Here is a 288,358-nt window from a genome sequence, read left to right as displayed (position 1 = left end):
TATATGCTTTAACTAATGATTTTATTCACAATAAAGAAATTTCGTGTAAGGATGTGGTATAAAAATGTGCAATAACTTTATTATGGAATGAAATAATTTGCATTTATAGAGAAATATTTGCGAGTATTTACTCTGTGTTTTAAATATTACTGGCAAATGTTGTGATAGTATAAGTCAAACATAAGTTTTGTATTTCTACATAGTGATTCCCCACCAATCTCAGTCAGAAATTCCAATATCCCAGCTAACTATGGAGGAATACGGGTATGATCTGAGACACACTTCCCACCTCAAGCTTATTGTTCTTCACCCCACTTACTTATATTTTTGCCAATTTTTTGGGGCTAAGGTTCTTTAGGGTATTTAAAGAGAAGAGTACACCCTAGTCCGTCTATAAAAAAGCGTAAATGGCATGAAGTGAGAGGTGAAGTGTGTCTCAGAACATACCCGATAATTGAAAAGGCAATAGAGTAGACTGGTGGCAGAGCTAACATGAATCTCGAATCCAGAAATTTGTTAAAAAACAAGCGATATTTACTAAGAATAAATTACATAAAAGATTGAAAAAAATTCTGAACGTAAATTCCCCTTGAGTTTTTTCACTCTCTCCATTGAGTTGAAATGGCAGAAAGACAAAACGCTCGGAGAATTTTCGTTCAGAATACGATTGGTAATCCAAATCGAAGGCCGTTTTATTTGGTACGAATCGCATCGGGGAAAAATATAATAGATGCTTCATCTAATGATTTTGCTCACAATAGAAAAATTTCGTGTAAGGAAAAAAATTATAAAAAACGGCAACACATTTTTTGTGGAATGAAGTAATTTTCATTTATACAGGAAATCTTATTTATATTAAAATTTATTAAGTATTTGTAAAACAAAATGAAAAATTGATCGTGGAAGTAGTGGTCTCGAAAGAAAGTATTTCGAGAAGATACTGCTGAATGGCAAAATCTTTTTTATGGAACGAATAATTTTCTTTAACAGAGGAATTCTTGTGGAAGAGTGGTGGCTACACCTGGAGCCTGAAAAAGGAGCGCGCTATCCTACTGCATATGGTCGAATCTGATCACCCACCGCCATGGGAAAGGGCATGTAAGCTGTGGGAGAGGATCGAAGAGTTAAATTTCTTGAATACTAAAACGCTGCATAAACCTGCCTTAGCCACGGAGCGATCGTCTACGGTTTATCAATTTAATAAATATTAAGTGAATTCATTATTAATGAAAATACTAAGTGAATTTCGAGTTTATTATTAATAAGAACACTAAAGGAATTTACTGTTAAATAAATTGTGTAAAAAATTCAATCTTTGAATTAAAGTGTTTAATTTATTACTTAGCTGACGCAAAATATTTTATTTTAGAAAATAGTAATCGTTCATTCTCATGTAAAAAATATATATCGAAATATATGTATAAGTATAAAGTAAATAGTCTTCACACACGACTATAAAACATTATAAGACTTGTAATCTAAACGAAAGCTGTTTTATTTGGTACGGATCGTATGGGGAAATAATACAATATATGCTTCATCTAATGATGTTAGTCACAATAGAGAAATTTCGTGTAACGAAAAATATGAATAAGTCTATAAAACATTGTAAGACTTGTAATCTAAACGAAAGCTGTTTTATTTGGTACGGATCGTATGGGGGAATAATACAATATATGCTTTATCTAATGATGTTATTCACAATAGAGAAATTTCGTGTAATGAAAAATTTTGTAATGTTCTATCTGGGATTGTCCTGACGGGATTCGATTATTAATAAAACATCTTCAGATTGTTAAGAAAATATGCAAGTCACTGTACTCGAGATATTAAGAAATGGTGCAGGCAGTGTTCAAATTATACAAAATTATGGGAAAATACAAAATTCAGCGGAAAAAGAAAGAACTACATAATAGTTGACATAATAGTTCAATATTTTCATGTAACTAATTGGAGAAGGAAATTACACCCATTGAGATGCAGAAAGAGGACTCACGATGAAGACTATCATACTAGGATTCCAGTCGTAAGACTGCCCCGTAAGTGTCTCTGCGCGAAATAAACACCCACTTCCTTGGGGCCGCGACACAAAATTGTGAAACAGAATAGACGAGATAGACTTTCTCGTTAGGAACTATCTAGAGTGTAAAGAAGAAAATACGCTGCATCAATATGCAGACGTTAGCGACCAGTAAGTGGGCTGCCACTTGTGGTCAAAGAGAGGAAATTATATGTATATTTTAATGAAAATTTTAAAGATTTGAACAAAAAATTCATGAATAAAGCATGTAAATGTAATTTTACTTTATTTTAGAGCATTGCTAATAACAAAGAAAAAATATTTTTTTAGAACAATCTAAACATTTTGAAATTATGGGAAGTACCCAGACTGATTTAATGAGGCAACCGTGAAAGCTCCAACAGCAATCAGCGTGAGCGTTGAGATGCTGATACTAACCTGCATAATAATAATATCTAAATAATATCTAAAAAATATATAAAGAAAATGATAAGAAAACAACAGGCTAGGTTAAGCGGTTAGTAATGCAAAGAAATCCTGCATTACTAGTAATGCAGAAATATTTAAGCGGGGTACACACGATCAGTTTTGACTGTAAGTTTTCGGTTTCTTGCCAGTGTGGCCGTTCATTTTTGTCAGTCATCAGGCAACCACAAAATATTTTGAGGTTGCTGGACAGTTTGACATTTATCGTTATTTCCGAAAAATCGAAAGCCAAAGCTGATCTATGTACCCCACTTTAGGTAAACCGTACACGAGGGAAACAATAGAAAGAAAAGAGGACAGAAATAGTAGATTTACATGCTGATTTTTATGTATATCTAGACAAGGAAGAGGGTGAAAGGAGAAAATGGGTCTTCGTAAAGTAAAAAATAGAAAGTGCATTTCCAGTGAAAGTTGTTTCATTTTGTGATGCTCCCACGCGTATTTTATCGCACACACGCATTTGTGTGTGCATATTAATCAATGCGCAGATATTTATTGTAGTAAATTATTATATTAGTGTATTAATCTCTAAGTCATCTCTTACTCAATTATTTGTTCCTTAGTTTATTACTTTCTCGATTATTTTTCACTCAATTATGTTGTTTGCTATCTCGTAATCGTGGCATAGGCATTGTGGCCTGCTAACAAAGTAACGAGCAGAGATGACTCGCGACAGTTAAATAAAAGCTACAGACAACATTGGTCATAAATGCAGAAAATAAATTAATCAACACGAAGTCTTTTTTAAATTAAATTACCTATAATAACGTAAGTTACGTATGTTAATAATTATTAACTCTAATTATTTAGCCCTACCTAGTAGTAATAACACGCGCAAACAATTCGCGCATCATATTTCATCACGCCACTACCTGGTCGTTGAAATGCTGATGCGCTTATTAGTGGTGCGGGTATTCGACCGGTAAATATTCATTTTTGCTGGAAGAATGCAAGGTAAGCATTTTCACACACTTCTGTCAAATTATATTAAACCACAAAATGAAAGAATAAAATCAGATTGTATTTACACGTCCACATAAGTGGACAGCAATCCGGAAAAATCTTTGTTTTACTAATTCAACATATCACCATAGGTGATAAGCGGTAAAAACGTTAACTTATACATCATATACAACGTTTACACGGTTTTTATTTAAACCTAATTCCGTATAGAGGCATGTACATAAACAAAATTGATAAAAACTATCAATTTTTGTTCTCAATAAAGAAAACTTGTACAAGAAATAATTCAAAAATAATTTATACATATTGATGCTATTAAAAATAGGTGTAGAATTCATAGTATCAATCGAGAAGTCACTCACAAAAGAAAAACTATAGTACTTAAAAACACATTATTTCGAGTTCAAAACGCAAAATGCTGACTAAGCCTAGGTACCAATGTCCTAAAATTCGTATTATGTCTTCACGGTTACCTGTATGCCTATAATAATTGCAAAAGAAAGGAGTACAATCAAGGATTCACAAGAGGTCTTTATATATGCTCTTAGACGCACACTATCTGCATTTAAAGAGGGGATAACACATAAAAATTTCTATAACACGGTGTTAAGAAAACCCTAATTCCGTACTTAAAACTACCAATTTTGTACTCAATAAAGAAATTTTCTAAAAGAATTAATCAACGATTTTTGAATCTTAAAAATAAATATTTACAACAGAGCAAGATTTCTCAAGAAAACTACAAATTCTTCAGAGAAGAGAGAAGTAGAGATTTTTTAGATAATCAGGAGGAGCTCCATTTTATTGGAAAAGTTTCATATAGGCACAGAGTATTCGCCTTAAATGAGACTGAGAAAAGACTCTTTGAAAAGATGGGCGTATTTGTACCCGTTTAAGTTCATCGGAGAGGTGTAGATATAGTGATATATAATTCAATTAGTTAGAACAAGAAAATGAGAAAGTCAATGCTGTAAATAGTCAAAATATCACAAGGATATTTAACAACAAAATTTAATTAATTGTTCAATGATTAATCTGCTCTAAGTGTTAAACGATTAGGATCTTTTAAGGCCGGAAGTATGTACTGTTTTATTCCAACCAAAAGTGAAAAATATTAAATTTACATTAGGATCTTTTAAGGCCGGAAGTATGTACTGTTTTATTCCAACCTAAAGTAAGTGAAAAATATTAAATTTGCATTTAATAATTAAAAGTAATAATCTTCAAAAGGGTAGCCTAAAATAATGAGTATGCAGGTGAGTTACGTTGTCCACCAAACACACGCAAACCAAGAGTGAGTGTGGTGTTATTATGTTTGTGGGCATTGTTGGTCGAGAGGCAACCAACCACTGTTGAGCGAGTCAGTCATTGTTAGACAACGAAAAGAATAAACACACACTCGCCCTAAATTGTTAAATTAAAAAATAAAGAAAATAAATTAAATAAACGGAATACCATTATCAAAAGTCTTTCACACTAAAATATGTAAAATTTTGACATGGCGAACATTTGTAAAGGGAAAGCAATTTTCCTGTGAAATGATAAAAACTATCAATTTTTGTTCTCAATAAAGAAAATTTGAAAAAGAATTAATAAAATATTTTTAAATCTTGAAAAAAAAAAAAACAATCTAAAAATTATATTAAAATAATTAATATTTTTTGTCATAACAAAAATTGTAAGTAGTTCTCTATAATTTATATTAATTTAACTCATAGATAACCACGAGGAAGATGTCAAATTTTGAAATGGCGAACATTTGTAAAGAGAAAACAGTTTTCCTGTGAAATGATAAAAACTATCAATTTTTGTTCTCAATAAAGAAAATTTGAAAAAGAATTAATAAAATATTTTTAAATCTTCAAAAAAAAAAAAACAGTCTAAAAATTATACTAAAATAATTAATATTTTTTGTCATAGCAAAAGGTGTAAGTGGCTCTCTATGATTTAAATTAATTTAACTCCTTGATAACCAAGAGGAAGGTGTAAAATTTTGACATGATGAACAGTTGTAAAGGGAAAGCAATTTTCCTGTGAAATGATAAAAACTATCAATTTTTGTTCTCAATAAAGAAAATTTGAAAAAGAATTAATAACATATTTTTAAATCTTGAAAACAAAAATAATCTAAAAATTATATTAAAATAATTATTTTTTTTTTTGTCATAGCAAAATGTGTAAGTAGCTCTCTATGATTTAAATTACTTTAACTCCTAGATAACCACGAGGAAGATGTAAAATTTTGACATGGCGAAAATTTGTGAAGGGAAAACAATTTTCCTGTGAAATGATAAAAACTATCAATTTTTGTTCTCAATAAAGAAATTTGTTGTATAGGAGATTTTCTGAAAAAAAGAAGGCAAAACAAATCAATTTTTGATCTCAATAAAGAAATTTTGTATAGAAGCCCCCAATGGCGACAGTATAGCTCACAGTTTCAATGTAAAAAATATTCCGTCATTAAAAAAAAAATTAAAAACACGAATAATTTCGGTAGCACCTTCCAAGACAAGGAAATAATCGCAACTAAATGCTGAATATTAAAAAAGAAAATCTTTAAACAATTACAACCGGATTAATTTTTGATTGGAATAAGAAATCCTGTGTACAAAGAGGAGCACACAAAGAAAGATTTTTGGAAAATAATAGATATCACAAAAAAGGGTATGACATTGATAAGCATAGATACATATTTGTAAAAAAATTGCAATACTTAATTTAATTGTAAATCAATTTAGATTTTTTCCACTTCGAGGATCGTGCAAAGAAAATGCGAAAAAATCTTACGGAAAACCTTACAAGGAAGGCTATTCCTAGCATCCTATGGCTCTATATGGATTTTTAAGACATGGAATAGAAATTAAAAAAATTATTTTCGTAATAAATTGTTATATTAATAATTTTCAAAATTTGCCCAGAAATACTAACTGCATTTGCCAGTAATAAATAGTTAAACCTAAGTAATCTTTTATGCAATTACCTGTTGCACAGAACTAATCTACAAAGAATTTCTTTGTACATTTTAGCCATCACCAATAATAAATTGCAAATTTCAATATTAGTGCGGTATTATTAGTTACAATAAAAAGGGGTATGATATTGGTAACCATCGAGAGATTTTGTATAAGAATTACTATATTTAATTTAACATCAATTTTGAAGATTTGTTTCAAATTTTATTTATTAAGAATTTTTAAGAGTTTATTGCAATTTTCTCATGAGATAACTTAATAAATGCAGTATTAAGATATCGGTAATATTCAGATAATTAATTTTACTATGATATTAAAGATCACGTTAATATTTTATTGTTGCTTTATTTTTTATAAATTCCACCAAACGAATTAGATGCCAAAGAGTTGTGCACCTATGCAAAAAAAGTTCGTTTGGTGGTGGTGTATTTTATAATATACACACAAATTATTAATTGTTGACATTGTAATTTGGTTTCAAAACATCTTTAATTCCAATTGATGTTGACGTAGTATATTTAAACGAATATATATTATTGCATGTGTAAATTCGATCAGAGTGATCTGCGTTTCTCCTGATATTTAAATTTAATGTAAATGTTTAATGTACACTTGATGCCAAAAGTAAACAACAGTACGTTTAACATTATTCTTAGTTTTTTTCTACTCAAATAAGAAATTTTGTATTGGAATTGAAGAAATCTATTTATGTATTACAACTATTCCTCGATATAAAAAGAAAGGAATAGTTTTATCATATATCTCTAAAATATGAGATATTTCTGTAGAATATTGCGATATATATCCCGTATACTAACATTATAATTACTTTTATTGACTCAATTGAGAGCTTTGTTTAACAGATAATTCGATATGTAATTTACATCGAAAGTACCTTTGTAAAATAGGTACCTCATTCCTTTTCACAAAAAAAAAAAGAATGGTGTTATAAGTATGGCCGACTTCCGTATTGTCAGTTGTTTGTATTCGTGCATGAAACTAGGGGGTTCTTAAATCGATTTCAACACAACTGCAGTCTCATAAAATTACTCTAGTATGGAACTCGATTTAAGAACCCCTAGTTTCATGCACGAATATAAAGCAACTGACAATACGGAAGTCAGCCTATTCAATAATAATCATTTCAATATAAAATAGGATTTGGTCATAAATTGATATAAAGATAGAATTGAATTACTTCATGAAACAAAATGAAGACACTGCTGTATCCGACGAGCCGTTCAACCCCTGTCGAAGGCTGCAAAGAATGAGTGACACTCCTGGACCTAGGTCATATCAATGGAGGTGTAAAAGAAGAGACTGCTGAACCAGAAATGAAATTTCCGTTAATGCAAGGACGAAGAAGGATAGTGACATTGGTTCTGGCTTGTGGGAAAGTACGCCATACTTAACTTCAACAAGAAGCCAACATTGGAAGAATACTTTAAACGTAAACGAAGCTGAGTTGACCTCACTTATCTGGAAGCTGTAAGACCGCAGAGGAGGAATAATATGTCTACTAGCAGCACTTAAGGATTCACCATCGTCGGGGCTTCCAAATTATGGATCGAAGTTGAATCCATAGAAGCACAATTAAAAAATCCATAAAAAAGCAAGAACTAAAATATGAAGTCCCTTAGCTTGTTGTTTCTACAACCAATAGGTGTTTTAAGCACAGAAAAAATGTAACAAGTAGGTCCCACATAATTTTCTTCGCCACAAATTGATTTGCAATTCAGGGCGATTGACAATATGTGTGTTCGTTTACTCAAAATTTGTACGAATTGCTACTGAATGTTGTTACAATGCAAAGGTCCTTAGCCGATTACAAGAAGTTACTGGACTTGTACAAATTGTTGAGTAAACGAACACACCTAATAGCTTGCCCATTGTAAGATGTTCTGAATTGTTATTGGATAACTTTACGTTAGTATTAACCATTAGACTGCACCCAAACACAGTGGAGAACGATTATGAAAAATCGCTACATATACAACACTTCTAGAATGGATTAACAACTAAATTATTTGTCACATTGTATTTTTTCTATTGTTCCTTATTCCATTTCCCCTCATTACGTCTCGGCCAGTTTAGGTAACGTAATATAATATGCAAAAAAGAGAACATTCATCAATGCAACAGCATCTTTAGCGATCAATTTGATTTTTCTTTTTTACTAGCACGTTTGTATGGCAAAACATACATTGAATTTTCTATTGTTACCAAGCGAATGACTTGGGTCAAGATACCACGCCGCGACCAAACTAGTCGACTGTACCATGCCATGACCCTTTAGAATTAAAGTATTTTTTTTTAATTTTATCTGCTAGAAACCATTCGTAACAAATTTGAAGTCAAATACAATCAACAGGTCAACGGCTACTATATCTCGACTCTGCTGTCTCCGTTTCCTATCTGTTTCCGTCCCCATTATGAAGAATATGCAACGAAAGTCTCAAGTTTAAAAGGACGGGTTGATATAAAGCCAAGTCGTCAAGGTAAACTTTTCCAAAAAACAGGGTGTTTTGGAAGCAACTCAAAAGACTTATCATTAGTTTTGAATATTTCTAAAATTTTTAATCAATATTTCAACATTTTTGTAAACAATATTAATATGTAACTGCTTTTAAAACACAATTAAACAATATTAATATGTAACTGCTTTTAAAACACATGCACGCACATTAAATTCTAAAGAAAAAAATTCTAAAAGGTAAATATTAAATTTTAAAATATCAACATAAAAATTATACTGAGAATGGCAATGTTTCTTTTAGCAGTTAACGAGTCCAATAAATGCAAAATTATTCTTTAGAAGTTGTATAAGGAGGAAAATATCGAAAAAATGTTTTGAAAAATATTATTGATTAAACTCGCACTGTTGTATTGCATTGGAAAATTTCAAACTCTATTATTTTGTTATTGCTTTTTTGTTTTGTTTGTTAATTACGTTTATCTGTTTGTTTTTCATTCTTTATGGTTTCTTGTATGTATTTTGTTACTTCATTTAATGGCACATTTTGTTTGTGATAGTTTTTTTTCGGTTTTTGTTGTTTTGTGTTCTTAATACTGTTCTAAATACGGATAGAGCTGGGATTTGAAAAAAATGTGAAGAATATGTGAATTCGAGAGTATGAAATATTTTTGTTGTTGTTTCTTTAGTTTAAGACAATTGGAAACGTGATGAGTTGAGTTTGATCAAAGTAACTTTCTTATAAATCTGTGAGGGGAATATTTTTCGCAACAATTCTTCCCTTTATAGCAGTCATAACAATTGATCATCATAAATGTATGCTACTGTGATTGTTGCTGTAAAAATTACTATATTTTGTAATACTTGTTTGTTCTAAATTGTTTCATTTTGGTTTCTACTTTTTCTTCATACATTCTATATCAAAAAGAAAATGAGTTTGTTTTGTGTGTTGTTCTTAATTGTATTGTATATTCCAAGTCTTATTCAAAAAATGCTCTTTGTTATTGTTCTATATTGTATGTATGCAATGTTCTATGAAAAGAATTGACATTTTCCTATGATTTGTGAATTTTTGTGTGGTGAGAATGGATGAGAATGACAATGATGGGTGGGTTTTGAAAATAAAAATTACAACAAAAAGTTATATATTCGATAATTTTATACATCTTTAGATGTACAATTTGTCAAAAAGAATACTAATAATAATACAACACATAATGTTTATAACTTACATTATTAACGCAATAATAGGTGTGTGCGTGTGATTCTTGTTTAATTTTTTTTGTTATATTTGGCTTCCAAATATATATTTCTTTACCTGTGAGTTTGTTAACTTTGGTGTAACAAGTGATGGAGAAGTGATTTCTATAATCCAAACAAGTAAAATAATTCACTCGGCTTTGCCAACAGCTAAATACATCAGAATATTATTATAATAAAAAATAATAACACGAATGGTGAAACTAAGAGTATTATGTATAGAACTCTGTCACAAATTAATAGCATTTTTGTAGGTGACAATCTTTTTTAAGTTCCTAGCGTAAGCGTTTATGTGACAGGTCTCATAAACAGCGAGGCTGTTTATTTCACTGACAAACCCAATCATCATAGGCTGCAACAAAAATCCATAATTTATTTTCTGGGAATATTTAGACTATCACAGGAAGTTTTGGTCTTTACCAAGCTAAAAAGTTATAGCAATTCTCATGATTAACATGAATAGAAAAGTGGCCTCAAACTGGATTGAAGCGCAAAAGCGTTAAGGGGTGTTTGTAGTGGAGGTACCTTGTTGTGATCGGAATCACAAGGACTTCCTTCGATACCTTCGATAATCTCCCCGAACAGCTCTAATGGTACACATAAGCGAGGCACCGGAAAAAGTTGTGCATTTTGGAACTTGATTTAAGTTTGAGAAAAATATTACAGTATGCACAGGTTGAACCACTGCCTGTCACTCCTTTCGATAGTTCTCGTGCCCACTAAACATTTTATTTGGTCACGGTAGTATTTTCAGAGCTTTTTAGAAAGAAATATTTAGCTCTAATCAGAATCATAAAAACTACCTTCGATTAAAATGTCAAAACAATCTACGAACAACCCACAATATGCCCTTAATAAAAAATTTGGAACTTTAGAGCTTTTGGACCATTAGGACCTCAGGAAGCATGGACTTACTCACGAAGAACAGTATATTGTTGTAAACAGGACCACAAGGATTAGCTACGGTAAACATTTTAATATATCCTCATTCAAGCGAAAAATTTAAACTTCTGGAAGGAGATACCTTAAGGGGTTGTCCGCTATAGACCCTTCTTGGAACTTCATGTACGTTTGATTGCAAAGTTTTCGTACAATCGGATACTTATTGTTCTCATAGGTATCGGCATGGGTTTTTAGAGCTTCTTGGGCATTATGTCACGAAGTATAGACTTGTCCACACCGTTTTAGCAAAAAACATTGATTTATTTTGGGAAGAGGTACCCGAAAGAATGGTCTATTTGGCCCATCTATTTTAGCCGAAAATGTATCTTCTACCTTGATCTAAGTTTCGACAATATATTAGATACAAAATTTGGACCCAACCGATTGATCCGTTAGTTATCGTGCTCCTCAGCCAGACAGGGCCAATTCAGTTCCAATTTAAATAAAAATTTATCATATATTGTGGTGGAGGCTGGTACCCAAAAGAGTGGACGATATGGGCCATCTTCGACATTGATCTAAATTCGGACAACGAATCGGTTGTTCCGTTCGAGAGTTATCGTGCTCATACATTTTTGATCTTATCAACATGTAAATACCCTCGTCAACCTAAGGATGAGGACATTAAAAAATTATTTTGTGCAAAAATTGGACCAACGAACGATCGTGGCCAAAATGAAATCCAAATTGTCTTTTTTAGCCGTGTACGAATCCCATTCAAATAAAATGAATGTAGTTTACGAAATCCAGAAACGAAAAGTGCAGTGGATTCGACACCTTCTTCATTGCCATGACAACAATATCACAAAGTCAACGTTGCATATCAATCCGCGCAGTCGAGAAGGAAAACATTTGGAGGCCCTCTAAACCGACTGACATAGAAAACGGATATTGTTAACACCGTATGATCCATTAGGATATAAAGGGAAAACTAATATATTGTTTCGATGAGACATATTTTGATCGCATCAAAGTGCAATGCTCCCTCTTGTCTTTAGCCATGGGGCTGAGGGTACAACAAAATCGGCAAACGATTTTAACACTGAAAGTGTTATATCTGTCAAATTCTGAATTAAGCTCAATTCTTATTCTATGAAAAGTGTAAATGCAAAACGGTCTACGGTCGAAATTGCTTAAAGCAACGTGTTTATTTCAAGGGATTTATGAAATTCGATCGATACGGGTAATTATCGTTATACGCGATATTTGTTTGTGTGGGCTATAGAGAGCGCGCAAATATTCTGACATTAAAATTTAATCGACATCATTTCAAATTAATGTCACGCCTACCTCCTCCTACCAACTTTAAAGTAGAACACTCTAATGCAATCACTTGAATACCAACTATTTGAAGGTACACAAAAAATTTGTAGTGCAAATTATTTAAATTACCAACTCCATCACTTGAAAACACCACCGTTAAAAAGATGGATAAACTATTCAAATTTAAAATAACCAAAAATCAATCACTTCTACCTAAAACAGTGTCATTGAATATTCGTTTGTTTGTTTTGCTTTACCTTAAAATAATAAAAAAATATATATAAGTATAATACAATAATTTTACAAGAGGGATGGAGGATAAGTGTTTGTTTTTTTACAACATGTATATCATACCTATTAAAATACACGGCCACATTTGTAGAGAGGTTGTTAGGAAGAGAATTGTGTGTAGTGGTGCATCATGTGTGCATTCGATTATTATAGCTACCCATTTTAGCAAAATAGCTGCCATTTGTTTGTTGTTCAACATCATCCCCATGCGCATATCTAAGAAGTGCGGAAAGGGGATATGAACTTTCACTTGCCATATTTGTAAAATATGTATGTGCAGATGTGATTGATCCTACTAATGGACACCAACTCCTGTATTATTATGGCTATTATTGGAAGTTGGTGTTGTTGTTGTGGCAGAGGAAGATGAGGATGTATTGTTATCGATATGATGATTTAAATCCAATTTTTGTACCCCACATTCCAATTGTTGTAGACAATTCTTTTTATTGAGGTGATTATTGGTTGACTCTGGTTGTTGTGATGATGATGATGACGCTGCACCAGATGATTGTTGGGTGGTTATTGTTGCTATTGTGGTATTGGCAGTTGTTATTGGTGATGTTTTTGTTGTTGTTGTTGCTGAGGTATTATTCAGTTCTTTTTGTTGCTTTTCATCCTGATTTGAATTTGCATTAGCAGCAGCGGCGGCTGCGGCTGCAGCAGCTGCTGCCTGTGATTTTTTGTCCTTGGACTTTTTCAAAGCACTTAAGAGAACATTCTTTTCTTTGTCCTTTGTCTTGCCTTCTTTATCCTTATCCTTGTGTTTGTTGTTTTTAGTAAAACGTGGAAATATACAACCATTTGGCAAGAAACCCCCAAGTTTTTCCTTTTTGGTGGTTGGTGGAGGATTTACAACAGTTGGTGTTGCTGTGGTTGTTGTATTGGTTGTATTTGGTTGGGCGGCAGGGTTTATGGAATTGCTGGAGGGAGGAGTAGAGGGGGAGTTATGACTATTTTTCGCAATGTTATTTGACGTCAAAGTACAGTTTACTACGTTTTCCGTTGTAGTTATTGTGTTTGGCGTTGTTGTTGTCATCTCAGCATTGTTCGCATTCGTTGTAGTACCACCACCCCCACCACCATTGAGTGAATTGATGGCGGTAACACCATTAGACATTATTTGATTTTTACTTTCCAAATTATTGGCATTTAATTGATTATTTAATTCATTCTTTTGGGTCACACCAACACCGCCATTCGAATCTGTGGAGTCCTTTAAATCATTGTTGCCATTGCTTGTCATATCAATTGTGTTATTTTCATCTATGTGATTTTCAGTGCCGGATGTTAAGTTGAGTGTATCGGCCGCCTTATTATCCAAATGTTCGGCCAGCTGTGCCAGATTTATAGGTTTCGTTACCTCCAAGTCTTTTAAATTTCCACCATTTTCTTCATTTCTGTGCAAATCTTGTTGCATTAACAATTTTCTACTTCTTGGTGGCGTACTTTCACCCATATAGTTTCCACTAAGACCGTGTCCCCCCTTGGCGAACATTTGCTGCTGCTGTTGTTGTAGTGTTGGTGTGTTATTGCTTAGACCAGGGTTTAGGGGACCAGGTGACCCTCCTCCTAGCCCATTTGTTGTTAAATTGTGATAGTGTTGCTGTTGTTGTTGCTGCTGTCGCTGTTGCATCATTTGTTCCTCACGTTCACGATCTCTTTGAGCTTGTACTGCATTCCAAACATCTTTTAATTCACCGGATATATCACGATCTTTAAGTATTACAGCATTTCTAAGAGAAAAACAAGAAAGGGAGAGGAGAAAATGTTAGTGGAATGAAAAATTAAGAACTTTGTCAAAAAAGGCTTCAGTCTCGTAAGAGAAAAATAACAAAATTAAAGGCTTCAATAACATTTTGCCGGTTTGTATACAGGCAGTGGGATGGTGACATTTAAAAAGAGCAGACAATTTCAATATGGGTTAAATAAGGTTTTCGAAGAATACATACATATATAAAATTCACTGAAAATGTAAACTGCGATGAAGAAGATAGAGACACCTAAAAACATGCTATTAGGACGGGGTTTTGGTACATTTGGACCATAAAATTAAAATAAAGTTGTAGTGTTGTAACAAAGACTACTTAACACTTTAGTTCGAGGGATATATGAATGAGTGGCCCTAAATATTTGTATATTTTAGAGCCCATACCTGATGAAGTATTAGTTCCCCCTAGCAAAAATTACAATACTGTAGACATTGTTGGATTGCAGTGAAGGAAAGTGTTGAACTGTTGAAAGGTTGCTGAAAGAATGGACCGACAAAGTTCATATTGGAGCTGGATCGAATTTTGATAGTCATTAATTTTGGTAATTATCTCGTCCCAAAAAGGCATTTAGTTCGTCAACGTGGGATAGATAGATTTGGCTCATAAAGTCAGAAAGCATGGACCTTCATTCGAAAAAATTAAGCCGTAATCAGAATTCACGATGCTCTTGAAGCAACTTTAAATGGAAGATGCTTACACCTGGGGGAAGTTTTTGCGGATTCTGAAACTACAATGTCTATAGATGAGAAATATCAAAAAACAAAAAAAAAATCGCCGGAGCGTTTTTTAAATAAATCGCATGTCAATTCGGCATTTTTATGGGTTTTTTAGGTTTTCACGGTTTTGCTTGGAAAACGCAAGTTCTATCGAAATGGGACAAAAGAAAATGTTTTAGCTATGAAAATTCTCTACAAAATTAACCTGTATGGTATTTTCGTAGGTTTTACCGTTTTTGAGATATTGAAGTTCAAATTGGGACAATGCACTGTCTGTATCGTCTCCTTATAAAACAATGTCATGACTGCAATTTCCTAACTTAAACTTATATATCTCAAAAAACGTAAAACCTACGAAAATATTATCCAGTTCAATCTTGTACAGAATTTGCACTGCTCCAACATTTTCTGTAGTCCCATTTCGATAGGACTTGCGGTTTCCAAGCAAAATCGTGAAAACCTTAAAAATGTGAACATTGCCCGCGATTTAATTAAAAATCCCTCCAGCGATTTCTTCTTATTTTTTGATTTTTCTCACATATGAACTCTGGTGTTTCAAAATCCGCTAAAACTTCCCAGGTGTATTACAGCGGCTGCTTTTGAAGAAAATTTAAAAACAATTCTCGAACAGCCCTTACTGTGTTCGAAGTAAATAGTTTAAAAGTAGCTCATAACTAGTTATTTTCGATTATTTTCCATTACGCCAACTAACTATTTTAACATGGGGATGAGCTACTTTTTTGCTTTTCAAAATAGTCAGGCTTAATCCCATAGTCGCTATAAAAAAGAAAAATTTCTTTGTAACTATTTTCAAACTGGTTGATAACTAATTGAAAAGTAGGGCATAGATAATCAGTTGTCCATTTTTCCAACCAATTTGTAGCTAGATGTAGAAAAATGCATTTATAACTAACAATTGTTTCAACCGATTGGAAAAAGTTCCGCAGGTTCGTTTATAATTTTAAACTTTTGTGAGAAAGGTACAGGAAGGAGTTGTCCGATATATCCATCCATCTTCGAACTTAACATACATTTGAGAAAAATATTACTATGTGCACTGGTTGGACCAATGTCAGTCATTCTTTTCGTTTGTTATCGTGCCCACCAGTCATTTTTGTTAGTCACCATAGGATTTTAGGGTAAAGGTATAATTAAATATCCTTTAAATGTTGATAGTCCAGCTCTTTTATGCTACAAAGTTAATATAAAAACGTACATTTTGTTTGCTTTAAAAAAGCTTTAGATATTCTTTTTCCCATTATATCAATACAACTACCCCATTATACACATATGATATACATTTGTAGTTGAGATGGGGCATTGACCAAATTCTACCCTGTAAACAAAAACAACATACCATTAAAAGCTTCAGACTCTTATAAAGGATAAAACGTTTGTGTGCAAATGTGTATTATAGAATGTTTTTCTCAATAATGAGAAACTGTACCCAAAAGGAAAAGTAAAAAAGAATTGCAAACCAGAATTAGAGGAGTTGCAACATTTTCGTGGGAGTAATAGTGAATTTGTCGATAAGAAAATTGTAGATTTGTATACCCTACGCCACACTGTGGTAAGGGGTATTATGTCTCTGTGCATTTGTATGTTACATACAAAAGGAAACGAGATAGACCCGTAGGAATATACATAGAATAACCTTCTGTGTCGATTTATGTATGTCCGTCCGTTCGTTCTCAACGTACAGGTCGTATTTATTGTTCGATTCAGCTGAAAATTGGGGAATATGATTTTTTAGCCATAGGAAGACCGCCATTGCTTTTGGTGAAAATCGGTTCAGATTTGGATATAGCTCATATATATATTTTCGGGCGATTTCATGTATTTGCTGCACCAAACACGCTATATACGTCCGATTTTGATGAAATTTCGAATTTGTGACTGAATTTGGCCTAGAAATAAATTATATCAAATTATATCGAAATCGGTTCAGATTTGGATATAGCTCCCATATAAATTTTGTGCCGATTTCATTACAGTGGTTTAGGGTATCACATCGTCCCCGCCCGACGTTCATCCTTTCCTTACTGGTTTCTTTTCAAAATAGACTCGACAATAAAACAAAGGACCCATATCAAAGGCACTCTAAACAACTTCTGGTTGGGGTGTCCCCATCCACTGCGCAGAATGCGTAGAATCAGTATAAGACGTACATCGTTATAACCACTGAAGTCCCCAAATACCAGACATACAATGCCTTCTAAAAGGTGTTCCAGAGGATGGTACGGATATTTATCAAATGGTTTGGCTTCTCCCATATCAATGATTGTAGCCACTCCCAGACATCTTAGCCATTTTCGCCGATGAGTCAAAAATGGAGGAAGGGATGAGATCTAGTTTGAAGAATTTGACTTCAGATCATACAAACTAAGGGATAATTGCAGTGTCTTTCGAACAGAAAGCTTTACAAGATCTGTCTACAAAAAGTTGTAGAAGGGTTGTTAAATTTTGTAGGGTACTGGGGCACTGCAATATTGAGGGAAAAAGGGGTCGATTATGGATATCAACTCGACTGTAGTTGCGTTGCCAGAAGAGAAAATCATTCAATCAAATTAAGAAAAATGACAGAAATTTTAGCCAACCTAGAACTGGAAGAATGCGAGGAAGAAACGGAACCATCTTTTTCGATTCCCTTGACTTAAAAACAAAAGGCACACGCAGTTTGCATGCCACGAGATTGAAATCTTTCTTAATTCTCTGCCATAGAAGCTTTGGGCCAGCTAAAATACTACAGGACCCTTTAAATGGCTATGGGGTGGTCTTTTAGATTTTCGACTAATTTCGTCTAGCTTGATTTCCACTCTCTCCACTTTCTTTTTCCTCTCTTTTTTCTTTCCTCTTATCACTTTTCAGAATGAACACAATGGATCGCTGGCCATTAAGTGCAGTAGTTATCTACAACAATGTCAGCTACACATCCTATAACTGTAAGTCATACTGTAAGATGTATATAGAAGAAAAGTAGATCTTTTTGTAGAAATTCAGCAGGTCTCCACTTTGAAATTTTTTCATTGAAGATTATGAAAACTTCTATAAAATATCAGTAGGATTTTTATACTAGACGAGTTTGTGTACTTGTTGAAGATCCGTAAGATTTCTCAAAGAGGATAGCATAGGAGTCCCGTAGGACTTTTCATAAAAGACTAGTAGGCATTCTAACAAAATTTCCACCTAGAAGAGTTGTAGGATTTCCATAGAAGACAAGAATCTAACAAGTAAAAAAGTATCAGCCGTCAGAGATATACCCTGAGCCTGTGTGAATTGAAACACTTTTTTCTCAAAAACAAGTAAGAACAGCGTTAAGTTCGGCCAGGCCGAAATTGTTACAGCCTCCACCACGAGCTGTATTGAAGTAAAATGGAACAAAATACCAAAATTCGGTAGGTACCGTTCTATGGGGGGCTATATGAAGGCGTGGACCTATACCAACAAATTTTAGGTGGAACGATTTTTTTATCCTCAACGAATACGAATTACCAAATTTCAACCGTTTTGGTGGGATACAGAAGCTAAAACCTTCAAAATACCGAATATCGGGAGGTACCGTTCTATGGGGGCTATATGAAGGCGTGAACCTATACCAACAAATTTCAGGTGGAAAGTTCTATACACTCAACGATAACTAAATACCAAATTTCAGCTATTTTGGTGGGTTAATGAAGCTGAAACCTTCAAAATACCGAATATCGGGAGGTACCGTTCTATGGAGACTATATTAAGGCGTGGACCTATACCAACAAATTTTAGGTGGAACGTTTTATATCCTCAACGAAGACTAATTACCAAATTTTAACCATTTTTATGGGATAATGAAGCTAAAACCTTCAAAATACCGAATATCGGGAGGTACCGTTCTATGGGGGCTATATGAAGGCGTAAACCTATACCAACAAATTTCAGGTGGAAAGTTTTATACACCCAACGATAACTAGATACCAAATTTCAGCCATTTTGGTAGGATAATGAAACTGAAACCTCCAAAATACCGAATATCGGGAGGTACCGTTCTATGGGGGCTATATCAAAACGTGGACCGATATATCCCATTTTCAATACCAACCATCCTGCAAGTAATAAAAACTTCTGTACCAAATATTGACTTTCTATCTTTAAAATTGCGAGCTGTATCTTGATTTCAACAGACAGACGGACATGGTTAGATCGACATAGAATTTTATGCTGATCAATAATATATATACTTTATAGGGTCTCCGACGAATATTTGGATGTGTTACAAACAGAATGACAAATTTAATTATACCATATGATGGAGGCTTTAAAATGTTGGGCATATGAACTTACCGACAAAATATGGATTTGGATTAAAGCTCAAAAGTTTTGCGGGGGTGGTACCTAAAGGAATGGACCGACATAGTCCATTTTGGAAGTCGGTCTTATTATGGGAGTCATTCCTCAATAGATATCGCGCCCAGCTGTCATTTCAGTTGGTCACCACATAATTTATAGCTTTTGGACCATTACACAAATAAAATAATACCGCTAGGAGTACCTTCGGTAAAAATTTCCATGAGATCCTCGAACAGACCATTGACAGCACAAAAATGTTGAAAATTAGTGTAGGTGGTACCCCAAGGAGTGGACCAATAGGGCCCACTTTTGAACATAAACTATGTTTGGACAAAATATTTTGCAATCCATAGTTTGGACCAAATTGGTTGCTCCGTTAATGAGACAACGCACTTACCATTTTAGCGAATATTTTTGAACTTTTGTGGGGGAGGTACCGGAGGTAAGCACCGCCTTCGAATTTAATTTAATATTCGAAGAAGTGTTACGATATACATACTGTGGACCAACGCAGTATTCGGTTGGAGAATTATCGTGCGCACCAGCCGTAGAAGTTTTTTACATCTTTCTAGTCATTTTCTCTAGAAGTATGCACTTGCCACTCAAAAAAACTTTAACATGTAAAATGGGACTTTGAGCGCAACATGTTGAAGGAAAAATAAAATCGATTCGAGAGAAGGTTCTAAACTGCACTTTTTCGAATCCAAATTGTCTAAAACGGATTTTATCCAAAAATAATTAGGGTCTAAAGTCATTATTTTGATGAGGCACGTTTTGACCGCATCGTTAGTCTAAAGACTGAGGTATAAACATATTCGGCTTCGGAACTCTGGCCACATAACATTGTTAAAATTTACTTCTCGATTCATATTTAGCTCAATGACATGGGACCTACTGTTTATCGCCGAGTCCGAACGGCGTGTCATAAGACACCACTTGTGGAGAAGTTTTTCAAGGCTGAAATACTCAGGAAATGTCGCCAACATTACTGAGGGGTATTTTGCCACCGTTGAAAAAATGTTTGATGTTGCCTGGCCGGGGAATCGAACCACCGACCTTCTACGTGCAAGGAGGGCGTGCATACCATTGCACCATTATGCTCCAATATTATTGGTGTGGTATCGCAGTGCTACAATGCCTTCTGGTATGTATCGTTGTCACCAACAATAAATGTCATCATCGATCAACTTGAAAAACCAAAGCAGATGATATTGCTTATTAAGTTTGTTGATTGATCGATCTGTACTGTTGTCAAAATACTAAAAATATGAAATGAGCTGAACCGCCGCTACCAGCAGTCATATAATGCTTGAAGGCAAAAACCGTTCAACAGGAAATTCCTCATTAAAAAAATTATATATAGCACAGTTGGCAACACCATCTTGTTAATGGATATGAGGAAATTTTTAACGTACCGCATAAAGCTGCGACAAAACTTTATATATGAATGGCACGCACAATTTTTGGCAAGTAGACAGAAAGAGAGATTAAAACAAAAAGACAATCCCAAATCACAATTGTGGCAATGTTAAATAAAATGCACAGATATTTACATGTTAGCCTGTCATTCATAAATTTATGTTGACCACCATTATTAATTAAGTCATGTCGCTCAATGTGACACACACCTCATACACAAGAGCAAGAATAACTATAAATTATAATGCAATTAATTTTAATTATCATCATACACGAAATTACTGTGAAATTTTGCAATCTACCCAATGTTTTTATACCCTCAGCCTTTAGGCTATGAAGGGTATATACACTTTCATACGGGCAAAATGTGCCTCATCGAAATAATGGTTTTAGACCCCAAGTATGTTTGGACGAAATGTGTTTCAGGCAATTTGGAGTCGATTAAGCAATGTCCGTCCGTCTGTCTGGCTGGCTGGAGCGCGCGATAACTCTCGAACGGATGAACCGATTCGGTTCAAATTTTGGCTTTCGTAATATTTTGCCCAAACTTAGTTTAAGTTCGAAGATGAGCTATATCGGTCCACTCCTTCCGGTACCTCCCCCACAAAAGTTCGAAAATGTTCGGAAAATTTGTGCGCACGATAACTCTTGAAGGGAGTAACCGATATGGTCCATACTTTGCCCATCGTGGAGCGTGTACCAGACTTAGATCAGGTTTTAATATGGACTCAATTGGTCCACTCCGTCGGGTACCTCCTACACAAAAATTTGGAAAAGTTCAGTTTAGGACCATCTCTCGAATCGCTTTGATTTTTGCTTTAGCAACTTGTATTCACTGCCCTCCATACGACGGTATAAGTTTCATCAGGGGCAAGTCCATACTTCCTGAGGAAATAGCCTGAAAGTTGCAAAAAACCCCTATGACACCGTGTGAGGAGGTTGGAGGGCAAAATAACTCTCGAACAGGCCTGCCGATTCGGTCCAAAGTTTGGTCTTAGTAATATTTTGTCCAAACATAGTTTAAGTTTGAAGATAAGCCATATCGGTCCACTCCTTCAGGTACCTCCCCCACAAAAGTTCAAAAATGTTCGGTAAAATTGTGCGTACGATAACTCTTGAAGAGAGTGGCCGAATTGGACCATACTTTACACATCTTAATATATCTACCAGATATAGATCAGGTTCAAATATGGACTATATTTGTCCACTCCATCCGGTACCTCCCACACCTCCCTATGGTACCATATGTAGTGGCTGGAGATCCATTCTTTTTAGTATCTCCTCCGCAAAACTTTTGATCTCTAATCCTAATCAACATTTTTGTCAGTTCAAACGCCCAAAATTCCCTAAATACATGCGTTTTTTTGGGAAAAAATTGTTTCAATATACACAGGCTGAGGGTATATCTCTGTCGGCCAAGCCGACTGATACTTTTTTACTTGTTTTATTCACATCTTGGTACATTGGAAAATCTCATTTAGCTTACACCACTTACCATAAACACTATTTAATAGACAACACAACAGAAATATTATCTGTAATTGCAAAATGAAAACAGCACTAAATATTTTCGACAAGTGAATTCTCGACAACACCCAGACAGACGTGCAGTTGCATATTTCAATTATTTCAAATGAACTAGAGTAAACTTTTCATATTTCGATATTTAATCTACCCCAACACTTTGAGGTGTTTCTGTTTCTTAATGTGCCAAAATAATATCAAAATGCCAACAAACAACAGTTTTCAATTTCGATAAAATATGAAAAACATATGCCAAGCAAAGAAAAACATTGCAAATTAATCTGATAGAAAACATGTGAAATGCCAATGGAGGTATTATAGATTTTATTTTTGGGCCATGGGAGGAGCAGCAACATTAGGTACACATATGTATGCATGTGTAAAACTAAAAAATGCTTTAAAGGAAAATTCTTCTTTGGTAAATTACCAAGCAAAGCCGGCGGCAACAACTGTTTGGCTAATTATAACATATACGTGTGCCGCCAGTGGCATGTCGTTGGTTCAATAATGTCATTAAAAAGAATCTTAAAAAGAGAAGCATCCACATTGAATTGTCATCAACTCATCCCATGGTCTATGTGTTGTCTGTGGCACTTAAAAGAAAGAAAAAAATAACTGTAATTAATGTGATTTTATTTCCACTTCACTTAAAAGTATTTTCGGGATGGCAAGTGTTCAAGTAAGTGAGTGGCCTTTTGCCATTGCTAGACTATTGTTAGACACATGAGCTGTCCGTTGTCGTTTTCCAACTAGAAGAATGCGTCAATGTTTGTATGTAATTTGAGTATATATGTATGTACATGTGTATGCGTAAGTTTTCTTTTGAGCCACAAATGTTAAAGATCATGCAGAATAGATGGGGAGGATGAGTCAATTATTTTATAATAGAATATACGTAGTTTATATCACACATTTATATATACTCGTACATTTGGAAGATGGCTATAAAGAAGACACAAGAAAAGCCAAGTAAAAAATCAGGCCGTTTAAAAGAATTTTCACATACCAGAAAACAACAGAACTGTATCCCATTACAATGTTATCACAGACGATTTATTTTTGAAAATTTCGAGGACCAAATATTTGCAACAATTTAGCAGAATTGAAAGACTACATAGAAAACAAAAATACTCAAAGGCGTAAAAAGTAATTTATAGATACCACTGAACGTTGGTCCAGATATACAATAGACAATTTTCCTCGTGACAATTGTCAATGGCCTTATCAGAAATTCTTTATGCATATGAATATCATAGAATACTCTTGGGTGCCACAGTGGTGCAGCGGTGGAAAAAACATCGTAATATATGCAAAATTTCCTGAGTTTCTTAGCCATTTAAAAAAGTTTTCATGGTTATAAACGGAACCACAGTGATTATAACCGTTATAAATTTAATAAACGATCCCAGTAAGGCTTTATTATGCTTTATTTAAGAACACATTTTAGGAGTTTATTTTATTTGTCAGTGAAATAGGAAGGCGATACACTTATTCCACAAAAATACATACCCATCCCCGAAGGGATACGATTCATATTAGCTCAATGATATGGGACCTACTTATCGTGGAGGCAGAAGTTTTATATGGCTGGAATAATCAGGAAATGTCGCCTACATTGCGAGAGATTGGTGTACACCATCTTCAAACTTTAACTAATGGGTACTTCACACGATACATACATATGTGCTGTCACTTTGCATATACATTTCATATATGTATAACAAGTAAAAAAGTGTCAGTCGGCTTTGCCGACAGATATGTACCCTCAGCCAATGTGAAGTGAAACTTTCACCTACGGAGAGATCGAATATATTTAAGGTATCTTCTGAATTTTGTGGGCCTTTTTGGACATTTGAACTTGCCGACAATAAGGTGGATTAGGAATTAACTGCACTAAGACACAAATGGTGAACTTTTGTGGGAGGACCGATATGGGCCCTTTTAGAAGTTAGACTAAATTTTGACAAAATATTAGGAGATCCAAATTTGTTGCCCCATTCAAGTGATATCGTCCTAGCATTTTAGTTACATTTTTTAAATATTGGGGAGAAGTACCGGAAGTTGTGGACCGGTATTGCTCCATGAAACTAATTTGGATTTAATATGACGAAGACCAAATGTTGGACAATGGTATGGTGACATAGGGTTTTTTACACCTTTCGGGCTGTTTTCCCAAGAAATATTGACTTGCCCCTGAAAAAGCTTTTACTGTCGTAATGGAGGTAGCGAATGCAAATCGCTTCAACAATAATCAAAGTGATTCGAGAGTCGGTCTTAAAGCGAACTTATCCGAAAATTTGTGTTAGAGGTACCAGAAGGAGGAGACAAATATAGTCCACATTCGGACCTGATCTATATCTGGTAGATATATTAGGATGTGCAAAGTATGGATTACATCGGTCACTCGCTTCAAAAGTTCTCGTGCGCACAATTTTTCCGAACATTTTTCAACTTTTGTGGGGGAGGTACCTTTGCAACTTTTAGGCTATTTTCTCAGGAAGTATGGACTTGCCCCCGATGAAACTTGTACCGTCGTATGGGGGCAGTGAATACAAGTTGTTGCAACAAAAATCAAAACGATTGGAGAGCAGGTCCTAAACTGAACTTTTCCGAAATTTTGTGTGGGAATTGCCCGAAGGCGTAGACCGATTGAATCCATATTGGAACCTCATCTAAGTTTGGTAGAAATATCACGATGTGCAAAGTATGGACCAAGTCGGTTATTTCCTTCAAAAGTTATCGTGCGCACAAATTTTTCGAACATTTTCGAACTTTTGTGGGGGATGTACCGGAAGGAGTGGACCGTAATTACCCATCTTCGAACTTAAACTAAGTTTGGACAAAATATTGCGATAGTCAAAATTTGAACCGAATCGGTTCATCCCTTCGAGAGTTATCGTGCGCTCCAGCCAGCCAGACACACAGACGGACGGACATTGCTCAATTGACTCCAAATTGTCTGAAACACATTTCGTCCAAACATACTTTGGGTCTAAAACCATTATTTCGATGAGGCACATTTTGCCCGTATGAAAGGGTATATGCCCTCGTTAGCATAAATGCTGAGGGTATAAAAAGTGACATATGTAAAAAACATATCGTGTAAAGTACCCATAAGTTCGGAAAAAATATTAAGGTGAATAACATTGTGACACAAAATGGAGGTGAAAATCTGAGGCAGAGATAATTTCTTTTAGAGATGAAAGCCCTTGATGAGTATATTAAAAATCTCGAAGGACAGATCCGCCGTGAGTCGACATTTCGAGTTATGGCGCGATTAAGTTTCTGCTAAAGATCTAGTAAGGCATCTGAAATTAGCGTTATATCTTTGTTAACGGTTGTTTTAGCTTATTTATGAGATGACATGTCTTCAGTCAAATCAAATGAGAATTATTTTCGTAGAGCATTTCCACCTTCTAACTCGCTTTCTTCAATGTCCTTTTCGTCCCTTATTTAAAGAACCGCTATAAAAGTACTACAAGATGACGTTTTTGAGCTTCGAAATGTTCTGCAAAAATGTCGTTCAGAAAATTTTAGGTACGACTCTCATTGACAACTCTAATCGATTTTGTCGCACCGCAGGAGTTTTTGGAACTTTCGAGTAACTATTTCTGGATGAACGGGCTCCTCAAGAGGGAATATACGGCTGTAATAGGGGACACAAGAACTACCTGCGTTTACATTTTTAAACCGCATTTAAGCCAAATTTGTTTAGACTTCTAAGGGGGAGGTACCATATTCAAACTTGATCTAAGCTTGGGACAATTTTACGATGTGACTAGTTTTAAACCCGTATAAGAGCACTCTCAGCTGAGGAGGTACCACCATTAATTGTGATAAGCGAAGTTCCAGATGTCATCCGAAACGCGAAACCATCCAAAATGCCGGGCCCACACGGAACCTCAGTGCTAATGCTTATACAACTGAATAAACCCGTAGTTGAGTATATCGTCGGTGTCATGCTTAAGTGTTCCATACGCAATTTTTGACATTTTGAGATAAAGGTACCTTACAAGGTTTTGAACCGTGCTCTTTCAGATTTTTGGTCGGTTTTTCTCTATCTCTTATAGTTTCTGAGATATTCAGATGCCAGTATGTTCCATATCCGCTTTGTAACCCAAAAAATCTTGTCGTTTTGTTCCATATCCATGTCGTTTGGCGTATGGAAAAAAAAAGACAAAAACGAATTGTTCCGCACAAAAAATGATGGCGTTTGGAACAAAAAATTGCCCATTTTTGCCAAGTTACGAATAATGTGGCGTATGGAACGAATTGTTTTAAAGGACTTGGTTTAAAAACTGAAGAATAATAGTTTATAAATCCAATTTTTTTTTTTTTTTTGAATATTGTATTGTTATATGAAAACGAAAGTTTATTAATCGTTTAAACAGAAAAATTCCTGGGGTAAAGACAAAATTTTGACGTAAGCCCACAAATATATACGCAAAAACGTTAATTCGACTTGAAGCTAGTGTGTACACCGATTAAAAAAATGGTATTATAAGAAAAACGCGTTAAATGTTTTATGTTACCTTAGAAATTCAAAATATCAATTCGTTTTGTCCGATTTTACCACAAAAAATAGTGATAAGTGGAGGCAATCCGTTAAATAATAATGGTCCTTATTGTATTTATATGAGAAGAATAAATGTTTCATTTAAAGTCCTGATTTTTCAACTCAACAGTAGCACTTCATATAAGGGAAGTGGAACACGATTGATAAAAAGTGTATTAGTTGAAATGTGACAAAATGTGTTCCATGTGACACAAACTGCCAAAAACATGAAAAAAAGATTCCATGAACCAATTCAGCAACTTTTTGCAATTATAAAAATTGGCCATAACTTATACACCATCACAGATATCTGACTAAAATGAACTACTGTTATATTCTATGAGTTTAGTTAAGCAGAACTGAGCTTTTAAAGTATTGGATTATTGCACCATTTTTGTCCTGTATGACCTTAAACATCAACTTGAGTTTTTCTCGAATCAGGCAAATGGCGTATGGAACACTTAAGCATGACACCGACTACATGACAAGTGTCCTCAATTTATCATTAGCCGCCCATATTGTTGGCAACTGAAGCCAGGCTAGGATGTCAGCAGAGGCGAATCCTTCCATGTCGCTAGTAACGAATATTTTACATGAAAATCTGTTTCGGAGTTGCCAAACATCAGCATAGATTCCGCAAAACTACAGTAACACAAAGCCATTACACGCCACATCCACAAATATCAGTTGAGGCCTGAACCAGGACACGCGACCGACCGTGTACCGAACAGTCATGGTGGCGCGAGACCTATCGTAGTCCTTCGATACGACTATGCAATGAGTTTCGAGAGCATAGAGAAAACTTTAATATGGGTGGACGCCCATCGTTGGTGAAATTCAAAAATAAGAAGTCGACAAAGGGCGATACCTGAAAGGGGGGTTGATATCTCCGGTACAATTTAACCCATACACTTCTGAGATTCTACACCCCCCAGACAGATCCGAAAAGGTGGAGATCGTAATGTATGCGAATGATTGTACGATTTTGGCGTAGGGCTCGATGACATATGTGATAGGATAAATATATAAAAACATAGCTGACAGTTCTTCCGTCTGAGCAATATGATCATATCTGCCGCTAAATCTACTGCTGAAATGATTCCGACCACTAACAATGATATTGGGGGTAACATTCGAAAGCATTTTTAAGTCGTCTGCGTACAGCTATTTGCGAAAAGACCTGAAATAGGAACAAGAGGTTCTCGTTGGCCGGTAGTACTGGTTGACCACTTATAAGCCAATATGCCTTTCTGTGATAAGTTATGCGATAACAGTATAGTCTGCAATAGTTAGCGCTATGAAGTTAAATGCCGCCCTGCAACAGACAGAGAGGTCCAAAGATACATGTGATAACCTTTAGATCAACGAGCCTATCCGTCAGCCCTATCGCATTCATATTTAAGCAGTTACGCAGGCAGTACAAAGGTACAGTGTGAATGCCTTCGAATACCACCCCCATCCATCGCAGCCGTAGGAGGCCAGACTTGCATGTGTATTGGCGCCGCACAACATGCTGCATTTGTTTAGTTGACCACCGAAATCAGTCAACTGTCTCCTGAGTCATCATAAACGCTACCCGTCCAGAATTTTTGAATCTGGACACACAGGGAACCAGATAACTGAAAAAGATATATGAACTAACATATTTGCGTTGCTACAACAACAACAGCAGCATACTACTTCCCTCAATCCCACGGCAGCGTGTTCTTTCGTACCGGATTGACACGAAACCATAGTGTTTCGGCCAGCGGATGCCAACCCAGCATCAAAACTATGCTCCTACGTAGGTTTCATGCTGCAACAACAACTACTTCCCTGTCCTAAACTCTAACCTCTGTCGTGTTTCAAATGTATACCTTTTGACCCACTTCATCCGTTAAGGATTATCGATCTGGCCAAAACATCAATCTGATTCAATATTTCGATGCAATCGATTCATAATTACGACCTGTAGTGCGATTCTCTAACACATTTTTTGAGCTACCGACAAAAATCCGTAAAATTAAAACGCAAAATTATGAATGAAAAGTTCATATAAAAGTTGACAACACTCTTGCTATCGATAGAACTTTACGACTGTTTTTTATTCGTCGCTAACTTACCGAAAAACATCGGTAATTACCGAAGTTATAAGCATTTTAATTTTACCGACAATTGTCGGTAACTCATGAAATGAGTTAGAGAATCGCACTACTGTAATGCGATTTTCTAACTCATTTTTGAGTGACCTACAACAATCGGTAAAAATTAAAATGAAAAGTAGTCGTAAGGGCGAAACCTATAGCTCTGCGTGTTGCGTGTGCGTGCAAAAATACAAAAACAAAATACATGTATTTGTTGTTGTTTTCAATTTGAAATACATGTATTTTGTTTTTGTATTTTTGAACGCACACGCAACACGCAGAGCTATAGGTTTCGCCCTGAATTTTTCATTCATAATTTTGCATTTTAATTTTACCGATTTTTGTCGGTAACTCCAAATATGATTTAGAAAATCCCACTACTGGAGAGTGGCAAAAAAATGTACAGACAGGGTGGAAGGAAAAATATCGATGTAACTCGTCGAGTTATGAATGTTGATGGATCTACGATAAATATTTTGCTATGTCACAAACATTTTTCTCTGATTCCGCATTAAATAATAGGCATGACAACAAGTGTAGCTTGTGTGGAAATCATTCCATTGATATCCATATTAGCTTGGGCGACCAACAAAGCCATATGAGGATAACTAACGGTTAATGGAATTTTTGAGGCAAAAACTCAGGAAGCATTTGGAAGATTAGGTACTATCGATACTAAAAATGTCAAAAGATCTGAACGCGGTTGTAAAATGGACTTGTGCAATGGGGTGATAAAGTTATATGAAAGCTGATTGATGTGCGTTGATGTTGCCCGGATGTACTAAAAATATGCAACCTTCCTCAATTTTCTCTCACGTCACTACTTTATGGAGTTTCGAAAAGAAATGTACCACTAATCCCATTGCGGGGTATAAAAGGGAATGAATAAAAAATTTCGAAATAAACGAAATCCAATTTGTGACCTACGACAGCAAAGTCAATTTCAATAATATCTAAAAAGCATAGGTCACTTAGGTGCGTTATAAATTTTAAACATTTATGTACATCAATTCCCAAACCACAGACATTTTACCCTAACTCCAAGAAAATGGAGTACGCGGATACACACTAATTTTGGCAAGTTTACAACAGTACACGCAAAATAAGAAATATTTGATGTTATACATACATATGTATGTATATTCCCATTCTAATATTTATATGGGTCTTTCATGGCTTATTAATATTTTAAGATCATATATAAACTGTTAATGACGTTTATATTAATATAATAAACGCTGAACTGATTAATACAACATGTTGTAATATCTTTGAGAATTAAACATATTACTTTGACCGGAACGAAAATTAATGCAAAAGGATGTGTATAATGGTGGATGATTTTCTTGCGAATAAAACTAAAGGTATGAGGAATGTGCGAAATGGCGACGCAGCACATTCACTCCGTCTCCTTGTGCTATATCAAAACTGGTATAGAACATAAATATCAAAGTTGTCTTTATTAATTTAAATCTGATGTGCAAGAAAAAAAGAAATGTCACATCAAATTAACTTTGATAAGGGTTTTTGTGATGAAGACGAGCTTATACAAGAGTGATGATATTCCCATACCAACCATGACTTTTAATTTGTTTTTTTCTTGTAGAATAAAACAGGGCGTTGTCCTTAACTTATATTGTATGTATATAAACCTAAAGGATGTTGTTGTACAGTACACTTACCTTACTAATTTTACACCAGGATTCATGGCTTCCACAAAATCACACATTAACTCAACCATGGCACGTCTTTCTTCGGGATCTTTGCTATGACGGCCAGAATCCTTTAATACTTCTGGATTGGCCATAACCGCAAATACAATGGGGGGACTACGAGGACTGCCGGGTGGGACCTTTTAAAATGATACATACACAAAAAGGATATTAGTTATACACATATTGGTACTTTACATATTTAAAAGGCATTTTGAAGATATTAGGAAATATGATAATACTGCACTTACTCTCATGCCACCGTATAATGGTATGGGATCACTGGGTTCCTGAGGTATAACAATACGCGTCCAACTTAACACATTAATAAATAACTCCTCACCGGCCTCTGTTGTTGTACGTATACACATGTGAGGCTGTGGGGGATTCTTAAAGTGGCGATAGGCACGCGAATGCCTGTAACTGTGAGGAGGAGGTGACGAAGCAGCAGCAGCTTGCAATAAACTAAGGCCAGGACTCATTTGCTGCTGACAACCAGAGACACCCATAATGGCGTCATCCCTTTCCAAAAGCCCAGCAGTTGATGAATTTTCATTTTGATTAAATGTGTCCGAGTTTTCTTCTCTGGACGCCGACGTCATGGTGCTTGTTTCATCTTCCACAGCGGCTACATGACGATTATAATGATTATTGCTTGTATTATCATTCTGGCCACTTTTAACGGCATCAGGAACTTTAAGGGGGCTTTTGTTGGAATCGGATGTTGTATCTTCTTTGCCACCAGCACCGGTAACACATGTCTGCAGCTGCTGCCGTTCCTGTTGTCTGTGGTCTTCTTCTGTTTGCAACGACGATACTTGCTGTAGGTCTTTATCCGTCGAAGTTAGATAACGAAATGAATTCGACATATTGTTGGAGAATTGCTTTGCTCGAAGTCCCCGTTTGTTGTATCTTGATTTGCCTTATACATATACAAATGATTGTATACAAATTAAAACGTACACATACACTCCTAGCATGTGGTGCTGTCCAAACCACCACTACTCTTTGGAAGAGTAGCTATCTCATACGCAGATGCCGACAGCAAAGATAAAAAACAAGTTCTCGCCAGAAAACAAGACACTCGGAGAGAGAATAAAATGTAATCAATTGTTGTTTTCTTTCCAAAACACAGATAAATTACAAATGTTTTGTAGAGTTCTTAAAACTTATTTTTGTTTTAATGTATTGGATTATTCATTGCCTGTTGAAAATTTTAAAAGAAGGTAAAATATAATTAACTGTTTCATCATATAATTATATTATTTACACAAAATAAATCAAGTGATCGGCACAAAACACACCGGCCTTTTCATTAAATCTTCTTCTTGTTTCGTTTGTGTGGTATGTTCAGTTTGTTTATCTAAATTTATGTTCAGTGTTGTTTGCTTAATGGTATGTTCAGTGTACGATGTCAAGAAACAGAGTTGCATGGAAAGAGTAGCAGGCAACTTTGCAAAATTAACCTCTCCACCTTTTTGTGAATTATTTTTATATTTGGAGAATTTTTATATTCATTTAACTTTATGAATTTCTAAACCATATAAATAAATGTAGTTATACACTATTATATATAGGTTAATTATTAATTTTTTCATTGATTCCCTTAAATAGCACACACACCAACACAGGTTTTTACTTTGCAACATTTTTCTTTCATCATAAACACACTCCACTTTGCTTTTAGCCTTTTACACAGAGTTCAAAAGTCCTTTAATGTGTCTTTGACATTTGGCATTTTTATTATTTCTTTTTATCCCCTTACAATTTCACTTTTACAGATGAAGGGAGCCATAAAAATAAATCACTTTTCACAAGTTTCAAATTTTCAATAAATCACACAATTTAAATGCTCGTCTGTGGTGGTTCCTTTGTCCACAAGATGCAAATTAGGAATAACAAGGAAAATTAAAATCTACTTTTAATAGACTTTCTGTCATCTGCTTTGGGTTTTTTTTCAATATTTTCATTTTCAATAACACCTTGTAGAAAATCCTTTCCAGGTATTTTATAATAATCCTGCTAATCTTCAGACTTTGTTGTATTAGCCGATATCAGGTAAAAACACACATTTACATCTGCACCCCTTCTTCCTTTTCTTCTTTTTATGTCATTGATTATAAATACAAAACAAATTTGTTCTGTTCTAAACGTTTCTTATTTTATTACTGGCTACTGGTGTGCTTCTTTAATAGTGGCCACAATTGAAAAAAAAACTAATTACGGAAAATTTTAATTTTAGAACTTCTGTTGTTCCTTGTTCAAGTGCTTTTTTGTTGTACTTTACATCAACATCGTTGTCGCTGTGTGCAGGCCGACTACTTGCTCCCGTTTTCCAATTTATTTTCTTCTACTTTTCTTTACAAGAACCCACGGCAGCAGAAACAACAACAACAACATTACGGTCCGGTTTGGTGTTTTTCTCATATCATTTGGTTTCTACAAAAAAACGCACGCACATACAACTATTCTCGGGAATTGAATGGGACTTGCTTCTTATTGTTGTCGTTTTTATAATTTCTTTGTTTTTGCTGTGTTTTAATGTTCTCTCATTTTTAATTGGATTGCATTCAATGCTACTTTGCTTACTTTTTCTACCTCTTCATTGCATTTTTTGTTTATTTTATCATCCAACAGACAATTAAATTTTGTTTATTTTTGCTTGAACAATTTCAACTTCTTCATTCATTTTCTATCTTTTGTGAATTGTGAAACGACTATCTCCACTTCATATAGTCTGTTTTATGAAGTTGTATTGAACCGATTTTCCTGCACTGCACTTCCTACGCAGTCTTCCTCCACACTGATTTTTCTCCTCCTCTTTATCATTTTTCGAGAGTACACACAAAGTCCATAATATAAATGTTTTCCTTTCAGCAATTTATAATTCAGAATAAAATATTTAATTTCTGTTTCACACCTATTATATTTATATATTTCACATAAATCGCAAAGTTTTAAATGAAAATAATGCAAAGAAAATGTGAAAAATTAACGTTTTCAAGCACAAGTTTAGAAAATTGTGCGAATTCCTTCTTGTATACAACAGAGTTTCGTAGTTCGGGAACGAATTAGTTCAATTTACTGATTCATTGAAAAGAGCGCACGAACGTACTAAACTAATTCATGGTTCAGACATTCGCAACTGCTCATCATGGTACAATAATACAGGTAGCATTATCAAGCCAGCTGATGGTAACATAATGTGTCAATTGCATTCAATTGATGTCAAATTATGACATCTTATGTTACCAACAATTGCCGATGCGGCTACCTGTGTATTTGTACCATGCTGCTCATGGTACAATTACTTAAGCTAGGGTCACATTAGGCAAATATTTGCTCTAGCGACCGGCAGTGTGCGCTTACTGAGAGCAAATGACCGTAAATAATGTTTTGAAATCTATACTCACTTGCTCTCAGTAAACACACACACTCCCTGTCGCTGGAGCAAATATTTGCCTAGTGTGACCCTAGCTTTAGTCCCGGGCTACACTACAGTAATTTCACTGAAATTTTGATATGAAATAATGCGTCTCTAGATCGACGTCCATAGTAGTGTAAAATCATAAAATTGCTATAGTGGGGAATTCGATTTAAGAACACCTAATTTCATGAAATTTTTTAATGAAATTCACGCTAGTGTGCACCCAGCTGATCGAATCTAAAACGTCAAAAAAAACTAGGAAAAAACATATGATTTGGTAAGTAATACTATGTTTACATTTACGAAATCCACTCGATTTCATATGTCAATTCCTTTGCGTATACTTCAAATGAAAACTCATCTGAAATCGACTGGATTTAATTTGTTCAATTTCAATTTGTTAATTTGCGTTCAAAAATACAAAAACACAATACATGTATTTGTTGTTGTTTTCAATTTGAAATACATGTATTTTGTTTTTGCATTTTTGAACGCATACGCAACAGGCAGAGCTATAGGTTTCGCCCTATCGATAAACACATGCGATAAAAAGAGACAACAAGAGATCATTTGGCGAAAATTTTTCAGTACAAAAAAGGTTGCTTTGTTGTAGCAATTCGTTGATGTTTCTACCTAAGTCCCGGTCCACGCTAGAGTGATTTCATTGAAAAAATTGCATGAAATTATGCGTCTCTAGATCGACTTCCATAGTAGAGTAAAATCATAAAATTGCTGTAGTAGGGAATTCGAGTTAAGAACGCCTAATTTCATGAAATTTTTTAATGAAATTCACTCTAGTGAGGACCGGGACCATGGCAGAACTACCAGGTAGTGGTATCACACCAGCTGATCGAATATGAAAAGTCAAATCCCTTTATAAAAAAAATTATTTTTGTTGTAATTTCCCCAACAACATAAAGAAAGTTTTGACATAACATATTCAAAATTTTACGATGCCACTACCTGGGTAATTGTGCCATGACCGGGACTAAAGCTCTCGGCACATATGATGCGTTGAGCGTCGCGGTACAACAACTACATGAAAAAAAGTGTAAGTGATTCCAAGTTTTTTGAAAAACAACAATATGGCTGACGCATTGAAGTTAAACATAATTTAAACGCGTGGGACACGCGTTGTCCCAAAAAAGTTAAATTATGTTTAACTTTAATGCGCCAGCCATGTTGTTGTTTTTCAAAAAACTTGGCATCACTTACACATTTTTTATGTGGTTGTTGTAGCGCGACGTATGTGCCGAGCGCTTAAACGGACCATGACACAATTACCCAGGTAGTGGTATCGTAAAATTTTGAATATATTATGTCAAAACTTTCTTTATGTTGTTGGGAAAATTACAACAAAAATATTTTTTTATAAAGGGATTTGACTTCTCATATTCGATCAGCTGTTGTGATACCACTACCTGGTAGTTCTGCCATGAAACGGACCGTATGTGCCGAGGGCTTAAGTAAAGCCCTAAACACATACAACGTTTGAGTAATATTTTGTGCCATTTCTGGCAGAAGAGCAAAGAAAAAATTAAACTTGGCCGACTTAGCAACACTTTGTCTTTTATTCATCTACCAGAAATAACACAAAACTTTACTCAAACGTTGGATGTGTTTACAGCTTAATTGTACCATGCAACAGTTGCTGCAATTTTACAATTCCTTTTTTATACCCTCAGCCTTTAGGCTAAGGAGGGTATATACACTTTGATACGATGAAAATGTGCCTCATCGAAATAATGGTTTTAGACCCCAAGTATGTTTGGACGAAATGTGTTTCAGACAATTTTGAGTCGATCTAGCCGTGTCCGTCCGCCTGTCTGTCTGTCCTGCTGGCTGGAGCGCACGATAACTCTCGAACGGATGAACCGATTCGGTTCAAATTTTGGCTTTCGTAATATTTTGCCCAAACTTAGTTTAAGTTCGAAGATGACCTACATCGGTCCACTCCTTCCGATACCTCCCCCACAAAAGTTCGAAAATGTTCGGAAAGTTTGTGCGCACGATAAATCTTGAAGGGAGTGACCGATTTGGTCCATACTTTGTATAACGTAAACTTTTTTACCAGAGTAATATGAGGTTCCAATATGGTCTCAATAGGTCCACTCCTTCGGGTATCTCCCACACAAAATTTCGGAAAAGTTCAGTTTAGGGCCATCTCTCGAATCGCTTTAGTTTTTGTTTTAGCAACTTGTATTCACTGCCCTCCATACGACGGTACAAGTTGCATCAGGGGCAAGTCCACACTTCCTCAGAAAATAGCCTGAAAGTTGCAAAAAACCCCTATGACAACGTGTGAGGTGGTTGAAGCGCAAGATAACTCTAGAAGGGATCTGCCGATTCGGTGCAACATTTAGCCTTAGTAATATTTTGTCCAAACATAGTTTACGTTCGAAGATAAGCCATATCGGTCCACTCCTTCAGGTACCTCCCCCACAAAAGTTCAAAAAAGTTCGCAAAAATTGTTCGTACGATAACTCTTGAAGGGAGTGGCCGAATTGGTCCATACTTTACATATCCTAATATATCTTCCTGATATAGATCAGGTTGAAATATGGACTACATTTGTCCACTCCATCCGGTACCTCCCACACAAAATTTCGGATAAGTTCACTTTAAGACCTGCTATCGAATCACTTTGATTTTTGTTGAAGAAACTTGCATTCGCTACCACAATAACGATGGTAAATGTTTTTTGAGTGGCAAGTCCATACTTTTTGAGCAAACATCCCGAAGGTTGTAAAAACCCTATATGGCACCATATGTAGCGGCTGGAGATCCACTTCCATAATGGTCAATGTAGATCCATTCCTTTTAGTATCTCCTCCGCAAAAGTTTTGATCTCTATCCTAATGATTATGCCCAACATTTTTAAAACCCTCTAAATACATAGGTTTTTTGGGAAAAAATGTTTCAATATATACAGGCTGAGGGTATATCTCTGTCGGCAAAGCCGACTGATACTTTTTTACTTGTTTCTTATGTTTAACAGTAGTGGGATTCTCTAAAGCTGTAAACACATCCAACGTTTAAGTAAAGTTTTGTGCCATTTCAGTTATCATTATTCTTCTACCAGAAACAACAAACGTTGTATGTGTTTACAGATTAAAGGTAGAAACACAATGAAATACGCCGCTATTTCACGATCAGTTTCATGTAAAAGACTAAAGCAGGCAGCATTTGAATTAGGTAGTACTTGGCCATTAGGCTTTTACATGAAGCTGAGCGTGAAAAAATCGGCGTATTTCATTCTGTTCACACCTTAAAGGCCTGGGTACATAAGCCGCTCGGCTTTCTTGCTTAATTCATTTCTGGTAAAAGACCAAAGACCAATTTCGACCTAATTGAAATGTGGTTCTGACATTTCTTTATTCCTCTACTAAAAATTAATTAAGTAAGAAAGCCGAGCGGCTTACGTGTCGAGGCCTTAACGCATTTGTTGGTTACCAACAAAAATCGGTAAAATTAAAATTCAAAATTATGAATCATGGTATAAGTAAAGAGGTAGATTTAAATGAAAAAATCTATAGAACCCTTGTTTTTCCTGAATTCATAAAACTCATGGTATAAGTAAAGAGGTAGATTTAAATGAAAAAATCTATAGAACCCTTGTTTTTCTTGAATTCCTAAAACTTCAAAATAAAAGCAACAAGTGGGTTTGTTTACAATGCATTTTTTGAGCATTTTATAAAAAACGCGAAAAATGAATGAAGAGTTAAGTTTTCTCCACATAATCGAGTTGTGAATATGATAAACCGATTGTTTCAATGCAAATCTCACCAATTTCTTCCATACAAATGGTTTAAAAACAATTTTAAAAATCATTGAATTCGATTGTTTTTAAAATTGTTTGGCATATTATTCAAACAACCCACATACATACACAGTTTGTTTATATTGTTTTGAAGTTTTAGGCATACTCGAATGAAAAAATTTAAATTGACATAAAGCTTTGGCTAACCTTTCTTATTAAACCATGATAAAACTTCAAAATCAGTAAACAAAAAGGCAACAAGTGGGTTTGTTTAGTCGATGGTCAGATTAGCAAGGTTTCTTGAAACCAATTTCGTTAAAATTTCTTTTCAAGTTTCGTTAGTGTCCACACACGTTAACGTGAAATTTCAGATTTTTTCGTGTCCTCTTTATTTTACCATCCGCGTTTGTTGTGTTTCTCATACCAATAAAAACAAAACAAACATAAATAAACTAAAAACACCACAAACTAATTAACATTTATAATTAAATTAATATTAATACATAGTTAAATTTTCGCTATTTCATTAATTTATTGTTTTTATTAAATCTTTTTATGCTTGCTTTGTTCTTAACGTTTGCTTGAGAAAATAAAAATGAAAGAAAATGGAAGAAAAAATCTTGCAACGAACAACAAGAAGAGGCAACACAACAAACACAGAAAACCATGTACATGGGTTTCACTACTTCATACCCCTCGCCTATAAACTTGACGTCGCCATGTTGAAATCGTGCTAGTCTGACCATCGACTTACAAAATACCAATTTTGAGCATTTTATAAAAAACGGGAAAAATAAATGAAGGGCCAAGGTTTCTCCACATAATCGAGTTGTGGATATGATAAAATGAAGGATTTCTTCTATACAAATGTTCTAAAGACAATTTTGAAAATCATTGAATTCGATTGTTTTTAAAATTGTTGGCAAACATCACACACACATACAAAGATTGTGTATATTGTTTTGACGTTTTAGGAACAGTCGAAAGAAAAAAATTTAAATTGACGGGAAGCTTTAGCTAACCTTTATTATTAAACCATGTTATGAATAAAATGTAAAAATAAATTGATAGTGCTTGGCGACAACTTTATTTTAGTTGCTAACTTACCGACTAATTTCGTTAATTCACGAAATTACAATTATTTTAATTTTACCGATTTTTGCCGGTAACCAAAAAATGCGTTAGAGAACCCCACTATAGAAGGGTTGCATTTTTCTGAATTTTTGTAACAAAACGTACTTTGTGAACAAAAATGTACTATTCATGTATTAAAACAATTGAATTGCATGTAATAAAAAATAAAACTGTGTATTTTTATAGCCCTACACCATCATGTGGGGAGGGTTTTGGCCAAAAAGTTTGTAACGCATCGAAATAATGGTCGTAGACCATAAATATGTATGTGTACCAAAATAAATATCTCGACGAGCTGAGTCGATCTGGCTATGTGTGTCCGTCCGTCCATCTAAACCTTGTAATCACGCTATAGGTCGCAATTTTAATCCGATCGTCACCAAATTATGGGTTTTGTTGAAGGTCCCGGAGGGGAAGAAGCCTATTGATTTTGGTAATGGTCGGTTTCAGGGGTCGGAATGGGCAAAAAACTTATTTGGAGACAAAGTCAACATTTTATTTCAAAGCGAATATCTCCGCTTCTATAACACTGTGCAACAAGGTTTCTGTGCGGTGGAAAATTCCTTTTGGAGATGAAAGCCCTTAGTGAGTATATTAAGAACCCAAAAGGAAATTTTCCCCATAGGTCAAGTTTCTGAGATATCGCGCGATGAATTTTTTGAATTTTCGCCTATGATGCTTGAGAAAATAGCTTTATATCTCTGTTTGCCGTTATTGTAGCTTCGTTTTGAGATTACATGTCTTCAGTCAAATCGAATGGCGAATCTTTTTGTAGAACATTTCATTCTTCTAACTCAATTCCTTTCATGTCCTTTTCGTCCTTTCTTTCTTGAACCGTAGTAAAAGTACCACAAGATGAGATTTTACAGCATCCAAATATTCCACAAAAATGTTGCTCAGAGAATTTTAGGTACGGTTCTCATTGACAACTAACCGATATTGTCACGTTTTCATTGTCTTTTTTGTCATTTACCCGGAAGGACAGTTATGCCATAGGTGAGTTATAGCGAAATGGAATTTATGTTACGGGTTTATTGTCGTGCTCTTAATGTTCATCAAGTATGTATGCATCACGCCATAACTCAGAAGTTTGACCTATGGCATAACTGTCCTTCCGGGTTCATAATATTAACTTCATCGACTTTCATCGGCAAAAAGAATATTTCACCCACCAAGCTTTGATCTTCATATTTACGCGCAGTGATATTTTTCCTTAAAAACGGTTCAAGAATACGGGTTTTTTGTTTTAGCAGCGAACTCAGGTAAGATGGTGTCAAAAAATTTATTTTCCCTGATTGGCAATTTTATTAGCTTTCTAATGGTATACATATAAGCTTAATCGGTTACTTAAAATCGGTACAAAATCCGGGTTTTATATCGCTATATCCGGTTCAAAATATTAGATAACCGGATCTATTTTCCAAGAAAATTTGTCATTAACGTGTTCAGCATATCGGGAGCTATATATGGTAAATATTTCAGATACATCCCAGATGTCAATATAAGCGATAACCAATGTGTATGTCTACCTACCAATACATACCAAATAACGAATATACAGAAAAACAAACCAAAGGGTTTTTCTGAACAAAAACCGGGTAAATGTCAAAAAAGACAATGAAAACGTGACAATATCGATTAGTTGTCAATGAGAACCGTACCTAAAATTCTCTGAGCAACATTTTTGTGGAATATTTGGATGCTGTAAAATCTCATCTTGTGGTACTTTTACTACGGTTCAAGAAAGAAAGGACGAAAAGGACATGAAAGGAATTGAGTTAGAAGTATGAAATGTTCTACAAAAAGATTCGCCATTCGATTTGACTGAAGACATGTAATCTCAACACGAAGCTTCAATAATAGCTCATTTAGATTAGCCATAAATCCTCGACTAGATTTAATAAATCCAGTAAAAATCTCATTGCATTTAGATATACGTTTTGGAGGATTTAAATGGTAGTCAGCTGATTTTTGTTCATAGCACAATTACCAAGGTAGATACATCAGCCCATCTGAACGAATGTGAAACGTCAAAAGAATTTTTTATAAATTGAATTCGTCTCAAAAAACATACGTCAAATCACAAATGTATTGTTTAATACTGAAAATGTTAGCACATTATGCTACTAATGCTAACTAAAGATCAACTAAAGAATTATTTTATCGCAGTTTGCCCATCTAAAATAAATAAACGAATTATTTTATCGTTTAGACATCGTAAATATTAGTCTTGGTTGATTAAAATCAACTTTGTACATCAAAACAAATTTAATTTTTCCCCCTTGTTTACAAATTTTTACATTTTAAACTATTTTTAGTGTAGCAATTCACCGATGCATCTACCTTGTTTCTTGTGCCAGCTTGCAACTTTTTGTATTTTCTAGCAACATGTTGCAAAAAACAGAGTTGTATACGAGGATTTATGCCAGATTTAAAACAAATCCACTCAATAGGAGGATTTATTATTGTATGGGAAATCTGGTAGATTTTGGCTGGATTTAGCAAATAAAACCTGATAATGCGCTAAATCCGGCTAATGGTGTCATATCTAAATGGCATATAACGGCAAACAGAGATATAAAGCTATTTTCTCAAGCATCATAGGCGAAAATTCAAAAAATTCATCGCGCGATATCTCAGATACTTGACCTATGGGGAAAATTTCCTTTTGGGTTTTTAATATACTCACTAAGGGCTTTCATCTCCAAAAGGAATTTTCCACCGCACAGACCTTGAGTTCCAATTTGTGGCACAGTGTAATGGGTATATCAAAAGCAAAATGAATTTGACATTTGAGAAGCAAGCGACGACTGATTCTGTTTCTACCTTGAGGGATGATGAACCCAGCTACTTGCATGTAGTAAACAAGTGGAAGATGTCTTCAATTAACACGATATTCTAAAGGCCTGCGTACATAAGCTACTCTGCATTATAGCTTTCCTGCTTCATTTTTGACATAATAAAAATAAAAGAATAAAGAGGGCTGAAGAAATTTCGAACTGAGTTGCCCTTTTCTTTTTTATTCTTTTATCAGAAGTAAGCAGGCAAGGCAGCTTATGTACGCAGGCCTTAAGGGCCTGTTTCACTTGGTAAACTTCTCCCATCTGAATTGTTTTTTGTGTCTGAAGTAAAGTAACGCTTTTCGAGTAAAAAGTGGTAAAACTTTAAGATTCTTGAACGTAAAGGAACAGGGGTCTAATTCTCGAATCCGTTATCGAGCGAGTTTTTGTTCGAAGACAAATTACGAACGATCGAAATTTTTGGATTCCCTTGTACGATCGAAATTATTTAAAAAATTTATCGATACATACGGTTATCGAACGGTGAATCATATGGTAAACACAAAATATTACACACAAACAAGTTGTTGTGCGGCAAGTTTCTCGTAAAATGAAATGAAAACATGAAAATTTTATAAAATAATAGAAAATTGTGAAAAATTAAAAGTAATTGTGATCTGAAATAAATTCCACTATGTGAAAATATAAAAATCGCATTCTGGCATTGGAAAATATATTTTTAATTTTTAAGAAACATCCCGTTTTTGTCTATTTTTTTTTACTCATTTTATTGAAAAAAGTATTTAGTATGTGATTTTGATTAATTTTATTGCAAAATGTTTCATTAAAGTTCGTTTTGTGCCACAAAAATAATCATTTCGACAGCAGATGTGTGGCGGGCAAAAACTCGCAAGATTCCACTCGAAAGTGTATTCGACAACGGATGCCGTAATCCAAATACTGAAAATATCGATCGAAATAACTCGATCACGTATACGAGAATTAGGCCCCAGAGCTACTATGTCGAAAGAAAATGAATGGGAACGAAAAACACCAATATTGGCAATATTGACTTTGTGTTTGCTTTTAAACTACTACAAAATTTAAAAATTATACACGAGTTTAGTTGTTTTTATTTTAGAGGTAGTTTACACTATCTATCAATTGCTCTGTTCCTTTACTTGCCTGAGGTTACCATTTCTTACCATTTTTAACCTGTAAAGTGTTCCCCTATTTTTAATAGCATACAATTTATATGATAGCAGTTTACCACTTTTACCATTTTCTGCCACTGTTACCATTTTTAAAAGTAAAGGAACAGACCAAATGTCATATCACACGTAATAAAAACATTCCATATCTACCCACCCACGCAGGCAATGTGGAGACGTAATTTTATTACGTTTTTGCTGTTGTGGACGCACAAAGTAAATTGCGTAAGGGAAATCCCCAACATTGGACATTTTAGCGACTATATAATGATGGAAAATTTCATATCATATGACATTTACATCCCAGCAAAAAAATTTGGAAGTTGTGCAATTGGAGTTATGATTTCACAACATCTTTCGATGTACTCCAACAGAGTTATGAAAAATGCACTCCGTACAATACATTATGTACTTGATCATCGTATAAGTGCATATTCTAAACCAAGTTTAAGATAGTATCTAAATTTAGCCGCTTCATTATCTCCCCACGACCTCCGCTTAAACGCTTTTTAGACTGGAAAAACTGGAAGCAATTTCTTTGGGTAGAAAATGCTCAAACCGATTTTTCGAAATATGTTTGACGATTAGTTTACAATGAAGTAAAGAAAACACAAAAACCAAAAAAAAAGTGAGCGCTCTAAACACATCCAACGTTTGGGTAAAATTTTCCGCTTGGAATTGACGTCCGAAAATTTATCTTGTTCTAATTCTCTTTATGTTGCCCACGCTAAGTTTTGGGCTTCAAAGTAAAAAAAAAAAATATTTTGACTCCGGTGTTATTCACTTTTCATTGTTTACATGTCATACAAACACATTGACTCATTTTTGAAGTTATTCTTTCTTGTTTCTCAACAATTCGTACAAATTTGTACAAGTTCAGTAACTTCTTGTAATCGGCTAAGGTCTTTTGCATTGTACTGAAGAGTAAACGAACAACATCCAGTAACAATTTGTAAAAATTTTGAGTAAACGAACACACTGAATGTTTAGGGATAGGTAATGGAAAGCAATAATCGATTTGTAGACTTTTCGTTTTTGATCTAAAACTAAAAATTCGATTTTTCGGTCTGGCGATTATTTCACTTTCGACTTTTTCATAACCGCAGAAAATTGATTATGGTCGATTATTCGTCGACTTTCGAGTTTTCTTCTGAAAATCGGCACAAGATAATCGAATATGCGATTTCCCTCCAACCAAAAGTTGACCACGATTTTAAGCGGGGTACACACGATCAGTTTTGTTTGTCGTTTTGTCGGAAATATCGATAAATGTCAAACTGTCCAACAACCAAAAGTCGAAAAATCAATTCTGTCATTTTTTACCTGCAGAAATTTTGCTGGTAGCCTGTGGTAGAAGAGAAAGCCATTTTAGCTCTCTCTCCACTCTCACTCTCTTAAAAATTGCTTCCAGTTTTGTCACTTTTCGGGGCTAAGGAACGCTTTGCAGGTTAAAAATGGTAACAAATGGTAAAAATGGTAACCTCAGGTAAGTAAAGGAACACAGCTAATATTTTGTGGTTGCCTGATGACTGACGAAAATGACTTTCGATTAATCGGTTATGGGTACTTTACACGATATGTTTTTAGCATATGGCTTGTCACTTTTTAAATACAAAATGTATATGCAAAGTGACAACCCACATGTAAAAAAACATATCGTGTAAAGTAACCATTAGTTTTTGCAGTTAAATGTCTAAAGCGGGGTACATACGATCAGTTTTGATTGTCAGTTTTGCTCAAATAATAGGTTGCTTGCCAGTGTGGCAACTTACCTATCCCTAATTATCTTATATTTTTAAATTTCTTAAATGTTTAGCGCCGAACAAATGTTATTGTTTACATAAAACATATGGCTGACGACGGCGTTATCAAAAGTTTTATGTGTGTTAGCAACGCCCAACGTAAATCGTCGACGAACTACACAAAACTTCAAAATAAAAGTTGGATGTGTTTAGGGCAAATGTATTCTTCTTTGGCACGGCGGTGCCGAAGTTTTTCGGAAATTTACATATATACGACCCGAATGCATAGAAAGAGCGTACGAAAGAGAGATAATGCTTTGATTTGTTTTTGTTTTGTAGCGTGCGTGCATAAAAACACACTAAAGGCCTGCGTACATAAGGTGCCTCGCCTGCTTACCTTCCTTGCTTCTAATAAAAGAATAAAAAAGAAAAGGGCAACCTAGTCCGAAATTTGCTCGGCCTTCTTTATTCTTTTATATTTATTATGTCAGAAATGAAGTAGGAAGGCAAGGCAACCAGGCGAGGCAGCTTATGTACGCAGGCCTTACCACACAATTATAAGTTGGCAATAGTTTGAATACATTCACATTTTGATCTGTTCTCTTTTTGGTCACCCATGGTTTTGCGCTAAACAGTGAAATAAAAAAAGAAAATTGAATTTGTTTGTTTTTGACATTATTGCCAGATCTACAATTTTTCGTCCCTTTACTTTTGACATTTCCTTCTTTGCAACTTTTACTATTAAAAAAGTAAAGGAACAAAGCTATTGTATGAAAATGACAACCATGGTAGAATAATTCATAGGTAGGCCACAGCTAACAGCTGATTACAATTTTTTTCTTTTTATGGCTTCTTCTGTCAAAAGCAGGGTTGACATTTCTTACTGTTGTTGACATTATACAATAATAAAGGTAGATGCATCGGTGAATTTTCACTGTAAGATATTATCTTAAAATTAAGAACAAGGACAACAAATTCTATTAGCATTGGCAAAATTAAATTGGTTAATAGTGATACTTGCGAAATAACGATTTGTAAAATATTGATTATAATTGAAATTTGTTCTGAAAGTACGGGAACGGAAAAACTACAAATATTGTAAAAATTCTAGCTGCAATGTCAACGTATATATAAAACAGTTGCCTGCAATCTTGATGATTGATCAGCCAAAATTGTCAAGTAGAAGATAATAGAAGCGAATGACATTTTTGTTTTCACTGTCGTAAGTTTGGGTATAACTTTTGCTATTTTTGGAAGTCTTTTCTAGCAGTACTGGAACAGACTAAATTTCTGCAGCATACCTAGTGATTTTTATATTTTACTTTATTTGTTGCTTTTATCATAAACAGTGAAGTTCTAAATTCCATATGTTTTTGTAAAATCGGCTAACTCTGCAGATACATCTACCTTTATTATTGCTGCATGCCATTTGACGTTTTAAGCCATGGCTACAGGGTTGTGTTTTTCAGCGATTTTCATACCTGGCCTACCTATAATTTATTGTACCATGATGACAACCTTATAGCCCGTTTAGACTAGTCATTTTAAATCGACTCGATTTCTAAATCCAACTTTCAAATCCTAGTTGTTTAGACTAGTCTAAAATGATATAAGATGCCAGTCAGCTGATCTTTGTTTACATATACATACGCGAATTTGCAAAAAGAATTGCTTGAAAATTAAAAATGGAATGGAATACTGCAAAAAATAATCTGACAAATTGCTATTAAATACGTTGTTTACAATTTATATTAAATTAAAGCTTCATCCATTTTATTTTTGTTTAATATTTTTTCTATTTTTCCGCTTCTGTTTGTTTGTGTGTGTTTGTGTTTACAGTTATTTGAAAAATGTAAATAATAGGGTTATGACTTTTTTACAACCTCACATCCCTGTGTCATATTTTGATGAGCTTTTGCATAAGATTAGATAAAATCTTAATTACAAGGTGATTCGATAGAAAAAGCTCACGCACAAAAAGCTTTTAAAGTTTTTATAGATGAGCTTTTTGCAAAACAATTGGAGTCACTTTAAGCACATAAATAACTCAAAACAATCGTTAAAGCCACAGGACATATTCAGAATGACATAAGCTTTTGTTTCTCACCAATATTATCGTCATATTATTACATACATATACATATATCATATATAGTTTTATTCCATGTATCACATCCCAGTTGTTCTATAAATAGCAATTGTCTACTTTGACATAGGCATGTAACTAGTTACTCATTGATCCTAGTTACTTTACACCCAAAAATGGCACACAAAATAGCCTATAGCCTGCTTTTGCCACTAAAAATGGGCTTCCCTGCCTATCATGTCAATTCACTAGTTACAGGTAATGCGGCGTGTAATATATTGACTATTTTATAGACTACCGATGGATAGTGTAATCGACAATGTTTCTCTCTTGTAATCTCTTTTCAACATTATTTCTTTTTTTTAAAAAATATTCTGTCATTTTGTTTATTCATAATTAAAAAAATTATTGATGCGTTTGTTGTGAAAAAATTTAAGATGCAAAAAAGAACGTGTTACGAGCTAAATCATAGAAAGGATGATTAATTTAAGAAGAATATTTATAATATATATGTGGTAAGTATTGATACATATGTATCTTGACACAATTCATTATCGCGCCATTTCATTAAACTTCTATACATTTTATTCCAGGAACTGTTTGAATGATTTGAAGGACGCAGAAGAAAAACATTCCGAGGACCATAATTCGCTGTATCATGTAGTCGAGTGTATGACTAGGATCAAGATCTATATGTATAGAAGATTATATTGTCCTTTGTAAAATATTTGCACTCCATGTAATAAAATAAATGACTTCAAGTTACTAGTATTTTTGGCTATCATTTCTGAGTACCGAATTGACTGGTTACTGGTAATGCAGTGAAGGGACAATTGGGTTTCCCAAGACTATCGATTTGACTGGTTACTGGTGATGCAATGAAGAGACGATTGTCTCTCACACGACTATCGAATTGGGTGGTTACTGGTAATGCAGTGGGGGGACAATAGACCCCTTCCTATGACATCCCCATGTTAAATTCACCAGTCTATAGCATTGCGAGTAGATTGGGTGGTAACTAGGGGTGTTTACCAATAGCCAGCAAAATTGCTAGTTATTCCCTAGTTACCCGAACAACTGGGATAAATTGAAAGTGCTTTGTGCGGGACCTTTTTCAATATTTAAATGGTATAAAAATTATTTTAGTCATTAATAGGCAAAATGTCGCTTATTCGTGTAACAGGAAAAAAATGTTGGAGCAAATTTTTAATAGGCAAAAGTTCATTCACTCTCGCTACAGGAACTCATTTTTGAGAAAAAAGGTCAAAAAGTCATAACCCTAGTAAATAAACGACACATGAACATAGTTGCCAATTTTGGTACAGACTGCAATAGTTACATTTTTAGGAGCAAAAAGCAGTGTTGTATATCAAAATATTTCGATTTAACATTTGATTTAAAACAAACCCAAGTTTTGATTTGATTTAATTTTGTATGGTAAATCAGGTTGGATTTGGGTGGATTAAGCACTTAAATCGAGATAATGCCCTTAAACCACTCGATTCCAACTTCCAATTCCATTGCCTAAACGTCAAACGAAATCCAATGGATTTGAGATGAGTTTTCATTTCACGTATACGCAAAGGAATTGACAGTTGAAATCGAGTGGATTTCGTAAATGTAAACCAAGCAATAGTCTAAGAGGTAGTTTACACTATCTATCAATGTCATATGACACGAAAAAAAACCATTCCATATCTACCCACGGAAGCAATGTGGAGACGTAGTTTTTTGCATTTTTGCTGGTGTGGGCCCAAAGAGTAAATGTCGTATGGAAAATCTCCAATATTGCAAATATTAGCGAATATATAACGATGGAAAATTTCATGTCATATGACATTTACATATAGTGTAAACTACCCCTAAGCTGTTCGCTTTCTTGATTTCACTCTCATGTGATATCTGACAAATAAATGGCGTATGTATTTTGCCAAAACTGATTATTTAGGTGATAGTGTAAATGTGGCCTAGGTATACTTGTTAGAAATATTTCACGTAGCACCATCTAGTTGTCATAGCTTGTGATTTATGTTTATGGTGTAAATGTTGTACTATCGCCCACTGGATGTCGCAGTGGCAGATTATTGTGTTATTTAAGCTGATTCTCAAACATTCCTTGTTTAGTCATTTCATCAACCAAATACTTTTATAAGAAAACAAATAAAGCTTAAACAAAGTTCTTATACCAAACAACAAAAAATACAGATCGGGCTGAGAGAAAGCTGGTCGAAAAATCTTAGCACTTGGTTAGTAGAAAAGTTTCAAACTTGAATTCAGTTTATTCGTAACTCTTACGGTTTTAAGCCACATTTAGCGGAAGAATGCGATTGTATGTTTCGTTGTTTCGTGTTGACGACCGTTAATGAAGAAAATTACAAAAAAAAACAAAACCAACAACAGCAAACGAACGAATACGACGGCTACGAGACGGGTGTATGAAACATGTGTAGGTTCAAATGCAGCAACAATTGCAAATACAACATACTTTAAGATACTCTCCCTCCACCTTCAAAATGAAATAAAATCAAACAAAATAAAGAAATAAATTAAATAAGAAATAAAAGAGTGAAAAAACAACACAAAAAAAAAAAAAAAAAAAACGAATAATAAAACAAATAATAAAATAACAACAAATACAATGAAAACAGTTTTTGAATACATTGAAAATAGTTTTTGTTAACACAGACAAGACGTATGGAAAAATGTTTTCTATGCCGATAGCCAAACAAGAGTAACAAGAAAATTTGTGTTAAGGCAATGGAAATGTATTGCATGGAAAATATGTGTAATGTGAAATAAGAAAATGAAAAGATAAAATGCCAATGTGTTGGAGAAAATCCAAAAAAAGTGTTTAACATAAGTTTTCACTGATTTGAATATTCAATGGTGATGGAAAACATGAAATATAGTGCATGCATTTGTAATAAATATGATGAAGGTTGAAAGATATATCTATTTCAATATATTAAAAGATAATCAACATTTCAAATAATACAAATTCTAGTACAATATTTAAACGAATTTATATAAATTTATTTTAAGAAAATATTGTTGTTTTTTTCTAAATAAAATGTCTAAAATTCATTGTGTCTAACAAGTACCAGTTTCTGCATTACTCTCATGGTGTGAGTTCCATTTGGTCGGATTTTGAGTGTTTGAGAGAAATAGGGAGCAGTTTTTTCTAAATCAAAACCAAATTAAAAATCACATAAAATAACACAAATATGTGAAATAACAACAACAAGTTAATTTATAACACCTACACTGGCTACACCTGTTTCTCGGAGTTGTATTTTTTGTTATTGTTCTATGTGTGCTCTTCTCTGCTCTACCCTCTCTCATGTTGATTTTAATGTTATTTTTAGTAGAGCATGTTAAAAAAAATTAGTAAATATTGACAAGTGTTTCAAAAATAATTATTTTATTAATTTTCAGTGATTTTTTCTAATACATGTGTCTTTATTCTTCTTCTTCTTTCATTTATTTTCTTAGCCAAATGTTAAATTTGTTAAAATAATTCCCAAAAAGAGTTTTAATATAAAAAAACGAAATTGTTCTAAATAATAATACCCAATTTAAAAAATATTTCCAACGAAATAAAATTAAATGTGTTCGAGCGGGTTATTTTTTTGTTAAGTTAAGAAAACAAATCCGTGTTATGTGCCTTTTAATGTCAAATCTCTTCGTTTTCCGCATATCATTTTGTTTATTCACCCATTCAGAATTCATGGCTTGAATATTGTTTGGAGCTGTTCAAAATTACAAAGTTGGATTATATTTTCAAATGGCAGTGAAGGTGAGTTTAGATTAGTGTTGCATTTAGTTAAAAATAATTGTAATGAATATATACTTACGTAAAATAATTATAAGTGCAAACTAATATTGTGATATTTATTGTCGAAAACAAAATATACTTTCAATATTCTTTTTACATTATAGTTAGTGCTTACGATTGCTTTTAAAATATAAAATAAAATTGTACTCTTAGTAATTTCATATTAAAAAAATTCGTTTTTTTTTTAAAAAATTATAATATTGAACAAAATTGTTGTACATTTAATAAGATATTGTATTGCTCTTGTGGGTTCGGACTTGTTGTAACCTTCGTGTCATAGAGCCGACTTGGTTTCTTAAGGTGTTAGTGGTGATATACTTCTATTCCGCCAATACTGCACATTTAGATTCTTTCAGCGTCGTCGTGTACTGCTTTAATTTGCGAAAACTTTGGCAGATAGTATGCCAAAAGGTCGTCAATGGTTTTATGGCCATGAGTTACAGATGGCCACTCCAATAACGGTACATTTCGTGCCTTTAAAGAGTCCTTTGTAAGTCGAACAACGCGGATAGTGGCATTATCCTGCTGGAAAGTCCAATTATATTCATACAGTTCTCCAGCTAAATCTATTAAATTGTTCTCTAACAACTCAACATACTATGCTTCGGCACTAATTTTTGTCGGAACAAAACTTAAATTAGACTTTTGTCAAGCTCCGAATGCAGCGCATGCCATAAGCGAACATTCCCGAAAAATTCCCAATTTCAGTTCATTTTCATATATATATTTGTCTTATAAGTCGAACTATGAAAAGATTTCAATTCCTCTCTTTTGTTGCTTTACTTTTTCAATATCGAATACCTATTTCGCCTTCCACTTTTTTACTCCATCGAAGCCTTGGCCTCCCATTTCTGCGGGTTCAGCATCACTCATTCTTTTGCCATGGCCTAGCCAAGGCAATCGTTGCATCTCGATACGTCTAACCTACGTATATTGATGTGCCGTTGTATAGCCGATACAGCTCGTAATTCAGGAATCAGGAATGGTTCAGGAATCGATTTTCCTGGCCAAAACCGCATTTTTTTGTCGTCACAGATTGTTAATTTCTATTTGGGATTCGATGGTAAACATATTGAAACTCAGGAAAACAAAATTAAATTAAAATATTGAAAGGTGTGGGCGTGGTGAGCTCCTAAAGACGAACATTTTTTTCGCAATTTTGAAAAATTTCTTGAGAATTTTGAAAAATTTCTCTGAAACTGTAACAGATATTGGGTTCATTGTTTTTTTTTTTGTTAGGTAGGTAGGATTGTTGTCAATGAAGTACCATAGCGTTTATACGAAGTGAATTATTTACTTTTCCTCCGTTACTAAATTTTAGTGAAATTCCAACTTTAGTGGACTAAATCTTTTAGAGAACACCTTGGAACAATGTTCCATTTTCACAGAACGAAGCCCGAGGATGTTCTTTTACAGCCCATATATTATTTTGTACAAGTCCCATTCCGTCCGTTTAACAATATTTTAATTTTTTTGAAATTAAATGGATGAAATTTTGTGTTTTTTTTCATATAAATTATAGATTTTTTTAAATTGACATTTTTTAATATATGTGAGTTTTTTTATAAGAGTTATATGAGTTTTATGAAAACCCAAGGAGTATTTTTTATAATTTAAAAAAAAACTTATTTTTTTTTTATTTTTAAATTTTTTCCAATTTTTTTTTAATTTTTTGTTTTCTTTTTATGGTTTGTTTATTGGTGTTTGACTATTTTAAGTAGTTAGAACTAACCAACAAGCAGTTTTTGAAAATAACAAATATTGTTTGTGACGAAATTAAAAAAATTTAAAAACTTCAACTAAAAGTCCATGTTTACTGCACTTTTTGTGGAACCCCACTTTGCCCGTTCCATTTTTTCTCATTTTCACCCGATTCAAGAACCCCACTTTGCCCGTTCCATTATTTCTCATTTTTACCCAACTCAAGAACCCCACTTTGCCCGTTCCATTTTTCTCATTTTACCCGATTCAAGACTCGACTTTGCCCGTTCCATTTCTTTTCTCATTTTCACCCGATTCAAGACTCGACTTTGCCCGTTCCATTTCTTTTCTCATTTTCACCCAACTCAAGAACCCCACTTTGTCGTTCCATCTTTTCTCATTTTCATCCCATTCAAGACTCACGGTGCGCCTTTACTAACTTTAAATGATAGGTGCTTACACCTGAGAAGTTTTTGCGGATTCTGAAACAGCAATTTTCATAGATGATAAAAATCCAAAAACAAGAAAAAATCGCTGAAGGTATTTTTAAATAATTTGCGGTCAAAGTTCACAATTTTGGGTTTATCTTGGGTTTTCAGGCTTTTACTTGGAAGTGACAAGTCCTATGGACATGGTACTAAAGAATCTGTTCTTGCAGTGAAAATCCTCTACAACATCTTCCTTAGTCCATTTCGATAGAAATTGCGATTTCCAAGCAAAATCTCAAAAACCTAAAATAAACCCAAAAATCCCTTCAGCGATTTTTTCTTGTTTTTGGATTTTTCTCATCTATGAACATTGCTGTTTCAGAATCCGCAAAAACTTCTCAGTTGTAAGCGGTTTTTATTTAAAGTTAGTTAAGGGGCACCGTACTTGACATTGTTTATAGACTTGTACAATCTAGTTCATTTGAAAGATCTAGTTCAATAGTTCAGCTCTTTTAACTGAGCTAGTTCAGGAATCTAGTTCATAGTTCACTATCCAGTTCAATCATTCGGATCATAATCGTTCAATCAAACGCATACATACACCAAATAGAAACAAACAATAGCAAAAAACTTATGTTGAGTGTGTGTGTGTTTATTATTATTTTTTTCTATCCAGAACAAGGCACATTCAACATGGGAATATGTGGAATTTGTTGTGTTTTTGAAGAAATCTTCAGTTTCGAACAGCTATTCATTGTACCTTGATCCAAAACGTAAACAAACTCATCACATTACGAAGGCATCACTTAACACTGACGACGGCGTAACTTTATGAACTAGACTGTGAATCGTTCGTTCGTTGATCGTACGGTCGCCGACTGATTATAGTTCAATGAACTATATCGACTGATCTAGTTCATACGCTCTATTCAATGAATCGTTCAATTGAACTAGTTCGTTCATGAACTATACAACTCTAATTGTTTAGTAAGGAGGCAATACAGTCAGTGTATTGTCCCAATTTGAACTTCTATATCTAAAAAAATGGTAAAACCTACGAAAATACCATTAAAGCCAATCCTGTAGAGAATTTTCACTGCTACAATATTTTCTTTAGTCTGATAACGATAGGCCTTGCAGTTTTCAAGCAAAATCGTGAAAACCTAAAAAAACCTAAAAATGTGAACTTAAACCGCGATTTATTTGAAAATCCCTCCGGCGATTTGTTTTTGTTTTTTGATTATTCTCATCTATCAATATTGTAGTTTCAAAATCAGCTGAAACTTCCTAGGTGTGAGCACCTTTCATTTAAAGTTAGTTAAGGCGCACCGTGAGATATTTTCATTTTTGTTTTGTGTTCGATAGATATATACATATTCAGCCTTCCAATGAAAACATTCGAATTCTATCCTTTCAAAAGTTACTAAGTTTTGACCAGGAAAAAAACGATTCTGAACGTTATTCACCATCAACGCTTATTGGCCCGTAGATATTTCGAAGAAATTTCTCTAAAAGATATCAAACACTGCTTTATCTGCATGCGCAAGTACATATTTAGACTTCGGAACCACACAAACATAAGCATTGGTACCAAGCAAAACAAAAAAAAAAAACATCAAATAATGGTTTTTTATCGTACTTTTTGGTAGTCGTAACTACTTAAAAAAATCGATAATCCGGGAACCTCCATTATCCGTGATAGAAAAGAAATGTTGGGCTTTTTCCATTTCTTCTATTGTTGGTTATAAACTTCATTACCCGGGAGTAAAAAACCCGTTTACAATTAATTTGATTAAGCAAACAAAAGGTAAACAAACGAAAACTGGAAATTCTCCTGAATTACACAATTTGTGTATTTATGGTATCACAAAAACCATGGGACAAAGTCAATTCAGATGAATCTGATGATGATATTATGTATCCTTCTAAAATTTGGTGGATTACCGTAACAAATTTAATAAAAAATGCAGATTTTCATATTATTGTACAATATTATCGCCTCGATACCAGTAATTTGGCATTGTTGCCGTTTACTGCCAGACACACTTTATGAGTTCCACTTTCGATTTTTTAATACCCTCAGCCATTAGGCCACGACCAAAAAGTACCTCATAGAAATAATCGTTTTAGACCCCAAGTATGTTTGGACGAAATCCGTTTCAGACAATTTGAAGTCTATTTAGCCATGTCCGTCCGTCTGTCTGGGCCACATTGGTCCACTCCTTTGGGTACCTCACTCACAAAAGTTCAAAAGTTTGTGCTAAAATGGTGCGCACAAAACCTCTTTTTTTGGTCCATACTTTGTATATCGTAATATGTCTATCTGACATAGATTAGTTTCGAAAATGGGTGCACTCCTTCGATTACCTTCCATACAAAATTTCAAAAAAGTGCAGTTTAGGACCTGCTCTCGAATCTCCTTGATTTTTTTGCAACAACTTGTATTTGCTGTCAACATTACGGCGGTTCAAGTTTTTTAAAATGGCCCGAAAACGGATCAACCTTTTCTTTGCAAATTTTTATTGAAGGTGCTCTTGTGGTCCTGTTAACGGCGATATTATGTTTTTCGTGGGGAAGTCCATGGGTAAGTATTGGTCCAAAAGATCTACATTATACTGTGACCAACTAAAATGACTCGAGGGTGCGATGTCTGTCGCCAAAGGGTGTACATTGACAGTTGGTTGAAATACCTCGGAATATCAGTAGGAGTCGCGCAATTATGTTGTATTTCTTCACAATAAGATAGAGTTTGACACAAACAACCTTGACGGGTACAATCGATTGCTTCTGATTCTGATGGAAGATGGAACCTTGATGTGTTGGTCAATAAAATGACATTTCTGCAAACAAATCCGCTGTCTAAAGGTTAGGAAATAGGCTCCACTTTCAGAGGTTTGCGGCTGTTTGCGCATAGTGGGCAATACATTGCCATTGTGCTGATATGGTATCGGTAAGAGGAGAGCTTTGATTAAGCAATATGGCCAGTTAAATGGAAAATGCTGTGGCTATCTGTTGTGATAGCAGGATGTCCAACTTCCGTGTTGTGTTTGTTCGTACTTTCAATACGTACATTTGATCGGATACGTACCTTTGTTGCAACAAGATGGTGATCCGAGTCTATGTTTGCACCTCGGAAAGATCATGCATCCAACACGCGCGATGAATGTCTTCCATCTATCACAGCATGATGAATTTGATTACTTCTTCATTGATCTGGAGACAGCCAGGTGCCCTTATGAATACCGAGATGATTAATTCTGGTATTGCTAACTACCATGTTTTTTGCAGCTGCAAAGTCTATCAGCCTCATACCATTGTCAGATGTTTCACTGTGGAGACTGAAATTCCCGACTGTTGGGCCAAAGATATTCTGCTTTCCAATTTTGCCATTAAAATCGCCTAAAATAATTTTAATGTCATGGCCAGAACAACGGTCATATGTTTCTTCTAAGCGATCGTAGAATAAATATTTGGTCGGTTTGTACTTGTCTTCGGTTGGAGGATGAGCGCAGATAAAGCTTGAAGAATTTTGCTTTTATCCGTATTGTAGCAAGTCTTTCATTCACTGGGGCCTTCTTCTTTCTTCTTTATTTGCCTGTTCGTCATACGAATTTTAGCGATCAATACAATTACAATAAAAATTCGATTTTAAATAAAAATAAAAATATTAGATAAATTCATAAATTGTTCACAATATCGGCAAATATGTCTCTACTTCTGGCAGCACTTATGTCTCTACTTCTGGCAGCACTTCACTGGGGTGAATGACCAGATATTTTAGCCTCTGACCAACTACAAATCCGCAACGAAACTCATGCTTTACGTCATGGCAGCTCTAATACAGTGCGTCACCATTAGGTGTTGTTGCGACGCCTTTCCCAATCCATCGTATTTCCTGTATGGTAGTAATGTCGGCCTTGTACTTTTCAAGTACATCTGCCAATGCGTAAACTGCTCCTTCTCTATGAAGGTGAGGATTCGCAGATTGTGGTCCTTAACACGATTGCGGGGTTCGTCAACTTTAGAGGGGTTTGTTTTTCTTTTCTTTTGTTTTTTTTTTCATAGTATCTAATTGAGGCTATAAAGTATATCCACCACGTAAACCAATCAAAGTAGGCTGTTTTTTCTAGGGGGGAGGGATACTAACCCGACGCCCAAACCCAAGGTTTTAACATTCTTATGGGTGAACGCGCGGCCCATGTTAGCTCACTACCTTTAACGGGTGTTAAAGGCACCTTCCTTTACGGCGGTACAATTTTTTTCTTCGGGCGCAAGTCCATACATACTGAAATAATGGCCTAAACGCTCCAAGAAACCCTGACAAATCCGCAAGACAACTCTCGCAGGGAGTTTCTGATTGGTCCAAACTTTGCACATTGTATTATTTCATCTTGTCATGTATCAGGTTGGTATATGGAATATATCATTCAACTCCTTCCCGTACCTCAGACACCAAGTTCGGAACAAGTGACGATTAAGAGCTCCTCTCGGATAGTTTTTAGATTTTTTCGGTAGGTTCTTCTAGCGTAACCTTTACAACGGTAATTTTTTTTTTTCCCGGAGAAAGCCCGAACTTCGACTATGACTACCAAAAAATACTATAAAAACCCATTATTTGGTAATGATTTTTTTTGCTGGCGTCTACACCTAAATTTATGGGCATAGGTGCTTTCATGGCAGAAAGAAAATTAAAAATTTCAAAAAATACTAAAATGGTACTTTTTTCATTGTAAAGGTGCTATTGTTATTTTTTAAGACAAAATAAAAAGCATTTTATTCAGCAAGAAAAAACAACAACAGTCTTATATCTATGAAATCTATAGAGTGTTGCAAAATCGTATATATTTGTATACCATTCTGGAAAATATAATTAAACATTGTCATTCCGATTGTCACACATCGAAGTATTCGTCGGGGATCATATAAAATATATAACTATGTCCGTCCGTTCGCAATATTTAAGATAGATATTTTTAATGGGAACAAAATGTTCAATTAATTACTCCAAAGATGTTTGGTATTGAAAATGGGCTCTATCGGTTCACGTTTTGATATAGCCGCAATACAACTGTACGTCCCGATTTTATACCCTCAGCATTTATGCTAACGAGGGTATGTACACTTTCATACGGGCACAATGTGCCTCATCGAAATAATGGTTTTAGATCAAAAGGATGTTTGGACTAAATTCGTTTCAGACACTTTCGAGCTGATTTATGCATGTCCGTCTGTCCGTCGGGTCGACCGATTCGGTCCAAAATTTGGCTTTCGTAATATTTTGTCCAACCTTAGTTTAAGTTCGTTCGTTCGTTAAGTTAAATCGGTTCACTCCTTCCGGTACCTCGCCACAAAAGTTCGAAGTTCTTGAAGGCAGTAACCGATTTGGTCCATACTTTGCACATCGTAAAATTTCTACCAGACTTAGATGAGGTTCCAATATGGACTGAATCGGACCACTCCTTCGGGTACCTCCCACACAAAATTTCGGAAAAGTTCAGTTTAGGACCTGCACTTGAATCGCTTTAATTTTTGTTGTAACAAATTGTATTCACTGCCCCCCATACGACGGTACATTTTTCATCAGGGGCAATTTCATACTTCCTGAGAAAATAGCCTGAAAGGTGCAAAACCCCCTATGACACCGTGTGTAGTGGTTGGAGCGCAAGGCCAAAATTTGGCCTTCGTAATATTTTGTTCAAATTTAGTTTAAGTTCGAAGATAAGCCATATTGGTCCATTCCTTCAGGTACCTCCCCCACAAAAGTTCAAAAATGTCCGGAAGAATTGTGCGCACGATAATTCTTGAAGGGAGTGACCGATTTCGTCCATACTTTACACATCCTTATATATCTACCAGATGTATATCAGGTTTGAATATGGACTGTATTTGTCCACTCCTTCGGGTACCTACCACACAAAATTTCGGAGAAGTTCACTTTAAGACCTGCTCTCATATTGATTTTTGTTGAACCAACTTGCATTCGCTGCCTTAATTACGACGGCAAAAGTTTTTTTTTTCAGGGACAAGGCCACACTTCTTGAGAAAACTTTGTCATATATTGTCCAAACTTATTTTCAGTTCGAAGATGGGGAACAACTTCTGGTACTTTCCCCAATATTTAACCCTTTCGGCCCCGCTCCAGAACCGAATGTCTAAAAATTATTTTTTTGTGATAGCAAAGCTTGTTAGCTCCAAATTAAGGATTTTTGAAGATTTGAAACTTCGGGAGTTATTGGGGAACCAGATATTGGAAGTTGCTTATAAGCAACATCGGGCCGTTGAGGTAGTATTCCATGGCATTAATAAATTAAAACAAGTTTATAAGAACATACAAATTGCTTGTTATTTATTCTTTAAGAATCATTTTTGATATAATATTATATATTATATCAATAATACATTAGTATGATAGGCAAGAAAACAATTCTTACTTGTATTTGAACATAGATGAACACCACACTTTGACACAGGTGTTCCTGTCTTGCTAAAACGACGTCGACCTTTTTCTCCCATACCACCCAATGACGAATTTGGCAGGTCGTAAGTAACATTACGGCCCTTGGAACTGGAACATCACGCTCGACTCTCTCTGGATACTTTACAACACGTAGTTCAATGGTGCTATCTTCTAGCAAATTGATCTCTATTTCTTCACCTCTCTCCAAAATTTCGTTCAAACCATTCTACATAAACTCTTCTTCTTCATCTTCGCACTCTTCATCAGCAGACTTGTTTCAGTCGAACTCCAGAATGGCTTGTATATTTGTTTCCAGAGCCGTTTAGGTGGTTTGTTCATATTTTCGATTTCAATGGTTTTCACTATCACCGTGGACCAAAGTTGCTTATAAGCAACTTCAAAAAAGAAAAAAATATTGTAAAGGAATAATGCCACATTTTTTCAAAATGTTATTTTTGTTTTATAACTATACCTGTTAGTAATAACAATGCGTATTTCTTTTTTAAAATTATTATTTAAAAATATTTTTTTTAAACTTTACTTTATGCACTTTTTTTTTAGAGCGCGCGATTTGCTAGACTTCATAGTGAATAATGCATAATAAATAGGTCGATCGTCACATAACTGATATTTTTGCTGTTGTTTTTTATTCTCAGAACTTCAATTAACCAAACCAATGCGAGTTTTGATGAGAAAATCCCATCAGTTTCAAATTAAACCATGCTAAAAATCGAAGTTGCTTATAAGCAACGTTGGGGTCGAAAGGGTTAAAAAAATGTCATAAAAGTGGTATGGACGGTTTCTCTTGAACGGGGCAACCAATTTGGTCCAAACTTTGGATCTCCTGATATTTTGTCCATATTTAGTTTAACTTCTAAAATGACCGATATCGATATTCTCCTTAGGTAGTAGGTAAAAGTTCAACATTTGTGTCTAAGTGCAGTTTAGGGTCTGTTCGAAGATCCTGTTTACAGCCATATTATGTTTTCCGTGGATAAGTCCATGCATACTGGTCCAAAAGTTATACGATGACCCACTGAAATGTCTAGTGGGCGCGATATCTATCAAAAAGATATGACTCTAAAATAAGATCCACTTCCATAATGGACTATGTCGGTTGATTCCTTTAAGTGCATCCTTCGCACCACTTTTGAACTTTAATCCTAATCCAAATTTTTGTCGGCAAGTTCAAATGTCCAAGAAGGGCCACACAATTTTGAAAAGACCCTAAATACACTCGATCTGTCGTAGATGAAAGTTTCAATTCACATAGGCTGAGGGTATATCTCTGCCGGCAAAGCAGACTGATACCTTTCTACCTTTCCTTTCTTGTACTTAACTTTCATTTACTTGTTAAAATTAGGGCTGTAAATTCCGGTACATCACTAGGGAGGTGACGTTTTAAGCCTCATATTTTGTATTTAAGATTAGACCCAGCACAAATTCGGATCCTTTTGTCAGTATGTAACCCATTACAAAGTATGAGGGGTGACCTTCCTCTTCGAACATTTACTGCAGTCTAATTACAACTCCTGTCATTTAGTTGGTATTAACGATTCATGTATGGGCAATCTATTACATTCTTGAGACCTTCTGCAATTGTTTGAGCTTTTCCATCATTCAATTTGAGCGCTGCAAACTTAATTTCTGTAGATACATTCTTCAGGACCAGCACGCAGAGAAAAAAATATGATTGATCCAACAATATTCGAAGAGCAAAATATGTATTGTAAAGATATTGTTAAATTCCAAATGTAGTATTGTGATTCCAACAATTGGGTTTTGTTAAATCCAAAAATAGTTTTTGTCAACTGGACAATAGTCTCTCTTTTCTTCGACAATTTTTTCTCTTCTCTCGCTATTCGATGCCGTGTTGAAAAAAACAATTATGGTGAGTTTTGTTTGTATGACATGATGTCTTTATCTTTGTTTTTGTGTGTATGTATACCAACAATGAGTCTCTTGTTTTTATTTGTTTCTGTTTTGTTTCATTCTTCTATCTTCATTGTGCTTTGAGGTTTGGTGTTATACCGGAGTTTGTTATGGTGTTTAATTATTCCTTATGTTGTGGTGGGTTCTTGTGGCTTTTTGTTTGTCTTTGTTGTCAACCAATGCAGCAAACCATCTATTGTGTTCATCAATGATTGCAATATTATACGCGACATTTATATCCAAGTTATGTGAAAAGTGTATATGAGAAGTACAGTTTGTCAAGTAATTGTTTTCGAACCAAGAAAACTAACATTTTTATACCCTCCACCATAGGATGGGGGTATATTAAGTTTGTCACTACGTTTGTAACTACTCGAAATAATCATTGTAGACCCCACAAAGTATATATATTCTTGATCAGCGTGCAATTCTACATCGATATAGCCATGTCCGTCCGTTTGTCCGTCTGTGGAAATCACTCTAGCGTCCGAACGGATTGACGTAGGTTGATGAAATTTTGGGAAAATATGTTATATTTACGTAGGACTTTTGGTATTGAAAGCGGGCTATGTAGGTCCACGCTTTCGTATAGCCCCCATACAAAATGACGCGTGACGCGTCGTCGTTTTAAGGAATTTTTAAGATATTTGGCCCATTTTACCACCGAATTGGTTGTAATTTGGTACTTTGTGTCTCCAGAGGCCAAAAAATATTCCTACCAAAGTTGGGTTATATAGGTCCACGTTTTGGTATAGCCCCCATATAAGGCCCCATATAAAGTACGCGTCATTTTAATATATTTTGAATGTATTAGACCCATTTGACCACAGAATTGGTTGTAATTTGGTATTTTGTGTCTTCAGAGGCCAGAAAACATTCCTAGCAAAGTTGGGTTATATAGGTCCACGTTTTGGTATAGCCCCCACATAAGGCCCCTTATAAAGTACGCGTCATTTTAATATATTTTGAATGTATTAGACCCATTTGACCAAAGAATCGGTTGTAACTTTGTATTTTGTGTTTCCAGAGGCTAAGAAACATTTCTACCATAAAATGTTTATATAGGTCCACGTGTTGATATAGCCCCCATAAAACAATATATCCCGATTTTCGATATTTTGAACGTTTTAGCCTCATTATCACACCGAGATGACTGACATTTGGTATTTAGTCTTTTTTAGGCGTATAAAACTTTCCCCCAGAAATTTGTAGGTATAGGTCCACGCCATCATATAGCCCCCATAGAACGGTACCTTCCGAATTTCGGTATTTTGAAGGTTGTGGCCACATTAATCCACCGAAGTGGCTGAAATTTGTGGTGGAGGGTATAGAAAGTTCGGCCCGACCGAACTTAACGCTTTTCTTACTTGTTCTATATTAATTTATGAAAAATTACTGATAATTGGGATAAAAATTTCGGGTTTTTTGCAGAAAATATTTGGTACACTTATTAAAGACAAGATAGGATGTATAAATAAAAAAATTACCCACATAGTCCAACAAAAAATAACGAAAACCCATAACTACATATAATTCAAGCTGTCAAATAAATGTTTTCGAAATTTAATGGAGGTTCCAAAATAACCCATATTTTTGGTAAATTCTTGAAAATCATGACATTTTATGAATGTTATTCTTAAAAAGGGTTAACTACTAACAAGTATCAACAATATTAGGCATAGAATATCCGTACTAGGAGGGTTACCATATGGACCAAGGGAGTACGAGGTCATATTACATGTAAACAGGGTCCTATAGGTCTTATACCGGGAATATCTGAAAACTAAGGCGATTTATGAGTTTTTTTAGTTCACCAGGATGGACTGCCATCAATTACAATAAATATTACCTACAGAATAATTCGTTCAGGGGGGGTTGCCAGATCTACTAAAAGGTGCCAGGTTATATAAACAGTAAACGAGGCCACTTGGATCCATAACCAGATCTTAAAATTAGTTTATTTAACTCAAATTGAATTAAGCGATAAGGGAGTTCTCCAACATAAACCAAAATATGACATAAAAGTACAAAAATCGCTTAGAAATGCATATATTAGATATTGTCAGTCTATGCTTATTTTTAATAGACCTCCGATTTCAACTGTTTATAGCCAGTTCAGAGAAATTCTCAAAGTTTTTTTGCTTACTTATACTGCAGAGTACGCGAAATGTGTCTAATAGGTCAGAGTATGCATTTCTGAAAATTGTCGATACTTTTACCCCATACATTTCTATGCACTATTGGTCTCCTACTGCGATATTTCCGATTGTTTAGTGAAATGCCATTATCTCTTAATTAATTCTAAGTAAAAAAACAAACTCCGGTGCCCTGTTCTAGGGCCCAGGTGTCCTCGTTCACTGTTTATATAACCTGGTACCGTTTTAGTCGATCTGGCAACCCTTCTGATCTAATTATGCTGTAGGTAATATTTAATGTATTTGATGTCAGTCCATCATCGTGAACTAAAAAACTCATAAAAAACCTTAGTTTTCAGATATTCCCGGTATAAGACCTATAGGACCCTGTTTACATGTAATATGACCTGGTACTGCCTTGGTCCATATGGTAACCCTCCTAGTAGGGATATTCTATGCCTAATATTGTTGATACTTGTTAGTAGTTAACCCTTTTTAAAAATAACATTCATAAAATGTCCTGATTTTCAAGAATTTACTAAAAATATGGGTTATTTCGGAACTTCACTACATTTCGAAAACATTTATTTGACAACTTGCATTACATGTAGTTATTGGTTTTCGTTACTTTTTGTTGGACTACGTGGGTTAATTTTTTATTTATTCATACTATCTTGTCTTAAATAAGTCGACCCACTTTTTTTGCAAAAAATCCGACATTTTTATCACAATTATCAGTCATTTTTCATAAATTAATAAAGAAAAATGTTAGTTTTCTTGGTTCGAAAACAATTACTTGACAAACTGTATATACACTCAAATCAAAAATTTCTGGGTTGACAATACTTTTTGTAAACAAAGTTAGATTATGATAGTTCCTACAATCGGTATTGTTAACGATTTTTACAATATTGCGGAAATTCGAAAGTTGTTTTTGTTTTCTATGTTTGGAACAAAAGATGGTATTTTTGGATTTGGATTACAATGTTTGAACAAAACAAATACATTTTTGGAACCAAAACAAATATTTTTGTTCCAACAAAAGCGAAAAATATTTTTTCTCTGCGTGAGGGTTTGATATCTCTCAACATGTTTGCCGTCAAATCTCTCAAGTTGTTTGCCGTCTCCAGATAAAGCGTGCTAACCAAATACTTCTTCACCCCAGCAGCATCCTTGTAGATTACCTTGTGAATTCCTGACTGACATGGGGTTATTTTCCTGTTGGCTCATTACGACTATATATAGTCGGGCTATAGCCCTTTATTTATTTGTTTAATTTAATTGTGGGATGTATATTATTCAATGTCATCTTGCAAAATCTTTTTAACGTGTTATCATTAATGGCAATCTTTGACCGCCAAATTTTTGCTAAGTAGGCGACAACATTCATGGTCTTCTACCCAAAGAAACTTTTTATAATGGTGTATGTAGTGTTTTGAATGGTAAATCCTTTTACTCTCATTATTGTTTCAAACCTACATACAATGCACAAAATGCAACCCACCATTAGATGATCTTCAATAAAAAATAATAAAAATTTTAATAATGCGATAAAAGTCAATTTAAGCTACCATATAAGGAAATTAATTATATGGCAAAAAACTCAACAATATATATTTTTAATATTTATGACCTAACCTGTCAATCATTTTGATGGTTTAAGCACCACAAATACAATAACGTCAACGCTTCCCCCTACAATAGATAATCAAGTGCAATAAATTAAAAAAATCAAATCAACTTTAATGTGAAACTGAAATGGAACAAAATTAAACAATATCACACCCTCATATTAAATTAAAAGACAACAAAGAAATATTTATGTACTTTTAAAAATTTGGCAGCAATACATTTTAATGGCTATGACGTAGCAGATGTTGATGTTGTGAATGTTGTGATGACTATGATGATGAGTATGATTGAAATGGTAAACAACCTGATCTGATCTACAGCTTCTTTTGTTTTAATCACAGCAATATTTTTATCTTATCTTTTTTTGATTGATAACCAGTGACGGGTGTTTGCTTGATTACTTCGAGTCTTGTTTATTTTAATCAAAGAATTAATGGACATAATATTAATAATAACAATAAACATATATTTCCGCTACTGTTTGTTGGATTTTTTGGACATGATGATGTGCTTGTCACGCAAATACATACATACTCACAATAATCAAATTTGGAGATTTTTGTTTCATTTTGATTTATTTAGTATTGATGAATATCCAATTAAGGAAACATAAAATCATTTGTTGTTTGTTTCTTTAATAAAGAGTAAGTGGTAATTGTTTGAAAAGATGAAATTGTTCAAAATTTTAGAGTGGAAGCTCTTGTTGAAAGAATCATAATTTTCTAGTGAGTTTCAATTGACGTTGAGAAGTATTCTTTATATCCGTCTTATGAAAGAAATAATTTTAGATTTTAGAAGTATTTACTTAAATTAAATAATTTCAGATAAAGTCTAAATTGAAAAAAAGAAAATTAAAGTGGTTGTCCAAAAGAGGACTTAAAATTTGAACTTTTCAGAAATCAATGATCGACTAATACGAGTATTTATTATAAGCTGAAGACTTATTAACTTCAACAGCCACTAGTCGTTAAAACGTTCCAAAAATTGACGTAAACCTCCGATATTTTCCTAAATTTTTGTTTTTTTTTTCATTTTGTCATAATATTGTCTGTCATTTGTAATTCCATGCTTATAAAGCTTCATTTGGACTATGCGTTTTCACACAATTGGCCTAAAAGGCCTAAAAAATCGACTTTTTTGTAATTTCCACTTTCGATGAAAAATTTAAATTTGCAATAAACATTTAATAATAAATGTTACGTTCATATAAACTAAGGGAGTTGTAAGGAATGTGGTAAGAATATTTTCTCAAACTTAAACAAAGGGATTGGCATGCAACAAAACACCTACATTACGCTTCAATGTTTTCTGCACTTTTAAAAGAAGGCCCGATTACAGGAAACTGTACGTTTTAGAGAAAACAAGTAAAACGGTATCAGTCGGCTTTGCCGACAGAGATATACCCTCAGCCTGTGTATATTGAAACAATTTTTTTCCCAAGAAACGTATGTATTTAGGGGGTTTTAAAAATTTTGGGCGTTTGAACCGACAAAAATGTTTATTAGGATTAAAGATCAAACGTTTTGCGTAGGAGATACTAAAAGGAATGGATCTACATTGACCATTATGGAAGTGGATCTCTAGCCACTACATATGGTGCCATAGGGGTTTTCCACACTTCGGGCTGTTTGCTCAAGAAGTATGGACTTCCACCTGAAAAAACTTTTACCATCGTAATTGAGGCAGCGAATCCAAGTTGCTTCAATAAAAATCAAAGTGAACTTATCCGAAATTTTGTGTGGGAGGTACTGGATGGAGTGGACAAATATAGTCCATATTTGAACCTGATCTATGTCTAGTAAATATATTGGGATGTGTAAAGTATGTACCAATTCGGCCAATCCCATCAAGAGTTACCGTACGAACAAATTTTCCGAGCATTTTTTAACTTTTGTGGGGGAGGTATCTGAAGGAGTGGACCGATATGGCTTTATCTTCGAACTTAAACTATGTTTGGACAAAATATTACTAAGGCCAAATTTTGGACCGAATCGGCAGATCCGTTCGAGAGTTATCTTGCGCTCCAACCACCTCACACGGTGCCATAGGGGGTTTTTGCAATATCAGGCTATTTTCTCAGGAAGTATGGACTTGCCCCTTATGAAAATTGTACCGTCGTGTGGGAGGCAGTGAATAAAAGTTGCTAAAACAAAAATAAAAGCGATTGGAGAGATGGTGCTAAACTGAACTTTTCCGAAATTTTGTGTGGGAGGTACCCGAAGGAGTGGATCGATTGAGTTCATATTGAAACCATATTTAAGTATGGTACACAATTTACGGTGGGCAAAGTATGGACCAAATCGTATAGGAAAACATCTATTCAGCCCGGCTGAATAGTGTTTTCTTATAGGAAAACATCTATTCAGCCCGGCTGAATAGTGTTTTCTTATAGGAAAACATCTATTCAGCCCGGCTGAATAGTGTTTTCTTATAGGAAAACATCTATTCAGCCCGGCTGAATAGTGTTTTCTTATTGGAAAACATCTATTCAGCCCGGCTGAATAGTGTGTTTTCCTGTATAGGAAAACTTCTATTCAGCCCGGCTGAATAGTGTGTCTTCCTGTATAGGAAAACTTCTATTCAGCCCGGCTGAATAGTGTGTCTTCCTGTATAGGAAAACTTCTATTCAGCCCGGCTGAATAGTGTGTCTTCCTGTATAGGAAAACTTCTATTCAGCCCGGCTGAATAGTGTGTCTTCCTGTATAGGAAAACTTCTATTCAGCCCGGCTGAATAGTGTGTTTTCCTGTATAGGAAAACTTCTATTCAGCCCGGCTGAATAGTGTGTTTTCCTGTATAGGAAAACTTCTATTCAGCCCGGCTGAATAGTGTGTTTTCCTGTATAGGAAAACTTCTATTCAGCCCGGCTGAATAGTGTGTTTTCCTGTATAGGAAAACTTCTATTCAGCCCGGCTGAATAGTGTGTTTTCCTGTATAGGAAAACTTCTATTCAGCCCGGCTGAATAGTGTGTTTTCCTGTATAGGAAAACTTCTATTCAGCCCGGCTGAATAGTGTGTTTTCCTGTATAGGAAAACTTCTATTCAGCCCGGCTGAATAGTGTGTTTTCCTGTATAGGAAAACTTCTATTCAGCCCGGCTGAATAGTGTGTTTTCCTGTATAGGAAAACTTCTATTCAGCCCGGCTGAATAGTGTGTTTTCCTGTATAGGAAAACTTCTATTCAGCCCGGCTGAATAGTGTGTTTTCCTGTATAGGAAAACTTCTATTCAGCCCGGCTGAATAGTGTGTTTTCCTGTATAGGAAAACTTCTATTCAGCCCGGCTGAATAGTGTGTTTTCCTGTATAGGAAAACTTCTATTCAGCCCGGCTGAATAGTGTGTTTTCCTGTATAGGAAAACTTCTATTCAGCCCGGCTGAATAGTGTGTTTTCCTGTATAGGAAAACTTCTATTCAGCCCGGCTGAATAGTGTGTTTTCCTGTATAGGAAAACTTCTATTCAGCCCGGCTGAATAGTGTGTTTTCCTGTATAGGAAAACTTCTATTCAGCCCGGCTGAATAGTGTGTTTTCCTGTATAGGAAAACTTCTATTCAGCCCGGCTGAATAGTGTGTTTTCCTGTATAGGAAAACTTCTATTCAGCCCGGCTGAATAGTGTGTTTTCCTGTATAGGAAAACTTCTATTCAGCCCGGCTGAATAGTGTGTTTTCCTGTATAGGAAAACTTCTATTCAGCCCGGCTGAATAGTGTGTTTTCCTGTATAGGAAAACTTCTATTCAGCCCGGCTGAATAGTGTGTTTTCCTGTATAGGAAAACTTCTATTCAGCCCGGCTGAATAGTGTGTTTTCCTGTATAGGAAAACTTCTATTCAGCCCGGCTGAATAGTGTGTTTTCCTGTATAGGAAAACTTCTATTCAGCCCGGCTGAATAGTGTGTTTTCCTGTATAGGAAAACTTCTATTCAGCCCGGCTGAATAGTGTGTTTTCCTGTATAGGAAAACTTCTATTCAGCCCGGCTGAATAGTGTGTTTTCCTGTATAGGAAAACTTCTATTCAGCCCGGCTGAATAGTGTGTTTTCCTGTATAGGAAAACTTCTATTCAGCCCGGCTGAATAGTGTGTTTTCCTGTATAGGAAAACTTCTATTCAGCCCGGCTGAATAGTGTGTTTTCCTGTATAGGAAAACTTCTATTCAGCCCGGCTGAATAGTGTGTTTTCCTGTATAGGAAAACTTCTATTCAGCCCGGCTGAATAGTGTGTTTTCCTGTATAGGAAAACTTCTATTCAGCCCGGCTGAATAGTGTGTTTTCCTGTATAGGAAAACTTCTATTCAGCCCGGCTGAATAGTGTGTTTTCCTGTATAGGAAAACTTCTATTCAGCCCGGCTGAATAGTGTGTTTTCCTGTATAGGAAAACTTCTATTCAGCCCGGCTGAATAGTGTGTTTTCCTGTATAGGAAAACTTCTATTCAGCCCGGCTGAATAGTGTGTTTTCCTGTATAGGAAAACTTCTATTCAGCCCGGCTGAATAGTGTGTTTTCCTGTATAGGAAAACTTCTATTCAGCCCGGCTGAATAGTGTGTTTTCCTGTATAGGAAAACTTCTATTCAGCCCGGCTGAATAGTGTGTTTTCCTGTATAGGAAAACTTCTATTCAGCCCGGCTGAATAGTGTGTTTTCCTGTATAGGAAAACTTCTATTCAGCCCGGCTGAATAGTGTGTTTTCCTGTATAGGAAAACTTCTATTCAGCCCGGCTGAATAGTGTGTTTTCCTGTATAGGAAAACTTCTATTCAGCCCGGCTGAATAGTGTGTTTTCCTGTATAGGAAAACTTCTATTCAGCCCGGCTGAATAGTGTGTTTTCCTGTATAGGAAAACTTCTATTCAGCCCGGCTGAATAGTGTGTTTTCCTGTATAGGAAAACTTCTATTCAGCCCGGCTGAATAGTGTGTTTTCCTGTATAGGAAAACTTCTATTCAGCCCGGCTGAATAGTGTGTTTTCCTGTATAGGAAAACTTCTGTTCAGCCCGGCTGAATAGTGTGTTTTCCTGTATAGGAAAACTTCTGTTCAGCCCGGCTGAATAGTGTGTGTTCGTATAGCAAAAAACATCTATTCAGCCCGCCTGAATATAGTGTTTACGTATAGGAAAACACCTATTCAGGCTAAATAGTGTTTTAGGATATGAAAACTTCTATGCAGGCCGGCTGAATAGTGGATTCGCAAAGGAAAACATCTATTCAGTCCGGCTGAATAGTGTGTTTTCGTATTGGAAAACATCTATTCAGCCCGGCTGAATAGTGTGTTTTCGTATTGGAAAACATCTATTCAGCCCGGCTGAATAGTGTATTTTCGTATAAGAAAACATCTATTCAGCCCGGCTGAATAGTGTATTTTCGTATAGGAAAACATCTATTCAGCCCGGCTGAATAGTGTGTTTTCGTATAGGAAAACATCTATTCAGCCCGGCTGAATAGTGTGTTTTCGTATAGGAAAACACAGCCGGGCTGAATAGTGTTTTCGCATAGGAAAACAACTATCCAGCCCGGCTGAATAGTGTTTTCGCATAGGAAAACATTCAGCCGGGCTGAATAGTGTTTTCGCATAGGAAAACAAACATCTATTCAGCCCGGATGAATAGTGTTTTCGCATAGGAAAACAAACATCTATTCAGCCCGGCTGAATAGTGTTTTCGCAAAGGAAAACAAACATCTATTCAGCCCGGCTGAATAGTGTTTTCGCATAGGAAAACAAACATCTATTCAGCCCGGCTGAATAGTGTTTTCGCATAGGAAAACATATATTCAGCCCGGCTGAATAGTGTTTTCGCATAGGAAAACATATATTCAGCCCGGCTGAATAGTGTTTTCGCATAGAAAAACATATATTCAGCCCGGCTGAATAGTGTTTTCGCATAGGAAAACATATATTCAGCCCGGCTGAATAGTGTTTTCGCATAGGAAAACGTCTATTCAGCGCGGCTGAATAGTGTTTTCGCATAGGAAAACATCTATTCAGCCCGGCTTAATAGTGTTTTCGTAAAAGAAAACATCTATTCAGCCCGGTTAAATAGTATTTTCGTATAAGAAAACATCTATTCAGCCCGGTTGAATAGTATTTTCGTATAAGAAAATATCTAGTGTGTTTTCGTATAGGAAAACATCTATTCAGCCCGGCTGAATAGTGTGTTTTCGTATAGGAAAACATCTATTCAGCCCGGCTGAATAGTGTGTTTTCGTATAGGAAAACATCTATTCAGCCCGGCTGAATAGTGTGTTTTCGTATAGGAAAACATCTATTCAGCCCGGCTGAATAGTGTGTTTTCGTATAGGAAAACATCTATTCAGCCCGGCTGAATAGTGTGTTTTCGTATAGGAAAACATCTATTCAGCCCGGCTGAATAGTGTGTTTTCGTATAGGAAAACATACTATCAGCCCGGCTGAATAGTGTGTTTTCGTATAGGAAAACATCTATTCAGCCCGGATGAATAGTGTGTTTTCGTATAGGAAAACATCTATTCAGCCCGGATGAATAGTGTGTTTTCGTATAGGAAAACATCTATTCAGCCCGGCTGAATAGTGTGTTTTCGTATAGGAAAACATCTATTCAGCCCGGCTGAATAGTGTGTTTTCGTATAGGAAAACATCTATTCAGCCCGGCTGAATAGTGTGTTTTCGTATAGGAAAACATCTATTCAGCCCGGCTGAATAGTGTGTTTTCGTATAGGAAAACATCTATTCAGCCCGGCTGAATAGTGTGTTTTCGTATAGGAAAACATCTATTCAGCCCGGCTGAATAGTGTGTTTTCGTATAGGAAAACATACTATCAGCCCGGCTGAATAGTGTGTTTTCGTATAGGAAAACATCTATTCAGCCCGGATGAATAGTGTGTTTTCGTATAGGAAAACATCTATTCAGCCCGGATGAATAGTGTGTTTTCGTATAGGAAAACATCTATTCAGCCCGGCTGAATAGTGTGTTTTCGTATAGGAAAACATCTATTCAGCCCGGCTGAATAGTGTGTTTTCGTATAGGAAAACATCTATTCAGCCCGGCTGAATAGTGTGTTTTCGTATAGGAAAACATACTATCAGCCCGGCTGAATAGTGTGTTTTCGTATAGGAAAACATCTATTCAGCCCGGATGAATAGTGTGTTTTCGTATAGGAAAACATCTATTCAGCCCGGATGAATAGTGTGTTTTCGTATAGGAAAACATATATTCGTATAGGAAAACATCTATTCAGCCCGGCTGAATAGTATTTTCGTATAAGAACACATCTATTCAGCCCGGCTGAATAGTATTTTCGTATAAGAGAACATCTATTCAGCCCGGCTGAATAGTGTTTTCGCATAGGAAAACATCTATTCAGCCCGGCTGAATAGTATTTTCGTATAAGGAAACATCTATTCAGCCCGACTGAATAGCATTTTCGTATAAGGAAACATCTATTCAGCCCGGCTGAATAGTATTTTCGTATAAGAACACATCTATTCAGCCCTGATGAATAGTGTTTTCGCATTGGAAAACATCTACGAGTATTCAGCCCGGCTGAATAGTGTGTTTCGTATGTTTTGTGTTTTCGTATAGGAAAACATCTATTCAGCCTGGCTGAATAGTGTGTTTTCGTATAGGAAAACATCTATTCAGCACGGCTGAATAGCGTTTTCGTATAACAAAACTTATATTCAGCCCGGCTGAATAGTGTTTTCGTAAAAAAAAACATCTATCCAGCCCGGCTGAATAGTGTTTTCGTATAACAAAACTTCTATTCAGTCCGGCTGAATAGTGTTTTCGTATGAGAAAACTTCTGAATAGTTTCCTGTATAGGAAAACATCTATACAGCCCGGGTGAATGGTGTTTTGGTATAGGAATCCCGGGTGAATAGTGTTTCGTATAGCCCGGCTTAAAGTTTCACATAATTGCAGCAGCTATTCAATTTAATTGAAAGTTCTTAAAATAATGTTAAGGGATCAATGAACTTTGCACACATTAAATGTGTTTTGATGAAACAGGTGTTTGACATTGTGGCCTCGGCATGATCAAAATGTCATAATTACAAAAAAAAGAAACAAAACTTTATACGATCATAAAGATATTGGTTATTACCGTCACATGTACTCAGATATTATCTATAAAGTACTCTACTAAGCCGTACTTCATTCGACCATTTATTGGCGGATTACTTATTTCCATTTTTGAGATCCACCGTAGATCATCATCAGTTGGCTCTATCAACAGTGACAGCAACAAGCTAAGGCAAACACTTGGAGTGTTAAAAAAATAATATTATGTATAAATAAATATTTTTTCATACAATATATCCACACATAACTATGTATATATGTACGAGTATGTATGTATATATAAATTTTGTGTGGTTAAAATTTATTGTTATTATTCTGTGTTATTGCTAACTATTATTGTTATGGTATTATTTAGCATACATGAATCCGCCCATAGAGGGTATAGCAAATGAAGCAGCGGTAGTTTATACAAAAAAGTTTAATGGCACTTGAGATGTCTCATTGTTTTTTGAAAGATACATATAGAGAAATACATATGTATGTATGTATGTGTGCTATTGAGAAAACCTTGAATTTGAGCTGTTTTCACAATAGCAACACATCTGCCTTTGATTTGTTTTTTGAACTAAAAAAACAGACTTTACGAGACAATACCCTCCTTCGTATTCGATGATTCTCACCCAACAATGCAAAAGTTATTTGAAATATTTTACAATACGTGTAAAAATAAACAAATGCCACTTTTACCCGTTCGTTTCGAAGTTAAAATATCAATTTGTTACACATTAAATACAAAATAATTGTTTTCAAAATTGTTTCGTTAATCTTTTGAGAGAAAATAAAGGTCTAAATGAGCCATTGTTATTCATTTTCTAATGGCGTTATAGCGTACATACGTTTAACTAATGAGGCATTCTTTAAGTAAATTAATGACTTGAAAATTGTTGTAATGGGGGAATAGTATGGTTATTGTGGTTTGTTTTATGGTTTTTTTTTTTTTTGTAAATTACTAGATGATATTAAAAGTAAATTTTTAACACATTTCATGTGAGTTCAGATACATTGTGGTTACATGAATGGATATTGCCGTATTTCATGGTGCTGTAATGTACACTAGGGTTTCCAAAAAAGGAACATTTCTTTAAATGCCGCCTAAGCAGCATTTAGTTACATAGGGAATCGTTGCAAAGGCCTCATTTACTGCCGAATCGATTTGAAAGCTTTAGACTAAAAACGTATACGAGCGGCGCAGAAAAAACAAAACGTTGATTTGTTGAAGGAACTGTTTGACATCAAAGCAGAGGGGAAAAACCTCTACCAATCGCACATTGAGACCAAAGGCCGAATTAATTAATCCTGCTGATATCCTAAATCAGCAAACCCAATTTTTTACTGTTGCATATGAAGGAGCACTTTCACCTAACACAGTCACCATATCATTATGAATTTCTTGTCCCGATAAACCTTTTTTATGTAAATATTTAATAACAGCATGCATTTCTGATTTTTCCATTGTAAAAAAATTGCGGATGCGTTTTTTTTTGAACACCTGTTTCTATATGAAGGAGTTACCAGATCGAAACAAAATTTAACAGAGATGGAAGTTTCCAAAACACTTAACTTTTTTCTGTTTATAACGCGCTTTTTGTGCTAGGATAAGAAGTTTCCGAACTGCCCTCGTATCGGTCCAATTCTCCGTGTACATCCCCCACAAAATAATTTTTTTTTTTATATATCAGATCATTTTGAAATATTTTGCAGCATGTTGTGCTAATATTACGACCGCTTAATTTTTTCGGGGGTAAGCCCATACTTACGGCAAAGCCGACTGATACTTTTTTTATCTTGTTATACCCTACACCACTATGTGGGGAGGGTATAAGCTAAAAAGTTTGTAACGCGTCGAAATAATGGTCGTATACCCACACTTATATATACCAAAATGATTGTCTCGACGAGCTGAGTCCATCTGGCTATGTATGGGTATCCGTCCGTCCGTCCCTCCGTCTGTCTATCTAAACCTTGCAATCACGCTACAGGTCGCAATGTTGGGTGTTGGGGTCCCGGAGGGGAAGAAGTCTATTGTTTTCGGTGATGGTCGGATAATATTTAGAGGTCCGAATAGACAAAAACTTATTTGAAGAAAAAGTCAAAGTTCTTTTCCAAAGCGAAAATCTCAGCTTCTATAAGGAGTATACCGAAAGCAAAATGTTATAATGAAAGTAGAAAATATCACCTTTCTAACGATTTAAAGTAGGTTGTCGTAGGTGGTCAAACAACGAATATATCGCAATAGTCACTAATGAAACCCAACTTTACATTTTTGCGATTTTGATTATAATGACGTATCACAGCTTTGGTTGGGGACTTTCCAAAAACAAAGCCTGACTATGAAAGTAGAAAATTACATCTTTATAATTGTGCAAAGTAGGTTGGCGTAGGTGACCAATGACGGAGATATGGCAATAGTCGATAATACATCCCATTTTTCATTTTTTTGAAATCACGCAATCGCAATTTACGAAATTTTGGGGGTTAATGGGTGTCCCAGAGAGGAAGAAGTCTATTGAGACGGTGATATTCAGGCTAGGAATGGTCAAAAAACGTATGTTAAGACAATTCAACGTTTTATTCTGATGTGAATATCTCCGTCCATCAATGGAAGAAGAAAAGTTCTCTGTTACATTGATGCAAACTAGGTTGGCGTAGGCGGTCAACAGATGGAGACATGTTAGCTCGATTATTTCAATTAATTAAAAACTTTAATAAATAATGACCTTCGTGCTAATAAGACAACAATAAATAAAAATAAATTCCATTTTTTTTTAATCACGCTATAATAGGTCACTATTTTGATCGAAGAAGCCTATTGTTGATGGTTGGATAATATTCAACGGTCGGAATGGACAAAAATTCATGTGGAGAAAAATTCTAAGTTCTATTCTTTTGGCCTCAATATCCCACCCAAATTACTAAAATTTGGTATTTACTCTTCGTTGGGGGTATAAAACTTTCCACCTGAAATTTGTCGGTACATGTCCACATCTTCATATAGCCCCCATAGAACGGTACCTCCAGATTTCTGGTATTTTGAAGGTTGTGGCCTCAATATCCCGCCGAAATGGCTGAAATATGGTCCCAAAATTTGACATGAATCGGACCAAAAATAGGTGTTGCATAAAATTCTACTGTCTAGTTATTAGTTATTTATTTATATTATTTACCCTCTAAGTCATGGAAGATACTATTTGAATTGACCCTTAGATAATACATTTTTTTGCTACAACCAAAGTTCTCACATAAATTATTGCTTAAGTTACACTGTGCAACATTTTTAAGGTGATCTTGTGCAAACAATTCGATTTGAAAATTTTTTGAAAGTACAGACCCAAACGACAAGAAACCCTAGTTGGGTTTTGTTGTGTCAGATCCAGCTCGGATTTTATGACCCCATCTAAACATGGTTAAATATTAACTTTTTAAAGAAATTCGGGGCTATATCTCTGAAACCAATGCGAATCTCCTTCTGACATCTGAAGCAAATTTGTAGATAAGGACAAGAATAAAACATTTGGAGAAATAGTGACCTCGAAAAACTACATTTATTGCCTGAAATTTCAAAATATATGCAAAAATGACAGAATTTTTATACATTTCGCACCGTATCTCCAAAACCGTTAATTTTTCCTGAATATTTTCTTTTGGAAAAATATTCCCTGGAATGTAGTACACAACTCTTCGGAACATGCCATTGTTGTAAAATGCCTCTACGCTGTTGTTTTCAGTACATTTTTCAACGACGATTTAATAAAAATTTCAATAATGTAGTGAAATGCGAAATGCGAGAATAAACTGTTGGTGTGAACTGTGTTTGAAATACGTGTTGTAAAAGAAATGATGCAGAATACCGCTGAAACAACATAAAGTAAGCATTTTAGAGTTTCAGAATGTTCTAAAGAATTGTCGAGAACTTTATTTGGTAGATTTTTGCCAAAGGTTACTAGGTTCAACTCCCAATAGTTTAGCCGATACTGACCAGAATTTCAGCAATTATGTAAAATTGTCTATATTTTATAGATTTTGATGCCCTAGATGGAGTTTTTCTTATGTCGTTTTTTCAAAAGATAAGTTCTACTAGTTTAGGGCTACAATATTGCCAAAGACAGCAAGGCCAAATTCCTATTCGTTTCTGAGATAAAGGCCTGATAAATGCAAAAAAGTGTAGATTTAGCCCGCTTTAGATGAGGCCATAAAATCCGAACTGGGTCTGACAGGACAAAACCCTACTAGGGTTTTTATAGTCTAGATATGTACTTTCAAAAAATGCATACTAAAAGTTGTTTGCATTTTCAGTGTTGCATAGTGTTATTTATTCAAACCAAAGAAAAAAAGAAAAAAATTGAAATGAAATGAATCACTTCAAAAATATATCATAACTTCATATAAAAACAAGCAAACAAAAAACAGATAAGCCCGAATTGTCACGAAGGCATTGACAAAAACAAACTTCAACTGCAATACAATTCATTGCAAACTGTCCACCTTTCACTCCTTCATCCACCCGCATGCTAAAGAAGCATTCATCCATGGCAATTAAAAATTTTTAATGATATTACGTTTCATTTTAAATATAAACAGATGATGACGATTATTGTGATTATATCACATTTGTTATTAAACCGTATCCATTGGTTACACCAACCGTCTGTATTCAATCTTGACTCTTTCGACAATATACAAATCCATTTGATCCACAATTAATTACAAGTTTTTTAAATGCCGCTTTAACTGTGTGAATGTTGTATTTTTTGTTGTTGTCTTTGTAATTCTTTAAATGTTCACGATCACAGTACCAATCGATCGTTCAATGGATTGATTCATGGTTTTCTTTTTAGTTTTGTTGCTTTGTTCTTGTCAACAGGTTTCTCTGTCGCTGCAACTGCTGCATTCTTTTTAAATATCAAACAGACTCATGTAAAATGCATTTGGGTAGTGGTGGTGTTGGCCCACCACCAACACTCTGAGACTTCAGCTCTTGATGTACTCAATTAGAATGTAAACAAGTATGGATAGGGTGTATATTTTAGTGAAGTGAAGTCAGACGTATTCGATTTTATATTTGAAATTATAGGGTGGACATTGGGTTCATATCACATTGCACAGTGGTTGCGCCCAACGACAAAAATAAAAAAACAAGTAAAAAGTCGATAAGTTCGCTAACAAAAATTTCATCACGCCATAACGCGAAAGTTCGACTCAATGCGGATCTGTCCTTCGGGGTTCATAATATACTCACCAAGGCCTTTCTTCCCCTAGAGGAATTTTCCGTGCCCCAGACTTTCACCTCCATTTTGTTGCACAGTGTTATCTAATCTAATCTAATCTAATCTAAAAAAAATGTGTTCAGCTAGGTGAAAGGTACCACCTACGGGGCTATATCAAAGAGTCAACCTATCTTAAAATTTTTTTGCGGAAAAGTTTTATAGCTGCAGGGAACTTAAAGAGTCAAATTGAGGGTAATTTCATCAAAACAATGTAGACCCTCAAAAATGGACCCATGTTGACGAATTTCAGTGAAGAAATTTCGTGACCACTGAGAATTCCCGAAAATCGGTAGGTACACTTATATGGGAGTATACCAAAACATGGACCTATATTGACGATTATTTTTGAATAGACAAAATTGTAGCTAAAATTCTCAAAATACCGATCATTACAGCTAGTTCGGTTAAAAATTGCAGCTAAAATTCTCAAAATCGAAAATCGGGAGATACCGTTATATGGGGGCTATACCAAAACATGGACCTATGTTGAAGATATTTCGTTGGAGATGTTTTATGACCACTGAGAACCTCAAACGGCAAATTACAGGTAGTTCGGTTAAAAATTATAACTAAAATGCTCAAAATACCGAAAATCGGGAGGTACGTTTATAAGGGGGTCATACCAAAACATGGACCTATGTTGACGATGTTTGGTGGAGATGTCTCATGACCACTGAGAACCTCAAATGTCAAATTGCGGATAGTTCGGTTACAAATTGTGGCTAAAATTCTCAAAATACCGAAAATCGGGAGGTACCGTTATATGGGGGCTATACCAAAACATAGACCTATGTTGACGATGTTTGGTGGAGATGTTTCATGACCATTGAGAACCTCAAATGGCAAATTACAGCTAGTTCGGTTAAAAATTGTAGCTAAAATTCTCAAAATACCGAAAATCTAGAGGTACGGTTATAAGGGGGCCATACCAAAACATGGACCTATGTTGACGATGTTTGATGGAGATGTTTCATGACCTTTGAGAACATCAAATGTCAAATTGCAGATAGTTCGGTTACAAATTTTGGCTAAAATTCTCAAAATACCGAAAATCGGGATGTACCGTTATATGGGGGGGTATACCAAAACATAGACCTATGTTGACGATGTTTGGTGGAGATGTTTCATGACCATTGAGAACCTCAAATGGCATTGTAGCTGAAATTCTCAAAATACCGAAAATCTGGAGGTACCGATATATGGGGGCTATACCAAAACATGGACCTATGTTGACGATGTTTCGTGGAGATATTTCATGGCCACTGAGAACCTCAAATGTCAAATGGCAGATAGTTCGGTTAAAAATTGTGGCTAAAATTCTCAAAATACCGAAAATCGGGAGGTACCGTTATATGGGGGCTATACCAAAACATGGACCTATGTTGACGATGTTTGATGGAGATATTTTATGACCACTGAGAACCTCCAATGGCAAATTACAGCTAGTTCGGATAAAAATTGGAGCTAAAATTCTCAAAATACCGAAAATCGGGAGGTACGGTTATAAGGGGGCCATACCAAAACATGGACCTATGTTGACGATGTTTGATGGAGATGTTTCATGACCATTGAGAACCTCAAATGTCAAATTGCAGATAGTTCGGTTACAATTTTTGGCTAAAATTCTCAAAATACCGAAAACCGGGATGTACCGTTATATGGGGGCTATACCAAAACATAGACCTATGTTGACGATGTTTGGTGGAGATGTTTCATGACCATTGAGAACCTCAAATGGCAAATTACAGCTAGTTCGGTTAAAAATTGTAGCTAAAATTCTCAAAATACCGAAAATCTGGAGGTACCGATATATGGGGGCTATACCAAAACATGGACCTATGCCCATATCCTTTTGGACATAAGTTTGTTGATCACTAGGAACTCTAAGTGCCAAAATATAACTAATTCGGAATGCAAATGTGGCGAAGAACGTCAAAATATCTCAAATCCGGAGGTACCGTTATATGGGGGCTATACCAAAGAGTGGACCGATATAGCCCATCTTCGAACTTGACCTGCCTATGGAAAAAAGACCCTCGGGTGCAAAATTTCAGCACTCTATCTCAATTATTACAGACGGACATGGCTAGATCGTCTTAGAATTTTATCCTGATCAAGAATATATATATTATAGGGTCGCAAATGATTAGTTCGATGTGTTACAAACGGAATGACAAACTTAATATACCCTCCATACTATGGTGGAGGGTAAAAAATTATGGCATCATTTTAAAAATTTTAAAATGCAAATCGCTTCTAAACTTTTCAAATTTTTCGAAACTCAACCTATTTTTGTCATTTTGCATCATATCTTTTACAAATCGCTTTTCAAACACAGTTCACACCAACAGTTTATTCTCGCATTTCGGATTTCACTACATTTTTGACATTTTTATTAAATCGTCGTTGAAAAATATACTGAAAACAACGTGATAGAGGCATTTTACAACAGTGTCATGTTCCGAATATTTTAGCGAATATTTTTCCAAAAGAAAACATTAAGAACAAATTAACGGTTTGGAGATATGGTGCAAAATATATACAAATTATGGAAATTTTCGATATTTTATAAAAAATAAATAAATATTTAATTTTTTTATTTATTAAATTAAATATTTATTTATTTATTGGCCACGTTACTTGACCTTTTCCCAAACCTCAAATATATTGTGGTCACGCAGAGGTGAGTTTCTCTCCCTCTCCTAGTGGAGGGTATAATTATTTCGAATTGGTCAAAATTGACATTTAAAGACTTGTTGGTATTTTTCAAAGTAATTTGAGTAGTAGTATCACAATACTGGAACTGCATATGCATATTAACCGGCATCTCAGCCAACACCTTGAAAATGCTGCCTGCATTCATTTACAAAGCAAAACAAGCGATTTAAGATTTAAAACTTGTTATTAATAACACTTTGAAACATGATTATCAACAATAATATAAACAACAACTACAACCAGACATGTATAAACTTGCTTGTTGTAAGAATTACATGCTGCACATTCTTGATCGCTGTATTAATAAATTATTTACAATTTTTAAACGCTTTTAATAACAGCATTGGTAATATTTGATATTTCTTACGTGAAGCTTTTAATGGGAGTGACCGACAACAGCAGTTGGAACGGAAAAGCCGCCGCCATTCAACACAAGTCATAATCTCTGCACAACTCTCACTTAATATTGACCATGACAAAACGATTTGTAATTTTATGATCGATTTTTTTTTTTTTTTGAAATTGCAGGTTCCTGAGGTGTGTTCTAAAGAATTATTATAAGTGATTGGCATGAAATAATTTAAATATTTGTAACCTGTCTTTTAAAAGTCATAGTTTTTGAGTTTTATAACGAATAGTGGTGCAAACATTTATAAGGTGGTATATTGTGTTGTACACGTTTTAAAACTAAGATTGCCCAATACAGAACATTTAATTTCAAAAACAGGACTAGGAATAAATTCAGAACCCCTCCGATTCATTACTTTGTCATTCCAATTAATATTATTCAATATAATCCATTTTCGGATTATGTCGGTTGACCCATTCTCATATATTCAACAAAATGTCAAAATTTGCAAATATGCAGCAAATTCAATAGCTTTGTGATTTTAAACGTGTTATTACCCAGCAAAAATTCGAATCGTTAGTAATTATGTAACCCTTTACAAAGTAATTTAAATAAGTCAGTATCTGCATTACCAGTAATTTTTTAATTATTTTACAAGGCAAAATACTTACTTAACTTCATACTAGATAATGAGTTCGGTGGCACAGAGCGTGTGTGTCCGACTAAAATCCGAGGGTTGTGTGTCGGCACGCGAGTTTTTTATTAACAAATTTGGTACTTAGTCTACGTCGGGGGTATAAAACCTTCCCCCTGAATTTTGTCGGTATGGGTCCATGCCTTCATATAGCCCCTATAGAAAGGTACCACCCGATTTTTGGTATTTTGAACGTTGTGGCCTCAATTTTCCTCCGAAATGGCTGAAGTTTGGTATTTAGACATCGTTTGGGGGTTCTCAACTTTCCTCTTTAAATTTGTCGTATAGGTCCACGCCTTCATATATTCCCCATACAACGGTACCTCCCGATTTTTGGTATTTTGAAGATTGTGGCCACAATTTTGCTCCGAAATGGCTGAAATTTGGTATTTAGACTTGGTTGGGGATACTCAAACTTCCCCTTTAAATCTGCCGGTATAGGTCCACGCTTTCATATAGCCCCCATGGAAAGGTACCTCCCGATGTTCGGTATTTTGAAGATTGTGGCTTCAAGATTCCAACAAAATGGCTGAAATTTGGTATTGAATTTTCTTTGAGTCTAAAAACTTTCCGTCAGATATTTGTCCGTATAGAGCGACGTTTTGAAATACCCCCGATAGAACGGTGCCTCACATTGTTTTCCCGAAATTTTGTGTTAAGTTCTCTTCATACACGAATTGAAACTAATTTTTCCATTTTACTTCAATACAACTCGTGGTGGAGGGTATAACAAGTTCGGCCCGGCCGAACTTCTAGTGGCCATAGAACTTCTAGTGGCCATAGAATAACTAGTTACTCTGGTGGTTAAAGAACAACTAGTTATTAAGTGCGACATGCCCTTGTTAAAATAATCGGTTAGTAAGGTGTTTTGTAAGTAGTTACCAAAGGTACTCTATGTGGTTCTGTTTACAAGACCATGCTTCCAAATGGTCCAAAAGCTTTAAAAATGGTTGGTTGGCACGATAACTATCGAAGCGAATGACTCTAAATATTAGATCCAGTTCTAATATGGGCTATGTTGTTTCCTTTCATTTAGGTACTTCCTATAAAAAAAATTTTGATTTTTATGTTTTAATCCAGTGTAAGGTCCACTGCTCAGATTGTGATGAAATTTAAATAGCTGGAAATCGTTATGACCATGACTACAACATTATTATTTTTTTGAAAGGCAATACTTCCAGTTATATAAGTCCCGAAATATTCCAATATATGTATATAGGGACGCTACTTCATACACCTCTTTCACTAAAGGATTTAGTAGACTTTATTTTATTTGCAATCCCACGGCAGCGGGTTCTCTCGTACCGGATTGACCCGAAACCACACAACATCAGCGTTCCGGCCAGCGGCTGCCACCTCAGTGTACATATGTTTGTATTTGTTTCGTTTTTCCGTGTTGGGAGCAGCATATCCCGGAATGCCTTCTCCGAATTCTTTGGGCCCGTGTCGGGACGGAGGAATATATTTGTGCTCGGTTTGCCACATCCGCATCTTCACCCACATCCAACCTTCGGTGAGATGCAATAGATGTCAGGAGTGGGTGCATCTAAGGGGTTGCTCTGGACTTGTCCACGTGAGGGACTGCGACAGGGACTATGTTGCTGCATGCTGCGTGAATACAGTCCCCAGTGAGTCGTCATCGGATTACGAAACTCCCTCGTCGTTTGATTATGAGACGGCCCCGCAGTTCCCTCGACAACAACCGCACATACAGCCTTCAACACCAGCCGTTGTTGTCCCAATCCCGGAAAATGCATCCGTTTTGCAATTTAATTGCAATAGACTCCGAGGTAAAATCGAGGAAATAGTAGATTTCATGAGTCGGAGGAATATGAAGGTCGATGCGGTGCAAGAAACCAAGGTCAACAACAACTGTAGCTTACAACGTTGGGATGGTTACAACGTGCTAAGGAAGGATCGCACCAGAAGTGGAGGGTTTGCTTTTCTGTTGCACCAGTCTGTTCAATACAGACCTATCTCGCTTGAGCCTGTCTCTAATGACCCGTACATGGAATGTATGGGGGTAGCAGTCATGTGTGGAACTGCCGAGATAGAGTTGCTGAACGTATACATCCTGCCGAGAAATAGCTGTATCTCGGATTACGAGCCCAACATTAGCCCGCTTTTGAAAGATCATAATCGTCTGGTCCTGAGGGACTTTAACGCGCATCATGAGATGTGGCATTCGGCCCTCGGAAACGACCAGAGGGGTACAGCGCTGGCTGAGCAGATTGATAGCTCTACGTTTTGCACGGTCAATGAGGACGCCCCTACCAGAATTAGAGGATTGTGTCACAGTTCGCCAGACATAACCATCGTGTCACCTGATCTGACAAATGACCATCTCCCCATAATTGTCTCCATTAGCAGACCACCCGATTTCATCACCTCTGAACGCCGCACAAAGCTGATTGGCCGAGTTTCAGAGAGACTGCCTAATCATTCTGATGTTCGGGTAGCGGAAAGGACGTTCCGAGACATCATCACTGCTCCAGCCGCTCGCCATATTCCTGCTGGTCGAATACCCGAAGTAAGACCAAACTTCCCAGCAGAGGCGACGGGATTAGCAAATGAGCGTGATGAGCTTTGTCGAGCCAACCCCAATCACCCCAGAGTCAGGGAGCTGACACTGAAGGTTAACAGGCTGGTCGGCAAGCATAAGCGGCACAAGTGGTTAAATCATCTGAAGAGTTGCAACATTGGAGCCGGTATAGGTGAACGGTTAAATCACTCTCGAACCCTGGAAGAAGAGAAGATAGGTCAGGTTTGGCGACGTTGAGTTGACTGACCCAAAGAGGTGCACAAGTTATTTCAATCGACAGTTTGTCGAGCACCCCGAGAGTGACAGGGCGAAAGAAAAGTTTTACGTCGCAATAGATATCTTCCTGCCGAGGATGAACCACCACAGTTTACACGACAACAGCGCTGCACGCCATTACCACATATACTATTTGTCAAGGACTCAACCAGAGATCGCCGTGTGATAGAACAGTGATGGTGGCGCTTTTGATACAGTCAGGCACTCCACGCTGTTTGAGAACATTGATCAGACAACCCTCCGGTCAAGCTTGAAACGTTGGATAGTCAATTATATGTGTGAACGCCAGTCGTACGTGGAATTCAATAACAATAAGTCCAAGGTGGGGTGATACCTCCGGAACTGTTTAACCTCTACCTCTCCTGTATTCCGTCCCCTCCGGACGGCATCTAGATCGTAACGTATGCCGATGATTGCACGATTCTGGCGTCAGATACCTTCCTTGATGACATCTGTGAGTGGTTGAACACCTATTTAACCGATCTTAGCACCTTTTTCCACCCGAGGAATATGCAGATTTCCGAAACAAAATCAACAGCCACTCTGTTCACCATATGGACAGTGTAGTTTGGACGAGAGTTGAATGACATGGTCGACGGTAGCAGAATTCCGACCACAAACTGCCCCAACATTTTAGGGGCCACATTCGACACTACATTCAAGTCGTGCGCACATGCCACAGATATCTGCAACAAACTGAAAAGCAGGAACAAGGTCCTCAAGTCCCTAGCCGGCAGCACTTGGGGTGGAGATAAAGAAACCTTGTTGACGACATAAACGCGATAGGTCAGTCTGTGGTAAGCTATGCGGCTCCAGTTTGGTCCCCGAGATTATGTGATACGAATTGGAAAAATAGTCAAACCTGTCAGAATGCCGCCCTGAGAACAGCAACAGGGTTCCTCCTCAAATCTTCAGTGGACCATCTACATGAGGAGGCAAAGATTCTTCCAGTAAAGCAACATAGTGAGATGCTTTCGTTGCAGTACTTGCTTGGGTGTTACCGTGAGAGCCATCCCAATCACCATCCGCTGGCTAGGCCCGACACATACAGGCATATCATAAAGGATATTCATGCTCTAGAGAGGGAGGTCCAACAATATAGGAGAGAACCCCTAGATCAACAGGCATATCAAGCAGGTTTAAATAGTATTCACACGGATGCAGTTGCTAAGGCCATAAGCAAATAAAGTGTTAACAATGTTCTCGGAGTTGAGGAGCGTCAGCTGCCACGACAAACCAGAGTAGTTTTTGCTTTTGTTTGTATAGGCCCCATAAAACGGTACCTCCCGATTTCAGGTATTTTGAACTTTTTATCTATATTTTCGGCCCGAATGGACTGTAATTTAGAATTTAGGGTTACCAGTGATCAAGAAGCATTAATTATGACAATCTTCGAACTTGACCTGCCTGCAAAAAAAGTCACATTTTTCCCAAATTTCAATTTTTTTTTTGATGCTGGATTGATTACCACAAACCGACCTGGACGGACATGTATAGATCGATTCAGAATATACATACATATATAGTTTATTGGGACGCAAATGATTATTTCAATGTGTTACAAACAAAAAAATTTACTTCCTGTGGTAATCAAATGGGGTAAAAATACCAGATATTGTATTTATTTAGTTGGTAACACACCGAAATAATGGTCATAAACGCTTTATGTTCAAAAATGAATGTATCGACGAGCAGAGTCGCTATAGATATGTATGTATGTCCTTTCGTCCGTCTGTCCACCTAAATCTGGTAATCCCGCTACAGATTGTTGCAGGTGTTGGAGCTAGAGGAAAGAAGACTATCGATTTCAGTGACCGATAGCTAATATTCATTGGGGGAAAAGATAATATTGGAATATTCGAAAAACCTTTCAATGAAAGTAGAAAATCTCACATCTCCAATGATGCAAAGTAGGTTGGCGTGGGTGGTCAAATAACGAAGCTGTGGCATTAGTCATCACTCCGTCACATTTTAGTCAATTTTTTGGATTTGAATTGTAATGACGAATATATTAGCTTTTGGTTTTGACATCCCCAAAACAAGTACGCTGTCGAAAGTGGTCAAATACTTTAGATGTAGTAAAATAAGCTCATTAGTACTAAGTTTCAATTTTGTGCTACCTTATTTCTATTCTGCTTTTGAGGGATGTTTTCTAAGGACAATTCTGATAATGAAAGCGCAAAAGGCCCTAAGCTATCCCACTTTAATATTTTGAAACTGATACTTTAATGACGAAAAATCTCTATTAGGTGTAAAACTTCTCTACAAGTGGTGTCTTAAGACACGCCGTTCGGACTCGGCGATAAACAGTAGGTCCCATATCATTGAGCTAATTTGAATCGGGGTGCACTCATTGATATGAGAGAAGTCTCCCTTGTCCCGTATGGAATGTTTGTGGAACAATTATATTATAGGACCTATAATGTAGGTGTTTTAAAAACATGTAACCTGCTTATTATATTAATTTGACATTATAATATTATTGTACTAAATACTTCAAAACTAATATTTATTTTCTTTTATTTCCAGGTAAATTTCTTATTTGAATTAAATTGCATTTCTTAAAAGTAAGTTTATTTAAAACTCAAGAATTATTATTATAAATCAATTAATAGTAGCAGTAGTAGTTTAGAAAATATTTTTTTTTCTGCTCAGAGTCTTAAGCATTTAAATTCATATAAATCGAAAAAAATTACCAAAGACATGATTCAGTAAAGCATGTTTTCATCCCATGTAGGCAGGTTATAATAAGCAGATATACATATGTTTAAGCAACCTCATTCAGGTGCGGTTAATAAAACAAAGCCTAAAAAACAACAGCAACACCAGTTGCTGCTGTTACCATCGTTTTGAACAATAAAGCATATGAATTTTTCAATATTGTTTGCTTTTTTAATGTTGCAATAATATTGGACACGATGCAATGCCATGAATTGTATTTTTTTTATATTTTATTTTGTTAATATTTTTGTTTTCTTAACATTTTTTGCTCTCATTTGAATTTTTTGTTTCAGTTGCTTTGTTTCAATTGAACAAATAAAAGATACATTGATTTAAAGTGGGATGCTATGAATAATAATAAGAAAAACACGAATAATAGCTAAGGTGTTTGTCGGATACTTATCTGTGAAGGGTATGAGTTTATTTATTTTTCTGACTATGCATTGCGAAATTTGTTGTTTTGAATTTGAAGTATTTGCCGTAGGATAGAGTGCAGTAAATAGTAATAAGTTAATGTTATTAATTGTATTTAAAAAATAGTAAAATAGAGAAATTTGTGCACGAAACCTTAAGCTAAGTAGATGGTGAGTAAGGGATAAGGGTGATGTTTTGGTGTTAAGTAACAAAGTCGATGACTTGTCTTTTTTCTTTGAAAATGCATATTTCACTGTGTAGACTTTTTGAACTTTTGTCTCAAAAATGATTTCCTGCAGTGGGAATGAATGAACTTTTGCCCATTAATGCCTAAAATAACGTTAAATCCATTTTATTATAAAAAAATGCTCCGCACAAACCAGTTTGAACGGCCTTAAGATCGGCTGGGCCGAACTTGTTATACTCCCCACCACAAGTTGTATTGAAGTAAAATGGAATAATTAATTTCCTTTCGTGTATGAAGAAGACTTAATACTAAATTTCAGCAATTTCTCTAAAACAATGTGAGCCACAGTTAGAATGTGGCTAAAACTTAAAAAAATACCGAAAATGAAGAAGTACGCCTCGATGGGGATATAGGAAGACGTGGACCTATACTGATAATACTCTTCTGGAATATTTTATAACTCTTGGAAGACTAACGAATTTCAGCCTTTTCGTTGGGATATTGACGTCACAATCTTTAGTATTAAGAAAATCGGAAGGCACCGTTCTAAGGGGCTATATCGAAACGTGGACCTATACTGACGAATTTTAGTCGGAAATGGGGCAATATGAAAGCGTGGACCAGTACAGAAAAATTTCTGGCGAACAGTTTTATATCACATTGAAGATAAAATACAAAATTTCAGTCATTTTTAGTGGAATATTGAAGGCACAAAATTCAAAATACGGAAAATCGGGTGGTACCTTTCCATGGGGGCTACATGAAGGCGTGGACCTATTCCGACAAATTTAAAGGGGAAGTTTGAGTACCCCCAACGAAAATTGATCGGTGGAAAATTGAGGCCACAACGTTCGAAATACCGAAAACCGGGAGGTACCGTTCTATGGAGGCTATATGAAGGCATGGACCGATACCGACAAAGTTCTGGGGGAAAGTTTTATACCACCATCGTATACTAAGTGCCAAATTTCAGCCATTTCGGTGTGATAATGAAGCTAAAACCTTTAAAATACCGAAAATCGGGAGGTACCGTTCTATGGGGGCTATATGAAGGCGTGGACCGATACCGACAAAATACTGGGGGAAAGTTTTATACCCCTAAAGAAGACTACGTACCAAATTCCAGCCATTTTGGTAGGATAATGAAGCTAAAACCTTAAAAATACCGAAAATCGGGAGGTACCGTTCTATGGGGGCTATATCATAACGTGGACCGATATATCCCATTCTCAATACCAACCATCCTGCAAGTAATAAAAACTTATGTGCCAAATATTGACTCTCTATCTTAAAAATTGCGAGCTGTATCTTGATTTCAACAGACAGACAGGCGGACGGACGGACGGACGGACAGACGAAGATGGTTAAATCGACATAGAATTTTATGCTGATCACTAATATATATTTTATAGGGTCTCCGACGAATATTTCGATGTCTTACAAACGGAATGACAAATTTAATTATACCCTCCATATGGAGTGCCGGGAGGGTTTTGGTCCTTGGACCGTTATCTCAGGGAGTATTGACTCACTCCGGAAAATGATTGTACCGTTGAAAATGAGGCCGCTAGAAACGATGCGAAAGGAGCTCATAAACTTCACTTTTTTCGAATTTTGTGTGGGAGGTACCCGAAGAAGTGGACCGGTATAGTCCATATTCGAACCTGATACATGACTGGATAAAATAATATGATGTGCAAAGTCTGCACCAATTAGAAACTCCTGCGAGAATTACTTATGTATTTGCCATTTTGTTTGGTGCCGTCAGGGTTTCTTGAAACTGTAAAGCCAATATCTCAGGAAGTATGGACTTGCGCAAGAAAAAAATGTACCGTCATAAAGGGAATCACAAGGACAACCTACTGAAAAAATAATCAAAACGATGCGAGAGGAACTCATAAACTTCACTTTTTTCGAATTTTGTGTGGGAGGTACCCGTAGAAGTGGACCGATATAGTCCATATTCGAACCCGATCTATATCTAGAACGAATAATACGATGTGCAAAGTTTGGACCAAATCGATTGTTATCGTTCACACCATTTTACAGACAAATTTTGAACTTTTGTGGGGAAGGTAACCGAAGGAGTGGATCGATATGGCCCATTTTTATACCCTCAGCATTTATACAAACGAGGGTATATACACCTTCATAGGGCAAAATGTGCCTCATCGAAATAATGGTTTTAGACCCCAAGTATGTTTGGACGAAATGTTTTTCAGACAATTTGGGGTTGATTTAGCCATGTCCGTCCGTCTGGCTGCCTGGAGCGCACGATAACATTCGAACGGATCAACCGATTCGGTCCAAAATTTGGCTTTCGTAATATTTTGTCCAAACATAGTTTAAGTTCGAAGATGGGTTATATCGGTCCACTCCTTCCGGTACCTGTGGGGGAAAGTTCGAAAATTTCCGGAAAATTTGTACGTACTATAACTTTTGAAGGGAGTAGCCGATTTAGTCCATATTTTGCATATCGTGAAATGTCTACCTAACTTAGATAAGGTTCTAATATGGACTCAACCAGTACACTCCTTCAGGTACCTCCCACACAAAATTTCGGAAAAGTTCAGTTTAGGACCTGCTCTCGAATCGTTTGAATTTTTGTGGTAGCAAGTTGTATTCACTGCCCCCCATACGACGGAATAAGATTCATCAGGGTCAAGTCCATACTTCCTGAGAAAATAGCCTAAAGGTTGCAAAAAAAAAAACCCTATGAAACCGTGTGAGGTGGTTTTAGCGCAAGATAACTCTCGAACGGATCTGCCGATCCGGTCCAAAATTTGGCTTTCGTAATATTTTGTGCAACCTTAGTTTAAGTTCGAAGATAAGCAATATCGGTCCACTCCTTCAGGTACCTCCCCCACAAAAGTTCAAAAATGTTCGGAAAAATTGTTCGTACGGTAACTCTTGAAGGGAGTGGCCGATTTGGTCCATACTTCACACATCCTAATATATCTACCAGATATAGATCAGGTTCAAATATGGACTATACTTGTCCACTCCATCCGGTACCTCCCACACAAAATTTCGGCTAAGTTCACTTTAAGACCTGCTATCGAATCACTTTGATTTTTGTTGAAGCAACTTGCATTCGCTGCCTCAACTACGATGGTAAAAGTTTTTTAAGGGGCAAGTCCATACATCTTGAGAAAACAGCCAGAAAGATGTAAAAGCCCCCGAAGGCACCATATGTAGTGGCTTGAGATCCACTTCCATAATGATATATGTCGATCCATTCCTTTAAGTATTTCCTCCGCAAAAGTTTTGATCTTTAATCCTACGCCCAACATTTTTAAAACCCGCTAAATACATACATGTTTAAATATACGCAGGCTGTGGGTGCATCTCTGTCCGCAAAGCCGACTGATACTTTTTTACTTGTCGAACTTAAACTAAGTTTTGACAAAATATTACGATACCCAAAATTTGGTTCGAATCAGTTGATTCGTTCAAGAGTTATCGTGCGCACCAGCCAGCCAGACAGACGGACGGTCATGGCTAAATCGACTCCAAATTGTCTGAAACGAATTTCGTCCAAACATGCTTGGGGTCTAAAACCGTTATTTCGATGAGGCACATTTTTGGTCGTATCAATGTGTATATACCCTTTCTAACCTAAAGCCTGAGGGTATAACAAACGGTTATGTCATTTTTGTTATGTCGTGTACCCCTATACCTTAATTTCAGATAAACATAGGCTTACAGTGAGTCCAAAAAAAGAAAATTCCAAAATTCTGAAAAAATAAAAACTTTAAAAGCTTTTTTGCGGAAGCTTTTTTTACCGAATCACTTTATTATTAAGATTTTATGTAATCTTAGGTAAAAACTCATAAAATATCACACAGTGTAGACACCCTAAACACACGTAGCTTTAACATGACCTGCGCTACATGTAAAAAAACATAGGAAGAAGGCATATCCCCAAATTTTGACCTATGCCTGAGGAATAAAATAATATAACCTTGAAAATTATAACTCCCACTGACTTCTTAAAATTACTAACAGTTAACAAAAAAAAATGATATCTGATTGTTGTTGCTTAATGAGCTTATGATTTCATTGGTCATAAATGAATATTTAATTAAACAAACCAAAAAAAAAATATTTTCAAAAAATACAAATGATAAAATAATCAAATTTTAAACAAAAACCTAACTACAAAGCAAATAAGAATAGAAAAAGTTCTTAAAAAAACGTTTCCCTAATGACAAATAAATTTACTTGTTGTTGTTATTTATTAATCAAAATTCACTCAGGTGTAACTAAATAGCGAAGTACGAGTAAGTATGTGTGGATCATTGATATTTTTGTGAATGTTTTCTTGTGGAGTACACCAAATGATGAACACACATGCCGAAATCCGCTATTGTTTTTCCTAGATTTTGTAAAGAATTGGCTAGTCCAACAAACGAGGAAAAAAACCTTAACAACAATAGTTGGAATTGTAAATGAAGCATAGAAATTAATGGGAGTGGAAGAAGCTTAAGAATGTTTCAAATATTTCAAAAGAAATCCAACTGGCACTGATGATGATGCGGATGCTGGCTTCTAAAGACCATCATCATTATTGAAAACCATCATGACATAACAATAAATAGTTTTCTTAATTACCCTTAAACATGCTTTATCGATAATTTCCCTTCGAGAAACAGAAAAATACACACATTAATAATTTAAATCGACACAAAATAAAAACCATTCAAAAGCATAACTAGAAAGATTAATTGGCAAATGAAGAAAAAAACGAAGAGAAATCTAATTATGGGATAGATTCTTCTTTAACTCCAGCTGCTTTCCTCTAGGCGTCTAGGGGTTTATTGAGCTGCTTCTGATGATCATGGTATTTCTGGTATTGGAAAAAGAATATAATTCCTAATAAGTACATGCCGCCTCATTATATACCATTACACTAACTAATGCGGTAAGGCAAAAAAGCATACACAAAGAATTTTTGCCCACAGGCAACAAAGAAAAAGTCAATGATCTTTAAATTGTTTATTCATTGTGCGGTTCTTCTTCTTCTTTGTCTATTTCACTTCCCTTCAGACCTTTTTGAGAGATTGACTAGGAAAAAATTATGAAAGCATAAAGAAAAGAAACACACGGACACAACACAAGAACGCCTTTTCCTTCATTTGAATATTTAAAATGATTTATGCGAATTCGTGCCTTGTTTTGGTTAGACAATTAACTTTGCTTTTAAGCCACCTCATCAATAATATGGTAATAATTTGGAATTGTAATGAGATTTCTTTCGCCAAGACAGGAAATTCTGGGGTTAATAAAGTACTATTTTAGAAATTTGAAGGGTAATAACTTTTTCAACAAAATTGAACTAAAACCCGTAATCAATGTAGCTTAGAGATACCTAAAAAAAGAATCCGTTGACTTAGCCAACAGCTAAATGTCCTCAGCTCGGAACTTCATAAAAAAACTGCGACAGAAGTGGTGGACTATAAACAGATCCCAAAAGAAAATAGCATTTGCGTAGGTGACAAAAGAAATTATGGAAGTTTCCAGGGCCCTTTAGGAGGCGTTTGGTGACCTAATTATTCCAATGAGAGAACCATTCAACACAGTCTGCGGGATTTTTTTTTAAGTAAAATTATAGCGCTTTAACAAAGAATACCAAAATCTTTTGAATGAAGGGTATATGAGGAAGTGGCCCTAAATATTTGGCTATTAAAATTTCATACCTACCCGAGAAGTGGCTTAAGCTGCATTAAAGCGCAACATTGATAAGGTACCTGCAAGAATGGACTGACATAGTTCATCTTGATATTGGTAGTCACTCATGTCGAAAGTTATCGTGCCAAGCACACATTTAAATTGATTGCCATAGAACTTTTGGGGCATTAGATCAGAAAGCATTGCCTTGCCCACGAACAAAATTACATCTTTCTAATCAGAATCCTCAAACAGTAACTGACCTTTTGGCATACAAAGAATAGAAGGTCTCCATTGAAGACTTCTGTAGAATAGAAAGTCTTCATTGGAGGTTTCTATAGAATAGAAGACAACCATATGAGAATTCTACAGAATAGAAGACATCCATAGGCGGCTTTTATAGAATAGAAGACCTCCATAGGAGGCTTCTATAGAATAGAAGAACTCCATAGGAGGCTTCTATAGAATAGAAGACCTCCCTAAGAGGCTTCTATAGAATAGAAGTCCTCCAAGAGAAAATATGGCCCCATAGGGGGCTTCCTTACAATAGAAGGCCTACATAGGATGATGCTATAAAATAAAAGGCCTCGATAGAAGACTTCGTTAGAATAAAAGTCCTGCATAGAAAGCTTCTGTAGAATAGAAGGTATTCATAGGAGGTTTCTACAGAAAAGAAGAGCTCCATAGGAGGTTTTATAGAATAGAAGACCTCCATAGGAGGCTTTTATAGAAAGAAGACCCCAATAGGAGGCTTCTATAGAATAGAGGACATCCATAGGAGGCTTTTATAGAATAGAAGACCTCCATAGGAGGCTTCTATAGAATAAAAGACCTCCATAGGAGGCTTTTATAGAATAGAAGACCTCCATAGGAGGCTTCTATAGAATAAAAGTCCTCCATAGGAGAAGACCTCCATAGAAGGCTTCTATAGAATAGAAGACCTCCATAGGAGGCTTCTATAGAATAGAAGACCTAGATAAGAGGATTCTATAGAATAGAAGACCTCGATAGAAGAATTCTATAGAATAGAAGACCTCCATAGGAGGCTTCTATAGAATAGAAGACCTCCATAGGAGACTTCTATAGAATAGAAGACCTCCATAGGAGACTTCTATAGAATAGAAGACCTCCATAGGAGACTTCTATAGAATAGAAGACCTCCATAGGAGGCTTCTAAGAATGAAAAAACCTCCATGGGAGGCTCCTATTGAATAGAAGACCTCCATAGGAGGCTTCTATTGAATAGAAATCCTCCATAGGAGGCTTCTATTGAATAGAAGACCTCATAGGAAACTTCTATAGAATAGAAGACCTCCATAAGAGGCGTCTATAGAATAGAAGACCTCCATAGGAGACTTCTATAGAATAGAAGACCTCCATAGGAGACTTCTATAGAATAGAAGACCTCCATAGGAGACTTCTATAGAATAGAAGACCTCCATAGGAGGCTTCTATAGAATGAAAAAACCTCCATGGGAGGCTTCTATTGAATAGAAGACCTCCATAGGAAACTTCTACAGAATAGAAGACCTCCACAGGAGGCGTCTATAGAATAGAAGACCTCCATATGGGGCTCCTATAGAATAAAAGACCTCCATAGGAGGCTTGTATAGAATAGAAGACCTCCATAGGCGTCTTGTATAGAATAGAAGACCTCCATAGGAGGCTTCTATAGAATAGAAGACCTCCATAGGAGGCGTCTATAGAATAGAAGACCTTCAGAGGAGGCGTCTATAGAATAGAAGACCTCCATAGGAGGCTTCTATAGAATAGAAGACCTCCACGGGAGGCTTCTATACAACAGAAAACCTCCATAGGAGGCTTCTATAGAATAGAAGATCCCAATAGGAGGCTTCTATAGAATAGAGGACATTCATAGGAGGCTTTTATAAAATAGAAGACCTCCATAGGAGGCTTCTATAGAATGGAAGACCTCCATAGGAGGCTTCTATAGAATAGAAGACCTCCATAGGAAGTTTCTATAGAATAGAAGACATCCATAGGAGGCTTCTACAGAATAGAAGACCTCCATAGGAGGCTTCTATGGAATAGGAGACCTCCATAGGAGGCTTCTATAGAATAGAAGATCTCCATAGGAGGCTTCTATAGAATAAAAGACCTCTATAGGAGGTTTCTATAGAACAGAAGACCTCCACAGGAGGCTTCTATACAACAGAAAACCTCCATAGGAGGCTTCTATAGAATAGAAGACCTCAACAGGAGGCTTCCATAGAATAGAAGACTTCCAAAGAAGGCTTCTATAGAATAGAAGAAGTCCATAGGAGGCTTCTATAGGATATAATACCTCCATAAGAAGCTTCAATAGAATATAAGACCACTTAAGAATAGAAGGCCTCCATTGAAGACTTCTGTAGAATATAAAGTCTTCATTGGAGGCTGCTATAGAATAGAGGACCTCCATATGAAGTTTCTGCAGAATAGAAGTCCTTCACAGGAGGCTTCCATAGAATAGAAGACCTCCATAGGAGGCTTCTATAGGATAGAAGACTTCCACAGTAGGCTTCTATTGAACAGAAGACCTCCATAGGAGGCTTCTATAGGATAGAAGACCTCCATAGGAGGCTTCTATAGGATAGAAGACCTCCATAGGAGGCTTCTATAGGATAGAAGACCTCCATAGGAGGCTTCTATAGGATAGAAGACCTCCATAGGAGGTAGAAGACCTCCATAGGTGGTTTCTATAGAATAGAAGACCTCCATAGGAGGCTTCTATAGGATAGAAGACCTCCATAGGAGGCTTCTATAGGATAGAAGACCTCCATAGGAGGCTTCTATAGAATAGAAGACCTCCATAGGAGGCTTCTATAGAATAGAAGACCTCCATAGGAGGCTTCTATAGAATAAAAGACCTCCATAGGAGGCTTCTATAGAATAAAAGACATCCATAGGAGGCTTCTATAGAATAGAATACCTCCATAGGAGGCTTCTACAGAATAGAAGACCTCCATAGGAGGCTTCTATAGAATAGAAGACCTCCATAGGAGGCTTCTATAGAATAGAAGACCTGCATAGGAGGCTTCTATAGAATAGAAGACCTCCATAGGAGGCTTCTATAGAATAGAAGACCTCCATAGGAGGCTTCTATAGAATAGAAGACCTCCATAGGAGGCTTCTATAGAAAAGAAGACCACAAAAGGAGGCTTCTTTGGAATAGAAGACAGGCTTCTATAGAATATAAGACCCCATAGGAGGCATCTATATAATAATATGCCTCCATAAGAGGCTTCTATAGAATACAAGACCTTTATAAGAAGTTTCAATAAAAAAGAAGGCCTCCATAGGATGTCGTTTTAAAATAGAATTCCGACTCGGGTCGTTTCGGAACGTAGATCCGACTGTCGTCGGAACCCCATCAGTCTGTGTGGCTTGCTGGTGCGGACGATGTCTCTATTAGACAAAGCCTCTATTAGTCAAACTTCTAACCCATATATTATTATCAAATCATTATATTTTTTTGGCAAGTTCATATTTCCTGAACAAAGGCCAGGTGTCCATAGATGAAAACCTCAATTTCTGATCGATGGTCTATTTTGATTTTAAGCTGAAATTTCGACGAAATGTAATGGTGTGTTTTTTTGATATTTTTTCATACTCCGAGGTGACTCTCGAAACGAGATAAAACCGTTTACTAGTACTTAAATGGCTTAATACATACCATTGGCTGTATGTGTTAATAAATAATTGTTAAAAGTTAACTTTAAATACACAATTGCAATAATAAGCACATAAAAAATACAACGACACGTGTCAATCGTGCCAAATTTCTAACAACCAACAAATGCAAATTGTTTTTTTATAAAAACAATAATAACAATGAGTAAAAAAATTATAAATAATTAATGTAATTGATTACAGTGCAAAAAGGCATTTCAAAATATTTTTTCCTAAACATTCCGTTTGGTGATGTTGTTGCTGTGTTGTTTTTGGATTTGGATTAACAAATGACACGTTTAACGTTTTTGTGTTTTATTTGTTCATTAGCTCGGTTATATTACATGTATTTGGTAACTTTTATACATATGTATGTACATATTTACGTGTGTATTTGTCTTTTTTACACAATTTCATTCACTAATAATGTAATACTAATTGTTAACTTTAACTAAAATGTTTACTTTTTTCGTCTCAGCAACGACGAATTTAAAAAATTTCATTTGCTGCTAAACTAACATTTTTCGTCTTATTTAGCCAATACGATTTTTTCCATTCGTATTACAAATTAATTTTTTTCTCTCTGTGCCTCATTTTGGCATTGTAGCAATGACATAAATACGCAATTTGTTCAGAAGAGGGCAATTACACAAACCAACAACAAACACACACATGCACACGAAACACCAAAGAAGAAAAAAATGTTACGAGGTTATAATGACAACGAAATATAATTGACGTGCTAAAGTGTTTGTTGAATGCTGTGGGTGGTAATCGGGGTTTTTTTCTATTTCAATACTTAAGCGATTTTGGGATTATGTTTATTGGGGGTATAAGAAATTATTATATGTGTGTAATAATTGGTATTAGGTGATTAATTGCAGATATAAATATTATGACACAAAAAATTTGTGTACCTCATGAGCTGAGTAACACATTACAAAGTAATGTAAACAAGCTATATTTTGACATACCATATTTTAATTTGTTGAGTAGGTTTGGCTGAACAGTTTAAGTGTTACAGTGTTTTGTGTGGACATGTACCACAGTATCAAGTTTTCGACAGGCAGCAGCCACAAGCTTTCTCGAACTGATTTCTTTGTAATAGAAGACTTCCATGTAAAGCTTCTACAGAATAGAAGACCTGCTGAATAGGCTTCTATAGAAGAGAAGACTTCCATAGTAGGCTTCAATAGAATATAAGACCTTCATAAGAGGCTTCTTTAAAATAGAAGACCTCCACAGGAGGCTTCTATAGAATAGAAGACCTAAATAGGAGGCTTCTATAGAGTAGAAGACCTCCGTAGGAAGCTTCTATAGAATAGAAGACCTCCGTAGGAGGCTTCTATAAAATAGAAGACCTCCGTAGGAGGCTTCTGTAGAATAGAAGACCTCCGTAGGAAGCTTCTATAGAATAGAAGACCTCCGTAGGAGGTTTTTATAGAATAGAAGACCTCCGTAGGAGGATTCTATAGAGTAAAAGACCTCGGTATATGGCTTCTATAGAGTAAAAGACCTTCGTAGGAGGATTCTTCAGAGTAAAAGACCGCCGTAGGAGGCTTCTGAAGAATAGAAGACCTCCGTCGGAGGTTTCTATAGAATAGAAGACCTTCGTAGGAGGCTTCTATAGAACAGAAGACCTCCGTAGGAGGCTTCTATAGAATAGAAGACCTCTGTAGGAGAATTCTATAGAAAAGAAGACCTCAGTAGGAGGCTTCTAAAGAATAGGAGACCTCCGTAGGAGACTTCTATAGAAAAGAAGACTTCCGTAGGAGACTTCTATAGAATAGAAGACCTCCGTAGGCCGTAGAGTAAAAGGCCTACGTAGGAGGCTTCTGTAGAATAGAAGACCTCCATAGGAGGCTTCTATAGAATAGAAGACCTCCGTCGGAGGCTTCTCTCGAATAGAAGACCTACGTAGGAGGCTTCTATAGAATAGAAGACCTCCGTATGAGGCTTCTGTAGAATAGAAGACCTCCGTAGGAGGCTTCTATAGAATAGAAGACCTCCGTCGGAGGCTTCTATAGAATAGAAGACCTCTGTAGGAGGCTTCTATTGAATAGAAGAGCTCCGTAGGAGGCTTCTATTGAATAGAAGAGCTCCGTAGGAGGCTTCTATTGAATAGAAGAGCTCCGTAGGAGGCTTCTATTGAATAGAAGAGCTCCGTAGGAGGCTTCTATTGAATAGAAGAGCTCCGTAGGAGGCTTCTATAGAATAGAAGACCTCCGTAGGAGGCTTCTATAGAATAGAAGACCTCCGTAGGAGGCTTCTGTAGAATAGAAGACCTCCATAGGAAGCTACTATAGAATAGAAGACCTCCGTAGGAAGCTACTATAGAATAAAAGACCTCCATAGGAGGCTTCTATACAGTAGAAGACCTCCGTTGGAATCTTCTATAGAATAGAAGACCTCCGTATGAGGCTTCTATAGAATAGAAGACCTCCGTAGGAGGCTTCTGTAGAATAGAAGACCTCCGTAGGAGGCTTCTATAGAATAGAAGACCTCCGTAGGAGGCTTCTGTAGAATAGAAGACCTCCGTAGGAAGCTTCTATAGAATAGAAGACCTCCGTAGGAGGTTTTTATAGAATAGAAGACCTCCGTAGGAGGATTCTATAGAGTAAAAGACCTCGGTATATGGCTTCTATAGAGTAAAAGACCTTCGTAGGAGGATTCTTCAGAGTAAAAGACCGCCGTAGGAGGCTTCTGAAGAATAGAAGACCTCCGTCGGAGGTTTCTATAGAATAAAAGACCTTCGTAGGAGGCTTCTTTAGAATAGAAGACCTCCGTAGGAGGCTTCTATAGAATAGAAGACCTCTGTAGGAGACTTCTATAGAATAGAAGACCTCTGTAGGAGACTTCTATAGAATAGAAGACCTCAGTAGGGGGCTTCTAAAGAATAGGAGACCTCCGTAGGAGACTTCTATAGAAAAGAAGACTTCCGTAGGAGGCTTCTATAGAGTAAAAGAACTCCGTAGGAGGTTTCTATAGAGTAAAAGACCTCCGTAGGAGGTTTCTATAGAGTAAAAGGCCTACGTAGGAGGCTTCTGTAGAATAGAAGACCTCCGTAGGAGTCTTCTATAGAATAGAAGACCTCCGTCGGAGGCTTCTATATAATAGAAGACCTCCATAGGAGGCTTCTGTAGTATACAAGACCTCCATAGGAGGCTTCTGTAGTATAGAAGACCTCCATAGGAGGCTTCTGTAGTATAGAAGACCTCCATAGGAGGCTTCTGTACTATAGAAGACCTCCATAGGAGTCTTCTGCAGTATAGAAGACCTCCATATGAGGCTTCTGTGGTATAGAAGACCTCCATAGTGCGCTTCTATAGTATAGAAGACCTCCATAGGAGGCTTCTGTAGTATAGAATAGCTCCATATGAGGCTTCAGTAGTATTGAAGGCCTCCATAGTGGGCTTCTATAGTATAGAAGACTTCCATAGGAGGCTTTTATAAAATAGAAGACCTCCATAGGAGGCTTCTATAGGATAGAAGACCTCCATAGGGGGCTTTTATAGAATAGAAGACCGCCATAGCAGGCTTCTTTAGAATAGAAGACTTCCATAGGAGACTTATATAAAATAGAAGACCTCCATAGGAGGCTTTTATAGAACAAACGGCCTTTGTAGCAGGCTTCTATAAAATAGAATACCTCCATAAGAGGCTTCTATAAAATAGAAGACCTCCATAGGAGACTTCTATAGTATAGAAGACCTCCATAGGATTTTATCCAGTTTAAGGTCACTTATAGGAACCTCGGATACTTCCTGAGATATTGACGCCGATACTTCCTAATATTTTTACATCTCTTGACAAACAAATAATTGTTTTATTTATTTCCAAAACATTTATACAAAAACAAATATGTACTTCACTTGTCAAAAACACATTTCCGCTTTTCAAATTTATCGCGCTATCCACCAAAAAGAAAATATCCTCCCATTTCTTGTAAAGTGAATTGAAAAAGCATACAAGGCGAGAAAAGTGAAACAAAAAGTGGATAACTACAGAAAAGGCCATAACTTAAGAAAACAAAAACAAAAAAGAAAACTGAGTAACTTTCTTTGTATTAAAGTAAAAGTTTAGTTAAACTAATCAAAACTAACAAACACACGCACACTTGTTTTTATTTATATCTTCAAACAAAAACAAAAGAAACGAAGAAACCTTTAACATTTTTTGCGATGCCATGCTGCTGCTTTGCCATGGACAATTGAGGTGTTTTTGCAAATAGCTGATATTTATGTTTACATAACAAAGGTGGCCCATGTGCACACAAGAGCATGGCAATTGAATTACAAAGAAGAAAAAAAACGGGGGAGGAAGGGGATTACGGAGGGAATTTAAAACAGTGTAGTTGTACTGCCATTAACTGGCAAATATCAAAAAATGAAAATTGCAGGTAACACTCACATTGGCATAGTCACACACAAGCAACTTACTCTAGGGGCTGTGAAGGAAGTGGGGATGGATGGGCATGCATTTGCGTTCAGCAGCAGCGAACAGGTTTTCCCCTTAAAGAAGTAGAAAAAGAAATAAAAGCAGCAAATGCAAAAGGTAAAATAAAAAAGAAAACCTCCACATTTACACTTTCGTAGATTTCCAGTACTCGACTCTGCACGGCTTGGTGATGTTGAGTGGTTGAGGTGCTACAACAGAGAGGGGGTGTAAATATTTACACAGCTATGAAAAAGAAAATCGTATAAATTGACCATTAAACGGAGCTTTGCCATTTTGTTAGATGAACTGCAATGAACGAACGGTAGTTGTCTGTCGATTGTTTGGCTATTGGTTTCTACTGCATTGCAATATGCTTGCCAAAGTTGTTGGAGGTTGCCATAGGGTTTTGCTGGCAACTGAAATGTATACCTGTTTAGTTAACCGTTAGAAACAATGTGGATAATTTGTGGTTATTTGCAATGTAGCAGCAGCAGCACACCACCATCAAATGAGTTGAAAAAACGAACAGAGATGGACTTTGTACGAGAACGTGGGGCTTGTAGTAAAGTTTGTTGTTGGTTACAATATACAGTATTTGTGATTAACTGTCCATTCCGAAAATGCAGAAAATTTTGTGCAGGTACGTCAAAAATATATTTAGATATCTACAACATACTACTAGATGGTACAGTTCCACGGCGGCCGGTTTTATGCCTCGGATTGACTCGGAGGAATTTTCGATTAGTGTCCCTTACCTGAACAATTTTATGTAAGATGTAATCGAAGTAAGGGAATGGATGCACTTCTGAGGCAGCTCTGGCCTTAGAAGCCTACAGAACTACTGCCAAGGGAGTTATGTTGCTGCTTGCTGTGCCAGATCATTTCCCGGTGTGTCCCCACCTTCATCGTCGGATTCATCGCTGTAGTTCGAGTGCGATACACTCTCGCATTTTACCCATCAACAACAAACGAAAACAACATGTTGTTGTTCAGTGTCCCGGTAATGCATCGTTCCCGCAATTCAATTGCAACGGTCTTTGCACAAAGTCAGCGAAATTGTAGATTTTATTAGTCGGAGTAACATGATGATCGCCGCGAGCCAGGAAAGAAAGCTAAACGTTAGTTGTAGCTTGCAGCAATGCATTGGTTATAACGTTTTGCGGGAGGATAGTACAGGAAGTCTGTCCAATACAGCTTGACCCATAGATTGATGTATGGAATTAACTGAGAAGGTTGGGTCCTCCGGAGGTATAATTTTTTAATGGACACATACAGTGGCTGACTAATTGCGCCCTGCGATATATATTTCGCTTTTGGTGGGAAATTACCGTCTGGTGCTAGAGGACTTCAATGCTCATCATGAGTTTTGGCATTCCGTTCTAGGCAATGACCTACCTCCTCTGACCTACCACACTGACCAAGCATATTGACATTTCAAATTTTGCACGGTGAACAAAGACGTCTGTGCGAGTATAAGAGGAGATTGTTATTGGCCGCAAGACATTTCCAATGCAGCACCCGGTCTGATAAATGGCGTGTCCTGCCAACCCCCACTTTACTTGGCTGATTCAATCTTCCTATCATTGTCACCGTTAACAGATCACACACACACACATTGTTCCACAACATCCCATACGGGACAAGGGAGACTTCTCTCATATCAATGAGTGCACCCCGATTCATATTTAGCTCAATGATATGGGACCTACTGTTTATCGCCGAGTCCGAACGGCGTGTCTTAAGACACCACTTGTGGAGAAGTTTTTCAAGTCTGAAATACTCAAGAAATGTCGCCAACATTACTGAGGGGTATTTTCCCACCGTTGAAAAATTTTTGATGTTGCTTGGTCGGGGAATCGAACCCACGACCTTCTGCGTGCAAGGCGGGTGTGCATACCATTGCACCACGGTGGCACCCAACCCGTTAACAGATCACCGACTTCATAATGTCTGACCGCCTCAATAGTCTGAACCAGGAAAAAGATGATTGGCAATAACTTACCAGTTAACGCTTCAGAGAGCGGACCATTCCTTCAGAGACAATTTTCCGGGCCATCATCCAAGCTGCAGTCGCTCGCTGCTGTTCGAATACCCGAAGCAATGCAACATTGGTACGGGGATGGAAGGGTGATAGAACGACGGTGATCACTTTTAACGGCGTGACGGCGACAAAACCGACGGTTTATAGAGTATGCTTAGGGTGATAGGCCGAGATGGAGCGTGCTATGTCGCCCTCTTAGCCGTGATAGTACCGCCGCAGATATTCAAAGCATTGGACCCACACAGAAACTCAATGTAAGCACCTGGATGAGTCCAGACTTAACTATTTGGGTAAGGGTACTCAATTTATCGTTAGCCACCCATATTGTAGCAGAAGCCTGACAGTATTGTTCAGCTACTGAAGCCAGTCAAGGATCTCAGCAGGAGAGCGAATCTTATAGGTCGATCTCCATCCGGTGTTCAGTAGCGGTGATTCTAGAGACACTACTCCTGTCCATAATGAGAATCGGTTTCCCTGTTGCCCAACATCAGCACAGATTCCGGAAAATGCTCAGTACCAAAACAGCACACACTAGGGTGGGGCGATTTGAAACCTTATTGGGCCCTTCGCGTTTCTGATTCCTGGAATTGTACTGAGCAAAAAAATCCACAATCCCATGACGCAGAAAAGGGTCCAATAAGGTATTTTCCTTCCACAAAAATAGCCCAGCCCTAATCCACATGGAGTGTTCGGAGAATTTACCAATCATCGCTTCAGAAAGCTGCCCACCCCATCAGATCCTCAGGTAGCTGAGAGAACTTCCCGGGACATCATCACTGCAGCAGCTGCTCGCTACATACCTGCTGGTCGAATGCCCTGCTTTTCGATAAGATGTAACCATAGATCTACTGGAGTTGGCGGAGTAGGTTTGGTAGGGTTGTTAAAAATGTGCAGAGTGTCGTTCGGACTGTGCCGCAGTTTTGCACCGCAAGGCTCCTTGACCTATAGGAACGCAGACGGCTGCGCCATCCCGAGCGTAGTTGAGCCAAAACTATTCTGGTTTGTCGTGACAGCTGGAGCTCCTCAGTTGTGATAGATGCAAATAAAAGATTTGATGAGCTTCGTCGTACCCTGAAGACCCAAGAGTTACGGAACTTACTCTTGAGGTCAAAAGGCTATTAGGCGAGTATAAGTGGACTGGCTAAACCATCTGAAGCAATGCAACATTGGCAAAAGGAATCTGAATCCGACAAAGAAGGATGATACAACGGCAGTGGTCACTTTTAACGGCGTGACAGAAACAGATCCGAAGATATGCTCCTGATATGTTTACTGACGGTATATAGAGTACGTCTAGAGCAGCCAGGATCACCCATATACGTTAACGTGACTACAACAACAACATATGTTCTCATTTTTTTTCTCCGCTCAGAGAGACTAATGCACAAATTATTTTGAGCACCACCGGCCTAGAGTGATAGGGCGAAATGAAGAGTGCTATGTCGCCATGTTAGCCGAGATAGTACCACCGCAATTTACGATCAGCAATGTTGCAGATCATCCAAAGCGTTGAGCCCACACAGAATCTCAATGTAAGTACCTGTATGAATCCGGAGGTGACTATTTGGTAAGTGTCAATCAATTTACCCTGTTGCCCAACGTCAGCACAGTACCAAAACAGCAGATATCAACAACTTATCGGGTTCATCGCGTTTCTGATTCCTGGAATTGTCTGCGGTGAAAATCGAGCCTCCCGATTTTGATTTGAAGTTTTTTATCTACAAGGCCAAAACTGTCTGAAAGAGCATTCCAATGCTTTTACGATGTACTAGGGAGTTCTTCATTATTGTCTTGGCTAAAATTGTTGTCTTAGTGTTGGATCAAAAATCTCAATGGTTCGGCTGTAATATGCCAGAATATCCAAAAAACTTTAAAATCGGGAGGCTTGATTTTCAGGTATTTTTCCTTCCACACAAATCGCCCCGGCCTAAGCTACACATATGGAATCGACCAGAACAGGTCGTGCGATCGAACAGTCATGGTGGCTCTTGATCCATCGAGGGCATCGATACCGTCAACCGTGGCAATCTGTTCGAGGACAGAGAGACAACTTCCCTCCAGTCGTGTCTGAAACGTTGTACAATCAACTATACGTCTGTGGAATTCTAAAATAAGAAGTTCAGAATTCCACAAGCCCTTCAAGGCGGGGACTCCGGAACTGCTTTACCTCTACCTTTCTGTAAGTTCACACACTCCAGATGGCATAGAGATCGTAATATATGTGGATGATTGTACAATCTTGGCGTCCGGTTCTATCGTCGGTGACATACATATGTGATAGGTTAAATGTCTACATCGCTCACTTAGTGCTCTTCCTCCATTTGACAAATATGAAAGTATCCGTAACTAAATGCACTGTCACATTGTTCACCACATGGACGGCGGAAACGAGGCTCCCCTTGAATATACTGATAGCTGGTGTTTTTATTTCGCCCACTAACTACCTCAAGATATTGTAACGCTTGATAGCATGTTTCTGTCGTCCCCTCAAGCCACATATATATTCGACAATATCAGAAGTAGAAACAAAGTCCTCAAATCACTGGCCGACAAAGAAACCTTGTTGACCTCTTATAAAACAATAAACCGGTCTATAGAAAGCAATGCGGTGCCAGTGAGTGAATGTTAGCGCTACGCAGTGGAAGAATATTCAAACCTGCCAGGATGCCGCCCTGAGGACTGCAACAGGGTCCCTTCTCATGACACCAATGAACCATCTTCATGAGGAGTCCAAGGTTTTACTGGTGCGTCAGCACAACAATATGTTGTCGATGCAGTACCTGCTTGGGTGTTATCGCAGTGAGCATCCCTGTCACGATTTAATGGACCGGCTTCCCCCACCCAGGCACGTGAGGAGAGATATTCACGATCTAGAGAGAGAGGTCCAAATGTATAAAAGAGAACCTCTAGACCAGGGGTGCTCAGAATAGTTGGTGTATTAGTAGTGGTAAGACACTCTCCCCATTGCTAAGCAATGGCAAATCAGAAATAAAGAGAGAATAAGTGTGGTATGTGTGCTCATCTTGTTCATCTATGCTCTAGAGCACTGTTGGGCAGAAATGCTCGGCCTCATACACAAAAGTGTAAAAAATACATGAGTCTCTCGCAATTTGCCCACCATTGCTCTAGAGCAATGGTGCACAAGAAGAGAATGCTATTTTGGGTTTTTGTATAGGAAAGAGAGTTGTAGTTAACTTTTTCGTAAAGACGCGTGCATGGCTGCTCTAGAGTCTAGACAAACGAGCCTATCATACAGACTTGAGTAGCATTCACACTGACGTGGTTGCACAGACAGTACACAGATACAGTGTGAATGACGTATTTGGGGACCACCCCCAATCCATCGCAGCAGAAGAACGCCAGCTGCCAAGGCAAACACGAGTGGTTTTAGTCCAGTTAAGATCCAGACGATGCAGTGGCCTCAATTCGTATTGGGCCCGAATTGATGCCACGATACCCAACACATGCCCGGCATGTGGTTTGGGACTACACGACAGGCTGCATTTGTTTAGCTGCCCAGCTAACCCCACTTACCCGTCTCCTGATTCTTTATGGAAGCAACCAGTCCAGGTTGCAGAATTCTTGAATCAGAACCTGATAACTGAAATAATACACGAACGAAAATATATGCGTTGCTACAACAACAACAATTTGAGCAAACACTGTTGTCAATGTGTGGGTGCATGGGTTTTCAATGAATTAAATTGTGTTAGTGGATAAGCGCACTTTGCTGGCTCGCGAGTAATGGGGTGCGGATTGCTAATCCAGAGAGGTGCGAATTTACAAACGGGAAACTCTAGATCGATTAGCCTTTCTGCCAGGCATGAATAGCATTCACTCTGATCCAGTTTCACAGGCAGTTGAATGGCATTAGTATCCGGACAGTGCAGCCGCCCCAATTCGTAGAGCTTACTGCTTCGAAGAATTTACACCGGCAAAATATAGCTTGAATTTTTGTTTGCTTTTGTTCAATCTAAGCTTTGTAACAAATACTTTGTAAACCAAAGAAAAATTACAATAGCCGCTGAAATGTTCAAACAACAGGGTACATAATATTTCAACGCAAAAAAAAAAACACAAAAACTAAGCCACCCGTAATCGAAACCGTATTCAATCGCATAACAATGCAAGTGTTTTTTTCATTTTTTTTGTCAATGCAGCTAAACAATACTTGCTGTTGTTGTTGTCTTTTCTTGTTGTTTGCAATTTCAATCTTGTTTTTCTTCGATTTTTTAAAGTTCAAAGGTTTTGTATTTATGGTTATACATTTGACTTGTTGCTGGTTGTTGTTGTTGTCTAGATTGCTCCTTCATTCATTGGCGAGAAAATTATTTAAAGCGTGAGAATTTGTTTCATGTTTCGTTGAATAGCGCGACATGGTACATACATATTGTTGTTTTTTGCTTTTTGTTTGCATTCGAGTGGGTTTTCCGGTAGAGAATTTTGAGATTGTGTTTTTTTGGCGAAATGTTCAATACATTTTTCTAAGCGACAAAATGCCATTATTTCGTAAACAAATTGCAAATTGGTGGCATTAGTAATCAATAAATTGCTGCTGCTATTGTGGGCAAAGTTTCTTTGTTGTATGGTTGTTTTTTTTTTGTATGGAATTTAATTAAAATCTCGCGGGTTCAGGGTTAATTGCCAAACCGAAAATTGTAACAATAACCTGTGCTGGGGTGTAACAACAACAAAAAGCGATAAACAATTGCATTCTGATTAGTTTGGAAATTGCTAATCAAGCTGTGCCCACAAACATTTATTGACAGATTCAGTTTATTTTATTGTTTTGTTTTGACGTTTGAATTTCTTCAAAAGATATAACAATGTTGCAATATAGGCTATTGATCTGTGTAAGAACACAGGAATAATAAAACGCTTTTAAATTAATTAAAATTTAACAAATAAATTTGGTTTTAACAATAAAATCGGTTTGGTATATGTGGACCAGAATAGGAGAAAAAAGTATAAAAACCTAATATTTTCAAAAGTTTTTGGCTGTTTTCGCATTTAAGAAGCGGCCATAGACATTTCATATGCTCCAAAAATTTGTTTGCTGATTTATTTGCTACATTATTGTGGTTGATTGTTTTCTTGAATATTGAACGGTTTAAAATCTATAGAGAGGAAACTGAAAAAAGAGGATAAAAATCTCATTTGTTTTGATATTTTGACAATTAAGAACCGTTTCTACAGAGTTCGTATGTTCTAGAAAGTTGTTTATTGAGATCTAAGGAACATTTTTCTAGTTGGTTGTTTGCTTCAATTTTGATCGGTTTGACAGACTACAGACTAAAATCCGAGAAAAAATTATAATGGAAATGTAACCTAGACGATATTGACCTTGAATGATGTTGAATGAATTTTATGTGTTCACAATTATTATTCTTTAAGACAAGAGCTACAACTTCTTCCACGAGCAAACTCAAATTCGTAGCGGTTTATACGATATGCGGCTGACAAAATGATCCCTTTTGACATCAAAGCCTCAGGTCTTTCGGGCCCATAATCACGATAGTTGAACTGATAGGGAAGAACGCCGAACACGTGTCTTCTTATTTTTGGTCTTCTATCACGCTGTAGTGTCAGAATATGGTTAATAAATCATGACTCAAAAAATTACACACAGTGTTATCTAATTCTAGTTCCTCTGTATCTAGATTAAAATTTTTAATTCTCTTTTGACTTTTTCTCTAAGTTAGCGACCAAAAAGTTCTACCGATAACAAGAGTTCTGTCAACATTTATTTGAAACTGTTATTCATAATTACATAAATACGTTCCCATAACATCCTCGAAGGGCCAAGGGAACTTTCTCCTATATCAATGAGTGCACGCCTATTCATATTGGCTCAATGATATGGGACTTACTTTTTATCGCCGAGTCACGTCTTTCGGACTTTTACGACACCAGTTGTGCCAAAGTTTTTCATGGCTGAAATACTCAATGTAAACCAGCATTACACTGATGGGATTCACCACCGCCGAAAATGTTGATGTTCTGGTCAGGATAACTCAAAACATGCGTTAGAGAATCGCACCACTTTTGGGTATCGTGGCACCAATTCGGACCCAATACGAATTGAGGCGGCTTCATCTTGCGGATCTTAACTGGGTTGTGTGCAATGGCAGCTTCTGCTGTGATGAATGGGTGATGGTTTCCTAGTACGGCATTCTCACTGAGAGGCTCGTTGATCTGGAAGTTCTGGTTTATACCTTTGGACCTCTCTCTCTCCAGATCATGAAGATCTGTCCTAACGTTTCTGGTTGGGGGAAGATTGTCCACTAGATCATGGCAGGAATGCTCACGAGGTAACATCCAGGCTGGTGCTGCATCGGCATGACACACTGGCGCCGCATAGCTTACCACAGAGCGGCCTGTTGCATTATAAGAAGTCTAGCGACTTAGGAACCTTGCTTCTACTTTTGATTATGTTGCAAAAAAGTAGCTTCCGCGAATGACAAATATATGTTGTCGAACGTTACCCCAATATCTTGGGTAAGTTGCGGTTGGAATCAGGGCACCATCGGTCAATATGTTCAGGGAGGTGTTAGACAGTGTGACAGTGGTTTTAGCGGCGGATATTTTTATTTTCCTCAGATGAAAGATGAAACCCTCACATTTGTAGTCGACGATAGGACCCGTCACCAACATTGTACAGTCATCCTCATCACTACGATATCTATGCCTTCTGGAGGGTGTGGAATTTCAGAAAGTTAGGGTTTGAACAGTTCGCGTTGGCTTGAACAGTTCGCTGTTTCACTCTAAGAGTCTTGTACTTCTAATTTTTGAGTTCGACAAGTAACTGGCGTCCACACATATAGTGGATTATCCAACGTTCAAAAACACGGTTTGAGGGAAATCTTCTCTATATTCTCGAACAACTTTGCAGGATGGATCGTATCGAAAGCCTTCGATAGGTTGAGAGGCAACATAACTGTTCGATCGCAAGGCGTTTTCTGTTTCAATCATCGATTCATATGTGTGGATATGGCGTGTGGCTGTGGTGGTGCTGTGCATTTTCCGGAATCCAGGCTGGTATTGGGCAACTGGAAAACTGATTCTCATCATGGGGAGTAAAAATGCCATTATTAGTGCCTCTAGAATATATGCGAATGACGACAAGATTCACCTGTACGATTTACCTCAGCTACCCAAGAATTTGGGGAATGGACGGCTCTCTGAAGCGCTGATTGGTAAAACAGCTTTCCCGGATTCGAGACTCATCTAACCGTTATTCTCATTTCCTAGTCCCGCCGTCTCTGTTGAGAAATTTGTTTTGATTTCAGGTATTCGACCAGTAGGTATGTATCGAACAGAGATGATGATGGTTCAGAAAAGCACAAAACAATTTTCGGTATAGGTTTACGTCGTCATACAGAGCCCAGAGACGAACCCTCCCAATTGTCTATATTTGTTAAGTTTCAGCGGCAATACTAAAACGAAATGGCTGAAATTTGGGGGTATAAAACTTTCTATTTGAAATTTGTCAGTATATATCCACGGCCTTATATAGCCCCATAAAACGGAACTTCCCGATTTTCGGTATTTTGATGATTTTAGCCACATTATCTACAAAGCCTTCCCCCAGAAATTTTTCGGTATGGGTCAACGTCTTCATATAATCTCCATAGAACAGTCCCTCCCGATTTTCGGTATTTTGAAGGTTTTAGGGTTATTATCAAACCGAAATGATTGAAAGTTGTTATTAAGTATTTTTTGGGCTACAAAACTTTCTTCCAGAAATTTGTCAATATAGGCACACGAGTTTATATAGCCCCCGTAGAGCTATACCTCCCGATTTCCGGTATTTTAACGGTTTTAGCCACATTATCTTTCCGAACTAGGTGAAATTTAGTATATAGTTTTCTTTGGACCTAATACATTCCCCCAAAAAAGTTGTCAGTATAAGGCCACGTTTTCATGTAGCCCCCATAGAACGGTACGTCCCGATTTTCGGTATTTTTAAGGTTCTTACTTGTTTCGTTGAGAGCGTTTGCATTTCAAGAATTTTGTGTCTAGAACGAAGAAAAAAGTCTTCGACATGACTAACATAAAATAATTATGTGCTTTAAATTTCTAATGCCCCACAAAGACTAATGCCCCCTAAAATATTTCTAAACAGAAAATTTTACACACTTTGTGATTTTCACAACAATTACCTTGATTTGCCATTTGTGTTATTTGTTGTGAATTTTTTTTTTTGCTATTCAATATTTGTTGTTATAACTTATTTCTATAAAAGACCTCTGTCTTTTATTTTTCGTTCATTTCAATCATCCAAATATGCATACAAATGTTATTTAATCGTTAACAAATAAATGCCGGTATTTTAATTCAGGAAGCTCCAAAATATGTTTTTTATTGTACGTCCCACCCATGCGTCATGTACCATACATGTGTATGTATGTTTCTGCATATATATTTTATTCAAGCATATAGTTATTTATTTATGTATGACAGCAGTCATGCGTTGTACTTAAAGTACATTTAAATCATTTGGCATCTACAGTAAAAAACAACAACAAGAAAACACTGTTAGACAAGGTTAACATTACATATTCATACATAGATGTCTTTTATGGTTAATGCGAATGTTTGTTTTTTTATATACGCTTATCAATTGGTATTATTGGAATTCCAGCATTAAATTTGGAAAACAGTAAAAAAAATGACGCCTAAAAAGACATCGTTTAAATGGGAAGAAGTTTGAAAAGTGAGGTAAAAGATTAATTATAATAACTATAACAATAATAATAATAATAATAATAATAATAATAATAATAATAATAATAATAATAATAATAATAATAATAATAATAATAATAATAATAATAATAATAATAATAATAATAATAATAATAATAATAATAATAATAATAATAATAATAATAATAATAATAATAATAATAATAATAATAATAATAATAATAATAATAATAATAATAATAATAATAATAATAATAATAATAATAATAATAATAATAATAATAATAATAATAATAATAATAATAATAATAATAATAATAATAATAATAATAATAATAATAATAATAATAATAATAATAATAATAATAATAATAATAATAATAATAATAATAATAATAATAATAATAATAATAATAATAATAATAATAATAATAATAATAATAATAATAATAATAATAATAATAATAATAATAATAATAATAATAATAATAATAATAATGATAATAATAATAATAATAATAATAATAATAATAATAATAATAATAATAATAATAATAATAATAATAATAATAATAATAATAATAAGAATAATAATAATAATAATAATAATAATATAAATAATAATAATACTAATAATAAAAATAATAATACTAATAATAATAACAATAATATTAATAATAATAATAATAATAATAAGAATAATAATAATAATAATAATAATAATAATAATAATAATAATAATAATAATAATAATAATAATAATAATAATAATAATAATAATAATAATAATAATAATAATAATAATAACAATAACAATAACAATAATAATAATAATAATAATAATAATAATAATAATAATAATAATAATAATAATAATAATAATAATAATAATAATAATAATAATAATAATAATAATAATAATAATAATAATAATAATAATAATAATAATAATAATAATAATAATAATAACAATAATAATAATAATAATAATAATATAATAATAATAATAATTAAAATAATAATAATACTACTACTACTACTACTACTAATAATAATAATAATAATAATAATAATAATAATAATAATAATAATAATAATAATAATAATAATAATAATAATAATAATAATAATAATAATAATAATAATAATAATAAAAATAATAATAATAATAATAATAATAATAATAATAATAATAATAATAATAATAATAATAATAATAATAATAATAATAATAATAATAATAATAATAATAATAATAATAATAACAATAATAATAATAATAATAATAATAATAATAAAAAGTATAATAATAAAAATAATAATAATAATAATAATAATAATAATAATAATAATAATAATAATAATAATAATAATAATAATAATAATAATAATAATAATAATAATAATAACAATAATAATAATAATAATAATAATAATAATAATAAAAAGTATAATAATAATAATAATAATAATAATAATAATAATAATAATAATAATAATAATAATAATAATAATAATAATAATAATAATAATAATAATAATAATAATAATAATAATAATAATAATAATAATAATAATAATAATAATAATAATAATAATAATAATAATAATAATAATAATAATAATAATAATAATAATAATAATAATAATAATAATAATAATAATAATAATAATAATAATAATAATAATAATAATAATAATAATAATAATAATAATAATAATAATAATAATAATAATAATAATAATAATAATAATAATAATAATAATAATAATAATAATAATAATAATAATAATAATAATAATAATAATAATAATAATAATAATAATAATAATAATAATAATAATAATAATAATAATAATAATAATAATAATAATAATAATAATAATAATAATAATAATAATAATAATAATAATAATAATAATAATAATAATAATAATAATAATAATAGGGAACCATGCCTCTTATAAATTTAATTCTCTTTTCAAATATTCAATTCTCCAAAAAGTTCTCCTCAAATTAATAAACTGTCCACAATCATGGTAATAATTATATATGCAACCTATGGTTACCAACAATACTGGCAGTACTAGCAAATACCAAGAAAAATATACAAAGCCTACACCAAAGTAAAGAAATTTTCATTTTTTTTTATCAACGAATAAAATTGAACCGCAAACAAACGCATGAAGCTGATTGATGGTTGGTGGACAAAAGAAAAAATACATAAAGCTATTTGCCATATACCTGGCCATAGACAGATGGGTCTATAAGCTTATACATTTGTACGTGCTTGTTATTGAAAAAGTTATGAGTAAATAATATTTAATTCAAAAATAAACACCCAAGAAACTACAAAAACAAGCAACCAAAAATCATTTAAAGTTAAGACCACTCACTCCAATCCAATAGGCCATGAGGTGGTTGAAGATAAACCACAACATAACTGACTCAAGTCACAGTAATGCAAATATAGAGAAAACCAACGAACCGTTGGTGTCTGAAATTTTTTCAGCCATGAAGGTTTTGAAGTAAAACAACAACAACAGCAAATCATATACAAATTTTGAACACGCAGAATATAATGGTAATGCACGAAGAATACGTTTTTATTCCGAAAAAGCTGGGTGGCATTCATATTTTTGAGGGTGTTGTTTTTCTTTTAGTATGTATTTGGTGATTTCCTCCTCATATGTTCCAGTGAATAAAAACAAATCATTATTGGATTTTTTTTTTATTTTTATCAAATATATATTTGATGTACAAATTAGCAGAACTTCATCGGGGTTTTTACTTGAAAACCAGAAACTATGTTACGTATTTGCTTAGAAAAAATATACATAAGTTTTGGTATGATTGATGCTATATTTTTCAAAGATTGTTTGTGCTTCATGGAAGCATAGTTGACTGAATAAAAAGAAATTTTAATAACCTCCACCATAAAATATTCTAAATTAAAATAAAATAATTAGTTTCCTTTCCTGTCCTAAATTTTAGGTGCAAAACATTTTCGACCACGACGGATACCCCAATGCCGAAATTATCTAATCTAATCTAAAAAAAATGTGTTCAATTAGGTGAAAGGTATCACCTATGGGGCTATATCAAAATGTGGACTTATCTTGACAATTTTTGGTGGAAAAGTTTTGTAACTCCAAATAATGTAGCTAAGTCTCTAAAATACCAAAAGTCGGGAGGTACCGTAATATGGGGGCTATACCAAAACGTGGACCTATGCTGACAAGTTTTAGTTAAGAAGTATCGTCACCCCTAAGAACCTCAAATGTCATATTACAGCTAGTTCGGATAAAAATAGTAGCTAAAGCCCACAAAATACCCAAAACCCGGAGGTACCGTTATAGGGGGCCACACCTAAACATGAACCTATGTTGACAATATTTTTATTGAGGAAGTGATGTGACCCCTATGAACCTCAAATGTCAAATTACAGCTAATTCAGATAAAAATAGTAGCTAAAACCCTTAAAATACCGAAAATCGGGAGTGATTACAACATGACATGTCTCGATCGACTCAGCATTTTATCCTGATTACCACCAGCGTAACGATCGTAGCATATTGGTTGGATGTGTGTGGACTTTGCTAGATATCACTTTTTCAATACAAAACTCCTTAGGTCTTGATAAGCTCAATTAATTCAATTAAATAAAACTGATTAAGAACATGTACAATTTATAGGGCCGCATATGATTATTTCAATGTGTTACAAATGGAAAAACAAAATTAATATACCATCCATACTATGGTGGAGGGTTGGGGACCTTCCAAAAGGAAAGCCTGACTATGAAAGTAGAAAATCCCATCTTTACAGCGATACAAAGTAGGTTGGCATATGTGGCGAAATAACGAAGATATCACAATAGTCGTTAATACATAATTTTTCCGTTGTTTTAATCACGCTACAGGTCGCAATTTTGATTGGATCGTCACGAAGTTTTGGTGGTTAATGGGGGTTTCATAGAGGAAGAAGCATATTGTTTTGGTGATGGTGGGTTAATATTCAGGTGTCGGAATGGTCAAAAAACGTATGTGGAGAACGTTTTATTCATATGCGAATATCTCCGCTCCCATCAGACGTATTACAAAAACGAAAGCCCGTCAATGGAAGAAGATAAGGATATATGTGATACCCTACACCACTACCCCTGTGCATACTCCTTTCACTCGTAAAGATTTCTTTTAGGGAGATACTAAAGTTTTCACCTATCTGGCTTTTATACAAAAAGACTTAAGGCGAACTGAACCAAACTAATTAAAATTTAATTTTATATTTGACTACGGTCGACCTCTACTTGGTATTAATTGAAGGCTTTGCTGGTCTTCCTGATTGGCATTTTATATGTCTTTAATACACCACATAGAAGAAGAGGCATTTGTCATTAATGTAAAAACTTCAAAATATTAAAATTGTGATATCTCAGCTCCTTTTCAATAACTCTGATAAATTACCATAAATTTTGAATTAATTTAAAGCTCAGATGGTTTAGCTTCATTATCAAGCTCTCTCATTAGAATATGGCCAACATAATCAGAAATATGTGACATGGAAATAAATTCCATAAATTGGAAATTGGGATATTCCAGCGTTTTTTCAACATCGCAAGCATTTTACCAATTTTGGTAACGAAATTGAAAACATTTTAAAGCTCAGAATATCTTCATTGTTGAAACGATTCCAACCAAAGCGACGGAGATATACCCTCAGCCTGTTTAAATAATAATAATTGTTCAACAAACATCCCAGGCGGGACAAGGGAGACTTCTCTCATATCAATGAGTACATACGTCGTGGTGCTTTATGTGAGTACCTACCTTGCGGTCTACCTCACATTGCTCTTAACACCCCCGCACAAATGTACGAGTACCAATTCGCTCACACGTATTTGGACGTGATCGCCACCTTGGTTAGGAGCGGAGCCTATCTAAACTCCTGCCTTTCTTTGGGTCAGGCACCCGGTTGATATGCAACTCCACATTCGAGCCGAAACTCTACCCGCGATTTGGGTCCAAACCACAGCCACCGCGATGCTCCCACAAGGGGGCCAACTGCCACGCCAGATCCGAGGATCTGGGGACACCTGGCACCCGTGGTACCAGAATATGGCCTCCGGTCAGGCTTGATATGCAACTCCACATTCGAGCCGAAACTCTACCCGCGATTTGGGTCCAAACCACAGCCACCGCGATGCTCCCACAAGGGGGCCAACTGCCACGCCAGATCCGAGGATCTGGGGACACCTGGCACCCGTGGTACCAGAATATGGCCTCCGGTCAGGCCTCGTCCTCACGAACTGCACAATGGGCCCACAGGGACCGCGGCAACGGACAACACAACACAAACAGTAGACGAAGCCACCATCACGGATGACTGGCACGACATCCACGCCAGGACCCGACGCCGCACCACACCGACTCCACCAACTCTCCTATAACACCACACGCCCAAATTGTAGAGATGACTATGTGGAGGAATTACCTCCACTAAGTCTAGTCCTTCTTCTAACAAACACTTCACGTGCAAACCTACTTAAACCACTAAAAGTCCGCCTGTCTCCAAGTGCCCTACTGAAATCCCACCCCGCCCCTCCATACGTGATACTCATATTGACTAAATCTCTAATGTCACCATAGTACCGGCATTCCGTCAGTATATGCCGCCAGTCCTCAGTCATCCCACACCCACATAAATCAGTCCCGGACAGGCCTCTTGCATATAAAAATGCATTTAGAGAGCCATGCCCCGTCAGTAAGAATCCCAGACTCATGCTAAAGCCAAAGTCTGGGCGGTCCAGTACGAACGTAGCGTCACGAATAAATTCGTACCTCACCCTCCCTTTGTCACTGTCCGGCCACCTAGTCCGCCACCTAACAGCAGCACGCTCCCGAAGGATTGCACTGCGCCGCCTAACATCCCCGAAGGCCCGAGCCAATCTTCCTCAGACAGTTGCAAGCCACGCTTCAGGTTGTACAGAACAGTCCTACATCTCGCTTCCAGGTCAAAGCGCAGGGCCCCATGTAGCACCTGCATTGTGTCCGTGGACACAGTGTGACACACTGGCAAACATGCTAACATGACCACTCGTTGACACGACAAGAGCTTTCTACGCCCAACAACAGATTCTGCTGCAGCACACCATACAGGCGCACCATATGTTGCACAGGCAACAAAGAGTCCACCATATATGGTGCGCACGGAACGTCTGCTCAAAACCCAGTCGATCCGTAAGACCCTTCTAACCATACCAGCTATAGCAGTTATCTTGTCCTTCAAACGATCAAAGTGCGACAGGAAGTTCATTCTCTCAGCCATCGTTATCCCAAGGTACTTGACCTGCTTGACATACCTTATGCCGTGGTCACCAAATCGAAAGTGGGGAGGTCGACTCTGCGCTAATCTGCCTTTCAGCAGCATTAGCTCAGTCTTTTCCTTAGACACCTCAACACCCACTCGGTCACTCCAGACCCCCACGATGCCCATGGCCTCCTCAGCACGACGTTCCAGTTCGACACGAGGCTCACCTTCGATCAATGAGTACACCCCGATTCATATTAAGCTCAATGATATGAGACCTACAGTTTATTGCCGAGTCCGAACGGCATGTCGCAATACTCAGGAAATGTCGGGGAATCGAACCCACGACCTTCTGCGTGCAAGGCAGGTGTGCATACCATTGCACCACGGTGGCACCCAAGCTTGTGTAAATTGAAACAATGTTTTGCAAAAAAGGGGTTTTCAAAATGTTGGGCATATGAAGTGTTGCGAAGGAGGTACTTAAATGAATGGACCGATATAGTCCATTATGGAAGTGGATCTTATTTTGGGAGTCATATATTTTCGATAGATATTTGGCCACTAGTCATTTCAGTGGGTTATCGTATAACTTTTGGGCCTGTATGCCAGGAAGCATGGACTTGTCCACGGAAAACATAATATCTCTGTAAACAGGACCAAAACGAATAGCATCGGTAGACAATTCCAAAGGGTCTTCGAACAGACCCTAAACTGCACTTAGACACAAATGTTGAACTCTTGTAGGGGAGGTACCCTAAGGAGATTGATACGGGCCGAGATAAACTAAATTTAGACAAACTATTAGGAGATTCAAAATTTGGACCAAATTGGTTGCCCCATTCAAGAGATATCGTGCATACCATTTTTGTGACATCTTTCAAATATTGGGGGGAAGTACCGGAAGTTGTAGGTATTGCCCATCTTCGAACTGAAACCAAGTTTCGACAGAATATGACGGAGGCAAATTTTGCACCAAATCGGTTGATCAGTTCGAGAGTTATCGTGCTCTCCATCCACTACATATGGTGCTATAGGGTTTTTTTTACACCTATCGGGCTGTTTTCTCAAGAAGTATGGATTTGCCCCAGGAAAAACTTTTACGGTCGTAATTGAGGTAGCGAATGCTGGCTATTTTCTCAGGAAGTATGGGGGGCAGTGAATACAAGTTGTTACAATAAAAATCAAAGCGATTCGAGAGCAGGACCTAAACTGAACTTATCCGAAATTTTGTGTGGGAGGTACCCGAAGGAGTGGACCGATTGAGTCCATATTGGAACCTCATCTAAGTCTGGTGTGCAAAGTGTGGACTAAATCGGTTACTTCCTTCAAGAGTTATCGCACACACAAATTTTCCGAACATTTTCGAACTTTTTTTTATAACCCATCTTCGAACTTAAACTAAGTATGGACGAAATATTACGAAAGCCAAATTTTGGACCGATTTGGTTAATCCGTTCGAGAGTTATCGTGCGCTCCAGCCAGCCAGACAGACAGACGAACGGACGGGCATGGCTAAATCAACTCCAAATTGTCTGAAACGGATATCGTCACGGTGTGCCTTAACCAAATTTAAATGGGAGGTGCTTACACCTGGGAAGTTTTTGCAGATTCTGAAACTACAATTCTCATAGATGAGAAATATCAAGAGACAAAAAAAATCGCCGGAGGAATTTTCAAATAAATCGCGATTTAAGTTCACATTTTTAGGGGTTCTTTAGGTTTTCACGATTTTGCTTGGAAACCGCTAGTCCTATGTAAATGAGCCTAAAGAAAATGTTGTAGCTGTGGAAATTCTCCACAAGATTGACCTTTACGATATCTTCGTAGGTTTTACCGTTTTTGAGATATAGAAGTTCAAATTGAGACAATGCACTGACTGTACCGCCTCCTTATAAAACAGTATCATGCTCAGTGCGCCGTAACTAACTTTTGATGAAAACCGATTACACGTGGGAAGATTTCGGCGATTCTGAAACAGCAATGTTCATAGATAAGAAAAATAGATTAAACAGAAAAAATCGCCGGTGGGATTTTTAAATAAATCGCGATCAAAATTCACAATTTTAGGGTTTTTTTAAGTTTTCACGATTTTGCTTGGAAACCGCATGTCGTATCGAAATGAGTCTAAAGAAAATGTTGTAGCTGTGAAAATTCTCTACAAGACTCTTTAGGTTTTTTCGTAGGTTTTACCATTTTTGAGATATAGAGGTTCAGTTCAAATTTTTAGTTTTTTATCTTACATCTTCAAGATTTTGCTTGGAAACTGCAAGTCATATTAAAATGGGACTATAGAAAATGTTGAAGCTGTGAAAATTCTCTACAAGATTAGATTTATTTCCTATTATTTTTTCCTAGGTTGTACCATTTTCAAGATATATAAGTTTAATTTGGGAAATTGCAGTAATGACATTGTTCTATAAGGAGGCGATACAGTCAGGGCATTGTCTCAATTTGAACTTCTATATCTCAAAAACGGTAAAACCTACGAAAATATCATAAAGGCCAATCTTGTGGAGAATTTCCACAGCTACAACATTTTCTTTAGCCCCATTTACATAGGGCTCGCGGAGGAGATACAGTCAGGGCAATTTGAACTTCTATATCTCAAAACCGGTAAAACCTACGAAAATATCATAAAGGCCAATCTTGTGGAGAATTTCCTCAGCTACAACATTTTTTAGGCCCATTTACATAGGGCTCGCGGTTTCCAAGCAAAATCGTGAAAACCTATAGAACCCCTAAAAATGTGAACTTAAATCGCGATTTATTTGAAAATTCCTCCGGCGTTTTTCTTTTGTTTCTTGATATTTCTCATCTATGAGTATTGTAGTTTCAGAATCTGCAAACACTTCCCAGGTGTAAGCACCTTCCATTTAAAATTAGTTAAGGCGTACCGTGTCGTCCAAACATATTTGGGGTCTAAAATCATTATTTCGATGAAGCACATTTTACCTGTATGAAAGTATATATACCCCCGTTAGCATAAATGCTGAGGGTATAAAAAATCTAAAAGCCATAACTCTAATCTCCGTATGGACATTTAGTGATTTTTATCGCCCCTCTTCTCAATCTAGCTAAACCTAACCTAAGTGTTATTATAGTGTGTTCCATACGTTCTGAGTTATGATATGCTTTATGATAGATGCCTACCCTTATTCGTATTCCTTTTGAGGATGTTTCTTACGGCTTGCGTTCCCCTATATTTGTTTCGTACAATATAATTCTGTGCCTAAGCGAATTCTCTAATCATAATAAAAATTCTCAATCTCAATCAAAAATAGATGTAAAGGGGCAACAGATAAATTATTAAATTTGCTATAATTAACAAATTGAACTTAATAAATAATAGCAATATTAAAACTAGAACACAAAAAGCAACAAGTGCAGACAGCGGAAAACCAAGAAACCAATCTCAACCACACGCTTTTAAATAAAGTGAATGTTGAACTTTAAATAAAAAAAAAAAAATAAAAAAGCAAAAGCATTGAATATGCTGGTAAATTGTGCCGTATACAAAACCCTGAAACAATAATCATACGTCTGTCCAGTTTTTTGTTTCATTTTGTCTATTGATATTTTTTTGTTGCATTTATGTATCGTATGTCTATCTCTTAATGGATGTGTTTTTCTGCTGTTCATTGATTTTTGTTTCTCATGCAAAAGTGTGTGAAAAATCTAAATCACATTTAAATCTTTGGCAAGAGATGTCGTTTTTTTCTTTATTTATCACCGTTACTTTAGTAGTATTGGCTTAGAATTCTGAGTGCAGTAGAATATCGAATGCACGACTGAAACGGAGAGATCACAAGTTTGGTTGGTAAACAAATGGACCACCAACATTAGCTGGCCATTGCATATTTGTTTTTGGTTTCACTTTTTTATTTGGTTTGCTTATGATTTCATTACTATTGATCTTTGAACACTTGGTGTGGTGCAACTGCAAAAGAGAGAAGTGAGACAGACAGGTTCATTGGAGATTGTTGGTTGGTTTGTTCTTCACTATGTACCACCACCTGAAACGGTGGTAACAGTTAAATTACGTGATATTTTTTATTTATGATTTTATGAGTAAATTGTGTTTAAGTTTCTATATTTACATTGCTCCATAGAAAGATGCTGCATGCCATGATGCATGGTGGCCTACAAGCCACCAAGAATTAAGGAGTGACGCTCACACAAAATGGACTTTGCCATATAGATATTCTCGTTTCATCACATTTGTGCATAAATTATTTTGTTAAGATGCTAAGTGCTGCACTGCAAAGTAACACAACAAAGTAAAAGTTGTTTTGCCATCATCGTTCGTTGTAATCATAAACGTTTGTTTGTTGTTGTTGGTTTTGTGTTATAACGGTGTTTTGTTAGCAGCAGCAGCACTCAATTAGCCGGATGTTATTCTAGAAATCTTCATCGAAACAAGACAAGATAACATGCTGAGAGCTGTTTAATATGCCATCTTCGTGTAAAGATTTATGGGAGAGTTTTTCAAATCTAAACTTATGAATATGTATGTGCATACTAACGCACACCTCTACGGCGGAAATATGCAATGCTATATAATTTGTTATTCTTTGGCCAAGAATTTCAAGAAAATATATAGTTGAAACCGTGGTCACACCTTAAGATATCTTAATGAACATATCATTGCTAATTTTAGTAGGTGATTCAATTGGAACTGTCATAGAAGTTACATAAGGTGAGGCTATTTCCATTGTCTATACGTCAAATAATCCTCGTAAAGAAGTTTAACCCTGCAAAAACCTATAATATAAACAGCATATTAGCCTTTATGCTAACGAGGGTATATACACATCGAAATAACGGGTTTGGGCCGACTGGCTGGAGAGCAGAATAACACTCCAAGGCACAGTGGTCCCACTTGTATGGAAAAGAGTGCCAAAAATAGTTCTAATTGTGCTACCGCCAAATTTTAAACATAGGTTTATAACAAGCCAAAAGAATAGAAACCCATTTTTAGTGGATGTAGGTCCATATTTGGGGTATAGATCCCATAGAAAGGTACCGCCCAATTTGTTGTATTTTGACGATTTTGGCCAAATTTACCAACCGATTTGGATGTTATTTTGCATTTTGAGTTCTGAGGAAATAAACTACCTCCTTGCAAAAGATATTCAATATAGGTCTACGTTTAGGTATAGCCCCCACATAAACGTACCTCCCGATTTTCAAAATTTTGACGATTTTACCTACATTTTCCAACCGACTTGGCTGTAATTTTGCATTTTGAGTTCCGAATGAGCAAAATACCTCCTTGCAAACAGTTCAGTATAGGTCCATGCTAAGGTATAGCTCCCATATAAACGTACCTCCAGATTTTCGGAATTTAGACGATTTTACAGGCGTGGTATAAGAGGAATAACTTAGCAGGTGACTAGAGACTATCCCCTGCATTTTCAAAAAAATTTGGAGACTCACAAATGCTCACAACATTAGTAAAACTCAACATAAATTAATAGTAAGTATATTAAAAATAGCAGAAAAAGTCATTTATAAAGTAAAGTATAAATTTATTTATGAATTTATTTTTTCGTTATCACATTGTCAATGCCATCACCTATAAGTTTCATTTTGAAAATTGCACATTTACCTATAATTTTACTCTTAACCTACGAATGCTTTGCGGACGTATTTTTCGTTTTTAAGGCCTCACATACAAATCACAACATATTCGACTTAACATGGGATATAACCGCTGTAAATTTACAAAAATAATGATGTATGTTAAAAATTTGACATGTTTAGAGAATATTTATTTCAATCGCAATCAAATTTGTCGCCATCAATTTTTCGATTTTTGTTCATGTTTGGAGATGGGCCATATCGGTCCGCTTCTTCGAGTATTGTTCCCAGAAAACTTTTTATTTTTTCGGCGATGACTCTCAAATAGAGCCACCAATTTCTTCCAGACACTTATCAGTTCGGGTACCTCCTACGCAACTGTAACACATCGAAATATTCTTCGGAGACCTCATTAAGTATAAATGGGGTTTCTGAGTGAAATCGGACACTTTTGCAAAAGGTGTTTTTTGATTTCCATTATTTTTTGGTGTGTTGATGCATTTTAGTATATTTTCAGATTTTTTTTTTTGACTAACGGTTCCAGTGATATCGCGCCTTGAAAAAGTCAAATTCTCTAAAAACTATATGCAAAGAAATACTCATAACTTCTTTAATATTGGTCCAAATAGAAAAAAAATTTTTTCTATTTTTTTTGTTTTATCAGCTATCTAATAAAACATTTTGCACAGTGATCTAGGGTGAAATTTTCCCCATTTTAAATTTAAAATCATTTTTTATCAATGATAGTACTTATCGATTTTCTTGAAATTTTTTGCATAAAACTACGATTAATTACAAAAATTTTAAGTCCTTTTTGGTAGTGGGATTCAAAAGAGTACTATTTTTTCTTAATTTTTTAAAATTTGTCAATACAAGTTTCATTTATACCAGTGTTATACCAGTGTGAAAAATATGTTATTTTAAAACAAGTAAGAAAAGTCTATAGTCGGACGGAGCCGACCATGGGATACCCTATACCACTATCCCTAGAAAATTGTTCTCCACGGAACTTCTTTTCAATGATTGCGAAAATTTAATTATCAAATATCAGAGATGTAATGTATAATACTTATGACCAAAATCAAAAAGTTATCTAGCATGACAAAGACATTTTTGTAGCAGGAAAGAAAAATTTAGTTCTACTACTACTACTACTTCCGTTGTTTAACCGCTACGTTATTGAAATTTTTACCAATTTCATACAAAAGTTTCAGTCCATTTAACCCGCTAAGTATTATCTGATCTTCACGTTGGTTTGTACGCTTCTTCTTCATCATAAACTCAAACTTTGCATAAAATTTTGCGGGTTAAAATTTTGTTTTTGGTCCATTTCATCCCCTGGACATTTCACGATAATCACCAAAAACTAATTTCTATTATGGCTGTAACCCAACCTCCTTAAAAAATTACAGTCGGTCCATAATTGCGGCCTTAAGCTTGTTTACAATTTTTAATGGACGGACACACATCGCTAAATCGCTTTATCTCGTCGAGATATGAATTTTGGCATACCAAATAAGGGGTCTAGGACGAATATTTCTTGGTGTTACACAAACTTTTGGAGAGACAATATGTAGAATGGGATAAAAATGTGGTTCTCTACACAGAACCCATTATATATTAGGCAGTAGGCCCGTTATCTAGCAAACACTTTATTGCAATTTACATCAGAGGAAAGGTCAGTAGTTTTTTTCCATATGTAGGCTACTTTGCGAAATATATGTCCTCAATGACTTAAAATATCGACCAAAAATAAAATTTTTATATTTTTCATACAAAAGTAATGGTCCATTTCACCCGCTAAAGAATATCAGATCATCATTCAAAATTGTAGACATCTTTTTCGACCTATACTCTTACCCGGTGCCCGGTGACTATTGATGTATAATTGCGACTTCTAGCGAGTTTATTATTACACTACAAACAAATAACGGAATATATTAGGCTGTAACTCTATTATCTGATCATGCACACCAACATAATTGGCATCAATTGAAAGGTCAAGCGTTCCACTTTCAATTATATCTCACTTGTCCGGAATGTCACTTCCAGGAATTAAGATATAAGCTGTATATTAAAATTTTTCACAATTTTCACACAAAAGTTTTGGTCCATTTAACCCTCTAAATATTATCCGATCGCCATTTCAAATTGCAAGCTTCTTCTTTTTCATATACTCTTACATTAGCTAAAATTTCGAGGCGATCGGACTATTATTGAGACCTGCAGAGCCGCTAGAAAATTGGATAAATATTATGTTTTTGGTCCATTTCAGCCGCTAAATATTTCACGATCATCACCAATAAGAATAGGGATCTATTCTGATCTGAACCCGACCTCCATACAAAATTTCGTGACGATCGGTCCATAATTGCGGCCTGGAGCGTGTTTACAATTTATAATGGACAGACGGACGGACGGACGGACTGACGGACGGACACACATCTCAAAATCGCTTTATCTCGTCGAGATATGAAGATTGGTATACCACATTGGGGGTCTCCGATGAATATTTCGCGGTTTTACATGAATTTTTACCAAAACAAACTTATAATACCCTTTTCCACATTGTGGTATAGGGTATAAAAATACAAAATTAAATTTTTTAATTTCTTTTGTTGATTGCTCTAGTAATTTTTCTTAAACATCATAAAAACTTCATAATATGGTTTCACACTGTTATACAGGAAAAATTATATTGACTAATTTAAAAAAGAAATAAGAACAAATTGTAATCATTCGAATCCCACTACCTAATAGGACATTATATGTGTGTAACTAATCGTATTTTAATACAAAAAAATTTAAGAAATAGCTGATAAAACACAAAAACCCCACACAAAATTTTTTTTCAATTTAAACCAATATTAAAGATGTTATGAGTATTTCTTTGCATATAGTTTTTACAGAATTCGACTTTTTGAAGGCGCAAAAACCCTGGAACCGTTAGTCAAAAAAAAAAAAAATTAAAATATACTAAAACAAGTGAGCAAAGGCTATAGTCGGGACGGGGCCGACCATGTGATACCCTACACCACTACCCCTGTGCATAAGATTTTTAATGGTAAACATTTCTTTTAGGGAATTTAACCCGTTACCACCAAAAATAATATGCCTCTTTCTCTCTGGGACCTCCAAAATTTCGTGACCATCCGATCAAAATTACGACCTGTAGCTTGATTGCAAAAAAATGGAAGAATCGGATGCATTACTGACTATTGTGGTATCTCCCTTGTTTGACCACCTCCTCCAATCTGCTTTACATCAATGTAAAGGTAATATTTTCTTCTTCCATTGACAGGCTTTGTCGTTGGAATACCCCTACTAGAAGCCAATATATTCACAAAGAATAAAACTTTGAATTTGTCTCCAAATGAGATCTTCCCCATTCCGACCCCTGAATATTATCCGACCATCATCAAAATCAATAGGCTTCATTCTCTTTGGGACCCCCATTAACCCCCAACAATTTCGTGACGATCCGATCAAAATTGCGACCTGTAGCGTGATTACAAAAAAATCGGAAAATGAGATGCATTATCGACTATTGCAATATCTCTGCTATTTGACCACCTACGACAACCTACTTTACATCGTTGTAAAGGTGATATTTTCTACTTTCCTTCCTTTTGATATACCTCTTAAAGAAACAGAGATATTGACTTTGGAATAAAATGTTGACTTTTCTCCAAATAAATGTTTGCCCATTCCGACCCCTAAATATTATCCGACCATTACCAAAATCAATATCTGTGAGACCCCAATTAACCCTCAAATTTTCGTGACGATCCGATCAAAATTGCGACCTGTAGCGTGATTTCCAAAAAAAAAAAAAAAAAATAGAAAAATGGGATGTATTACCGACTATTGCGATGTCTCCGTTATTTGTTTACCTACTCCGACCTAGTTTGCATCATTGCAAAGACGGGATCTTCTACTTTCATAGTCAGGCTTTGCTTTTGGAAAGTTTCCAACCAAAGCTGTGATATTCGTCATTATAATTAAAATCGCAAAAATGAAAATTGGGTTTTTATTTGCTACTATTGTGATATCTTCGTTTTTTGAGCACCTACTTTACATCATTAGAAAGCTGGTATTTTCTACTTTCATTGTCAGGTCTTGCTTTTGGTATACCCCATATAGAAGCTAAGATATTCGCTTTGGAAAAAAACGTTGTCTTTTTATCCTAAGTTTTTTGCCCTTTCCGACCCCTAAATATAATCCGACCATTACTAAAATCAATAGGCTTCTTCCCCTCCGGGACCCTCATCAACACCCAAAATTTGGCGACGATCCGATCAAAATTGCGACCTGTAGCGTGATTACAAGGTTTAGATGGACAGACGGACGGACGGACGGACGGACTGACGGACGGACTGACGGACGAACACACATAGCCAGATCAACTCAGCTCGTCGAGACAATAATTTTGATATATATAAGTATGGGTCTACGACCATTATTTCGATGCGTTACAAACTTTTTGGGCAAAACCAACTTATAATACCCTCCCCACATAGTGGTGTAGGGTATAAAAATAAAGAAAATTAAAAACTTCATTTTGAAAAAGTTTTCGATTTCACTCAGAAATCCCCATATATTTATGACTAGCATAAAATTTTATGTCTATATAAACATGTCCGTCCATTTGTCTGTTGAAATCAAGATACAGCTCGCAATATTTAAGATAGAAGTGTTTATTACCCCTAGGATGTTTGGTATTGAAAGTGGGCTATATCGGTCCACGTTTTGATATAGACCCCCATAGAACGGCTCCTTCCGATTTTCGGTATTTTCATGGTTTTACTCTCATTATCATCACTGAAAATTGATATTTAGTCTCATTTGGGTCTATAAAACTTTCTCCCAAAATTTTGTCAGTACAGGTCAACGTTTATATATAGCCCCCGTAGAACGGTACCCTCCGATTTTCGGTATTTTCATGGTATTACTCTCATCATCACACCGAAATGGCTGAAATTTGACATTTAGTGTCCCTTGGGGCTATACAACTTTCTTCCTGAAATTTGTGAGTACAGGTCCAAGTTTTGATATAACCCACATAGAACGGCACTCCCCGACTTGGCTGAAATTTTGGTATTTTATCTCCCTTAGAGCTGTGCTTTTTCCCAGAAATTTGTCAGTACAGATAAACGTTTTGAGCCCCGGGTACCTTTCGATTTTCGGTAGTTTCAAGGTTTTAGCATCATTTTGCACCTAAATGGCTGAAATTTAATATTATTCTGCCTTGGGGCTGTAAAACTTTCTCCCAGAAATTTGCCAGTAGAGGTCGACGTTTTGATATAACGCCCATAGAACGGTTCCTTCCGATTTTCGGTATTTCCATGGTTTTAGCCTAATTATCAGAGCTCTGAAATACTCGCTCGAATTCGAGTGGGAGTACTAGCGCGAATATAAAACAAATCGAGTACACTCTATTTTTTATCCTCACTCGCGAAGAATATTTCCGAATTGCTCGATTTTACTCCGGGTACGAGTACTTGAGGAGTACTGGTTTTGGAAGAAAATTCGATTGCGATTGAAAATGCTCGAAACAGAGTAAGAGTTTACTCTAAGATAAAACCGAGTATAATGGAGTAGGAAGAAATTATTTATTTTTTGAACGTTTGTGTGTTCGGAGGTTTAGATGAGGTTGTTCGTACAAACTCATCAGAACCTCCGAAAGAACTCTTCTGAACCGCGGAACAACTTTCCCTTTCCACCTTCAGTCCACAGCAACATCAAAATCTGTTCGGGTGTGTACCCGCAGAAAGGAACACACAAACGGCCAACAAATATTTTTTTCACTCGATTAAACTCGTGCTCTATTTCAAGCATTTTTACTCCCACTCTTATTTTGAAACCACGAGTACTCGCAATTGCTCCCAAATAAAACAAAAGAGTGGAGAGTAAACTTCTTGTACTTTTCACATGCGAGTAAAATATAGCAAAACGGACTTTTTGGCCACAGTCTTCGAGTACTCCCACTTGCGAGTACTTTTCACTCACGAGTAAAATCGAGCAAATCGAAGCTCTGTTCATTATCACAACCGAAATGGCTGGAATTTGGTATTCAGTCTCCTTTTGCGCCATAAAACTTTCTCCCAGTAGTTTGTCAGTATAGGTCCACGATTTGATATAACCCCCAGAGAACGGTGCCCCCGATTTTCGATATTTTCCAGGTTTAAGCCTCATTAATTAACCAAAATGACTGAAATTTGGTATTTAGCCTTCGCTAGGGGTACAACACATTCGATATTTTTCTACCGAATTGATTGTTAATTGGAATTTTGTGTGGAAAACTTGAGCTCTTTCAGAGGGGTTTGTTATATTTTGGATTTAACTCGGTATTTTGGACTCTCAATCTTCACGCTGAAAATTGTCAATATTAAGGAATTTTTCATGGCATAAGACCTAACGTGGAGGAAGAACTTACTTAGTGCTTTCAATAACTACCGGAAATTAACCGGGGATGAAAGATACCAAGGAACGGTCCTGACCGGTTTTGACATGGAATGTCCAGAATTTACCTTGGTCCTGTCCTCCCCTTGGTGTCACCTGGGAAGCTGCCTTTAACTCCCGTTAAGAACGTTAATGACTTGGGTTTAGACGTCGGGCCACTAACCCTCTTCTAAAAAAAACAGCCTACTATGAAAAAACGAAAGAAAAGAAAAACAAACCCCTCTAAAGTTGACGACCCCCGCAAACGTGCTGGCAGATGTACTTGAAAAGTACAAGGCCGATATAACATACTGGAAATACAATGGATTTGGAAAGACGCACAACAACACCTAAAGGCAAAGCATGAGTTTGGTTGCGGATTTGTTGTTGGTCGGAGGTTAAAACATCTGTTCCCCAGCTTCGCCCCAGTGAATGAAAGCCTTGCTACATTACGGTTGAAAGCTAAATTCTTCAACATTAGCCTTATCTGCGCTCATGCTCCAACCGAAGACAATGACAAACATACCAAATATATATTCTACGAGGGCCTAGAGAAACATATGACCGTTGTCCTGCCCATGATATTAAAATTATTCTAGGCGATTTTAATGGCAAAATTGGAAAGGAGAATATCTTTGGCCCAACAGTCGGAAAATTCAGTCTCCACAGTGAAACATCTGACAATGGTATGATGCTGATAGACTTTGCAGCGGCAAAAAATATAGTAGTTAGCATCACCAGATTTCAACATCTCGACATCCATAAGGGCACCTGGCTGTCTCCAAATCAGAAAACGAGAAATCAAATTGATCACGTTGTTATAGATGGAAGACATTCATCAAGCGTGTGGGATGTGCGTTCGTTCTGAGGAGCAAACATAGACTCGGACCACTACCTTGTTGCAGCAAAGGTACGCAACCGGTTAAACGTAGCAAACAAAGTATGAAAAGACACATTACGAAAGTTAGACATCGGTAAGCTGCAATCACAACAGATAGCCACAGCATATTCCACTCAACTAGCCCAATTGCTTAATGAAAGCACTCCTCATCCCGATAACATTTCAGCGCAATGACAAAGTATTGCCCACTCCATGCAAACAGCCGCAAAATCCATACCAGAGACCTCCACCAAGGAATCCATGGTATGACCAGGAGTGTAGTTTTGCTATCGAAGAGAAAAATGCGGTATATAGGGCTACTCTACAATCAGTAGCAACGCGTAGCGCCTGAGAGTGATATCAGGAGAAAAGGAGAGAGGAGAATCGTCTTTTCGGCACGAAAAAGAGAGAAATGGAAAAGCGGTAGTGTGAAAAAATCGAGATGTACAGGAGCCAGAATGAAGCCCGAAAATTCTACCAAAGAGTGAAGCATCAAACTTATGGCTTTGGTACAGGCACATCCTCCTGTAGAGACCATCAAAGTAATTTGGTAACTGATACATATAGTGTGCTCGGGATATGGAAAGAGCATTTTTCCAAACTGCTGACATCCAATACTAACGAATATACCTCAGATCCAATCCCACAAGATGATATTGAATGTATACCGCCAGGCCAAGATGAGGTAAAGACAACAATAAACCGGCTGAAGAATAATAAGGCAGCGGGAGCCGATTGCTTACCAGCCGAGCTGTTTAAAACCGGAGGCAACACGCTGATAAGGTGTATTCCTTAGCTAGTTAGCACAATTTGGTAGGAAGAACGCGTACCCGACGAATGGAACTTGAACATCCTATGTCCACTCCAAAAGAAGGGATATAAGACTGTGTGCTCCAATTACAGGGGCATAAGTCTGTCCCTATCGAATATAAGATAATATCTGGCATATTGTGTAAGTGATTAAAACCTATGGTCAATGAAATAATTGGACCCTATCATTGCGGCTTTTGACCAGGCGAATCCACCATTGACCAGATATTTACCTTGAGACAAATCCTGAAAAAGACCCAGGAAATGCAGATCGACACCTTCCATCTTCTCGGCGATTATAAAACAGCCTTCGACAGCCCTATACGTTCAAAAGTGTTCCAAGCCATGTCTGATTTTGGTATTCCTGCAAAGCTCATACGGCTTTGTATAATGACATTAACTGATACTCGGTCCTTCCTTAAAATAGGAAAGAGCCTCTCCGAAGAGTTTATTACCAAAATAAGTTACAGACAAGGAAACGGCCTGTCATGTGATATTTTCAACATCCTGCTGGAGAAGGACATACGAGACGCGAAGGTCAAAAGAAGTGAAACATTATACACAAACAGACATATGTTACTTGTTTATGCCGACGACATTGACATCATGGGCCGGTCGGTAAAGTAACTGATACCTTTGCAAAAGTCGGAAGAGAATCTGCTAAAGTTGGTCTGACAGTAAACGGCGATGAAACCAAGAAGATGGTATCGACGCGTAATACGTCCACAGATATAGAACCATCTGTAAATGTTTGGTACCTACAGTTTTGAGGTAGTAAAAGACTTCGTCTATCTCGGCACCGCCATAAACACAACAAACAACATCAGTTGTGAAATACGAAGAAAAATGTTGGCCAACAGATGCTACTTTGGGCTAAATAAGTAGTTTAAGAATAAAGCCACATCTCGTCAAACAAAAGTAACACTTTACAAAACACTGATACTGCCCGTGCTAATGTATGGTTCCGGAGCATGGGTACTTGCCAAGCAGATAAGGCAGTGCTTGGTATGTTCGAGAGACAAATTCATCGAAAGATCTGCGGGCTAATCTGCGTTGACGGCGAATATCGACATCGTATGAACAACGAGCTGTATAGGATTAAACATCCCTTAATGTTCGTTCGCGTAGCCGAATATGTAGTGTGTTCGGCTACAAATCAAAAGTTAGAATGATCAAATTCAGCAGAGAGCAAAATAAAATATAATAAAAATATAAATTGTGTTGAAATTGAACACAAATTCCTCCTCAACTGTTCTAAAAATATAATTTTTTTAGCTTATTTTTCAACTTCTAGGGGCCATAGAATAACTAGTTATTCTAGTGATCATAGAATACCTAGTAAGTCAGTACGACATGCCCTTGTTAAAATAATTTAAAAATGTAAACTCCACAGTCCGTACGCTTTGTGCGTTGAAATCGATTCACTTTATTTCAACGTCGTTTACTGCGAAAAAAGTATAAAAAAAGGTTAGTGAACTGGACAAAAAATAATTCAAAATATTTGAAAACAAAATCTATAATTTCAAATTAAGTGATAATGGCTATCAAACCGGCAATAGCATGGCAGCTATTTTGTTGTATTGTTTATTCAATTTGTTCTGGTTTTTATTTTGAACTTTTGTACCTTTTTATAATGTGCGCAATTTTTACGCATCATTGTATTTATTGTAAAATTGTTGTTTTTAATAAATATGTATTGCATTTTATGAAATTCAAAAATCGCAATTAAAAAAAAACAAAGTTTTTGCAATTTACATTTAAACAAGTTTTCTTGTAAATTAACAATCAAAAAATAAATAAATTAAAGACAAATATGAGTTAGCTGCGTTCAGCGACCAGCTTATTGAGGTTATAAACAATCACTACGTAATGCTGCTGCTGGTTTTGCTTTTTAACAATAAAATTTTTGCGTATTTTTCATTTAAGCCGACTTGTGGCTAAACAAAATGTTCAAACGAGATGCAAAGTTGTAGCAAATGTCCTTGAATGAGTTTTTTTTTTCGCTGGTTATCTTGCATGCATACATATGTAATTATATACATATGTGTGTACATATGCATTTTATCTTATTTCGGTCAAGTAAAAACAATTTTGATTTAACAGCTGATTTCACATAAACCTATTTATTGTTGGTAACTGTTGTGGTTTTTTTTTTAATTAAATTAGTTAAAAATTAAGTCATGGAACGAGGAAATGCGGTTGTTTCCAAATCTATGTGATATCTAATCATCAACAGTTATTTTATATGGGGATACAGGGATGGAAAATTCAGTACAATAGCACTTTTTTCAGTACCATTTCAATATAAAAAGTATCGAAGTACCCCCACGGTCAATTCAATAAGCGGGAGAATTCGACTTAACCATTTTTTTAACTTTTATAATTAGATCGCTTTAGCATAAAGACAGGGGACATGGACGATAATAAATTCTAAACAGCATCAATGGGCGAAAAAATCCCACAGTCCGCTGGAGAAAAGAAAGGTTACTTCAGACAAAATCTGTCGGTAAATTTAAAATCCTCTTCGGTTTGACAATGGACCGAAGAAGAGAGGTAGAAAATACCCATTTTTGAATTGTCAAGCATAAAGTCCATAAAAAGTTGTCATTAAAACTCATTATGACGGGTCAGCAACGCGGCCCGGGGTCTTCTAGTACTTTTTAATATATTTTAATTTCTTAAACTACTTATTTATTCTACAACAACCGTTTTTCACAGACCTTGCTATCATCTGAAATAATCTATAATTTTTTAATATTATGAAAAAATCCCGAATAAAGTATTAATAACAATAACAATGTATTACTTAATTGTAATTGTTAAAAAGAAAGTCTAGGTTTTACACAATTCCTCAGTATTAATCATCTTAAAATAATAATTTTTTTCATTTCTGTTATTTGTGGTGAACGAATGTTGGTTGTTGCAGTGTTAAAATTGGGGTGCGTGCTAAAATTAATTATAAAGACACACATAATTACATAAATATATACACTTACACAAAAGATTAATTAATGAATGTAATTAGTAAATTAGTATTTTTATCTATATTCATTTATCTTTGAATTGCAAAAACCAAAAACAACAAGAGAAAAAATACAATGGCATTCATTTGTGGATGCTGTTATTTGCTAAAAATAAAAAAACTACACACAGAAAGAAACATTCACTTTTAAATAATAACTGATTATATTACAACAATTTACATGCACATTCATGCAATGCTGATGAATTGCGAGTAGTTTATTACGTTGTTAAATGCAAATATAAGTTTTAAAACATCTTTGCTTAGATGCCATTAGAGAATGAATTAAACAATGTTTTAGATGTAATGAAGAAAGAATGTGTTTGAAAATTCAAAGGTTTGTCTCAGCTGTCGTAACGTATCCTCGGGAAAGCAATGAGTACAAACTAATATAAAAATCCTGTAATTTTAATTTTTTTTCCAAACTTGACAATCTTTTTCGATTTTGACCCGCAATAAATATTATTCCCGTGACAATGTTTCGTTGGTTTCCCAGGAAAATTAAATGGAATTGGTTCCACGAGAAGTAATTGTCTTACTGGTCCTTTAGCATTAGTTCAAATGAAGCAATAAACAAGTAAGAACGGCATTAAAATCGGCAGGGCCGAACTTCCTATACCCTTTACCCCGAACTGTATTGAAGTAAGTGTAAGTAAGTACTAAGCTCTTTATCTAGGTCAAGGCTTATTCCTTGGAGAAACAGAATATCTTAACTGATCGCAATGACTTTATCTTAGTTGTGTTCCTTTACTTACCTGAGGTTATCATTTGTTACCACTTTTAACCTGCAAAGCGTTCCTTAACCCCAAAAAGTGGTAAAACTGGAAGCAATTTTTAAGAGAGAGGGAGAGAAGAGAGAGCAAATATGCCCTTTTCTTCTACCACAGGCTGCCAGACAAATTTCATCGGGTAAAAAATGGTTGAATTGATTTTTCGACATTTGTTTGACGATTTTTTGACAATGAAGAGAAAATGAACAAAAACTGATGAAAAAAACGAACGCTGGCAAAACAAAATTAAAAACTGTGAAATAAAAGAAGAAAAGTGAATTTGTATCCATCATTTTGACATTTCTACCAGATCTTTTCTTTTTTCGTTCCTTTACTTTTCTGGTAAAACTGGTCATGGGAGATCAATTTTGAGCAATTTTGAGAGTTTTCTCATTTTTCCACTTTTGCTATTAAAAAAGTAAAGGAACAAAGCTATTGATCAGTTTCTGCGTAGAGGTTTTCTAACCTTTTAGAGTCCAAAATAAATTACATCCACTTCAGAAGGAAAGTGTAGCAAACCCCTTTAAAGAACACACATGGGGCGTCATTGTTGTTCTTTCCAAAACATAGACCAATATTTACAATTTTCCGCATTGAGTTTTTGTATCTTTACCTGACAACACACAATCTTGGTTCAAGCATTTGACAAAAAACCCTCGAAATACATAAAATTGAAGAATACCAGTCCCTGGGGGCTAGACTAAAAGATAAAATTTCAATTAACAACCAATTCGATAGAAGAATGTGACTAAAATCTTCAAAAAATCTTAAATCGGCTGGGTGTCTTTTTATATATATATAATTGTTCCACAAACATCCCAGGCGGGACAGGGGAGACTTCTCTCATATCAATGAGTGCACCCCGATTCTTATTAGCTCAATGATATGGGACCTACTGTTTATCGCCGAGTCCGAACGGCGTGTCTTACGACACCACTTTATAGAGAAGTTGCACAAGGCTGAAATACTCAGAAAATGTCGCCAACATTACTGAGGGGTATTTTGCCACCGTTGAAAAGTGTTTGATGTTGACTGGCCGGGGAATCGAACCCACGACCTTCAGCGTGCAAGGCGGGTGTGCATACCATTGCACCACGGTGGCACCCACCCACTTTTTATATGGGCTATATCAAAACGTGGACCTATACAGTCTGATTTTGTTTTTGTAAGAAATGTTTTTACCCCTGGTGAAGAATTTACACCAAATTTCAATTATTTCGATTGGATAATATTCCTAAAACTTTCAAAACACCGAAAATCGGAAGTACCGTAATATGGAACTGTATCAAAACGGTGACCTGTACCGACCTGGAGGAAAGTTTTGTAACACCAACGAAGACTAAGTACCAAATTTCCGTCGTTTCGGGTGAAATTTTTGCCAAACTTTTCCAAATACCGAAATTGGGGGCTGGACTAATACCGACAATTTTTTTTTTGGTGCAAGGCTCTATATGAAAACGTGGACCTATACCGACAAATTGTTCATTCAAATGTTCTATATCCCAAGCGAAGACTAAATGCCAAATTTAAGCCATGTACGTTGGATAATAACGCCAAAACCTTCAAAATACCGAAAACCGGACGGACTGTTCCGCGGCCGCTATATGAAGAAGTGGGCCTATATCGACAAATTGCAGGTAAAAAGTTTTACGCCCCCAATGAAGGATAAATGCCAAATGTCATCTATTTCGGTTGGGTAATGACGCTAAAACCTTTAAAATATCGGAAATCGGAGCGGTCTGTTCGGTGGGGGCTATAAGAAGACGTGGAATATTTTATACCCCAAACGAAGACTAAATGCCGAATTTCAACCATTTTGGTTGGATATTGAGGCCACATCCTTCAAAATACCGAAAATCGGAACGTACCCTCCCATGGTGGCTATATGAAAACGTGGACCTTTATTGATAATTACTTTTGGAATATTTTATAACCCCAATCAAAGGCGAAATACCAAATTTAATCTATTTCGGTTTGGTAATTACATTGAATCCTTTCAAATACCGAAAATCAGGAGGTACCATTCTTTGGGGGCTATATGAAGACGTGGACCTATACCAACAAAGTGCAGGAAGAAAATTTTACATTTTTACGAAGACAAAATTCCAAATTTCCACAATTTCAGTGTGATATTGTTGCCACAACCTTCGAAATATTGAAAATCGACAGGTACACTTCTACAGGGGCCATATGAAAACGTTGGCCTATACTGATAATTCTATTTTTGAAATATTTTGTACCCCAATCAAAGGCCAAACACCCAATTCCATCCATGTTAGTTTAATAATGACGCTGAAACTTCCAGAATACTGAAAATCGGGAGGTATCATTCTATGGAGCCTATATGAAAACGTGGGATATTTAGATCACAACCTCCCAAATACAGAAAATCGGGTGGCCAAATTTCAGCTCATTATTGAGACCACAACATTAAAAATAAAAAAATCGAGAGGTACAGCTCTATGGTGGCAATATGAAAACGTGGACCTATACTCATAATTCTCTTCTGGTATATTCTATACTCAAAGACTAAATACCAAATTTATTCCACTTTGGTTTGATAATGCGCTGAAACCTTCAAAATACTGAAAATAGGAAACTATCGTTCTGTGGGGTCTATACGAAGACGTGGACCTATACCGAGAAATTTCAGGTGGAAGGTTTTTTACTCCCATAGAATAGTAAATACCAAATTTTAATGATTTTGGTAAGATTATGTGAATGAAACCTTCAAAATACGGAAAATCGGGACGGACTGTTCTATGGGGGCTACATCAAAACGTGGACCGATAAAACCTATATTTAATACCAAACATTCTAGCGGTAATAGAAACTTCTATGGCAAATTATAAAGCTTTATCTTAAATATTTCAAGCTGCATCTTGATTTAAACAGCTAGACGGACGGACATGGCTATATCGACTTATAATTTTACCCTGATCAAGAATGTATATACTTTATAGGGTCTCCGACGAATATTTCGATGTACTAAAACGGAATGACAAATTTAATTATACCCCCATATTATAACCTTTAGGCTTATGTTGCTCATCCCATTTAACCATGTCCGTCTGTCTGTCTGGCTGGAGAGCACGGCAACTCTCCAAGGAATCCACCGATTGGGTCCTAAATTTGAGTTATGAGCCATGCCGGTCCACTCATTCGGGTATATCCCCTACAAAAGTTCAAAAATTTTCTATAAAATTATGCGGACCATAACTTATGGAGTCAGTAATCTACTTTTTCCATATTTTGCACATCGTAAAATTTCTACCAGACAAAGATCGGGTTTGAATATGGTCTATATCGGACTACGGAAAAGTGAAGTTTAGGACCTGCTCTTGAATCGCTTTGGTGGTAAGTTCTTTTCTAGTGGTAAGTTCATGCTTTCTGAAATAATGGTCCTAAAGCTTTAAAAAACTCTACGGAAACCAAGTGTAGTGACTGGTGCACACTGCAGCCGGACAGTACGTTGGTCCAAACGTTGCCTATCGTTACTTACTTACTTAGCTGGCCCATTACAGAACATTTGTTCCATAGACCGAACTAGGAAAAGATCTCCATTTCTCTCTGTCTATTGCTTCGCTTTCTGGAATACCGCGCCTTGTCATCTCTTCATCCACTCGCTTGCGCCATCTATTCTTTGGCCTGCCAATTCTGCGTGCACAGCTATGTGACCTGTATTTATACGCCTTTTTAGCGGGTTCATCATCGCTCATTCTAATGATATGGCCTAGCCAACCCAATCGCTGCATCTCGATACGTTTATCTATAGTGATGTCGTTGTATAGCAGATACAGCTTGTGTTTCATGCGACGTCGATATTCAACGTTAACGCAGATTGGTCCGTAGATCTTTCGATAAATTTTTTTTTCAAACACGCCAAGCCCTTCCTTATCTGCTTGCGCATGTACCCAGGCTTTGGAAACATACATCAGTATGGGTATTATCAGAGTTTTGGAAAGCGTTATTTTTGTTTGACGAGTTGTGGCTTTGTTTTTAAAGTTCTTACTTAAGCCAAAGTAGCATCTGCTGGCCAAAACAATTCTTATTTTTATTTCACAACTGATTTCGTTTGTTGAGTTTACGGCGGTGCAGAGGTATACGAAGTCTTTTACTACCTCAAAATTATAGGAACCAACTTCAACAGCTGGTCCGATGTCAATGGGCGCATTTCGCGTCGACACCATCAGCTTGGTCTTTCGACGTTTAGCGCCAGACCCACTTTAGCAGATTCTCCTTTGACTTTCATAAAGCTATCAGTTACTTCTTTTACTGATCGGCCCATGATGTCTATATCATCAGCATAAGCAAGTAACATGTGACTATTGGTGTAGATTGTGCCACTTCCTTTGACGTTTGCCTCTCGTATAACCTTTTCAAGCATGATGTTGAAAAGATCACACGAAAGGCTGTCTCCTTGCCTGAAACCTCTTTTGGTACCAAACTCTTCGGAGAGGTTCTTTCCTATCTTAACTGAAGATCTTGTGTCAGTTAGAGTCATTTTACATAGCCGAATGAGCTTTGCGGGGATACCAAATTCAGACATGGCTTGGAATACCTTTGAACATAGCGGACTGTTGAAGGCTGCTTTATAATCGACAAAAAGGGGATAGGTTTCGATCTGCATCTCTTGGGTCTTCTCCAGGATTTGCCGCAGGGTAAATATCTGGTCGATGGTGGACTTGCCAGGTCTAAAGCCGCATTGGTAAGGTCCAATTATTTCATTGGCCATGGGCTTTAGTCGATCGCATAATATCCCTGACACTATCTTGTAGGCGATAGGGAGAAGACTTATGCCCCTATAGTTGGAGCACAAAGTCTTATCTCCTTTCATATCTCCTATCATTATAGTCTTAGATAAAGTTCGAAGATGGTTCTTACCGGTCAACTTCTTTCGGTTCCTCCCCCACAAAAGTTCAAAAATATTCGCTTAAATGTTACGCGCGATGTCTCTTAAGCAGAGCAACCGATTTGGTCCAAACTTTGGATATCGTAATATTTTGTCCAAACTTAGTTTATGTTCGAAAATGGGCGATATCCACCGCTTAGAGTACCTATGGAAGAAACCTATGGAAAAAAGACAAAAGGGTGGAAAATATTAGGGTTCTATCCCAATTATTGCGGACGCTAGAGTGAATTTAACAGAAGGACAGACTGACGGACATGGCTAGATCGTCTTAGACCTTCATCCTCCTCATCAAGAATATATACTTTATGGGGTCGCAAACGATTAGTTCGATGTGTTAAAAAGAGGAAACAAACTTAATATACCCTCCATACTATGGCGGAGGGTATAAAAAAAGAATTCTGAAAATATCTCTATCCGTTCAAGAGTTACAGAGTTTTGACCAGGAAAAACGATTCTGAATCACTGTGCGGTGGTCAACTGAAATGACTGGTGTGCGCGTTATCTATCGAATGGAATTACTCCCAAAATAATATCCAAAATGGGTTATGTTGGTCCATTCCTTTAGATACCTCCTACGCAACACTTTTGAGCTTTAAAAGCTTAGCCTTTGCCCGCCCACTAAAATAACATTCTAATATGCCTGATGATCGGACTTAACCACCCGCGAAACGTAGCATAATGGCTGAATGTGTGGGACTTCGGTGGATTCCTAATTTTTCAATGAACCTCTTAGGTCATAACAGCTCAACTTGAATAAAAATATTTTTGGCAAAGCCGATACTTTTTTACTTTTTATATCCTCCACCACAAGATGAAGGGTATATCCAGGTGAAACATGAACTGAGCCCAGACTTCTGCAATAGAGATTTGGTTGACAACGGATCCAGATTTGTATGCATGCATATGTTTGCCAGTAATTGGCATCGTGATCTCCTCCCTCCATACTTACGACATACCTACTTTGTCTGAAAAGTAGTTTGCACCATATTAGCATTATCTCTTTTTTGTTCAAACATTAACATTCCAGTAGATTTTTTCATACATATTTCAATTTATGAGCGTACCAACGAATATTCATAAAAATTTTGTTTTTTTTTTTTCATTTTTTTCAGATACCAATGTTGCAACAAGATTTCAACCAACAACAAGTGAAAATAAGTCTACAACAAGACTTGAATTATTGTCGAAAACAGAAACAGATACAATTGAGCGGAGCGGAGGAAAAACAGAAACAGCAACGCCAGCAGCAGCAGAAGCACCAACGCAAACAGCAACCAGATTTTGAAACCGGCATTTTATGCAGCAGCAGCAGCGGTGGCGACAATAGCGGTTGTGGCGGTTTGAAAGACAATTACCATAAATGTGGCCTTAAAATAAACGAGAAAATTCTGCATAATTACAACAATTACGAATTGAGATAAAATCGTTAATGGACAGAGAGAGAGAGAGAAACCAAAAAATTTTGAAAAGTGAATAACGAAAGAAAATTTTTGCGAATGACAGAAAAAAAAAATTATTAGTACAAAATTTCTAAAAAACACGAAAGACGCTAAAAGAAAATTCTACTAGACTTACGTTTTGACCGACGGACAGACAAGGCAGGCATATGCAACAAAAGTTTTGTTTGAAGTCTCCCCCCTCAAAATCACAACATAAAGAAAATCATCTACAAAATCTATTTTAAGCTACACCACGGTGCTTATCATGGTGCATTTGCTGATGATGTCTAAAGAGCCATCAAGCCAAAATAACCAACAACAACAACAACCGCAGCAACAACACAAACATAAACTTAAAAAATTGCAGACAAACGAAGTAACACACAAAGACCATTGTTGTTGCAAATGTGGCAATAAAGCCAATATAAAACGTGCCGTAGGTGGTGGTGCATTGTTGGGAGGAGTAGGCCCTAGTAGAAGTCGTAAAAATAGTAGCTGGAGTAGCAGGGGTGTTGTTGGTGCTACATCATCGTCATCATCATCATGGTGTTATAGCCAAGCTAGTGGTTTACTCAGTGGCATTTGTTTATGGTTGGTGTTGGTGGTATTTATGCTGATATTGTGTTGCAACACAGCGGTTTCTCAGCAAATACAACAGCGGCACCTTAACCAAACTTCTTCCAAGCTCAACAACAACAACAATGGCGTTGCAAACAATAGTTCCACAAACAATAATATTTTTAACAGTACGAACAACAACAACAACGCATCATGGCAAATTGCCACACCGAAAAATAATGACAATGGAGCAGTGCCGCAGCCAGCAGTGGCTTTAGAAGGTGAGGGAAAACAACCAGCTGATGTCTTCTTAGCAGCAAGACAAGGTAGATTTTTTAAATTCGCCAGCACCACCACCACTCCCTCACCACCCACCAAGTCTGGTGGTGGTAACTCATCGGCAATTACAAATGGCGAAAGTGACAAAAATCGCAACATTGCCAGCGCTTCTTCAAAATCTCTAAATGAGGCGTCTGATATAAAAGATGACGATGAAGATAATAACGATGATGACGATGAAGATTTGGATATCGATGACGATTTGGACAGTTCGTCTGAATTATTAAATGAATCAGAAGGTGAGTGAGTGTTGTTTTGATTTTTTATTAGCTTTCTATTAAAAAACAGATTTTTAAACATCTGTTTTTGTTGTTCTGTTTTTTTCAAACTAATCTTAAAAAATATTTTGTTGTTGTAGAATTTTGATTTTTTCGAGAAAACATTCATTTGGTGTAGTTTATTTTTAAAATATGACGTTCTGTTTGTCAAATTATTATTTCAATTAATTATAATTACATCATGTTTGTTGGTGAAATGATATTTAGAATTAAATAGGGTTGAGGGAGAATTAAATTTAATAAATTATTTTGATAACAAAGTATGAAGATTAAAATCATTTTAAATATTGAAATGTTTACTTGATAAAAATCAAAAACGATGACAAGTTTCAAACAGAAAATATGGGTTTCGATTTCTTGTCTTTATGTACCATTAAGAGTTTGTGTCTTAACTCTTTTGTTAAGATAGTAAATGAAGAAGTAATTATAAGGTTATATAAAGTTTTTTGTCACTGATTTATTTTTGGAAGACGTTTTTTTATATTTTGACAAATGACAACACATTTAAAGAAACGTTTATTTGCCATTATTTCTTTAATTATGCTGGGAATTTACCAGATTTACAATATTTAGCTTTCCGGCTAAAGTGAAAGTATTTGTAAGACATTGTGAAGAAGAAATTCTCACAATATAAAAGGGAAAGTTTTGTTTAATATTTTCCACATTATAAGAACTGATGTCAGGGAAACATCGATTATCTAAGATTATCTTGTAAATATTTATGAAAAATGTAAATGAATGAAAAAGGTTTAGACATTGTTATGCAAGCTAATATTTGAGGTTGCAAAACATTTTTTACGATTTGAAAATTCGCACTGGAATTAAACAACAATGGAAATATAAGGCATATTAAATTGAAGAATTTCATAATGTTTTTCTTTCTTCCATTTTATGAATTAGCCATTACTTTTCTCGCATAATTTCTGTTCTAATGTCCACCAATTACCATTCCATGAATTTTATGGACGGACATACATGAGTTATTTCCAGTAGATTTTCACATTTTGTTGGCTTATGTGTCCGCCTGTCCATTATAAATTGTAATCAAACTCCAGGCCGCAATTATGGAACGATCGTCCCGATATTTGGTGTGGAGGTCGGTTTCACATCAGAATAGATGGCTATTTTAATTGGTGATGATCGTGAAATATTTATCGGGTGAAATAGACAAAAAACATAATTTTTATCCGATTTTGAAGATGTTCTGTAGGTCGCAATAATAGTCAGATCTCCTCGAAATTTTAAATAAAGTAAGAGTGTATGACAAAGAAGAAACTTGCAGTTTCTGATGGCGATCAGCTAATATTTAGAGGGTAAAATGGACCAAAACTTTTGTGTGAAAATTTTGAAAAGTTTTAATATACAGCTTATATATTTATTCCTGGAAGAGACATTTTGGGCAAGTAAGCTATACTTGGAAGAGGAACGCTTGACCATTCTAGTGATGTCAATTGTGATGGTGTACATGATAAGATAACAGATTTACAGCCTAATATACCCTGTTATTTGTTTGCAGTGTAATGATAAACACGCTAGAGGTCGCAATTATATCCCAAAAATCACAATATTTTGCACGAGGTTAGGAGTTAGGTAGAGGAAGATGCTTACAATTTTGGATGATGATCTGATATTAATGAGCGGGTGAAATGGACCATTACTTTTGTATGAAAAATTCAAAAAAAATATATTTTTGGTTTGAACTACTGATCTTCCCCTGATGAAAATTGCAATAAAGTGTCTGCTAGATAATGCTTAATATATAATGGGTTTTGTGTAGAGAACCACATTTTCCCATTCCCAGTGGTTACATGGTGCCCCAACGTTTTAATTGTCTAATCGGATTTTTATACATAGATTGCAGCATGGGTCGCTTTGCCACCTTTTTTCAAAACGATTCCCCAGCCAGGCAAAATCAAATTTTCAACGGTTGCAAAATATCCTTCAGTAGGGTTTGCGATATTTTCTGAGTATTTCAGTCATGTTAAACTACCCTACAAGTGGTGTCTTAGGATACGCCGTGCGGACTCGGAGATAAGCTGTGGGTTCCATATCATTGAGCGTTGTCCCTTTTGGGATGTTTGTGAAACATTTATTATGTTATTATTTAAGCTTGGTGTGATACGGTACCAGAATCCACAAATTTACTTCTTACAATAAGTTTATTTGTTCCATAAAGAAATTTTGATATATGGAAAGGTAATTACCTTTAATTACCCAGGGGTAAAGGTGTAGGGTATTACATGGTCGGCCCCGTCCGACTATAGCATTGGCTTACTTGTTAAATATTAAATATATCAATTTTGTTTTTTAAAACTCTTTGTTAAATTTTTACCCACCAAAAATTTGGACAGTGGTATTAAACATGTTCTTGACAAATTAAAAAAAATAAAAAATACTATTTAAGTGTAAGTAAGTGTAAGCGTCACAACAACACCTAAACGTAACGCACTGTATTATAGCTGCCAAGACACAAAGCATGAGTTTGGTTGCGGATTTGTTGTTGGTCGGAAGTTATAATATTTGGTCTCCAGCTTCACCCCTATGAATGAAAGACTCGCTACAATTCGATTAAAGCAAAATTCTGCAATATCAGCTTTACTTGCGCTCATGCTCACACTGAAGACAAGAACGAACAGACCAATGATATAGGGTGTTTTTTTAAGCCCGATAGAACTTGAAATTGTAAAAAATAACACAAAAAATTAAATTGTAATCAAAATTTTTTTTATTCGAAAGATCAATACGTGACATTAACATTTGAAAATGATTTCGGGCATATGGGCACCGCGGCTGTTCTTGACGAAGTGCATTCTGGACGTACAATTTTTGGCCACTTTTTCGAGCACTGCTGGCCGTATGTCACGAATAACACGAACAATGCTGGCCTCCAAGGCATCAATTGTTGCTGGTTTATCAGCATAAACCAGTGACTTCACGTAGCCCCACAGGAAATAATCGAGAGGTGTCAAATCGCACGACCTTGGAGGCCAATTGACAGGTCCACTTCTCGAAATCAACTTATCGCCAAATTTTGATTTCAATAAGTCGATGGTTGCGTTCGCCGTATGGCACATAGCGCCATCCTGTTGAAACCACATCTCCTCCGGATCAATGTCATCCATATTTTCCAACAAAAATCATTGATCATGGTGCGGTAACGATCTCCATTGACCGTAACGCGAGCTCCGGCCTCATTTTTGAAGAAATAAGGTCCGATGAAGCCACCAGCGTGAAAACCGCACCATACGGTGCATTTTTCTGGATGTAATGGAGTCTGTAGGGTCTCTTGTGGATTGGTCTCACTCTATATGCGGCAATTTTGTTTATTAACAAACCCGTTAAGCCAAAAATGCGCCTCATCGCTGAACACAATTTTGCGATAAAACAACGGACGAAGTCGTCTATAAGTTGCGCGAATCGACGACTGATTTTCAAAGTAAATTTGGATAATTTCGTAGCGTTGTTCAAGCGTGAGTCTATTCATGATGATTTGTCAGAGTATACTGAAACAAAAAAAAAAAAAAGTTTCATCAAAATTTAATTTTTTGTGTTACTTTTTACAATTTTAAGTTCTATCTAGCTTAAAAAAACACCCATATTTTATGAGCGCTTAAAAGAAACTTATGACCGTTGCCCTGCCCATGACATTCAAATAATTCTAGGCGATTTTAATGCCAAAATTGTAAAGGAGAATATATTTGGCCCAACAGTCGGGAAATTCAGTCTCCACAGCGAAACATCTGACAATGGTATGAGGCTGATAGACTTTGAAGCGGCAAAAAACATGGTTAGTTAGCCCGATTTCAACATCTCGACATTCATAAGGGCAGCTGGCTGTCTGCAGATCAGAAAACAAGAAATCAAATTGATCACGTTGTGATCGATGGAAAACATTCATCGAGCGTGTTGGATGTGCGGTCGTTCCGAGGAGCAAACATAGATTCGTACTACTACCTTGTTGCAGCAAAGGTACGCACCCGGTTAAACGTAGCAAACAAAGTACGAACAGACACAACACGAAAGTTAGACATCGGTAAGCTGCAATCACAACAGATAGCCACAGCATATTCCACTCAACTAGCCCCATTGCTAAATCAAAGCACTCCTCATCATGGATTTTGCGGCTGATATATTAAGCCGCAAAATCTATACTTGGATGCCAGAGACCTCCACCAAGGAATCCATGATATAATCAGGAGTGTCGTGCTGCTACCGAAGAGAAAAATGCGGCATATAGGGCTTCTTTACAATCCGTAGCAACGCGTAGCGCACTAGAGAGGTATCGTGAGAAAAGGAGAGAAGAGAAACGTCTTTTCCGCAAGAAAAAGAGAGAGAGAGATGGAAAAGCAGGAGTGTGAAAAATCGAGATGTACAGGAGCCAGAATGAAGTCCGAAAATTCTACCAAAGAGTCAAGCATCAAACTAATGGCTTTGGTACAGGCACATCCTCCTGTAGAGACCAGCAAGGTAATTTGGTAACTGATACAGATAGTGTACTCAGGATATGGAAAGAACATTTTTCAAAACTGTTGGTACCCAATAGCAGCGAAGACGGCGAAGATACCACAGTCCCAATCAGAGAAGATGGTATTGAATGTATACCGCCCAGCCAAGATGAGGTAAATACAGCAATAAATCGGCTGAAGAATAATAAGGCAGCAGGAGACGATGGCTTACCAGCCGAGCTGTTCAAAACCGGAGGCGACACGCTGATAAGGTGTATTCATCAACTAGTTAGCACCATCTGGCAGGAAGAACGAGTACCCGACGATTGGAACCTGAGTATCCTGTGCCCCGTTCATAAGAAAGGAGATAAGACTGAATGCTATAACTATAGGGGCATAAGTCTACTCCCGATTGCCTACAATATCGTGTCAGGGATATTGTGCGAACGACTAAAGCCCATGGTCAACGAAATAATTTTGCCATACCAATGCGGCTTTAGACCTGGCAAGTCCACCATTGACCAGATATTTACCCGTCCTTAAAGAAGAAAATCTAAGGAGAATCTGCTAAAGTGGGTCTAGCGATACACGGCGAGAAGACCAAGTTGATGGTGTCGACGCGCAATGCGTCCATAGAGCTCGGACTAACAGTGGATGTTGGTTTCTATAATATTTAGGTAGTAAAAGACTTCGTCTACCTCGGCACCGCCATAAACACAAAAAAACAACATCAGTTATGAAATAAAAAGTAGAATTGTATTGGCCATCAGATGTTACTCTGGCTTAAGTAAGCAGTTAAACAAAAATAACACTATACAAACACTGATACTAACCGTGCTAATGTATGGTTCCGAAGCTTGGGTACTTGCACAAGCAGGGAAGGCAGTGCTTGGTGTGTTTGATGATGAACCCGCTAAAAAGGTGTATAAATATGGGCCACATGCCGGTACCCGCAGAATTGGCAGTTCAAGGCTTCAATGGAGCAAACAAGTGGATGACGAGATGAAAAGCCGCGGCATTCAAGAAAGCGAAGCAACAAACAGAGAGAATTGGAGATCTTTTCTTAGTTTGGCTTATGGAACTAATATTCTGTAACGAGCCAGCTATGTAAGTTATTATACATTACGATCTATGTCGTCTGGAGGGCTTCGAATTTTAGAAGAGAGAAGTTAAACAGTTCCTCAGATATCAACTCGTCTTGGTTAACTCCATGTTTAACTCCATGTTTCACTCTTCTTCGACTTCTTATTTCTAAATTCCACAAAATATTGTTTAAAATTTGGCTCTATATCTTCCAACTAATTGGGATGATTAGCGGTATCGAAAGCCTTCGATAGGTCAAAAACCACCATAACTGTAACTGAATATGGAGTGTAATGCTGTTATGTGGGGGTGCATTTTCAGGAAGCCATGCCTCTAGAATCTTCGCTACTGGCGATAGGACGGCATGTACGTTTCGCCTGAGAATTTAAATATATAAGAATTGTACTTTTTATACCCTCAGCATTTATGCTAACGAGGGTATATACACATTCATACGGGCAAAATGTGCCTCATCGAAATAATGGTTTTAGACCCCAAGTATGTTTGGACGAAAGTGTGTGTTCAGACAATTTGGAGTCGATTGAGCAATGTCCGTCCGTCTGTCTGGCTGGCTGGCTGAAGCGCACGATAACTCTCGAAGGGATAAACCGATTCGGTTCAAACTTTGGCTTTCGTAATATTTTTCCCAAACTTAGTTTAAGTTCGAAGGTAGGCTACATCGATCCACTCCTTCCGGTACCTCCCACAAAAAAGTTCGAAAATGTTCGGAAAATTTGTGCGCAAGATAACTCTTGAAGGGAGTAATAGATTTGGACCATACTTTGCCCATCGTAAAATATGTACCAGACATAGATAATGTTTCAATATAGACTCAATCGGTCCACTCCTTCGGGTACCTCCCACATAAAATTTCGGAAAAGTTCAGTTTAGGGCCATCTCTCGAATCGCTCTGATTTTTGTTTTAGCAACTTGTATTCACTGTCCTTCATACGACGGTACAAGTATCATTAGGGGCAAGTCCATACTTCCTGAGAAAATAGCCTGAAAGTTTTTTAAAAAAAAAAAACTCCTATGACACAATGTGTGGTGGTTGGAGCGCAAGATAACTCTTGGACGGATCTGCAGATTCGGTCCAAAATTTAGCCTGAGCAATATTTTGTGCAAACATAGTTTAAATTTGAAGATAAGTCATATCGGTCCACTCCTTCAGGTACCTCCCCCACAAAAGTTCAAAAATGTTCGGAAAATTTGTTCATACGGTAACTCTTGAAGGGAGTGGCCGAATTGGTCCATACTTTACACATCCTAATATATCTACTAGATATAGGTCAGTTTCAAATATGGACTATATTTGTCCACTCCATTGTGTGGGGGGGTACCGGCCCCACACAAAATTTCGGATAAGTTCACTTTAAGACCTGCTATCGGATCATTTTGATTTTTGTTGAAGTAACTTGCATTCGCTGCCTTAATTACCATGGTAAACGTTTTTTCAGGGGAAAGTCCATACTGCCCTATGGCAGCATATGTGGTGGCTGGAGATCCACTTCCATAACGGTCAATGTCGATCCATTCCTTTTAGTATCTCCTCCGCAAAACTTTTGATCTTTAATCCTAATAAACATTTTTGTCGGTTCAATGCCCAAAATTTTTAAAACCCCCTATATACATACTTATAGTACGTTTATATATAACCGGATTTAACAAACCCACTGGGTTTTAAATGTAAATTCCATTGGTTATATGTCAAATAAATCCTCACAAAGAAGGTTAACCCGGCAAAAAGGCTCTAATGTGTACGGCGTTTTATTTTGGGGAAAAAATTGTTTCAATATACACAGGCTGAGGGTTTTCTCTGTCGGCTGAGCCGACTGATACTTTTTTACTTGTTTTAAATATTTTTTCTTTATATGAGAATAAAAACCGCTATAACTTTTGCGCGCATCGTCCAATTTTGTGAACGCGAACGTATTTGAAACCAGAATATTTTTCTTAACCTCTGTGACAAAAACTGTGGATGTGCTCGCAAAAAAAAATTTTGAATTTTTTCAAATGGAATTGTATAGGATTTTTGGTTTTCGCCATATACTCTCGTTAGCATAAATGCTGAGGGTATAAAAATGGGTCAATATAGCCCATCTTCATGGTAGATTATAAAGCGAAAAGTTTATACTTCGTGAACAGAAAAACAGGAATTGCTTTTGACCTGACTCGATGCGATCGCTGTAGGTAGTATACATATGTAAGGTCGTGTATTAATTTTTTGTCGCATAAGGAACGATGAACTCCTTATTCTATCGTGCTCTATAAATCACCGGGGTGCTCTATAATTCGCTTATTAAATAAATACACGCAACTATTCGGATCTGTCACAATCACACCGTCATCTCTGCCGGGAAAGTTGGTCAGATCACGGGTATTCAACCAATTGTATATGTTCTGTTAGTGGAATAATTAGGCTCAGTATTTATGATGCATGCAAATTGCATCAACAACTTATTTTGTCACCAATGAAAATTCCATTCTTTTTGCAAACTGTGGATCAGCTCATAGTACAATTACACTGTGCAACATTTTTAAGGTGATCTTGTGCAAACAATTTCAACTGAGGATTTTTCGAAAGTACAGACCCAAACCACAAGAAACCCTAGTTGGGTTTTGTTGTGTCAGATCCAGCTCGGATTTTATGGCCCCATCTAAACATGGTTAAATATTGAGTTTTTAAAGAAATTCGGGGCTATATCTCTGAAATCAATGCGAATCTTCGTCTGACCTCTGAAGCAAATTTGTAGATAAGAACAAGGATAAAATATTTGGAGAAATAATGAACTCGAAAAACTACATTTATTGCCTCAAATTTCAAAATATATGCAAAAATTCCATAATTTTTATGTATTTCGCACCGTATCTCCAAAACCGTTAATTTTTTCTGAATATTTTCTTTTGGAAAAATATTCCCTGGAATGTAATACACAACTCCAGAACATGTCATTGTTGTAAAATGTCTCTATGCCGTTGTTTTTAGCAATAATGTAGTGAAATCCGAAATGCGAGAATAAACTGTTGGTGTGAATTGTGTTTGAATTACGTGCTGTAAAAGATATGATGCAAAATACCTCTGAAACAACGTGAAGCAAGTATTTTAGAGTTTCACAATGTTCTAAAGAATTGTTGAGAACTTTATTCGGAAGATTTTTGCAAAAGGTTACTTGGTTCAACTCCCAATTGTTTAGGGAATACTGCCCAGAATTTCAGCAATTATGTAAAATTTTCCATATTTTATGGATGTTGATGCCCTAGATGGAGTTTTTCTTAAGTGGTTTTTTCAAAAGATAAGTTCTACTGGTTTAGGGCTACAATATCGCTAAAGACAGCCAAATTCCTATAAAGGCCTGATCAATGCAAAAAAGTGTAAATTTAGCCCAGTTTAGATTAGGCCATAAAATCCGAACTGGATCTGACAGGACAAAACCTTACAAGGGTTTTTATAGCCTAAATATGTACTTTCAAAAAATGCACACTAGAAGTTGTTTGCATTTTCAGTGTTGCATAGTGTTATATCCACCACTCTTCTCATTGTTTTTGTACAATCACAGCTAAGGGTGGTTTTAAATATCGACAATGCCAACTGTTTCTTTTTTATTTATTCAAAGTACCTGGTTTACTATAGCTTCGTTCCAGAACTAAAAAGTTTTTACACATTTAACACATTTTGAACATTTTTCACCGAAATGCGTTCCCGTACACCAAAGAAGTTGCAAAATGTTCACTTCTCTTTGAACAAAAATGGCGCTGAATGGCTCTCTCTTTAGAAACTTTTTACACGACAAATTTGAGCGAGCAAAAATGTGCTACATGTTTGCCGGCTTCCGATTGGCTGACACGCCGACTTTGACATTTGTTCCAGTTTTTTTGACATTTCTGCCATTTTTTCGTTCCTGTACATTTAGGAAAAATGTGTGCGTTGAACTCGTTTTTGACGGTTTTCTCTTTTGAACATTTTAGCATTAAAAAAATACTGGAACGGAGCTTATATTTCCGGCTACGTCCCTGTTTTACTTTCGTTGCCACAAAATAAATGTAATAAGTATTGCTGCTTTTACTTGTAGGGGCACAGTGAGTGTTTCTCAAAATATATGTACCTGTTTTAAAGTGTTAAAATTCGACATAAAATAGCTCCGAGCTACAAGCGCATCATTAATTTCTTATTGTTTACATATGGCTTTAACAAACCGCAAGACAGCTATAAAATTATTGATATGATTTTGATTTAATTTTAATGTTGGGAAGCCGTAAAAGAAATTTCCATAAATGTGTGTTTTTGGGGTAACAACGACGTTATATAATTTCCTAATGTTGAGGTGTTAACACCACTTTCGTGGTACATCAGATGTGTTATTCATTGAAAGAAATTAATGATTATTTATTATTTTATAATTATCTCTCTTTGTTTAAAATTATTTATTTTTATAATTTTGTTTTTTTATAGTTATTTTTGACTTGTGGAATAGACATTTTTTTATAGTTATTTTTGACTTGTCGGAATAGACATTTTAATAGAACTACTAAAGTATTTAAAAAAATATGTATATTTTTAAAGCTTATGAAATTGAAAGAAAATCAGGCTATCCATACGAATTGTTGTTGTATTTAAATGCATTGCCAGTTTTCTTCAAGTATTTAAAATGTTAATGACAGTGCCGCATGAAATTCGAAAAAAACTATTTTTTGTTTTGTTTTTGAGGGCAAAACCTATAACTCTGCGTGTTGCGTGTGCGTTCAAAAATACAAAAACAAAATACATGTATTTCAAATTGCCCTGAAAGTCAAATAATAAACTGGTAAATTAGTCAATAGTTTTGAAACATTCTGTTTTTGACGACAAAATGAATTTTAAATTTGTTTCTGACCGGTTTCTTTGATGTTTCTCCATTAATTTGTGATCTGCTAACAATATTTCAAGCTTGGACAAATTACCGCTGAGAAAATCTTAATCTATTAACAAGTTCATTATATTTTATTCTATTTTATTGCTATTCTAACTTGACCTACTGTTCGGTTGGTTTGTCAAATTTAATTAGACGACTTTGTGGCAAGGAAATGAATAATAAATTAAGAAAACTAATAGACAGAATTATGACAGGACCGTGGTAAGTTAAAGAGAAAAATATACGTTTGTTTACTCCTCGCGTAACATAAAAAATTACGAAGAGTTATCTATTACACTGTGCAAAAAATTCAATTTTTTTTCAAAATGATGGGAAAAATCATGTAGATTATGAAAGTAGAGCTAAAAATATGAGACACGTGTATCGGCGTTTAAAAAGTTTACATCGGAAAGTAACCAAAATATGCGGGGCAATTTCCGCCCATTTTTAATTTTTTCGAAATATTCGAGTTAAGATATCTTTGAATCCTTGCATTTCAGGTATATAGTGTCTTTGGCAACTTTACGGAGGAGTATGTGGGCAATATTTTTATTAAAAATTTTAACCCTCATGCGGTTCATCAAAGGGGACTTTTTTGTCCTTTTTTCAAAAATCTTTCAAAAACTCCTTAAAAATGTAATTGTATTAAATCCAAATATTCTACAAAATTGTTCGCCATAAAATTTTACTATAGGTCTCAGAATACACCATATCTGTAACTCTTGTCTGATCGCCAGGAATCTCTAAAAATGAAAAACACGTGTTAGGGTTAAAGTCGGACTTCCTCTGAGTTTATTCAAAATTGTCCCACAAAACATAACTTTAGAGAGATGATGTCAGAGACAAAAACATTCTTCGTCAAATTTCACTATGGGTCACAAAAAAAAAAAAAATGAAATATTTATTTACACTTTGTAGGATGAAAATATCAGTATCAATTTTGCTGAAAAAACATGAAAATATTTCCCAATTTTTTTGATGAAAAATGTTTCCTTCTTTTTTCGAGTTGGTACATGGAAGTAAAATGAAACTTGGTTATAGGTGAAAAGTGTCAAAGGATAAAAAATTCTACACAAAATTTCACTATGAGTTTCAAAATAAACCATATATCTATGTATACCATTTCCTTAAAAAAAATAGATTACAAATTTATATATATTAGGATGAAATTATATGCTTTCTATGGTTTATTCCGTAAATGCCACAAAAGTAGGAGTTAGTCCCATCATTGTAGTTTTTTGGACCACACCAAATTGTTCATGTGAGAGCCCATATGACACCTATATTTTCACTTGACCATAGCCGTAGACCTCTAATGTATTTTCACTTACAATATAAGCAACCAATGGCTTATCCAAACTACGGAATTTAAGTTGAAAGTACTAAAAATACGCAATTTGGGCAGGTCCAATGTGGGTTTTTTATATTCCAAATATATATGTACCACAAATATTTCAAAAGCATTTTAAATGGAACGCACAACATCTTCTGTATGAATTCACAACGAAAAACCATCAATATGATATTTACATTATCCAATCACAACGGTAATCTGTATGAAAATTTGATAATATGGCCCTAAAACATATATATCAAAGACAAGTGCTGCTAAGAATGTTATATGCTATGGTTACAGATTTCTTTTATTCAGAGACCCATAATGAAATTTCATTTGGAACATTTCTTTCTTTAACCATATTCCCAAAAAGTAAAGGAGTTTGCTAGATTTGGATCCAGTATGGAATTATGCAAAATTAACTGTCCGAAATTAAAACATATAATTTCATCCTAATATATATAAATTTGTAATCTAATTTTTTTAAGGAAATAGTATACATAGATATATGGTTTATTTTGAAACTCATAGTGAAATTTTGTGTAGAATTTTTTATCCTTTGATACTTTTCACCTATAACAAAGTTTCATATTACTTCCATGTACCAACTCGAAAAAAGAAGGAAACCTTTTTTCATCAAAAAAATTGGGAAATATTTTCATGTTTTTTCAGCAAAATTGATACTGATATTTTCATCCTATAAAATGTAAATAGACATTTCATTTCTTTTGTGACCCAAATTTGACGAAGAATATTTTTGTCTCTGACATCATCTCTCTAAAGTTATGTTTTGTGGGTCAATTTTGAATAAACTCAGAGGAAGTCCGACTTTAACCCTAAAACGTTAATCATTTTTAGAGATTCCTGGCGATTAGACAAGAGTTACAGATTTGGTGTATTCTAAGACCTAAAGTAAAATTTTATGGCGAACAATTTTGCAGAATATTTGGACTTAATACAATCACATTTTTAAGGAGTTTTTGAAAGATTTTTGAAAAAAGGACAAAAAAGACCCCTTTGATGAACCGCATGAGAGTTAAAATTTTTAACAAAAATATTGCCTACATACTCCTCCGTAAAGTTGCCAAAGACACTATATACCTGAAATGCAAGGATTCAAAGATATCTTAACTCGAATATTTCGAAAAAATTAAAAATGGGCGGAACATGCCCCGCCTATTTTGGTTACTTTCCGACGTAAACTTTTTAAACGCCGATACACGTGTCTCATATTTTTAGCTCTACTTTCATAATCTACTCGATTTTCCTCGTTATTTTTTTTGTTGTCGCACAGTGTTATCTATAATTTGGTATTTAGGGTTCCTAGTTGTCAACTAAGTTCTTCATTTAAAATTGTGAGCATAGGTACTTTCGCAACAGAAAGAAAACTAATTATTTAGTATTAACTCACAGTATTTTATGGTGGAGGGTATAACAAGTTTGGCTCGACTTAACTTTACGCTTTTTTATTTGTTTTCATAAAAATGTGGAGTTTATGGGGTTGGGTTTTTTTTCGCTAACGCCCTGCTCATGTTGGCTCACTACTTTTAACAGGTGTTTAAAACATACTTCACCCGCATAATTTGATTAAATTAAAATTTTGTTAAAAACTAGAATTTTAATTTTATCAATGGATTTTGTCTTTAACCTTTCTTTTCTCTTTCGGACTTTGCCGGATTTTTCGCCAATTGACGCTGTTTAGGATTTATTATCGTTTATATTTCCTGTCTTTATCCTAAAGCGATCTAATTATAAAAGTTAAAAAAAATGGTTAAGTCAAATTCTCTCGCTTATTGAGACTTATATGTTTTAGTTTTTCATGGCTGATGGATCGATGAACCTCAGCATTTAAGGAAATTTGTAAATAAATAGTTTTTCTTGATCGGGGGCGCAACCACCGTTGTCTCGAAAATTAATTTGCAAGCGGATGTCATAAGTTTAGCAAATATAGCGATTATAAAACAATAAGCCCCCGAAATACGTCTACAAATATATAGCATTTTTGAACACGGGACATTCCTGAACATTTTCTGAAAATTGCATGAAATTAGGTTCAGTAGTTTTGGAAAAATAATGTATTGAAAAGGGTGGGCGTGGTCATCAGTTTTCAAGATGTAACATATTTGAAAAAGTGGGCTAGGTCCGGTATTTGGCCCCAAATATGTACCTAAGGTACACAAAACCCTATTGCCTCCCAAAATTTATGCAGAAACCGACATAATCATAAGGTTGGTTTAGACATATAGCGCTTAACGGAAATGCATGGGGAAGGTACCCCATATCCTACGAAATTCATAATAATATGTTCGGCGAGACGTAGGGGATGGAAGGAACGGTCCTGACCGGTTTTAACATGGCAAAGCCCAGGATTTATCTTGGTCCCTCTTTCATCTCAAGTGGACACTGACCTCCCCGTGGTGTCACCTAGGGAACTGCCTTTAACATCCCTTAAAGGTAGTGGGGTAACATGTGTAGCGCGTTCACCCATAAGAACGTTAAAAACTTGGATTTGGGCGTCGGGTTAGTAACCCTACCCTAGAAAAAACAGCATACTATGAAAAAACGAAAGAAAAACGAACCCCTCTAAAGTTGACTAACCCCGCAAACGTTTTAAGGGCCATGATCTACGAATCTGTACCTGGAATGTTCGCACTTTTTATAGAGAAGGTGCAGTCTTCGCATTGGCAGGCGTACTTGAAAAGTACAAGGCCGATATCACTGCCATACAGGAAATCCGATGGATTGGGAAAGGCATCAAAACAACACCTAAAGGTGACGTACTGTATTATAGCTGCCATGACGTAAAGCATGAGTTTGGTTGCGGATTTGTAGTTAGTCGGAGACTACAACATCTGGTATCCAGCTTCACCCCAGTGAATGAAAGACTTGCTGCAATTCGAATAAAAGCTAAATTCTTCAACATCATCTTTATTTGCGCTCATGCTCCAACTAAAGAAAAGAACGAACAGACCAAAGATATATTTTACGAGCGCTTAGAAGAAACATATGACCGTTGCCCTGCCCATGACATTAAAATTATTCTAGGCGATTTTAATGCCAAAATTGAAAAGGAGAATATCCTTGGCCCAACAGTCGGGAATTTCAGTCCCCACAGTGTAACATCTGACAATGGTATGATGCTGATAGACTTTGCAGCTGCAAAAAACATAGTAGTTAGCAGTACCAGATTTAATCATCTCGATATTCATAAGGGCACCTGGCTGTCTCCAGATCAAAGAACAAGTAATCAAATTGATCATGTTGTGTAGATGGAAGACATTCATCGAGAGTGTTGGATGTACGATCGTTCCGAGGCGCAAACATTGATTCGGACCACTACCTTGTTGCAACAAAGGTACGTGCCCGTCTAAACGTTGCAAATAAACACGAACAGACACAACGCGGAAGTTGAACATCGATAGGCTGCAAACACAACAGACAGCCACAGCATATTCCACTCAACTAACCCAATTGCTTAATGAGAGCACTCCTTGTCCCGATAACATAACAACACAATGGCAAAATATTAACCACTCCATGCAAACAGCCGCAAAATTCATACCTGGATACCAGAGACCTCCACAAAGGAATTCATGGTATGACCAGGAGTGTCGTGCTGCTACCGAAGAGAAAAATACGGCATATAGGGCTACTTTACGATCCGTAGCAACGCGTAGCGCACGAGAGAGATATCGGTAAAAAAGGAGAGAAGAGAAACGTCTTTTCCGCAAGAAAAAGAGAGAAATGGAAAAGCGGGAGTGTGAAAAAATCGAGATGTACAGGAGACAGAATGAAATCCGAAAATTCAACCAAAGAGTGAAACATCAAACAGATGGCTTTGGTACAGGCACATCCTCCTGTAGAGACCAGCAAGGTAATTTGGTAACTGATACAGATAGTGTGCCCAGGATATGGAAGAAACATTTCTCCAATCTGCTGGAATCCAGTAGTAGCGAAGACGATGATACCACAGATCCAATCCCAGAAGATGGTGTAGAATGTATACCGTCCGGCCAAGATGAGGTAAAACAGCAATTAACCGGCTGAAGAATAATAAAGCAGCAGGAGCCGATGGCTTACCAGCCGAGCTGTTTAAAACCGGAGGCGACGCGCTGATAAGGTGTATGCATCACCTAGTTAGTACCATCTGGCAGGAAGAAAGCGTACCCGACGATTGGAACCTGAGCATCCTGTGTCCCGTCCACAAGATAGGAGATAAGACCGTATGCTCCAAGTATGGGGGCATAAGTCTTCTACCTATTGCCTATAAGATAGTGTCAGGGATATTGTGCGAACGACTAAAGCCAATGGTCAACGAAATAATTGGACCATACCAATGTGGCTTTAGACCTGGCAAGTCCACCATTGACCAGATATTTACCCTGCGGCAAATCCTGGAGAAGACCCAAGAGATGCAGATCGACACATATCACCTTTTTGTGAGTTATAAAGCAGCATTCGACAGTCCCCTCGGATCAAATGTATTCCATGCTATGTCTGAATTTGGTATCCCCGCAAAGCCCATCCGACTTTAAAAGATGATTTTAACTGATACTAGGTCCTCAGTTAAAATTGGAAAGAACCTCTCCGAAGAATTTTGTACCAAAAGAGGTTTCAGACAAGGAGACAGCCTTTCGTGTGACAATTCAACATTTTGCTGGAAAAGGTAATACGAGATGCAAATGTCAAAATAAATGGCACAATCTACATCAATAGCCACATGTTACTTGCTTATGCTGATGACATACACATCATAGGACGATAAGTAACACATCATAAACGATAAGAAGTAACTGATACCTTTAGGAAGGTCGAAGGAGAATCTGCGAAAGTGGGTCTGTCCATAAGCGGCGAAAAGACCAAATTGATGGTGTTGACACGCAAAGCGTCCATAGAGCTCGGACCAACTGTGGAAGTTGGTACCTATAATTTTGAGGTAGTCAAAGACTTTGTCTACCTCGGCACTGCCATAAACACAACAAACAACATCAGTTGTGAAATAAGAAGAAGAATTGTATTGGTCAACAGATGCTACTATGGTTTAAGTAAGCAAATTAAAAACAAAGCCACATCTCGTCAAACAAAAATAACACTATTCAAAACGCTGATACTGTCCGTGCTAATGTATGGCTCCGAAGCATGGGTACTTGCACAAGCAGATAAGGCAGTGCTTGGTGTGTTTGAGAGGACAATTCTTAGAAAGATCTACGGGACGATTTGCGTTGACAGTGAATATCGACGTCGTATGAACCGCGAGCTATACCAGCTATACAAAGACATGAATATAGTTAAATGTATCGAGATGCAACGATTGCGTTGGCTAGGCCATATAATAAGAATGAGCGATGATGAACCTGCTAAAAAGGCGTATAAATTCGAGCCACATGGTAGTGTACGCATAATTGGCAGGCCAAAGAATAGATGGCACAAACAAGTGGATGAAGAGATGACAAGGCCAAGGCCTTCCAAAAAGCGAAGCACTAAACAGAGAGAATTGGAAATCTTTTCTTAGTTCGGTCTATGGAGCAAATGTTCTGTAATGGGGCAGCTAAGTAAGTAAGTAAGTATGCTATTATAATGGAAAACATATAAAATACAAGTGTATAAGTATCAGTTGGGTTTGCCGACAGTGATATACCCTCAGCCTATGTGAAGTGAAACTTTCATCAGATCGAATGTATTTACGGTCTTTTTAGAATTTTTGGACATTTGAACTTGCTGACAAAACTGTGGATTAGGATTAAGGTTAAAAAGTGTTTCGGAGTGTTGTAGGAGTGAATCTTATTTTGGGAGTAGTATTTTTTCGATAGATATCGCGCCCACTAGTCATTTCAGTGGGTCATTATATATGTTTTGAGCCAGTATACCAAGAAGCATGGACTTGTCCACGGTAAACATAATATCGCTGTGAACAGTAACGAACAACATCGTTATACATTCCCAAAGGATTTTCGAACAGACCCTAAACTGCACTTATGAACTTTTGTGGGGGAGATATCCTAAGGAGAGGACCGATATGTGCCATTTTAGAAGTTAAACTAAATTTGGACAAAATATTAGGAGATCCAAAGTTTGGGCCAAATTGGTTGACCCGTTCAAGAGATATCATGCATATCATTTTAGTAAAATTTTTAAATATTGGGGGAAGTACCAGAAGTTATGAACCGGTAGTGCCAATTTTCGAAGGCCCAATTTATCGCGCTCTCCAGCCACTTCATATGGTGCCATAGGGTTTTTTTATACCTTTCGGGTTATTTTCTCAAGTAGTATGGACTTAGAGAAGTCTCCCTTGTCCCGTATGGGATGTTGTTTTTTTTTTTTTTTTTTGTTTTATGGATTTACCCCTGAGGCTTTGAGGCAACGAATGCAAGTTGCTTCAACAAAATCAAAGTGAATCGAGAGCAGGTTTTTAAGTGAACTTATTCGAAATTTTGTGTGGGATGTACCCGAAGGAGTGGACAAATATAGTCCATATAAAAACCTGATCTATATCTGGTAGATATATTAGGATGTGTAAAGTATGGACCAAATCGGTCACTCCCTTCAAGAGTTATTGTGCGCACAATTTTTTCGAACATTTTTAAACTTTTGTAGTGGATGGAGTAGACCGAAATGGTTTACATTCGAACTTAAACTAAGGTTGAACAAAATATTTCGAAGGCCAAATTTTGGACCGAATCGGCAGATCTGTTCGAGAGTAATCTTGCTCTCCAACCACTACACCAGACACCGTGTGTAGTGGTTGGGTTTTTTGCAACTTTCAGGCTATTTTCTCCGGAAGTATGGACTTGCCTTGTACCGTCGTATGGGGGGCATTGAATACAAGTAGTTGCAACAAAAATCAAAGCGATTCGAGAGCAGGTTCTAAACTAAACTTTTCCGAAATTTTGTGTGGGAGGTACCCGAAGGATTGAGTCCATATTGGAACCCAATCTAAGTCTGGTAGAAATTTAACGACGTGCAAAGTAGGACTAAATGGTCCATTTTCCGAATATTTTTGAACTATTTGGGGGAGGTACCGGAAGGAATGGACCGATATAACCATCTTCGAACTTAAACTAAGTTTGGACAAAATATTACGAAAGCTAAATTTTGGTCCAAATCTGTTGATCCGTTCGTGAGTTATCTTGCGCTCCATCCAGCCAGTCAGACTGACGACGGACATGGCTAAATCAACTCCAAATTGTATAAAACGGATTTCGTCCAAACATACTTGGTGTCTAAAACCATTATTTCCATGAGGCACAGTAAATCAACGATATGACAAATACACTATTCCAATTACTTATTTGCTTCTACAATTCTAATATTTTATTAATTTCATTTAAATATTACCACAAAAATTTTGCACTATTCAAAGTGATGTCCAAACGGATATACTTCATGATATCTCGTGATATCTGGTAATGTACTTTTGCTGTACATATTTGATTTTATTTTGCCATGAATTTCTCAACCCACAATTGTGTTGCGAATTGTAAAACGGCAACAATACATCTCCGTCATAAATTGCTTAATGCGGATTCTAACGGATGGTCCAGTATGACAATGTTCTTGTTTTGAAAAGTAAAGTCATTGATCAGTCATTGTTAACAACAAACATAACAAGTGGACAATGATTTTTCTCACGGAATTGTTGTTGAATAAATTGGAATTAAAAATAGAAATATTTAAGACATGAACAGCAAAAATATTTTAAAAAATTGTGGTGGAGTTTTTAAGAAATGAAACATTTGCATGTATACATATATACTTACGTTTAAATATAATATTTTAAATGGATTTCATTTCAAGTGGCCATAAAAATAAAACTTACTTCATAATAAAATAATTCAAATTCGAATAGATGGTGACTCAAATCAAATCTATAAAAAAACCTCTACATCAGGAATTGATTAAAACTAACTTTTTTCACCACATTAGTGTGTACCCATTCTGGTTATTTTCCATAACTCTGTTATGTTCAATAATTTTTTAGAACTTTCACCTTACTTTCATATTGAAAAGTATTTACGAGTATCCAATCAATATACATAGATACATAGTAATATATAAATATCATAAACTTTTATAGAACCATAAACGTGTTAAAATTTAAAAAAAACATGAACTTAACTCTTTTTAAAGTTTCAAAATGAAATCGTATAACAAAGGGCTATTTAACACTCAACATAAATTCAGTGTCATAAATTGGTGCTCAACCCTCATAACTTATTTTTAAATCAATACAAATAATAAATTCATAAAATTTAGAATAAGATTAGATTGTTTCCAAAAAAAAAAAAATCTTAATGAAATCCAAACTTTCCATTCTTTCAACTTGATCCCAAAAAACATTGTGATGGAAGGAAAATAAACCAGAACATAAAACTTAATTTCTCCATTAGGATTTAAATATTCACCCTTAGGCAGATAAAAGTTCATCAAAATAACATTTTCGATATCTTCTTAAATTTGTGTACGAAGATTTTCATTAACTACATAATTGGCATAATGGTTTTAGATCCCAAGCATGTTTGAACGAAATCCGCCTTAGACAAGTTGGAGACGATTTGTCATGAAGGTCAGTCCGTCTGTCTGATTGAAGCGCTCGATAACACTCGAACATATCAACCGATTGATTGCAAAATTTGGGGTTCGTAAAATTTTGTCTAAACATCCCCCACAAAAGTTAAATATGTTCGCAAAAATTGTGCGCACGATAACATTCAAAAAGAGTAGCCGATTTAGTCCACCGATTGCACATCGTAATATTTCTACCAGACGAGGATCAGATTCGATTTTTGTGGTAACAACTTGTATTCGCTGCCCCCATTATGATGATACTGAGAAAATGGCCCGAAAGCTGTAAAAACCCACTAAGGCACCGTGTGTAGTGAATTCGATCCAAAATTTGGCAGTCGTAAAACTTTGCGCAAGCTTAAATCAAGTTCTAAGATGTGCCATATTGGTCCACTCTTTTGGGTACCTCCCCCACAAACATTTTCCTTAAAATGGTGCGCGCGATAACTCTGAAAGGCAGTAACCGATTTGGTCCATACTTTCACATCGTGATATTTTTACGAGACATAGATCAGGTTATAAAATGCTCTATGTATGTCAATTCCTTCGGGTACTTCCTACACAAAACTTCGGAAAAGTGCAGTTTATGACCTCCTCTTAAATCGTTTTGATTTTTCTTGCAACAGGTTGCACTCAAGGCCCCTATTATGATGGTACAAGTTTTTTGAGTGGCAATTCCATACTTCTTGCAAATATGACCCGAATGCTGCAAAAAAAACCCTACCGCCAGCAAGTGTAGTGGCTGGTTGACAACTCTCGAACCGAATACTTTGTTGCATATGGTAATATTTCTTCGAATATTAGATAAAATTCGAAGGTGGTGCTTATAGGTCCACTTCTTCCGGTACCACCCCCACAAAAGTTAGAAGATATTCTCTAAAATGGTATGCGCGATATTTCATAAACGGAGCAACCGATTTGATCCAAACTTTTGAACTTAGCGTTCGGAATATTTTGTCCAAACTTAGTTTAAGTTCTAAAATGGGTCATATCAGACCACAACGTAGTATTTCTGCGAGACATAGATTAGTTTCGAATATGGACAATTTTGGTCCACTCATTCCCGTATCTGTCCTTCAAAAGTTGGATCTTCTAATATTTTGTCCAAATTTAGTTTAAATTCAATAAAAATGGTTTATATCGGTATACTCCTTGTTTTCCTCTTTCGAGAATTTAATGGTCTGTTCAAAGATCCTTTGGAAATGTTTACGGGTGTTACTCCTTGTCGTCCAGTTTACGATTGGGATATTATGTTTTTCGTGGGCAAGTCCATGCAAGGGATAGGTAAGTCGACTTTCGATTAATCGGTTAGTCGACTTTTGGCAGTTGAAAGTCTAAAAAACGTGGTCGACTTTTGGCTGGAAGGAAAATCGCATAATCGATTATCTTGTGATCGATTTTCGAGTTTGCCCATTGATTGCTGACTTGGCGGTTTTACTGTTTTGGCGGGTTTACATTTTCAAAAGAAAACTCGAAAATCGACGAATAATTGATCATAATCGATTTTCTGCGGTTATGAAAAAGTCGAAAGTCGAGTTTTATGACAAGTGAAATAATCGCCAGACCGAAAAATCGTATTTTTAGTTTTACACCAAATTCGAAAAATCGATTATTGCTTTCCATTACCTATCCCTAGTCCATGCTTCCTAATATTGTGGTCCAAAACTTCTAAGTGACCAACTGAAATGACTCCTAAAATATGATCCACTTCTAAAATGGATTATGCCGATGTATTCCTTTAGATACCTTCTCCGCTTTAATCCAAATATATATTTTTGTAGGCAAGTTCATACGTCCAAAATGGGCCACAAAATCGGAAAACCCCCTAACACATAACTATTTGAAAAAAGATTTTGATTGCGTCGCTACTTTTTTACATGTTTCTGTTCAATTTTAACTTTTAAAATGATCTGTTGACATTATGTGATATGTCTGAACCAACTTTAAATGGCTGGTGCTTACACCTGGGAAGTTTTTGCAGATTCTGAAACTACACTGTTCATAGATGAGAAAAATCATAAAACAAAAAAAAACCGTCGTAGCGCCTTTTAAATAAATGGCGATAAAAGTTCACATTTTTAGGGTTTTGTTAGGTTTTCACGATTTTGTTGGAAACCGTGAGTCCAATTGAAACGGGATTAGAGCAAATGTTGTAGCTGTGAAAATTCCCTACAACATTGACCTTTATGATATATTCGTAGGTTTTTACATTTTGAGATATAGGGGTCACCTCAAAACTTGGAGTAGGACAGAAGAAGGAGGCGGTTGTAGGAGGACCCAATTAAATAAGTTAGTAAAATTTGATGTGCCCTGAAAGGCATGCACCACGGTTGTCCCTTAGTAATAATATAACCCAATTAAAAATTTGGGTATATGTCCATATGTGACATAAAGCCCAGATATCACTTCAAATATTGGTGTTTGTTATGATTAATATGTTTGTTATTTATTATTGTTGTTAAACTCCTACACTGTTATGTTGGCACATTTAAAATTAATGTTATTTAGCAGATCAACATTTAACAATGACTTCATTATTCAATGGAACCTCGACCATTGTCTCTCCAGACTACATGATTTTGTGGCAATTGTTTAGCTTAGATTCATATTTGTTGGCATAATTGTCGTAAACAAATCCTAATCCGCTACCAATTTTGGCAGACACCTATAAATATAAATTGAAAATATCATTTGAACAAAATATTTGTTTGCAATATCGAGTGGATGATAAGAATCAGTTTTTTTTTTCTTCAAAACAGAAACTAAATGCACGGTTGTGGCATGTAATTTGTGTCCAGTTGGTATTAGTGTCAAATTTCTAACCACATTTAACATTTTTCAAATGTGTCGGATAATACGACAAATTGCTCATGTCTTGTGGCTTATACAAAGTATGAAATGCGAAAACGCAAGCCTAAAATACATACACACATACAGATATTATCGATTAGACTTTAAAAAGTATTGAACATAAATGAAAAAACTATCGGTGCGTATGTACATATGTGAAAAAAACAAACGGCAACAACAAAATACTGCGTTTGCAATTGCGTAATCACAATTCAAATGTATGGATAAAATCGTACTCATTGGCGTATATGCTTAAATAATTTAAGGAGGGAAATAATAGTAAGCAAAATTTTTTTGTCAAACATTTTTTTCTTGGATGGGTGTCTAGTTGTCGGTGTTGTCGAAATCTATATTTTGGATAATAACGTGTAAAGACTCACAGGCCAGGGACCAGCGGATTTAATGTTTACTTACATTATGGAGACAGGTTGCGATTCATGCCTAAGACAAGTTAAAAATGAATATCGACATATGTGGCTTAAAAGCCATATACAGACATATACATACAATGATAAAAGTCCCCCAAAGCAGCCACAAATGGTGTGGACACATACCATCAATGGAATGAAAAAATAAACAAACAAAAAACCGACACACACACCAACTTGCACTTCTCATAGGCATAATAATGGTGGAATAAAGCAAACATGTAGACTCTTAAAATGTAAATGCACAGACATATGAACATAAATATACAGTTAATAAATATGCTAATTATATAAAAACAACAACAACAATCTCATAATAGTCTCCCCCCATACGTAGTAGTATTGTGGCATATAAAAATATTATTATAAATATTTTAATGCCTTCAACTTCCTTGCTTTGTATTCCAAAAAAAAAATAATAATGTATGGGATACGCCCTCTATTAAAGATGTTCATCACAGAGAAATAACTCTCTGTTCATTGTTGTCTTAATTATTTCATAAAACAAAACAATGTTTTTAATAAAAAAAAATACACACATACACTACAACTTGCATATAAATATTCCAATTTTTTAAATAGACTGAGATATTCGAGGTCATTGGGTGAAACCGAACAAACAAACCAACAAATTATTTTCAATGTCTCAATGCATGTGGAATCACTGCATGCACCATTAAAAGTTTGTCGCTTAAATCTTTTGTTTGAAGATTCGAGTGACCTATATGTATACAGTGGGTCGCATTGATAGTGAAACGCATTTTTTGGTATTTTTGCGAAAATAATTTTTATAAATAAAATCAAATGTTTTTTAATTTATTTTTTAATTTATTAATCGAGCTTTATGATCTATAATGCACGTGAAAAAGGAAAGCCGACGATTCGAACCAACACACCCACCACTATGTCGTTCGTTGGTAATGGCATCAGTTGGGAACGGCTGCACCTATTTAGTTTTTATGCAAAGCAAATTTTGTACAAAAGCTACTGAACCGATTTTTCTGAAATTTTCAGGGAAAGCACAGGGATGGCCCCCTGCTAAAATGGGGTAAACATTTTGTTTAATTTCGGAGGGGGCGGGGTACTTCCCCTATAGCCTATTTCTTTAAAAATGCTATATTTACAATAATTTTCGGTATCGGTTTGGAAATTAATTTGCGAATCAATTGTGGTTGTCTTTTCAACCTTACCCACTTTTTTAGGAAATGGTTGACCACACCCACTTTTTAAAATATGTTACATCTACAAAACTACTGAACCGATTTTCCTGAAATTTTCAGGAAATGTACAGGGATAACCTACGGTGAAAATAAGATGCATATTTTCTTTAATTTCGAAGGGGGCTGGATACTTCTCTTTGCATAGTTAAAAAACGTCATATCTGTATGAATAAAAATCAAATAAAAAAAATTTTAGCACACCCACTATTTTCAATTTTCAATTTTAATTTTTTCTGCAGAAACTACTGAATCGTTTTTCCCGAAATTGTCAGGGAAGGCACAAGGATGGCCAGGAACATTACTTACTTAGCTGGCCCATTACAGAACATTTGTTCCATAGACCGAACTATGAAAAGATCTCCAATCCTCTCTGTTTTTCACTTGGCTTTTTGGAATACCGCGCCTTTTAATTTCTTCATCCACTTGTATGCTCCATCGAAGCTAAGGCCTCCCGATTCTGCGTGCACCGCCTGTGGCATGTATTCATACGCCTTTTTGGCGTGTTCATCATCGTTCATTCTTATGATATGGCCTAGCCAACGCAATCGTTGCATCTCGATACGTTTAACTATATTCTATGTCTTTGTATAGCTGGTATAGCTCGTGGTTTATACGACGTCGATATTCACCGTCAACGCAAATCGGCCCGTAGATCTTTCGAAGAATTTTCCTCTCAAACACACCAAGCACTGCCTTATCTGTTTGTGCAAGTACCCATGCTTCGGAGCCATACATTAGAACGAGCAGTATCAGCGTTTTGTATAGTGTTATTTTTGTTTGACGAGGTGTGGCTTTGTTTTTAAATTGCTTATTTAAACCATAGTAGCATCTGTTGGCCAATACAATTCTTCTTTTATTTCACAACTGGTGTCGTTTGTTGTGTTTACGGCAGTGCCGAGGTATACGAAGTCTTTTACTAGCTCAAAATTATAGGAACCAACTTCAACAGTTGGTCCGAGTTCTATGGACGCACGTCGACACCATCAACTTGGTCTTCTCGCCGTTTACCACCAGACCCACTTTAGCATATTCTCCTTCGACCTTCATAAAGGTATCGGTTACTTCTTTTACTGATCGTCCCATGATGTCTATATTATCAGCATAAACAAGTAACATGTGGCTATTGGTGTAGATTGTGCCACTTCTTTTGACGTTTGCCTCTCGTATAACCTTTTCTAGCAGAATGTTGAAAAGATCACACGAAAGGCTGTGCCCTTGCCTGAAACCTATTTGCGTACAAAACTCTTCGGAGAGGTTCTTTCCTATTTTAACTGAAGATCTTGTGTCAGTTAGAGTCATTTTACAAAACCGCAGACACTTTCGTCGGAGTTGTGTGAGGTTGCCAAGGAAAAACTTCTCATTGAACTTTTTTCTTTGCTTACCTTTATACTTCGAGCTGACGATTGATGTTTGGGTATAAAAAGTTTCTTGTTGAAGAAGTTATTGAAAAATAACTTCGGTGGAGAATATCCACAAACAAGAAACAAGGGAACTGATGAGATCCAGTGGCGTGGATCGAAACTGTAGTATTCCCTGCCTTACCCCTTGGCGAACAATGCCAAATCTTTTCCACTAATAAAATAGTTGTTTTAAAATATTAAAACAACAACAATGGGATTAAGCCAGACTATTTTGAAAAAACAAATTTGTTTTCTGTATAAAAATGTTTATTTAGAAATCTTAGTCGGCGGGGAAACTTTGTTCACCGAATAGTTTTCGTTATCAGGACAATAATCCGCACATGGTTCACACATAGACACATACATACATATTCTACATAAAGACCATCATAACTCATAATTTTCTCTTATTAATAAAATATTTTAACCTATTTATGTATATGTATGTATCCATCTCGGAGAAAGGGAATGTAATAGAGGAATCTCTTAAGTCAATGTCTCCCTGAAAGTGCGGTTCTTAATTACTTGGGGCTTTATTGTAAAAAAACAAGTAAAAAAGTATCAGTCGGCTTTGCCGACAGAGATATACCCTCAGCCTGAATATATTGAAACTTTTTTTTTTTCCCAAAAAACGTATGTATATAGGGGTTTTAAAAATGTTGGGCGTTTGAACCGACAAAAATGTTGATTATGATTAAAGATCAAACGTTTTGCGGAGGAGATTCAAAAAGGAATGGATCGACATTGACCATTATGGAAGTGGATCTCCAGCCACTATATATGGTGCCATAGGGGGTTTTTACACCCTTCGGGCTGTTTGCTCAAGAAGTATGGGCTTGCCCCTGAAACAACTTTTACCATCGCAATTGAGGCAGCGAATGCAAGTTGCTTCAACAAAAATCAAAGTGATTCGAAAGCAGGTCTTAAAGTGAACATGTATTCGAAATTTTGTGTGGGAGGTACCGGATGGAGTGGACAAATATAGTCCATATTTGAACCTGATCTATATCTGGTAGATATATTAAGATGTGTAAAGTATGGTCCAATTCGGCCACTCTCTTCAAGAGTTATCGTACGCACAATTTTACCGAACATTTTTGAACTTTTGTGGGGGAGGTACCTGAAGGAGTGGACCGATATGGCTTATCTTCGAACTTAAACTATGTTTGGACAAAATATTACTAAGACCAAACTTTGGACCGAATCGGCAGACCTGTTCGAGATTTATTTTGCCCTCCAACCTCCTCACACGGTGTCATAGGGGTTTTTTGCAACATTCAGGCTATTTTCTCAGGAAGTATGGACTTGCCCCTGATGAAACTTATACCGTCGTATGGAGGGCAGTGAACACAAGTTGCTAAAGCAAAAATCAAAGCGATTCGAGAGATGGTCCTAAACTGAACTTTTCCAAATTTTTGTGTGGGAGGTACCCGACGGAGTGGACCAATTGAGTCCATATTAAAACCTGATCTAAGTCTGGTACACGCTCCACGATGGGCAAAGTATGGACCATATCGGTTACTCCCTTCAAGAGTTATCGTGCGTACAAATTTTCCGAACATTTTCGAACTTTTGTGGGGGAGGTACCGGAAGGAGTGGACCGATATAGCTCATCTTCGAACTTAAACTAAGTTTGGGCAAAATATTACGAAAGACAAAATTTGAACCGAATCGGTTCATCCGTTCGAGAGTTATCGTGCGCTCCAGCCAGCCAGACAGACAGACAGACAGACGGACGGACATTGCTCAATCGACTCCAAATTGTCTGAAACACATTTCGTCCAAACATACTTGGGGTCTAAAACCATTATTTCGATGAGGCACATTTTGCCCGTATGAAAGTGTATATACCCTTCATAGCCTAAAGGCTGAGGGTATAAAAACACAAATAAATTTTCAAACTAAGTTATTGTAAGATGTGTAAAATGTTCATCCATAACACAAACAAAGCAATGCCTTTCGACAGCATCATCATCGTTGTGACTACTAGTAGGGTAACGCAACATTACATTCGTCACCTTGCATTGAATGCTTGCTTGGGGATGGTCAACAAACCTCAATAAACAACCTTAAAATAAGCCACGCAAAATCTTGAAAATAATAACGCAAAATAACGTTAAGTAAAACACGTCAGCCAGTTATGCCATGTTGTTGAAAGTCGATATTCTTTCTATCAAAACTAACTGTGTAATGTATAGGATTACCTAGCTAGAAATATGTAATGATGAGTCTTTTGTTTAGATGTTGTTAATATTTTTATATATTTGGTGAAGTTGCAATGTTCGAAATTTATAAAAAAAAAAAAAACAATATAAAAGTTATTATTCGCTCCAACGAGTAAAGTCAAAGAAGACTGTAGTTTAAATTTAGTAACTAGAAATATGCTGTAATTTGGTCCCGCCGAAGTTGGGTTGGGGATATGGTTATGTATCATTAAACTTAAAAGAGAATCCATAGAAAGCAATTCTTGTTCATTATGTGGTGTTGGTGGGATCATCACTTGATGTTTATTAGCCCCTACGTCACACATGTTGTAAATGCAATGCCTTTTATTAATTCTGAAGCCTAACGTACTGTTTTTTCGTGTTAACTCATTTTACTAATATTGCTCCAGATCTACAGCTACAACTAACATCCCGAACACATGATTAGTATTTATCCAATTTTTTTCTTCAACCATTTAACACATTTGTATGTTAGTGTTACTCTGATAATGAGGTAGACGAAAAAACAAATCTATAATTTGTTTTTCCATTCCGTTGAACTTTGTTCCACAATATGTTTACAGTTTGCAAATTTTATTGCATAAATAAACTTTTATTTATTTTGTTTTACAAAACGAAGCCAAACCAATTGTTGTAATAATAGAAACAACACATCTCAACACTTAAATTGGTCAATAATAAAAACAAAAAAAAAAAAAAAAAAACAATTGCAAACAACAAAAAACTAAAGCATAAATAATGATGACTGGTTTTGCAAAATGATTTTGATGTCAGACATTTCATTCATTAAAAATATTGTCTCATCTGTGTTGAATTGTGTGTTTTTTTGTTTTGGTTGTGACAAACCAAAAACAAAACAAAAAAACTAAATTAAATGAACAAAAATTGGTCAGTAAGACAACGATCGCCATCACCATTGTTGTGATGATTATTTTTAAGGGGACACAACAAAACATAATGTGTTGAAGATAATTATCCGAAGATCTTCATTATTATTGCCATCATCATCCGCTGAATGGCGACAGCGTTAACTATGCTGTTGTTGTTCGCAAAATGACAACATGGCCTGAAAATGATTTATGTGTTCAAATATTTATCAACTTTTGCACATAAATACAAAAGTTTGCAAAATTTATACAAAATAATTGCAACCCGAAATCATTTCAAGAAAAATTTGCAATTATAAAATAATTTTAAAATTATGTATTACGCCAGTTTTTTTATTGATGTGTAGTATATGACCGCTAATACTGTAAAATTGTTTTAGGTTTAAAGTTTAAAATCCAAAATTTTAATTATTCTTGTAAGAGCAATATAGCTCCTTTAAACTGTCCCTTTACATAGTCTAGGACCTCATTATCTAAAAAATGTTACTCAGGAACATTCCTGAAGGATAACAAGTAAAAATCGTTAAGTACGGCAGCCGAACTTTTTATACCCTCCTCCGTAAACAAATTCTTAATTAAAATGGTGTACAATAGGGTTATGACTTTTTGACCTTTTTTCTCAAAAATGATTTCCTGTAGCGAGAATGAATGAACTTTTGCCTATTAATGCCAAAAATAGCATTCATTCCATTTAATTATTAAAAAAGGTCACGGTCCAACCACTTTGAAAAAAATGATTTTTTGGAAAATCCTATGAAACGAAAAAAAATTTTTCTCAAAAAAAAAAAAAAAATATTTCCTGTTGCGTGAATGAGTGGCCTTTAACCTATTAATAACTAAAATATATTTTATTCCATTTAAATATTTAAAAAGGTAACACACAAACCACTTTCAATTTATATGATATATGGAATAAAATAATGTATGATATAAAATGATATATATGTTATGATATGGCGATAAAATTGGTGAGAAACAAAAGCTTATGTCATTTTGGTTATGTCGTGTGGTTTTAAATCCTTTTTGAGCCGCATATGTGCTTAAAGTGACTCAAAATTTTTTTCAAAAAAGCTCATATATGAAAACTTTGAAAGCTTTTTGTGCATGAGCTTTTTTGTCAAATCAATTTATAATTAAGATTTTATCTAATCTTAGGCAAAAGTTCATCAAAATATGATACAGGGATATGAGGTTGTAAAAAAGTCATAAACCTAGTGTAAAAATGTGTAGGTGTACACATTTTTCGACCACGGATAACCCAAATGCCAAAATTATCTATTTTAATCTAAAACCAGATGAAAGCTTCCACCTATGGGGCTATATAAAAGTGTGGACCAATCTTGACAAATTTTGATGGAACAGTTCTGTATCTGCAGCTAACCGGGTAGTTCCGTCAAACAGAGTAGCTTAAACCCTCTAATTCCGAATATCTGGAGGTACCGTTATATGGGGGTTATACCAAAACATGAGAAACTCAAATGTGAAATTACAGCTAGTTCGGTTAAAAATTGTAGCTAAAATCTTCAAAATTCCGAAAATCGGGAGGTACCGTTATATGGGCTATACAAAAATTTTGACGATTTTTTGGTTGAGATATTTCGTGACCTATATGAACTTGAGATGTCAAATTACAGCTAGTTCGGTTAAAAATTGAGAAAATCGGGAGGTACCTTTATATGGGGATTATACCAAAACATGGACCAAAGTAGACGATTTTTTGGTGACCTATATGAACTTGAGATGTCAAATTACAGCTAGTTCGGTTAAAAATTGAGAAAATCGGGAGGTACCTTTATATGGGGATTATACCAAAACATGGACCAAAGTAGACGATTTTTTGGTGGAAAACTTTCGCGACTTCTGAGAACTTAAAATGTCAAATTACAGGTAGTTCGTTTAAAAATTGAAGGTAAAATCCTCAAAATTCCGAAAATCGGGAGGTACCGTTATATGGGGGCTATACCAAAACATGGACCTATGTTGACGATTATTGGCTGAGAACTTTCGTGACCACTGAGAACCTTAAATATCAAATTACAGCTAGTTCGGTTTCAAATTTTGGCTAAAATCGTCAAGATCTCGAAAATCGGGAGTTACCGTTATATGGAGGCTATACCAAAACATTTACCTATGTTGACGATTTTTGGTGGAGAACTTTCGTGACCACTGAGAACTTAAAATGTCAAATTACAGGTAGTTCGGTTAAAAATTGTAGCTAAAATTTTCAAAATACCGAAAATCTGGAGGTACCGTTATATGGGGGCTATACTAAAACATGGACCTATCTTGACGATTTTTGGTTGAGAACTTTCGTGACCACTGAGAACCTTTAATGTCAAATTACAGCTAGTTACGTTAAAAGTTGTAGCTAAAATTCTCAAAATACCGAAAATCGGGAGGTACCGTTATATGGAGGCTATACCAAAACGTGGACCTATGTTGAGAGTTTTTGTGACCACTGAGAACCTCAAATATGAAATTAAAGCTAGTTCGGTTTAAAATTTTGGCTAAAATCGTCGAGATCCCGAAAATCGGGAGGTACCGTTTTATGGGGGCTATACCGAAACATGGACCTATGTTGACGATTTTTGGTGGAGAACTTTCGTGATGACTGGGAACTTAAAATGTCAAATTACAGCTAGTTCGGTTAAAAATGTAAGTGAAATCCTCAAAATTAAGAAAATCGGGGGGTTCCGTTATATTAGGGCTATACCAAAACTTGGAACTATGTTGACGATTTTTGGTGGAGAACTTTCGTGATGACTAGGAACTAAAATGACAAATTACAGTTAGTTCGGTTAAAAATTTAAGTGAAATCCTCAAAATTAAAAAAATCGGGAGGTACCTTTATATGGATGCTATACCAAACCATGGACCTATGTTGACGATTTTCGGTGGAGAACTTTCGTGACCACCGAGAACTTAAAATGTCAAAGTACAGGTAGTTCGGTTAAAAATTGTAGGTAAAATCCTCAAGATTCCGAAAATCGGGAAGTACTCTTATATGGGGGCTATACCAAAACATGGACCAATGTCCATAATTTTTGAAATATAAGTTTTGTGGTAAATAGGAACCCTAAATAACAGATTATAGCCAACTCGGTCTAAAAATGTAACCAAAAACTTAAAAATACCGAAAATCGGGAGGTACCGTTATATGGAGGCTATACCAAAACATGGACCTATGTTGAACATTTTTTCGTGGAGAACTTTCTTGATCACTGAGAACTTAAAATGTCAAATTACAGGTTGTTCGGTTAAAATTGTAGGTAAAATCCTCAAGATTCCGAAAATCGGGAGGTACCGTGATATGGGGGCTATACCAAAACATGGACCTACGTGGACGATTTTTGCTTAAAAACTTTCGCGACCACTGAAAACCATTTATGTCAAGTTACAGCTAGTTCGGTTGAAAATTGTAGGTAAAATCCTCAAAATACCGAAAATCGGGAGGTACTGTTATATGAGGGCTATACCAAAACAGGGACCTATGTTCACGATTTTTGGTGGAGAACTTTCGTGACCACTGAGAACCTTTAATGCCAAATTACAGCTTGTTCGGTGAAAAATTGTAGCTAAAATCCTCAAAATACCGAAAATCGGGAGGTACCTTTATATGGGGGCTATACCAAAACATGGACCTAAGTTGACGATTTTTGGTTGAGAATTTTCGTGATTAGTGAGAACCTTTAAGGTCAAATTACAGCTATTTCGGTTCAAAATTGTAGCTAAAATCCTCAAAATACCGAAAATCGGGAGGTACGTTTATATGGGAGCTATACCAAAACATGGTCCAATGTTCATATTTTTTGGAATATGAGTTTTATGATGAACATTAACATTAAATTTCAGATTATAGCCAATTCGGTCAAAAATTTTGACCAAAAGCGTCAGAGTACCTGAAATCGGGCGGTACCGTTATATGGAGGCTATTCCAAAACATGGACCAATGTCCATAATATTCGATATATAAGTTTTGTGGACAATAGGAACACTAAATGTGAGATTATAGCAAATTTGGTTTAAAATTGTGACCAAAAATGTGAAAATACCTGAAATCGGGTGGTACCGTTATATGGGGGCAATACCAAAACATGGACGGACCAATGTCCATAATTTTTGGAATATAATTTTGTGGTCAATAGGAACCCCAAATGTCAAATTATAGCTAATTCGGTCTGAAAATGTAGCTAAAAACGTCAAAATATTGGAAATCGGGGTTACCGTTACATGGGGGCTATACCAAAACTTGGACTGATATAGCCCATCATCGAACTTGATCTGGCTGCAAACAAAAGATGCATTTTCCTAAAATTTCATTTCATATTTCCATTTTTGTGGATACTAGAGTGATTACCACAGACGCACGGACGGACATGCATAGATCGACCCTGATACTTTGTAGGGTCGCAAGTGATTATTTCAATGCGTTACAAACGGAAAAACAAACTTAATATACTGTAACGAGGTTTTGTCGTCGGCTGGGGTAAGCTCAGTCGCGTCCAGGTTCTCCATAAGGACCTCCTAAACCTTACGAAATGAGAAGACTAGTATTCTCCCTTTCCTGGGGGTTTAATTCAGATCTTTATTGGTTACAACTAGTTTACAATCTACTCGTGATTAAATGCGATAAGTATACTTAAGGTGTATGGGTTGGTTTCGTTGGGGTTGATTATGGCCGCTTCGGCGTTACTGCGGAAGTTTTGGCGGTTGGGGACTTCGTGGCGTGCCCTCTGCTAGATGCTATGGTTCACTGGTGATTAATCGGGAAACTGTAGGTTGGTATATGTTCGGGAATCAGGTAAGTTGGCAATGCTCGTAGTTAATCGGAATGACTGTTTGTAGATGTTCGGGACCCCGACGTATTCAGGGTTCGGCTGCAAATGTTCGGGACTACGATGTATTCGGGGTTCGGCTGCAGATGTTCGGGACCACGATGTATTCGGAGTTCGGCTGCAGATGTTCTTGACCACAATGTATTCGGAGTTCGGCTGCAGATGTTCGGGACCACGAGGTATTCGGAGTTCGGCTGTCGATGTTCGGGTGTTAGTCTAGGCTACGATATAGTGTCTACTGTACGCTACTGTGTGCTAAGTACGAAACAGCTGACCCGAAGGCCCTGTGGAACAGTTGGCACGAATGCCCTGTGGAACAGCTGGCACGAATGCCCTGTGGAACAGATGACCCGAAGGCCCTGTAGAACAGCCGGCACGAATGCCCTGTGGAACAGATGACCCGAAGGACCTGTGGAACAGCTGGTACGAATTCCCTGTGGAACATATGACCCGAAGGCCCTGTGGAACAGCTGGCACGAATGCCCTGTGGAACAGATGAACCGAAGGTCCTGTGGAACAGCTGGCACGAATTCCCTGTGGAACAGATGACCCGAAGGCCCTGTAGAACAGCCGGCACGAATGCCCTGTGGAACAGATGACCCGAAGGACCTGTGGAACAGCTGGTACGAATTCCCTGTGGAACATATGACCCGAAGGCCCTGTGGAACAGCTGGCACGAATGCCCTGTGGAACAGATGAACCGAAGGTCCTGTGGAACAGCTGGCACGAATTCCCTGTGGAACAGATGACCCGAAGGATCTGTGAAATGTATCAACCACCACAACTTAATGTGGTAGCTTCCAAAAATAATTTCCAACACTGTTACACCAGGTGTAAGTTGGCGGACTTAGAGCAACCTTCCCTGCAGTAGTAAGCTCACCCTTCTCAAGTAAATCTGAAATACTTTAGTGGCCTGGAGTACAGAGTGTATGAGAATTATTCGCAGGGTGCGTTAAAATTGGAATTGAATTCTCCGTTGGGTTGCATGTTAAACAGAACATGTAAACAGATGTAATGTAGCGACTGCTGCCTATTGAATGGCTGTGCAGTATGTCTGCAGTGTATTGGGTGGTAGCTGGTATTGTGTTGTCGTGCTATATGCAAAGTATTTAGTGGTAGCCAGTATTGTGTTGTTGTGTTATATATGTACGTGATAACGTCACGTTGCAATACCCTCCATAGTATGGACGTACGCAGGGGGGGGGCACGGGGGGCCCGGGCCCCCCCCGAAATGGTTTGGTCGAACAAAATTTTTAAGCTACTGTAACTAGTTATTATATTTTTTTCTCATAAAAATGTTTGTATATTTGAAGATTTCAAATTAAAACTTATATTTTCTTAAGTTTCTGAACAGAAAATATACATCATTAACAAGTTTTGTAAGAAAATATTTTAAAAATTTTTGTTTGTAAGCTGTTTTGAGAGAAACTTCCAATGAAATCTGAATTGCTTCTTCATGTCATATCATACCACTATCAAATGCTAATTCCTTAATGAATATACCCCATGTCTATTATTTATTCGAACTGTATAGAGCTCTCGAGGCTTAAAACTCATCCGGTTATAACAAAAATAACGAGTTCAGTATTGTGGGAATGGAAATATATAAAAAAAATCTATTGAATAAAATGTATGAAGGGTCGGTCCTTCGTGGACTACATATTGAAAGCCAATTAGAAATTTGTTTTACTGCAATCGCCAAAATTTTGTTATTCTGTTTTAGACAAATTTGCTGCTAAACAGTATGAGAAAATAATGAAGACAAATGAATTTTTGTGCCTCACTTGGTTTTTACTTATCATCACCGAAGTATAATTGTAACCTCAGACTTTAGATTACGAGATTATATACACTAGGATTGTATCGTATAGATTTCATCAAAATAATGATTTAAGACTTCACATATGTTTGGACGATATTCGTTTCAGCCAAGATGGAAGTACTTACCACCGTCCGTCCGTCTGGCAGGTTGGAACTCATGATAACTCTCGGTCCAAGTTATGGATCTCGTAATGTTTTGTCCAAATTAAATTTAAGTCATATCGGTACCTCCGCCATAAAAGTTCAAAAATGTTCACTAAAATGGTCGAAGGGACTAACCGATTCGGTCTAAAATCGAACCTAATATGGTTCGCAAGATTACTTCCAAAAGTACATCAAGGTCCAAGAGAATATGTTTGGACAACATCTTCAGGTCTCTTATACAAGTCTAACATAACTGCAGTTTAAAGACTGCTCGATGATTCTTTGGACATTTTGTAGTCTTGTTTACAGCGATATCCTACTTTTTCTGTACAAGTTTATGCTTCCTGACAAAGCTCTAAATACTGCGGTGGCCAACTAAAAAGCTTATGGGCGCGGTAACTATCGAGAAGAGTGTCTCTCAAATAATTATTAGTGAATAATTATGTGGGGTTCAATAAGGATCGATTGTTATTTGTCAAAACTATATAGAACTAAGTCCATCAAAGTGTTTGTCATCGAGTCCAAAAACTTCTAATCGTACAATTAAGAAAACAAATTATAACGGTTCTTTTGTAACATAATATTAAAAGTAAAAATAATCCTGGTATCAGAATCTATCTCTTTCGGTAAATAACACTGTGCAACATTTTTAAGGTAATCTTGTGCAAATAATTTGAAGTGAGGATTTTTTGAAAGTACAGACCCAAAGTACGAAAGCCCTAGTTCCGTTTTGTTGAGTCAGATACAGCTTGGATTTTATGGCCCCATCTAAACATTGTTAAATATCGACTTTTTAAACAACTCGGGGCTATATCTCTGAAACCAATGCAAATCTTCTTCTGACCATTGCAGAAAATTTGTAGATAAGGGTCAAAATAAAATATTTGGAGAAATGAAAAAAAATAAATAAATTTTATAATATATATAAAAATTCCATAATTTGTATACATTCCGCACCATAACTCCAAAACTGTTAAATTTTTCTTAATGTTTTCATTTGGAAACATATCAAGGACAACGACAGCCGACATTCTTAAAAATTAGGCTAAGATCATCGAAATAGTGAAAATCTTGCTATAGCAAAGACAACGGCAATTCTTTGTGGTTGTAAAATTCTGCGATAAACCATAACGTGGACCTGTATGATTAAAAACTTCAATATGCTTCAATAAATTTTACATGGCGACATTACCGAACGTGGCCCGATATCGTCTATTTTCAATTCTAAATATCCTACTCTGTAAATATTTAAAATTGTATCCTTAGTCCCAATTTACATTAAACGATTTTTCTTGCGGGAATTTTTCTCGTTCTCTTTTAAACTTGCCTCTTGCGTTTATACAGACAATTCTGTTTCTGCAAGTTTTCTTTTCAAAACAATGAAAATAATGTCAAAAACGAAAAATATAAAAGGAGTTGCCTGAAAATTGACGGTACGAGCAATTTTTTTCCACTTCCTTACCCCTTACGTGTCTCTCCTACAAACTGAGACTTGCCGCAAGTAAACTCGCCTAATGTAAATTGGGACTAAATATTATGAATTCTTTCTATTGAATTTATATAATTTGTACCATTATTTCATATAAAATATAGAATAGAATATAGAATAGAATACGTGCCAAAATTTCCAGTCCATCGGACAAAAATTTACCGAGATATGAGCTTTCGAAGGGAAACATTTTTTGTGTTTTGTATGTAGCATAGAAACTAAAAACGTCTTTTCCTCGAAGTGGCACTTTATATGTTTTTTTGGGACTATTGTACACATAAATCATGTGCTTAACCGAGAGAGTCTTAAAAAAAACTGCTGACGGAGTCAGAAAAAATATCAATTTTGTACAGTGTTTTGTTTTTGTTAAAATCGAAATTTTGATTTTAACTGTTCAAAATTTTCAAAAATTGATTTTTTTAATTTCTTTTCGACAAAAATATATGCTGATCGGTTTATTCTTTTTCAAACTACAGTGGGTACCGCAAACTGCTTTAGTAAAAACAGTGCTTTATAAGCGGGCATTTGAATGTAAGATTTTTCAAAAAAAAAAAAAAAAAAAAAGAAGGTAACTTAAGTTTTAATAGATTTTTTTATAAAAAATGCATGAAAATGGCTTTTCTCATGCTTATAAGTGGCCATAACCCCTTAAAATAGCTTTACGTAACGCTACAAAACATTTGAATTTTTCATGATTTTTGGTCAAGGTGTGCCCCCCCCGAAATGAAATCCTGCGTACGTCCCTGCTCCATACTATGGTGGAGAGTATATAAAAGGGTGTTTTCTCGAGCTGCGCTGATGATTTTATATTTACCTCACCCATGTGTGAATTCCTATTTCGGAACCACTTGTAGAGAAATTTAGAGGGCTGAAAGAAGCCAATATTCGAAAGAGAGGTTTTTGTCATGGCTGAAATTTGTTGATCTTGTCTAATGTGTATAATACCCCAGAATGGACTTTGTTTGCTATTATTTGTAATACTATTTATAATTTATAAATTTTATATATTTTTTTAATTTTGAATTTTGGGATTATGCTATAGGATAAATCATTAATTGTTATTATTTTCATTCCATAATGGCATCATAGCAACAAGCAAAAACCAATAAAAGACTTAAGACACAAACAAAAATTCTGTTTATGCAAGCAAATTTAAAACGGACGAATTTTTATTTTTATTTTATGATTTTTAATAATATTTATTTTACTTAATTTAAATTAAACTTAATTAAGTCATAATAATGGATTGTTCCATAGCATAATTTGTTAATTATTATTTGAATTAATAATGGCGCCATACCAAAAAAGACATACAAAAGACTTAAGACACAAGCTTGATTAAAATTCTTCTGATAGTAGCAAATTCAAAACGATCAATGTGATTTAGTGTGTTGATCTTATTTAAATAATGTTGAAAGGCAATTTTATTTGCATATATCGGTACCGGTGGAAGTGTAAAATAAATTTAATTTTTGCCTTGAAATTGGTAATGGAATTAGGCGGAAATTGATTAATGGTCATAAAGTTTGATGGTTAATAAATTATTCATATATAAATGTATATATACATACCTGAATATTGAATTGTCGTAATAGGCTCGGTTTTGTGTGTTGGAATTGCTAAAAAACGAATCGTACAAAAATTGCTAAAATCGGAGAAGATTTCGATATACCCATATAGGGCCCAAAATATCTAAAATCGACCTATCGGAGCTATTTCAAAATCCGATCCGCATAAATTTGGCCCCATACAAATTTCTATGGAAACAAAGTTCGCCCGGGTGGCACGGGTTAACCTTAAACGATCGTCATAAACTATGTTTGTTTGAAGTTGCCCTGAAAATATTGTTTGAAAAATCCACGTTTCTTGCTTTGAAGTTGCTCTGAAAATATTGTTTAAAAAATCCACTTTCATGATTTGAAGTTGCTCTGAAAATATTGTTAAAAAATCCACGTTTGTTGGTTTGAAGTTGCTCTGAAAATATTGCTTAAAAAATCCACGATGGTTGGTTTGAAGTTGCTCTGAAAATATTGTTTAAAAAATCCACGATTGTTGGTTTGAAGTTGCTCTGAAAATATTGTTAAAAAAATCCACGATTGTTGGTTTGAAGTTGCTCTGAAAATATTGTTTAAAAAATCCACGTTTGTTGGTTTGAAGTTGCTCTGAAAATATTGTTTAAAAAATCCGGTTTGTTGGTTTGATGTTGCTCTGAAAATATTGTTTAAAAAATCCAAGTTTGTTGGTTTGAAGTTGCTCTGAAAATATTGTTAAAAAAATCTACGTTTATTGGTTTGAAGCTGCTCTGAAAATATTGTTTAAAAAATCCACGTTTGTTGGTTTGAAGTTGCTCTGAAAATATTGTTTAAAAAATCCACGTTTGTTGGTTTGAAGTTGCTCTGAAAATATTGTTTAAAAAATCCACGTTTGTTGGCTTGAAGTTACTCTGAAAATATTGTTTAAAAAATCCACGTTTATTGGTTTGAAGTTGCTTTGAAAATATTGTTTAAAAAATCCACGTTTGTTGGTTTGAAGTTGCTCTGAAAATATTGTTTAAAAAATCCACGTTTGTTGGTTTGAAGTTGCTATGAAAATATTGTTTAAAAAATCAACGTTTGTTGGTTTGAAGTTGCTCTGAGGGTTTTTGGGTCAAATGGAACAAATTTGGGGGAAGGAATTTAGTTTTTATCAACATTTTCGGGTATAATTGGATGTCCTTTGGCATTTTTGGTTCCCAGTGGTCACAAACTTCTTGATCAAAATTTGTGGTATAGCCCCCATATAATGATATCGCCCGATTACAGGTACTTTCAAGTGGGTGACCGAATTAGCTACAATTTGGTTCAAGTGGTCAAAAATATCGGGAGAAGAGAAACCTATTTTCAGAAGGAAGAGAAGGAAAACGCTGAAAATCATGATGTTCAGGAGTCAGAAGGAAGTGTAAAACACCATACTAAAGGGTTTGGTGCAGGCACATTCTCCTGCAAAGATGATAAAGGGAATCTGGTAATTGGTAATACAAACAGCGTACAGAAGATGTGGAAGGAGCATTTCATCAAGATGTTGGTATCGACTATGGGCGGTGATGATTCACTCCGAACCAATACCAAACGATGGCATTGAGGGTTTGCTTACTAGCCTATGTGAGGTCAACACAACAATTAAGCGTCTGAAGAGCAATAAGACAGCTGGTTGTTCTTGCGGCCCCCTTTACGACGGTAAAATTTTTTTCGGGAACTTGCATACTTCCGACATAATGGCCAAAAAGCTCCAAGAAACCCTGACGCTACCAACTAAAATGACAAATCCGCAAAATAACTCTCGCAGGGAGAACTCCCTGATTGATTGGTCTAAACTTTGTACATCGGATTATTTCATCCAGTCATGTTTCAGGTGAGAATATGAACTATATCGGTCCCATCCATCAGGTACCTTCCACTTCCATTTGGTAAAAGTGTAGTTTGAAGACTCGTCTCGGATCTATTTGAACATTTTTCTATCAGGTTGTCCTTGTGGCCCTTTTACAACGATACAATTTTTTCCGGAATAAGTCCATACTTCCTAAAATAACACTGTACAACACAAAAAATAATTACAAGATAATTCGGCCAGATTATGAAAGACAGCCGAAAAAGGAAGACACGTGTATCGGCGTTTTGAAAGTTTACGTCGGGAAGTAACCTAAATAGGCGTGGCAAGTTCCGCCCATTTCTACAGGTTTTGAAATATTCGACATCAGATTCCTTGGAATCCTTCTATTTTAGGTATAAAGTGTCTTTGGCAATATTACTGACAATAATGCGGGGTATCTTTTCGTGAAAAAAATTAACCCTCATGCGAGTCACTAAACGGGTCTTTTTGGTGTCTTTTTTCAAAAACGTTTAAAAACTCCTTTAAAATGTGATCGTATCAGTTCAAAATATTGTACAAAATTATTTGTCGTACAATTTTACTGTAGGCTCCCGAATACATCAAAACTCTAAATCGTACCTAAACGCCAGGAATCTGCCAAAAGTAAAATCACGTTTTAGGGTTAATGTTGTACTTTATCTGAGTTTAATAAGTTTCGTCCCACAAAACTACATTCTAGGTAGAAGACGCCAAAGGCAAAAATGTTCTCCATTAAATTTCAATATAAATCGCCGAATAAATGAAATATGTATTGACAATATATATCAGGAAAATATATACATCAAATTTGCCAAGAAAACACACAAATATTTTTTTTGAATAAATTTGTTTTGGTCTTTTTTCGAGTTGATGCATGAAAGTAACATGAAATTTAGTTGTAGACGAAAGGTGTTAAAAGAAGAAATATTCTACACAAAATTTCACTGTAAGTCCCAGAACAAACTAGATATCTGAGGAAAACATTTTGTTAAGAAAATGACCTTACAAAATTAGATATTGTTACGGAATTAGATTTAACTAATCTCCGTGTAGACGTTGTTTTATTCCCCAGTACGATTTGTACCAAATAAAACAGTGTTCGTTTAAGATTACGTTTCTACAATGCTTTATTTTCTTTAATACACTTATTCGGAACCGACTTTAATTACTAAGCACACAGCTTGTCTCTAGTTAGCACGCAGCTCTTCTTTACTAGTCGATGTTTACTCTTCGCGAAAAAATTCATAACTGATCTGTTCAGTCCAACGCTTAAAACACAACTAACTCGTCATTGCTAGTTCGACCTGTATTTATACCCCAAAATCTCCCTGTTCGAGAGTCTCCTAGAACACGTCTGGCAACACCTCGAATCTGTACAACGAACACACAGACGCATATTAGCACTAAGCAAACAACCAGACTCACATACATGGGCGAAGATCAATACAAGTGGACAAACACACTAATGACGTAATTACAACAACAAACAAATGCAAGAAATAAAGAAGTAGCAAACTAAACGATAATTACATGATTATGGCAAAAGCAAAGCACATCAAATGAAAGGTAAAGTAAGAACTAGAATGATGAAGAGAATTCTACATGGTAGTTGTTGTTGCTTAAATAAAGTAACTGCATAATAAAACTTTACGTTACAATTCAAATTTTTAAATTAACGGAAATTAAACTAAATTAACCTAAACCTATCAGTTACATTCGTAACAACAGTATAGGTAGAAATTATTTGTTTTTTCAAAATAGTCTGGCTTAATCCCATTGTTGTTGTTTTAATATTTTAAAACAACTATTTTATTAGTGGAAAAGATTTGGCATTGTTCGCCAAGGGGTAAGGCAGGGAATACTATAGTTTCAATCCACGCCACTGGATCTCATCAGTTCCCTTGTTTCTTGTTTGTGGATATTTTCCACCGAAGTTATTTTTCAATAACTTACCCTTACCCCTTGGCGAACAATGCCAAATCTTTTCCACTAATAAAATAGTTGTTTTAAAATATTAAAACAACAACAATGGGATTAAGCCAGACTATTTTGAAAAAACAAAATTGCAAACGCTATCCCAATAAAAAAAAAAACGCCACAATGCTTCAAATAGAAATTATTTGTTGAACTTTTAGACTCCTAATTAAAATTTATTCCATACTGAGTCAAAATTTCCTAAAATGCCTCACTTTTTGGGGGCTATGTCAAAAGAAGAAATGTTCCAAATCAAAGTTCATTATGAGTCTCTGAACAAATGAAATTTGTAGCTATAATATTTAACATCTCCAGATGATTTATGATTTAGGACCATATTCTACCGTTTTTATTCACATTTTTATTATCTGCGGTCACAAAATATATTTTATTTAAGTTTTTTGATAATTATAATTAAGTTTTTTTCGACCTTTGATCATTTTATTATTTTTGTACTTTTTGTTCGGCTTTAGGTCCTCTTTTCAAATAGAATTTTGTTTTATTGAAAAGAGGACCTAAAGCCGAACAAAAAGTACAAAAATAGTTTTTTGATAATAAATTCTTTCAGAAGATTATATGTGCTCGATTTAATTTTTTATTGAAATATCTATGGTGAATACATATTGGGAAAATATTGATATATATTCGGCTCTAGAAAATACTTTTTCATTGCCCATGAAATGTTTCACATCTAATTGGATAGCACTTTCCGTATGTATACCCACACACACACACACACACATACATGCATATATTCAATAACTCATTCATGTCTTTGTTGCTGAATTGTATAAGAAAGCTTAAATCGCCTTCAACATGCCATTGTAGTTATGTGAGATTTTTTTCGTGTAATCATGTGCAACAAACATATTCTTCGTGGCTTCCATTTCAGTCAGCTCGAAGAGGTAAATCATTTTTAAACTCGCATGTACTTTGCCGTCGACTATCGATAATGCTAGGAAAGTGGTGGACAAAGAGTTCCCATAGACCATGGCAACAATGTAGAAGGAATTGCAATTGTTTTGTTTTTTTTTTTGTAGTTACTTCTTTAGTTTTTTTTTCTTACCTTACAATGTTGTTATAATGTCTATAAGCTAAACAACAACAACAATAGTAATAATAATAACAATAATGTAGAGGATTTCCGTTTTAGACACTTTAGACACAAAGAAAATGCAATACAGCATAGTGACCAACAAACAAACAGACAGACATTTTATGTAACCGGAAAATGTGGATTTTTCCTACTAATGAGGTATTTTTCTGGTTTGCAATTGAAATGGAAAAAGTAAAAACATGGAAAATTATACAAAAAACCTTTGCTCAATGGCGTTTTGGTAAACCAAATTACTCACAATCTCCAAGCGGCACACATAAAAATAAAAAACACGCTTTTTATTAAGCAGTCAAATGGGAACATAACTAGAATCAAGTTTTCTATTTTTTTATGTTGTGAAATGAGTGTTAAATGTAATTTCATACTGATCAGAATGTCCAAAATATACTTTCTTTTACATGAACTTTCAATGTAATTGTTTTCTAATTATTAACACCACCACGAAAAATTAAATGATTGTTATTGTTGGTCTCATTTAATTCAATGGAACATAATGTTTACCCCGATCTCCCCTTCTCTTTTACCTATTGGTGTAGTTTGGCCGCTAAGTTCTTTGTTTGAAGTGCGTGTTTGCTTGTGTCTTAAGTCTTTTGTTTTGTGACAAGCTCAGCCTTATGGCTAAAGAAGTAAAAATTAATCAGTCCGTTTCGCCGAGTTCCAAATATAGTCCATGACTGTATAAGAAACTAATAATGAGTTCCCAGCATATTTTTAAAATTTTAGATGTATGTGGATTATGTATCAACAACAATGGGCCTAATTATTCCTATGACCGACACAATCGACACAGTCTATTTCAAGAATAGCACTTGGGCTGGGTCATTGGAGAGAATTGTAGAGAAAAAAATTGAGTTTTAACATACAACTTTAGTGCGAAATGTAGATAAAAAATCTGAATTCGATGCTTCCTATGTTTACAATTTTTGGTGTAGAATTTTCGTGACTGCAAGGAACCTCCAATGTCAAAATACGGGTAATTTAGTTATATAATGAAGTTAAAACCCTCGAATTCAGAAAATCTAGAGGTTCTGTCACATGGGGGCTATACCTAAACACGAACCTATGTTAGTAATTTTTGCTGAAGAAGTGTTGTGACCCATAAGAACCTCAAATGCCAAATTACGGCTAGTTCGGTTCAAAATGGTACATAAAATACATGGGTCGATATAGCCCATTTTTTAACTTGACCTGCCTATGGTATGAGAGAACGTCCATTCACTCTGCACTACATTGCTGTCCAGATGGTGAACATTGTGGCAGTGGATTAAGCTGTTGATATTTTGTTATTCTTCAGATGGGGTACCTATTTACCGTCTAGAGGGTGTGGATTTTCTGAAACGCAGAGGTTAAACATATCCAGAGATATTACCCCGCCATGCGAAACTCCCAGTTTGCGGATTTTATATTTCTTATTTCATAAACGACGGGCGTTCAGTAGAGCTGGCAAAAATCGATGGAACTATTGATTATTTTCAGCACGGGTAGTATCAGTGTTTTGTAAAGCGTTATTTTTGTTTGAGGAGTTGTGGCTTTGTTTTTGAAGTGCTTACTTAAGCCAAAGTAGCATCTGTTGGCCAATACAATTCTTCTTTTTATTTCACAACTGATGTCGTTTGTTGTGTTTACGGAGGTGCCATGGGTATACGAAGTCTTTCACTACCTCAATATTATAGGAACCAACTTCCACAGTCGGTCCGATCTTAATGGACGCATTGCGCGTCGACACCATCAGCTAGGTCTTCTCGCCGTTTACCGCCAGACCTACTTTTGCAGATTCTCCTTCGACCTTCATAAAGGTATTGGTTACTTCTTTTACTGATCGTCCCATGATGTCTATATCATCAGCATAAGCAAGTAACATGTGGCTATTGGTGTAGATTGTGCCACTTCTTTTGACGTTTGCCTCTCGTATAACCTTTTTTTAGCAGGATATTGAAAAGATTACACGAAAGGTTGTCTCCTTGCCTGAAACCTCTTTTGTTACAAAATTCTTCGAAGAGGTTCTTTCATATTTTAACTGAAGATCTTGTGTCAGTTAGAGTCATTTCACAAAGCCGAATGAGCTTTGCGGGGATACCAAATTCAGACATGGCTTGGAATACCTTTGAACGTAGCGGGCTGTCGAAGGCTGCTTTATAATCGACAAAAAGCTGGTAGGTGTCGATCTGCATCTCTTGGGTCTTCTCCAGTATTTGCCGCAGGGTATATATCTGCTCAATGGTGGACTTGCCAGGTCTGAAGCCGCATTGGTATGACCCAATTATTTCGTTGACCATGGGCTTTAGTCGTTCGCACAATATACCTGACACTATCCTGTAGGCGATAGGGAGAAGACTTATGCCCCTATAATTGGAGCATAAAGTCTTATCTCCTTTTTTATGGACGGGACACAGGATGCTCAGGTTCCAATCGTCGGGTACGCGTTCTTCCTGCCAGATGGAGCTAACTAGCTGATGCATACACCTAATCAGCGTGTCGCCTACGGTTTTAAACAGCTCGAATGGTAGGCCCTCAGCTCCTGCTGCCTTATTATTCTTCAGCCGGTTTATTGCTATCTTTACCTAGTCTTGGTCGGGTGGTATACATTCAATACCATCTTCTGGGATTGGATCTGTGGTATCTTCATAGACTTCGCTACTATTGGATACTAACAGTTTGGAAAAATGCTCTTACCATATCCTTAGCACACTATCTGTATCTGTTACCAAAATACCTTGCTGGTCTCTACAGGAGGATGTGCCAGTTCCAAAGTCATTAGTTTGATGTTTCACTCTTTGGTAGAATTCTCGGACTTCATTCTGTCTCCTGTACATCTCGATTTGTTCACACTTCCGCTTTTCCATCTCTCTCTTTTTCCTGCTGAAAAGACGTTTCTCCTCTCTCCTTTTCTCCCGATACCTCTCTCGTGCGCGACGCGTTGCTACTGATTGTAAAGTAGCCCTATACGCCGCATTTTTCTCTTCGGTAGCAGCAGGATACTCCTGGTCATACCATGGATTCCTTGGTGGAGGTCTCTGGTATCCAAGTAATGATTTTGCATGGAGTGGACAATGTTTTGCCATTGATGCATGTCTTCCATCTATCACAGCGTGATCACTTTGTTCTTTGATCTGGCGACAGCCAGGTGCCCTTATGAATATCGATATGCTTAAATCTGCTACAGCTAACTACCATGTTTCTTGCAGCTGCAAAGTCTATCAGCCTCATACCATTGTCAGATGTGTCACTGTAGAGACTGAATTTCCCCACTGTTGGGCCAGAGATATTCTCCTTTCCAATTTTGGCATTAAAATCGCCTAGTATAATTTTAATGTAATGGGCAGGGCAACGGTCATAAGTTTCTTCTATGCGCTCGTAAAATATATCTTTGGTCTGTTCGTCCTTGTCTTCAGTGGGAGCATGAGCGCAAATAAAGCTGATGTTGAAGAATTTCGCTTTTAATCGACTGGAGTGAAGCTGGACACCAGGTGTTTTAACCTCCGACCAACTACAAATCCGCAACCAAACTCATGCCTTGTGTCATGGCAGCTATAATACAGTGCGTCACCTTTAGATGATGTTGTGACGTATTTCCTGTATGGCAGTAATGTCGGCCTTGTACTTTTCAAGTCATCTTCCAATTCGTAAACTGCACCTTCTCTATAAAAAGTGCGAACATTCAAGGGGCAGATTCGCAGATCATGGTCCTTAAAACGTCAACTTTCGTCAACTTTAGAGGGGTTCGTTTTTCTTTTCTTTCGTTTTTTCATAGTAGGCTGTTTTTCTAGGGGAGTGTTACTAACCCGACGCCCAAACCTAAGTTTTTAACGTTCTTATGGGTGAACGCGCGGCACATGTTAGCTCACTACCTTTAACGGGTGTTAAAGGTAGGTGACACCACGGGGAGGTCAGTGTCCACTTGAGATGAGGGAGGGACCAAGATAAATCCTGGGCTTTGCCATGTTAAAGCCGGTCAAGACCGTTCCTTGGTATCTTCCATCCCCTACGTGAAAAAATCTACTGTTGGGAATATCGTTAGTTTGCCAGATATAGCATCCACACTTATCATTATCCAACGTTTCAAACACGGCTTCATACGTTTCATAAAAATTGGCATGGTTGACGGTGTCGAATGCCTTCGATAGGTCAAAAGCTACCATGACTGTTCGGTCGAAAGTTCTGTTGTGGTTCAATTATCGACTGATACGTGCGGATATGGCGTATAATGCTGTTGTCGTACTGCGAGTTTCCGGAGTCAATGCTGATGATGTTGGTCAACTGGGAAACAGCGTCTAATTATTGGGAGTGGTAATGCCTCTAGGATCTTCGCTATTGCCTCTAGGATCTTCGTCCCTGCTGGCATTCATGCTTGGCTTCAGTAGCGCGGCAAACTTCCAGGCCTCTGGTACAATATGGGCTGTTAACGACAAATTGTGGACACTTGTCAGACACTCTACTCCGGGTTTATCCAGTTGCATTACCTTTGTGATTCTTTGTTGGCCAAACGCTTGGGATGATTTTTCGTTTCAGATAACATCTATAACATCGCTTATCGGAAATTGTCGTGGTACCTTCTCGGCTGAGAGGGCTCTTCTACGACGCCCTTTCACTCTCGAGAAGCTCTATAAATTGCCGGTTAAAACAACAGCTGTGATGATGTCCCAAAAATTCTATCTGCTACCCGTGGATCTGAGGGAATGAAGCTCTGATTAGTATATTCTCTAAAACCTTCCCAATCAACTTTTCCATGATAATGGGTGGTGGTGGTCAGAGGAAGTGATGGGTTGCCAAGATATGTCATTTATGAGAATGGGTGCCACAATGGCGAGCTTTGGCATCATTGCCTAGGACGGAATGCCAAACCTCATGATGAGCATTGAAGTTCCCTAGCACTAGTTGGTTGGAGAATATATTTGGCCCAACAGTCTGGAAATTCAGTATCCACAGTGAAACATCTGACAATGGTATGATGCTGATAGACTTTGCAGCTGCAAAAAACATGGTTGTTAGCAGTACCAGATTTAATCATCTCGATATTCATAAGGGCACCTGGCTGTCGCCAGATCAAAGAACAAGAAATCATATTGATCACGTTGTGATAGATGGAAGACATGCATCAAGCGTGTTGGATGTACGATCGTTCCGAGGTGCAAACGTAGACTCGGACCACTACCTTTTTGCAGCAAAGGTACGTACCAGATTAAACGTAGCAAACAAAGTGCGAACAGACACAACACGGAAGTTGGACATCGGACAACTGGCCCAACTGCTTAATCAAAGAACTCCTCGTCCCGATCAGGACAATGGCAAAACATTGCCTACTCCATGCAAATAGCCGCAAAATCAGTATTTGGTAGCAAGTGAGAATGAAGTCCGAAAATTCTACCAAAGAGTGAAACATCAAACTGATGGCTTTGAAACTGGCACATCCTCCTGTCGAGACCAGCAAGGTAATCTGGTAACTGATGCAGATAGTGTGCTAAGGATATGGAAAGAGCATTTTTCCAAACTGTTGGTATCCAATAGTAGTCGACGAAGATATCACAGATCCAATCCCAGAAGATGGTATTGAATGTATACCACCCGACCAAGACTTGGTAAAGATGGCAATAAACCGGCTGAAGAATAATAAGGCAGCTGGAGCTGAGGGCCTTCCATCCGAGCTGTTTAAAACCGTAGGCGACACGGTGATTAGGTGTATGCATCAGCTAGTTAGCTCCACTTGGCAGGAAGAACGCGTACCCGACGATTGGAACCTGAGCATCCTGTGTCCGGTCCATAAGAAAGGAGATAAGACTTTATGCTCCAACTATAGGTGCATAAGTCTTCTCCTTATCGCCTAAAAGATAGTGTCAGGGATATTGTGCGAACAACTAAAGCCCATGGTCAACGAAATAATTGGGCCATACCAATGCGGCTTTAGACCTGGCAAGTCCACCATTGACCAGATATTTACCCTGCTGCAAATCCTGGAGAAGACCCAAGAGATGCAGATCGACACCTACCACTTTTTTGTCGATTATAAAGTAGCCTTCGGCAGTCCGTTACGTTCAAAGGTATTCCAAGCCATGTTTGAATTTGGTTTCCCCGCAAAGCTCATTCGACTTTGTAAAATTACTCTAACTGATACAAGATCTTCAGTTAAAATAGAAGAGAACCTCTCCGAAGAGTTTTGTACCAAAAGAGGTTTCAGGCAAGGAGACAGCCTTTCGTGTGATCTTTTCAACATCCTGCTAGAAAAGGTTATACGAGAGGCAAACGTCAAAAGAAGTGGCACAATCTACACCAATAGCCACATGTTACTTGCTTATGCTGATGATATAGACATCAGTAAAAGAAGTAACCGATACATTTATGAAGGTCGAAGGAGAATCTGCTAAAGTGGGTCTGGCGGTAAACGGGGAGAAGTCCAAGTTGAAGGTGTCGACGCGCAATGCGTCCATTGAGATTGGACCAACTGTTGAAGTTGGTTCCTATAATTTTGAGGTAGTAAAAGACTTCGTATACCTCGGCACCGCCATAAGCACAACAAACGACATCAGTTGTGAAATAAGAAGAATTGTATTGGCCAACAGATGCTACTTTGGCTTAAGTAAACACTTCAAAAACAAAGCCACAACTTGTCAAACAAAAATAACGCTTTAGAAAACACTTATACTACCCGTGCTGATGTATGGTTCCGAAGCCTGGGTGCTTGCGCAAGCAGATAAGGCAGTGCTTGGCGTGTTTGAAAGAAAAATTCTTCGAAAGATCTACGGACCAATCTGCGTTGACGGTGAATATCGACGTCGTATGAACCACGAGCTGTATCTGCTATACAACGGCATCAATATAGTTAAACGTATAGAGATCCAGCGATTGCGTTGGCTAGGCCATATCATAAGAATGAGCGATGATGAACCCGCTAAAAAGTCGTATAAATTCGAGCCACATGGCGGTGCACGCCGAATTGGCAGGCCAAAAAATAGATGGCGCAAACAATTGGATGAAGAGATGACAAGGCGAGGTATTCCAGAAAGCGAAGCACTAAACAGAGAGAATTGGAGATCTTTTCTTAGTTGATCTATGTAACAAATGTTCTGTAATGGGCCAGCTATGTAAGTAAGCACTAGTTGGATATTGCCTTCCAAAAGCGAACTAATATTGTGTATATAATCCAGGGCACAACTATTCAAAGGAGGTATGTACATAATTGTTGAGGTTACGGCACCTGGACGAATATTACTTCGAGTCAGGACGACCTTAGTGGGATTGTCTTTGGTCTTTCTAATGTTAATATTCGTTGTTAGTAGTTCCTCAATCTGAGTGAATCGAAGCCGTCTTGTCTTTGGCAAGTACACCCGCCAATGTGTATGCGGTACCCTTCTGGGAAAATTTCCCACATTCCACTTGTGAATTTGCAAATTATGGTTCTTAAAACAATTTAGTAGGGCAGTAAGTAGAGGATTTCATTACTCTGTTTCGGCATTTTTTTAAGGAAGGGTTTTTTTTTGCCTCTTTGAAAGCTTTAAACATTTTCTATTCTTTGAACTCAAGTCGAAATAAAGTCAATGAAAAACGTTCACATTCGCTACTTATTTTTGGCTTAAAAATTTTCTTAATTCTTCAAAAACTTTCTTAAAAAAAAAACAACTTTACAGGACTCAAAAACAACTCCAAAGAATCGCTCAAACCATACTGCGAAAATTCACGTTTGGATGATTTCAAAAATTTCCAACTGCTGACTAATTTTAATTAATCTTTCAAAAATTCTTAAAAAACTCACGTTTGGTTGTTTATTTTTAGTCAGAAAAATGGTTAGAACTCCACGTTTAGTTTCAAATTCGTGTTTGATATTTGCTTCTATTGTGAAGCTCGTTTTTGACATTTTCTCCACCTTTACCAAAAATGTTTCTCATTTTACCACTACCACAAACCTTTACAAATTGCATGGATATGTACTACCAATGGAAGTGTTGAAATTATTTGGCGATTCTAATCTGGCATAGATAACCAAGCTATAATATAAATAACTTATAGACAGGTCATTATTATTTTCTCAACAATAGCTTGACTAATATTTTTTAGCTTTGTGGCAAAATCAACTACAAATGCCATAATATGACAAAGCGTGTGTGTTTCCACCCACTTTTTGTAATGCTTCAATGCTTCTCACATTACAAAAGAAAACAACGATTGGTCCCTCGTCCCCCTTTAACGTCTAAACTAACACGGCTTAAACATTATTTAAAGAGCCATTGAAAATTGCAACGAATATAAACTTTAACAACAACAACAGCAACGTCAAACGTTCATTAGCAGCAATGGAACGGAAGCATTGCTAATACAAACGTTTTTTTTAACAATAATTGTAATTTTCTTGTATTGTTGTTTATTGCAGTGTTGTTTCGGCTCTTTTATTTTATTTTTCTAACAAAGTCATGAAACAATACATAGACAACAATTTCATAGTATTAATTTGATGGTTAATTCGATATGGGCACATCTCTACATAAATGAAAACAAAAGAGTAAAAATAAAATAAAACAAACACTAAATAAAAAAAATCAAAGTCAACCAAGCATTTATTGATGCAGTAATCCAAGCGAAACACACAACGAATGCGTCATGTCAATTGCAAATTTGTTTTGGTATAAATATATTTAGTGAGCTTAAAATTTAGTTATAGTTATGTATCTACTTATGATGTTTTTTGTAGCAAATAGTCGTTGTAAATTATTAGAGAGTCAGGGACAGGGACCAAATGTGTAGTGACACAAATAACTAAACTTAGTTGTCGAAAATTCGACATGATTTCGTTTTAGAAAGTATATTAGTTACAATAAAAATCTCGTTTATTCTAAACCCTGAAACTAATTTGCTATCATTTTTTTTTTCATTTCAGGTATGTACAACTAATACGTTAAGGTTGTCAGTAAGTAAGTTACAAATAAAGTTGAAGAATTAAAACAGCTATAATATACATATATTTGTGTTGGCACTTACTACAAGCAGTAACTGTGCTATCAAAAATAAAAAAATATTAAGTAGGCTAAGAATTATTCCTATGTGAAAAATGTAAAATATTTTCACAAAATAAAATTTAGTTTTGTATTTGAAATTGAAAAGAACACTCATATCCATACTACATTGGTGACCCCGAACGGAAGAAATTCAAACATTTTCAAATATGTCAGCCGAATAGAATTCAATGGACATATCCCGAGTTGCTGTACGCCTTCCTCCATTTTGGCGACAAAATCCAAAGCTATGGTTTATCCAATTGGAATCGCAATTTTTAACGGCAGGAAGATCTAGCGACGAAACAAAATTCCACACGCTAGTTGGGTCCATGGAAAGCAACATCCTAAGTCACGTGAGCCATGTTTTGGAGAATCCCCCAACGAAGGACAAATATGAGACGCCTAAGAAGACATTGCTGAACGAATTGATGGAATCGGGAGAAAAGATGCTACGGCAATTATTGGAAAACGTATGTATTGGTGACAAAAGCCCTCCGGATTGTTGAGAGAAATGCGAGAATTAGCAAGCGGAAAAGTGTGTGAAGAGCTTTTGAAGACATTGTGGATTCAACGCCTACTTCAAACAACAAGCGCTATATTGTCGGTGAGCGAAGATAGAATTGATAAATTAACAATGATGGCGGATAAAATCCATGATCAATCTGATGCTGCTGGTGTAGTCAACGCGGTTTCAACAATCGATTGCAATTTCTTGAAAGAAACAAAACGAATTATGGCCGCTCAAGAAGCAATTCCCGGGCAAGATCTTCCATATGCTGGTACCATTTCAAGTTTGGCAAGAAGGCTACAAAATGTCGTTCGCCCTGCTCCTTCAAACCATCGGAAAACAATTAGGCACCTACGGTGACGGATGAGAGTGGCCTACAGATAAGTCGCCTGTTCATTCAAGATACAAAATCGAAGCACAGGTACCTTATAGATACTGGAAACGACGAGTGAAGATAAAAAGTGTCCACGGAAATCATTTGTGTTGTATGCAGCAAATAATACGAAAATAGGAACGTATGGAACAAAAGTTGTAAATTGCAACATTGGCCTTCGACGGAAATTTCTCTTTTATTGTTGCTGATGTCGCACAGCCAATAATAATCAGCTTTTTGATTCAACGACGAACCTTAAAGTGCCCAGTTATTGTTCCAGGGATCAGAATTTAACGCTGAAGGTAATTTCGGATGTTCCAGGAAAGTATAATTCTATGGTTTCCGAATTTGTTGATGTCACGACACCTAGTATCAAGTTACCCCCGGTTAAACCTCATATAACACATCATATTGATACGAAAGGACCAGTAGTTTCCTTTAAGGCACGGAGATTATCTCCTGAAAAGCTTACGATCGCTAAAGATGAATTCGATTACACGATGCAGTTGGGAATGTGTAGACCATCAGCAAGTCCTTGGGTGAGTCCATTACATATGGTTCCCAAAGGAGACGGCATGTGGCACCCATGTGGAGATTAAAATGTTGAATAGGTCACACGAAAGGCTGTCTCCTTGTCTGAAACCTCTTATGGTACTGAACTGTTCGGAGAAGTTCTTTCCAATTTTAACTGAGGACCTAGTATCAGTTAAAGACATCTTACAAAGCCGGATGAGCTTTGCGGGGATACCAAATTCAGACATTGCATGGAATACCTTTGATCGGAGGGGACTGTCGACAAATAGGTGATATGTGTCGATCTGCATCAGGATGCTCAGGTTCCAATCATCGGGTACGCGTTCTTCCTGCCAGATGGTGCTAACTAGCTGATGCATACACCTTATCAGCGCGTCGCCTCCGGTTTTAAACATCGTTCTCTTAATAAAATAACTGTTCCCGATCGTTACCCGGTAGCGAATATCCAGGACTTCGGATATATGCTGGCTGGTAAGAAAGTATTTTCCAAAATTGATTTGGTCAAAGCGTACTTTCAGATTCCTGTAGCTGAGGAAGACGTCCCAAAGACTGCGATAATTACGCCCTTTGGATTGTTTGAATTTTCGCCTATGCCATTTGGTCTCACGAACCCTGCGCAAACATTCCAACGCTTAATAATGAGGTTTTACGAGGACTTGACTTCTCTTTCGCTTATATTGATCATATACTTGTGGCGTCAACAAATATTCTCCCGGTTACAAGAATATGGCGTAACTATAAACAGTGAAAAACCGAATTTGGCAAGAATTCTCTTGAGTTTTTGGGATACTGTGTTACGCCAGATGGTCTTATTCCAAGTCCAGAATGAGTATGTGCAATTCTCTAGTATAAATTGCCACAAACAGTTAACGATTGAAGTCGATTCCTGGGAGTGATCAATTTTTATCGACGTTTTATTCCGAAAGCCGCTCAAACTCAAGCAACGTTAAATGCCGTAAAAAAGGGCCAAAAGAAAAACGATAAAACGCCAATAATTTGGACACCGGAATTACGCAAATCATTTGAAGAATGTAACCAAACATTTGAGTTCTTCGTCTTTCGCTTGATCTTCCGCTAGATCTGAATAATTCAAGGAAGTTGGAAACGATATTGCGTTGAGCCGGCATCGAGCATCTGCCGTGATATTATCTTTTCCAGGTACAGTATATTGTCCGATAAAATCTAAGTGACGTAGTTGACGAGGAGATGCTTTATCTTGATGTTGATTAAAAGCAAATGTAAGCGGTTTATGATCAGCGTATATGCAAAATTTACGTCCTTCAAGAAAATGTTGGAAATACTTAACTCCTGAGTATGCCGCTACAAGTTCGCGATCATAAGCACTATAAAGTGTTTGCGTCTCAGATAATTTCTTGGAGTAGAATCCGAGAGGTTTCCATTCACCATCTATTAGTTGTTGGAAATTCCACCTTTATCCATTCATCCATATCCAAATTGTGCCAAATTTAGTACATTTTAGTACTTTTCGTACAGATAAGTACTTACTTACTTAGCTGGCCCATTACAGAACATTTGTTCCGTAGACCGAACTAAGAAAAGATCTCCAATTCTCTCTGTTTCGTGCTTCGCTTTTTGGAATACCGCGCCTTGTCATCTCTTCATCCACTGGTTTGCGCCATCTATTCTTTGGCCTGCCAATTCTGCGTGCACCCCCATGTGGCTTGAATTTATACGCCTCATCGGGTTCATCATCGCTCATTCTTATTATATGGCCTAGCCAACGCAATCGTTGCATCTCGATACGATTAACTATATTCATGTCTTTGTATAGCTGATATAGCTCGTGGTTCATACGACGTCGATATTCACCGTCAACGCACATCGGCCCGTAGATCTTTCGAAGAATTTTCCTCTCAAACACACCAAGCACTGCCTTATCTGCTTGCGTGAGTACCCATGCTTCGGAGCCATGCATTAGCACTGGTAGTATCAGCGTTTTGTATAGTGTTATTTTTGTTTGACGAGATGTGGCTTTGTTTTTAAATTGCTTACTTAAACCAAAGTAGCATCTGTTGGCCAATACAATTCTTATTCTTATTTCACAACTGATGTTGGTTGTTGTGTTTATGGCAGTGCCGAGGTAGACGAAGTCTTTAACTACCTCAAAATTATAGGTACCTACTTCCGCAGTTGGTCCGAGCTCTACGGACGCTTTGCGTGTCGACACCATCAATTTGGTCTTTTCGCCGTTTACCGCCAGACCCACTTTGGCAGATTCTGCTTCGACCTTCATAAAGGTATCAGTTACTTCTTTTACTGATTGTTCCATGATGTCTATATCATCAGCATAAGCAAGTAACATGTGGCTATTGGTGTAGATTGTGCCACTTCTTTTGACGTTTGCCTCTCGTATAACCTTTTCCAGCAGGATGTTGAACAGATCACACGAAAGGCTGTCTCCTTGTCTGAAACCTCTTTGGGTACAAAACTCTTCGGTGAGGTTCTTTCCAATTTTAACTGAGGGCCTAGTATCAGTTAACGTCATTTTACAAAGCCGAATGAGCTTTGCGGGGATACCAAATTCAGACATGGCCTGGAATACCTTTGAACGTAGTAGGTTGTCGAAGGCTGCTCTATAATCGACAAAGAGGTGGTAGGTGTCGATCTGCATCTCTTGTGTCTTCTCCAGGATTTGCCGCAGGGTAAATATCTGATCAATGGTGGACTTGCCAGGTCTAAAGCCACATTGGTATGTTCCAATTATTTCGTTGACCATTGGCTTTAGTCGTTCGCACAATATCCCTGACACTATCTTATAGGCAATAGGGTGAAGACTTATTCCCCTATAGTTGGAGCATACAGTCTTATCTCCTTTCTTGTGGACGGGACACAGGATGCTCAGGTTCCAATCATCGGGTACGCGTTCTTCCTGCCAGATGGTGCTAACTAGCTGATGCATACACTTTATCAGCGCGTCGCCTCCGGTTTTAAACAGCTCGGCTGGTAAGCCATCAATCCCTGCTGCTTTATTATTCTTCAGCCGGTTGATTGCTGTTTTTACCTCATCTTGGCCGGGTGGTATACATTCTATACCATCTTCTGGGATTGGATCTGTGGTATCATCGTCTTCGCTACTATTGGATACCAGCAGATTGGAGAAATGTTTCTTCCATATCCTGAGCACACTATCTGTATCAGTTACCACATTACCTTGCTGGTCTCTACAGGAGTATGTGCCTGTACCAAAGCCATCTGTTTGATGTTTCACTCTTTGGTAGAATTTTCGGACTTCATTCTGGCTTCTGTACTCGATTTGTTCACACTCCCGCTTTTCCATTTCTCTCTTTTTCTTACGGAAAAGACGTTTCTCTTCTCTCCCTTTCTCCGATATCTCTCTCGTGCGCTACGCGTTGCTACTGATTGTAAAGTAGCTCTATATGAGAATAAAGAGAACATGTGTTGTTGTTGCAGTCACGTTAACGTATATGGATGATCTTGGCTGCTCTATATGCCGCATTTTTCTCCTCGGTAGCAGCACGACACTCCCGTTCATACCATAAATTCCTTTGTGGAGGTCTCTGGTATCCATGTATGGATTTTGGGGCTGTTTGCATGGAATGGGCAATATTTTGCCATTGTGTTGTTTGTTATCGGGACAAGGAGTGCTCTCATAAGGCAATTGGGCTAGTTGAGTGGAATATGCTGTGGCTATCTGTTGTGTTTGCAGCCTATCGATGTCCAACTTCCGTGTTGTGTCTGTTCGTGCTTTATTTGCAACGTTTAGACGGGTACGTACCTTTGCTGCAACAAGGTAGAGTTCCGAATCAATGTTTGCGCCTCGGAACGATCCTACATCCAACACGCTCGATGAATGTCTTTCATCTATCACAACGTGATCAATTTGATTGCTTGTTCTTTGACCTGGAGACAGCCAGGTGCCCTTATGAATATCGAGATGATTAAATCTGCTACTGCTAACTACCATGTTTCTTGCAGCTGCAAAGTCTATCAGCCTCATACCATTGTCAGATGTTCCACTCTGGAGACTAAAATTTCCTTTCCAATTGTGGCATTAAAATCGCCTTGAATAATTTTAATGTCATGGGCAGGGCAACCGTCATATGTTTCTTCTTAGCCCTCGTAGAATATATCTTTGGTCTGTTCGCCCTTTTCTTCTGTGGGAGCATGAGCGCAAATAAAGCTGATGTTGAAAAATTTAGCTTTTATTCGAATTGCAACCAAACTCATGCAGCTATAATACAGTGCGTCACCTTAAGGTGTTGTTGTGACGCCTTTCCCAATCCTTCGTATTTCCTGTATGGCAGTAATGTCGGCTATGTACTTTTCAAGTACGTCTGCCAATGCGAAGACTGCACCTTCTCTATAAAGAGTGGAACATTCCAGGTGCAGATTCGCAGATCATGGTCCTTAAAACGTTTGCGGGGTTCGTCAACTTTAGAGGGGTTCGTTTTTCTTTTCTTTCGTTTTTGCATAACCCGACTCCCAAACCCAAGTTTTTAACGTTCTTATGGGTGAACGCGCGGCACATGTTAATGGGTGTTAAAGGCAGTTCCCCAGGTGACACCACGGGGAAGTCAGTGTCCACTTGAGATGAAAGAGGGACCAAGATAAATCCTGGTATCTTCTGTCCCCTACGTCACCCATATGTATGTATTTTTTCTAATAATTTTTTTATTAAAATATTTTAATGATAAATTATAATTGACATTGTTGACAAGTATAATTATGTGTTATGGCAACATCAATTAAACACAACGTCAATAGCAGTGATAGCAAACACGAGCTGACTAACACTGTGCAACATTTTTAAGGTGATCTTGTGCAAACAATTCGAACTGACGATTTTTAGAAAGTACAGACCCAAACGACAAGAAAACCTAGTTGGGTTTTGTTGTGTCAGATCCAGATCGGATTTTATGGTCCCATCTAAACAGGGTTAAATATTGAGTTTTTAAAGAAATTCGGGGCTATATCTTTGAAACCAATGCGAATCTTCTTCTGACCTCTGAAGCAAATTTGTAGATAAGGACAAAAATACAATATTTGGAGAAATAATGAACTGGAAAAACTACATTTATTGCCTCAAATTTCAAAATATATTCAAAAATACCACAATTTTTATAAATTTCGTACCGTATCTCCAAAACCGTTAATTTTTTCTGAATATTTTCTATTCCCTGGAATGTAATACACAACTCTTCAGAATATGTCATTGTTGTAAAATGCCTCTATGGCGTTGTTTTCGGTACATTTTTCAACGACGATTTAATAAAAATGTCAATAATGCTGTGAAATCCGAAATGCGAGTATAAACTCTTGGTGTGAACTGTGTTTGAAATACGTGTTGTAAAAGATATGATGCAAAATACCGCTGAAACTACATGAAGTAAGCATTTTAGAGCTTCGGAATGTTCTAAAGAATTGTTGAGAACTTTATTTGGAAGATTTTTGCAAAAGGTTAATTGGTTCAACTCCCAATAGTTTAATCGATACTGACCAGAATTTCAGCAATTATGTAAAATTTTCCATATTTTATAGATTTTGATGCCTTAGATGGAGTTTTTCTTATGTGGTCTGTTCAAAAGATAAGTTCTACTAGTTTAGGGCTACAATACTGCCAAAAACAGCAAAGCCAAATTCCTATTCGTTTCTGAGAAAAATGCCTGATAAAAGCAAAAAAGTGTAGATTTAGCCCGGTTTACATGAGGCCATAAAATCCGAACTGGATCTGACAGGACAAAAGCCAACTAGGGTTTTTGTAGTCTAAATATGTACTTTCAAAAAATCCATACTAGAAGTTGTTTGCATTTTCAGTGTTGCATAGTGCAATTAAAAAAAAGCTGAGCGAAAAATCATAAACAATACATATAAAACAAAAGTAGTTTAACTAACTATGACCCCTTAACCAGGAGGTTAACGAAAATCAGCTACTACAAATTCAAAGTAAAAATGTTTTCTAAACATTATTGCAAATTTTCAAAAACGTTAGGAATGTAGTTTTATACATTAAAAGCATTTATATACGTATAGATGAGCATAAGGGCAATGGTTATATATGGAAATTTTTACTATTAATGTCTGAATGACAGCGCTACTGGTGTCTTAGAGATGATTGGACAGTGTTTTTTAAATTTATTTTATTGATTAGATGGGAATTTCCAAAAATATAATTGCGACTAAATTCCTATCTTTTATTATATTTTTATGCTGTTAAGATGAACCCTATTTTTTCTGATACAACTTTCTTTTTTTGCACAAATTGCCTTGGGAAATATTTAATTATAGCAATTAAGAATTTTCCTACCGTAAACCCACTGTCTTATATCAGTGTTAAAGGTGAGAAGGAGAAACTGATGATGGAGTATTTACAGATGTTGTTGGGCCATAAATAAAGCTTAAAAATATCAACAAATGCTAGGAAATTTATAAAAGACAACAGCAACAACACAGGCAGCATTGCCAGCCAGGTAAAAACAAACATCAATAACTGCATTAATGCCAAAAGGCAAGACCAAAATGAAAACGAAGTGTTCAATTCCAAAAGCATTGGAGAAAGTCTGTTTCGATGCCGCTTTTTGAATGTCATGCAGCACGTTGAGGTAGTCAGCCAGCCAACCAGGCAGTGTGGTCTTTGGCGCATTTCAAATACCAAGCAAACACCAACACCTACATAGCCCGAAGAAAGCAAACTTACAAACATACATATTTACATTGCTATGTCAGACGGTGTGTACGAAAATATTATTAAAAGTAATAAAGAAATAAATTTTATTGCTTTTTCATATATGTATGTACGTATTTTGTTTATATTTTTTCCATCGATTTTATTTCTTTGTTCCACTTAAATTTGTTTCTTTCCGTTTTGCTTTCATTAATAAACCGAATTTTGCTGTAAATAGTCGTAAGTCATCAAGTGAAAGAGAGAGTGAAATATGAAAAAAGATTTTTTTTTGTTTTTAAATCAAAATTTCTCTTCGAATTTTTTTAATCGCTTAAGAATTCCAGTGTTCCACTTTGTTGGCATTCGATTGATTTATTAACTTGAAAATTCCAAGACCAAGTTTCAAACTCTTCCTCGTTATGCATAAAATAGTGGCAAAATAAATTAGCATTTGCGAATAAAAAATTGCCAATAAATTTGAAGATCCGCCAAAACCAACGATTGGCTTTTAAATATTTAAATTGTTGTCACGTTTAGTTGATTGTTTTTTTGCATCTGCCAGTCAGTGAATAAAAGGAACAAAGTACCTTAGCAAAAGTGGCAGATTTGTTTTTTTTTTCTAAAATTTGCGAATTTTTATATTAATCAGAATTATAAGCAAACAAAAAAAAATCCAATTTCATTGGAAATCATAAAACAATTGTTTGGAAGGAATATTGAAGAGATTAATAATGAATAATGTTAACGACCGCCACATTTTGAAGACTAATGATCTGAAGCGAATCTAGAATGTCCCAATTTTGTAGATTCATTTTAAGGATGCACAGTAGGGTTATGATTTTTTACAACCTCGAATCCCTCTATGATATTTTGACAAGTTTTTACCTACGATTGCATAAAATCTTTATAAAGTGATTCAATAAAAAATCTGCTTTTACAGTTTTTTATTTTTCAGAACTTTTGACATTTTTCTGAAAACAATATATAGGTGCACACGAAGTAACCAAAATGACATAACAGTTTGTTTCTCATTAAGTTTATCATCGTATTATAACATTTATATCATTTTATGTTATATATAGTACATACATATATAGATTTATTTCATATATCATAAAAATTAAAAGTGGTTTGTGCGGAACTTTTCTTAAAATTTAAATGGAATAAAAGTTATTTTAGTCATTATTAGGAAAAATACCATTCATTCGAGCCACAGGAAATAATTTTTTGAAATTTTTTCTTTTTTATTTCATAGAATTTTTTCGAAAAGATTTTTTTTCAAAGTGGTTTGTGCGGACCCTTTTTATACCCTCCACCATAGGATGGGGGGTATATTAAGTTTGTCATTCCGTTTGTAACTACTAGAAATAATCAATGTAGGCCCCACAAACTATATATATTCTTGATCAGCGTGCAATTATACATCGATATAGCCATGTCCGTCCGTCTGTCCGTCTGTGGAAATCACTTTAGCGTCCGAACGGATTGAAGTTGGTGGATGAAATTTTGGTCAAATCTATTATATGTATGTATGACTTGTGGTATTGAAAGCGAGCTATGTAGGTTCACGTTTTCGTATATCCCCCATACAAAGTGACGCGCGACGCGTCGTCGTTTTAAGGAAATTTTAGGATATTTGTCCCATTTGACCACCGAATTGGTTGTAGTTTGGTATTTTGTGTCTCCAGAGGCTAAAAAATATTTCTACAAAATTTTGTTTATATAGGTCCACGTTTTGGTATAGCCCCCATATAAGGCCCCATATATAGTAATCGTCATTTTAAGATATTTTGATTGTATTAGTTCCATTTGACCACAGAATCGGTTGTAAGTTTGTATTTTGTGTTTCCACAGGCTAAGAAATATTTCCACCTTAAAATGTTTATATAGGTCAAGGTTTTGATATGGACCACATAGGACGATATCTCCCGATGTTTGGTATTTTGAAGGTTTTAGCCTCATTATCGCAGCGAAATGGCTGAAATATTTATTTAGTCTTCGTTGGGGGTATAGGTCCACGCCTTCATATAGACCCCATAGGACGGTACCTCCCGATTTTCGGTAATTTGATGGTTGTGGCCTCAATATACCACCGAAATGGCTGAAATTTGGAGGTTAGTCTTCACTTGGGGTATAAAACATTCCATATGAAATTTGTCGGTATAGGTCACACGCCCTCATATAGTCCCCATAGGACGATATCTCCCAATATTCGTTTTTTTTGAAGGTTTTAGGTATACTATAGTAACAAAATGCCTAAAATATGATATTTCGTCCTCTTTTGGGCTGCAAAACTTTTTCCTAGAAATTTATCTGTATCGTTTTAATGTACAACCCATGGAACGGTACATCCCCATTTTCGGTGTTTTGAAGGATTTAGCCTCATAATAACACCGAAATGGCTAAAATTTGGTACATAGTCTACGTTGTGGGTATAAAACTTACCACCTGAAATTAGTCGGTCAAAGTCTTCATATAGTTCCTATAGAACGGCACCGCCCGATTTTCGGTATTTTGATGGTTTTAGCCTTATTATTCCACCGAAGTGGCTGAAATTTGTCATTTAGTCTTTTTTCCGGGATACAAAAATTTCTCTCAGAAATTTGTCGGTACAGGTCAACGTTTTGAAAGAACGGTACCTCCCGATTATAAGTACTTTGAATTTTGTAGCTTCATTATTTCACCGAAGTAGCTGTAATTTCCCTCAGAAATTTGTCGTTATACGTGCATGTTTTGGGGGTTTTAGCCTCATTTTAACACAGAAATGGCTGCAAGATGGTACTTAGTCTTCGTTGAGGGTATAAAACGTTCCACCTGAAATTGTTCGGTATAGGTCTATGTCTTCATATAGCCCCCATAGAACGGTACCTCCCGATTTCTACATATAGCTCGTTCTCCACCAAAATAGCTGATATTTGGTATTAAGTTTTTGATGGAGGTATGAAACATTCCAGCCGAAATGTGCCGGTATAGGTGGACGTCCTCAAATACCCCCATAGGACGTACCTTCCGATTTGCGGTATTTTGAAAGTTGTGGCCTCAGTTATACCACCGGTATGACTGAAAATTAGTATTTAAATTGCCATGGGTGTATAAAATATTGCAGAAGAGAATTATCTGTATAAGCCCTTTTATTCAAATAACCCCATATACGCGTACTTCCCGATTTTCGGTATTTTAGGGTTGTGTCATCAATATCCCATCGAAACGGATGAAATTTAATATTTAATCTCCGTCGGTGGTATAAAACTTCCCACCTAAAAATTTCCGGCATTGTTCGCTCAATTCGGAAAATTGTAAATATTGGTCCATGTTTTGGAAAGAACAAAAATGTTGTTGTGTTAACTGTTTTGAAGGGAGTATTATCAGTTGAAATAAAAGCAAGAGATTAATACTTTCATAAACGAAATAAAACTAATTGTTCCTATTCACTTCAATACAGATGGTGGTGGAGGGTATAAAAAGTTCGGCCCGGCCGAACTTAACGCTATTTTAGGCATTAATTTGTTGTTGTTGTAACAGTGTTTTTGTTATGTTTGTTTGTTCGTTTCTCTGTTCAATCTGGCTCTGGGTCTATCTCCAGTTCAAGAAAAGTGGCTGCTTCGATGGGATGTAGCCATAGATCCACTGGAGTTAGATGGGTAGGTTTGGCGGGGCAGTTAAAAAGGTGTTGTGTGTCGTGCGGGCCCATGCCGCATACTGGGCAGATGTCTTGCACGGTGCGATCGATTTCCGCCCAATAAGAATTTAGGCGACTGCAATATCCCGAGCGTAGTTGGGCCAAAACTACTCTAGTTTGTCCTGGCAGCTGACGCTCCTCAGCTGCGATAGATGGAGGATGTACTCCAAGTACTTTATTCACACTATAATTGCTTAAGGCCTTGGCAACTGCGTCCGTGTGAATGCTATTCAATCCTGCTTGATATGCTTGTTGATCTAGGGGTTCTCTCCTGTATCGTTGGACCTCTCCCTCTAGAGCATGGATATCCTTCCTGATCTCCCTGAATGGGCCGGGCCTACCCACAAGATGGTGATTGGGATGGCTCACACGATAACATCCAAGCAGGTACTGCAACGAAAGCATCTCATTGTGTTGCTTTACAGGAAGAATTTTTGCCTCCTCATGTAGATGGTCCACTGAAGATTTGAGGAGGCACCCTGTCGCTGTTCTCAGGGCTGCATTTTGGCAAGTTTGAATCTTTTTACAGTTCGAATCACACAATCTCGGGGACCAGACTGGAGCCGCATAGCTTACCACAGACCGACCTATCGCGTTATATGTGGTCAACAAGGTTTCTTTATCTGCACCCCAAGTGCTGCCGGCCAGGGACTTGAGGACCTTGTTCCTACTTTTCAACTTGTCGCAGATAGCTGTGGCGTGTGCGCACGACGTGAATGTAGTGTCGAATGTGACCCCTAAAATTTTAGGGCAGTTTGTGGTCGGAATTCTGCTACCGTCGACCACGACATTCAACTCACGTCCAAACTGCGCTGTCCATGTGGTGAACAGAGTGGCTGTAGATTTTGTGGGGGAAATCTGCATATTCCTCGAATGGAAAAAGGTGGTAAGATCAGTTAAATAGTTGTTCAGTCTCTCACAGATGTCATCAGGATAGGTACCTGACGCCAAGATCGTGCAATCATCCGCATACGTCACGATCTCAATGCCGTCTGGAGGGGGTGGAATACAGGAGAGGTAGAGGTTAAACAGTTCCGGAGATATCACCCCACCTTGGGGAACTCCCTGTTTCACTCTACGGGGTTTGGACTTCTTATTCCTGAATTCCACGTACGACTGGCGTCCACACATATAGTTGACTATCCAACGTTTCAAGCTTGGCCGGAGGGTTGTCTGCTCAATGTCCTCAAACAGCGTGGAGTGCCTGACTGTATCAAAGGCTTTTGATAAGTCAAGAGCCACCATCACTGTTCTATCGCACGGCCGTCTCTGGTTGAGTCCTTTACAGATATGTGTGGTAATGGCGTGCAGCGCTGTTGTCGTGCTGTGCTGCTTACGGAATCCATGTTGATGATCGGCAACTTGATAGCTATTTCTGATACTGGGGAGGATCAAGGCCTCAAGTCTCTTTGCTACGGGCGACAAAAGCGAAATCGGTCTGTACGATTCAATTTTGCTGGCATCCTTGCCTGGCTTCCGTAGTGGGACCACCCTGCCCATTTTCCAGACTTCGGGAACAACGAGGGTGGCTAGCGACAAGTTGAAGACTTTGGTGAGATACTCGACTCCCGGCTCATCCAGCTGCTTCAACATTACCATGGAGATTCCATCAGGGCCCAACGCTTTGGATGATTTAGCGTTCCTGATGGCATTGGCAACATCATCCATTGTAAATTGTGGTGGTTCATCCTCGGCAGGAAGAGATCTGATGCGACGTAATACTCTTCTCTTCGCCCTGTCACTCTCGGGATGCTCGACAAACTGTCGATTGAAATTACTTGCGCACCTCTTCGGGTCAGTCAACGTAACGTCGCCAAACGTGACTGAGGTCCCATCTTCCCTTCTTCCAGGGTTCGAGAGTGACTTAACCGTTGCCCACAATTCACCTATACCGGCTCCAATGTTGCAGCTCTTCAGATGATTTAACCATTTGTTCCGCTTATGCTCGCCGACCAGCCTGTTAACTTCCAGTGTCAGCTCCCTGACTCTGGGGTCATTGGGGTTGATACGACGAAGCTCATCACGCTCGTTTGCTAATCCCGTCGCCTCTGTTGGGAAATTTGGTCTTACTTCGGGTATTCGACCAGCAGGGATATGGCGAGCGGCTGCAGCAGTGATGATGTCCCGGAACGTCCTTTCCGCTACCCGAACATCAGAAGGATTGGGCAATTCTCTGAAGCGGTGATTAGTGAACTCTCTGAAACTCGGCCAATCAGCTTTTTTATGATTGACGAACGTGCGGCGTTCAGAGGTGATGAAGTCGGATGGTCTGCTAATGGAGACAATTATGGGGAGATGGTCTGATCCAAGGGAAATGACGGGTTGCCAGGTAACGTCATTTGTCAGACCAGGTGACACGATGGTTATGTCAGGCGAACTGTGACACTCTCCTCTAATTCTGGTAGGGGCGTCCTCATTGACCGTGCAAAACGTAGAGCTATCAATCTGCTCAGCCAGCGCTGTACCTCTCTGATCATTTCCGAGGGCCGAATGCCACATCTCATGATGCGCATTAAAATCCCCCAGGACCAGACGATTATGACCTTGCAAGAGCGGGCTAATGTCAGGCCTATAATCATGGATACAGCTATTTCTCGGCGGGATGTATACATTCAGCAACTCTATCTCGGCAGCTCCACACCTGACTGCTACCCCCATACATTCCATGTATGGGTCATTAGAGACAGGCTCAAGCGAGATAGGTCTGTATTGGACAGACTGGTGCAATAGGAAAGCCAATCCCCCACCTCCACTTCTGGTGCGATTTTTCCTCAGAACATTGTAACCATCGCAATGCTCTAAGCTGTGGTTGTTGTTCAGCTTGGTTTCCTGCACCGCCGCGACCTTGATGTTCTTCCGACTCATAAAATCTACTATCTCCTCGATCTTACCTCGGAGTCCATTGCAATTCAATTGCAAAAAGGCTGCATTTTCGGGGATTGGGACAACAACGGCTGGTGTTAAAGGCTGCGTGTGTGGTTGTTGTCGAGGGGACTGCGGGGGAGTTTCGTAATCAGACGACGAGGGAGTCTCGTAATCCGACGACGACTCACTGGGAACTGTGTTCACGCAGCATGCAGCAACATAGTCCCTGTCGTAGTCCCTCACGTGGACGAGTCCAGAGAAACCCCTTAGATGCACCCACTCCTGACATCTATTGCATCTCACCGAAGGTTGGATGTGGGTGAAGATGCGAATGTGACAAACTGAGCACAGATATATTGGTCCTGGGTTTTCTTCCGTCCCGGCTGGGACCAATAGAATTCGGAGCAGGCATTCCGGGATATGCTGCTCCCAACACAGAAAAACGAAACAAATACGAACATGTACACACTGAGGTGGCAGCCGCTGACCGGAGCATTGGTTTTGTGTTGTTCCGGGTCAATCCGGTACGAAAGAACCCGCTGCCGTGGGATTGCAGGCATTTTTGTAGGCATTAATAGGCAAAGGTTCATTCATTCTTACTACAGGAAATCATTTCTGAGAAAAAATGTCAAAAAATTGGAGAGTTATTTTACCGTTGCCCACAATTCGCTTAACCCTGTACCAATGTAGCATTGCTTCATGTGGCCTAGTTAATTTTTCCGATTGTGATCGCCGACTAGACTGTTGTCTTCAATTATAAGATCTCTAATTCTAGAGTCTTCAGGATTCGTACCACGAATCTTACCACGCTAATTTGCTAGCCCCATCGGTTCTGCTTACACGCAGAGAAGATATATTGTTGGAGCAATCATATTTTAAGAACAAAATAGTGTATTTTAAAAATCTTAAAAAATATATTATTGTTTCAAACATATATTATGGTTCCTAATGCCAAAATATATATTTTTGGACCAACAATATATATTTTCAAATTTTTAAAATACACTGTTTCGTTCTTAGAATATGATTGCTCCTACAATATCTCTTCTCTGCGTGTAGACATTTGCTTTAACAGGTATGAAACTAGCGGCTTCATCTGTGATGATGTTCCGGAAAATTTTCTCAACTAGCCGTGGATTTCAGCTCTCTGCAACGGTGATAAGTAAATTTTTGAACCATTGCCAATCGGTTTTTTCCGTGGTTCAAAAAAGTACTGTGGTCAGAGATTATGAAGTCTGGTGGTCTTTTAACGGGGAAAATGATAGAAAGGTGGTCCGAGTAAAGCGTTGACATGACACCTATTTATCAAGCTCGGTGCCACAATGGTGATGTCTGGCGAGCTACGACAATCTCCTCTTATCACCGTAGGGACGATTTCGTTTACCGAGCAAAATTTGGTCATTGCCTAGGACGGAATGCCAAAGTACATGATGGGCGTTGAAGACCTCCAGCGTAAAACCGGCCACCATTATGACAAGTGTTCGCTCAAATAGTAAGGTGTCCAAAGGAACGCTCTCATAGATAGTTTCTTTGACACTACCTCAATTAGATCAACTGCACTCGAACAACATCTCCTACATCATAACTATGTAGTAAAATATGAATACAACCTTAAACCATTACACCCTAATATCAAAAACATAAAGTCACAGCATTGGACTTTAACTTTGTCACATGCTTGTTAAAACTTAATTACATATTTTGTTAATTAGCTATTCGATAAGACTCAATACGACATTATGCCAAAGACCAAGACAATGTGTTTATGTAGATGTGAATCCGCTTCATATTCCCATGCAAATTATTTTTATGGCAATTTGACAAGGGCACATTGACGATAAATTACGTGCTACTTGGCCATAAATAAAAAAACAGCATTAAAAAAAGAAACAAAACATCAGTTAACGTTAGAAAACCCTTATAAAGTTCTTGTCCAAAAAATGTCAATAATTTCGTAATCAACAACTAGCAACTTCTTATGTTGGTGATATGGAAGTATGTCACTCCACAGATACTTTTGTATGGGTGTGTGTATGCTTCTTTGGAAGTAGTGTTTTTTTTCAATTGTGGGGAAATCGTGATGCAATAGTTTTTTTTTCTTTACGGTTAATGCTTGTCGCTTGTTTTGTTTCTCTTTTGTTTAGCTAATGCCATTTAATTATACCTAATGCAAAAAAAAAAAACTACATCTTTTTCATATACACATCGAAAAACAAAACAAAACAAAAACAGAAAGAAACCTTTAATAATGGTCAACACACGATATTACTTCCAGCGGTAGGTGGATATTATTGCTTACTTTGTTGTTGTTATTTTTTTTCATTGTATGTGATAATAATTCACTCAAGGAAAGTTGTGATTCCGATGAATGTTCTGAATTGCTTAAATGGATATCTTAGTTCGAAATATATTTTAAGCCTTGCTACTGCAAATTTCTATGCAGGGGAGGGCAATAAAATTCCATGCCAATGGCTTTAAGCTAACTTAAAGTGCTAGCACTATGTAGCGTTTACAACCAAATGCGGATTCAGTGTCGGGACCACGGCTTCGTAGCCGAGCCGTTTTTGGTCAGACTCCGACTAAAGTCCAATTTTTTCACGACTATAACTCAGAAGTCAGCTCCGAATATTTACTAATTAGCTGATTTTTTCGTCATGTGTTCTAGGACATCATTCCATTCCATTGGATACAAATGTTGTTGCCAAATGAGTAATAACTTCTTTTAAGCTCTACCCTGATTTCAACAGACAGTCGGAAATGATTGAATCGACATGGAAATTATGGAGAAGGTAAAAAAGTCCATAAGTTAATGTCAACTTTTTAATATTTTTGACAGGAGACCATACATTTTCTAAAGCATACCCAACATTCCTGGGCGACGTAGGTGATGTAAGATACCAAGGAACGGTCCTGACCGGCTTTAACATGGCAAAGTCCAGGATTTGTCTTGGTTCCTCTCTCATCTCACACTGACATCCCCGTGGTGTCAACTGGGGTAGCAGCCTTTAACACCCGTTATAGGTTGTGAGCGCAAATGTGTCGCGTGTTCACCCATAAGAACGTTAAAAAATGGGTTTGGGCGCCGGGTTAGTAACCCTCCCCTAGAAAAAAGCAGCCTGCTATGAAAAAACAAAAGAAAATAGAAACCAATCCCTCTAAATTTGACGAACCCCGCAAACTTTTCAAGGACCATGATCTGCGAATCTGCACCTGGAATGTTCGCACTCTTTATAGAAAAGGTGAAGTTTAAGCATTGGCAGTTGTGCTTGAAAAGTACAAGGCCGACATTACTGCCATACAGGAAATACCATGGATTGGGAAAGACGTCACAACAACATCTAAATGTGACGCACTGTATTATAGCTGGCATGACACAAAGCATGATTTTGGTTGGCGATTTGTAGTTGGTCGGAGGTTAAATCATCAGGTCTCCAGCTTCACCCCAGTGAATGAAAGACCCGCTGCAATTCAATTAAAAGCTAAATTCTTCAACATCAGCTTTATTTGTGCTCATGCTCCCACTGAAGAAAAGGACGAACAGACCAAAGATATACTTATGACCCTTGCCCTGCCCATGACATTATAATTATACGAGGCGATTTTAATGTCAAAATTGGAAAGGAGAATATCTTTGGCCCAACAGTCGGGAAATTCAGTCTTCACAGTGAAACATCTGACAACGGAATTGGGCTGCGGCAAAAAACATGGTAGTTAGCAGCACCAGATTTAAGCATCTCGCCATTCATAAGGGCACCTGTCTGTCTCCGGATCAGAAAACAAGAAATAAAATTGATCACGTTTTGATAGATTGAAGACATGCATCGAGCGTGTTGTATGTACCATCGTTCCGCGGAGCAAACATAGACTGGGACCACTACCTTGTTGCAGGAAAGGTACGTACCAGATTAAACATTGCAACTAAGTGCGAACAGACACAACACGGAAGTGGGACATCGGGAAGCTGCAATCACAACAGGTAGCCATAGCATATTCCACTCAACTTGCCCAAATGCTTAATCAAAGCACTCCTCGTCCCGATAACATATCAGGACAATGGCAAAACATTGCCCACTCCATGCAACCAGCCGCAAAATCAGTTATTGGATACCAGAGACCTCCACCAAGGAATCCGTGGTATGGCCAGGAGTCGTATATGTGGCTACTTTACAATCAGTAGCAACGTGTAGCGGACGAGAGAGGTATTGGGAGAAATGGAGGGAGGAGAAACGTCTTATCCGCAGTAAAAAGAGAGAGATGGTAAAGCGGGAGTGTGAACAAATCGAGATGTACAGGAGACGGATTGAAGTCCGAGAATTCTACCAAAGAGTGAAACATCAACATCTGATGGCTTTGGCACTGGCACATCCTCCTGTAGAGACCAGCAAGGTAATTTGGTAACTGATACATATAGTGTGGTAAGGATATGGAAAGAGCATTTTTCAAAACTGTTGGTATCCAATAGTAGCGAAGTCGCACGAAGATACCACAGATCCAATCCCAGAAGATGGTATTGAATGTATACCACACGGCCAAGATTAGGTAAAGACAGCAATAAACCGGCTGAAGAATATAAAGGCAGCAGGAGGTGATGGCCTACCAGCCGAGCTGTTTAAAACCGGAGGCGACACTCTGATAAGGTGTATGCATCAGCTAGTTAGCTCCATCTGGCAGGAAGAACGCGTACCCGACGATTGGAACCTGAGCATCCTGTTTCCCGTCCATAAGAAAGGAGATAAGACTTTATGCTCCAACTATAGGGGCATAAGTCTTCTCCCTATCGCCTACAGGATAGCGTCAGGGATATTGTGCGAACGACTAAAGCCCATGGTCAACGAAATAATTGGACCTTACCAATGCGGCTTTAGACCTGGCAAGTCCACCATCGACCAGATATTTACCCTGTGGCAAATCCTGGAGAAGATCAAAGAGATGAAGATCGTCACCTACCAACTTTTTGTCGATTAGAAAGCAGCCTTCGACAGCCCGCTGTTCATAGGTATTCCAAGCCATGTCTGAATGTGGTATCCCCGCAAAGCTCATTCGGCTTTGTAAAATGACTCTAATTGACACAAGATCTTCAGTTGAAATAGGAAAGAACCTCTCCGAAGTGGCACAACCTACACCAATAGCCACATGTTACTTGCTTATGCTGATGACATAGACATCATCGGACGATCAGAAAAAAGAAGTAACCGATAACTTTATGAAGGTCTAAGGAGAATCTGCTAAAGTGGAACTGGTGGTAAATGGCGAGAAGACCAAGTTGATGGAGTCGACGCGCAATGCGTCTATTGAGCTCTGGCCAACTGTTGAAGTTGGTTCCTCGGCACCGACGTAAATACAACAGACGACATCAGTTGTGAAATAAAAAGAAGAATTGTATTGGCCAACAGATGCTACTTTGGCTTAAGTAGGCACTTTAAAAATAAAGCCACAACTCGTCAAACAAAAATAACGCTTTACAAAACACTGATACTACCCGTGCTGATGTATGGTTCCGAAGCCTGGGTACTTGCGCCGTCAGATAAGGCAGTGCTTGGCGTGTTTGAGAGAAAAATTCTTCGAAAGATCTACGGACCAATCTGCGTGAACGGTGAATATCGACGTCGCATGAACCACGAGCTGTATCAGCTATACAACGACATCAGTATGGATTAACGTATCGAGATGCATCGATTGCGTTGGCTAAGCCATATCATAAGAATGAGCGATGATGAACCTGCTAAAAAGGCGTAAAAACTCGGGCCGCATGGGGGTGCACGCAGAATTGACAGGCCAAAGAATAGAGGGCGCAAAAATTTGTATATCTTTTCTTAGTTCGGCCTATGGAACAAATGTTCTGTAATGGGCCAGCTAAGTAAGTAAGTACCCTAATTCGTCATGGAAACGTAGCAAAAAATCAAGAAGGTTTCCCAACAGGGGATCAATATCACTTCTACTAAAGGCCAGTTTGTCTTCTCAGTGAAGATCAATATAAGTCCAATAGATTCTTTTATAGAAGATAACAATGACTTTATATAGAATACATAATGATAAGACCAGTGACTTTCTATGAGTTGACCAGTAGGTTTTCTAAGAGATCTTCACCAAGAATATATGGTATCTGAAACCACTATTCCAACGTGTATTCGACTTCGACTGCGAAACCTTGGTCGGGACAATTCAAAATTAAAAACGTTATAAAGTCCCGAACATTTCGCTCTTATGACCATTTGACAATGCTGGTCTCTATCTTTCTAATGGCGGCAGTAGCAGCTAATAATTTTCTAACAATTATGTTAAGGTCATCTGCTTAGGCTGATTAATGCAATAAAGAAAAGATGTAACACACAATACTTCTGATGTCTATATAATACAATGTATAACTTTTGGGCGTAATCGGTTTCTCGCTTCGAGGGTTATCTTACTTACTTCCCAGTTTAGTTGGTGCCGGCAGGCTTTTTTGGAGTTTTTGGGCCATTATCTTAAGAAGTAAGGACTTGCCCCTGAAAAAAATGTACCCTTGTAATGCGGAAAGCGAAAACAAGTTGTTACAACAAAAACCAAAGGGAATCGAAGTCCAAATTTGGGACCAATTCGGCTGATCCGTTTCAGAGTTGTCGTGCGCTCCAGCCACTGCACATGGTGCCATAGGGATTTTTTAAAACCTTTCGGACTATTTTCTCAGGAAGTATAGACTTTCCCTGAAAAAAACGTGTACTGTAGCAATAAAGGCAGCGAATACAAGTTGTTACAAAACGAAACAAAACGGTTTGAGAGCAGGCGTTAAACTGCACCCATCAGAAATTTTGTGTATGAAGTACTCGAAGGAGTGGACCTATATACGAAAAGTGTGGACCGAATCAGTTACTCCCTTCAAGAATTATAGTGCGCACATTTTCCCGAACATTTTCAAAGTTTTGTGGGGGAGGTACCTGCAGGGGAAGTGGAGGAAGTGGACCGATATGGTCTATCTTCGAACTTAAACTAAGTTTTTAGACCGAATCGGCTGATCCGTACACGTGGTGTCATAGGGATTTTTTAAAACTTTTGGGCTATTTTCTCAGAAAGTATGCACTTTCTTCTGATAAAACTTGTACCGTCGTAATGGGGGCGTAGAATACAGTTTGTTACAACAAAAGCGATTCGAGAGCAGGTCTGAAACTGAACTTTTCCGAAATCTTGTGTGGGAGATACCCGAAGAAGTGGACCGAATGAGTCCATATTGGAATTTCCATGATACCCCCAGCATTTATGCTAACGTGTGTATTTACATACATATATCCGTCTGTCTGGCTGGCTGGAGCGCACGATAACTCTCTAACTGATCAACCGATTTGGTCCAAAATTTGGCATTTGTCATATTTTGTCAAAATATACCGGTCCACAACTTACGGTACTTCCTCGCAATATTAAAACAATTTTAATCATGCCCGATATCTCAATTTGGACCAAGCTTTGGATCTACTAACATTTTGTCCAAATTTTGTTTAGTTTAAATGGCCCATTTCGGCACTCTCTTTAGTATACCTCTCCCACAAAAGCTCACCGTTTGTGTCTAAGTGCTGTTTAGGGACTATTCGAAGGTCCTTTGGAAATGTATACCGATGCTGTTCGTTTTTGCCCGTAAGAAAGTGTATATACCCTTTCTAGCCTATAGGCTGAGGGTATAAAAATAGCATAAGCCTGTCTGACCTAAGAACCTATGTCCTCTCGAAACAAAAGATATTGTCTTAGCGTTTCATGCCATTACCAATCATTCGAATTCATGAAGGGAAAGGCGTTCGGTTTTATGGGTGCATTAGGGCGAGTCAACAAAATATTTTTTTGGAAGTCCTACCTCCTAAGTTTCTTCCATTTGATCCGAAAACCGTATATATGAAATTTTATGGCGATCGGTTAAGGTTAACCTGTGCCAACTGAGCGATCTTTGTTTCCATAGTAATTTGTATGGGGCCAAAGGTGCATTTTCACGAAAATTCTCTAAAGGCCGCAATTATGATCCAATCGATAAAAATCGGCTCGGATTTTAATATAGCTATATAGGGCCCAAAATTGACCAAATATGTATGTATATTGTATCACAAATTTGAGATGATGATGAGACAGTTGTTATTATACCCTGTGGTAAGGGTATTATGTGTTAGTGCATTTGTATGTAACATGTCTAAGGAAAAGAGATAGACCCATAGTTCCTTCTAGGGATATGCATAGAATCACTTTCTGAGTCAATTTATGCATGTCCGTCCATCCGTTCGCAACGTACAGGTCGCATTTGTTGTTCGATTTAGCTGAAAATTGGGGAAGATCATTGTTTTAGCCGTCGGAAGAACACTATTGCTTTTGGTGAAAATCGGTTCAAATTTTCGGCCGATTTGAGGTATTTGATGCACCAAACACGCTGTATCTGTCCAATTTTGATGAAATTTGGAATGTGTGATGGAATTAGGTCTATAGATAAATGTGCCAAATAATATCAAAATCGGTTCAGATTTGGATATAGCTCCCATATAAATTTTCTCCCGATTTTTGGTATTTGGTACACGAAAGACGTTATATATGTCCGATCTCAATTAAATTTGGAATGTGTGACGGAATTTGGTCTAGAATTAAGTGTGCCAAATTATATCAAAATTGGTTCAGATTTAGATATAGCTCCCATATATATTTGTGGTCGATTTTTGGTATTTGGTGCACGAAACACGTTGTATATGTCCGATCGCAATGAAATATGGAATGTGTGACGGAATTTGGTGTATAAATAAGTGTGCCAAATTTGATCAATATCGGTTCGGATTTGGAAATAACTCCCATATATATTTTTGCCCGATTTAAGGTATTTGATGCACCAAAGAACATATGTATGTCTAATTTTGATAAAATATGGAATGTGTGACGGTGCTTGGTCTAGAAATATATGTGCCAACTTATATCGTTATCTGTTCACATTTGGATTAAGCTCCCATATATATTTTACCTATTCACAGTGGTGTAGGGTATCATATAGTCGGCCCCGCCCGACTTTGATCCTTTCCTTACTGGTTTTGTATTGTTGAATTGTTTGCTGGGTAGTGGTGTAATTGTTTTCCTTGGGTGTATCTTTAACTGGTATTGCATGCTACTACATGTGTGTAGTTAAGTTGTTAGTGTGTGGTCAAAGAGAATCTTTATTTAGTTTTCATTCGACTTGAGTGTGCATTTAATTATAAAGAAAAACCAACAAACTAAAGGGAAACAATAGAATCAACCCAGCACAACACCCAACTAATTTTCCAAAATTCTAATAAACTATATTCGACTTTTGTTGTTGTTTTAATATCAACAATTTCCCTAGCTCTATTGTTGTTGTGTAATTGCCAACTTTATTCATACTATTATTATTAAAATTGTTGTTGTGCTTTACTGTTGTTGACTTCTGTAGTCGGTCATTGTATAACCAGAATTCTATCTTTTGTGTTGTAAATTTTCAATTAATTTTTTGTTGGATTTTGGCTGTTGCTTACTGCAACGTAGCTATTTGCTTCTTTTTTTTTTTTGGGGAGGTCTCATCACGGTTTCATGATTTTCATTTTCAGTATTTTTTTTTTTGTATGATATTAAAGTGGTGGTGTTTTTAGCGGTTTGGTGGGGATTTTTTCGCTTAGAACTTTAGTGGTGATTACGCCATCATTTTAATGGAGTCACTGCCTATTGGTCTGTGAGCCGTTTGGCTTTTGTCTATCTATTTATAGTCGCTTGTCGAAGTCTTTTGGCAATTTTATGACAATTTGCAATTTTGTAATTAAGTTTTGTTGGGAAATAATTCTTTTGAAATTTATTGTTGTCAACGCTATTTGTGTGTGTTTGTGTTTTGTTATTCTTTTAGTGTCACATAATTGTGTAAAAACAAAATTATGGAAAATCGTTTATAAATTACCTTGAAAATTTGTGACTATTGTTATTTGTTGTGTAGGTCAGTTGGGTATGGGAGTTTGTTTGAAACCAGAACCATATATTATATGACCAAAGTATTATTGAAGGTTTAAAGGAAATCGTTTTTGGGGTCATGTGGAAAATAAAATTTATGCAGAGTTATGATATGATGACAGAAAAAGTGTAAGACATTTACAAACTCACGTTACAAACTGATTTTATTATATTTATTTATTATATTTATTTTTTGATATACAGCTTCGTAGCCACATCATTACTGCCTGTAATAAATATTACTTATCAGCTGTTCAAAAAAAAAAAAAACAAAACAAAAAAACCTAAAAAAACATGAATTTTTACTTAAAGTATTTTTTATACATTCAGCATAATTGTTTTTTTTTGCAAAGCTTCTTTGGCATTTCATGTTGCACATACTCGTACATACACAAACAACAAGATCGTGTTGTTTTCATGGAAAATTCACTAAACAACAAATGGGAAACTACAAAACAAACAAAATTTTCATGAGTTTTAAAGTTTTAGCTCATTTAACATGAATTGCAATGATGTGTTAAACATTTTCTCTTGTTTTGCTATTCTGCGTGAATTTTTTGGCGCAAACAAAAGTGAAACAAGAAAACATAGAAATTTGTGTTGCAAAGCTACAAATAATGTACATAAATACATATGCATATAAACATGTAATGATGTTTAAAATACATGGTAAAGCACTAATACTTGTAGTATGACTGAAAATGCCTGTCGGCGATGATTTGCCAGTTGGTACGAAACTTTCATGTTTATGTATGCCATCGCTCGCTACAAATACATATTTTAAAATTATAAATTTAATTCTAATATTGAGGAAATATTAGTTATGAACGGAAATATTAATATAAACTAATCCTTATTTGTAAAATTATATTCGTGCTAATTTTAATTCTATGGTAAAATCTGAAATAGTTGTTTATTACCCATTTATACATATTTACCGTAATGTGTTTATTAAATTGATTGTAAAGGAATATGTCACTATATTTTAAACAAATGCTATTACATATTGTATTCATTAGTGATGACAAATATTGTCTAGTCTATGAATAATAATAGATTACCAAAATTTAAAATGTTTTCTCCTCAATATTTATTTTAATTATTCTTGTTCTTCTTTTGTTTCAGGTATGCAATATTTGCTAAATGATCGTAAGTATAAAAGAATGAAGCAAATAAATAAATAAAAATGATCTGGGACGTTTAACTGTATTATCTTAATATACGAATATTGACTTTTCATCATTAGATTACGTTAATAATCTATTTCGGTCTATTTTTCCGACATGAAATGTTTCAAATATTTACCACCACACAAGGAGTTTCTTACTGCCTTATCTCGGAAACCATTTTTCAATTCAATTCAAATTTGGTTATATCTCTTTCGAGTTGAGATTTATAACATATATGTTCTTCTTATAAGAAGAACTCATAGAAACACAAAATCAAACGGAAAATTCAGAGTAACTACAACTCACAACGACACACATAAACCTGATTTACACTTGCAACCAAACAAGCATTTATTTTGGGATAATCGTCATTTATTTGACTGATATTTAATCAAATTGAACTAACACGACATGTGTTTTGTACTTTAAAAGCACGTCGGCCAAGGTGGAAAGTGCACCTAATGTGCATAATGCGAATTTGAAACGCCCCACAGTGGTCAAAATCACAAATCTAGCGGCGCTAAATTAAAAACTTGCACACGAATGGAGATATGTTTCTGAAATTTTGCACAAACGTAGTATGTGTCCGTGGGTAATAATGAACTAAATATGAACAACATCGCCAAATATTTTGGTATAGCCCCATTAGACTAGTTTTAACTCAAAGGGAAAAGATCGATGTCGGATTTTTTTATGCGGCACCCTCCTAAAATGTTTAGTCATGGTAAAAATTAAGATTGCCAAAGTTTGAGCTCAATCAGAATATGATAACACGTGCCACTGGGGCCTCAAAGTTTCCAAGGGCCCTTTATATAGCCAAAATTAAAATCTGATCCGATTTTCAAAATTTTTTGTAGGAACTGGTAAACTGTTTGCATCGATTGGACAGTAAATGTGGTGTATAGAGCGATTTCTTTGAAATTCGCCAAAGGCGTCATACAAATTTATGTGGGACCAAAGGAAATTTTTCACAAAATCACTCTAGTGGACACATTTATTGTCCAATCGATGCAAACAGTTTACCAGTTCTTTGTAGTGGCTAAACAAGTAATCCTACAAAAAATTTTGAAAATCGGGTCAGATTTAAATTTTTGCTATATAAAGGGCCCTTGCAAACTATGAGGCCCCAGTGGCACGTGTTATCATATCATATTCTGATTGAGCTCAAACTTTGGCAATCTTAATTTTTAACATGACTAAACATTGTAGGAGGGTGCCATATAAAAAAATCCAATATCGATTTTTTAAAACCACTCTAAGCCCCATATAACGGTACCTCCTTATATTCGGTATTTTGAGGATTTAAGAAATCCTTTTCTTTCCAAATTAGTTGCAATTTGGTGGACATCGTTCTACGTTTGGGTTTAGGCCCCTTCTTAGATACCTCCCGATTTTCAGTATTTTGGGGGATTTAAGCTACATTTTCCGCCCAAATTAGGTGTAATTGGAGGTGTAATGGAGTTCCCCACCAAAAATTACGGAATCTAGGAAGTCCAGTTTAATTTCTCGAATTGGACTGGACATTAGAGAACTTTTGTAGATACGCTCCATTTAACAAAAGTATATTACACTAAAAAACACAAGAAAAAAATATTGTTCAAACAATTTTTGCTATATAACTATGTACCTCCAGTTGCCAAACAATTTTTTTTTATTTAATTTACACCCTAGTCTATTAATTAAAAATAAACTATATTTAGTTTTATTAAGAATTTATTTAACTATTAAGCAAATATTAAGAAGGATATTTTGCAACAATTTTCTTAAAATCTGATGCAGCAAAGTTTCTTACATTGGATAGTGAATAGCTGAGAGAATATTTACAATAATGTGGAGAAACATGACAGTGGGAGTAGTTAATTTGGTTTACATATGCGGCTACGAGAGATTTTAGGTGTGTCGGTTGAATTCGCATTCAAACGAATTCATCAGTCACACTTATTCTTGAGCTCGAGTCGTCATAAAATTGGGGAAGGTTTCTTTGTTTCAATACAAAGAACTAAGAGAACTGATGAGTCCAAGTAATCAATTTTAACTACATCCCACTTTAAACTTGTTGTTTTTAAATTTGAAAACAACAAATATGAGATTAAGCTTGACTTACCTACAAATAGTACAATTTTTTAACATTGGGTGGAAGTACCGGTAGTTGTGGACCGGTATTGCACATTTTCGAACTGAAAATATGTTTGGACAAAATATGACGAAGGCCAAATTTTGGACCAAATCGGTTGATCAGTTCGAGAGTTATCGTGCTCTCCAGCCACTACATATGGTGCCATAGAGGTTTGAAAAACGTTTACCGTCGTAATTGAGGCAGCGAATCCAATTTGCTTCAACAAAAATCAAACTGATTCGAGAGCAGGTCTTAAAGTGTACTTATCCGATATTTTGTGTGGGAGGTTATAACGAGTGGTTTTGTCTAGGGCTGAGGTAAGCACAGGCGCTGCCAGGGTTGACCTAAGGACCCGCAAACCTTAAGTAAAAAAACACGAGTGTTTACAATTTCAATATTTATTGATGTTGGATATGCGAACAATATGTGCGAGGAATATGGATGCGATGTATGTGTTGATAACCGGTGCCAATCGCGTTGTTGTAATAAGCTCGATAGTAGCCGGGTTGTTGTTGTCGTCTCGATGGCAACCGTGTATGTTTGCGTCGGCTCTGATGTATTCGGCTATGCTGTCGGCTATTCGGGTAACTGTCAACTCGGCAGTCGTCGGATGTATGGCTCGGCTATGTGATGTTCAGATTGTTGTCGGCTCGTGGACAATCGTCGTGTGGGTGACTCGGCTCTGTAGTATTCGGATTACTGGCGGCTCATTGGCAATCGTCGGGAATGTGGCTCGGCTCTGTGGCATTCGGGTTGCTGTCAGCTCGTTGGGTATGTGGCTCGGCTCTGTGGTATTCGGCTTGCTGTCGGCTGGTTGGCAATCGTCGGGTATGCGGCTCGGTTCCGTCGTATTCGGGTTGTTATCGGCAGTCGTCGGATGTGTGACTCGGCTCGGGTTGCTGTGGGGAAAAGAGGTTGGTTAATATTTAGGAGCTGGCTATGAGCGTTGAGCTGGCTAGGAGCGTTGAGCTTGCTAAGAGCTTAGATCTTGCTAGAGCTTGGAGCTTGCTGAGAGCTTGGAGCTTACTAAGAGCTTGCTAAGAGGCTTGGAGCTTGCTAAGAGCTTGCTAAGAGTCTGGAGCTTGCTTAGAGACTTGAAGCTTGCTGAGAGGCTTGGAGCTTGCTAAGAGCTTGGACCTTACTAAGAGCATGGAGCTTGATAAGAGACTGGAGCTTGCTAAGAGACTTGGAGCTTGCTAGGAGCGTGTTCGAATAGTAGCTAACGAGTAACGAGACTGCGGACGAGCCACACGTCTTGTCGTACTTTGTCGGCTCGTGATCGACGACTTGGGTGAATAAAACCAGAATGCATATTCGGGTGGTTGCACGAAGTGAATGAGAATTATTATTGAATGGGATTGTTGTTGACTGCACTGAACCCTACACATTCTATATGATGGATGATAGGCCACTATTGAGTATGGGTTAAGTTTGATCCTGACGGTATAATGGAAATATTATGGTGGGATGGATATTAATTTGGGTCGAATGAGATGTAAAATTGTATGAAACGGTCACGTTACAAGGTATTCCAAGGAGTGGACAAATATAGTCCATCTTCGAAACTGATCTATATCTGGTAGATATATTAGGATATGTAAAGTATGGACCAAATCGGTCACTCCCTTCAAAAGTTATCGTGCGCACAAATTTTTCGCATATTTTCGAACTTTTGTGGGGGAGGTGCCTATAGGAGGCGACCTATAAGGCTTTTCTTCGAACTTAATCTAAGATTGGACAAAATATTACGAAGGCCAAATTTTTGACGGAATCGGTTGATCCGTTCGAGAGTTATCGTGTGCTCCAGCCATCCAGACAGACAGACGGACGTAGCTAAATCAACTCCAAATTGTCTGAAACGGATTTCGTCCAAACATACTTTGGGTCTAAAACCATTATTTCGATGAGACATGTTTTGCCCGTATGAAAGTTAATATATACTCTTGTTACCATAAATGCTGAGGGTATAAATAAAAGGCCATATCTTTTGCACGTAACGGTCAAAGTAAGTTACAAAAACATATATTAAATGGTGCATACATAAATGCACCAAAAAATATTGCTGTAACATAAAAAATGGATTATTTAAATGGAAAACTCTATTTTAAAAAATTTCCCTATATATCCTTAGGTTATCATTTTCAAATTAATATAGGTTCGACTGGGAGCAAATTGTACACCCTCTCCCATATGATAATATTTATACTTTCAAGATACGTGGTATCTATAAACAATATTCCTAAATGTATTTGGATTTTTTACCATAAATCTATTTACCTTGAATATACACCCTAAATTCGATTGCCGTGGAAATGCTCATTTGTTTGCAAAAATTTAGAGGATTAATTAGTCCCAAAACTTCTCAACATGTATTTTGTAATCAAAATAGAGATATTTTATTGATAAATGTAGAAACAAATTTCATTGGAGTCGGAGTCGAAATATTTTTTTCGACTTAGGCTCCGACTACAGCAAAATTGTTAAACCCTGCTTTTCGTATGAGTATGACTGACCGTCAACCAGAAACTGCGACTTTATTTAATAGATAGTATGAATACCGACCGGCATATTGTGTGAGAGACTAAAGCCTATGGTCAATTAAATTATTGGACCTTATCAGTGCGGCTTTAGACCTGGCAAATCCACCATTGACGAGATATTTACCTTGAGACAAATCCTGGAAAAGACCCAAGAAATGCAGATCGACACCTTCCATCTTTTCGTCGATTATAAAGCAGCATTCGACAGCCCTATACGTTCAAAGGTGTTCCAAGCCATGTCTGATTTTGGTATTCCTGCAAAGCTCATTCGGCTTTGTAGAATGACATTAACTGAGACGAGATCCTTAGTTAAAATAGGAAAGAACCTCTCCGAAGAGTTTATTACCAAAAGAGGTTTCAGACAAGGAGACAGCCTGTCGTGTGATCTATTCAACATCCTGCTGGAAAAGGTCATACGAGACGCAAAGGTCAAAAGAAATGGAACGATATACACGAACAGCCATATGTTACTGGCTTATGCCGACGACATTGACATCATGGGTCGATCGGTAAAGGAAGTAACTGACACCTTTGCAAAAGTCGAAAGAAAATCTGCTAAAGTTGGTCTGGCAGTAAACGGTGAAAAAACCAAGTTGATGAAAACGACGCGTAATATTTCCACAAACCCCGCACCATTTGTGAATGTTGGTACCTACAATTTTGAGGTAGTAAAGGACTTCGTCTACCTCGGCACCGCCATAAACACAACAAATAACATCAGTTGTGAAATACGAAGAAGAATAGTGTTGGCTAACAGATGCTACTTTGGGCTGAGTAAGCAGTTTAGGAATAAAGCCACCTCTCGTCAAACAAAAGTAACACTTTACAAAACACTTATACTACCCGTGCTAATGTATGGTTCCGAAGCATGGGTACTTGCTCAAGCAGATAAGGCAGTGCTTGGTGTGTTCGAGAGAAAAATTCTTCTAAAGATCTACGGGCCAATCTGTGTTGACGGCGAATATCGGCGTCGTATGAACAACGAGCTGTACCAACTATACAATGACATCAATGTAGTTGAACAAATCGAGATACAACGATTGCGATGGCTAGGTCATGTTATAGGAATGAGTGATGATGAACCCGCTAAAAAGGCGTATATATACGGGCCGCATGGAGGTTCTCGCAGATCTGGAAGACCAAAGCTTCGTTGGAGCGAACAAGTGAAACGTGATATCAGTAAGCTACATATTCCAGATTGGGAAAATACAGCAGTAAACAGAGAGGATTGGAGATTTTTTCTTAGTTCGGCTTATGGAACAAATGTTCTGTAAAAGGCCAGCTAATTAAGTAATGTAGTATTAATAGTTAGAGTAGTGCTATTTTAATTGATAGCTAGTGTAAGTAGAATTATCTTGTAAGCAATTAGTATCTAAGATAATTCAGATAATTATGTTACTCTCTTGTACATAAGAGAGTGGGGCGTTGTTGTTATTATGTGTGGGGGCATTGGTGATAGCGATTGACCAACGAGGTTATTAAAACCAGTTATTACAACTAGTTCCAATAGAGACACACATAAGAACAAACGCACCCCGCTCGCTTGCAATAAATAATTGTGAATAGAAAATAATAAAGAAGACGAAATAAACAATTTTAAACAAACAGTGTTCCCCTTTAATAAACGCAAGGCTACTACATTTTCAGAAGTGGCATAGGGAAAAATCGCCTACAAAGTGAAAAAAATAGACATTTTTTTTTTCTGTTTCCTGACACCAATAAATTTGTTTTACCTAAAAAACAAAATAGAACGAAATAGAGAAAACCTGTTTGCAATGAATAGCGTCACAGCTAAGCAACAACAAACATCGTGGATGGCCACTAAAGTGCCAACAACAACGTCAACATGCAGAAAGATCGAAATGCAGAAAACAAATACAGAAAATATAACGGCGCAACACAAAAAAATAATTTTGCCATCAGACAGTGAAGAAGAGGAGAGCGGGGTCGAGTGCGAAAAAGTACGAAATAATGTTAAACAAAAAGTGGAGAAAATACATGATATTGAAGAACATGCAGAAATACACTTTAAGGCGCGACTTGTTAGTGGCGCACACACAAACAAATTGCCGATACAAAAAATTAGAGACACCCACGAATTTTTGAACAAAATTGCCGAAAATGAGGAGAAAGCTACGGCGATCAAACTGAAGAACAAAGAAATAGAGTTATTGAATAATGAAAATGAACTTCTGAGACGAGAAAAAGACATTTTAGCGAAAGAAAATATACTGCTGAAGCAAAATTTCAACACCAACAACAACAAAACTACAGATGACCACATTTTTATGAAATTATTAAGCAATTTTATTCCGAATTTTGACGGAAGCACAGACGCAAATTTTTGGGTACAACAATTACGAGGTTTGCAGCAGCTTTACAACCTTTCGGACGACAAGTTGCGTGTGTTGTTCGCTATGAATCTTACTGGCAAACCATTGCGTTGGCTGCATTCCAGCCGCATCACAATGTTAGACGAGATGTTTAGTCAATTTTGCCTGATGTTTGGCTCAAACCACAGTAAGCTAGAGACCAGAAGGAAGTTTGAACGCCGCGTGTGGCAATTTGGAGAAAACTTTGCTAATTACTGCGATGAAAAGATACAGTTGGCCGAAAAATTAAATCTTGAGGAAGATGAACTGGTGGAGTATATAATCGACGGCATTCCTAATGTGCAGCTCCGACGTCAAACCATCATGCGGCGAATTAACAACGTCAACGAATTATGTAAATCCTTGGCTGCGATCAAATTGCCGAGAGGGAACGAGTTAAAACGGGAGCCACGGAAGGCGGGCGATGTAAAGAGAGGTATTGTCACCGACAAAGCAAATCGTGTGGTGGCTACGTGCGGAAAAAATAGAAAGAAAGGCGCAGCAATGAGTAACAATGATTATGTAAGATATTTTAATTATAGTTTTAGTGCTCCATGTAAAATTTTTTTTCCTTTGGAAACGTTAATTGATACCGGTAGTCCAATTAGCTTAATTAGAAGAGACGCGTTGCCAGTCGGAACACAAATTTTTCCATTACCACAAACGAATTATTATGGCTTGAATTTTTCACATTTGATAACATTTGGAATTTCTTTCTGTTTTTTACAATATAACAATAAAAGTGTTGAAGTAAAATTAGTGGTAGTTGATAACGGTTCTATGAAATATTCGGTGTTGTTGGGACGAGATTTTTTGAAAGAAACTCACAGTAAATTATTGTTGTTTGGTTGTGAATCCGATGTAGAGCCAGAACAGAATATTATGAACGAATTCGAATTAGGTGACAAATCGATAGCCACTGAATCTAATTTAGATCAAGAATGTGCAAAATTTGAGAACGACATATTAGCGATAGATGTATCTTCAAATTCTACAGACTTCAACTTGAAAGTCGGTGATGATGTGAACCATCATATTTTGCGGGAATTAAATGTTTTATTTAAGGAAACTTATGTAGATATGAAACGTCCTGAATTACCAGAAATACATTACGAAATGAAATTAATATTAGAAAATTCCAAACCTTTCAACTGTCCTCCGAGACGACTTTCCTATGCTGAAAAACAAGAATTACAGAAAATTTTAGATGATTACTTGGAAAAAGGAACAATAAGGTCGAGTGAATCTGAATATGCCTCACCCATAGTGTTAGTGAAGAAGAAAACTGGAGACCTCCGAATGTGTGTAGATTTTAGAAAATTAAACAAAATTACAGTTAAACACAACTACCCAATTCCTTTAATCGACGATCTTTTAGAAAGCTTAGCAAATAAAAAAATTTTTACTAAACTAGACCTCAAGAATGGTTTCCATCACGTTTTTATGAGTGAAGATTCCATAAAATATACCGCGTTCACTACGCCGCTAGGACAATATGAATTCCTGCGTATGCCTTTTGGACTAAAAAATGCTCCGTCAGTTTTTCAAATGTTCATAAACAATGTCTTCAAAGACCTAATTAGAACAGGAGATGTCGTGATATATTTAGACGACATTATGGTCGCCACATGTGACCTCAAACGACATTTAGAAATATTAAGAGAAGTTATGTTGAGACTGGTACAAAACAAACTGGAGTTGCGTTTAGATAAATGTGAATTTTTGCGAGATAAAATCAAATACTTAGGATATACGATTGACCAAGTAGGTATACGAGCTGATGATAAAGGTTTAGAAGCCATAAAAAATTTTCCTGTGCCTGATAAAGTACGCTCAGTACAAAGTTTCCTTGGCCTTTGTTCATATTTCCGACGCTTTATTAAAGATTTTTCAATTCTCGCTAAACCACTTTATGACCTAACCAGGAAAGATAAAAGGTTTAGTTTTGGGAAACTTGAGCTCGAAACTTTTGAATTGTTAAAGGGTAAACTTTTAGAATCCCCAGTTTTAACACTCTATGACCCTTCCGCAGAGACAGAACTACATTGCGATGCGAGTGCGTTAGGTTTCGGGGCTATCCTTATGCAAAAACGAGAAGATAAAAAATGGCACCCCGTATTTTATTTTTCAAAGAGAGCTTCGGATGCTGAGTCTAAGTTTCACAGTTACGAATTAGAAACCTTGGCGATAGTTTATGCTCTTAGAAGATTTCGCGTCTATTTATATGGCAAAACTTTCAAAATAATTACTGATTGCAACTCCTTGACTTTAACCTTAAATAAGAAAGAGTTAAATCCAAGAATTGCTAGATGGGCATTAGAATTACAGAATTTCGACTATGTCGTCGAACATAGAGAAGGAAAGCGTATGCAACATGTAGATGCATTAAGTCGTTCGTTAGACATTATGATTGTAGACACCAATACTTTTGAAGAAAATTTAATCATAGCTCAAAACAAAGATACCGAAATTGTAAAAATTAAAGAAATGTTACAGACAACTGACCATAAATATTACGAGATGAGGAATGGCGTACTATATAGAAAACTTAAGACCGGAAAATTGCTTTTTGTTGTCCCTGCTCAAATGGAATCCCATGTTTTGTTTAGGTACCACGACGAAATGGGACATGTCGGTATTAACAAAGTTACAGAATTAATAAATAAAACTTACTGGTTTCCTCATATAAACAACAAGGTTAAAGATCACGTTCAAAACTGTTTAAAATGCATAGTATTTTCCCCTAAAAGCGGTCCTGTTGAGGGATTTTTACACAATATTCCAAAACCGACGAAACCTTTCGAAATGATACACATAGATCATTATGGACCCGTAGATAGAGACAGTTCAATGAAACACATATTCGTCGTTATCGATTCTTGCTCCAAATTTGTCAAGTTATATCCCACGAAAACTACAGCTACCAAAGAAGTAATAAATGCTTTACGTGAATACTTTAGGTATTACAGCCGACCGCGATACATCGTTTCTGATAGAGGGTCTTGTTTTACTTCGAATGATTTCAAAAAATTTGTTGAAGACAATGACATCCAACATATTAAAATAGCTACGTTTTCACCAGAAGCAAATGGTCAAGTAGAACGGGTTAACAGAAATTTAGGCCCAATGATCGCAAAACTCATAGATACAGAAACTAATACTACTTGGGTAAAAACATTAGAAACCGTAGAATTTGCGTTAAACAATTCCTGCCACAGGATGATTAATGAACATCCTAGTGTAATGTTGTTTGGTGTAAATCAACGAGGAAAAATTTCAGATCAGATTAAGGAAAATATTATGAACGAAGATGTTAGAGATTTAAATTCAATAAGACAAAGTGCAGATGATAGACAACGTGTCGCACAACAATACAATAAAAATTATATAGACCCCAAAAGAAAACAACCGGTACTGTACAAACGTGGTGATTATGTCGTAATAAAAAATATTGACGCTACTATTGGTACGTCTAAGAAATTTATGCCAAAATTTAAGGGCCCGTTTGTAATAACAGAAATACTGGAGAATGATCGTTACGTTTTACAAGATGTAGAAGGTTTCCAGCAAAGCAGAATACCCTATAAAGGAGTATGGGCAGCACACAATATGAAGCATTGGCATAGGGGATCTGGTCAGTTAGTTCAACATAATTTACAATGTTCACAGCAAACCGAATTATCTCCTAGTCCAGTTACAGAACAACAATCAGAACTACCTATTACAAATAATGATAACGTTCCATAAGGCAACCGTAGCAGAAAGAGTCAGGTGATCTTTATAGTCAGGATTGGCCGAATGTAGTATTAATAGTTAGAGTAGTGCTATTTTAATTGATAGCTAGTGTAAGTAGAATTATCTTGTAAGCAATTAGTATCTAAGATAATTCAGATAATTATGTTACTCTCTTGTACATAAGAGAGTGGGGCGTTGTTGTTATTATGTGTGGGGGCATTGGTGATAGCGATTGACCAACGAGGTTATTAAAACCAGTTATTACAACTAGTTCCAATAGAGACACACATAAGAACAAACGCACCCCGCTCGCTTGCAATAAATAATTGTGAATAGAAAATAATAAAGAAGACGAAATAAACAATTTTAAACAAACAGTGTTCCCCTTTAATAAACGCAAGGCTACTACAGTAAGTAGTATGAATACCGACTTCCCATGCGAAACACTTTTTTCTTCAAAATATTTATTTGGAGACCTTTTTCTTGACAATAGTGAACATTCCGAATAAATGGGAATATTTGCCAATAAACACTAGAATAATTTCATGAAAGAAATCTCATGAAATTATGCGTTCTTAGATCGAGTTCCCCACTACAGCAATTTTATAATATTACTCATTTCTTTCATTAAATTTCTCTAGTGGGGACCGAGACTAAGGAGATTTCCTTCCGGTTCGTAGAAAACTTAAAATGTCAAATTACAGCTAGTTCGGATGGAAAATGTGGTTAAAATCCTCAAAATAAGTGAAAGATGTAGTTACCATTATGTTGGAGCCAGGGCTGTGGATTTTTCATTGTCTCAATCAAGAAACCCAGTAAAATCATGACTCCACATGGAATCACATCACATTAAATTTTGCTTAATTGTTTGCATTTAAAGGGGAAATTCCAAAAGCAACAGCGACATACCTTGTTAAATCTAAACATAATAATCAATCAGATCCAACATCCAACCGTATTTCGTTAACCTATATTTACCAATGCTCAGATGTATTATTGACAGATGAATGTCAACAAAATTGACCCAGGAAATCAGAATGAAAATGAAAAATACAAACAAGCATACAATTTATAAGCTGTCATCAATTCGCTGTGGTTGCAGTGCCGTGCAGTGAACAACATCATTACCACTGAATGGTGGTGACCAGCATATTTCTCATTTTCAACAATTCAACAAAAACAAGAAGTTCAAATTGAAGACTGATTACTGAACCGTTTGTGGTTGAAAACAAAGTAAAGTGGGTTAGTGATGCTGCTTCGTTTGGTTTATTTATGTCGTTAATATCGTTACTGAATGTTTTCAGATCAGTCCATTTTAATGTCCATGTTTAACAGCCGAAACGACAGTCAGTCAGACAATAACTGAAACACAATTTATCAATTTTCGTGGTTTGCCTTTTTTCCAGTTCATCCAATCCAAAGCAAAAGTTTAGTTTGGCTCATGTTAAGTGTACACCAACGACGACGATGAGTTAGTTTGTGTCTTCCTTTTGGCTTAGTTGATCATCGCGTCGCATAAGGTTTGCAGTTTTGCTTGTTGTTTTAATTTTAATGGACTTATTATGTAAATAGTAGGAAGTGAATTTTGTTGCTTGTGGCGTTTTGGTGTTTTCTGTTTTGTTTCTTTTTTTTTAAGTTAATGCATATGATTTTATTTTTTCATTTCGATTTGTTTACTGTTACTTAAGATGCTGTGCTCTGAGGCTATGCCGAATTTTTGCAAACAACACTACTGACCTTTTTTCGTCGTTGTCGTCTTCTGCTACGTCATTTCTTATGCGGGTTTGTTGTGAGAAATTTGATTTTTTTTTTTGCAAATTTTAAAAATTAATTTCGATATAAGCCACACAAATTGTTAAAAACTTTCGCTGATTTTTTACTGGGACTTGATTTGACTTTTGGACTAAAACGTATTAAAAAACGTGGAAATAAAAACGAAGAAATTTTTGAGCACGTTTCGCTTTCTGTAGGAGTGTTTTTGCAAAAAACATAAACATTATAGTTTGGTCACGTGAATGTTTCACTTTTTTGTGTTGCTTGGCTCTTTGGCCTTTAGGTATGTGGGAGTATGTAGATTATTGAAATTTAATATTGGTGAAATGCCAAATTTGGTCAAGAGGTCGAACAAAATAATGACTAAAAGAAAACGTACATAGTTATGAAGACAGTCAAACAACGTCAGACTATGATTGTACACAAAAAAGCAAGTAAAAAGTCATTAAGTTCGGTCGTGCAGAACATTTTTTACCCTCCACCATAAAATATTCTTAACCCTTCGTTGGACACCTGATTCAGGTCAGGCCTTTTTCATTTTATTTTGCATTTTAAACTGTGTTGCGATAAAGCTATGGACCTGAGATTCCAGGTAGCTTCATGAAATTTCCTTACCTTTCCAATAAAAGAAACATGAAGTCATAAGAATTAACAAAGAAGGAGCTACAAGGATTTTTTGACATACATATCACATTCGTAACATATAAGTCCGCCCAGACCCCACCCAGTTTTTATTGAAAATGTTCCGAAATGTTTCCTTAAACTAGAGTTTTTCCTACATTATTTGACAAAATGAACACCCTTTTATGAATATTTTCGCATTTTACCCTGCTAGACTTCAAAATTGCACATGAAAAGGTCGCAAAAATAGGAGATGGGTTTGAATTCAGAGAATGTACCACAACCTAAGAAATTCCTTCCACATAGGATTACACTTTTATTTTAGACAATTATACACATAACTGGACAAATAAAACCCATCACTTAGCTTTTCTGCTCTTTTTGTGGGGTGGTGGTTCAAATATAGGATTTCCCATATGAATTAGGATATGTGTACTGCATAAAGTTGTAAAGTTATAAAATTGATACCATTCATTCTGAATAATACTCCAAATCAAAATATATTGCTTCAAAATGAAATATAAATATGATTTTTGAGTATAGAGACAAGAAAAATACGAATTTTCACTTCATAGGCATATGTCCGTTTTTACTAACGTGAAAATATGAATTAAATTTATAGTTTTTCGGCATGTTTTTATACGAAAGGGTTAACTAAAATGGAATAATGAGTCTCCTTCCTTGGCCACAATTTTAGTTGCAAAAATGTTTTGGCCAAGGATACCGAAAATGCCTAAATTATCTAATCTAATCTAAACAAATAAAAAGTATCAGTCGGCTTTGCCGACAGAGATATACCCTCAGCCTGTGTGAGGGTACCCTAAAGAGAAGATCGATATGGACCATTTTGGAACTTAAACTACATTGGGATAAAATATTAGGAGATCTTTGGATCCCCTTGGACCAAATCGGCATGTCCGTTTTAGAGATATAGTGCGTACCATTTTAGTGACATTTTTTAAACTTTTGTGGGGGAGGTAGCCGAAGGAGTGGACCGATATGGCTCACCTTCGAACTAGAACCAAGTTTGAACAAAATATTACGAAGACCAAACTTTGGACCGAATCGGCTGTTCCGTTCGAAACTTACCGTCCGCTCCAGCTACTGATGTCGTAGGGGTTTTACAGCTTTCGGGTCATTTTCTCAGGAACTATAGACTTGCCCCTGAAAAAACTTGTTCCGTCGTAATGGAGACAACGAATACAAACTGCTACAACAGAAATCAAAGGGATTCGGGAGCAGTTCCTAAACTGCACTTTTCGGAAATTTTGTGAGGGAGGTACCAGAAGGAGTGGACCGATTTTCTCAGGAAGTATGGACTTGCCCGTGATGAAACATGTACCGTCGTATAGGGGACAGTGAATACAAGTTGTTACAACAAAAATCAAAGCGATTCGAGGGTAGGCCCTAAACTGAATTTTTCCGAAATTTTGTGTGGGAGATAGCCGAAGGAGTGGAACGATTGAGTCCATATTGGAACATCATTTAAGTCTGGTAGAGGTTTCTCTGTGTGAAAACTATGGACCAATTCGGTTACTTCCTTCAAGACTTATCGTGCGCACAAATTTTCCGAACAATTTCGAACTTTTGTGGGGGAGGTACCGGAAGGAGTGGACCGATATAGCCCATCTTCGAACTTAAACTAAGTTTGGACAAAATATTACGAAAGCCAAATTTTGGATCAAATCGGTTCATCCGTTCGAGAGTAATCGTGCGCTCCAGCCAGCCAGACAGACAGACGGAAGGACATTGCACAATCGACTTCAAATTGACTGAAACACACTTCAACCAAACATACTTGGGGTCTAAAACCATTATTTCGATGAGGCACATTTTGCCCGTATGAAAGTGTATATGGGAAATGTTGCCAATTATTTCATATTCCATTTCCAAAAAATTGAAGTTTTTCTTTTCGCGCTACTTTAACGATTTTTGGTACATAGGTTAAGAAAAAATTCCCCAGAACAAATCCGCTCGTGAGCAAATTTGTGGTTGTTGCGGACAAATGCTATCGCGCTTTTATTTCTGCTTTTAAGAAAAAATTATTTTAAAAACGCTAATTATTTTATTGAGCTCAATTGTCACTAAAAAGTTATCACGAAGTGACGTCATTAAGTAGATTGCATAATATTTGAAAAATGTTACTCAGCATTCGCGGAATTTACAAAAAATTTACAAAATCTTAAATGTAATCCGAATTTTTTGAAAATGTAGGTCCATTTACTCTTCAAAAATTACAAAAAAATAACAGTTTTAAATAAAGACTTCATGTGGAATCAAATGAGACCAAATTTATAAACATCGGGATAGTAGTTAGGATATTATAGCCAAAAAAACACCTATTTGTGTTACAAAAAACAAATTTTGGTTTGGAATAATAGTTTTCACATGCATTCTAGAATTGAAAATATTGGAAAAATTCTACAGGAGTGGCTATAAGAGTACTTCTTTTATTTTTCTTGAAACTCCCAAGAAAATGTGCGGATTTTGCTTTATCTACATTAACATAGAAGGTTTCCCATTGAGGAAAGTTATCGGGTTGATGAAATAAATCATTAGACTTCTTAGACGGAAATGGAGTCCAAATAAACCGCTTTTACTTATATGCATTATTAAAATATGTGTAAATCGCGTAATTATCAAAATCGTTTTGTCCGCATGTGATTTTCATGTACAGCAAGACTATATCTTTTAATTTGTATATATTTTTCGAAATATAACTTGGACGCTTAGATGTAGCATCGGCTGCATCTAAGCATTAAAAACCCTATAAAACATATCTAATTTGCGCAAGGCACAATAAATTTTGTTCCGCATCCGGTTTCAGTGTCACCACGAAAGTCTACATCGATATATATCTATTTCAAGGCGATCAATCAGGAACCGTGGATGTAGCATCACACACTATTTTTTGGGATAAAATTAATGCAGCTCCCTTATCAGTGAAGTTTTTAAATCTCTGTTTCCACAAAAACGAAGATGCTGCACTAGTTTTTTCATTGCAGTGGAAACGGCCCCAAAATACGCGATAAAATGCCCGATATTTTCGAAAACAATTTTAGGTGATTTTCCTACCTTGGAATTTCTCGTATCTCGCGTTTTAGTAGATGGAATTTCACGAGTAAAGATTTATTAGATCCGCAACGTAAAATTTAAAATTTGCAATCAAGTACGAGTAAATCGAATGACAATTGTAAGAATTAGGCCCAAAAATATGATTTTTAGAAAAATGTTCGCACAAAATTTTCGTATTTGGATGCAGATTTCTTTAAAGCTGTGTAGGCTACATTCACGACACATATATCAAATAACTCAGAATCGCGAGTTCTACAATCCTATATATGATTTTTTGAAAAACCTGTTTGCGGAATGAAATTAGAAGAAAATGTCAAAAAACACTGTAAATCTGGCTTCAAAATGTCAGCATCATTTAATGGTAGAAGCAGTTCAAATTTTGATAAGTAATACGTTAGTGAGATTATCCTTTTTTAGTTTGCTTCTACTTTTACTTTGACAGGAAAATCGAGAGAATTGTGGTTTACTCACAAATCGAGAGAAAACAAAAAAGACATGTTGGCTTCAACCCATTTTTACCCATTTTTTAACATAAACATAGCCACAGCTTCCACGCAAATTATCTTTTAAGGCCAATATTTTTTGCCCCGTCCAAAAACATTTCATTTTATCCAAAAATATTTAATTTGTATAATATAAAATCACAAGTCGCGTGTTCTGAAAGGGTAAACCTTGGCTTCAGCTATGTTAAATTTTCAAAAATATTTGTGATATACCCTCGTTTGCATAAATGCTGAGGGTAAAAAAATCTGCCTTGCTTATGTATTTAATAAGCTCTCCAAAATATAGGAAGATCGGTCCATTAGTTTTCGAGCTATCGTTGGCACCGCCTTGAAAGTTTATAGACAATTTGTCTAAATTTTTACAGAATAGCATAATCGTTGCTGCAAACGTTCGACAACGTTGTCGATTGTCGGATTGTTAAAAAGTTATAGAATAGGCCTACTGCTCTCGAATCACTTTGATTTTTAGTTTAATTTTAATATTGGTTAATTTTAGTTTCAGGGGCAAGTCCATATTTCTTGAGAAAACAACCCGAAAGGTGACTGATCGACCGATTTGGTCCAAAAATTTGGCCTTCGTCATATTTTGCTCAAACTTAGTTTCAGTTCGAAGATGGACAATACCGGTCTACAACTTCCGGCAATGTAGAATCCATGAATATGTATTTCTTATTATACCCTACACCATAATGTTTAAAGGGTATTATAAGTTTGTTTTTCGAAAAATTCATGTAACACCGTCCGTCCGTCGCTCTGTCCGTCCATTAAAATTTTTACGCACACTACAGGTCGCAATTATGGACCAATCTTCACAAAATTTTGTATGGAGGTCGGGTTCGGACCAGAATAGACCCCTATAGTTTTTGGCTATGACCGTGAAATATTTAGGGGGTGAAATGGACCAAAAACAAAATTGTTATCCAATTTTGTAGCGGCTCTGTAGGTCGCAATGGAAGTCTGATCATCGCGAAATTTTAAGTAAAGTTTGGGTTTACGACAAAGAATATGCCTTCAATTATAGATAATGGACAGATAATATTTAGTGGGCTAAATTAACCAAAACTTTTGTGTGAAAATTGATAAAATTTTTAGTATAATGACTATATCTTTATTGCTGAAACACAAGTTCATCCCACGTAAGTTATATTTGAAAGTGTAACTCTTGACCTTTCCATTGATACAAATTATGTTGATATGCGTGGTCGGGTAACAGAGTTACAGCCTATTTTATACAGGGATCCCTCAGTTTTAATTGTGTAGTGTAATAATAATAAGGCTATATGTGGCAGTTATAGCTCAATACTGAAACATTTTTGCACGAGGTAAGAGTTTTGGTCAAGGAGAATGCCAATCATCTTGGATAATAATAGGATAGTAGTTAGCGGGTGAAATTGACCCTAATTCTCGTGGGAAAAATATTCAAATCTAGTTTTTGTTCCATATTTTAAATTCTTGGGGCATATTCCGACAAATTAGGAACTCGTAACTTGAAAACTAACTCCTGACCTATCTGTTGATGCAAATAGTAGCAATATACCGGTTAAATAACAAAACTACTATTGCCGAACATATAAGTGGGTTCCTTTATCGTTTTGTTTGACTTGCAAGGAACTCTATAGATTCTGATTTACAAGATACATAATTTATTAGGAAAAATCAATTAGAAGAGAAACGTTTAAAAAAACTAATTTCAAAATAAAATAAAAATATTAATTTCAAAATAAAATAAAAAACAAAACTTTTATAGAAAAAATAAATTTATAAAAAATATAAACAGAGTTTTGAATATAAGTAATTTTTCTTGCTTTAAAGAAGATTATTTTGAAATGAATGAATTGGTTCATATTTTGCAAAAGAGAATAGACACATTTCCCAAAAAAGAAACCAGTATTTATTGCTTTATGAATTAGATTCATACAATGTAAAAATCTGAACATTGCACATAGGTATCCATCATGAAATTTTTGGCCAAACCCCTATTTTTGAAGTTTCGAAATTTGATTTTTTTTGCACAGAATAATAAAAAACACATCAAGTCATCTGAAAATAATTAGTTTTTGTAAATAACGTTAGTATTCGTTGATTGGCGCAGTACCAAATTTGACACTTTTTTATGTAAAAATAAAACAGACTTTGTGCTGTAAAATATACAATTTTTGTTGTATTGCGTCGCTGCATAAATATACAGAAGTGAGACCAAAGTTATTATGAATCGGGAAGCTGTTAATGAGTACTTTCATAATATTTACAAAAAGAACGATGAAATTTGTAAAATTAGCGTAATAAAATCAATGTGTTTATATATATTAAAAATTATTTTTTACAAATATTTTTTAAATATACTTACATTTTTAAAAAAATGTCCAAATATGTCCACCTCCAAATCGAATTTGAAAGATAGCAGGGGGTCTGTACTAATAAATTCAGAAGTCAAATCGTGCTCAAATTTGCCACAGTTAAAATAAAGTGGATTTTTCTATTTTAAGATGGGAGAATTTTTTGTAAATACCTGTTGTGACTGTACGTAGAATCCAATTGAAATAGAACGGCAATACCCACATCTATCAACCGATTTCCCTTAAAATGCATATTTAAGGGTTTCAGAGTGTAGAAAACAAGTATGTATAATTTTTTTGAAAATAGGTAAATTTTTTGTCATAGCTCCCACATAAAAGTTCCGTCCGATTTTAGATATTTTGTGGATTTTAGCGACACTTTATGACCGATTCGGCTGAAGATACGAATCCTTGGAAGATATGAATCCTTCGTACCAAAAATTATTAACATAGGTCAATGTTTTGGTTTAGACCCCACACAACGGGACCACCCTGTTCAACAAATGTTGGCAGTTGTTGGTCATTTTGGTCGATAAAACGTAATAATTGCTGTTTCTACACATTTATTATAAATAAAAATTAATTTCAATACAAAATGGACGTTGAAATAGTTTTGGCCAGAAAATTTTGATTTGGGACCATTGTGCATTGGAAACAATTTTTGAACACTATTCATAAATTGAATGAATTTGTTTTTTCTGTGTATTTTGCGCATGCTAGAAAATGGGTCTGAAGTTTGTGTACCACCTTTGGTAAAAAGCAATAATAGTATTTATATACCTCAGCCTAACGACGGCTTATACACTTTGATTCGACCAAATATGTGCCTAATCGAAATAATGGTTTTAAACTCCAAGTATGTTTGGCGGAAATTCGTTTCAGACAATTTGGAGTCTATTTAGCCCTGTCTGTCCGTCTGTCTGGCTGGTGCAATCAAATTTTGAAGTTCGTAATAATTTTTCCGAAATTAGTTTAAGTTCGAAAATGGGCCATATCGACCCACTCCTTCTTTCCACACAAAATTTCACAAATTTTCTGTAAACTGGTGCGGACGATAACTCTTGAAGGAAGCAATCGATTTGGTCCCAACTTTGCACATCATATTATTCCTTCTAGACATGCGTAGGGTTCGAATATGGACTATATCGGTCCACACCTTCGGGTACCTTTCACCTAAAATTCAAGAAAATGAAGTTTAAGAGCTCCTCTCGGATTATTTTGATTCTATTCAGCAGGTTGTCCTTGCGGCATCCTTTACTACGGTACAAGTTAAGGTCATACTTCCTGAGATAATGACCTAAAAGCATCAAGAAACCTTGACGACACCAACTAAAATGACAAATTCGCAAGATAACTTTCGCAGGGAGTTTCTGATTTGTTCAAACTTTGCACTTTGTATTATTTTACCCAGTCGTTCATCAGGTTGGAATATGGATTATATCGGTCTCGACCTGCGGGTACTTCTCACACAAAATTTGGAAAAAGTGCATTGTGAGGACTCGTCTCGGATCTATTAAAATTGTTTTGCAGAAGGTTGTTTTCACGCTCCCTATTACAATGATACAATTTTTTCCGGAGTAAGTCAATGCTTCCTGAAATAGCCGAAAGCTCCAAAAAACCCTGCCGGCACGTATTAAAGTATCTGAAATGCAAGATAACTCTCAAACTTTTTTAAAAAATTGCATCCAAACTTAGTTTAACGTAATTTAGTATTTAGAGCACTCTATGAATTAGACTTTTGCTTACTAAAAATTTTTGGTACACCTACAGATTCACACGAATTTTGAAGCAAACTCGTGATACAAAATCAATATATTTTATATACTGTAAAATTATTGTGTTTGCCACCGCATAGCGGTGTAGAGCATAAAAAATACTATGAAACACGGAGTCATTTTTTCTCTATCACGAAAAAAGTTTCCGCACCAAATGAATTGAAGTTCAGTAATGCTTTATTTATTTTTTCTTGTTATAATGACATATTACATATTAGTTATAATCTAATTTAAAATCAATATCATACCATTTTGGGCCAATTTGTTATCAAATCGCGACATTTCAGAGCATGTTGCAATTTTTTTTCTTTATAAACTCACGAATTTTATGTTTGTATTTGCAGCGAATTCGCGAAAGCTACAGACTGTTTTTAATGATTTTGCCTGTGAGAATCGTATTTGTTTTCTATAAATATTTATTCCAACAAAGCAAATTTAAATTTTTAAATAGAAAAAATAGCAAAAGGGCTTTATTAATCGCAGTCGGTGCGGAAACTTTTTTCGCCGAATCGACTCAAAAAACGCGTTTTCTTCATCAGCGCAATTACCCCACATGGTATTTTTATGATTATAACCGTAATGTACATACAAATTTTATTTGATTCACTTTTGAAAGAATACAGTTTTTACTTCCTGCATAATAATTGAAGCTTACCTTTTCCATGATTTCCAAAGCTTACCTTTAAACTTTGAAAAGTCATTTCAAAGGACTTCCGAATGTCTGTAGCAATTTGTTCCTAACGTTACAACTACCAGTTGTGACTTTTCCATGTTATACCAAAACTAAAGTGTACCCAAATATTAAAACAAAAAATCATATGTGAATGCAATTTCCTTAACATCCAAAATTATAGCTGCAAGTGACTGGACAAATTATGTATTTTTTCGAATAGGGTCTTGCATGGCATTAATGCTGTCTGTGTTAATGCCGCTAATACCAGTTGCAACATTGCATGTTTAAAGCTTACAAAACAAAACAAAGCCCAGCTGCAAATCTTAAGCTAAGAATTCAATTTTCGTGGTCCAAACATCAACGAAACAATGCATTTTTATTTTGTTTGGTATTTGAATAACTTTGAATAAATTAACTAAACAGCTGAAATCATATTAGCCTCAAGCTTAAGCATTTCTGAATAGCCGCCAACCAGAGGTTAATTCGGAAACTTTAGACTGAAGTAGCTGGATTTACGACAGTAGTCTACCAGTCATACAATTGTTTGTTCCACCATTCATAATCTTGGGGTCATCAAAAGGTATTTAAGCAAAAGAGACTTAACTCATTACACACAAAAAACAGAAAATCTCGCTTCGACCAGCTGTTTTGAATTTGCATGCTGATTTCTTGGACATCCTTAGGTGTTGGTAACTAATGTTGGTAAAATTGGACAAGGTTTCGTTTATGTTGTTTTTTGACAATACCACAATGAAGTCCATTATTAAGTTTTATACACCATGTAACACAGGTGATGGTGACGATGAACAACACGAAACAACTTATTCACTGTCAGTTGGTCATAGTTGTTGTTTTTTTCTTTTCTTTAATTTAATTTAATACAGTCTTTAGTTTGTTGAATTGTTGTTTGTATCTGTCTCTGTCGCCTATTATTCTATGTTTAAGTAACTTAACGGTTTACGTCAAAACCTTGGCCCAAAACCCTAACAGTGCCAACGAACTTTGTATCAAAGAAATTAAAATGTCTTCTATTGTCGGTCGGTTTGTCTAACCAACATCAAATTCATCATCAACGTTGTTGTCGTCATGGTAGCTTTTTGCTTTGTCTTAGTTAGTAATGGTATAATTAAATACCGTTAGAATTATGTTAAAAGAAATATAATTAACTAAATGCTTAGTTAACGAACCATGTTTCTCACAAAATAACCAAAAAGTAATATAAAGACAATAAAAAGAAAATGATAAATGACCTTTCACAAAACTTTTTAATTGTGAACTTGACAGTGAAAAAGATGGGTATGATGATATATCAATTTAGGAATTTTGGCAACCTTTTGTTACATATGGAAATTTTGAGTTCAAAAACCCATAAGTCAACACGTGAAAAGGTTTAGAAAATCAATAGATTTTAGTTTTAATGAAAAATGAGAAAATTAAAAAAATTAAAAAAAAACTGTTCGGCGAAAAGGTATTTGTTTTTACAGTGTTTTATTTTAGTTGCTTTGGTATCTGTTAAGTTCAGCGTTTTCTAATAGATTCCATCATGAGGAAGATTATACTTATTGAGGCATTTATAAATAAAACACTGAAAACTTATTTTTTTTTTAATTATTTTTTATTTTACATGGTTTTCAAAGAAACCAAATTTTGGATACTGATTAGAAAAGGGATCAGTGATTGATCTGATTGATTGATCAAACACCTTAATATGCTGCCTAAGCTTCTGAAAAATACGAAAATTATAAAAAGTGACCAAGGAATTCGAAAATATATTAATGCCATGTTTATCTAAGACGATTCGAAATCAAATACGTTCGAATTACTACCAAACTCATGTTATTGGATTGGATACAAAAAGGAATCATACATTAAAAAACAGAAGTTTGGTAGTAGTTCGAACGAATTTGAATTCAAAACGTTTTATTGAGTCGATATTGCCGTGTCCGTCTGTCAGCCCGTCTGTCTGTTGAAATCAAGATACAGCTCACAATTTTTAAGATAGAGCTTTATAATTGGGCATAGAAGTTTCTATACGTAGTTGGATGTTTGCAAATGGGCCATATAGGACCACGTTTTGATATAGCCCCCATAGAAAGGCACCACCCGATTTTTGGTATTTTGAAGATTTTAGCTTCATTATCACTCAGAAATGGCTGAAATTTTGTACTTAGTCTTCTTTGAAGGTACACAACTTTTCCCCAGAATTTTATGGGTATAGGTTTTCGCCTTCGTATAGCCCCCATAGAACGGTACCTCCCGATTTTCGGTATTTTGAAGGTTTTAGCCTCATTATCACAACGAAATTGATGAAATTTGATACTTAGTCTTCGTTAGGGTTATTCATCTTTCCCCTTTAAATTTATCGGTATAGGTCCACGCCTTCATATAGCCCCATAGAACATCCTAATTCTCCATATTTTGAAGGTTGTGACCACAATAATCCATCGAAATGGAAATGAAATTTGGCATTTAGTCCTTCGTTAGGGTAATTCAACTTTCCCCTTTATATTTGTCGGTATAGTCTCCGTTAAGGTTATTCAACTTTCCCCTTTAAATTTGTCGGTATAGGTCCACGCCTTCATATAGCCCCATAGAACATCCCAATTTTCGATATTTTGAAGGCTGTGGCCTCAATATTCCACCGAAATAGCTGAAATTTGTTATTTAGTCTTTAGTCTTAGTTGGGGGTACAAAACATTCCACCTGAAATTTGCAGGTACAGGTCCACGCCTTCATATTGCTTTTATAGAAGGGTACATGCCGATTTTCAGTATTTTGGAGGTTGTGGCAACAAATCAGCCACTGAAATGACTGAAATTGTGTGTTTAGTCTACGTTGGAGGTAAAAACCTGAAATTCGTCGGTATAGGTCCACGTTTCGATATAGCTCCCATAGAACGGTACCTTCTGATTTTTGTAATTCTGAGGATTGTGACGTCAATGTCACACCGAAATGACTGTTATTTGGAAGAAGCGTACCTCTTGATTTGTTGAGGTTTTAGCCACATTATCTTACGAAATATCGGAAATTGGTCGGTATAAATCGATGTTGTGATGTCAATATCCCACCGAAAGACTGAAATTTTTAATTTAGTCTTCCATGGTGTTATGAAATATTCCACAACAGAATTATCAGTTTTGATATAGCCACCCTAGAACGGTACATCCCGAATTTCGGTATTTTGAAAGTAAGCCACAGGTTTTATTCGGAATTTAATATAGAATATTGTTAATATTATTTATTGACCGTGGAGTTTTTATACCCTACACCACTATGTGGGGAGGATATTATAAGTTGGTTTTGGCCAAAAAGTTTGTAACGCATCGAAATAATGGTCGTAGACCCATACTTATATATACCAAAATGAATGTCTCGACGAGCTGAGTCGATCTGGCTATGTGTGTCCGTCCGTCAGTCCGTCCGTCCGTCCGTCTGTCTGTCCGTCTGTCCATCTAAACCTTGTAATCACGCTACAGGTCGCAATTTTGGTCGGATTGTCACCAAATTTTGGGTGTTGATGAGGGTCCCGGAGGGGAAGAAGCCTATTGATTTTGGTGATGGTCGGATAATATTCAGGGGTCGGAATGGGCAAAAAACTTATTTAGGGAAAAATTCAACGTTTTATTTCAGATCGAATATCTCCACTTCTATAAGGGCTATATCAAAAGCAAAACCTGCTAGCGAAAATAGAAAATATCGCTTTTGCAACGATGTAGAGTAGTTTGTCGTAGGTGGTCAAATAACGAAGATATCGCAATAGCTGCTAATAGAACACAACTTTTCATTTTTGCGATTTTAATTATAATGACGAATATGACAGCTTTGGTTGAAGACCTTCCAAAAACAAAGTCTGACGATGAAAGTAGAAAACCCCATCTTTACAATGATGTAAATTAGGTTGGCGTAGGTGGCCCAATAACGGAGATATTGCAATAGTCGTTAATACATCCCTTTTTCCATTTTTTGTAATCACTCTACAGGTCGCAATTTTGATTGGATCGTCACGAAACTTTGGCGGTTAATGGGAGTCCTACAGAGGAAGAATCCTATTGATTATGGTGATGGTCGGATAATATTCAGGGGTCGGAATGGGCAAAAAACTTATTTGGAGAAGAAGTCAACGTTTTATTTCAAAGCTAATATCTCCGCTTCTATATAAGGGAATATCAAAAGCAAAACCTTCTAATGAAAGTAGAAAATATCACCTTTGCAACGATGTAACGCAGGTTGTCGTAGGTGGTCAAACAATGATGATATCGCAATAGCCGCTAATAAAACACAAGATTTCATTTTTGCGATTTTAATAATAATGACGAATAGCACAGCATTGGTTGTGGACCTTCCAAAAGCAAAGTCCGACTATAGAAGTAGAAAATCCCATCTTTACAATGATGTAAAGCATGTTGGCGTATGTGGCAAAATAACGGAGATATCGCAATAGTCGGTAATACATCCTATTTTTTAATTTTTTGTAATCGCGCTACACGTCGTAATTTTGATTGGATCGTCACGAAAATTTAGGTGTTAATGGGGGTCCCACAGAGGAAAAACCCTATTGATTTTGGTAATGGTCGGATATTATCCAGGGGTCGGAATGTGATAGTTGATGGTTGGCGTACATCCCACTTTTCCATTTTTTTATTTGAGTTATTCTGACGATGCAATTAAATGCGTTTCAAAAAAATTGACCTGTGTTAATGTAGACATTCAGAACAAAGGCGCTAAGCTATCCCAATTTTAATATTTTGAATTTTATCAGTTAAAAGCCTATGCACAGGGGAAGTGGTGTAGGGTATCACATAGTCGGCCCCGACCCGACTATAGCCTTGGCTCACTTGTTTGAATATGGATTAAATAAAAAAATTTCCGAAATTCGGTATTTAGTCTTATTCATAAACGAAAGGAAACAAATTGTTCCATTTTACTTCAATACAACTTGTGGTGGAGGGTATAAAAAGTTCGGTTAGGCCGAACTTAACGCCGTTCTTACTTGTTTCAAATTATTTCAAATATATATGCTAAGATGAATGGTACTTTCATACTTTCTCACTTCTGTTACCTACATTCACACTTTTCAATATTTACGTTTTGTGATAAATACATGGCAAATAGATTTCATTTAGAATTTTCTAGCACACAATGGCGGCTAAATTTTTTTTTTTATATTTAATTCTTGATTCTCAAATATTTAGAGGTGTTAACGAATTCATAACATACATTTATTCATTTTATTTTTGTTTCTTTGTTGCCGTGACTTTAATCAATTGGGTGTCTTGTCACGTTGGTAGAGGTTCATTGATGATGTTTGAAAAATCGTCAAACAAACAGTTGACTCTATTTAACTCGAAATGTTAGAACAACAATTATACGAAATTTTGAGAGCACTTTCATTAGTAAACTTAAAGACCACTCATTGTCAATGCTTTGAAGAAATTTGAATATGATGGTTTTTATCCTCTCATAGGGTAGTATTATAAAAATTAGTTTGCAAACGATTGGTTAGACATTCAGAATATATGAAATTTGTCAATAGGTTTAATGGAGAATTTTTTCTGTCCACAGAATACTCGAAAAACTGAATTACAGATGATTCATTTGGAAATTTGGCTAATATTGTCTAAAACCTTCAAAAAACGTGAAATCGCCAGGAATGGTTTAAGGTGGGCGACACCAATATATTGAACTGTGTCAATAATTTTCGGTAAAGAGACTTCTGAATGAATGAATGGATTTTGATATTACGTTGGGTTTTTGTATTTTTCGAATCGCTGGTAACAGTCACTATCACAGGTAGTCACTGGTCCCTTTTCCTATAAAATGTGATCGTATCAGATCAAAATATTCTACAAATTTGTTCGCCATAAAATTTTATTATACATTATACATAAAAATTCTACATCTATCGAAACTCCAGAAATATGCAAAAATTAAAAGCAAGTTTTGGGGCAAAGTCGTACTTCATCTGAGTTGATGAAAATTGTACTACAAAACATTATTTGAGAAGAATGATGTCAAAGTCAAAAATGTTCTGCACTATATTTCACTATAAGTCACCATAGACATGAAATCTCTATTTGCACTATATACTAAATAAATATAGGTATCAATTTTGCAAAAAAAAAAAAAACAAGAACTTAAAATAGGGCGTGTCTCGCCGTTTTTTCCAATCTCATCAACTTTCTCGTTTATAGGCCTCCAAAGAACTGAGGTTTTGATGTCAAAAGGGATCAATTTTTTCGGTCATAACTTACTGAACAAGAAGCTTAATAAAATGGAGTGTATAAATTAATTTGTCATTCCGTTTGTAACACATCGAAATATATACATATATTCTTGATCAGGGTAAAATTCTAAGTCGATATAACCACGTCCGTCCGTCGGTTGAAATCAAGATACAGCTAAATGGAAGGTGAATTTTTTGTAGATTTTGAAACTACAATGTTCATAGATGAGAAAAATCAAAAAACAAAAAAAAAAAAAAATCGCCGGAGCGCTTTTTAAATAAATCGCGATTCAAGTTGACATTTTTAGGGGTTGTTTAGGTGTTTGCGATGTTGCTTAGAAATCGCAATTCGTATCAAAATGGGACTAAAGAAAAGGTTGTAGCTATGAACATTCTCTACAGGATTGACCTTCATGTTATTCTAGTCGGTTTTACCGTTTTGAGATATAGAAGTTTAAATTGGGACAATTCAAATTTAATTCAATTCTGTATTGCCCCTTATAAAAAAATGTCATGACAGCAACTTCCCAACTTAAGCTTATATATCTAAAAAATGGTACAACCTAGGATAAGTTACTTAAGCCAGTCTTGTAGAGAATTTTCATAGCTTTAAGATTTTCTCAGGTCGCATATCGATAAGACTTGCCGTATTCAAGCAAAATCGCGAAACCCTAACAAAAAACCTAAAAATGTAAACTGAGCTTCTTTATCTCAAAAATGGTACAGACTGGGAACAAATCATAAACGTCAATCCTCTAGAGAATTTTCACTGCAACAACATTTTCTTTAGCTCCATTTCGATTGGACTTGCGGTTTCCAAGCAAAATCGTGAAACCCTTAAAAACACCTAAAAATGTGAATTTTGACCGCGATTTATTTCAAAATCTCTACAGCGATATTTTCTTGTTTTTTGGATTTTTCTCACCTATGAACATTGCTGTTTCAGAATTCAGAAAAACGTCCCCTGTGTAAGCGTTTTTCATTAAATGTTAGTTAAGGCGCACCCTTCATGACATTGTTTTATAAGGGCGCGATACAGTCAGTGCATTGTCCCAATTTGAACTTCTATATCTCAAAAATGGTAAAACCTACGAAAATATCTTACAGGTCAATCTTGTTGAGAATTTTGATAGCTACAACATTTTTTTTAGTCCCATTATTATAGGACTTGCGGTTTTCAAGCAACATCGCAAAAACCTAAACCACCCCTAAAAATGTCAACTTGAATCGCGATTTACATATTTAAAAAGCGCTCCTGCTTTTTTTTTGTTTTTTTTTGATTTTTCTCATATATGAACATTGTAGTTTCAAAATCTGCAAAAACTTCCCAGGTGTAAGCACCTTCCATTTAAATTTGGTTCAAGATCACTGTGCTGTACCACCCGATTTTCGGTATATTGAAGGTATTAGCTTCATTATCACACCGAAATGACTGAAATTTGGTACTTGGTCTTCGTTGGGGGTATAAAACTTTCTCCCAGAAATTTGTCGGTATAAGTCCACGCCTTTATATAGCCCTCATAGAACGGTACCTCCCGATTTTCGGTGTTTTGAACGTTGTGGCCATCATAATCCACGGAAATGGCTGAAATTTGGTATTTAGTCTTTATTTGGGATATAAAATGTAAAATTTGTCGGTATAGGTCTACGCCTTTATATAGCCCCCGTAGAACAGCACCTTCCGATTTCAGGAATTTTGAAGGTCGTGGCCTCACTATTCCACCGAAATGGTTGAAATTTGGTTTTTAGACTTCATTTGGGGCATAAAACTTTCCATATGAAATTTGTCAGTATGAGTCCACGCCTTCATATAGCCCCCATAAAACGGTACCTCGCGATTTTCGGTGTTTTGAAGGTTGTGGCCATAATAATCCACGGAAATGGCTGAAATTTGGTATTTAGTCTTCAGTTGGTGTATAAAACTTTCCATGTGAAATTTTTGGTATAGGTCTACGCCTTTATATAGCGCCCATAGAACAGCACCTTCCGATTTCCGAAATTTTGAAGGTTGTGGTCTCTAAAATGGCTGAAATTTGGTATTTTGTCTTCGTGGTATATGTCCACGCCTTCGTATAGCCCCCGTAGATCTGAACCTCCCGATTTTCCGTATTTTGAAGGTTGTGGCCACAACAACCCAGCGAAATGTTAGAAATGAGGTATTTAGTCTACGTTGGAGGTAAAAACATTTCCGATTGACATTCGTCGGCATAATCCCACGTTTCGATATAGCCCCCATAGAACGGTACCTCCCGATTTTCGTAATTCTGAAGGTTGTGACGTCAATATCGCACCGAAATGTCTGAAATTTGTTATTTAGTCTTCGTGGTGTTATAAAATATTCCAGAAAAGAATTATCAGCATAGATCCACGTCTTCCTATATCCCCATGGAAGCGTACATCTTGATTTTCGGTATTTTGAAGGTTTTAGCCACATTATCTTACAGAAATATCGAAATTTGGTATTTAGTCTTCTTTGAATTTAAAAACTTTCCGCTAGATATATGTCGGTATAGAACGACGTTTTGATATATCCCCCATAGAACGGTACATCCCGAATTTCGGTATTTTTGAAGGTTAGTCACATTGTTTTACCGAAATTGCTGAAATGTGGTATTTAGTCTTCTTCATAAACGAAAGGAAACTAAGTGTTGGATTTTAGTTCAATACAGCTCGTGGTGGAGGGTATAACAAGTTCGGCCGGGCCGAACGCCGTTCTGACATATTTATAGCAGTGGGATCCTATGAGCAATATTTTACACTATTTAGTGTAAAATGAGACAATTTTTTTATTTTTGGCCATGTTTTTCTGAAAATTGGCACTGTGCGTCGTCGTGTCATCCTACTCTATCTGATTCTTCTTCTACTCTTATAAAGGTATCCATTACTACATTTTCTGATCGGCCTATGATGTCGCCTGTATAAGCGAGTAGCATGCGGTTTTTGTGGTATATTGTGTCAGTTGTGGTTGCTTCCACATCTCGTATGATCTACACCAAAAGCATTCCGAAAAGATATATCTTCTTGCCTGAAGCTTCGTTTGGTACTAAACTTCTCGGATATGATTTTTTTCCTATTTAAGCAAATGATTGCATATCATATTGTAATGTCATATGAGCTTTGACAGTCCGTACTGTCGAAAGCAGACTTATACCTGGCAAAAATTTGGTAGGGTGAAGATATTGTCAATGGTGGATTTGCCAAGTTAAAAGCCGCTTTGATATGCTCCTACTATCAGGATGTCATTTTACAAGCGGCTGGGAGCAGAATTATGCCTCTAAAATTGAAGCATGCAGTCTTATCTCCCTTTTTATGTACCGGACATAGGATGCTGCTCAAGGTCTAGTTGCTTGGACATGGTGATAGAGATCTTATATATCTACCTTATCAGCTCGTTAGCTCAAGTCTTGGTTAGCTCCGCTGGTATTCCATCATCTCCTATATACATCTTATCGGGACTAAATTGATCTTAACTGTTTTGTGAATGTCTTTGGTAATACGGATGTCTCATATCATCGGTTTTAATCGTAGAAGAAAATCTTTACAATTATGTTTAAATTTACACTATCGTAATTATACAGATTTACCTGTAACTGAACAATTGTATATTTCGATTACATATAAAAGTCTATAAGTTAAACAAGAAGACAAAAAATTTACAAATAAATTTATTTTCCACATTAACATAAGTTGTGCATAATTCATTTGGTATTTGGGCTTCAAGAGACAAAGATAAAACCAACAATTGCTGCTTAATAAAAATACATACATACAAACTATGTATGGATGTATAAAAAATCACACAAATATCCACAAGTTAAGACTGTCGATCAACGCCAACTAATCGCCACCATGGTTTTGGATCTTTGAAAAGCTCTTTGCTTCAATAATTGTGGGCATTAGTTTTAATCTTTTTTTGTTAAGAATTGGCATTCAGTTTGGAATTTTAATTTTTTGCTTATTTCGAATTTTTTCGTGGAGAATTAAATTGTATTTTGTGTTGATATTTTTTTCTTTGGTTTCTAAGTGCTTTGCCAAACAAATATATAAATATTTACTTGTATTGGTAAATGATCTTATTGAAGAAATCATGCAGTGGGTTAATCGTTTAAATAAATAAACGAAATCAATGGAAATAATTACGGAACAAGGATATATAAAATAGTTGTTAATGTTCTACATAAGACTATGATTTTGAATAATAAAATAATGATAAACGATTATATGTTTGGAGAGCAAGTGAATGAACTTTTAAAATATTTTGTCTGTGAAATCAATGAAATGTGAACTTGTGTTGTCATTGACTTCCACCGGGACAGATGAACCTTTTGATGTGAATGTACGTTTAATATAATTTATTATGAAGGTAATTTAACTTTTCAGAATTTGATGAAAAGAAAAATCTATAATGTTTTTTTAACTAAGCCCTAATATCAAATGTTTTTAGTGTGTTATAGGCAATTCCATTTATTTAATGTTTGAAATTCTTTGCCAAATATCCACTCATTTCACTTAATTTTTTCCAATTTGGATCTAAACATGTTGTAAGGTCCGGAAATAGAACAAACAATTTCTCGAAACTTATTAAACGCCACTTCATTCATCCACATGCCTGCCACCCATTGTAAATCAATATTCTACTCTACTTAAAACAAAAGACTTAAGACACAAACATATCTCCTAAATTTAGACAATTTTTTAGACATCCATTTTAGCATTCACCTGCAAAATAAATATTTATTTTGATACGAAAATTAATGTTTTAACAAAACAGTCACGTTTTTGTGCTGCGAAGAACGTTCAAGGTTCTGATGCGAGAAATGATAACAAAACAAAATACCAAACAAGTTTTTTGTCCATATCATATTGCCAGAAAAATGTTGTTGGCAAGAAGAAAAAAAAAAAATACGAACATTAAACCCAGTAATGGAATGTGCCTACAAAACAATAACAATAACCAAAAAATGAAACAAATTAACATAAATGCATTAGAGAGACAGACGAAAATGAAATAAAACTTCAAAACGTCACAAGTAACCAAAACAAATCATAAAAAGAAACAAAATGAATTTAACAAAAATGAAAAAAGAAACAACCATAAACAGAAACTAGTTTCAATTAAATAACATGTCTCCCCAAACATGAAGTCGTTTAAGCTGTCTCTTCATTCATATATTTTTTGCTTCGTGTATGCACGAGTTTGTAATGAGGCTATTAAAAAAAATTACTAAATTTGTGAAGAAGCAGCATCATCACCGACGTTGCAAACATCAATAACAAGCGAAGCCGACATGCATAGCTTCTGTTGCTATTTTTTTGGGAGTAAAACAAACAGTAAAAAACAAAACAATGTTTATGACAAAGTCACAAACATAAATAGTGGAATGCAGAACAAGGCATGAGAAAAAAAGTAGAAATAACAATATTTAAAATATCTATCACAAGATTTGTTTGTAAATTTTTTTGTTTTGAATTAATTCATGGGTTTTACTTTTGTTGATGTGGTTTTTATTTTTATTTGGTCACAGTTCAAGTTAAAATGACACGCGTAATTGATTGATGCTTTTTATTTGTCGTTGGTGTATTAAATCCAGAAGATTTCTGTTAAAACCTGAACAAACAAATGTTTAAATGTCCCAAAAGTAAAACATTTTATATAGAAAATGTAAGTGGTGCTATTATTTCTTTGGCCTCTTTATACCCTCAGCCTTTAGGCTAAAGAGGGTATTTACTAGGGTTATGACTTTTTTACAACCTCATATCCCTGTATCATAGCGTGATGAGTTTTGCCATAAGATTACATAAAATCATAATTATAAGGTGATTCGGTGAAAAAACCTCACGCACAAAATTATTTTAAAATTTGAATTTATCAAAATTATGGACAATTTTTGAAGTCGCTGTAATCAGATATACAATTGAAAATAAACTTTAGAGTCACTTGAGATAATTAAACTGTTTTGTTTCTCACTAATTTTCCTCAATGCTAAGAATCGTAAAAATGTCGTAAACGCTTTTATTTAAAGATATAATTTTTTAACAAAAAACGAAATATTTAAAATTTTTTCAAAGTGGTTTGTGCATGACCTTTTTCAATATTTGTATGAAATAAACATTATTATAGTTGTTAGTAGGCTTATATTTATTCATTCGTGCAACAAAAAATAATTTTTTAAAAAACAATTTTTTTCGTTTCATACATTTTTTCAAAAAATTATATTTTTAAAATCGATTTGTGCGTGACCTTTTTTTATATTTCAATGGAATAAACGATAGCGTAGTGATTATTAGGCAAAAGTTCATTCATCCCTGCTACAGGAAATCATTTTTGAGGAAAAATGTCAAAAAGTCATAACCCTAGTATTTACACTTTGATACGACCAAAAATGTGCCTCATCGAAATAATGGTTTTAGACCCCAAGTATGTTTGTACGATATCTGTTTCAGACAATTTTGAGTAGATCTAGCAATGTCCGTCCGTCTGTCTGTCTGTCTGGCAGGCTGGTGCGCACGATAACTCTCGAACGGATCAATCGATTCGGTTCAAATTTTGGGTATCAAAATATATTTGTTCAGATTCGATTTAAGTTCGAAGATGGGCCATATAGGTCCACTCCTTCAGGTACCTCCCCCACAAATGTTCAAAAATTGTCGCAAAACTTGTGCGCACGATAACTCTTGTAGGGAATAACCGATTTGGTCCATACTTTGCACATCGTGTAGTTTCTACCAAACTTAGATGAGGTTCTAATATGGACTCAATCGGTCCACTCCTTCGGGTACCTCCCACACAAAATTTCGGAAAAGTTCAGTTTAGGACCTGGTCTCGAATCGCTTTGATTTTTGTTTACGCAAGGTGTATTCGCTGTCCTCTATACGACGCTGTAAGTTTCATTAGGGGCAAGTCTATACTTCCAGAGAAAATAGCCAGAAAGTTACAAAAAACCCTATGACACCGTTTGTAGTGGTTGGAGCGCAAGATAACTCTCGAACGGATCTGCCGATTCGGTCCAAAATTTGGCTTTCGTAATATTTTGTCCAAACTTAGTTCAAGTTCAAAGATGGATTATATCGGTCCACTCCTTCCGGTACCTCTCCCACAAAAGTTCGAAAATGTTCGGAAAATTTGTGCGTACGATAACTCTTTAAGGGAGTAACCGATTTGGTTCATACTTTGCACATTATGAAATTTCTACCAGACTTAGATGAGGTTCCAATATGGACTCAATCGGTAAACTCCTTCGAGCACCTCCCACACAAAATTTCGGAAAAGTTTAGTTTAGGACCGGCTTTCGAATCGCCTTGGCTTTTGTTGTAACATCTTGTATTCACTGTCCCCTATACGAAGGTACAAGTTTCATCAGGGGCAAGTCCATACTTTCTGAAAAAATAGCCTGAAAGTTGAAAAACAAACCCTATGACACCATGTTTATGGATAATTCTCGAACTTAAATGCCGATTCCGGCCAAAATTTGGCCTTCGTAATATTGTTTCCAAACTTACTTTAATTTCGTAGATAAGCCATATCGGTCCACTCCTTCAGGTACCTACCCCACAAAAGTTCAAAAATATTCGGAAACATTGTGCGCACGATAACTCTTGATGGGAGTGACCGATTTGGTCCATACTTTACACATTCTCATAATATCTACCAGATATAGATCAGGTTCGAATATGGACTATATTTGTCCACTTCATCCAGTACCACCCACTCAAAATTTTGGATAAGTTCACTTTAAGGTCTGCTATTGAATCACTTTGATTTTTGTTGAAGCAACTTACATTCGCTGCCTCAATTACGATGGTAAAAGTTGTTTCAGGGGCAAGTCCATACTTCTTGAGAAAACAGCCCGAAGGGTGTAAAAACCCCCTATGGGACCCCCATGGTCTATGTCGGTCCATTCCTTTAAGTACCTTTTCCGCAAAATTCTTGAGCTTTAATCCTAATCAACATTTTTGTCGGTTCATACGACCAACATTTTGAAACCCCCTAAATACATAAGTTTTTTGTAAAAAAATGTTTCAATTTGCACAGGCTGAGGGTATATCTCTGTCGGCAAGGCCGACTGATACTTTTTAACTTGTTTTTGATAGTTTTTAGTTAAAGCTGCCAAAAACAAATATTTATAATAATAAGAATATTAGTTTTACTTTTACTTTGGATATTCACAAAACAACAAAATTAGTGGACACAACAACATTCTTGATTGTCTTTGTACTGACAAGCAATTTGGTCATTGGTAAAATTGCACCGATTTCGATATAATTTGACACGTTTATTTTTAGACCGAATTCAGTCACACGTTCCAAATGTCATCGAAATCAGATATATATAGCGCGTTTGATGCAGCATTTCAATAGAATTTGGTACATTTATTTCTAGACTGAAGTCAGTCACACATTCTAAATTTCATCGAAATCGGACATATATATAGCGAGTTTGTGGTAGCAAGTACGTGAAATCGGCCCAAAATATATATGGGGACGGATTTCGATATAATTTGATACATTTATTTTTAGACCGAATTCAGTCACACATTCCATATTTCATCGAAATCAAGCATTTATTGCGTGTGAAATCGGCCGAAAATATATATGGGAGCTATATTCAAATCTGAACCGATTTCGATATAATTTGCCACATTAATATCTAGACTGAATTCACTCACACATTCTAAATTTCATCATAATCGAACGTATTTAACGTGTTTTGTGCAGCAAATACGTGAAATTGGACGAATATATATATATATGAGCTATATCCAAATCTGAACCGATAGCGGTCTTCCTATGTCTAAAAAAAAGTTATATTACAGTGAAATTACGCTAGTGTAGACAGGTAGGTAAGCTATTTTATCATTTAATTTAATAATTAATTTAATGAAATGAAATCAGTAAGGAAAGGATCAAAGTCGGGTGTGGCCGACTATATGATACCCTACAGCGATGTGAATATATAAAATAATTTGGGAGTTATACCCAAATCTTGACGGATTCGATATAATTTGGCACATTTATCTCTAGACCATGACATGGTGTAGAATTTATTTTTAAGAATAGTATCATTATGGGAAATCCTTTAAAATCATTATTTTTATAAGAAGGACGTTGAAGAAAACAAGTAAAAAAGTATCAGCGGGTTTTGCCGACAGCGATGTAGCCTCAGCCTATGTGAATTGTAAATGGATCTAATTTTGACATTTAGTGTTTAATCTTCGTTGTGTGTATACAACTTTTCCCAGATTTGTCCGTACAGGTCCACGTCTGAATATAGGCCCAATAGAACGCTACCTCCCGATTTTCTGTATTTTGAAGGTTTTGGCCACAATAACCCATCGAAATGGCTAAAATTTGGTATTTAGTCTTTGTTTGGGGGTATTCAACTTTCCCCTCTAAATTTGTCGTATAGGTCCACGCCTTCATATAGTCCCCATAGAATGGTACCTTCAGATTTTCGGTATTTGTGGCCACAATAACCCACCGAAATGGCTGTAGTTTGGTATTTATTCTGCGTTGGGGTATTTAACTTTCCCCCCAAAATTTGTTGGTATAGGTCCACGCCTTCATATAGCCCCCATAGAACGGTGCCTCCAAATATTCGGTATTTTGAAGGTTATGACCTCAATATTCAACAGAAATGGCTTAAATGGTACTGGTCCACGCCTTCATGTAGCTTCCATTGAACGGTACCTCACGATATTCGGAACTTTGAAGTTTGTGCCCCCAACAACCCACTGAAAAGGCTGAAATTTGGTGTTTAGTCTACGTTGGAGGTAAACACCTTTCCGATTTAAATTCGTAGGTATAGGTACACGTTTCGAGAACGGTACCTCCCGATTTTTGTAATTCTGAGTGTTGTGGCGTCAATATCCACCCGAAATGACTGAAATTTTTTATTTAGTCGTCCATAAAATTTTCCAGAAGAGAATTCTCAGTATTGGTTCACGTCTTCCTATATCCCCCATAAAAGCGTACCTCTTGATTTTCGGTATTTTGAAGGTATTAGGCACATTATCAAACCGAAAAATAGGAAAATTGGTATTTAGTCTTCTTTCCGCAAGAAATTTGTCGGTATAGATCGACGTTGTGATATAGTCCCCATAGAACGGTGCCTCCCGAATTTCGGTATTTTGAATGTTAGCCCCCGAAGTTGAGCCAGAATGAAACGTGTTTGCCTGAGAAGTTGCACTCGCTGTCTGAAATTGCAGGAGGATGTTGAAATTTAGGACTTTGTTGCATATATAACCGCTTACTGCTTCGCAGACCGCTTGCTATCGACAATCGGTTGACGTCCGATAGAATGGCGTCTTGAATGGCTTCACGATAGCACCTGAATCCTCACTGATATAACGGGGAGATGGATCTTATATCACAGTGTGATGGCTGGGATGACATGGCAGATAGGATGCCAGGAGGAACTGCATAGTCAGCAATATCCTGATCATGGTCTCCTCATGAAGTGCATTATTCAGGGATGTTTGCAAATTTCTACATTTTCTGTCGCTGCAGAAGAAAGTCCAAACTGGAGTTGCATAATAATGGACGGTCGTCGCTATCAATGTTTCCTTATTATAGCCCCAGGATGCCCAGGATGTACCAGCCAGTGCTTTGCGCATGTTATTTCTGGTTTTCACTTTCTGGTTAATATATGTAGGTGGTGTGTGACGAAAAGCGCATTCGATTATCGAACACTATCCCCAGTATTTTTGGATTATTGATGCATTTGTTACTACTTTCACTGTTGTCGGCAAAAGAAACTAATACGTGGCTATTTGTGTATATTGTGCAATTTTTTACCCTTTGCATTTCGTATGACTTTTTCCAGAAGAATGTTGAGAAGATCACACAAAACGTTGTCTCCTTGTCTGAAACCTCTGTTTTTGTAAACTATAAGGTACGATTCTTTCCCATTTTAACTCAGGGTCTGTTGCCAGTTAAAGCCATCTTGCAAAGTCATATGATCTTACTAACAAAGCCAGTCATAGCTTGGAAACCCTTTGGACATATGGGGATATCAAAAGCAGCCTTATTGTCGAAAAAAATATGTAATTTATCTATCTGCACTTTTTGAGTCTTCTTCATTATTTGCCATAAGGTTAATATCTGGTAATGGTGTATTTACCAAGTCTTACAGACGAATTATTAGTTTTCGTACACTATGCCAGATAAATGTTTATAGGAAGTAGTGAGCATACTTATTCCTAAAGATGTTTGTATATCTTTTCTTGTGGACAGGGATTAGGATCCAATCCAGATGATACTTGTCAACGTATCGCCTCTAGCTTTGAACTGCAAGATTGTGGCCTTATCGTTTTTCAGCCGGTTTACCTAATCCCTGGCCGGGCGGTATACACCCAATACCATTTTTTGGGAGTGGATATGTGGCATCTACCTCATCTCTGTTGGTATTGGATACCAACCGTTTGAAAAATATTTCATTACATAACCTAAACACACTATCTAAGCTTCTGTATATCTCAAGCTATTCACACTCTCGCTTTTAACCTAATTGTCGCTAGTCTTCCATCCCCCGTAGTTAAGCTGGATACGAAATCTCTTAGTCTCTAACTACAAACCCAGTCCTCTATTGAGGTCTGGTTTCATGACAGCCAACATTCAATACGCCTTCCGTAGGAACTGATATTTGCGGTATGGTATTTTGCTTGTTCCTTCGTATTTCCACTTATATCGGTCTCGCACTTTTTCAAGTTTTTCAAGTTCATCCGCCATTGAACGAACAGCAACACCTGCATTGGGTGTTCGGACATTTCAGGGGCTTGGGTCAATATACAGGGTAATAATGAATATTTCCCTCGGATTTTTCCGCCCGGAAAATAATTTAAAAAGGTGAAATTCTTTAAAAACCATTATTTTAAAACGTGGAAAACTACTAGAATTTCCTAATTAGGGAGCATTCTTGCCTAATCGACAAAAATATTCCCTTTTTGGACATAAATACGGAAATAACAATCGGGGAAAGGGAACAACTTCCGCTAGGAATTTGTATTCATGATTGCCCTGATAATTTGCGGCTTTATATTTTTGCTTTCGTGTTTTTATAGTAGTTGATGTGCCTTATCGAAAGAATGGTTTTAGACCCCAAGTATGTTTGGACGAAATCTGTTTCATACAAATTGGAGTTGATTTAGCCATGTCCGTCCGTCTGTCTGTCCGGCTGGAGAGCACGATAACTCTCGAACGGATCAACAGATTCGGTCCAAAATTTTCGTAATTTTTTCGTAATATTTTGTTCAAACTTAGTTTCAGTTCGATGATGGTACCTCCTTCCGGTACCTCCCAAGTTCGAAAAATTTGTGCGCACGATAACTCTTGAAGGGAGCAACCGATTTCGTCCATACTTTGCACATCGTGAAATTTCTTCCAGACTTATATGGAGTTCAAATATGGACTCAATCGGTCCACCTTTTCGGGAACCCACGACTTTCTGCGTGCAAGGCGGGTGTGCATACCTTTGCACCACGGTGGCACCCAATATTTCTACCAGATATAAATCAGATTCGTATATGGACTATATTTGTGCACTCCTTCGGGTACCTCCCACATAAAATTTCAGATAAGTTCACCTTAAGACCTGCTCTCGAATAACTCTGATTACTGTTGAAGCAACTTGCATTCGCTGTCTCAATTACGGCAGAAAAAGTTTTGTCAGGGCTAAGTCCATACTTCTTGAGAAAATAGTCTGAAAGTTGTAAAAAAACGCCTATGGCACAATATGTAGTAGCTGGAGGGCACGATAACTCTCGAACTGATCAACCGATTTGGTCCATTTGATCCATATGACCTTTGTCATATTTTGTCCAAACTTAGCTTCAGTTCAAAGATGGGTAATACCAGTCCACAACTTCCGGTACTTCCCCCCAATATTTAAAAAATGTAATTAAAATGGTATGCACCATATCTCTTGAACGGGGCAACCACTTTGGTCCAAACTTTGGATCTCCTAATAGTTTATACAATTTTAGTTTAACTTCTAAAATGGCAAATATCGGTCCTCTCCTTAGGGAACCTCCCCCACAAAAGTGCAACATTTGTGTCTAAGCGCAGTTTATTGTCTGTTCGAAGATTTTTTGGAAACTTATACCAATGATGTTTGTTGTGGGCCTGTTACGGCGAATTTATGTTTTCCATGGACAAGTCCATGCTTCCTGGCATACTGGTCCAAAAGTTATACGATGGCCCACTGAAATGACTAGTGGGGCGATATCTATCGAAAAGATATCACTCCCAAAATAACATTCACTATTTTGACCGTTAGACTATTTTTCAATATTTTCAATAGGAAGCAAAACATTGAACTGCTAAACATTTCACAGCAAATGCGATCTGCGCATTGATTTCATAAAATAATGCTGGTTCCAATAACATGGGCTAACTTTTTCCGATGCCATTATATTTCGGGTTAGGGTTTTGGTATCAAATGAAAAAAAAAACTTTGGAGGATATGGACTTTAGTAAAGAAAATAGCTTTTTGACTACATCGATTAATAACTTTGACGGAAACCCCGAAATCGGGAGACGGCTTCACACTTAATTAATGTAGCAATTTTCTGAATAGAGAGCATCAAATACCAAGAAGCAACCCACATTTTTGACAAATTTTTTTCAGCAATTTGATTAGAGAACTCTTTTGTGATTTTATAAAACTGGACTTTTAAATACTTTTTCAAGATTGTCCCAGTTTTAGTGTATGAAATTCTAACATGAATAAAAATACTAACAATTTTACAAAAAGTTTTACAAAATGTCTGTGTCATAAATATGAGCTTTCAGCTGACAAATAATAAACAATGAATGAATGAATAGGCTGAACAAATTTTACAATGCGGTAAATTAAATTGTAAGGTTTCCTTTGTTATTGATATGACCGATTTTATATGCTTCATTGGTGCGTCGTTGTTTGTAGTTCGCGCTCTGTGGTAATTGGATAATGATGCGAATAATGAAACAGTTTTCCTATAAACTGGAGAATCTCATGTGCCAAGGCGAGAGTGATGCTGGCAAGAGACAAAGCGCTTTTGTATGTCTGTCTTTATGAAGGCAGTTAACAATTTTATGGCCTATGAATTGTAATGGTATTAAGTTTATCTCTCTAAGGTTTTTTCAATAAAATTTTATTGAGCATAAACGGCGACGGTTCGTATTACACAGATTGTCTGTAGGCTTCAAAAGCTATAATAATAAATGTTTACAAATTCCAAACTAATAATGATTAATGAATTAATTCGTTGTGTTGTGTTGTTAGAAACAAAAACAAGTGCGTGAAAACAATAAGATTTGCGTTGATTTGTTAATGAATTTGTAAGCGTGTCATTGGTGCACCATATCCTTAGGCTATAGGTCACAAGAGATCAGTTTGGTGTTTAGAAACTGGTATATTTAAACAATGCGTTAAAAGTTGTTAAAATTAACGTTGTCTATGGTTCAATGACGTCTTAGAAAGGCAATAACCATAAGCAATGGGGGTTTCAGTAGAACTGTAAATAATATTTTAATGGTATTTCAATAGTGTAGTAATCGATGATAAGGTTTTTTTATACCCTACACCACTATGTGGGGAGGGTGTTATAAGTTGGTTTTGGCCAAAAAGTTTGTAATGCATTGAAATAATGGTCGTAGACCCAAACTTTTATATACCAAAATGAATGTCTCGATGAGATGATTCGATCAGGCTATGTGTGTCGGATGGTCAGATAATATTCAGGGGTCGGAATGGGGAACAACTCATGTGGAGAGAAATTCAATGTTTTATTCTTTGTGAATATATAGGCTTCTAGTAGGGGTATTCCAACGGCAATGCCTGTCAATGCAAGAAGAAAATATTACCTTTACATTGGTGTAAAGTAGTTTGGCGAAGTTGGTCAAACAAGGGAGATAACCCAATAGTCGATAATTCTTATTTTTTTTTGAATTTGATCGGATAGTCACGAAATCACGTGGAGACAAATTCAATGTTTTATTCTTTCTGAATATATCGGCTTCTAGTAGGGGTATTCCAACGGCAAAGCCTGTCAATGCAAGAAGAAAATATTACCTTTACATTGGTGTAAAGTAGGTTGGCGAAGGTGGTCAAACAAGGGAGATAACCCAATAGTCGATAATTCTTCAATTTTTTTGAAATCACGCTACAGGTCACAATTTTGAAGGCCTCCCCAGAGAGAAGGAGGCATATTATGTTTAGTGGTAGTCGGATTATATTCCCTGAAAGAAATGTTTACCAGTGAAAAACTTATGCACGGGCGTAGTGGTGTAGGGTATCCCGGCTATAGCCTTTGCTCACTTGTTTTGTTTTAATTACAACGCTGTACATTGTTACCATGGTTCTGGCTGCTATTGGCATTATCATCTTATCGGCAAGGCCACTTTAAGGAAGATTTTGATGTTTGGCTTACCGATTATCAGATCAAAGACAACATAGCTTACACAGTAAGCTCTCAAGCAAGGTTGTAGCTTTTGTCATCTAGAATGATTTTGAAACTGAAGTTTAATTTTTTAATTTAATATTTTCACAGTGCTTGTCCTTATGAAATGTGCTCGGAGACCCCATAAAGTATATATTCTTGATCAGTACAATATACTGATGTACATATGTATGTTGTCCGCCTGTCTGTTGAAATCAACCAAGATTTGGCACAGAAGTTCCTATTACTCCTAGGATGTTTGGTATTGAAAATGGACTATATGCACATTTTGATATAGCCCCATGAAGTGTACCGCCCGGTATTTCGGTATTTCAAAGGTTTTAGCGTCATTATCTCATCGAAATGGCTGAGATTTCGTATTTAGCCTTCGTTGGTAGCGCTGAACTTTTCCCAAGTAATCGGTTGCTATAGGCCCACGGTGTGATATTGCCACCATATAACGGGTACCTTCGATTTTCGTAATTTTCAAGGTTTTAGCCTAATACCGAAATGGCTTAAATTTCGCATTTGGTCTTTATTGGTAACGCTGAGCTTTCCTCCAGAATTTTTTTGCTGCAGGTCCTCGTTTTGAAATAGTCCCCATAGAACGGTACTTCTTGAATTTAGGTATTTTCAAGGTTTTAGCTTCACTAAACACCGTATTGCCTGAAATTTGGTATTTAGTCCTCGTTGGGTCTATAAAACTTTTCTCTAGAAATTTTTCGGTGCAGGACCACGTTTTGATATAGCCCCAAAGAACGGTACCTTCCGATTTTTTATACCCACCACTATAGTATGGAGGGTATATTAACTTTGTTTTTCTGTTTGTAACACATCGAACTAATTATTTGCGACCATCTAAAGTATATGTATTCTTGATCAGTATAAAATTCTAAGACGATCTAGCCATGTCCGTTTGTCCGTCTGTTGTAATCACTCTAGCGTTCCCAATAATTAAGCTAGAGCCTTATATTTTTGCACCCGAGCGTCTTTTTGGAATACCGCACTTTGTCATCTCTTCATCCACTTGTTTGCGCCATCTATTCTTTGGCCTGCCAATCCTGCGTGCACCGCCATGTGGCTCGAATTTATACGCCTTTTTAGCATGTTCATCATCGCTCATTCTTATTATATGGCCTAGCCAACGCAATCGCTGCATCTCGATACGTTTAACTATATTGATGTCGTTGTATTGCAGATACAGCTCGTGGTTCATACGACGTCGATATTCACCGTCAACACAGATCGGTCCGTAGATCTTTCGAATTATTTTTCGTCAAACGCGCCAAGTAAAGCGTTATTTTTTTGACGAATTGTGGCTTTGTTTTTAAAGTGCTTACTTAAGCCAAAGTAGCATCTGTTGGCCAATACACTTCTTCTTGTTATTTCACAACTGATGTTGTTTGTTGTGTTTATGGCAGTGCCGAGGTATACGAAGTCTTTTACTACCTCAAAATTATAGAAACCAACTTCAACAGTTGGTCCTATCTCAATGGACGCATTGCGCGTCGACACCATCAACATGGTCTTCTCGCCGTTTACTGCCAGACCCACTTTAGCAGATTCTCCTTCGACCTTCATGAAGGTATCGGTTACTTCTTTTACTGATCGTCCCATGATGTCTATATCATCAGCATAAGCAAGTAACATGTGGCTCTTGGTATAGATTGTGCCACTTCTTTTGACGTTTGCCTCTCGTATAACCTTTTCTAGCAGGATGTTGAAAAGATCACACGAAAGGCTGCCTCCTTGCCTGAAACCTCTTTTGGTACAAAACTCTTCGGAGACGTTCTTTCCTATTTTAACTGAAGATCTTGTGTCAGTTAGAGTCATTTTACAAAGCCGAATGAGCTTTGCGGGGATACCAATTTCAGACATTGCTTGGAATACCTTTGAACGGGCTGTCGAAGGCTGCTTTATAATCGACAAAAAGGCGGTAGGTGTCGATTTGAATTCCTGAGGTCTTCTCCAGGATTTGCCGCATTGGTATGGTCCAATTATTTCGTTGACCATGGGCTTTAGTCGTTCGCACAATATCCCTGATACTATCTTGAAGGCGATAGGGAGAAGACTTATGCCCCTATAGTTGGAGCATAAAGTCTTATCTGCTTTCTTATGGACGGGACACAGGTTCCAGTCGTCGGCTACGCGTTCTGCCTGCCATATGGAGCTAACTAGCTGATGCATGCACCTTATGAGTGTGTCGCCGCCGGTTTTAAACAGCTCGGCTGGTAGGCCATCAGCTCCTGCTGCTTTATTATTCTTCAGCCGTTTTATTGCTGTCTTTACCTCATCTTGGCCGGGTGGTATACATTCAATACCATCTTCTGGGATTGGATCTGTGGTATCTTCGTCGACTTCGCTACTATTGGATACCAACGGTTTGGAAGAATGCTCTTTCCATATCCTTAGCACACTATCTGTATCAGTTACCAGATTATCTAGCTGGTCTCTGGAAGAGGATGAGCCAGTTCCAAAGCCATCAGTTTGATGTTGCACTCTTTGGTAGAATGTTCGGACTTCATTCTGTCTCCTGTACATCTAGATTTGTTCACACTCCCGCTTTTCCAACTCTCTCTTTTTCCTGCGGAAAATACGTTTCTCCTCTCTCCTTTTCTCCCGATACCTCTCCCGTGCGCTACGCGTTGAACTGATTGTAAAGTAGCCCTTTATGCCGCATTTTTCTCTTCGGTAGCAGCACGATATCGTGGTCATACCATGGATTCCTTGGTGGAGGTCCCTGGTATCCAAGTACTGATTTTGCGGTTGTTTTCATGGAGTGGGCAATATTTTGCCATTTTCCTGATATGTTATTGGGAAGAGGAGTGCTTTGATTAAGCAGTTGGGCCAGTTGAGTGGAATATGCTGTGGCTATCTGTTGTGATTGCAGCTTACCGATGTCTAACTTCCGTGTTGTGTCTGTTCGCACTTTGTTTGCTACGTTTATCCGGTACGTACCTTTGCTGGAACAAGGTAGTGGACCGAGTCTATGCTTGCACCTCGGAACGATCGTACATGCAACACGCTTGATGCATGTCTTCCATCTATCACAACATGATCAATTAGATTTCTTGTTCTTTGATCTGGCGATACTCAGGTAACCTTATGAATATCGAGATGCTTACATCTGGTACTGCTAACTACCATGTTTCTTGCAGTTGCGAAGACTATCAGCCTCATACCATTGTCAGATGTTTCACTGTGGAGACTGAAATTCCCGACTGTTGGGACAAAGATATTCTCCTTTCCAATTTTGGCATTAAAATCGCCTAGAATAATTTTAATGTCATGGGCAGGGCAACGGTCATAAGTTTCTTCTAAGCGCTCGTAAAATATATCTTTGGTCTGTTCGTCCTTGTCTTCAGTAGGAGCATAAGCGCAAATAAAGCTGATGTTGTAGAATTTTGCTTTTAATCGAATTGCGAAAGCGAGTCCTTCATTCACTGGGGTGAAGCTGGAGACTAGATGTTTAAACTCCGACCAACTACAAATCAGCAACCAAATTCATGCTTTGTGTCATTGCAGCTATAATACACCTTTAGGTGTTGTTGTGACGCCTTTCCCGTTCCATCGTATTTCCTGTATGGCAGTAATGTCGGCCTTATACTTTTCAAGTACATCTGCCAATGCGTAAACTGCACTTTCTGTATAAAGAGTGCGAACAGTCCAGTACTTTTCAAGTACATCTGCCAATGCGTAAACTGCACTTTCTGTATAAAGAGTGCGAACAGTCCAGGTGCAGATTCGCAGATCATAGTCCTTAAAATGTTTGCGGAGCTCGTCAACTTTAGAGGGGTTTGTTTTTCTTTTCTTTCGTTTTTTTCATAGTAGGCTGTTTTTAACGTTAGCTCACTTCCTTTAACGGTAAAGACAGTTCCGCAGGTGACACCACGGGGAGGCCAGTGTCCACTTGAGATGAAAGGGGGGCCAAGATAAATCTTGGGCTTTGACATGTTAAAGCCGGTCAGGATCGTTCCTTGGTATCTTCCATCCCCTACGTCACGACATTTCTATATACATTTTTTACCTTGTTTAGGTATCAGTGGTCACAGAATATCTCCGCCTCAAATTGTGGACAGGATAGAAAGTAATAATTCCCTTATAGTTCAGAATATTTTATGGTGGAGGGTATAAAAAGTTCCCGACCGAACTTAACGCTTTTTTACTTGTTGGTATTATGAAGGTTTTAGCCTCACAGAAATGGCTATAATGTGGTCTTCGTTAAGGCTACAAAACTTCCCCCAGAAATTTGTCTGTTAAGGTCCACGTTTCGATATAGGCCGCATAGTACAGTACCTACCGAATTTTCGGTATTTGGAAGGTTTTAGTTTCATTATCACACCGAAATGGCTGAATGACAGGCTGAAATTTGGTATTTAGTCTTCGTTTGTGCTCCAAATTTGTTCCCCGGAAATGGAGTTAATGGGGACGGTACTTCCCGATTTTGGATATTTTTGGTATATTATCACTAAGCGATGCCCGCATATTTTAATTAGTCGATGACTTATAATATCAGTTTCCTCTCTTATTGATATCCTTTTCTTGTTGTTTGCTTCTTTACAGATGGCTACGAGCATTCGAGTGTATCACCCACAACCTATCGTCCCACCCGACCCTCTGTTACTTCTCAACTAACTGCAGCCCAAGAAAGGGAACGTCGTTTAATGGATGTGTTGGCGGCACGTCGCAATGCCCTACACAGACCAGGATTCCGTAATCGTATTGGCACCACGGGGCGTACAGCTACCGCTGTTGAGACTACATCGAAATCACCAACCGATCCAAGATCGATATGCATACGAAATTGTACGAAAAATTTTACCCGACGAACAACAGCCAGTTGTATGCGACAATGTGCGAATTTTTCACGTGTTGGTGGTGGTAATGGTCCAACGTTGTTTGGTGGAGGAGCTGGAGGTGGTGAAAGTGTGGTTATGGTTAAGAATTCTTCGAAGAAAGGTACCGGAACAGCGCAAGCAGGTGAAAAGGATACCAACGAAATACTCTTCACCGATGAGTCATCACATGGACTTTTGGTTATTGCCAAAGAACAAAATGACACAGTAAATCACATCACAGATGAGGTGAAAGGTATTGGCTCGGCTAGCAAATTGAGAGGTAGACGTAAACCTGGCACCATGGTTACTGTGGCCACAACATCCATTGAAGATGATGAAATACAACCGTATTTGTATTTTGGTCAAAAACTGCCACCCTTGAAACCAAATGCTTTAACCATTACCTCGGTAAGTGATGAGCATCCGAAACTACTGGAGGTATCGGTGGCGGAAGAGCTACCCCTATCGACCACGCCTGTGACCACTACCTCCACGCTATCGGCAGTGGAAAGAAGTAGAGCCCGTTTTAAGTATAATCCTCGCGGAGGTGTTAGCTTTAATAGACGTTATACTACTCTACACAGGGGTACAACACCGGAGGCCCCCACGGAGGTAAAAACAACAACATTGAGAATTGTTACAGAGCAACCAATAAAAGGACATTCCTTTAAAAATAAAACCGAAATGGTAACAGAAATATCGGTGGTAAAAAGAATTGAATCCGATGTGGAAGCGGTGGCAAGAGATGCATTGCGGGAAATAGAGGAGCCAATTGTGACAGCTACACCCTTGATTATAACTGTGTTAAGTGATGAAGAAATGACACCACCCATATCCGATCTGACGAATACAGACTCAACAACAAGCACGACAACTACGGTACAAATACCAACAACCTCTTACACCTCGACAACAACTTCTACCACCACAACTACTACTACTTGGGAGCCTGTCATTATAACGACAACCACAATGGCACCTACAACCACAACAACAACTAGTACCCCAGCCCCAAGGAAATATTTTGAGTATATTCCCAAAACTGCAGTCAAGGTTTTGCCAACAACAACGGTCCCAATTGCTAGCACAACTACCACAACCAGTAGTCCAAGTAGTATCGAACCTTCCACAACGACTACCACAACCAGTACAACTACCACCACTACCACACCTATGCCAACCAGCAGCACTACCAGTACCACAAGTACCTCAACAACAACAACAAGTACAGAGGCAACTACTTCCACAACCAAGAAAACAAATCTCATAGAAGACGATAACGAGCTGCTAAGGGCCTTGGCTCCCAGTCTGGTGGAACACCACGATGATACCAACATTATAATTTTTGTTAATCGTACCGCAGGTGTCTACAGAGGTTCTCTAAAACCTAGCACCACAACCATGAATCCAGTACCACCAAATCTTAGCGCCAGCGATAAGGGTCCGCAAGTAACAAGATCCAGTACCGTAGGGCCTTCTACCGATAATCCCCCAACCAAAGAAACCTATCCTAGTGTAAATCAACCTCCCACCAGTACCACCCGCCAGCCTCTGGTAACAGGAGAAATTTCCTCTAGCGTTGTTACCGATGATCAGGAAATTTCATTGGAAATGCAACGCATGAACATTGTTACCATGGTTCTGGCCGGTATTGGTATTGTCCCCTTGCTGGCAATTATCCTATATCTGCTACGAAGCTATTTGCTGAAACGCCCCATTAAGGATGATGAAGATTTTGATGTTTGTATTACCGATCAACAGCCCATAAGTCCTGTCAAGAAACTGGATGGTAAATATCAGGAAGAAGATGAAGATGTTGTGGATCATCACATCAAGAAACCACCACAAAGGCAACATAGCTTACACAGTAAGCTGGTGGTGCCACCTTTGGCACGGGACAACAATCATAACCATACTCTGGGACAACAACGTTATGATGACAAAAGTTCGGTAACCAGTGATCAAGAATTTGATCGTTCAAATATTCGCTTGAAAAGTCTTTTGGGTGAGGGTAATTTCGGTCAAGTTTGGAAAGCTGAAGCGGATGATTTAAGTGGTCATTTTGGAGCTACTCGCATTGTGGCGGTGAAAACCATTAAGGCTTGCAGCACCCAGCTAAGCCTTAAGGAAGAAGGAAATATTATGCGTAAACTGGGTTCTCATCAAAATGTTGTCACCCTATTGGGAGCTTGTGTGGAAACAGGTTGAGTTTTGCTTTTTCGTTGCATCGAGTGAAATTTACAAATTATTTTGTTTTAATTGTGTGTTTATGTCTTCTAGAACCTCACATGCTGATTATGGAGTATGCAATGCGTGGTCGTCTCTTGTCGTTGTTAAGAGCCGCCCGTAATGCCACAAATATTTTACCAGCCTCAGTCCCCGGTGGCCGCAGTTTGGCGCCTTTGTCTCCGCGCACTTTAGCAGGATTTTGTTTGGACATTGCACGTGGCATGGAATATATAGCCGAAAAGAGAGTAAGTATTGAAATAAAACATGAATAAAATCATAGCTTTGTTACAGAAACACTTTTGTGCCCTCGAATATGCAAAAATAGTCCATTTTGGAAATTGATTTGGGTCATTATTGTTAATTGTTAAGAAGTATGGATTTGCCCTCGACAAAAAATGGTTGTACTAAGGACTTCATGAATTATCTTCGGTAAAAATGTCAAAAGGATCTTCAACCCGCCTTTAAACTCTAGGGTTCACCGATATAGTCTATCTTCGATCTTAATTTAATTTTGAGGAAAATATTAGGATGCGCAAAATTTGGACCAGTGGCAATCATTTCAGTTTGTTACCGAGGAAATTTTAAAACTTTTGTCCCATTATGCCTGAAAGTATGGGTTTGCCTGCTGTTTATGGCCGAGTCCGAACGGCGTGTCTTAAGACACCAATTGTGGAGAAGTTTTACATGGCTGAAATACCCAGAAATGTCGCCAACATTACTGAGGGGTATTTTGCCACCGTTGAAAATTTGATGTTGCTTGGCTGGGGAATCGAAACCACGAACTTCGGTGGGCAAGGCGGGTGTGCATACCACGGCATCACGGTGGCACACATTTGATAAAAATGTCAGAGCGACCCTCAAACCTCCATTGAACTGTACTGAGCTGACCGATATATGCACTCAAATTGTCTGAGGCATTCTGACGTTGTGACGAACCTTACCCTACGTTCTGTACACCCTTAAGTGCACGGATCAGTCATAAAAAAGAGTTATGATGAACATTTTACGAAAGCCACCCCATGGTTGAATTGACGGCCCGTGGTTAGAAATTAGTCTAATTTCATCGACATCAAATTAGTTTGCTTAAGGGGCTCAACAAACACAAGGGGACTTCAATGCTCATCCTACACATTTTTCACGGTAAACGAAGTCGATTCTATTGGGATAAGTGGAGATTGCCACAGTAAGCCAGTAGTATCCCAGCAAAAATACCCCTTACAAACCCCCCTACTAACCTATTTTTTTAACAAGGGCATGTCACTCGAAATAAGTGTTTATTTTTTGACTACTAAAATAAGTAGTTACCACATTTAACAACTACATATTTTAAAAAATAAACGAACCCTAAAAATGTTTTTAAAAAATCCACGAGCTTTAACATTTATTTTTAAAAAATCCACGAGCTTTAAAATTTATTTTTAAAAAATCCACGAGCTTTAAAAAATATTTTTAAAAAATCCACGAGCTTTAAAAAATATTTTTAAAAAATCCACGAGCTTTAAAAAATATTTTTAAAAAATCCACGAGCTTTAAAAAATATTTTTAAAAAATCCACGAGCTTTAAAAAATATTTTTAAAAAATCCACGAGCTTTAAAAAATATTTTTAAAAAATCCACGAGCTTTAAAAAATATTTTTAAAAAATCCACGAGCTTTAAAACTATTTTTAAAAAATCCACGAGCTTTAAAAAATATTTTTAAAAAATCCACGAGCTTTAAAAAATATTTTTACAAAATCCACGAGCTTTAAAAAATATTTTTAAAAAATCCACGATCTTTAAAAATTATTTTTTAATATCCACAAGCTTTAAAAAATATTTTTAAATAATCGACGAGCTTTAAGAAATATTTCTAAAAAATCCATGGGCTTAAAAAAAAAATTTTAAAAAATCCATGGGCTTAAAAAAAAAATTTTAATAAATCCACAAGCTTTACAAAATATTTTTAAAAAATCCACGAGCTTTAAAAATATTTTTAAAAAATCCACGAGCTTTAAAATTTTTTTTAAAAAATCCGCGAGCTTTAAAAATTATTTTTAAAAAATCCGCGAGCTTTAAAAAATATTTTTAAAATATCCACGAGCCTTAAAAAATATTTTTAAAAAATCCACGGACATCAAAAAGTATTTTTAAAAAATCCACGAGCTTTAAAAAATGTTTTTAAAAAATCCACGAGCTTAAAAAAATATTTTTAAAATATCCACGAGCTTTAAAAAATGTTTTTAAAAAATCCACGAGCTTTAAAAAATATTTTTAAAAAACCCACGAGCTTTAAAAAATGTTTTTAAAAAATCCACGAGCTTTAAAAAATGTTTTAAAAAATTCACGAGCTTTAAAAAATGTTTTTAAAAAATCCACGAGCTTTAAAAAAATATTTTTAAAAACCCACGAGCTTTAAAAAATGTTTTTAAAAAATCCACAAGCTTTAAAAATCCACGAGCTTTAAAAAATGTTTTAAAAAATTCACGAGCTTTAAAAAATGTTTTTAAAAAATCCACGAGCTTTAAAAAATGTTTTTAAAAATCCACGAGCTTTAAAAAAAAATTTAAAGAGCTTTAAAAATATTTAAAAAAATAAAGAGCTTTACAATGTATGTTTAAAAAATCCAAGAGCCCTAGAAAATATTTAAAAAAAATCCCTAATAACTATTTTAAAAAACCAAGGAGACCTAAAAATATTTTTAACAAATCCGGGAGCCCTAAAATTATTTTTAAAAAAATCCACGAGCTTTAAAAATATTTTTTTAAACAATCGAAGAGCTTAAAAATGTGTTAAAAAATCCAAGAGCCCTAACAAATATTTTTAAAAAATCCACGAGCTTTACAAATATTTTTTTAAACAATTGAAGAGCTTAAAAATATGTTTAAAAAATCCAAGAGCCCTAAAAATATTGTAAAAAATTCCAGGAGCCCTAAAAATATTTTTAAAAAAATTAAAAAGCTTTAAAAAATATTTAAAAAAATTAAAGAGCTTTAAAAAGTATGTTTAAAATCCACGAGCCCTAAAAAAATATTTCAAGAATTCCAGGGGTCCTAAAAATATTTTTAATAAATCCATGAGCCAAAAAAATATTTTTAAAAAATACACGAGAATATCAATTGTTAAAGGATCTCAACTGCTGAAAAAGCCTTTCCCATAGGAAAAGTTCTTTTTAGCTTCTTATAAAGGTTTCCTATAGGAAAATTTCTTTCTCAGCTGCTGAGAAAAGTTTTCTTATAGCAAATGCTTTTTCTCAGATGCTGAGGAAGCTTTTCCTATACGAAAAGTTCTTTCTCAGCTGCTGAGAAAAAAATTTCCCTGAATCCCTGTAACACTCAATTTGTCCAATTATTTATGTAAATGGAGCAACGTGCTATCTAAATGAACAGAATTAACAACATTTTGAAGGGTGGACGTAAGAAAAAAAGTGTTTTTCACCCTGGAACTATCCCCGAACTTTACATGGCTTTCCATAGAAAATCTTATTTCGCTTTGCGCCGTTTCAGTTTGAGTCGTGTTTTTTTTTTTTGAACGTATCTACGACGCAGAGCGAGGTCTTGGTGTACTTATTTAACTACTTAAAAAAAGAAGCATGAGAAAACGGCTGTTACATTCAATGGCGTGGCAGTGGCATATCCTAAGAGTTGCACGTGTTATTTTAACAGGAAGTTTATAGAGGAGGCACTAAGCACCAAGCTAAGAAGTCGAAGATCTGTAGAGTGGCACAAGGAGCTACCCAAGGTGATGTGATATCTCGGGAAATGTTTAAGACCTACTTTTCTTAAATTCCGCACCCTCCACACGGTAAAAAGGTCTTAATGCATGCTGATTATTTTACGATCTTGGCTTCGGTTTCTATCGTCGATGACATATGTTTTAGTTAAAATTTTTACATAGCTGACTTAGTACAGTTCTTCCATCTGAGAAATATAAAAACATCTGCTGCTAAATCTACTGTCACACTGTTCACCACATGTGCGGTTGATATGAGGCTGTGCCAAAATAAATTGGTCTATGAAGTCCTGATTCCGATCACTTACCACCCCAAGATATTGTGTGTAATGTTCGATAGAATATTTAAGTCGTCCACATATATTTGCGCTAAGATCAGAAGTAAGAAGAAGGTTCTCAAGACGCTGGCCGTCAGCACTTGGAGTGCCGACAGCAGATCCAATGTGGTATGCAATTATCAGAGCTACATAGTGGAAGAATATTTAAACCTGGCAGAATTGCCTACGGACTGCAGAAGTTGCATCCTCATGACACCAGTGGACCATCTTCAAGAGAAGGTGAAGATTTTACAACAAGATATTTTCTATGAAATAACTGGTTGGGTGTTGTTGCCATAATCAGTCTCGTCACGAAAAATCTTAATAATCTAGAGAGATAGGTCAAGAACAACGAGATTCTTAAGCAGGCTTGATGGATAACACTCAAATGTATGCAGTTGCACAGGCCCCATGATGTAATGTCAATGCCGTACTCGGAGATAATACCCACTCCATCACAACAAGATGGTGCAACCTTCTGAGTTCATATTGGGCCTAGATTACAGCACGGTACCCTACACATGCCTTGCATCTGGACTGAGATCGAATGCTGCATCTTATTAACTGCCCAGCTAAAGCAAATCCATCTATCTTTCGATTTTTATAGACCTGGATTGACATCACGATACACCGCATATGCCCTACATCTGAACTGACACCGAATGGTACGCTGCATCTTTTTGACTACCCAGCAAAACCCACACTTATCTCCCGATGTTGAATGGACGCAGAATTTTTGATCCTGAGCACAGAAGAACCAGAGCCAGATAACTGAAAACTATACACGAAAGAAAAACGATTCTAGTGCCACAAAAAAAAAAAAAAAAAATCAACTCGGGTGCCAGCCATCCTGATAATATTGGGAAAATATCGTAATATTTCTATGAATGAAGTTAAAATATGGTTCACTCCTTCGAGTGCCTCTCCCACAAATGTTAAAAATTTTTCGTTAAAATGGTGCACAAGACAATTCTCGAATGGAATAACCGAATTGGTCTAAACATTACACATAGCAAGATTTGTTCCAGACATAGATGGCATATGGTCCACTCTTTCAAGTACCTTATACACAGAATTTGTCGCAAGAGTGCAGTTTAAGGAAGTCTCTCAGATCGGGTTGATTGTTGTTATACCCTCAGCATTTATGCTAACGAAAGTACAATTTCGTATGGACAAAGTGTGCCTCATCGAAAAATGGTTTTAGACCCAAGTATGTTAGGACGAAATCTGTTTCAGACAATTTGGAGTTGATTTAGCCATGACCGTGCATCTGTCTGGCTGGAGCGCACGATAACTCTTGAACGGATTAACCGTTTTGGTCCAAAATTTGGCTTTCGTTTTATTTAGTATTAATTAAAGTTCGAAGATGGCCATATTGGTCCCCTCCTTCGCGTACCTCCCTCTCAAAAGATCAATTTTTTTTTGCAAAAATTATGCACACGGTAACACTCGAAGGCATTAACCGATTTGGTCCATACGTTGCATCGCAATATTTCTACCAGACATACATAGAACAAGTTCGAATATGGATTAGATTGGTCCATTCCACACACAATTTCGGAAAATTGCAGTTTAAGACTTTCTCCCGAATCGTTTTGATCTGTGTTGTAACAACTTGTATTCGCTGCCCCCACGATAGCTCTCGAGCGGATAAACCGATTCGATCCAAAATTTGCCATATCGGCCATATTGGTTCACTCCTTTGGGTACCTCCCCCGCAAAAGTTCAAAACTTTTCTCTAACATGGTCCGCATACATTGCATGTCGTTATATTTCTAGGAGAAATAAATCTGGTTAGAATATGTCAACACCTTCTGGTACCTCCCACACAAAATTTCAGAATAGTGCAGCATAGGACCTCCTCTCGAATAGTTTTAATTTTACTTGCAACGCGTTTCACTCAAGGCCCCTATTACAATTGTTGAGTGGCAAGTCCATACTTCTTGAGAAAATGACTCGGAAGCTGTAAAAAACCCCAACTTCCAGTCACTACACATGGCTGGTGCGCACGAGAACTCTCGAACCGAATACTGCGAATATTAGATGAAATTCGAAAGTGGTGCTTACAGGTCCACTTCTTCCGGTACCTCACCCACAAAAGTTCGAAAATATTCGCTAAATTTGTACCTCGAAATATTTTGTACAAACTTAGTTTATGTTGAAACTTGGGCCCTATCGGTCCACTCTTTGGTGTATACACACAAATGTTCAACATTATTGTTTAAGCGCGGTTAAGGGTCGGTTTGAGGATTCTTTGGACATTTTTTCCGTTACTCCTAGTGGCCCTGTTACAGCGATATTAGCTTTTTTGTGGCCAAGTCCACATTTCCTCATACAATTAGACCAAAAGCTCAAAATAATATGGTATCTAACGTGGGGAATGTCGCCCAAAATAAGACCCACTTCCAAAATTGACTATGTCTGTCCATTCCTTTAGGTACCTCCGCCGCCTTTATTCCAAATCCATATTTTTGTCGACAAGTTCATAAAGCCAAAATTCTGAAAACACCCTAAATACTCGTACAAAGTTTTTTTTTTGGGAACTATCTCTGTTTGAGGGTATATCTCCGTCGGCAAATTCCACTGGTACTTTTTTAATTGTTCATACTATGTAGTCCCCGCCAACCCGACTACGACGGGCGCAAGTCCATACGTCCTGAGATAGTGAACCCTGTCCGAACAAACTAACACGACTGTGAGCACGATAATTAACGAATTCAAATTTTTTTTCCCATTTTTTTCAATTTTTCAAGAGTGTCTATATCGGCCAATATCCTTGGTTACCTCCCTCACAAATGATTTTCAACATTTTTGCTTAAGTACAGTTTAAGGTCTGTTCGAGGATCCATATTAAGGAGGGTATATTTAAATTTGTCATTCCGTTTGTAACACATCGAAATATTCATCGGAGGCCCTATAAAGTATGTAGGCCCTATATAAGTATTAAAATTTGTACTTAGTCTTCGTTGGGGGTATTAAACTTTCCCCCATAAATGTGTCTCTAAAGGTCTACGCCTTCATATAGTCCCCATAGAACGGTACCTTCCGATTTTCGGTATTTTGAAGGTTGTGGCCACAATAATCCACCGAAATGGCTGGAATTTGGTCTTCATTTGGGGTATTATACGTTGCATATGAAATTTGTCGGTATTAGTCCGCGCCTTCATATAGCCCCCATAGAACGTATGTATCTTCCGATTTTCGCTGTTTTAAATGTTGTGGCCTCAATATTCCTCAGAAGTGGCTGAAATTTGGTATTTTGTCTTCGTTGTGGATATAACACTTTCCCCCAGAAACATGTCGGTATAGGTCCACGTCTTCATATAGTCCCCATGGAACGGTACCTCCTGATTTTCGGTATTTTGAAGGTTATGGCCACAATAATCCACCGAAATGGCTGGAATTTGGTACTTGGTCTTCATTTGGGGTATTAAAGGTTCCATATGGCATTTGTTGGTATAGGTCCACGCCTTCGTATAGCCCCCATAGAACGGTACCACCCGATTTTCGGTATTTTGAAGGTTTTAGCTTCAGTATCACATCAAAATGGCTGAAATTTGGTTTTTCGTCTTCGATGGTGGTATAAAACTTTCTCCTAGAAATTAATAGTATAGGTTCACGCCTTTATTTAGCCCCCTTAGAACGGTACCTCCCGATTTTTGCTATTTTGAAGGTTGTGGCCACAAAAATACACCGAAATATCTGGCATTTGGTATTTACTATTTGTTGGAGGTAAAAGCCTTTCTAACTGAAATTCGTCGGTATAGGTCCCACTTTTCGATATAGCCCCAATAGAACCGTACCGCCCGATTTTCGTATAATTCTGAACGTTGTGACGTCAATATCCAACCGAAAGACTTTAATTTGCTATTTAGCCGTTGTTGGAGGTAAAAGCCTTTTTGAATGAAATTCGTCGGTATAGGTCCACTTTTCGATATAAGCCCCATAGAACGGCATCTCCTGATTTTCGTAATTCTGAAGGTTGTGACGTCAAGGACTGAAATTTGTTCCATTGGGTTATAAAATATTAAAGAAGAGAATTATGAGTATAGGTCCGGGGGTTCCTACATCCCCCGTAGAAGCGTACCTTACGATTTTCGTTATTTCGAAGGTTTTACCGAAATATCGGAAATTTGGTATTTAGTCTTCTTTGAGTCTGAAAACTTTCCACCAGAAATTTGTAGGTATAGATCGGCGTTTTGATATAGCCCCCATGGAACGGTACTTCCCGAATTTCGGTATTTTGAAGTTTACTCTCATAAACGTTTATCCACATTGTTTTACCGAACTTGCTAAAATTTGGTATTTAGTCTTCATCATAAACGAAAGGAAACAAATTGTTCCATTTTACTTCAATATAACTCGTGGTGGGGGATATAACAAGTTCGACCTTGGCGAACTTAACGCCGTTCTTACTTGTTTCATTTGAGTATATTTTTTGGATTGTGTCTGCGCTAAGCACCATCTGTGGCCAATAGGATAAACTATGTTTGATATGTGTCTACGCTATATAATCTGGCAACACTGTTAACAAGTTGGCAACACTGGTTTCTGCGCACAACATTACATCCCCTCTACTTTCATCCAGCCTATTGACCTTAATTAATTTATTTACCGTACAACATTTTACTTTAATCATATTTTCATTTTCTTCTCTTTCATAGATTGTACACCGAGATTTGGCAGCGCGTAATGTTCTTCTAGATCATAACGGCGTTTGTAAAATCTGTGATTTCGGCATGTCCATAGATCTGGATGCAGAGCGGAAACGTAAAGAATTGGAAAAGAATTGTGCCAATGAAATAATGCGAAGTAATTTCAACAAATTCAAATTTGATTTTGGTGGTAAATTTATAATGAACCATTGGACAACGACGGCGTCGGCTGGTGGTGGTAGTCCCCACAAGGATGGAGGATGCAGTGAAAAGAAAGGACAGGATACCATTGGTAAAAGGCCGGCATTGCCCATACGATGGATGGCACCGGAGTCACTGCAGTACAATGTGTTTAGTACGGAAACAGATATTTGGGCATTTGGTATTGTGCTGTGGGAAATTGCAACATTAGGTAAGAATGGTCAAGAGATAGCTGTGAAGTTATATTCATCTTTATTACCTTATTTTTCAGGTTCTACCCCATATTCACATTTAACGGGACGCGAGGTTATACGTCGTGTGCCACAAGGTCTACGACCAGATCTACCCAAAGAAGGCCGTCATGAATTCTATAACCTAATGTCTCGTTGCTGGCACAAGGATCCTCAAATGCGTCCAAGCTTCACACAATGTCGTTTGGAAATTAACCGTTCACTCCACAAATGGGTCGATGATGATTCAGCGGCATCAGATTATATGGATGTTAGCGGTTTCAGTGAAGATCTGGAACAGGGCATGGTCTATTTCAATCATCGCATATCAGAATTTGAATGTGAAATTTGACATTAGGCTTTCAACGGCGTTTCCTTGCAGTGTGTAGCAACACATTAACACAGGCATCCTTAAACTCCACAACATCCCATTCATCCCCTTTCACCCTCCACATACATTCCATTCCATTGGTTTTTCATCATCACCATGTGCTCGTAGCAGTATTATTATAATTGTCTTTTATCTAATTTTGTTTCGTTCTTTCGCAAGTGCTAAGTATGGTGCTTTCATTGTCGATACGATAGATGAACACATCTTGTGGAATATTTTGAAAATATTTCGAATTAATTTTATGTAATGAATTAATTCATACAGTTTATTTTTTGTAAATATTAGTGTATTATTAATAATATTTTGTAATTTTTATTTGCTAAGTTATTTTGTAGGGTAGTATTCAATTTGTCTTTATTCACCTTTTATGTATTATTGTCGAAATTTGTATACTGTCCCTCCCCATCTTTTTTAGGTTTCTAGTCTGTATTGTAACTTTTTTGCTTGCTTTCGAAACTAGGTTTTTAAAATTCCGATCAACAAATCCGACAAATGTTTTTTTTTTTTTCTAAATTTAAGTGTTACCTATTTGGTAGACTTTTAATTTGAAAGTTTTGGTTGAAAGTTTGGTTTCATAAGCAAACAATTGAATTCTACATATATAGGAAGTAGGCTACTGAAACAGAGAAAAAAATTATTTAACATAATTTTAGATGAAAATCTTTATTTTGTCTCTTTCAGTGATTGAAAGCACACTTCCTTTTATGTTCTTTAAATTGGCTTTAATCCCCCGCCCTCACAATTATTTCTATTCTGTGCACTTTTATTTTGTAAAAAAAATACATACATACATATATTATTTAATTATTTTGATAATAAATGTAATTATTTCTTGTGTTAAGTTAATTAATATATTTATCTGTGCACATTCCATCTGTATTTGTCTTTATGATGTTTTGTTAGTTTGTAAATAATATTTAAAAATAAAACAAAATTGTGAATATTGAAAAATTGTCTGTATTGTATTGTAAATACAACTGAAATTATGTAACCGAAAATTATGTTTAACACAACTGTTTATATATCGTTCTTCCGTTTCCTGAATTAGAATTTTTTTAAGCAATATGAATTTATTTGTTTTTTGTTCAAATAAAACACAAAAACATGTTCGTATACGTACTGAAATAAATAAAAAAATAATAAAATTAATATTTTTTTGTTGTTCTTATTTGGGTTATTTTTTAAAATGTACGGAAATAACAACTAAAATCTGAAATAACAAGTAAAAAAGTATCAGTCGGCTTTGCCGACGGAGATATATATACCCTCAGTAGGGTGGGGCGATTTGTGTGGAAGGAAAAAAAACTTAATGAGCCCTTCGCGTTTCTGATTCCTGGGATTGAACTGAGCAAAAAAGTCCACTGGACCATATATCTACCGTGAAAATCGAGCCTCCCGATTTTGACTTTAAGTTTTTTATTGACGTTTTTTGGATATTTTGTTATATAATAGCCAAACCATTGAGATTTTCGATCCAACACAAATAAAAAATTGTAGCCAAGACAGTAATTAAGAACTATCTAATACATCGCGAAAGCATTGGAACGCTCCTTCACGCAGTTTTGGCCTTGAGAAAGTGCAAACTTTTCGAAAAATTTCGATAAATGACACTGTGCTACAAAAGTTGACCAGAAAAATATTCAAGAGTTCTGATGTAAAATTGTATCATGTTGGGATCCATGGACAACGACAATGCCTTTAGTTCGTTTGGGTCACTTCGTTTTATTTTTTTTATAATGGTAAAAGTAGTGAAAATCTGGGTTTCTTACATTTTCAAATTTAAACGGACATATCTTTCTTTTTTCACAACGGATTTCTAGTGACCCTTCTTCCTTTTAAAGGGGTGAATAATATCTTTAGAACAAGTTATTATTTGTTTAAATCGGTTAACAAATGGCTAAGTTATAGTGGTTTAAGTCTGAAAACCCCCTCAAAAAAACTATAACTGAATTTCTCATAATTTTGAATATAATTATTGAACAAAACAAAAAAACATTATATTTTTGAAAATTATGAGAAATTCAGTTATAGTTTTTTTGAGGGGGTTTTCTTACTTAAACCACTATAACTTAGCCATTTGTTAACCGATTTAAACAAATAATAACTTGTTCTAAAGATATTATTCACCCCTTTAAAAGGAAGAAAGATCACTAGAAATCGGCGACCTGACTTAACGCCCAAGGACATAACGCCCAAAATTAATTTTGGGCGTTATGTCCGCCCCGACCCCGGACTTAACCCCCAAAATAAAATTGGGTGTTATGTCCGCCCTAACTCCGGACATAAGGCCCAAAAATAATGGGACACAACGCCAAAAAATTTGGCGTTATGTCCGCGTAGTAAGTGGACATAACGCCCAAAATATTATGTTGAGATTTTTCATATTTTATTGATTATTATTTGTAATGCAGGACCGGTTTCAATTGCTGTGTTCCAAACCCTACAATAATTTATTATTTTGAACATTCTCTCTAATTTTATTATAAAAAAAAATTTTTAAATTTTCAAAATGGTAGACTCTTTCAGGTTATATTATGGTTGAGTAGATTTTAAAAATGATTTGATTGATTCCTAAAATAGCAAACATCATTCAGTAGATTTTAAACTAGTTGGACGCATAAAGGGGTTTTAAAAAACGAAATCTCCTCAGGAATTTATTAGCACATTTCCAAATAAGGAACACTGACAAAACGGAATGTTTAACAGCGTGTTGAGTGACTTATTTCTTATTGTGAATTAAAAATTGAGTCATAGATAAAACCTAAAGATGTAGAAAGCGATCGAGCAAAAGTCGAAAACGGTATATTTTATAAAAAATCGCGCGCGCGATTTCTTATAAAATATACCGGTTTCGACTTTTGCTCGATCGCTTTCGTAAGTTGTTAAGTGTTAATATGTATTTAAAATTGTTTCCTCATTGAAAATAAAATTGAGTCATAGTCATAAAACCTAAAGATGTTGAAAGCGATCGAGCAAAAGTCGAAAACGGTATATTTTATAAAAAATCGCGCGCGCGATTTCTTATAAAATATACCGTTTTCGACTTTTGCTCGATCGCTATCGTATGTTGTTAAGTGTTAATATGTATCTAAATTGTTTCCTCATTGAAAATAAAATTCAGCCATAGTCATAAAACCTAAAGATGTTGAAAGCGATCGAGCAAAAGTCGAAAACGGTATATTTTATAAAAAATCGCACGCGCGATTTCTTATAAAATATACCGTTTTCGACTTTTGCTCGATCGCTTTCGTATGTTGTTAGGTTAAATGTTCATAAATATTTAAAATTGTTTCCGAATTGAAAATAAAATTGAGCCATAGAGCAAACCTGAATATGCTGGAAGCGATATAGCAAAAGTCAAAAACCGTATATTTCAAAAAAAAAAAAACAAAACGCTCGCGCGATTTCTTGTAAAATATACCGTTTTTTGACTTTTGCTCCATCGCTTTCAGCATATTCAGGTTTGAATTTTGATTTTCTATGACTCAATGTTTTATTTATGGCGTTGTAGATGTGTAGATGTAGCAAGAAAAATCTTTTATACGGAATATGTTTTTAAAAAATAAAATTGCAGGTTTGCAAAATTGTGCATGCTTGTAAATCTTGTTTCGAGAAAACTCAAGTAAATCATAACGATCACAGTACTGTAATGTTGGGTCCATTTGTCCACAAATTGTTGGAAAATCCGTATACATTTAAATATGATTTCAGTAAACTTATTTTTTATTTATTACATACATATATAAAACAACTTTATTTCTAAATAAATCTGAATTTTACTTATGAAGTGGGAAAATCATTAATTTCGGAAAACGGACATAAAGCCCAATGGGCCTTATGTCCGCTATGGGGGCGGACTTAACGCCCAATTTTATTTTGGGCGTTAAGTCCGGGGTCAATGAGGACATAACGCCCAAAATTGATTTTGGGCGTTATGTCCGTTGGGCATTAAGTCAGGTCGCCCTAGAAATCCGTTGTGAAAAAAAGAAGATATGTCCGTTTAAATTTGAAAATGTAAGAAACCCAGATTTTCACTACTTTTACCGTTATAAAAAATAAAACGAAGTGACCCCAACGAACTAAAGGCATCGATATAATTTTGCATCAGAACACTTGAATATTTTTCTGGTCAACTTTTGTAGCACAGTGTCATTTATCGACATTTTTCGAAAAGTTTGCATCTTCTCATGGCCAAAACTGCCTGAAGGAGCGTTCCAATGGTTTCGCGATGTATTAGAGAGTTCTTAATTACTGTCTTGGCTACAATATTTGTATTTATGTTGGATCGAAAATCTCAATGGTTTGGCTGTTATATGCCAAAATATACAAAAAACGTCAATAAAAAACTTAAAGTTAAAATCGGGAGGCTCGATTTTCACGGTAGATATATGGTCTAGGGGACTTTTTTTGCTTAGTTCAATCCCAGGAAACAGAAACGCGAAGGGCTCATTAAGGTTTTCAAATCGCCCCACCCTAACCCTCAGCCTATGTGAATTGAAAGTTTCATCTACGGACAGATCGAATGTATTTAGGGTCTTTTCTGAATATTGTGTCCCTTTTTGAACATTTGAAGTTACAGACAAAAATGTGGATTAGGTTTAATGTTCAAAAGTGTTGCGGTGAAAGTACTTGATGGAATAGACCGACATAGTCCATTTGAAGGTGGATCTTATTTTGGGAGTCATGCCTTTTCGATAGATATCGCACTCACTAGTCATTTCAGTGGGTCATCGTAGAGCTTTTGGATCAGTGTGCTAGGAAGCACGGACTTGTCCACGGAAAACATAATATCGTTGTAAACAGGACCTCAACGAATAGCATCGGTATACATTTCTTCGAACAGACCCTAAACTGCACTTAGAAACAATTGTTGAACTTTTGCAGGGGAGACACTTTAAGGAGAGGACCAATATGCACCATTTTAGAAGTTAAATATTAGAAGATCCAAAGTTTGGACCAAATTGGTTACACCGTTCAAGAAAGTGTATCGTGCATACAATTTTAGTGAAATTTTTTAAATTTTGGGGGGAAGTACTGGATGTTGTGGACCGGGTATTGGCCATCTTCGAGCTGAAACTAAGTTTGGACAAAATATGACGAAGGCCAAATTGCGGACCAAATCGGTTGACCAGTTCGAGTGCTATAGGGCGCTCCAGCCATAGGGATTTTTACAACTTGCAGGCTATTTTGTCAGGAAGTATTTACCTGCCCCTGAAAAAGCTTATACCATCGTAAAGGGAGTCAGTGAATACAAGTTGCTTCAACAGAAACCAAAGTGATTCGATAGCAGATAGGTCTTAGGTGTGGGAGGCACCGGAATTAGTAGACAAATATAGTCCATATTCGAACCTGATCTATACCTGGTAGATATATTAGGATGTGTAAAGTATGGACCAAATCGGCCACTCCCTTCAAGACTTATCGTGCCACAATTTTTCCGAACATTTTTGAACTTTTTTGTGGGAGGTACCTGAAATTGATAATTTATAAACTAAATATTAAATATATAATAGTTATTTTGTTATTGTGAAGATTAGAAGAAGAAGATTAGAAGATTAGGAACTATATGGAACTATCTAGTTCACTTCGCAGTTCCAATGACCCACATTTTCTTTGAACAAACTGCGTATACTTACTATCATACGTTATATTTCATGATGTTACTCATACGTTTTGGAACTAGTACAAGGAACTAGG

The 288,358-nt window shown here is 36.4% G+C and overlaps 2 protein-coding genes across 14 annotated transcripts; one reads left to right on the top strand and one right to left on the bottom strand.

The window, feature by feature from the left end:
• Nucleotides 1-8,604: 8,604 nt before the first annotated feature.
• Nucleotides 8,605-33,903, bottom strand: LOC141404207 (uncharacterized). Of its 9 annotated transcripts, XR_012412973.1 has the most exons (5): nt 33,735-33,887; nt 31,066-32,018; nt 30,785-30,954; nt 12,734-14,406; nt 8,605-12,636 (listed from the first exon to the last, which is right to left on the bottom strand). XR_012412973.1 is itself a non-coding variant. In XM_073987572.1 (4 exons), the coding sequence occupies exons 2-4, from the start codon at nt 31,681-31,683 to the stop codon at nt 12,966-12,968; spliced, it is 2,229 nt and encodes a 742-aa protein (XP_073843673.1). In that variant the 5' UTR covers nt 31,684-32,018; nt 33,404-33,903; the 3' UTR covers nt 9,422-12,965. The 9 variants fall into 9 exon arrangements, 8 of the variants coding, with proteins under 8 accessions (XP_073843673.1, XP_073843674.1, XP_073843675.1 ...); XM_073987572.1 differs by having other exon boundaries at nt 9,422-14,406; nt 33,404-33,903; XM_073987573.1 differs by having other exon boundaries at nt 9,422-14,406; nt 33,735-33,900.
• Nucleotides 33,904-49,229: 15,326 nt separating this feature from the next.
• Nucleotides 49,230-283,810, top strand: Tie (Tie-like receptor tyrosine kinase). 5 transcript variants are annotated; one of them, XM_073987735.1, is made up of 7 exons: nt 49,230-49,283; nt 50,447-50,750; nt 142,643-144,105; nt 270,655-273,132; nt 273,210-273,403; nt 281,849-282,251; nt 282,312-283,810. In XM_073987735.1, the coding sequence occupies exons 3-7, from the start codon at nt 143,235-143,237 to the stop codon at nt 282,620-282,622; spliced, it is 4,257 nt and encodes a 1,418-aa protein (XP_073843836.1). In that variant the 5' UTR covers nt 49,230-49,283; nt 50,447-50,750; nt 142,643-143,234; the 3' UTR covers nt 282,623-283,810. The 5 variants fall into 5 exon arrangements, with proteins under 5 accessions (XP_073843836.1, XP_073843838.1, XP_073843835.1 ...); XM_073987737.1 differs by having other exon boundaries at nt 49,232-49,400; nt 50,677-50,750; XM_073987734.1 differs by having other exon boundaries at nt 49,232-49,400.
• The last annotated feature ends 4,548 nt before the right edge of the window (nt 283,811-288,358 follow it).

The sequence above is a fragment of the Musca autumnalis genome, unplaced genomic scaffold, assembly GCF_047663935.1.
Source record: "Musca autumnalis isolate F117 unplaced genomic scaffold, ASM4766393v1 scaffold_4, whole genome shotgun sequence".
NCBI lineage: Eukaryota > Metazoa > Arthropoda > Insecta > Diptera > Muscidae > Musca > Musca autumnalis.
This window is presented reverse-complemented; position numbering and strand designations above follow the sequence as displayed.

Bases quoted from the DNA above. Each gene is read 5' to 3' on its own strand.
- Tie (XM_073987735.1), top strand. From the start codon at position 143,235: ATGGTGCATTTGCTGATGATGTCTAAAGAGCCATCAAGCCAAAATAAC. The intron at 273,133-273,209 runs GTTGAGTTTTGC...TATGTCTTCTAG, and splicing joins GGGAGCTTGTGTGGAAACAG to AACCTCACATGCTGATTATG. The intron at 273,404-281,848 runs GTAAGTATTGAA...TCTCTTTCATAG, and splicing joins AATATATAGCCGAAAAGAGA to ATTGTACACCGAGATTTGGC.
- LOC141404207 (XM_073987572.1), bottom strand. From the start codon at position 31,683: ATGTCGAATTCATTTCGTTATCTAACTTCGACGGATAAAGACCTACAG. The intron at 30,955-31,065 runs GTAAGTGCAGTA...TCATTTTAAAAG, and splicing joins CATTATACGGTGGCATGAGA to GTCCCACCCGGCAGTCCTCG. The intron at 14,407-30,784 runs GTAAGTGTACTG...TTTTTCTCTTAG, and splicing joins CCTGGTGTAAAATTAGTAAG to AAATGCTGTAATACTTAAAG.